Below are 288,358 nucleotides of genomic sequence, written 5' to 3' on the forward strand. Positions count from 1 at the left end.
ACATTGGTAGATGTGCAGGTGAACGAGCCCCTGATGGTGTGGCTGATGTGATTAGGTCTTATGATGGTGTCCCTTGAAAAGATATGTGGACAGAGTTTGCAATGGGCTTTGTTGCAAGGATAGGTTTCTGAGTTAGTGTTTTTGTTGTGTGGTGTGTGGTTGCAGGTGAATATTTGCTTCAGGTTGCAGGGCTGTATGTAAGCGAGGACTGGCCTGTCTCCCAAGATCTGTGAGAGTGATGGGTTGTCCTTCAGGCTAGGTTGTAGATCCCTGATGATGCACTGGAGAGGTTTTAGTTAGGGGCTGACGGTGACGGCTAGTGGTGTTCTGTTACTTTCTTCATTGGGCCTGTCCTGTAGTAGGTGACTTCTGGGTACTCTTCTGGCTCTGTCAATCTGTTTCTTCACTTCAGCAGCTGGGTACTGTAGTTTTAAGAACGCTTGATAGAGATCTTGTAGGTGTTTGTCTCTCTCAGAGGGATTGGAGCAAATGCGGTTGTGTCTTAGAGCTTGGCTGTAGACAATGGATCCTGTGATGTGATCTGGATGAAAGCTGGAGGCATGTAGGTAAGTATAGCGGTCAGTAGGTTTCAGGTATAGGGTGGTGTTTATGTGACCATCGCTTATTAGCACTGTAGTGTCTAGGAAGTGGATCTCTTGTGTGGTCTGGTCCAGGCTGAGGTTGATGGTGGGATGGAAATTGTTAAAATCATGGTGGAATTCCTCAAGGGCTTCTTTGCCATGGGTCCAGATGATGGAGATGTCATCAATGTAGCACAAGTAGAGTAGGGGCCTTAGGGGACGAGAGCTGAGGAAGCGTTGTTCTAAGTCAGCCATAAAAATGTTGGCATACTGTGGGGCCATGCGGGTACCCATAGCAGTGCCGCTGATTTGAAGGTATACATTGTCCCCAAATGCAAAATAGTTATGGGTGAGGACAAAGTCACAAAGTTCAGCCACCAGGTTTGCCGTGACATTATCGGGGATACTGTTCCTGACGGCTTGTAGTCCATCTTTGTGTGGAATGTTGGTGTAGAGGGCTTCTACATCCATAGTGGCCAGGATGGTGTTTTCAGGAAAATCACCGATGGATTGTAGTTTCCTCAGGAAGTCAGTGGTGTCTCAAAGATAGCTGGGAGTGCAGGGAGCCTAGGGCCTGAGGAGAGAGTCTACATAGCCAGACAATCCTCCTGTCAGGGTGCCAATGCCTGAGATGATGGGGCGTCCAGGATTTCCAGGTTTATGGATCATGGGTAGCAGATAGAATACCCCTGGTCAGGGTCCTAGGGGTGTGTTGTGCAGATTTGTTCCTGTGCTTTTTCAGGGAGTTTCTTGAGCAGATGGTGTAGTTTCTTTTGGTAGCCCTCAGTGGGATGAGAGGGTAATATAGAAAGTGGGTGTTGGAGAGCTGCCTAGCAGCCTCTCATTCATATTCCAACCTATTCGTGATGACAACAGCACCTCCTTTGTCAGCCTTTTTGATTATGATGTCAGAGTTGTTTCTGAGGCTGTGGATGGCACTGTGTTCTGCTCGGCTGAAGGAGTATTTCCAACACACCTCTGAACAGCATACTAACCCACAGAAACCTTGCTACCAACACTACAAAAAGAAGCATTCTGCATGGACTCCTCCTGAAGGTCGTAACAACAGACTGGACTCCTACATAGAGTGCTTCCGCCGACGGGCACGGGCTGAAATTGTGGAAAAGCAGCATCACTTGCCCCATAACCTCAGCCGTGCAGAACACAGTGCCATCCACGTGTGCAGCTTTCTTCCCCCCTTATGCTTCTCTCACACACACAGAATACATCCCATGCCCTCCAGTTTGAGAACCTCTGGTCTATGCTATGAGCTAGGGCTGTGATTTCCCTGTTCGTGTACACACACTTGCGCTAGCTCTGAGCGACCCAGTGGTCGTATAAATACCCGAGTATCTGCAGTAGCACAGGTAGCTGCAGCAGAGGCACTGCTGATCCAAGCCCTGTACAGACCCTGTTATACCAATAAAATAAAAACCAGCAGGATCTTATTAAAGGGGAAAAGGCAAAATACCACATTTATTGTGAATACAGAAGGAATCATAGTAAGCAGTTAGTTATAGCTATAACATTCCATTCAATCTCATATTTATTCACACATTCATTCATACACACACACGCACAGGTTCTGCAAGGTTGTTATCATAGTTACCAGCCTTACAGTTGCTCATGCCAAGCCACTGGCCAGGTGGCCTGGACATGAGGAGGGAGCAGGGCCTCATCAGATGCACATCTGGTGCTCCTGGAAGTTGGTTTGCAGAATCAGACCCCAAAGTTCTCACTTTTTAGAGTCTATTTTTATAGGAATTTCTTCCTATGCCAGTCTATGGGAATTGCTTCATCATGCTGTTGCTGAATCAATCAGCAGATGGCACATTCCTGACGGCTCCGTGCTCCAAGATGTTATCTTGTTCTTTGGTTCTCCCATTCTTGAGGCTGTTGGGTGGATTCCAGTCTGCCCTCCGGGGGTCCTCTGGTTATTTCCACTTGATGCCTTCTTCAGCCGATGGACACTGGATTCTTAGGCTGGCACTCCCTGATCATTCAGTTATTATCCACACCACGCATCCATCCACATACATCCTCTATCTCTATTTTAATCACAATTGTTAATACAACAAAAGGGCGGGGAGTCTCTGGGTGCTGTTTCTGTTGTTACAGAGTATTGCTTTGAGTCTCTCTCTCTTGTGAATTGCTTTGAGAACAGACTCTGTCTTAGAATGTACTAACACAATTAGCAGCTTGCAAGTTTCACACATAGAGGGAGAGAAACAGTACCAAAACCCAAGAGACCTCTTAATTAGTAATACCCCGGAATTTAAACTCTGGGGAATCAAACTCATTTGTGATTTTAATACAGAACTTCTTTAATATGATCCAACAACCCCCCTGAAATAAGTCACTGTGTACTCTGGCACAGCTCAGCTGTTGCTGCTACCTGGGCTATCACTGCTACGCTGCTAATTATGCACTCGCTATGCACTTTCCTGCCTTCCTAATTGCTGGTATCTGGAGCCACAAAGCCCTGCCTCCTGCTCCGCTTCTTCCCTTGAGGTCCCAACCCCTTCTCCATCTCTTTCCCTAGGCCCTGCCCCTGTCACTCGCTCCTCTCCCTTCCTTCTCCCTCTCACCCCCACCCCCCACCCCCATCGCTCACTGGATCGTCTCAAGGGGCCTGCCTGCAGGTAGGAGGAGACCCCAGCTGAATAGGGGCTGGCACAGGTTCATGATCCAGAGCCTCCCCCTGCACCATTGTATTTTATTTCAGGTGCCACTTAGGGTTGCCAGGTCCCCTTTTTGACCAGACTTTCCAGTTGCCCTAAATAGCACAGAAGCCAAAATCCAGACTGTCCGGGTAAAACTCGGATGGGTGGCAACCCTAGTGCTAGCTGTCAGTGAGCTAGTGAGAGTAATTATGTGTACAGGAGCAGGGGCATTACACCCCTAGCTTGTAGCATGGACATAGTCTAAGAAAACATCAATACATATGAACAGAAAAATATGAAGTTCCTGGCCTATTAGTGTTATTCATATCATAAATATAAAGAGTAACTATTACATGATCCTAGGCTGACCAGATTTTCAAGCTGCGAATCATTTACCTTCTTGTACTTTTCATTGACTGTTTCTTTAGGAAAATCAATACAAACTTAATCGCAAAGAAAGAAACTAGAAAATCTGTCACAAGAGGAGCATAGGAGATGGCATGGCAGTGATGGTTTTGTGTGCTGTGAGATTGCTGGAAGGGAATTTCCTATTTCCTTAACCACTCCCAACTGCTTTCTGGCCACCTTGTAAGAGTCCCTTTGTGTGTGTGTTGGGGGGAGAGGGGGAGAGCTGTGTTCAGACTTGTGCAAAACATGGGGTGGGGTGGTGCTCTCTTGAAGCTCGAGGGCATGGGCATGGTGTTGGCATGTGAGAGACTTAGTGACTTTAGGTCTCTGAGACACACACGCACTCAGCCAGCCTGTCATCAGTTTTACCAAATCAGCTGAAGGCTCTCTCAGGAGACTGCTCTGCAGAGACTTGCAGACACTGGGGAAAAGAAATGTTTGTAAAACCAACAGGAACTTATAAAATGTTGGTTCCAGAGTTCTTCCCATCCAGCTAGTGTGTCTTTTTTTAAAAGATGCTTCTTCATTCCTTAGGGATGAAAGGCATTGTATACAGATAAGATTTATTGTTGTTTTTATTCATTATTAAAGATTATTTAGGCTGCATGAGTTCCATAAGCCAAATAGCCTAGAAGATGTCTAGAGAGCATGATAGAGATGCATTGACTGACTCGTTGGATGGCCTCATTGAAAGAAGAAGAGTCCCATATAATATAATTATATATAAATAAAGCTTTATGGAGAAAGAATTGTCACTTACATTTGTTTGTAGAGCACCTGTTACCTTTAGGTGTTACCGCAATACAAATGTTAAATGATACCCACACAGTCTGTGGGTGTAATGAAAACGTGCAGATATCCAACCAACCACCAGGCCTAAAGTGTCCTATGTTCACCACTAGCTATCCAGAGAATGAGTAAGACTTAAGTGGGAGTAGCAAGATGCCCACAAATGGAAGATAGAAGGCCCCAAGAGTTTTTTGCTCTAATTTGTACCCAGGCTCTGTTACTCATTTCCCCAGAAAGCTCTGTTGTATTGGGCTGACCTTTCAGACTCTCACATACATGATATCAATCATTTTGATTTTGGAACACATGTTTTTCTCCACCCATCCATCCTCCATAGAGTTTTAGTAATGAACATTGTGGGAAGATTCACAAGCCAAACAGCTGTTAGAGAAAGATTCCCTCGTGCTCTACCCCACATGGCAAAAGTAAAGGAAGTTACAGTGAAATCAACTTTAAACTTGGGTTGTCTTCTGTCTGGAACTTACCATGTTGCTTCTCACAAATTATACTTTACCTATGTTGAGCCTAACTGTGAGCCTAATTAGACACTTTTGCATTTAGCTTGCACTGTATACAAAGAGATTCCACAAAGATTTTAATGTAGGGGGAGGGAAAAGCCAACAAATAGTCTCAGAGTGTGTCTGAAAGTAGGAGAAATCTGAAAATATGAGATATGGGGGCTTTAGACTACATTAAAGGTGCAACGTACTGCAATGGAAATGAATATGTGGCCGTAGAAAACGAAATTACGGTACGGTTGCTCCTCCCCTTGCAGGTGTTGAGATTTTTATTTACATATTTTATGTAGTCCCCATTACTGTGACATTTGGACTCTGTATCAGCAATTCAAACCAATATAAAATAATCTGTCAATAATAATCAGTCAGCCAGTGAGCTGTTGTTCTGCCATGATGGTTCACAGGAGGCCCATGTAAGCATATAGACCTTGCAGTGTACATCCAAAAGCTCACAGACCTGGGCTCTGCAACCAGGTCCCTCAACTTTGTATATCTTGCTGTTTTTCTAACAGCTTTTTTTAATGCATCTTCAATGACTTTTGTTTAATTTTCTTATAGAGTAAGAATCAGTTTGGACACTTCCTTTAGAACATTATGAAACTGTGGTTCTATTAAAATCAATGGGAAAACTCTCACTGACTTCAGTGGAAGCAGGATTTCACCCTATATCCAGAGGATCTTGCCCATAGATCTACATCTAACTTGCCATCTTCCACTTAATTAGAAAAACATCCACTTCTACTATTAGCAACACCATGAAAAGATATGGCACTAGGTAGTTGTGATGGATTTTTTTTTGTACTATCTAAATTGGATTTCAGTTATTTAAATGAGAGTTCTCTATCCGAAAGGTTTCAAGGAAGATGTGATCTAGTATTTATTATTCTGGATCTGGAATCTGTTTGCTTTTTCCCTAGCCAAACTGACTGTTGTATTTTGGTAGTGTTTTCCTTGCCTCACCTTTAATTTTAAGATTAAAAAGAAAAGACACATCTTAACTAACCATTAATTTATCACTCATCAAAGGTCTCAGTCCATTTTGAATTTTGGGAACATCGGTCTACGCCCACTTTGAATTAAAGGCCCACCCCTTCAATCCAGTGAAGCGTCATGTAGACCAGAAAACAACTGATTCTGTTGGACAACAAATGATAAAATGGGAACTGGAGTGGCAATCAAATATTTCAAATGAGGGAACCAGACAGGGGCACCCAGAAGAGAACCACATACAGTGTTTACTGCTCCTTGAGTCCAAGAAGTTAGTGGATGCTGCCCAAATGAACTCTGCCCAGATACATATAACCAGGAAATGGGTGTAGGCCCCATGCTTGCAGAGCCCCTCCCCATTCACCTTCCTCCTCCTGGATGGAGGTATGGCTGTCTTGACCAAATTCAGGAGGAAGCTCAGACCTCACAACAGGGAGGGGCCACAGACAAGGAGTGAATAAAGGAAAAGATGTGGGGGAAAGTGCAACCAGAACCTCAGCAAGTGCTTTGTCACTCATACCTAGACCAGGTTTAAAATGGTGACCTAGAAAGGAAAACCACAATATCCCCAAACCTATCCCCTAGTTTAAGATATTCAGAAAAAACTTTCTCTGCTACCAGCATCACTGAGTAATCACACTTACACAGGCTCACAGAATAAGCTGTGTTGTGAACAGGAAAGGCAATTTGCAGGTGAAATATTCATTTCCCAAATAAAGCTATTTTTGGTCCCAAAAATGGCACAATTGTTACCTGGGATGAACTGATGGCTTTGCCCAGGATGGAATTTCACTGCAAAAAGTGAGATTCATTTGAAGTAATGCACATTTTCATACACATTAAATAATTATCACCCACCTCTAATTTATTTTAAAATATAAGCAGCAATATGCACAGCAGGTCACTAACTGGCTACTTTGTTTTTGCAGACTGTACAAAATTACTCAAGATAGTTAAGACCAAAGCTGACTGTGTTGAGTTACAAAGGGATCTCACTAAACTGGGTGACTGGGCAACAAAATAGCAGATGAAATTCAATATTGATAAGTGCAAAGTAATACATATGGGGGGCAGGAAATAATCCCAACTATATATATAGAATTATGAGGTCTAAATTAGCTGTTACACTCAAGAAAAAGATCTTGAAGTCATTGTGGATAGTTCTCTGAAAACATCTGTTCAATGTGCAGCGACAGTCAAAAAAAGCTAACAATGTAGGAACCGTTAGGAAAGGGATAGATAAGACTGAAAATATCACAGTGCCACTATATAAATCCATGGTACTCCCACACCCTGAATACTTCCTACTGTTGGGGTTGCCCCATTTTAAAAAGGTATATATTAGGATTGGGAAAGGTGCAGAGAAGTGCAACAAAAATTATTAGGTGTATCAAACAGCCTCCATTCTGGGACTGTTCAGCTTAGAAAACAGGCTAGTAAGTTGGGATACGGTAGAGGTCTACAAAATCGTGAATGGTGTGAAGACAGTGAATAAGGAAGTGTTATTTACTCTTTCCCATAACACAAGAACCAGGATTCACCCAAAGAAATGAATAGGGAGCAGGTTTAGAACCAGCATAAGTACTACTTCATGCAATGCACAGTCAATCTGTGAAATTTGTTGCCAGTGGATGTTATGAATGCCAAAAGTATAACAACTGGGTTCAGAAAAGAATTAATAAATTCAGTGGTCTGACCCAGTATGGCCATTCATATTTTTGTTTCTTAACCAAACTTGGGCTCAACCTGCTAAATACATATCTAGATTTCAAACACTTCAAAGTATGGAGATGTTTGGAGCCAGGGATTGGGCCAATCTTTTAATTATTTATTTTAAATTTAAGCAGTATCCATTAGGTTTTTGTATGTGCCAAGTCTGACTCATATTGGTTGGAGTTATCCAAGCGCAAAAATGCATATGCAAAATTTGGAAGCTTTATAAACTATTTCTTCACTTGGGATGACTTTGAAACAGATGATCAGGTCTCTTCACACTTTCCCAAAAATGAATCTCTGGGCTGAAACCTAGCATGAGTAATTTCAGCACAAAACATAACTTGGTGGGAATTGTATAAACCACTCCAGCATTATCACTACCGGTACTTGACAATGACATATTTCACACACAAACAGCAATGTCTTAGAGTCTCCCCCCTCCAAAAAAAAGAGAATGAAGGATAAAATCCCATTTAAACCTCAATGGCCGGGTCCACAGTGGTGCTGAGTTTGCACAACTCCCATTAACTTCACTGAGAAAGTGACATCAATGGGAGCACTGCTCAAGGTCAGGCTCTTTATTAACTGATCATGTTGTCCACCAATGTTTTCCAGGAACTGCAAACAACAGGTGATTGAACATATCACATGCCAAATTTAGACTTCATGTAAGCATTGACTTCAGTGGAGTTGCACTTACTTATACCCATATGTACCACAATCCCAATATACAAAATGGATCCAGGAATACCTTTTGTTTCAGAATTTGCAGTGCTATCAACATTGATGCTGCTCAAAAGATAACCTGTCCCCGTAGCTAACTGGCATTTCCATTTTCAAATAATTTGTCACATGATTGTAAATTATTGTCATGTTGTTTATACCAGTGATGTGCTTGGTGCTATCTATCTCATAAATTTCAACAGCCCTTGCCTCAAGAAACTACAAGACAGACCCAGGTGAGACAAGATGCATTGAGAGAGCCAGAGGAATAAGTTAACTTAGACCCTAAAAGCTATTGAAATAATAACTCAAGTCCCTCTGAAAGACTCTCATTCCATGAGGCCCATAAAAAAACCCATGTCAGTGGGAAAATATATATTCTACATTAGTTCTGTGACCTACCAGAGAGATCTGCTGGCACCTCTTCCATGGAGCCATGAGCATGGGTGTGCTACTGGCACAGTTTACAGAGTCCTCCATTTTATGGCAGAAGAAAGATCCTGGTGAATTGCTTATCTGCAGGAGACCTGATTACAGCCCCTCTTCCAAAACACATTCCTGAAGTATTGGCTGCACTTTCTACTGGACTTTTTGGTTTCTGTTTTGTTTTTAGTTTGTGCACGTCCATCTATGCCCCCACAAAGTCCAGAGACCTTCTCATCATCCACCTCCTGGCACTGACCAAAACTGGCAGTCTAGGAAAAGTTGGTGGGGAAGGCTGGCAGTGACTGTGGGGCTTTTTTGGACTCAGTCAAGCATGCATCCAGGCAGGATTCCTTTGGGTGACCTCCACTGACTCCCTTAACATCTTGCGGGGCAGTGAGCGTTGTTCCTGGTTATTTGCTCCATGTCCCCTTTTGCATCCCTCATTTTAAATCTTTAATCTCACTCCCATTCCCATCTTGCATTTTTGTTCCCCAAATTTAGTTGACTTTTGTGTGGTTATTTTGTCGCACATCCCCTCTACTGATGGAGGGGCTGATGCTCTTTTTGTGGATGGAGCTTCTGAAGGCTCCAAGGATCAAGGATGCTGCTGCTTCTCCTTCTCCCCAAGCAGGATGTAGGAAGGGAGAGGAGGCATGTGGGCAAGCATTTGGTTCTGTTCCCTCCCTTGCCCCCGATTTTCTCCCACAATATCAGGTCATGCAATGGAGATGACATGGAGGGGGAATAATCTGCCCTTGGTAAGAGTCAGTAGCATACTACCACTCCCTGGGGCAATGGGAGAGCAGGGAAAGATGAATGGTTTCTATATACCACTCCTTACATAGGACATTATGCACTGTAACTGCAAAATCAGGCCCTAAGCATTAAAAGGAAAACAGGACTGTGAGCATAGCAGCATGGATTTATAAAGAATCAATCCTATGAGGAAAACTTGTTTGGTTTCTTTGATAGAATTACAAAATTAGTAGATGAAGAGAAAGTGATAGATTTAATTTTTAGCTCTTATGAAAGAATCTAAGGTCGTGTCCCATGAAATCTTACTCTCAGAATTAATTCAAATTGGCTTAGATAGGCACACAGTCACATGGGTCAAAAACTGGTTGAAGGATTGTAAATGAAAGACACTGATAAACAGGAATGTATTGTACTCAATATAGGGTGGAGGAAGTTTTGTTTTTTTAATGTGGTACTCCAGGATCAGTGCTAGATCAGTTCTTATTTAAAACCTAGAAAGCCACACGTTAATGAACTTCACAGACCATACTAAATTAAGGGTTGTGAACATCAACAAAGAGAGAGGAGTAATACATTGGGATCAAGGAACTGATCTGGGAAAGCATTCATCCTATTCAGGAAAGCACTTAAGCTCATGCCTAAATCCCATTAGTTCAACTTTAAGCACATGTGTAAATCCCACTGCCTAATAGGTAGTATGACCATACATCCCGTTTTGGCCAGGACAATCCCTTTTCTAAGCCCTGTCCCAGCCATCCCAACTGTTTGGGCAAAACTGGGCATTTGTCCCATTTGCAGTTGGAAAGAGCAAATGGAACAAATGCCTCAGTTTTGCCAAAAAAACTGGAGTACATTCCCTAGCAGGGGATGAAGGAATGTGCGGGTGGTATGGGGGATGCTGCCAGCCCTGAGTGGGGTGAAGGAAGGCTTGGGCGTGTGGCTCAAGCTGGCCCTGCGCAGGCCTGGGGGGTGAGCATCTCGGGCCAGTCCTGTGTGGGCTGGGCAGAGGAGGGGAGTCAGTGGCACAGGCCAAGGAATGTGAGTGGCACAGGTCGGCCCCAAGCAAGGCAGGGGAGCAGCTTGAGCCAGTCCCACATGGCAGGGCGGGGCTTGGGCCAATCCCACGTTGTGGGGAGAGGCCTCGGGCTAGCTCCAGATGATGTCCCATTTTCCCTTTTGGGAAATATTGTCACCCATCTCTCATTCCTGTGGATCTCCTGCTTCCTTCTGCTTTGTTTTTTTGGTGGGGAGCAAGCAGGTGCTAAAGCCATGTCGTTTTAAAACAAGAAAATGAGGTGTGATACTAAGAATGCTTTCCCTTCTTCCCTACAAAATCTGGATACAGCTGCATGACGTTACAGTATCATGGGACTAGAGAAGGACTGCCAGTTGGAGGGGTACAGAACTGGTGAGCAGCTCCTCTGTGTGACATGCTCCCCTGGCTAAATGGCATTTTTTCTCATGGAAAATGTATTGGAAGTTTAATGTTGCTTCTTGGAACAAGGAGAATGTAAAGCCAAAGGGAGTCAGCCAATGGGAGGATGGATAAAGAGCACTCAAAACTAAAGGAGGCTGATAGGGCACAGTTGTTCTTAGATGCCTTTTTTAATTATGAGCTCCCAGTGGTAGGAACAATCTCTTTATTCATGTCTTGCACAGGGCCTAACACAAAGCTAGTGCTTAAAAATAACAACTCTTGGGCACCAATGCTCCAGGGCCCTATAGAAAGGCCCTAGTGGAGAACATCTGACATTTTCAATAGCTTTGGATGACATGGGTTTATTTTGGGTTTGTTTTTCCCTGAGGCTGGTTTTGTGGGGGGATGGTGCCTGGGTTTCACTGATCCTACCGTTTGAACTTAATCCAAGTAACAAGGTGAGTTGGGTCAAGATGGAGAATAGCATGCTGGAACCCACAGATGTTGCTGGCTGAAGTGAAAGACAAGAGCAGTCACAGGTCACTTTATAGAGCTCTAGAGACAGCAGCTGGCCAGCTCTCCACTGGATAAACTTGATCTAGTAAACTGTGTTTATATGCAAATTTTGGGATAAAACCATAAGAAGTAAAGTAAAGTATTTGTCTTTTTTTTTTTAACATATACATGCCAGGTCTAATGGTCAGTAGAGGCCACTATTAAGAGTCAGAAATTTCATTAGCATTTTCCATGGCCTCATTTTCTACCATGGACCACATACAGCTGTGAGATTAACAGAGTAATTGGTTGGATGGTGTGACTGGGTTAACTCACCCTGCACTGGATGAGGAAGGGTTAACTCCTCACTGTGGGTGGAAGAAGCCACTCCCGCATGTCCCTACAGGGCATGCTCCAGTTGTAGCACCAGTATAAGAGGGAGCAGCCCAGCTCAGTCTGGGCTGACCATTGGAGAGGAAAGATGCTCCTTGCTGGCTCCCACCCGGGAGCTGTTGGAACCCTGGTCCGTGGAAGCCAGAGGTGCCGAGACCCAGGCAGATATCCACTACCTGTGGATGCCTGAGGGAGGTTTGAGCTACAGGGAGTTACACTGGCTAAGGAACCTGAAGATGCACAGACCACCACTGCAAGTATCATGGTAGGCAGTAGCCCGGGGAGGGAATAGCCATTGTCCCAATGCTAGTGAGCATGTTGCAGACAGATCCCCGCTGCCTCTATGGCAGACACCTTAGCCACTGACAGGGCCCTGGGCTGGGAACCGGTGGAATAGGGAGGGTCTGGATCCCCCTACTCTGGCCACCACCCACACCCCCAAACTGGCTGCTAAGCTATACAGCCTGGAGGGCAAGTCTATTGGTTCTGTCCAATAGTCCTCCCTATGAACCTAGGGTATCTCTAGTGAATCTGACTAATAGGTCACACTGCCCCATGAACCAGGGTAAGTCTATGAACTCTGGCTGATAGGCCTCATGGCCTGGCAAACCTGGAGCATCTTTAATGACTCTGGCCACTAGGCCTTGCTACCCTGCAAACTCAGGGTATCTCTATTGACTTTGGCATCCAGGCCTTCATGGCCCTCCAAACCCGGGGTATCTCTATTGAATCTGGCCGCTAGGCCCCACTGCTGTGTGGAGAAAAGCTACCCCATTGATGTGGGTAATGAGACTCCATCACCCTGTGGATCAGGGTGATTATATAGACTCCGACCATCGGGCTTTACAACCCTGCGGATCAGGGCAACTCTATAGACTTTAGCCCTTAGGTCTCACTGACTAGAGACAGAGGGCAGCTCAAAGGATTGAGTGAACTTGCCCTACACTGGATGGTATCTCCCCACCGCATCATAGATGGGTATATGGGGAGGGGAGGGATAGCTCAGTGGTTTGAGCATTGGCCTGCTAAACCCAGGGTTGTGAGTTCAATCCTTGAAGGGGCCATTTAGGGATCTGGGGCAAAAATTGGGGATTTGTCCTGACTAGATGACCTTCTGAGGTCCCTTCCAACCCTGATAGTCTATGATTCTATGATATGCACCTGGAACTCCAGATCAGATAATGGATGGTAGTTTGAACCATTAAGTACATCAGCTTCATCTTATCTCCCAGCCACTTAAGTAAGGGATATTAGTGTAATTAAATTTAACATTTCAACTTAATACTCAAGGTGGTGAGGGGTTTTGGTTGGTTGGTTTTGGTTGTATTGTTTTGTATTTTTCATCTTTCTGTGACATTCTGAATGCTTTGGGTTGCTGATAGTCTCCATACTTCTAAGGAATATTTTGGATTTTTTTATTCATTCCAAGAGTTCATTGATTAGAATCTGTTCATGGACTGAGGTATGGTTTCTCTGCAGAAAAAAGATACTATATGCACATACAATGATTGCCATTAAAATCCTTACAACTGGTGTTGCAATTAATTCTTTTCACTGCAGCATTCTTTGCTCTAGGTATGATATAGGTACCCTGCTAACATTCTGAACTGGATCTCACCACTAAAGCCTGAGTGGTTTAGAAGCTGTGGCCTCACCTATTCCTTCCTTTTGCCAGGGGGATGATGAGCAACCTTTCATATCTGGGGAGGGTAAGACTGTTTTGCCACCAGTCTATGGGCAGGTATCAACATGGAACTGTGTACTATCCTCCATTTGTGAATCTGGACCAAGCTAGCCATAATCTGTCCCTAAAGATTTTAAAGGCAGCCACTCATTAGCACTGGAGACTCATATGTCAGCTAATCTTGTAAATCAGTATTGATTATACAAAGTAGAAAACAGCCCAGAGCCAAATGTATTTACATTGGCTATCGGGGGGAGGGAGAATTAATTTCCATAAAAGCCTGAGAATCTAAAACACATCTCAGACTTCTCAGCTTCATGTCAACAACTTAGATGCTACAGATGTCTTAGAATATGCGCAACGTGCCTCAGAAGGCACATAACTAGGATTCATCACCGAATTTGGTCTGCTGGTTGGATCATTAGCTTTCCTGGCTCGGGCCAGTTACTGATCGGGAGTGCAACATGAATGCTGATCCATGCCCCCCGATACTACAATGATGGGCACTGTAGGAAACTCTGATTGACAAATTGTTCAGAGGCTCCACATAAAGGGTTTTTTTGTTCCATTTCCTATGTGTTTATCATATTTTGCTCATTACAATGCTCTTCATATTCCTGTAACAAAGCATCGGAAATATAAACACAAAGCTCATAATGAGTATGTCTACACTTGGGTTTTTCGTTGTTTTAAATGTTTTAGTTATCACATTAAAAATTGTAGAGGCTAGTGTGGACAGAACAATGACCCTTGCCACGCCATTCATCCCACTGCCAACTTTCTGATGCCCGCCCACCCGAATTTCCAATTCTGGAGTTCTGTACTTCTGGCAGTACTAGAAGCCTCTGCTCTTACACTTGGGGAGAGCTAACTAGCATTAGGGTTGCTTCCTGTGTGTTTTCTATACCTCCACAGCACCTCTTCCCCTAGTTCATCTGCACTTGGCAACCCTAATTTGACCCATGCACCTCATTCTGATCTCAGTCACATAGGTATATAGTAAATAAACTGAGTCCTCTGAAGTCAGTAGAGTTACACCAATTTTGCACTGTTGTGTGTAACTTAGATTGGATTCAGGCCCCATATTCCCAAATTAAATAATACAAATGCTGTGTTTGGAGTGCGGTAGCACTTGGAGGCCCCTATCAGGTTCAGAGTCTCTTTATGCAAGCACTATTCAAACTCAGAATAAAAGATGGTCCCTGTCATAAAGAGCTTACAAGCTAAATGCAAGTGGATGGATTAAATTGTATCTTTCTAATAACTAAAACAATGCATTTAGGGGAATAAACAAGAAATAATTTAAGGTAAGATTAATTCTGACCCAATAACATCCTCCCTATCTAGCAATTCTTAATATAATCTTACATTGTAAAGAAAGCATTCATATGCTGACACCAAGTTATATGAAGAAACATTGCTCTAATTATAAAATGCAAAAAGTTGGGCTCCCTGAAACACTTCTTTATAAAGGAGTAATAATGTGTAGTTTATGAGAAGTAATGTAAAATATACCTGCAGCCCATTAAGCTCCCTTGTGTTAAGAAGCTCTGAAGTGCTGATAGTCCTGGTATCAGCAGATCTGCCATTTTATTGCAGTTATTCATGGCCCAGAGCAATTCAACAGAAAATTAATTAGCCTCACTCCACCATAAATCTCAACAGTATTAGCTAAAATGCCAATTTTGTAATCACTTTTCATTAAAGCCAAAAATACTAATTAAAATTGATTTTTGCTTGTGCTTTGGTAAACTGCTGCCAGTTTAGGTTCCCAGCGGTAATACCGGATGAAGCAGACCTTTACTTAAGTGGATTTTATATATTGTCTCATCCCCTTTATAAAGCTAACAATGTGTGAAAGGATAAGGTCTTTGGGAAGCAGCAACTGACAGGTTCCATGCAAAAAAAAAAAAAAAAAAATCATGAGGGAATGTAACTTCATTAAAACCGTAATATCCTATGTTCCCAATCTGGCCTGTCTAGCAATGCCTTTCTCTCAGGCAGCTGGCTATTAATACACTTCAATAAGTTATGGAGGATTCTGTAAATGAATGGTTTTAGTCATTTAGTGATAACAAAGATATGCCACACCATGGCATATGTGGACACAGTTGGTAACTGGGTACTCTTCTGGCTCTGTCAATCTGTTTCTTCATTTCAGCAGGTGGGTATTTGTATGAACAAGAGGCTGCTAGGCAGCTCTCCAACACCATGCCGAACATGCCTAGTTCAGTGCAATCATCCCACAGTGCACTGGGCCAAATGCTTCTCTCTATTACACTTGTGCAGCCCGACTCAGTTCAGTGGGAGACCATTTGTCCCAGTAGGCTTTAGAAGGGATGTGGGAAAGTTAAACTTAATTTTGAACTGGTAATTGCTTCCTTATTGTTCTTCACTTGCAGCAACAGAATCACCACTCTAAGCAATATGAGTAAAATGACATAATGGCATCATAGAGTGATGCCTGATCTCCTTTGCATAAAGCCTTGTCTTTTGAAGCTGATGTTTCTGGGATTTGCTTCTAAACAAGTTGTTCAAGTAGAGCCGGGCATAACTATTAGGAGTATTGGTTTAGCAAGATCGCCTCAGGTAAATCTGGGTTTAACAAAATTTTAAAACAAAATCAGTTATGTTCTCCAGCCACCAAAATGTGGTGTTAGGTTTCAGATGAATGATTCTGGTTTTATCCTTACCCTTTTAACACATTTGTATGTATGCTGGGTATTTGAAACTATTCTGCCACACGTGGCCAGGTATTCCTGTCCAAGAACACTGATGTAGAATATAGTTCATTGCCCTGAACATTCCAATCCAAATTAAGCTGGTTTAAATAAAGGTGTGCTGGAACCAACCCCCCTTCCAGCAATTTGGGTTTTGGTGTTGAACAGCAACTACAAGGCTCTACTTTGGGGTTCCAGTTCACAATAGGCCCAATCTCACTGGCAGAGGGAAAGGAGCCACCTCATGGATCTTCTTAACATCTTTCAAACAGTCCAAAGGGAGGAAGGAAAAAAGGGTCTGGGTTCCTCACAGGCAACGAGCCCTCTTCCCCCACAGACCCACCACATAATTTCCTTATCTTAAATGTCTCCAGGAAGGGTGGTGCCTTGTGCCATCTTCACCTACCAGACTCTTTGCAGGCCAGCTGTGGTGGACTCTTTCCCTTACAGTGGGTTTTTCTGAGGGGATTCCTGCTTGTACAGGTTGTAGCTCCCCAATCAAGAATTGGTTTAGGGAGTTGGTAAGTGTCTGGAACTGCTCCTCTTTGATACTATGACAGGTTTCGGAGTAGCAGCCGTGTTAGTCTGTATTCGCAAAAAGAAAGGAGTACTTGTGGCACCTTAGCGACTAACCAGTTTATTTGAGCATAAGCTTTCGTGAGCTACAGCTCACTTCATCGGATGCATTCAGTGGAAAATACAGTGGGGAGATTTATATACACAGAGAACATGATACAATGGGTGTTACCATACACACTGTAAGGAGAGTGATCACTTAAGATGAGCTAATACCAACAGGAGAGCGGGGGCGGGGGGAGGAGAGAACCTTTTGTAGTGATAATCAAGGTGGGCCATTTCCAGCAGTTGACAAGAACATCTGAGGAACAGTGGGGGGTGGAGGGGGGGGGGAATAAACATGGGGAAATAGTTTTATTTTGTGTAATGACCCATCCACTCCCAGTCTCTATTCAAGCTTAAGTTAATTGTATCCAGTTTGCAAATTAATTCCATTTCCCCATGTTTATTCCCCCCCCTCCACCCCCCACTGTTCCTCAGATGTTCTTGTCAACTGCTGGAAATGGCCCACCTTGATTATCACTACAAAAGGTTTTCTCTCTTCTCCCCCCCCCCCCCCGCCCGCCCCGCTCTCCTGTTGGTATTAGCTCATCTTAAGTGATCACTCTCCTTACAGTGTATATGGTAACACCCATTGTTTCATGTTCTGTCTATATAAATCTCCCCACTGTATTTTCCACTGAATGCATCCGATGAAGTGAGCTGTAGCTCACAAGATTATGCTCAAATTCATTAGTCTCTAAGGTGCCACAAGTACTCCTTTCCTTTTTGATACTATGGGGGCAGGAATAGCACCAGAAATGTCATTCGGCAACAACCTAGAAACTCTTTGTTGGCTGCTAGGGAAATCCCAGGGTTTCCTGAGTTACTGCTCAGGACCCAGAACAGAAGCTGAAAGAATCCATAATTTCCCTAACAACCACCTATAATGTTTTGGGAAAAAGTCAATGCTTAAGAGCCCATTGAGACAATTCTGTAGCAGTCATAGACTGCTCTTTCAGATAGACTCTTTTCCTTCCAAAGCCTAATTGGATTGAGGGGCAGTGGCTCATACCAGGTTGCCCTACTGGCACTTCCAAGGATTATTGAGTCCCCACTAACATAATTGAATTGGGCTTAGTCTGAAAAAACATTTTCCAGGTGTCTCAAATTGGGCACCCGAAATAAGTGGATTCTTTTTACCTAATTTCTCTGTTCTTTGGCTCTTCGTCTGTAAAATGGGGATAATACCATTACCTCACCTGTTGTGAAAATAAATTTAATATTTGGAGTGCTGTGATTCTGTCTTCAGAGCAGGGTGTGAATAATGTGAAGTAAATAAGGCATGGGGCCACATATTCAGTGAGAACAAAACAATCTTGAACAGCTGCTCATTAACTGAGCACTGTCCATCCTATGCAGTGACTGAAGCAGAGGTTCAGTGGAAAAATATACGAGGATGTATTTTTAAAAACTCTCATGCATACACAATAGCAGACAAATTAAGGTTGCTCAGGTATCCATTGCAACCTTCAGGAAATAATTCCAATGGCTAATTGCACTCTATTAAGAAATTGCATCGTATTTTCAGTCTGAATCTGTCTAGCTTCAATTTCCAGCCATTAGATCATGTTATACATTTGTGTGCTAGAAAGAAAAGCCCTTTATTATCAAATTTCTGTTCCCCCTGAAGGTACTTGTAATATAAACTGTGATCAAGTCACTCCTTACCCCTCTCTTTGATTAAAATAAATATATTGAGCTCCTTGAGTCTGTCACTATAAGGTATGTTTTCCAAGCCTTTAATCATTCTTGTGACTTTTATCTAAACCCTCTCTAATTTTCAACATCCATGAAGTATGAACACCAAAAAGGGACACAGTATTCCAGTAGTGGTCACCTCACTGCCAACACAGAGGTAATATAATCTCCCTACTTCTACTTGATAGTCCTCCTTTTTATACATCCAAGGATCACATTTGTCCTCTTGGCCACAGCATCACATTGGGAGCTTATGTTCACCTGATTATCCACTGTGACCCCCAAATGTTTTTCAGAGTGACTGCTTCCCAGGATGGAATCCCCCCCGCCCCATCCTGTAAGTATGGTCTATCCTAAACACCTGGCCTTACATCTAGCCATATTGAAACATGTATTATTTGCTTGTACCCTGCTCACCAGGAGATCCTGATTGCTCTGTGCTTTTCAATATTTAGCACTTACCCAATCCTGATCATCTGCAAACTTTATCAATGATTTTGTTTTCTTCCATGTCATTAATTAAAAATAGTAAACAGCATAGTACCAAGAACTGAGCCCTGTGGGATCCCACTACAAACACATCCATTTGATTTTTCATTTACAATTACATTTTAAGACTTCTTAGTTTTAAATCCATTTAATGTGTTATGTTGATTTGTGTCATTCTAGTTTCTCAAATGCCTTACTGAAGTCTTAGCATATTACTATAGCATGCTTGTATATACCAACCAAACTTGTAATCTCACTCTAAAAAAATCAAGTTACTTTCACAAGATTATTTTCCATGAACCCATGTTTATAGACATTAATTTTATTACCCTCCTTTAATTCTTTATTGAGTTCAATATCAGTCATTTCATTATTCTGCCCAGGATCAACTTCAGGCTGACAAGCCTATAATTTACCTGAATCATCACATTTACACTTTTAAAATTTTAGCACAACATTAGCTTTCCTCTAGTCCTCTGGAACTTTTTCAGTTTTCCAAGACTTATTAGAAATCAGCATTAATGGTTCAGCAAGCTCCTCAACCAGCTCTTTTAAAACTTTTGGAGGAAAGTTAGCTGAACCTGCTGACTTTAAAATGTCTAAGTTTAGTAGTTGCTGTTTAACTTCTTCCTTCATTACTGTTTGAATGGACAGTACTTGATTGTTGTCATAAGATATGACTACATCAGTCTTTTTCCCAATTACAGAATAGAAATATTTAGTGAACACTTCTGCCTTCTCTTCATTATTGACAGTTCTACCATTTTCATCTAGCAATGGAACAATAACATTGTTGGGTTACCTTTTGTTCCTAATATATTTTGTTAAAAACTATTTATTCTACTTAACTTTGCTGGCCATAGACTTCCCCGTGCATCCTTTTACTTCCCTTATCAATTTTCTACAATTCCTAGCTTTCAATTGATATTCATTGTTATCAACGTCCCTTTTTTTAATATATACAAATTATTTATTGCTGTTCTAACTTTCCTTCTAAATCAGGCTGGTTTTTTGGTTGTGTTTTAACAATTGTAGCCTTCTTTCTCAATTATGGGTTGTAGCTTTTTGTGTATCTAGTAAAATATTCTTTAACAGTTCCCAACTATCATTCACATTTTTCTGGGATTTTTATTATTGCCAGCTGATTTGGTTAGCAATTATTTTCAACTTTGAGAAACTGGTCCATTTAAAACACCAGGTAGATATATTACTAGTTTGGACTTCATCCTGTTTGTACATAATGAATGTAATCAAATCATGACAACTTGCATCTAAGCCACCATTAATTTTTAGATCTGTGATCTGTTCTGCTTTATCTGTTAAGACAAGGTCTAATATGGAATTTCCCTGTGTTGGATGCAACACTTCTTGAGTTAGAAAATTGTCCTTTATAATATTTATAAATTCCAAGGACCATTTAGTACTAGCAGATGAGACATCCAGCATATGTCACTTAAAATGAAGTCCTCCATGATCAGGCTGATTTTTTTTTTTTACCCCTACACATTATACAGGGAGCTGGTCATCCTGTGCTCTAGTATGATTTGATGATCTGAAGCAGACAACAACTAGTACCATATCTTGTACTTTATCTATTAGGACACTGATCCATAAACATTCAAGATCACTTCTTTCCAAGCTGTCAGTAACTCAAACAGTTACTGTCATTTTTGATAGTGCCACTCCCCCTCCCCTTTTGCCTATTTGACCATTCCTAAATAGGTTATATCCATTGATTTTTTTAACATTCCAATCACCTGAAGTTTCCCAGCGTATTTCAGTAATGCTAACTAGGTCAAAGTTATTCTCTTAAATTAGCAATTCCAATTCCTCTTGCTCTGAGAATTGATGTGTAGACAATAAAAACATTTATTCTCCTTGCATCCATTGCTGACATCTTGATTTTGTGCTAACTGAATGCTCATTTGTTCTTTTCACCCTTCCCTTTTATTGTAAGCTTAATAACTGACTACTCTATCCAGCATAGCTGCAAGGAGATTGGCCCACTTTCTATGGGGTATAGGGGCTGTACAGTTTGGAAGGCCTCCTCCATATCAGTAGAAGGGGAACCAATGTTCCATAAACCCCAAAGCCTCTACCTTATACCACTTACATAGCCAGCAGTTCACTTCCAGAATCTTCTGCCTTCTGTCTGTCTTTGCTCACAGGACCAGAAGGATCTCTGAGAAAATCACATGGAGATTCCTCTCCTTCAGCATCTTTCTACATTCTCTGAAGTTGTCTATAATCTGTGAGGTATTATGTCATTAGTGCTGGTGATGATATACACCATCACCAGTGGAATTTTCCCCTCTACTTCAGAACTGTTTGCAAGTCCAGGCCCTACCTGTGTTGGGGTAGTCTGCCTTTAAGAACAGTAGTACCTAGTAAGCAGTCCACCCCACCACCTGGATTGACCCTTTTGAAAGATCCAATAAAGATGTACAAGGACCTAAGGAGAGATGGGGAAAGAGACAAAGTAGTGGTAGGGAAAGGAATAAGTAGTGGTAGAGAGAAAAACTGGCACTCAGGAATAGTTTTGTTTTTTTTTTAAAGGCCTGAAATCAGAAGCCCGGAAGAGTGGTAGGTCAAGGCTTCCCTCTTCCCAAATAAGAGGATGAACTGAGAGAGAGGGCACACATCAGCAGGAAAGGCTGCCTGCTAAACCCTTCAAACTAGGGATTAATTGGGAAAAGGTTCACAACTGAAGGCAAAAGCCTTGCAGCTGGCTTACAGTATGAGCCCAACTCCACAGAAGAGAGCTGGATGGGGGACTCCTGCCCTCAGAAGTGACTAGACTGTCTGAAATGCTTAGTCCAGAGAGAGGGCTGAGGGGGAACTCCTATTTGAAGAAAGGAAATATTGACTGCTCTGAGGCAGGGAGGCTGTCTGGAATAAAAACCTAGCCCCAAGATGGGGGTTGGGAGGGACACTCCTGTTAAAGGAGAGGATTGACGACTGTCCTATGGCAATGAACAGAGATTTCTTGAAATAAAACCCTAGCGCCAGGAAGAGGGCTGATGGGGAACTCCTGTCTGGAGGAGGGAAGTATTGCATGGAACTTAATTGCCAACCCCAGAAAGAGAGGGCTGAGAGGGGAATGCCTAGTTAAAGGAGGGGAAAAGAGGTCAGATGCCCCAGCTTCGCTTCAAGAAGAGGGCTAAGGAAGAAACTCCTGCATAGAGGAGGGAAAGACTGACTCTTAAGGTAAGAGAGAGCAGATTTATTCATCACAGCCCAGCAACTCCAGGAGAGGCTGGGAGCAGTTTTGAGGAGGCACCTCCATAGCTGGTGAAGAAGTGAGGAATCCCTGGCCCTAGGTGGGGATAGTGGAATCCAGGGACCTGGGGGAAAAACTTGGACAAGCTGGCCAAAGATAGGAGCAGCCCAGGGAAAATCGTGGAGGGATTAGCTGACTAAATGATCCCTGAGCTGGAACTCGGAGGAAAGCGTGGGTGGGTCTTGGTTCCCCTATCTCACTACCAGACCATGACAGGGAGCATGGATGTTAAGAGTAAAAGAGGCCAAGAATGAAAAGTTCCAGATATATGTTGGGAGACAGGCTTGAAGGCCATTAGATTTTGAATTTACTATTTTGAGACTTTTCTGATTATCCATAAAAATGGACTGAGTAATCTGGCAGCAGGGCTGGACCACAGAAAATATATACACAGCATTCTTATGTCATGGACTGGTATGTAGGTGGTCAGGTCTAGTGGTCGGAGCCAGAGTGGCTAAAGGAGCACTAAACTTTAAAAAAAGAACCTGCAACACCACACTTGAACACATGGAGGCTCTCTGGAGCTGAGAGGGTTGGCTACATGTTTCCAATGTCACCCTCTTCAAATATTGTGGTTAGAATTTTGTACAGTGGGCAAAGTACATTTGCTTCCATTCTTCCATATCTCAGAAACAGCTGAAGCAATGTTGCTTGAAAATAAATTGCCTCATGTAAAGACCAAACATGGAAAAACTCAACCTAAAATTTCAGTGTTTCAGAAAGCTATCTACCTGTGAAAGCCAAGATTGTAATGCAAACTGTTTTGTAGCATTAACAAGAGTGGACATGATCTTGTCTTTCTATGACTGAAGTCTTTTCCAACTCACTTTCTTATGTGTGAAATGTTCTGGATGAGATGTTATGTACATATTTTTACCAACTCAGATACACTAAATGTCTAATCACTTTTTTCAAAATTAAATATCTAAAATCAATGCCAAAAATGTTGTTAAAATCCATTTCTTAAATATAAAAACATATTAAACTTTTGCAAACTGGATGAATATAAATTAAATCTTTATAATCCTAGTAAGAAATATTTACTGTGCATTAGGCAAGCAGAAAAGACTTCTATTCTAATCCCATATATTTTCTGCATTTCCAATATTCATAATGGTGGGAAAAAAAGGCATATTTTGTATAACCCTGCCATAAAGCGTGGCTATAATCTCATCACCCATCTGTCGTTAATTAGTTTAATGAAAATAGGCTGAAGTTGTGCAATGATCAGCAGCAGAGATTAAATTCATTTTAATTACAAATCCTTGCCCTATTTGTTTGGCTTTAGAGTACCCCTACTTTTTTGAGTCTCTGACATAGATTCCTTGTTATGCTTATTTCAATTTTTTAATAATCCGCTACACTGCATTTTAAGCAGAGTGTTGTGGTTTTTTAATAAGTGAACAGGATTAATAAATATTGGGTCCAGTGCTGAAATCCCACTGTGTGAAGAATCCCATATAAAGGTTAGTATATAATTCTGAAATATGAATGAGATCTCCCAACTAGTTCTGGCTACATATCTTACCTTTAGCAAGAATGCATCATTAGTATGGGTACTAGTACTTGTAACATAACAGTTGATTATATTGTCAATAAAGTCACTACCTTGCACTAGCCATATTTTAGCTGTTTTTGTGCAATAATATAAAGTTATAGTCATGTGGAGCACTCAATTATTTCTCCTGAATGTTCTCAGAAACTGAAAATTCTAGTACATTCTAGTTTATTAAGGAATTAATATACAGGAAAAGTAACACATCTATAAATCATCTATCAACCTTTAATTATTGTAAAAAAATGACTGATTAAGGCTAGTCAGTTAAAATATGAAAAAATGTAAGACTATATCCTACTTTTCAGCATAATCATCATGCCAAATGCAAAGCTTTCCCTATTTGATATTCTTCTCAAGATCTCAAAACGTGTGAATGTGTTGCTTTATCTCCATACCATGAGCTCCGTTTTTCAACCTTTAGCCACACAAGGAAGCTCAGTGAAGTCAAAAGGACCGGTCATGTGAGTATAATGGTTGCAAGAGTAGATGTTCTATATCCAGTAAAGCTGAGCAAATTTTCAATACATAGAAAATTTGCTGAAAAATGAATTTTTCTAGGCATTGAAATTATTAGCAAATTTGGGTTGAATTTGGTAAATAGTGTCAGCTGAAAAACACTGCAAAGAAATTCAGAAATGTCAAACTAAATGTAGAGTCAAACTGACATTTGGAATATTCAGGTTTTTTCACTCCAGTGAGAAACCGGGGTGGGGGAAATCCGTTGTGGTTCAAAACTAAGTGATTTCCCTCCTCTTCCAATTCCTCAGTGCAGCTTCTGAACTGGAAAAAATCCGTTATTTGCTTAGCAACAGAGCAGAGCAAAATTCAGAATTCCTGCCCTGTGAGAAATTGACACTTCAATTTTTGTTTTGATTTCAAAATTTGTTCCTAGAATGGAAATTGTGCATTGACTTCAGAAAGGTTAATGCCAGGTCTAAGTTTGATACCTGTCCCATGTCCTGAGTGGACAACATATGGGTAAACTAAGGCCAAATAAAAAATACCTACCTTGGGGCCTCACCATAGGGTAAAGAGTCTAGGGGGGGAAATGGCATTTACTACTCAGTTTGGACTGTACCAATTTCAGATCCTTTTGTTTGGGCTACATGAGACCCTAGCCTTGTTTCAACAGTTAATTGTGTGTTATTACATCACCAATCATATGCCACGACCTAATTTGACAATGTGATGATCTACTTGACACCTGTTTGAAACACCTTGAGAGGGTTGTGGCAGTACTACACTCCCTGAGGGCAGCAGGACTATCAGTCAGTCGTCCTGGCCAAGTGTCCTGTTGGCAATGTGATGCTGGCAAATCAGTGTAGGTGTCAGCTGGGCCCTAACAAGTTCATAGCTAGAAACCAGACAATCTCACCTATGTGTTAGTATTGATCAAGATAGGCGATAGACTTGTAAGGGTGTGTTTAGTGTTTAGACTCTCTCAATGCTTGTAACTTGCTGCATTCATTAATCTTACTTGTAATGGCTGGATGCCAGGCAATATGATGATTTGCAAGTTTTGCTTGTAACAATTAAAATGCCTGTTCTGAACTCGTGGACTCGGAATAGAGGAGTGGTTCCCCTACCCATCAAGGAAGACTATGAAAACTAAGTGGGCCATTGTGAAGCATCATAATACAAAAAACTAGGCTAATGGCCCTCCTGCACCCATAAAGGTGCTACGTGCAAGGAAGTTTGTCCCATCAACTTGAATTCTGGAAGAAGGAAATAAAGATAGCTGACATGAAAGTTCTTTATCTCTTTAGTGTTCGAACTCTCACAGGGATGGAACTAGGAAACACAAGCAGAGATCCCCAGGGTCAACCTGAGTTTAGCCCTAAAAGACATGGAGTAATCTGTCCACTCAATCTCTCACCTTTTGGAACTATAGGCTGAACTCATTTGTGTATATATTTTGCCTGCTTTAACCTGTAAATAACTCTTTCTTTTCTTTCTCCTAGTTAATAAATCCTTAGTTAGTCTTTTATCAGATTGGCTACCAGTGATGACTTTGTGAGATCTGAAACAGAAGGTGACTTCCCTCCCCTACCCCCACTCAGGGGAAAGTGAGACAAGGGTGTATTCTGTCCCCAAATCTTTTCAGCATGTATGCAGAAATTATTGCGAGACAAGCCATAGCATTGATGGACACCTCTTAATTGACCTCAGATACACTGATGATATAACACCCTTTGCTACAACCCTCGATGCGATGCAATGCAACAAATGTTGGAGTCTGTCAAAACAGTTAGCAAGGAATATGGCTTATCCATGAATGGGGTGTGAAATGCATGCACACTGCATCCTATTTCTGTTGATGGTCAAGCAGAAACTACAATTAACTGTCAAGTTGCAGAGGCAGTAGATGAACTGATCTGATGTCATACATTTGCTAACCAGCTAAGAAGGCTGGTTGAAAGAAATCAGAAGAAGATAGGAATGGCTCGCTAAGCTATGTCCTCCCTTTCCAAAGTTAGGAAAAACTGCGGCATCTCAAAATGTACAAAGGTTCAACTAGTGAAAAGCTTAATTTTGTCCAGAGTGATTTATGGGTGTGATTCATGAGAAACTAATGCTGCTGACACAAAGAAAACTAAAGCCTTTGAGATGTGGTGATGGGAAAGATTATTGAAGGTGCTGTAGCAGTCTGTACTGTTTGGAATTTCCTAAGGGCTGGAGATTTCATGCCTCTATCTATCACACTGCTGTTGTCCAGCCAAGAGATGACAAAAATGAATAACTGAAGCCAGGCCCTTGTCTACCAGGGGCCTGCTGATACAGGGCGGTGGGGGAGGGGGGTCAAAGGGGGCAATTGCCCACAGGCCCAGGAGATTTAAAAGGGCCTAGGGCCCCTGGCCACCACTGCTGCCAGCAGCACAGACTGACTACAGCAGGCTTCCTGCCAGCCCTTGCTCCACACTGCTCCCGGAAACAGCTGGCATGTCCCTGCAGCCCCTGGGATGGGACAGGGGGTCTCCACATGCTGCCCCCACCCCTAGCACTGATTCTGGAGCTCCCATTGTCTGGGAACTGCAGCCCATGGAAGCTGTGAGGGGTGCCTGCAGGCAGCGGGTGCGTGGAGACCGCCTGGACCCCCCCCCCCCCCCCGCCTAGGAGCTGCTGCTATAGGGGTGTGCCAGTTGCTTTCGGGAGCTGCCCGAGGTTTGCACCAACCCCCTGACCTCCTCCTGCATCCCACTCCCCTGCCCCAACCCCCTGCCCCAGCTTGGTAAAAGTGAGTGAGGGTGGGGGAGAGCAAGTGACAGAGGGAGGGGGGATGGAGTGAGCAGGTGGTGGGGTCTCAGAGAAGGGGCAGGACAGGACATGGTCTCAGGGGTGGGGTGGGGTGGTGCGGGGTCTTTGGGTTTGAGCAATTAGACAGTGGGCAATTCTACCGGGCAGCCATGTAGAAGCCCAGCAGGGCTGGAAGAGCACACCTATCAGCGCAGCCGACAGCTTGCTGGGCACCAGCCAGTACAGCCGCAGCACTGTCCAAATGTCAGGCGGACCACGTCCGCATGCATGCAGCTTGTGCGTGCATGGGGGGTCCATTGATTGTTCTGCCCTGGGACCCGGAATTGCTGTCAGTGGGCCTGGTCCACCAGGATGGGATGGAGTCTCCTAGCCAACTGGTGATGACAAAGTGTTACTTGTGGATGCTGTGAAGTCAAAGCTTACCAGGAGAGACTCCACAAGGATTTGCTTATACTATTGCTAATCCCTTGTGTTCATAAATCGTGTCCCAAAGACATGAGCTTGGCTTTAAAATCATGAGATTTTAAAAAGAATACGTTTGAGGTTATTTTAATTTATCGTTTACGGGGGGCTCAAGTCATGTGTTTAACCTCGTCTCCTTAATCACAAAAGCTAGAAGTTTACCTTTGTTTAAAATAGAGAGAGAGAGAAAGGGAGTGAGCAAGCCAGCCAGCTAAGATTCTTACCTAATCTCTTGACTTCAGGAGCTGGGGCTTTAAGAAAAATACCCAATATAGTGAGACTCCTGATAAAATCATGATCTGGCAATACAGTAAATGTTTGTTTTTTTCACGTGCCTTTGCATTTCCTGATTCCAGCACACATTGTAAACAGAAGTGCCCAGATAATAGAATAAAGGTTGTTTTCGTAGTATTTCTAGTCCACCTGCAAGCAGGAAGTACCAAAAATTTGATGAGCCTATTGTCATCAGATTTCCAATTCCACTAAATTGGCAAAATATCCAAAATTGTGGTTCATCCATCACTAGCTTACATAGACACACCTTGGCATCCCTCCTACCTGTCTGTTCGTATACACTACACGTGTGACTGAAATAGTAAGAATAAAGTGGAAATAAAATATAAAAAATTTGCTTATGGCAGCAGTTAATGGCGAATGCTTATACAATCCTGAAAATAAGGCTCTCCAATGGGCTTAAATGTGTTTTTCTCTTGGTGTAGTGGCAATGACATTCAGTATATATTACGAAGTAAGTAGAGGACTTTTTTTTTAATTTGTCACAGTGGCGAGTAGTATAAGCGCCCTACCGTCAATCAAACCCTAACCCAGCCCCTTGACCCAGCCCCTTGACCCCTTAGCCCCGCCCCAGCTCAAGGGGCCCTACCATCAATCAAACCCTAACCCTACCCCTTGACCCCACCCCCTTGACCAGAAGTCCTGCCCCCATCTGGGGTATTACTTCCGGGGTCAAGGCTGCCATGTGACCGGAAGCAAGGTATGTCATGTGACCCCGCTAACAACTCCTCCCACTGCCCTCTACCAATCAGGAGAGGTTTTGCCCCTGTAGGACTTCCCCTCAAGAGGAGATTTGACCAATCAGGGTGAGTTCCGGAGCAGGGTGTCCTCTCCGGAAGTGGGTCTTGTGACCCCTCTAACAACTTCTCCCCCCATCCTCTACCAATCAGGATGGGTTTCGCCCTTGTAGGACTTCCCCCAAGAGAAGCCTTGACCAATCAGGATGAGTTCCAGGGTGGGGTGACCCGACCGGAAACGATTCGTGTGTAACCCCTCTAACGACTCCTCCCACCAACCTCTACCAATCAGGCCGCCCATAGACCAGATTTGACCAAAATAGGGAATGTTCTGGGACGGGGTGAACTGCCCAGAAGAGCGGCGTGTGACCCCTCTGCCAATCAGAGTGCAGCACCATCACCCCATAAGTCCCAGTGTCGGGCGGCAGAGGCTGTCTTTTACCAAGAGCACGTGTTTTACAAATCGTGGAAACATGGAGTCCTTCACCACCCCTGTGAGAACTTCGGACTTTGTTTTAGCCCCAAGGGCCTTCGACAAACCACGGAGAAAGCACTACATCAGTGACAGTTCTGAGGAGGAGGAGGGGGTGATTGACGGGAGCCCTTTGGCCCAGCCATTCATGGATACCCCGGACCATGAAACCCAGCCGCTTGTGGGGCCCCGCGATGAGCGTGATGGCCTCTTGTTGTCCACCCCCCTGGAGGAGGAAGGTGATCGCAGCTCGGGGAAGTCACTAGTGGACAAGATGAACGGAAGAGACAACGCTCAGGTAAATGAATGCTTAAAAGGTGACAGTCGAGGTTGGGGGTTGTAACGGGGCTAGGAACCAGGGATTGTGTAAATCAAAAACCAAGCAGTGGGGTGCTTACGCTGTTTCTTTTCTAAAAAAAAAAAAAAATATATATATCTCAACAGTTCGACGATGCCTTTCTAGAGGACCCGGAGACCCTGGACAGCGTTGCACCAAGCAGCGAAGATGAACCGGGCCCAGCTTGTTTTTGCTCAACGCCAATACAAAATGTTGAAGAGGACTCCGAGGATGACGGCTATGAGGAGTTTAGGAGGAGGATTGGCATGGAACTGACTGAGCCAGTGCCACGTCGTGAGCGTAAAAAAGTCATGCGGACTATTGTACGCGTTGCTGTTTATTCTGTTCTTAATCACTGTCTTAGGGAAAAGCTTTTTGAAGATTGTGAGGGCTGTGTTATAGATGTATCAGGCCAGCGGCACCATGACTGTGTGACTTGGACTTCAGTGGATATAAACTTCAAGCTCCGGGGCCTGTGTGCTGAGCTGTGCTTGGAAAGCTTATTAAACACTGTTATTGCCATAGGTTATGCTATGCAATGTCTGTGCCTAACCCAAGAACGTTTAGCACAAGGGGTGACCTTGATAAATGCTGTGCAATTCAGTGGAGACCCTGACCATGTTTTAAAGAAAATGACCAAACTGGAAGATGCCTGCTTAGAGCGTTATATTGACCGTCTGGTCCGCACAAAAAATTATAGAACCCTGCTTAAGAAAAAGGCTATTTGTAAGAAATCTAAAAGGATTAAGTTAGAAAATGGTGAGGGGCCAAACATGTGATATAAAACTTGGTAGCTGTAGATTTAAAAAAAAAATCTATTGAAAAGGGCTTTGTGACTATCTGTATTTTTGTTAAAAGGTCTCTGGCCCTTAAGGGAGCTTAAATTTTTTTTCTTTCTTTTTTTAATGGAGCATCTTGGTTTGTTTTCAAGGAGCTGTATGTCTTTTAAATAAAAAAAAATTGTTTGTGAGAACCTAGCTCTTGTGTCTTTTGTGTAAGAGAGACCCATTTACAGCAAAAAAAAAAAAAAAAGCTGAAATGTATGTTGTGGGAGGGGGGAAAATATCCTAAAAATGTGTTTACAATAAAACAAACAGGGATGGTTCAGACATGTGGTTGAGTACAATAGAGCTGACTTATTCTGTTGAACTGAAAGGTTTAACCATCCCCACCCCTCACTGACTAGCCAGGGTGACTGTGATTACTCACCCTTGTTGCCATAGGGTTAATTTTGATGGGGGTGCACCCATAGTAAGGGAGGTGGGTGGGTGAGGATGGTGAGTTCTGATTAATATGAAATGAAATAAAACCTCAGGAGTTCGCAGATGCTATTGGACAGTTTAAATATAACCCCTGGAGTTGGTGGAACGCTATAGGCCAGTTTAAATATGGCCCAGGAGTTGGTTGAAGGCCACGAGGCACTTTTTCTAGAAAGCACCCCTGCCCCACCAAACTTTAAGCATGAAAGAAACATGTTTCTAAAAACAAAAACAAGCCCCAAGACATTCATTGATATCTGCAAAGGGCCCCTCACTTGAAATGGTTACTGTAAGAAGGCCCTACAGGGGGGAAAAAAACAAAAAGTATTTGAACTTAAAAAAGAAAAAAAGAAAAGCAGCCCAATTGTGCAAAAAACTTATTCTCCACCCCCGATCACAAAAGGGAATGCTAAGGAGGGGTGATCCAATCAACCTGCTAACTATTTTGAAACAAAAGAGTTAGGATGGCGTAAAAAAAAAAAACCTCAGGTAGCTTGGAGACTGTCTCTTTCAACAGAAACTCTCTTGAATTGCTGCTGGACTGCAAGTGGAGGTATGTTCCCTGTTTTTTTTTAACTCTGAAAAAATATATATATATTATATATAATGCCATTCTTTGGCCATGCTGTCTTAGTAGATAATGGTGCACATCTTTATTGCAGTGTGATCTGTTTAGCACGGAGCCAGTAACTTTAAGTTGCAGTTCATCACCAGGCCAAGGTAAAAACCATTTTTAACTGTAGTTGTGCTTAATAACTTCAGGTATTACATAGGTTGAATAGGGATTTGGGAGCTAATACTAACTAACATTTTGGCTTGTTTTTTTACCCCAAAGACCCCAAGCACACATGGCTGGGGTGGGGCGGCGGCCAGAACAACCAGGGGTCTTTTTAAAAGCATGTGGGGTTATTGAAAAATATTTTGTTGCAAACAGTGTTTTAAACTCTGTGTGTGTGTGTGTGTGTGTGTGTGTGTGTGTGTGTGAAACATAGGTGGTTTTTAAAAAGTATATGTCTACAAACTGATGGTGATGGTGTGTTTCCAATTATCAGGGTTTTTACTTTGAAAAATGAGATGTATTTTTTAAAAAAAAATATTTGTGGGGGTTGTTTTCAAAGTGGTAGAAATAAACTCAAAACCTGTGTTTGTTGTACAGCCTGAAATAGATTATTTTGTTTTAAAGCTATGACTTTTTTAAATAGAAAAAACACCCTAATGGATATTTTTTATTTTATTTTAAAGTTTACTAGACAGTTTCATGTGTTTTATTAGAATGTTGTTTGCTTTACAGCATGGTCAAAACATAAGCGGGTAAAAATGCTCAAAAGAAAAAGGAAAGAGACAACTGAAAAGAAAAATTCACAAGTATCACTGACAGATGGATGGATGAAGCCGGGTAAATATATTTTGCTTATTAGTCTGGTTAATTTATGAGGTTTTGTATTTTAAGTATATACATAGGTGTGGGTGAGAAAGCTGGCAAAGTTACGTTTTTGTAAAATGCTTTCCCTCCCCCCCCGCTCCAATCAGGCATATGCAGCCCTTCTGACAAGGCTGTAGTGGGAGCTACAAGGACCCCTCCCCGAGAACCACCAAAGAACCAGGAATGTGCTTTGAGACCTTTAACAACGCAAAACAGCACAAGAGTGCAGATGAAGCATCAGCCCAGTCCAAATCTCATTTACGTCAAACCCAAGGACAAAACAAAACACTCTAGTAAAAAACATCCATGCAAACACAACTCCAGTTCCTCAGCGGCCACCGCCACGCCAAGCCCTGAGAAAACTGTGAGCGAAAACACCCATATTCACAAACCCGGAGCAGGCGCTCTAGGGGTTGTGAATAAAAAACCAAGGATTGAAAACACCTGCGATGCCAAGGTATTGCAACCATGCAAACACAACTCCAGTTCCTCAGTGGCCACCGCCGCACCAAGCCCTGAGAAAACTGTGAGCGAAAACGTCCACATTTACAAACCCGGAGTAGGCACTCTAGGGGCTCTGAATGTGTGCAGAAACACACACATTCACAAACCCAGAGCAGGCGCTCTAGGGGTTGTGAGTAAAAAATTAAGGACTGACAAAGATCCCCCATATTCTAGTATTTGGGAAGAGTTTGACGCTTCATTCAGAAACCTGATGGACGTTGTATCCTCGGGGGATCTAAAACTACGGTATTCAAAGGATTTGGAAAAAATACGAAGCTTTGTTCAGAAAACTGATGGACGCTGAATCCTCAGGGGGCCTAAAAGAAAGGGGGGCTGGAAAGGGTGGCTCTGATCAGGCATGACTAGGTGTGGAAAGGGGTACCCCCAAGGGTGCACATCAGCTCATGTGTAAACAAAAGGGCGGACGGCGCTTGGGGGATAAACAGATGGCTGCCAAAAAATTCCAGGCCAGAGTCGCTGTAAAAATTTTAAAAAGGGATAAAGAGGTAATGAGGGAAAAAAAACAAAAAGAGATGCCCCCTACCAGAGACTCTCAAACTGGCATGTCTGAAAATGGGGAGGTGAAATCAGACTCCGGTTTAGAAAATTCCCCAGAGGGCTCTCTAGACGGGGTCCCATCTACTCCCAATGACCCTCACGGGGGCGTCTCAGAGTCTGACTCTCAATTAGTATCTGATGTAGAAGATGCCATTGATGGTTCCGTAGAGGAACCCCCAAGTAACCCTGAAAATGCAGAGGTGTATATGGAGAGAGTGAGAAGTTGGCAACGTGAATTACCTAGATTTGGGGGGTCAGTGTATTGTGAGGAGTTTCGTTTTGTCCATCTTGAGCAAATAAATTCAGCTCAACAGGCTGTTGAAGCCATACACAGAGGGATACAGCTAATTCTTGATGATGTTAATGGTAGGGTAGGCCCTGATGATTACGTACAGTTACGTTTAGAGAGCCGTCGTTTAACGAACCCTTTGTTTTCGGTCAGAAGAACTAGGGATGAGCTATCCGCTGAGGATTTCTTAAATCAAACCTCCAAGCTGCTTCAGAGCAATAGAGAATTGCAACTTGATGGTACGTTGCGCCTCGTTGTGACAGTTGTAAAAAATAGGGGTGGGGGCACTCGAAGAGTTTTAAATTCTATCCTTAGTAGTCAGATTATTCATAAAAAGAGACAATGTTTAGTAGACCTGACTTACACCGGTACCAATCTATGTTTTGCGGGAGGGCTCTTGGCTGTCATGGCCGGACATAAACCTACGGATGCGGAATTGTTAGCAGAGGCGAGAAAGTTGCACGAGAAACTGGGGTGGTCAGATCAAAAAAAGTTTATGCTCAGTGATGTAGCAAAGTTTGAACAGCATTTAGGAGTTAACATACAGGTGGTGCTGTATGCGGTGAAAGGTGGCTGGGTTTTTTTTTAAAACGGGGGGCCCCGTGTACCCTAAGACTTATTTTATCCTGTTGCACGATGAACATTACTATGGGGTTCTGGATGTGAAAAAGTTGTTCACAGCAAAAAATTACTGTGAGTTTTGCCACACTGTGTACAGTCACGACCATTCTTTCAGGAATCGTTGCCGCCTCTGCTTGAGCACAACATGCTCTGACAACGTGGGTGTGCAGTGGAGGTGTCCTAGCTGTAAACTGTATTGTTGGTCCAAAGAGTGTTTAGACAGACTTGTCAACTGTGCGTCAAAAAACCAAGTTGAATGCCTGTCTAAAACTTTGTGCGATAAGTGTCAGGCATACATGGACAAGCGGCACAGGTGTAAAGGGAGGCGCTGTAAGCAGTGTCAGGGTTTGATCGTTGGAGATGTAGACGTTCACCTCTGTTTTATGGGCAGCCTTAGAAAGCCCGAATCATCAGAAAAGTATATTTTTTATTATTTTGAATGCATGCAGGAGACTGGGTTGCACACTCCCAACTACATTTTTGCGATGTCCCTAAAGCCGGAAAAATCCTGGGAATTTAAGGGTGAGGAATATCTTTCCATGTTTGTTAAGACCTTTATTGGCAAAGAGTTCTGGGACTACACGTTCCTAGCGCACAATTCCAAAGGTTATGATGCGTATTTCTACGTTAGACAGTTACTGAAGGAAAAGATGTGCATAGAATTGATCGCTCAGGGTAGTAAATTAATGTGCGTGGAAGTTAAGGCCCTTGGCATTCGTTATATAGACTTTTTAAACTTCTTGCCCATGAAGCTTAGCAAGCTCCCGCAGGCGATGGGGTTTGAAGGTTGCAAAGGGTATTTTCCACATTTTTTTAACACTTTAGAAAATCAAAATTATGTGGGGCCTATGCCCGGTGTGGAGCACTACGGTGTAGAAAGCATGATGCCCGGTGAAAAAGCAGAGTTTCTCGACTGGTATCAAGACCACAGCTCTGAGACTTTTGACCTGCAGAAAGAGCTTGCGTATTACTGCCAGCAGGATGTAAAAATTTTGAGACAGAAAAGAAATTATGAATATGACGGAGAAGGTCGATCTAGTAGAGAGAGAACCCGGTAAATTCACCGAGATAAAACTGTGTATAGATCCGTTCTGGTACATAACGCTGGCATCTGTCTGCATGGCTATGTACAGGTTTATGTTTTTGGAGCCTAACACGGTAGCTCTTCTCCCTCCAGACAACTATCACAGACAGAAAAAGAGATATTCGACACCATCTATCCAGTGGCTGTTGTATATCTCTCAAAAAGAAAATATACAAATACGGCACGCTTTACAGAGTGGGGAACTACTTTTTAGACGGTTATGCCAATATTGACGGGGTACACACAGCCTTTGAGTTTAATGGGTGTTTTTTTCACGGCTGTGTCGCCTGTCATTGTGAAAAAGCACAAAACCCTATCATGGGTACAACTTTTGGATTTCTTTATTACAAGACGCAGCTCAAGACCAACTATCTAAAACGGCTTGGTTTTGCAGTGAGGACACTTTGGGAGCACAAGTGGGTGGTGATGAAAGAAACAGACAGGGAGCTTGCGAGCTTTTTAAACCGAGCCCAGTTACACCCAGCCTCTCATGCCTAGGGATGCTCTTTTTGGGGGGAGGATGAACGCCATCCATCTATATTATAAACCTAAGCCCAGCGAAGAAATCCACTATTATGATTTTACCAGCTTGTACCCTTTTGTAAACAAAACCAAAGGCTACCCTATTGGGCACCCCGATATAGTTTATGACAAATTAGGACCCCTTGCAAATTATTTTGGAATTGCAAAAGTTAAAGTGTACCCCCCACGAGGCCTCTTTTTCCCATTGTTACCTGTCAGAGTGGGCGGCAAGCTTATGTTCCCACTATGCCGAACCTGCGCAGAAACCGAGCAGCAGGAGATGTGCACCCACACTGACGAGGAGAGGGCCATCCTGGGGACTTGGTGCACGGTGGAATTGAACGCAGCCATAGCGAAGGGGTACGTGGTAGCTAAAATCTATGAAATCTGGCATTTTAATGAAAAATCTGATGAACTCTTTTCGGAGTACATAAAATTACACCTCCGCCAGAAACAAGAGGCTTCAGGGTATCCCAGCTGGTGCACAGACAAAGACAAACAAAATAAGTATGTTAATGATTTCTACCAGAAAGAAGGCATGCTTTTACGCCGACACGAGATCAGGCTAAACCCCGCTAAACGCCAAATTGCTAAATTGTTTTTAAATTCTCTGTGGGGTAAATTCGGCCAAAGAACCAACCTACCCAATATCAGCATTGTGAGAGACCCCGACGAACTCTTTCAGTACCTATTTTCCCCCAACTATGAGGTTTCATCCTGTGAGTTTATCGACGATGAAACAGCGTGCGTATCTTGGAAGCACGCAAAAGACTGTTATTCTGTCTCTGGCAATACCAATGTTTTCATAGCCTGTTTCACCACCGCTTATGCCCACTTAGAACTATACAGCCTCCTAGACGGGTTGCAAGAGCGGTGCCTGTACCATGACACTGACTCGGTGATATTTGTGAAAAAGGAGGGGGCCTGGAATTCCTCTCTGGGGGATTATTTAGGGGACCTCACGAGCGAGATCCCACCAGATCAACACATCACCGAGTTTGTGTCAGCAGGCCCAGAAACATATGGGTATAAACTGTCGGGAGGAAAGGCCTGTATGAATGTCAAAGGTATTACCCTGAACGTAGCAAACTGTGAAAAGATCAACTTTGACAGTTTGAAAGATCTGGTCCTGGACTATTGCACGGGTCTGTGAGAAAACCCCTCAAAAAAGATAGAGGTGCAGCAACCCTCTATTGTAAGAAACAAAAATCAGTGGCAAATAGAGACAAAAACCCTTAAAAAGACACAGAAAGTCGTTTACAACAAGAGGGTCCTAGGAGAAGGATTTAAAACCCTGCCCTACGGCTTTTGAAAAATGGATACGAGGTGGAAACACCCCTTTTCTGCAATTCTCGTGGGGCCTAGCAACTGCGGGAAAAGTTACTTTATAAAAAATGTATTGGATAATGCCAAACAAACATTGTCTGTTACGCCTGAGAATATTGTGTGGTGTTACAGTTGTTGGCAACCTCTGTATAAAGAACTGCTCTGTAAATACCCCTTGATCAATATTGTGGAGGGTCTGCCTGATGCTTTTGACGATGACCGTTTGTTTCCTACCAATAAAGTGAACATGATTATTATAGACGATCTGATGAACTCCGCTTGTGAAAGCGATGAAATCGAGAAAGCCTTTACCTAGTATGTGCATCACAGGAATCTGAGCATTATGTATATAGTTCAGAACGTATTTTGCCAGGGAAAAAAGAGTCACACTATTAACCTAAACACAAAGTACATGGTTCTGTTCAAAAACCCCAGGGACAGATTACAAATTGCTACACTCGCTCGGCAAATGTACCCCGGCAAAGCTCAGTTCTTTCTAGAAGCTTTTGAGGATGCTACCAAAAGGCCTTATGGCTACCTGGTGGTGGATTTAAATGCTTCCACCCCAGAAGCTTATAGGCTAAGAACTGGTCTTTTCCCTCCAGACTGGCCGGCAGTTTATACTTTAAAAAGAACAACAGCCCGGTATAAAAAGAGATGAATTATTGGCAGGCCCCTTTTTAACAGCCGGGGTTGCTGACTGAAAACATGTCTAGCTGCGTGAAAAGAAACCTGGGCCTTTTAAAATTACTTAGCAAATCGTCCCCGCAGCAAAGGAGGGCTATAGTGTGCTCGGCCTCTGATGATCTAGTAGCAGCCATCTCAGAAATAGCGCTCAACACCTTAAAAGGAAACGTATCTTTAACACAGAAGCAAGTGTGTGTGCTGAAAAAGAAACACATGCTTATAAAAACTTTGTGTAATAAAAGGGTTTCACTTAAAAGAAGAAGCATCTGGTGAAGCAGTCTGGGGGGTTTATCGGACCCCTGTTAAGTTTTGCTATCCCTGTGATAACGGGGCTTTTAACTAATCGATAATGGAGTATGCAGAAAAAATGTACCTGGTGCCCAGCCGGCAGTTGGAGCAATTAAGCGCTCCCCCTCCGGCAGAGGAAAATATCAGAATGACCGCAACACGCTTAGTGGATGCTGAAATGAAATCTGTTCTTCAAAGAACTGACTTAGGTGAATATGAAAAGGCTAAACTTTACAGCACCATGCTTCAAAGGTACCTAACGTACGTGAAGCAGAGCGATGTGGACAAAGGAAAAATAAGTCTGTTTCTACCAGAACAGGAACAAAGTGTGACTGCCAAACCCTCCGAAACATCAAAGACCTCAGACTCTGTTGCTCAGGAGGTGTTGGATAATGTGAATAAGCGTTATAAGAAAAATGCATCAGTATTGCTAAGTAAGCTGGGCCAAGATAAAAACATTTCTTCATGGACCGATAAAGGGTCTTTTGTGAACAAAGGCTCTGTGGTTAATGGTTCTAACATGCTCGACTTAGTCAGGGCCATCACCCAGACGCGCACTGTTCCTAGCAGACATGTACCTAAAGGATGGGATGTGTTTATGAATGCCATAGCGGAACTGAACATACCATCTTCCGTCATGGGCAATGTGACCAACAGAGATCTTTTGGAACACCTCAAGGCCTCGATCGCTGACACCGGTGTGGACCAAGAAACAGTAACCCCTTTTTTGCCATCTAAAAAACGAAAATTGGCTAAAAGAGCCGAATGGCTCAGTTTGTGATCTTTTTCACGTTCTATTTTTTTTTTAAACTGGTAATGTTTTGCTTTAAATAAAACATTTCTGAATTGGGTCATTGTGTTTTGTTTTTTAAAAAAAACCACGCCAAACATCGATTGTCTTTAAACCCCTCACCAGGGGTGCTTTATTGGGTAACATGACTATGAAAAGCGTTCCGGTCACATGGCAGCCTTGACCCCGGGAGTAATACCCCAGATGGGGGCGGGACTTCCGGTCAAGGGGGCGGAGTCAAGGAGTCAAGGGGCGGGGTTAGAGTTTGATTGATGGTAGTGCCCCCTTGAGCTGGGGCGGGGCTAAGGGGTCAAGGGGCGGGGTCAAGGGGTCAAAGGGCGGGGTTAGGGTTTGATTGACTGTAGGGCCTTTATACTACTGTGGCGGTTTCTATTTAGCCGCTTTTCTTGACATTTCCCACTGATACTACCTCCAAGGAACTCAAGTAGTGACAAGGGTGAGTGCAATAGTGTAGATCAGCTGCCTATGTTTTAAGCACCATGTCTTACCTTCCTTAGTGCCGGATTATGCAACATGGTGGTTAAAATGCTATTGATTACAGTAGCCCTCATTTGCTATGGGGTTAGGGCGGAAGTTGCCCCAACCTCACGGTTTGCCACTCTTCCCCTCAACTTTTCATAGGTCTGCTTCCCCTGCTCCCAACTTTGCAGGATACAATATAATCACATAATCATATGCTGACACAACTTTGCCCCACCCCCATTTTTTTCTGCTGGCCATTGCTACAACTAATGAAGCTCTGCTGATAGCAATGGGGGAAATCTTAGGAAAAAAGCCTAGTGTAGACAAGGCTAAGCAGTGCAGCTGGAGCAGTATCTGAATTCCTGGCCAACTCCTTATGCACAAAGGGGGATGGAGGAGAAAACTGCAGACTGCAATGCTGCCAAAGCAGTTCTGTAAGAGAATTTTCTGCTGCCACCTACTGTCTATTTTTTCCCAGTATAAAGTTTAGTGTCTATACTGTAGAAAGTAGATTTGGTTTACTTATTCACACTGTCTCCTATGGGAGTCAGTCTGCCAGCTCACTGACCTTTTGCCCCAGATCTTTTCCTTTGAAGAAGGGGATGGGAAACCTTTCCAAGGGACCACCCCAACTCATAAAAACTGCCATTAAGAGGAGGCCTGCTGCAAATACCTGCAAAAGAAAATAGGCACTAGCGATGATAAATCTGTATAGAAAATGCAAGAATTTTGAACCTGTCATAAAGAAAATTTTTCCCAATGATCCAAAGTCTGAAGCGAATACACATAAGAGATAGGAATTTGTCATGGAAAGAGAATTTACGTGAAACCTTTTATACTTGGTCTGAGTTGGGATTCAGCTTGACTGTTACTTCTAGTAAGAATACAAGTCAATCTACAAATGCATTTGCTTGGGCTGTGCTTGCACCCCTTCTGTGCTGACTTTGCACAAACAGCTGAGTGATATGAATTTTACTCAAACTAATGCTCACTTTAGGGTACTTTAAGTGTACTTTAAGCTCCCATATGTGGATATTTGAGGTGTTGGTTATTTGTATGAAATAACTAGAGGTGCTTGGTTTATTTTGGAGGTTTATTTTTAGAACTGTACCATTTTAATTATTACCACGCAGAGTGATGGGTGTCCCAATCCCCCCAGCATCCTAACACAGAGGGAACTAGATCAGCTAGATACAATCAATCTCATCATTTTGCAGACAGGACCAAGCATGTATGTACATTACTTGGAGTGTGAAAAGAGAAAATTACATTTAAATTCTCTATGCTCAGTAAATTTTACATTAGCCTAACTTTTCCTAAGAATGATGCTTCAGGCAAGTTCTGTGTGACCCAGAAACAAAAAACAATTTTCCTAAGCCTTCCTCTTTGCTACTATTCCCTAAACTGCCACCTCTTTTTTTGAGGGCTGGTCTACACATAAATTTGCACTAAAATAAATATATTCACACCTTTTGTTGCTTCAGTGCAAGTCTATATGTGGTTACTGACTTAAAATCAAATAGGACTCTTATTCTAAAGTCAGAACCACTTGTTGGCATATGCCAAAGTAAGAGTATAAATTAAAAACAATGTACTTATTTCAGGGCAAGTTTGTGTGTCGACCAACCCAAAAAGATTCAAAGCCCAAGGGGTTATTCAAGGTCTGCTCCAATCTGTTGGTGAACAGCAGAAAGAACAGTCAGAGTTGCTTCATCTGCATAAACTAGTTACCCAGAACTGCAGACGGACAGAAGCTCCTCAAGCGAAGGAGCTCTCTGCCTCCATCTATTCTTGTGCAAGGGGAAGTATGCATTTATGCAATGGCTCATTTGCATAAATGTTCTAAATGGAATTCCTCCACTGACACTTTGGGAGCTACCAAAATTCTACACAAATTCTGAATTGGTTGGGTAGTGGCACTGAACTGAGAGAGGGGAAGGAGTGCATCCCTGGAGGTAAGGACTCTGCTCCAGAGTTCTGTTTGCTAGTGGTTCCCCTCTACTGAGGATCCTGTACTGTTGGGAGGCTTCTTTACAGAAGCCACAGAGGAAAGCAGCAGAGCTGAGTGAACTCTAACTAGGCCCCTTCTTACCCAGCAACTGAATAAAGCTGAAGTCACTCTAATTGGGTTAGGTGGTGGAGCCTCAAAACAGGAGTAGGCAGCACTTCCCAAGGGACTGGAGACAGGCCTGCCCAAATACACCTCAGGATTCTGGGACTACATTACACACTAATGCCAAACCATGACTGGGGTTTAGTGGAGGGGGAAGGAAGAAGTAACTTGGTAAAGATATTTGCCTACTGGAAGTTCACGCTGATAGGTGGGAGACAAAGTTAACAGATAACTACCAAAGTTACCATGGGGGAGTGTTTTATTAATCATTCATATAGATAGATTGTTGCTGTGTTTTCTTACATTGATGCTGTGTTCCCTGTTCTCCTAATGTTTCCCTTATTTTATAAAAAGACTCAGTGCTTGTAAGTGTGGAAGTATTGCCTCCTGAGGGTACCCAGGAAAAGTATTTAGTGACTCCAGAAATTCTAGGTGGGACTCAAGCTTGTGGTATTTGTTAGTTTTAAGATGGACCACAGTTATATGAACCCAAGTTGTTGCTGCCAACACCTGGTAGAAGGGTTGCATAGTTAATGAACACAACTCACATTTTAGATATTGAACACTTACCGTAAACGACTTGAGGTCAACACATACAATTTAAAATGTATTGTTTAATTTTGACTGAGTAAATTGGAGGAAAATTCATCTTCCTGATGCCATTGTGCAAGTAGGAAAAGATGCTAAATCCTCTGAGTACGTTATTTGCTCTCAATTATTTTCCCACCTCTAATTGTCATGTACAGGTAAGAAAAACAAGAATTGGAGAGATCTGAAAATTTCCAAATAAAGACAGTTTTAAAGAAAGGAGGAGGCATTAGGATGAGTAGGAAACAACTGGTACAGTTACATAAAAAGGAAGAATTTGAGGTAAAACTAGTCAGAGCAGTAATAAATCATTCTAAGAAATACTACTGCTGATCAATTGAAAGTAATCCAGGATAAACTAAAGAGGCCTGATGCCAGTCATTATTGATAAGAAGGAAGGATTGCATTGGTTAGTGGTAATCAGTCAAGAAGACAGATTTTCATGCATAAAATGCAAGGAGTCAATAAGAGAAGGAACACCGTTTCATTTTGAGGGTATGGGATTTTTTTAACCTCACTAAAAGTATAATTTTTACTGTCCAGTTCCCCTCTTACCAGTTATTCATCCTGCCTTACATTTTGTTGCTGTCATCTGAAATCATAGCATTCAAGGCTAGAAGTGACCTTTCGATCATCTTTTCTGAGCTGCTATATATCACAGGCCACCAGCACCACCCAGCACCTGCACGCTAAACCCAACAACCAAAATGAGACCAAAGTATTACAATGCACATGAGATTAGACAATTATATGCCTTAGGTAGAAAATAGGAGGGATTCAGGTGCATCAGTGAGTGAGGTCCCTTCGATGGCATGGAAATGATTAAATGAGATATACCCAGATAATCCTGGCATATGGATTCCATGCACTGCAGAGGAAGGGGAAAAAACAAACTACAAAAACAACCTAAAGTTACTGCCAACATGACCTGGGGAAAATTTCTTCCCAATCCAATATATGGCAATCAGGTCAGCATTCCCAGTTGGTGAGTTGTGACCCCCCACTAGAGTTGCAGCATCAGCAAATGGACTGCAGATCCAAGAGGCCTGATGCAGCCCTTGAGACAATGGTATCTGCCCCTGAATGTGTCTGGACCTGCACAACAAACATTGCACCAGGAGGCTGCCACTTTAATCTACAAAATGGCGGCCTCCACACACTGTATGACTTCTTACAGTGCATAAGAGGTCGTGCTGTGCAGAGGCCACCAGTTTTTAAAATTGCAGCCTGCTGGCACAGCATTTATGGAGCAGTTCCAGACATGTTGGCTGTGTAGAGGTGTCTGTGTGGACGTCATTTTACCATTTGCACCATCTGGCAATGCAAGCATCCAGCTGAGAGACTTAAATCCAGGAGATCCTTATCTGTGGGCATCAGCCTTATCAACAACAGCCTTAACTTTTATGCCAGCCTGAGTATCCTGTTGCTACTTGATAAAGAATCATTGTATCACCACACAGGGCCTTTCAAAGTCTTGGTCTTACTTGCTTAATAGTGAATTCCACTTTCTGATTTGTGATAAGAGGCACAATGCACTCATTTTTATGTAACCTTCATCGGTGACATTAGTGATGCAGTTATTAATGAAAAATGAGTGCAAGAAACATGTTCTCAAATATGATGAGGCTTTGAGTATGGCTTCACCAGTATTTTTGTCAATAACAAAGAGAGCCCAAAATGCCTGCTGTCTCACAGGGTGTTAGCTAGCAAAAGCATGAAGCCTAATAAACTTACATTACTCTTGAAAACCTTTCACAAGAAACACATAGAAAAACCAAGGTCATTTTTGTAGTGCCAGAAAGAAGAACTTTCAGGTCCACATGGTATCTCTGACCATACTCAAAAGGCATCATTTGAGGTAAGTTACCATATCACACTGGCCAAGAAGCCTCACACAATTGGAGAGAGACTCTTATTTTGCCAGCTGCAATCAATATGGTGAAGATAATGTGTGGGGAAACTGAGTCAAACTCAAAGCCATACCATTCTCCAGCAACACAGCTAACTGAAGGATTGAGGTGATAGCAGCAGATCAGGAAAACACACAGGTGAAGCATCTGAAAAACATGGATGCTTTTGCTCTTCAAGTTGATGGAAGCACTGAGGGTTGTGATGCACATTTCCTGGCTTTTTGAAATACACATGGGACAGTGCAATGCTCCAGGACATTTTGTTCTTTCTCTCTCTTCTCAGACACAAGACAGCACAAGGAATATTTGATGTGCTACGTGCAAAACAAAAATATTCTGTGTGATCACATGGAGGGCTTTTGCACAAATGGTGTTCTGTCCAGGGCACTCCACAAAGCAAGACCGCATACATTGGTAAGGGAAGTGCTCCGTCTGCTGTGTGGACTCTCTGCACGATTCACAGGGAACAACTGGCATCTAAAGCTCTGAATCCACAGCTAGGAGAAATTTTGCAGCAGGTCTCATCTATTGTGAACTACATCCAGACTCAGCCTCGTTGTGCAAGTTTGTTTTCAAAACTGTGTGAAAACATAGGAGCTTATAATGAAGTGGAGTTGTTGCTCACTGAAGAGCATTGGCTCTTGAGAGGAAAAGCAGTGGGATGATTTTTTGAACTGAGAGACAAGCTCTGTGCCTATGAAACGGACTGCAAAGAGTGAATTAATTGATTTTCTGTGTGACCAAAGGAAGATGTGCATTCTTGTCTATATCGCAGAAATATCTGGAAAACTGAATGAATTGAATACAGATCTGCAAGGAATGAGCACCCACATCTTTCATCTAATCACAGGATTCATGAAGAAAATTGTTTCTTGAAGACTAATCTATGTATCCTTCCCACAGCTTTGCAAGTTCCCAGCTGATAATGAAATTATTCAGCCTCCCACACAGGTGATGGCTGAGCATCTCAACCAGATGGAGAAACAGTGTGCATCCTTTTCCCCACAACTTGGACATGACAAAGTATGATTGGGTGCAAAACCCCTGTCAGTGCAAACTTGATACCATGGATTTGCCAACAGCTCAAAACAAACAGCTCATTGAAATTTCCTACTATCAATTCTTGCGAGGAACATATGCCCAACTTTCTCTCCCAGAGTTCTGGTTGACTGTCAAGAATGAATATCCTGCACTCTCAACATATGCCTTGAAATTGATGGTGCCATTCGTGAGCATTGAGTGAAGCCGGATTCAGTGCACTTGCATCATCAAATCTCAGTACTGATATACTGGAGATTAGACGTGTAATTTCTACCATGCTTCCAGTCTTTCACAAGCTGTGTAACAACACGCAAGCCCAAGTGTCACATTAGAGAGTATTAAATAATATAATTAATGGCAATTTCCTTGGATTCCTTGGTCGCTATGTTGCTTTGTTGTTGATCACGGAAAACAGGATCACAGAAAACAGTCTCAAAATGCGTCATGAAGGCAAAATTTGGGAACTCTTGAGTTAGACTTGAGCATGTGACCAAGAACCAGCCAGCCAAGCACCTCAAAGAGAAACTGCTCAGTGCCACCTCAGAGCCCTGTCCCATCCCACCCAATGTCCCATCTTCAGTTGTGGCCATCTCCGAATAGGGTGACCAGATGTCCCAATTTTATAGAGACTGTCCCAATATTCGGGGCTTTTTCTTATATAGGCGCCAATTACCCCCACCCTGTCTCCCTATTTTTCACACTTTCTATCTGGTCACCCTATCTCAGAAGCAACAGGGGAAGGACATAAAAAACCCTGACAGAATATATTTGGGGTGGGGTGAGGAATCCCTTCCTCACCCTTGCATGTGACTGACTGAAACCCTGAAGCATGAGCTTTAGGAACTTAAACCAGAAGTAAGTCCCAAGGCTATTTGAGCCCTGCCGCCTACCATCACAAGCAACCTGGTCATACAATTGTACTTATAAATTTGTCCAGCTCTCTTAAAACTAATTAAGTTTGTTTCCCCCCGATAACTCCTATTAGGAGGCTATTCCAGAACCTCACTCCTCTGATGGTTAGAAACCTTCTAATGTTCAGCCTGAATTTGGTCATGGACAGTTTATAATCACTTGTTCTTGTGCAATCATTGTCCTTGAGCTTACATAGCTCTTCACTCTTCCTGGTATTTACTGCCCTAATGTATTTATAGAGAGCAATCATATCCCCTCTCAGGTAAACAAGCTAAGCTTTTCCAGTCTCCTATCATAAGATAGGTCCTACATTCCCCTGATCATCCTAGTAGCTCTTCTCCACACGTCTTCCAGTTTGAATTCTTCTTTCTTGAACATGGGTGACCAAAATTGTACACAATATTCCAAATAAGGTCTTACCAGTGCCTTGTACAATATCGTTAATACTTCTCTATCTCTACTGGATAAGCCTTGCCTAATACATCCTAGGATTTAATTTGTCTCCTTCACAGCTGCATCACATTGGTGACACATTGTCATCCTGTAATTGACCTATACACCCAGGTCTCTCTCCTCCTCTGTTGCTTCCAACTACTGTATAAGCCCCCAGCTTCAAGCAGAAATTCTTATGATTTGACCTTAAATGCATGACATTGCACTGTGTACTATTGAATTTCATCCCATTTCTGTCACTCCGGTTCTCAAAGTCAGCCAGATCTTCCTGTGTAATATTCTGATCCTCTTCTGTATTTATGATGCTTCCTAACTTTGTATCATCAACAAACAGGTTTATTAAAAATCTTTGCTACTGGACTAGCCATCTCATGTGCCAGTTCTTTCAGTATTCTGGGATGGAAATTATCTGGTTACCCTGATTTGAGCATATTAAGTTCTAAATTTTTCTTTCACCTCAGTTGTGGTAATTTTCATTTCTAGACATTCATTTCTATCAGCATCCTGCCTTCACGTATATGTTCCATATTAGCATTGTTATTGAAAACTGAAGCATTTAGGTGTTTAGCCAGTCCAAGGTTATTTTTAATCTCCTTCCCAACACACTGCATGGCAGCCCAACCTCATTCTTCCTTATTCTATTTTTACTTATATAAAATAAAAATCCACTTATTAATTTTAATTTCCTTGGCAAGAGCTATTTCAGATTTTCTTTTAGCAATTTTCACTTTATTCCTACATTTTCTAACCTCCACGATCCAGCTTTGTTTGCTGATCATTCATGCTGATCATGCTTTTTCCATTCCCTATAGACTCTCTGCTTATTCCTAATAACCTTTTTGAGGTTAATCTATTTACTGTAATTAAATAATCATTTATCTAGAGAGACTCACTGACATAGCCAGTCTATTAAAAAATCTGCCTGGATGATTTTATATAATGACACAATATCATTCACGTCATATCATGACACACAATTGTGTTAAAAAATTCAAGGTCTCCATAATTAGATATATTTCACAAACATACACAGTAGGCCAGGATGATTCAGATGGGGGGGGTGGGGCTATCCAAGCGACGTCCCTTATCTATACTCGGCGTGGGACAAAAAAAAGTATTGCTCATAAGCACTGGTGATTCACTTGCTGTATTACTATTTATCATTTGTGTTACAATAGTGCCCAATGTCCTCCCTTACAATCAAGCCCCACCTCCCCTCCAACTGAAGCAGCAACTCATTCAGACTGGGTAAATCAGGGGTGAAAGTAGGGCGGTACGGCATACTGATAAAAGTTAGCTGCCAGTACTAGCCCATACTGCTGACTTTAACATCGCTGCCCCTTTTGTGCCCCCCCCCATTGGGGGCCCTGACAGGTCCCTACCAGCAAGGCCACCGATGGGGGGGGGCATAAAAGGGGCAGTGACGTTAAAGCGCTGCGGCTGAGCTTTAATGTCGCTGGTCGCGGGGGCAAAAGAAGTAGCTGCCCCGGGGCCGCGATTTAAAAGGGCCTGGGGCTCTGGAAGCGGCTTTGCCAGCCGCAACCCCAGGCCCTTTAAATCGCCCTGGGCGGCGTGGGCCAGGGAGCACAGATGGACTCGCTGGGGGAGGCTGACCCCAAGCCTTGCCCCTTCCGCCCGAGGTCCCACCCCTTCCGGAGAGGGGGTGGGGCAGAGCAGCCCCTTACCAGTAAGAGCTCCATTTTATTTTTACCCTTGGAGCAAATGAGCCAGGCCTTTATGTTTTTCTGTTCCTCTAGCACTCACTAAAGTGAAATGCTGTGTTAACACATGGATGCAAAACAGGACAGACCAAATCTCCCAACAAAGCTCAACATTTAGCAGCTCCCATTTAAGTATTTACATAAGTGGCAGGAGTTTCTTTCCCAATGGGATCTGTTGGAAGCTGAGCACTCTTGAAAATCTAGCCCTTGTTCAGGTGCCTAAATGGGAGCTAAGATCTTTTGAAAAATTTGTAATTGGGCCCACAGGTCCCATCTCAGGGCTAGATTGAGACCCTACATCTAGCCCTGCCTAAGGAGTAGCACGTAGCTATGCTGCCTCAGGAGCAGTCCTGAGAAGCATTTGTGATGCAGAGTTAGCTGCCCCAACTCTGTGAGTGAAATAAGTTTCTATAGCCCTTTCCTGGGTGCAGGTTACCTCACCCTTCATGGCAGCTCAGATCTACTGACTGGCACCTTAGAGCTGGGGGAGCAAGTTGCCGAGCACTCCATTGCACAGGGAGCAATGGCCTCAGAGCCTGCTCTCCTCTCCACATATGTATCCGGAGAAGTAATCCATGCATGTGGCATAGGTGAGTGGAGAAGGACTCAAGCCGTCTTACTCCCCAACATGAACCCCCAATGGTCAGTGACAATCTTACTGTCAACTAGGAAAAAAGAGACTGATTTCAATTCATCTGAGGGAGGACTTCAGGAGAACGCCGCATGTCTTTAACCTACCCCATTTTAGCTAAGTGTTGCACTGTACTGCATCTAAGAAAAATGGCAGGAAAAGACATTTAAGTTTCAATTTTAACTCTGAATTTCTTTGTATTTGTTATTTAAAATGGGATCTTTAATATTGTTTTTACATAACATTTGGTACTGATACAATCATGCGCACACTGCTGCTTTAGCAATCATAAGAGTCACATTTTTTTCCTCCTGAACTTCTTTGAATGCTATTGGACCAATTACTTAGCCAAAATCCCTAAGGGTCATACAGGATGAGTCAAATATGCCAATGAATATTGACAAGGATATTTGACCTCTATTAAAGAATAAAAATAAATTATTTCTTTTAAAAATTGATTTACATATTTCACTTAACTATTAGGTGGGGTAGGCTATGGATATAATTATAATAAAATAATGACTCTTAATGACTTTGATCCGGTTAGTAAGAACAGAACACAATTTTATATGGTTCTGATGTATCTCCGGTGATGTTATTTAAAGCAAGATAGATTTATGACTTTTGTTTGACCTCCTTTTAATGATTACAGAATTAAAATTAATTCAATTACCTTTTGGGGGAAATGGTCATTTTGAATTCAATTCTGATTTTGGGGGTGGGGGGGAGGAAAGTTCTCTCAGGCCTGAAGAAATATAATTGTTTTTCATGGTGTAACACCCAGTGAAATATAAGGAATTTCAAATATAAATTTGTGCTCTCTCATAAAATCCATATATGGTACCCATTATATTTGAGCTACTATAATTTTAGCTCTGTGACAAGTCAGCACCAGTGACCCCTGTTAGTCCCCACCCCACACACAAGATTTTGCACATGCTCAAAATTCCATAGGCCAGAACTCTGCTCCCTTGGCTTCAGCCCTCTCTAGCCCATGGCTCCAGATTTCCAGGTCACAGCCAGCAAAGAACTCCGTCTGCTGCTCCTCCTGCCTTCAGTCCTGGCTCTCTGAGTCTAGACTCTAGTTAGCAAACTTCTCTTGCTGCTGTTCTGCCTTCAGCCTTCTCCCAGGAACTACTTTCCGCTTCCTTCTGGCACTTGTCCAGTCTCTTTACCTGCCGTTCATGACTTAACCTGTCTGCTCTGACTCACGGGGTCTCACCCTATAACCAGGTTTCACCCTGATGCTTTGTAGCCCCTAGTGCTGTCTTCTCCCCTCCCGCCATTAACCTGCCAAATGGGAGCACCTGCTTTGGCAAAGGGGAGCTGGACTAACTTCATTTACTGAAGCCAGCTACCCTGTGAAGGCTATTATCAGGACCTCCCCTCAGTCATCTTTTCTGAAGACTAAACATGCCCGTTTTTTAACCTTTCCTCATAAGTCATGTTTTCTAAACCTTTCATCATTTTTGTTGCTCTTCTCTGGACTCTCTCTAGTTTGTCCACATCCTTCCTAAAGTGTGGTGCCTTGGACTGGATACAATACTCCAGCTCAGACCTCATCTGTGGGGAGTAAATCAGGATACTTACCTCCCATCTCTTACATACGACATACCTGTTAATACACCAAAAAAAATTAGCTTTTTTTTTCAGAACACATTATGTTGTTGGCTCATATTCAATTTGAGATCCATTATCATCCACAGATCCTTTACAGTAGTAGTACTGCTTAGCCAGTTATTCTCCATTTTGTGGTTGTGCATTTGATTATTTTCCTTCCTTAAGTGTATTACTTTGCACTTGTCTCTATTGAATTTCATCTTGTTGACTTCAGTACTATTCTCCAATTTGTCAAGGTCATTTTGAATTCTAATCCTGTCTTCCATAGTGTTTATAATCCCTCCCAGCTTGGTGTCTTCTGCAAATTTTATAAGCATACTCTCCAGTCCTTTATCCAAGTCATTAACAAAAACATTGAGAAGTACTGGACTGAGGACTGATTCCTGTGGGTCCCCACTAGATACATCCACCAGTTTGACAGCAAACCACTGATAGCAACTCTTTGAGTATAGTCTTTCAACCAGTTATGCACCCACTTTATCATAATTTCATCTAGGCCACATTTCCTTAGTTTAAGACTGTCAAAAGCCTTATTAAAATCAAGATATGTCACCTCTAAGCTTTCCCCCATCCACTAGGCCAGTAACGTTATTAAAGAAGGAAATTAAGTAGATTTGGCATGATTTCTTCTTGACAAATCCATATCAGCTATTGATTTATTATCCTATTATTCTATAGGTGCTTACAAGTTGCTTGTTCAGTAATTTGTTCCAGCATCTTTCCAGGTATAGAAGTTAGTCTCACTGGTCTAAAATACCTAGATTACCTTTCTTCCTCCTCTTAAGATAGGTACTATGTTTGTCCTTCTCCAGTCCTCTGCGACCTCACCCATCCTCCATGAGTTCTCAAAGATAATTGCTAACCGTTCTGAGATTGCTTCTGCTACTTCCTTAAGTACCATAGAGCAAATTTCATCAGGCCCTGCCAGCTTGAATACATCTAACGTATCTAAATATTATTTAACATGTTCTTTCCCTATTTTGGCTTGTGTTTCTTCCCCCTTGTTGTAAATACTAATTGTGTTGAGTATCTAGTCATCATTAACCTGTTTAATGTAGGCTGAAGCAAAATAGGCATTAAACACCTCAGACTTCTTGATGTTATCCATTTTGCACTTTCCTGCTCTGAAAAGTACTAGACCTACACTTTTATTCATCTTTCTCTAGTTCCTAATGTATTTATAGAACCTCTTTTTATCATTTTTTATGTCCCTTGCTATGTGTAACTCAATTTGTGTCTTAACCTTTCTGATTCTGTCCAAGCTTGAAAACTATAGACTGCATTTGGTATCCTAGCAGAGGAAGACAACTCACTTGTGAGGACTGGGGGTCTGAGGAGAAAATGCTATTGCAAAGAAAGAAGTTAGCTGCTAAGAAATACACCTTTCTAAATCAGAAACAGAACCAGTAACATTTGTAATGCAGTTGAAGGTGACTCAAGTTGTTGTTTTTTTTTAACAAATGTAAGTTTTGTGATGTGAGAGCTCAAAGGATCAATGAGCCCCTAATATCTTAAGGTAATGACATAGTGCAGCCCATAAGAACACACTGCCATGTAGTATCAAGTGTGTGTATTCTTCTGTGCTGGCCACCATCAGTGGAAGTTACCTGGCCTGCCTTTGGAAAGTGTAAGCTTCTACATGCACCAAAAAAAGGAATGAGAGCACATTGATAGATGTCACCAAGGATTATTATTGATCATTTTTAGGACTTGTCTAGTGCTTTACAACTTCAAAAAGCTAAATAAATGTTAATTAAACTGAACCCATGTGTTAAAAATGCTATCTACTGTGTAATGGCAGTACGTTATGGTAAATGAACTAAAAAACAGTCAGATGTTGCAGAGCAAGATGTAGTAGCACTGTCTGCTTAGAACAGCTTGGGGAATATGTTTTAACTGGAAATGAGCAGAGGTTGAGTTGTTTGCTTTTCTTGCTGTCTTTGTCCTTCATACAACCACAACAAAGGGCAGAACGGGTCAAGGAGTGTAAAAAAAAGTAAAAGATTGTAAATATTTTCTCTGCTAAAAGCACTGAGTTGAATTCACGATGACTCTTGGGGTAATATATAGGTGATGGTGTTTGTGAACAGCCACTGAGTATTAGTGAAAATGTTCCATGAATCCCAAAAGCTAGTACCAGTAGTAGCACCAACTGAGACCCCATTGTGCTGGGCACTGTTCAAACACACAGTGAGAAACAGTCCCTGCTGCAAAGAGCTTGGAAGTTAAGGGAGAGATCTTCAAAGACATGAATGGCAGTGAGGTTGTGCCTTTATCTATCTAAGATACTTATATACCCACCAGTACCATAGTGTAGTAGCACCTCACAATCTTTTTTAATATAGTCATCCTCACAACACTCCTCTGAGGTCAGGAGATGGAGAATTGAAGAACAGAAAGACTAAGTGATTTCCCAAGGAAGTTTGTGGCAGAATAAGAAGTTGAGCCTGCATCTCCAAGATCCCAGGTCATGGCCCTAACTACTGGGCCATTCTTCCTCTAAATGGTCTTTGAAATCTCCCCCTAACTAGGCAAGACAGGAAGCAAGGAAATATTATTATTCACATTTTATAATTGAGGAACTGAGTCAGTGAGAGATTAAGGGTCAGCTTCTGACTTTTACTTATCAAGGATAACACCTTCCTCCACAAGTAGTCCCATTAACTTCAGTGAAACTACTCCTGGAGTTAGGGACTATTCAGCATGAATAAGGGGCTTAGAAGCTCATACTGAGTGATTTTCCCAACGAAGTCTGTGGCAGAACTGTGACTTAATCCAGATAGCCTGAGGGCTTGTCTATACTCAGTGGGTTTTCCACTAGTTTAGTTAAGTTGGTGCAAAACTTACCATAAAGCACTCCTGAATCTCAGTCCAGTGTATTAACCTCCTTCCTCCCCTATTCTTATGGAAAAATGTAGTAAAAATGTTTGAAAATTCTTACCTGAAGGAAAATAGGAAGTAGGAATAATTTGAGTTGTGAAGAAGTAGATACAATACTGGTGATCATTCATACAACACACATCATAAATAGTAGATCCAAGGAGTTTATGAAAAATCTAAGGGCTGAAAATTATTTGTTGAAGCTTGTTTTTAGAATACTTAGAAATAACTGATATTTGCAGAATCAAGATTGGTTTGTGAAAAAAATAGGTCTAAATTTATATGGAATATTATTTAGAGTTGGTCAGAAAATGAAATTTCCACCCTGTGGGAATTTCTGACGCTTCAAAAATTTCCTGTCATCTGGAATCAGGACAAAAAGTAGAAATTACAGGTGGAACAGAAATTCCAAAATATTTATTTTCAGAATTATCAAAACAACTTTATCAAAATATATGAAAGATTAAATATATATGAATGTAATAAAATAATTATTTTTAAGTTTAAAAAGTCAAAATGAAATAAGAGTTGGAAAAAAAATACTCTGCTTTGGTTTGAGGATCATTTCAAAAATTTTCCATCAAAACTGACATGTTCCTTTGAAAGGTTTCAATTTTGATGAAATAACATTTTCCAACAGAAAACTCATCTGTTGAAATCCTTTGACCAGCTCTAATATTATTCAAAATGTATGCGCTCGCTCACTCTCTCTCTCACACACATGCAAAATCTTTAAACTAAACTTGAACCTGAATCTTAGCTGAACGTTTCTGAAGTTGAGAAAATATTTTATTCATTTTCATTTTTCTGCACCTCCCAGGCTTTCAGTGAGGATAGTCGTAACATCTAAGTAAGTATGATTTGTTCCTGGGCATTACTATTTATATATTTATATAGACCGGCTCTGTTGTTTGTAATCTAATGTTATTTCCAACAATTTGCTGCTTGTGTAAGCAACAACATGGTACAAGTTCAGCCATGGTGACCTCAGTGGACCTCCTTTTACCAGACATGAATTATCCCTGCTTGGTATGCTGCCAAATGCCTTCAAGGCCCCAGCTAGTGTGGGTACCAACTCTAACTGAGCTTCTTGAAATGTGTTAAAGCTTTTGGGTCACCAATTTTTTTTCTTAAACATATTTTAAAAAAAAAAAGATAGTACCCTGGCTATTTTTTCAAATGTTGGGATATTTGTTGGCAAATAGAGGCAAGTACTAACATAGGTATTTAGATACAAGTAGATGTGAAATGAAAATGAAAATTCACAAATACAAAGAAAATTATCTTTGATAACTATTCACTTGTGCAGAAAATCAGAAGTTATGACAATAACACTCCAAGTTGTTAAGAGGGATCTCTGTATCATGGATTTTCTGGTTATGAGGCATATATATCAGACTCAGTTAAAAAAACAAAGGATGCTCGGGTAGCAAGACTATATGTTTTTTTTTTAAAATTCTAGGTCAGTATGTTTCCTCCGTGTAAGGAGGTCCCATACTTAATTGAACCAGGTATACATGGAAAGTGAGATTCGGCCAGTGAAGAGGGTCAGCACAAGGCCAACGCACCACATAAATCCTATATGAGCCTTTAAAATGGAGTTTAGTAGGCTTAACATGTTTCACAGGCAAGATGGAGAAATGGGGATGGGAACAAAGAAAAGAGAAATGGGAATGGAAGGTATTTAAAAGTCTTGGCAACTCTTGTTAATAAAACTATTGAGTAATGAGTAAATGGGTTAATTATTTTGTGATAGATAAAGTTAGACCATGCCAGCAAAGGGATGTATTTAAGGATATCAGGCATTTATGACTGTTTCATAGAGATTAAAGTTACACTGGTTTAACAGGAGCTATTTGAAATCAATCTAGTTACACCATAGAATCATAGAATCATAGAATATCAGGGTTGGAAGGGACCTCAGGAGGTCATCTAGTTCAACCCCCTGCTCAAAGCAGGACTGATCCCCGACTAAATCATCCCAGCCAGGGCTTTGTCAAGCCTGACCTTAAAAACTTCTAGGGAAGGAGATTCCACCACCTCCTTAGGTAACGGATTCCAGTGTTTCACCACCCTCCTAGTGAAAAAGTTTTCCCTAATATCCAACCTAAACCTCCCCCACTGCAACTTGAGACCATTACTCCTTGTTCTGTCATCTGCTACCACTGAGAACAGTCTAGAGCCATCCTCTTTGGAACCCCCTTTCAGGTAGTTGAAAGCAGCTATCAAATCCCCCCTCATTCTTCTCTTCTGAAGACTAAACATCCCCAGTTCCCTCAGCCTCTCCTCATAACTCATGTGTTCCAGTCCCCTAATCATTTTTGTTGCCCTCCGCTGGATGCTTTCCAATTTTTCCACATCCTTCTTGTAGTGTGGGGCCCAAAACTGGACACAGTACTCCAGATGAGGCCTCACCAATGTCGAATAGAGGGGAACGATCACATCCCTCGATCTGCTGGCAATGCCCCTATTTATACATCACAAAATGCCATTGGCCTTCGTGGCAACAAGGGCACACTGTTGACTCATATCCAACTTCTCGTCCACTGTAACCCCTAGGTCCTTTTCTGCAGAACTGCTGCCGAGCCATTCGGTCCCTAGTCTGTAGCGGTGCATGGGGTTCTTCTGTCCTAAGTGCAGGACTCTGCACTTCTCCTTGTTGAACCTCATCAGATTTCTTTTGGCCCAATCCTCCAATTTGTCTAGGTCCCTCTGTATCCTATCCCTACCCTCCAGTGTATCTACCTCTCCTCCCAGTTTAGTGTCATCTGCAAACTTGCAGAGGGTGCAATCCACACCATCCTCCAGATCATTTATGAAGATATTGAAAAAAACCGGCCCCAGGACCGACCTCTGGGGCACTCCACTTGATACCGGCTGCCAACTAGACATGGAGCCATTGATCACTACCCGTTGAGCCCGACAATCTAGCCAGCTTTCTATCCACCTTATAGTCCATTCATCCAGTCCATACTTGCTGGCAAGAATACTGTGGGAGACCGTGTCAAAAGCTTTGCTAAAGTCAAGGAACAACACGTCCACTGCTTTCCCTTCATCCACAGAGCCAGTTATCTCGTCATAGAAGGTAATTAGATTAGTCAGGCATGACTTGCCCTTGGTGAATCCATGCTGACTGTTCCTGATCACTTTCCTCTCCTCTAAGTGCTTCAGAATTGATTCCTTGAGGACCTGCTCCATGATTTTTCCAGGGACTGAGGTGAGGCTGACTGGCCTGTAGTTCCCAGGATCCTCCTTCTTCCCTTTTTTAAAGATGGGCACTACATTAGCCTTTTTCCAGTCATCTGGGACCTCCCCCGATCGCCATGAGTTTTGAAAGGTAATGGCCAATGGCTCTGCAATCACATCCGCCAATTCCTTTAGCACTCTCAGATGCAACGCATCCGGCCCCATGGACTTGCGCTCGTCCAGCTTTTCTAAATAGTCCCGAACCACTTCTTTCTCCACAGAGGGCTGGTCACCACCTCCCTATGCTGTGCTGTCCAGTGCAGTAGTCTGGGAGCTGACCTTGTTTGTGAAGACAGAGGCAAAAAAAGCATTGAGTACATTAGCTTTTTCCATATCCTCTGTCACGAGGTTGCCTCCCTCATTCAGTAAGGGGCTCACACTTTCCTTGACTTTCTTCTTGATGTTAACATACCTGAAGAAACCCTTCTTGTTACTCTTAACATCTCTTGCTAGCTGCAACTCCAGGTGTGATTTGGCCTTCCTGATTTCACTCCTGCAAGCCCAAGCAATATTTTTATACTCATCCCTGGTCATTTGTCCAATCTTCCACTTCTTGTAAGCTTCTTTTTTGTATTTAAGAGCAGCAAGGATTTCACTGTTAAGCCAAGCTGGTTGCCTGCCATATTTACTATTCTTTCTACATATCAGGATGGTTTGTCCCTGTAACCTCAATAAGGATTCTTTAAAATACAGCCAGTTCTCCTGGACTCCTTTCCCCCTCATGTTATTCTCCCAGGGGATCTTGCCCATCAGTTCCCTGAGGGAGTCAAAGTCTGCTTTTCTGAAGTCCAGGGTCTATATTCTGCTGCTCTCCTTTCTTCCTTGTGTTAGGATCCTGAACTCGACCATTTCATGGTCACTGCCTCCCAGGTTCCCATCCACTTTTGCTTCCCCTACTAATTCTTCCCGGTTTGTGAGCAGCAGGTCAAGAAGAGCTCCTCCCCTAGTTGGTTCCTCTGGCACTTGCACCAGGAAATTGTCCCCTACACTTTCCAAAGACTTCCTGGATTGTCTGTGCACCGCTGTATGGCTCTCCCAGCAGATATCAGGGAGATTGAAGTCTCCCATGAGAACCAGGGCCTGCGATCTAGTAGCTTCTGCGAGTTGCCGGAAGAAAGCCTCGTCCACCTCATCCCCCTGGTCCGGTGGTCTATAGCAGACTCCCACCACGACATCAGCCTTGTTGCTCAGGCTTCTAAACTTAATCCAGAGACTCTCAGGTTTTTCTGCAGTTTCATACTTGAGCTCTGAGCAGTCATACTGCTCCCTTACATACAGTGCAACTCCCCCACCTTTTCTGCCCTTCCTGAACAGCTTATATCCATCCATGACAGTACTCCAGTCATGTGAGTTATCCCACCAAGTCTCTGTTATTCCAATCACATCATAATTCCTTGACTGTGCCAGGACTTCCAGTTCTCCCTGCTTGTTTCCCAGGCTTCGTGCATTTGTATATAGGCACTTGAGGTAACCTGCTGATCACCGCTCCTCGTCACCAGTGCAACCCTAATGCAGGTGCATTTAAACTGGTTTCAGTCCTTGCTTGATTGAGCTAGCATGTTAAAAATAGAATGTAGATACAGCAGTGCAAGCAATGGGAGGGGCTATCTGACCAGAATACAACCACATCTCAGACCACAGGTATGTACTTGGAGCCACTAGCCTCTCCTGGCACTCATGCTGCTGCATTATATTCTGTTTTTACTGTGCTAGCTTGATCAGAGCTACCATGTGTATGTCTCCTCGAGCTGAAAATCACACCCTCAGCATGAAGTGCAGACATACCCTAAAACTATGTCTATACCAGTGTGTATTTTTCCCCTAAAAAAAGTCCCTAACTTGCTTACACCAGAGTACCATATGATCAAACTTTACGGAGAACAAGTCTCTACCTGATGTTTCAGAGATGATAGGGAACCAGGACCCTTCCAGGCTCTCCCTCCACACTAGAAGTGATCTACTGAGATGCATTAGAAGGTACCTGTTGTGTAATTCAGAGAGAAGCTGCAGACCATCCTAGGGATGTCATCCTTCACTGGGCCAAATGCATTAGTATAATGACCTCAATGGCCCTGTTCAGCACATGCTTCAATTCAAGATCAGAGAATGCCTTACATCCCTTTCTCATCACATACAGCTGTCCTTGCACAGAACAGCTAATGGAAACATTGAAAAGCAATGAAGATATTTCTCACTTCATGCCATATTATACGGCAATAATACACTTTTAAAAGTTCATTGGTTTCTATACTTTATCTGGTATCTTAATTTCAAATGTGAGCATCAGTAAGCTATTACTTTAACTTCAAACCCAGGCTCTATAAAATATTGTATAATAATAGGAAGCATAGCCAATATGGAAGGAAGGAAGGAAAGAATAAAAGTAAAATTGGTAAGTTCCTTAAATTAAACCACATTCTAAGCTTTCCAGATGGAAATAGGAGAAGTAATTCCCACCTGGTCATTATTTTCACCCTTTCAGTACAATTGAAAAAAGCATGAAAAACAATTTTGTATTTCTACAGTCTCGTGGGCTGAAATGAAATAGGTACATAATTCTTACACATTGACAAGCAATCCTTTTCTTTTTCTAAATGTTCTGTCTGACTGAAACATCTTTAGGTTAAAGAACAGTGAACCATTGTCCATCAGGGAAATAGAGGAGTCTCACAAATTATCATTTATATTGTAATTGCAAATAGAAGCCTATCGTTCTTCATATAGATCCTCCAGAGCAATAGGACTATATTCACCATCTATAACTTTAAAACATCTGCCCCCACCCCTTCTTTTCCCACCCAGTCAGGTGAAAAGGCGATGGAAAATTACTGCAGTTGATTTTGCCCCTCTCTGACTGAAAATGAATAGTACAAAAGAAAACCAACAAATATTTCTCACAAGGTCAACAGACAACTCAGATTAATTATATTAGTTCAGAATTTTCCACTGTAATTTAAAAACAACAGCAACAAACAGACACCCTGAGAAGAGGTCACAACCTTATAACACCCAGCATGATGTATCCCAACATTCCTGTCCCTCCCTGAAGGACAGACTGAACTCCAAACAATGAAAAATGTAATGAAAGCATATGCCAAAAGAAGGGGAAATTGTAACAGTAATGCAAGAAATGAAATGATTTTATTACTCAGGACAATGGTAATTCTGTGTGTTAGGAGCTTGCAGGATGGGTTTCTTTATGGATATTCAGTGGTGATTATTTTGTAAATAGATGTAATGCACCGAATCCTGCCCCCTAGCAAGGACTCTCTGTGCTACTCTGATGATGCAAAGGGGCTTAAAGCTATGCTAAGTGAGCAACTGCAGATTTCCTCAGCATGGGTATCGCTAGCCTTATGCCACACTTGAACAGCCCCCAACCCTGGCCTCCGTGCGCATGCTGTGGAAACAAAGGGACATTACAAGTTGCAGCAACTGAAAGCAGCCTTAGGGTTGTAGGTTGCACTGGGAACCAAAACAGTTCCCAGCTGCCCTGATGAGCAGGGAAAGGGGGTAGGAAGGTGTTGAAAGACTGCTTTTGTTCCCTGTCGTGACCATGGAGCCTTGCACTGGCTCCCTGAGCATTCAGTCCTGGCTGCTTTGGACTGTTTGTGCACCAGACTGAAGAAAGCCTGTCCTCATTTGAACTAGGGTGAAGGAAGCCTCCTTTTGGGATGTGGCTGAAGAAAGCCTGGTCCTGAATTTATTCTGGGCCGCATAGAAAAACATCTCTGTTTAGAAGTGCATATGCCTTTTAAAGCAGTGAGCTGCAGTACCTTTTCTGTACATCTCAACTAAAGCTCTGGGCCATAGACAAGCTGTGGGTCAGAGAGGCTTCAGAATTCATTTCCCTCTCCCAACCCAGCACAGCCCCAAATTGTACACGATTTACAGCTGCACTAGCAGAGACTGCCAGACCTGCTTCTGGGACCCCAAGATACCTTTCAGTGAAGAGGAACAGCTAGGGTTAATTATCTGGACTTTTTCTGTTGGAATTTTGAGTAGCCAGGTCCTGATTTTTTCTTGCTTTGTCCATCCTTTACTAGCAAGTGCCCATTAAGGGCTTCCTTCTGTGCCCATTGAAGTCAATGTTAAAATTCCCATTGACTTGAATGGGGCAAGATCAGGTACTAACTTCTTATGTTTATAGCTACCATAGTTAAATTGATAATCTAATACTGTAACAAGGCAATGGAACACTGAGATGGTAGGTTTCAGAGTAATAGCCATGTTAGTCTGTATTTGCAAAAAGAGAAGGAGTACTTGTGGCACCTTAGAGACTAACCAATTTATTTGAGCATAAGCTTTCGTGAGCTACAGCTCACTTCATCGGATGCATACTGTGGAAAATACAGAAGATGTTCTTATACATACAAACCATGAAAAAATGTGTTTACCACTACAAAAGGTTTTCTCTCCCCCCACCCCACTCTCCTGCTGGTAATAGCTTATCTGAAGTGATCACTCTCCTTACAATGTGTATGATAATCAAGGTGGGCCATTTCCAGCAAAAATCCAGGTTTTCTTCCCCCCCCCCCCCTTTCCACACCCACACACCCACTCTCCTGTTGGTAATAGCTTATCTAAAGTGATCACTCTCCTTACAATGTGTATGATAATCAAGGTGGGCCATTTCCAGCACAAATCCAGGTTTTCACCCCCCACCCCCTTTCCACACACACAAACCCACTCTCCTGTTGGTAATAGCTTATCTAAAGTGATCACTCTCCTTACAATGTGTATGATAATCAAGGTGGGCCATTTCCAGCACAAATCCAAGGTTTAACAAGAACGTCTGAGGAATGGGGAGGGGGGTAGGAAAAAACAAGGGGAAATAGGTTTCAGAGTAACAGCCGTGTTAGTCTGTATTCGCAAAAAGAAAAGGAGTACTTGTGGCACCTTAGAGACTAACCAATTTATTTGAGCATGAGCTTTCGTGAGCTACAGCTCACTTCATCCGATGAAGTGAGCTGTAGCTCACAAAAGCTCATGCTCAAGTGAGCTGTAGCTCACAAAAGCTCATGCTCAAATAAATTGGTTAGTCTCTAAGGTGCCACAAGTACTCCCTTCCTTAAGGGGAAATAGGTTACCTTGCATAATGACTTAGCCACTCCCAGTCTCTATTCAAGCCTAAGTTAATTGTATCCAATTTGCAAATAAATTCCAATTCAACAGTCTCTCGCTGGAGTCTGGTTTTGAAGTTTTTCTGTTGTAATATCGCAACTTTCATGTCTGTAACTGCGTGACCAGAGATATTGAAGTGTTCTCCAACTGGTTTATGAATGTTATAATTCTTGACATCTGATTTGTGTCCATTTATTCTTTTATGTAGAGACTGTACAGTTTGACCAATGTACATGGCAGAGGGGCATTGCTGGCACATGATGGCATATATCACATTGATGGATGTGCAGGTGAACGAGCCTCTGATAGTGTGGCTGATGTTATCAGGCCCTGTGATGGTGTCACCTGAATAGATATGTGGGCACAGTTGGCAACGGGCTTTGTTGCAAGGATAGGTTCATGGGTTAGTGGTTCTGTTGTGTGGTATGTGGTTGCTGGTGAGTATTTGCTTGAGGTTGGGGGGCTGTCTGTAGGCAAGGACTGGCCTGTCTCCCAAGATTTGTGAGAGTGTTGGGTCATCCTTCAGGATAGGTTGTAGATCCTTGATAATGCGTTGGAGGGGTTTTAGTTGGGGGCTGAAGGTGACGGCTAGTGGCGTTCTGTTATTTTCTTTGTTAGGCCTGTCCTGTAGTAGGTGACTTCTGGGAACTCTTCTGGCTCTATCAATCTATTTCTTCACTTCTGCAGGTGGGTATTGTAGTTGTAAGAATGTTTGATAGAGATCTTGTAGGTTTTTGTCTCTGTCTGAAGGGTTGGAGCAAATGCAGTTGTATCGCAGAGCTTGGCTGTAGACAATGGATCATGCGGTGTGGTCAGGGTGAAAGCTGGAGGCATGTAGGTAGGAATAGCAGTCAGTAGGTTTCCGGTATAGGGTGGTGTTTATGTGACCATCGTTTATTAGCACTGTAGTGTCAGGAAGTGGATCTCTTGTGTGGCCTGGACCAGGCTGAGGTTGATGGTGGGATGGAAATTGTTGAAATCATGGTGGAATTCCTTAAGAGCTTCTTGAAATTTTACAAAACAATTGCTGAAATGTTTATCAAAGAAATGGACTCAAAGTAAGTAATGAATCAAATCACCATTGTATTTTTTCCCAGGAAAGCTCTCATTAAAATAAATGACTGGTAATGGTATTCAATCAGAAACATAATTATTATTAATCTTCATGTCCTGTCTGACAATTACAGCCTGCTGCCCTCTAACTGAAAAATGAAAGTAATGTAGGATAAAACAAATCTTCATTGGTCAGATTCTCACAGATGTAAATTGGGTAGCTTCACTGAAGTCAATGGACCTATGCCATTTTACACCAGCTAGGGGTCAGGCCCTATATTTCTAAACACTTTCTCAGTAACTGGAAGATCTTGCTACAAAACAATAGCCTTCCACTAGCCTTGTAAAAGCATAGCATTTTCAAATATTTGCACAAATAGAATTCTTGGTGAAAATGTGTTGACACATGTACATGCAAAGATCATGCACAAAACTATTACAAAACATGAATAGTAATGTTAAATATACTGCCACCATATAAATCTCTCTCATGTTTTATGATGTCACCATAAACCACTTGTCACAATTTACTAGACAAGATGCAATTTAGATCCCTTTCAGTCCCTCTCAAGTACACCCCTGAGGTGACAGACCTGTCTTCCTACATCTCACTCTGGGAAGAACCTCATGGTCCAACCACTCTCAGACTGGTTCTCTGGGCTGCGGCCCCCAGTTTACCAATAGTGTTTATTCAGCAGACCCAGCCATGTTTAGCATTGGTAAGCCCTTTTCCTCTGGGGGCGGGGCTGGGGCAGAATAAGGCGATGTCTACACTAGCACATATGTTGGCAAAACTTTTGTCATTCAAGGGTGTGAAAAATACCCCCTCTGAGCAAAATACGTTTTCCTGGCATAAGTGCTCATGTGCACAGCGCTATGTCAGGGGGAGACACTCTCCCACCAACGTAGCTACCGCCACTCGTTGAGCTGGTTTTGTCATGTCCATCGGCATAAGGCCACTACACAAGCACACTTACAGCACCACAGCTGTACCAGTACCGCTGTGCTGCTGTAAGTTTGTAAGTGAAGACATGACTTAAGTGGGCAAACAGCTTCTTCAGAACCAAGTATTGTTTATTTGCCAAAGCAAACACAGCATTTAGGAAAATGGGTTAAAATAACAGTCCTAGATGCATCTTGCCTTTCCTAAGCTTAACCTCCCTATCTATAGCTCAGGTAAGTCCAGTTTATTCCAGACATCCCTTCCCCTCCTCCCCCGATCCCTATCTGAGTGTGGGGGATACTTTGCATCTCTGCAGACCCTGTCTCTGTGTTTCATTCAGATTGTGTGTCAGGGTCAGTCTACTGATAACCCATCCTCCCCTTCCCTCTCTGCAGAGTGAATCCTGTAACTTTCCAGTATCTTTTGATCTCTCTCTTCTCAGCCCTGGGAAAAATGGCTGCATAACTTTGCTGGCACTGAGAAAACAGTTTCTTTACAGCTAATAATGTGGCTATTGTGTTGGACTGTTTGCTGGGATGTTTCTGATCTAGGTCATTGTTTTGCCTTTTCAACAATCCCTTTTTGATCTCACCTCATAGCAAGTCACCATAATGCCACATGTGTATGCACAATATTCATAAAAAATAATACAACTATTTTCCAGTTTGTCACCACACTCATTGCCATCTGCTGCAGTGGAGAAACAGTCATCTCCTGACTGAATTCCAGTGTGATCAGAGGAAGAGGAATAGAGAGGCAAACCCAGCACTGAGTTTCTGTTAAAAGAGCTAGAGGGGGGTGAGGTGAGTTTGCTCTCCTGTCTTAGGCCAAGATCCTCAAAGGTATTTAGGTACATAACTCCCTTTGAGGATCTGAGACTTAGTGTCCTTCCATAAGGAGAGTGAGAGCAAGGGAGATATAGGGTAGGATAGAGCCTGCCCCAACTGATTCATCTGATGCAAAACTTCCACAGTCTACACATGCCAGTTCTTGTCACCAACCCCTCCATAACTTGGCTGTGCCATAATGGGAATATTTTTCCTTTTTATTTAGATAGAGATGATTTAAATGAACAAGTAATGGGCTGAGATTAGAAATAACAGAATTTCAGAAATTCACTTGCCAGATCACTCATCCCATATGCCAACACCACTGTTTGTTAGATGTGACTTTTCCCTTTGTCCCAGGTGCACACACCTTTAATAGCCATTTGGATCAAGGATGCAGGTTGCCTGTGAAATATATCTTTTGCTCTGACCACATTTTCTACCTGTTTTCTGAGACATTATGGACTGTCGATCGCTGTGATATCATTCATTTGCCACAGATCTTGTCTGTATGCCCTTACTTTTTTTGTCTTCTATTAAATTTATTCAGAGAGATGCCTTCTGATTTTATTCCAAACTACAACTAAAGCAATATCTTTCCCTACTCAAGGGGGAAACATCTCAAATAGGTAAGCCACACTTCTTTTATTTTCTTAGAGAAAGTTTTCAGTGTTTCTATAGAAGGCTCAACCCATTTGACTTAGGAGGTACTCTAAGTCATCAAAAATGGAATGTTATTTATCATCACCTGAACCTGTCCAAAAAAAAACCTGTCAGAAGAGCAACACAGTATTTTCAACAGCATTGTTTTCATGGGAGTTGATGTAGGTGAGGTAACAGGACACACCTGAGTTATGTTCATGACATATTAACCAGCCGGTGTCACGAAACAAGTTTCCCATGCATTGCTAGAACCCAGGCTCTGCTTTAACTCAGCTAGAACCCACCTCACTTTTGCAGTGAGGATACAAGCAAAATCACTCAAGTGCTGATAGGCCTCCAGTCCTCTTCCCATGACTCCCGCCAAAGGACAGACAAGTTCTCCTGCACTTGACACAATTGACTGGGGGGAAATCGTCGAGCAGCTCAGTACAAAGAACCAGGGGATATGCCCCTGGATACACATGAGCAAGTGCAGAAACAGTAAGGACACAGTAATGTGAGCAGAGCTTTGCAGTGGGGACACTCATACCTGGGCTAGGCTAACCTAGGTGTGGATCACCTGGCTTAACTGTGCAGTAAAGAGATACCCTGACAATGGCCAGAGGTTTCAGAGGAAGGTGTTGGAATGGTGCAGGAGGCATATGTGGGGTAATCTGCTCCCTATCCAGGTCTCAGGCTGGTCTATGCTCGTTTGAGATTGACTGAAAATTTGAAGCATGAGATTTAATATCCCTTCCAAAATGTTTATCTTCATTGAGGGTTTCCCTTTGAAAGCATTCTTTTAAAAATAAGATAGCAATAACTTGACATTGTTCTTAATTACAAGCTTTGCAGATAGTTAGGGCCAGAATTTCAGTTAAGTGTGTGCAATGCCTAATTTACATATGCAAATACCCAAGGTGTGCATGCAGATTAACTGCACGTACACGTATGCGCGCGCACACACATACTGTCATTTAGGTGCCTAACTAACCTCTCTCTCTCAGTACTACATTGAGTTTCTGCATACATAAATTATACGTACACACCAAACTTTGAAAATGTACCTGCCCCATGAATTCAGAATATCAAAGGGCAAAATCTTCAGCTGGCATACATTGACATATTTCAGTGGAGTCAATGAAAGTTGATTCAGACCAGCTAAGGCTCTGGCCCTAGATCATTAAATGCACTTTTGATCCACTACAAATGACTGTGATTTTCAACAAGCTTTTATAGCTAACTATGCAATCTTGCTACCCTCTTGTGGACAAATATGCATTACTGCAGTACATCACTTATTTCAGCTCTGTGAATTAATGAGTGAGGTTGGTAATACTCCACACAGAAGAAACAGAGGGATCTGCTTTCTGTACTTAAGTATCTTTTTTTTTAAAATGTACTCTTACATGGGATGTCACTTTTAAAAACACACAGATTTTCATATGGAAATTTTAGCACAGATCAGCACAGAACAAACCTGCAGCTCCCTGTCTACGCTGTAATTTTTCCATGCTTAAAATTTTACGATGCTTAGTTTTTCTATGATAGTGCTTTAGCTTGGTCCATTACTTAAACTCAGCTGGAAGCCACATTTTAATAGTATTCCTAGATTGTGAGATAGCCTTGAACATTTGCAGGGCTAACACATGATTTGGGGACAAGATTAAAGCACATCTTAATGATATTAGTAACAAAACTAATGTTAAACATTCTCCTGTAACAGTTATTGTTATCCTAATGGTGTTCTTTTAAATGACATGGTATTTCCCAAACTTCAATAGGCATCTGGCCTGAATAGACTCCAGAGGCTGGCCTACAGGGTGGAAACCACATGCCCAGATATCTAATCCGATTACAGCTGTGAAGATCCATGCCTTTAGCACTAAAAGGGGGAGAACTAGTTCAGATAAAATAAGATTCAAACTTCAACATGGTTGGAGGCTCAGAAAAATTCCATTTTTCTTTTCTTTCAACGTTCATGTGTGTGATGGGCTGCACTTGCCCCTTACTGGACTGGGAAGGGTTAACCCTACATTGGGCTGAGGAAGCCATGCCCCTCAAATCTACTGAGCATGCTCCAAATGCATCAGTATAAAAGGGAGCAGCTTAACTCAGCTGGGGCTGACTGCTGGAGAGGAAGGATGCCTGCTGCTGGCTTCAGCCAAGGATCACCCGAAGCCAGAGGCTGTGGGAGCTGGAGATTCATAGATACTAAGGTCAGAAAGGGACCATTATGATCATCTAGTCTGACCTCCTGCACAATGCAGGCCACAGAATCTCACCCACCCACTCCTGCAAAAAACTTCTCACCTATGTCTGAGCTATTGAAGTCCTCAAATCGTGGTTTAAAGACTTCAAGGAGCAGAGAATCCTCCAGCAAGTGACCTGTGCCCCATACTACAGAGGAAGGCAAAAAACCTCCAGGGCCTCTTCCAATCTGCCCTGGAGGAAAATTCCTTCCTGACCCCAAATATGGTGATCAGCTAAATCCTGAGCATGTGGGCAAGATTCACCAGCCAGATACCCAGGAAAGAATTTTCTATAGTAACTCAGATCCCACCCCATCTAACATCCCATCACAGGCCATTGGGCCTATTTACCATGAATATTTAAAGATCAATTAATTACCAAAATCAAGTTATCCCATCATACCATCTCCTCCATAAACTTATCGAGTTTAATCTTAAAGCCAGATAGGTCTAAAGCTAGATAGATATCTAAAGCTTTTATCTTATAAAAGCTTATCTAAAAGATAAGCTATTACCAGCAGGAGAGTGGAGTGAGGGGAGAAAACCTTTTGAAGTGATAAACACCCATTTTTTTCATGGTCTGTGTGTATAAAAACATCCTCACTGCATTTTCCACTTTTATGCATCCGATGAAGTGAGCTGTAGCTCACAAAAGCTTATGCTCAAATAAATTGGTTAGTCTCTAAGGTGCCACAAGTACTCCTTTAAGTCTAAACTTCCCAATGACCAGTTTATATCCATTTGTTCTTGTGTCCACATTGGTACTGAGCTTAAATAATTCCTCTCCCTCTTCAGTATTTATCCGTCTGATGTATTTATAAAGAGCAATCATATCTCCCCTCAACCTTCTTTTAGTTAGGCTAAACAAGCCAAGCTCCTTGAGTCTCCTTTCATAAGACAGGTTTTCCATTCCTTGGATCATCGTAGTAGCCCTTCTCTGTACCTGTTAAATGCCACAACCCAGGCAGACTCCAGGCTACCCACAGAAGCCCCGCAGAGTCGCTGGGGACAGTGCAGCCCGGGGAAGCTAGAGACAGCCGAAACACCCAGACTGCAGCAGCAAGAAACAAGGTAGGAAGCAGCCCAGGGGAAACAAATAGTGGCCCAGTTCGTGAACTGGAATATTGAGTCAGTGTGTTTCGGTTGGACCCCCTCAACCCCTGCTGAGTCAGTGGCATGTGCTCCTGTCACTATCAGGGCCTTGGCTGGGCTGAGGCCCAGTGGAGAGGGATGGCCTGGATCCCCCTACCTGAGCTGCTGCTACTCCCTTTTCTTGGTTTGGCGGCCCCCTTCCCTGACTGACGTCACTTAGCCACAAGACCTATTGCTCTGTGAACAGGGGTGAATCCATTGACTGTGGCCATTGGGCCTTATTGCCCTATGGATGGGGACGAATCCATGGACTTTGATCACTCGCCCTTACTGCCCTGCAAACTGGGCAGTTCTAGTGGACTTCAGCCATGAAGCCCTACTGCCCTCTTAAGAGGGGTGAACTTATTCACTCTGGCCACTGTGCCGCACTGCTAACAGGGATGGATACAGGGACTTTAGTCCCCAGACCTTGTGGCCCAGTGAACTGGGGAAAATCCATAGATCCTGGCAACTAGGCCTTACTGCCCTGCCAAGAAGAGGAAACTACTGACTCTGGCCATTTTGTCCATACTGCCCTGCTAAGCGGGGCTAATACATTGACTTTGGCCATTAGACCTCATTGCCCCACTAACAGAGGCCAGTATATTGACTCTGGTTCTGGAGACATAGACGCAGGCGACATACACTTTTCCCCTATACCCTAAGGGAGCCAGGGCACACTTGCCCTGCACTGGATGAGGTCCCCCGCAAGCCTGTCACAATGTGCCTCTGCATTTCCTGGCTCCATGCGGGATCCAGACTGAAATACTGTGAGACACAGTTGTCTTGGTAATCTTGAGCTGGGCAATACCAAGCACCAGTGGAAACCTCACAAGATAACTTTGTTCTCATGAAACTTCCGGACCAGAGATGTCTGGATAAGCAATTAATCTGTTCCAAAATTATCTGAACATTGACTCTCATGGAGTTATACCACCATAACACTCATGAATCAGACTCAGAAGCTCTAAAACTTTTGTGTATTTGGCAGTGAATCGACATTAATTAGCTGGTTCCTGTTGTGATGCCTCTACGAAGTGTGCTAATTAACAATAGCTTGAGGGCCATATGGGGTTAGTTGGCACTCTCGCCATTATTTTTTTTTAATAAAAGTTACAGATCTGATTCCATCCCTCTGCCCCACATTTAGTACGCCACTTGATATCTAAGAGCCCAACTTGGCAAACACATGAGTAATTTTATGTATGTGAATTTATGGAAATAAGGCATCATTTTTTTAATGGTGAGAGTAATTAACCATTGCAGCAATTTACCAAGGGTTGTGGTGGATTCTCCATCACCAACAAGTTTTAAATCAAGATCAGATTTCTTTTTAAAAGATCTGCTCTAGGAATTTTTTTGGGGAAGTTCTATGGTGCATGTTATACAGGAGGTCAGACTAGATGATCACAATGGTCCCTTCTGGCTTTGGAATTGGTGAAGCTAAGGAAAGATGGTCCGCTAACCCTCACTCCGCCCCCACCTCTCCCCCCGCTCCACTGTCAGTCAGGCATGGGTCGCCTCTGGTCTGCTGATTAAGGGGATAACCTGGGACCTGAGTTCAGTTCTTTGCTCTGCCACAGAATTCCTGTGTGTACTTGGTCGAGTCACTTAGCCTCTCTGTTCCTCATTTCCCCATCTGTAAAAGGGAATAACAATAATTCCCCACCTCACAAGGGTATTATGAGGATAACTATATTGAAGATTGTGAGGCAGTCAAACCCAATGGTAATGGGGGCCATATACGTATCTTAGCGAGATAAACTCACCTATGTTTATTTGCAAGATTGGGCCCTTACACTTTAACAGCCAGGGACCTTGTGTTTGTATGTTGCCTAGCACAACAGGAACCCACTACTAAGTACTACTATAATAGAAATATTAAACACTAATATTCATCTGTCATTGACATTTAATGTCAAAAGGTTTCCTAAACTATTCTATTGCTTTAATCAAATGGAATACGCTTAGGTAAATTTACAGAAAGCAAATTGCTATAGTTATTTGGATTTTTTTTTTTTTTACTGTAACTGGAATGAAATAATTAACTGGACTTGTTAACCATGCAACCACCAGAGGGCATGGCACAACTTGCAGAGCTAACGGTAGGGCTATTAATGGCAATAACTGTGTGTGAGGACTGCATCATTTAATTGAAGTCATTGTTCATTACTGAGGGTTTAGGACCGTTTTTTCCTTATCTCGTTCAGAATTTTGTCCCTTTAATAACTACATGACATTCTTCTTCAGCCATTTACTGAGCTGCCAGATGTGTACTTAAAATGACCACAATGGACTGAAATAAAGGGTGGAAGCTATGTTATTTTAAATACCAGTAATTCGGTTGCAGAAATATTGACCAGATTAAATGGAGGATCAGAAAACAGTGAATGAATTTTAGTGCAAGGGGTTGTGTTAACTGCTCGGTTGATCTTATGTCTTTTTCTAATATTCTTTTCTGATCAGCTGCAGTTAATTTGTGGTCAAACAGAATTACAGCAACAACAATGTATTTTTAAGAAATCCTTAGGACCAAAAACTTGCTTCTGTTTGTTTTGTTTTGTTTTTGTATTTTTTTTAGGAGAAGCAACACAGACCAAATACTAAACAAAAAAGCCTCCCAGAAAACCCATCAAACTCTAATGAAACACCTGGCCTGAATTCTTTGGGACAGACGTGAAACAAAGTGCAGTTTTCTCTTATTTGCTGTAGTCTTCTATCTCAGCCTCCATGATCTCTTTGCGTGTGCATGGTAATCTGTCTAGATCCCAATCCAACTCTCACTAAAGTCAAAGGAAAAACTCCTGAAGTCAGGAACCTTGTTTTCTTATCTGTCTCTCGGGTCTTACCTACATAGTGCATTTGTCCATACCAGTGGGGTGTGAATTCTAGTCTGCACTAGCATGTTGCTCATTCACTAGCTCTTGTGGACTCTGCTGGAGCACACGACAAATTCCCTAATGCACGTTAACAGAGTACTGTTTGGGACTATGTCAATGTGCACTGCGAATTTTCAGTGCACATCTGCAGAAGCCACACGGCCCAGTTAGTGCACACCATGCAAGTGCAGACTAGAACTCTCACCTGTGCTCACTAAGGCACTGTGCAGACAAGTCTTAAAATGCCATTCTCAGCATTGGCACTGTAATTTAGTAGTAATTTAGAAAATGCATACTGACACTATAACACCTTTCATCAGAGGGCCTCTAAACTCTTTAGAAAGATGGGTGCACTAAGTATTGCAACTGGGAAAATAATACACAGCAATTAACTTGACAAATAGTCTATGAGCAGCATACTTTTTTCTCTAAAGGGTTCTTTATAGGATTGATCCTGTGAGGTAGTGAATGCTCTAGCCCTGATCCAGCAAAGCTCTTAAACATGAGCTTAACTTTAAGCACCTGAGTAGTCCCTTTGTCATTAGGTGGGTTTTCTGGGTGAAAGGCACTATATAAGATTATCATCACATTGTTTTAGGCATCCAAATTAGCCAGAGAATGCACTTTGCTGCAAATCAGTCTCTCTCAAGAAATCTCTTTCATCTTCTTTTCAAAATTCCATATGTTTATGGGATATGTGGGCTCCCAGTTAAATATCTGACAAATTCCTGTATGAATGGCATTTGATTTTAATACAGCATGAAAGTCTGAGATGATATTGACTAACCCATTTATGTCTCTGTTTTGCTCCACAGCATGTGAGTTCACTTATTTCTCACTTGAGTATATATTGTTGCGTGTGTAGGATTTGGAAGCCCACCATCAGAAAGAGAAGTGTCTTTATAAGCTAGAAATGAGCCCAAGCCACAAACTTCAGACCTGAGTTTCTCTGGAATTCGAGTGTTTGGATCTGGAACTTTGGATCAGCCCAATATCGTGCAAAGGGTAAGTCAGTTTGGCTCCAGTTTTTTTAAAGTTCAGATCAGGGGTGAAATCTTGGCCCCATGGAAGTCCATGATAAAATTCCCATGGACTTCAATGGGGCCCAAATTTCACCTCAGAACTGTGCAGACCCTGGGTTTAGGATCAGGCCCATCTCTGTTAAAACCAGATCATTAAACTTCTTGGGCCAGATTTTTAACTAATGTAAACTGATGTAGCTCCATGGTCTTCAGTGCAACTACATCAACTTCCACCGGCTGAGAATCTGTCCCCTTTGAAGGAGATGTTCAAAAGTGCCCGAGAGATTTAGAAGCACTAATCCCATTTATTTTTTAGTGGGGCTTGTGCTCCTAAACCCCTTAGGCAGTTTGAAACTATCCCTTATTATTCCGGGGATGGGAGGTATCACAATTTTGTGGAAAACTCTTAATTTCATAGGTGCTGCCTTGTGTAGCGATGTGAGACATTGCGACAGATCGTCCCACTTATGTGATACTCCTGTCTCGTCACATAACGCAGTACAGTGTGATTGATGCTGCCTGTCATGATGTATCACGCTGGAAGGGGAGAAATAAATGTAGGGTTGTGGTTTTAGGGGCTTCACTGTTTACATAAAAACAGTTAATGGATTATTCACAATAGGGATACGTTGTTTGTGGTAAACTTTTTAACTGGGTTTGATTTTGCTGAGGTTTTTTTATTAGTTTTGGCCCATAACGTTCAGCTTGCTTTCTTCTTTCATTCACTGGTGACAAGATGATATGACAGGTTTTCTGAGCGTCTTTCTGAGCTCCAGCGATCCCGTGTGTGGGTATTTTTATTCACTTATCCATCCTCTCTCATGAAGACACCAAAGAAAAGCTGAAAATAACTACTACAGCATCCATCTGTGCTGCCCCCAAATGTACCTTAAAGGCATTCCCTTCATCCCAGAGCTTCATCTGCTATCCCCTTCTAGCATAGGAGCTAAGGCCCACCTCTCATAGTGCAATGAGTTGCTACAAGACCAACAAATTGGCCCAACTTCCAGTTTTCACCATAGAAATGCTTTGCATTTCTATAGTGCTTTCCATCGGATGATCTCAAAGTACTTTATAAACATAACTTCACAGTCACCCCTCTGAGCTACTTAACTATAATCTACATTTTACAGATGAAGTAAATGAGAGAGATTAAAACGATATGCCCAAAGTTCAACTATTTTGCAGAACAAGATTAGAACCCAGGTTCCTGACTATCAGTCCTGTAACTTAAGTTCAAGACTTGCCTTTGGCCGGGACACTAATACATTTTCATTTTTCAAGTTTTCTTGGTTTTTTAAGTATTTATTAATTTTATTTCCCACCCCCACCCCCCACTCCCTCCTTCTGGGGCAGCGTGAAGCATAAAACTAGAGAGGGGGTAAGTATATTTAAAAATGCAGATTGAGCTGGTAGAAAAATCTAAATTTCCTTCCTGTGGGAAATTCCAAAGTTGTACAAATATTGACTTTTTTTGCAGAATGGAAACATCTGAAAAATTTGGTTTGGAAATGTTGCAATATTTCATTTTGGCTTGGTTCAACATTAATTTTTGTCCCTGTCACAGGGTCCTCTCACTGCTGGTGTGCCTCCTTCTGGCCATGTCTGGGGATTAGCTCTGCCAGCCTGATACCTTCTTCTTTCTCAGCTTGTTTTCTCGCTCTGTAGCCCCTCTCTTGTTCCTCAACAGCTGCTGCACCTCGTCTTTGTGGATTAGCCCACCAGCTAACAGCTAACCCCTTCTGCAGTACTATCAAAGTCTTCTGTGTTGTCCCAGGCAGTCCTTGAGTCCACTGCCCTGACTGAGCCACTCAGTCGGTGACTAGAATGAATGGTCCCAGATTGTCTCCAAGTTCACTGCCCAGATCATGCCACTCATTCAGTGGCTGGGAGGAGAACCCAGGAGCACCCCTACGCTGAGTTCCACTCCAGGGACCCTCAGTCTAGCAGCTAAGGTCTGTACTACCATATACTACCATGAACTGCTACTCCCTGCACTACTTGCCTATCCCATGCTCTCATTCTCCACCCTTCTGGCTAAACCCTTATTTCCTGGGTCTGCTAGACAAACCCATCCCCTTGATTCCAAACTCTTTCTCTTCCTTGTCCCAGGGGGAGTGACTGCAGCCCACTTTCTTCTACCCACTGCCTGATTTTAGAGAAGCCCTGCCTGTTCCTGCACAGTCCAGCTTCCCTTAATTAGAGCTTTCCTCTCAGCTTAAATACCCCCAGTTTGGATCCTAATAGGTTAATTGGCCTATCTGACCTACTTTAACCCTTTCCAGGTGAGTGTGGGGAGCACACCCCATCCCAGTCCCCCTCAGCAGCCATCAGGACATAGGAATTGTAGTTCAGATGTCTCAGGCCCTCATTCTCTTCTATGGGCTGGGCATCTCAGCTACTTCTCCCATGATGCATCATCACAGGAGAGACTATGGTACATCATAGGAAATGTAGTGTAGCTAGGGAGCTTGGCAGAGGATAATTGGGGCACAAGGCGCCCAAACTATAACTTCCATGAGGCATTTCAGCAGCTCAAGCAAATGCAGCTTAATATAAAATCAACCTCAATTAAATGTTTCGAATTAGGTGCAACAAATCAGAAGTTCGCTCCCAAAAAACTAGTTTGATATAAATAGACCTTCTGTATACAGGAAATATACTAGATTTTATTCTTCATGTCAGGTTTTTCTATCCTTTCCATCTTTTTCTTTCTTTCTTTCTTTCTTTCTTTCTTTCTTTCTTTCTTTCTTTCTTTCTTTCTTTCTTTCAGTGTCTCCTAAGCAGAATGAGAACCTACTGACCTTCAGATATGAGTAAAATGTTTAAACCCATAGAGCTTGATTCACTCCATGCTATAGGGGCTGCTGTGCCAGCAGGGGCATTCACACTGGTGAGAGCAGGCTACAGACAATAGTGTGGAGATTTTCCAGAGCATGAAAGGGATTTAAAAGCACAATTCCTATTAAAAATCAATGGGAACTGGGTGTCTAACCCCCTTGAGTTCAGTTGAAAATCCCAGCATAAATTCTGAGCTGTTAGCATTTGCCTTGCAACTCACTCGTTATTTGTTAACACAGCTGAGAGTCACAAAGGTTTCGTCTCTCCAGGACGATAGAATCTTCTACTCAAAATCCATATACTTAATCCCATGCCTGTCTAATATTTCTTATTTGTATGTGTTCAGTTCAAATTCCTAGTCAATGCCAACTATACATCATTTTTTTTATGCAGTATCATTTAATGGAAAAGTAATTATAACACCATGTGGTAACTGGGTTATGATGTGGTAGGCTGTTCCTTAATATGGCAAGGTCAGCTTTCAAGCATTATTCTCTCTCATCCATATCAATGTATAAAGGAAATGCACACTGTTATGTGCTTGTATGAACCCCAAAGTCTTTAAAGTACTGAAATCCTCATGAAGAGACTGATACCGCAACATTTCAGCTCATTTGTCAGGAAGTGTACAGTAAAACAAGGGCTAAAGTGAAGCATTGTTCTGTATCAACAATATACTTCTAGAGTGTGGACTGGACTGGCATAGACATAGGAGCTGCAAACAAGGAGGAGCTGTGAGCTTTCAGATGCCCATAGTTGTAATCCAGGACTCTGTTAGATTGCAGTGTTTCACTACAGTCCTGGGCAGAATTTCTTCCTCTTTATAGCAAAGAGGGAAAGTCCCCAAGGTTTTTATGTCTGTTGCAGGTCCCTTTTTTTATATTATTTACCATTCCTAAAGCCTACTCCGGCCCAGCAATGAAGTGTGGCCTGCACCGTACAGGCCTTAAAGTCACTTTCAAAGTGTCATGTCCAAAAGAGTCATAAATTCTGCAGAATTCCAGCACTTTGATAATTCAGCTAGACCTTGAATAAAATCATCATTACTTTCAATCTGGAATATGGCGAACTCATCCATTTGTTGACAAGCTTCTTTATTCACAAATAGAAAGACAGATTGGCTATAGCTTTGGCTGACAGTTCAAGTGTGGTAAAATGGTTCAGAAGCAACCTATTCGTGATAAACTTTTAATAATTTTGCTTAGAACAATCAAGGCAAGGATTATGTGCATTGTTTCAGTTAAAGTGCCAATTATGCCTAGTTATATTTCATGAAGCAGTCTTCCACTCAGATCTAACACACATCTTATTTTGACAGTGAAAATCATTCTTGGCCCTCTAACATCAAAGTTAATTTTTCTAACTTCAGCATTTTTCGGAGGCTTCAGCCACATGCAAGAAAAAAGCCGAACCCTCTTTCACAATTCAGTATGCAGAGTCATCATCTAAGTTTCCCTTGCCTATCTGTTTATATTATACTAACAATGAGGCCCCAGTGCATACCTCAGGAGTATGAACACTGCTCAGGATTCATTTTGTAGCTGCTGATGCAGAAGTTCCCCTTTGCCAGTCAAAGATCATTGTTGGTGTGTGAGGTGTCCTGCAATTTGCTTTATTACCCTGCAGATTTGGTCCCATTGTAGGAATAGAAAACTGGCAGAATTAATTTCTGATGTATACTAACTGGTAGTGGGACACCCTTAATACCAAACTTGCTGCAGGTATCTGCCAGATGATAGAGGGAGCACATATTTCTTAGTTTGGACAACAGCATTTGAAGGTACATTGACAGTGGAAAATGCAACAAGCTTAGCTTGAGGAGCACAGAGCCTTTTTAATTAGCCCATAAAGAAGCCAAAGATTGTTTGTCCAGTACTCAGTGTGCACTCTGGCATATCCGAAAGCTGGTGCTTTCATCAAAAGAGCCAACCAAAATCCCCCTGGGCTTTATGTCATAATGTCAATGCATAGCTGCAAGTATATAGGAACCGCCATCCTAGATCAGATTAGTGTCCGTCTAGTATGATGACCTCTCTCTGACAGTGCTTGGTACCAGAGGCTTCAGAGGAATCCGTGTAACGGACAGTTATGGATAACTTCTCCATAGGGGAGGTTTCTAACTCCAGGCAGTTAGTGGTTGTTTATGCAGTGAAGCATGAGCTTTTATATCCCATATAGAGAGGGGTTTTTTTCATCCTATCCAATGTAACTGTACATCTCCTAATTATTCATACAAATGTCTGTTCCTTTGTTGAATCCTCGTAAACTCTTGGACACAATTGTCTTATGGCAATGAGTTTCACAAGTTAGTTATTCACTGTGTGAGAGACCTATTGCCCTCTATCAGTTTTAAATTTCTTGCCTTTGCATATAATTGACTGTACCCTCTTTCTTGAATTCTGAGAGGGGGAGATCCCTGTGCCTGATTTACTTTCTCTGTACCCTGCATTATTATTTCATATATCTCTTTTCTGACCTCTCATATTCATTTCCTCTGCAAAGTAAACCATCTTGTTAGTGTCCCTTCATGCAGAGGTCATCATTCCTTTGATCATTTCTTTTGCCTTTCAAAACCTGTCTATCTCTGGAGCAGTGTTGAGGTTTTTTGTTTTTTTGATGAGGTGACTCGCATTGAACACAGTATTCTGGGTGACATATGAAAATAGGACAAAAATGACACACCAAGATGCACTCAGAGCCAATGTACAGCAGTGGATACGTTTCCAAATGCATCTGAGTCCGTGCAAGCAACGGCCTAAGCAGACTGCATTGGTGTAATTACACTTGCTCCTGAACTGATGGTCACTTTTCTTCAACATTCCTCTGTCTCTCTGTTTCTGAGGTGCTACTGACATCATTGAAGTCAATGGGAGTTTTGCCATTCAATAGGCCCAGGATTTCACCTCCAGTGTGCAGATGCTGCTGATCTCCATGGTATCAAAAAAAAAAAAAAAAAGCTGTATCCTTTTTCACTATCCTATGTCTGTCTTGCATATCTAGGTTGTAAACTCTTTGGGGAGGGATAATCTCCTAGGTGCTGTAGAAACATATCACAACAGGACCTTAACCTTACTAGGGGTTTGTAGGCACAAGCATAATAATACAAAGAAGTTCATTTTCAAATTAAATATCCAAGAACACAATTAGATGTAAATATAGCATAATTTTAACTGTTTCCTCCTGCCCATTTCTATCAGTAGTGCCACAAATTAATAATTATGTAGGTACAGAAAATACTAGTCATGACCAATGCAAATTGGGACCCTATGAGTTGTTTCACATCCCCTAGTTAGCAGTAACAAAGCCATTTGTTTTTAACAAGTGCATAGTCCGTAATGTCTTTTAGAGAGAGTGCACATTAATCCCCAGATTGTAGATCTTTTAATTATTATTAGCTCCTATATATTGCTGGATGACAGACCACAGTGGAGAAATAAGGAACCTGAGTAGTTGATATATAATTTAGTCCTATCAGCAGCAAATGAGCAACATTCCACCCTACAGAGCAGTAATACTATAAATACACTGCTTCATGTCAAAGAACTCCATAGATGGGAGAATCAGGTCCAATCTCTCATTTTCAGCAGTTTTGAAATGCTGAAATTTCTGATTTATACCGATACAGGTGAGAGTAGAATCAGACCTCTTATTATTAAAAAACAGATGGATGAAGTTTGTGTATATATCATTAACCTTTCCCACACTAAAATATCCTGGATAAATATTTATATTCATACAAAAACCTTTCTTGAATGAAAGATTATCCCTGTTGGAAACTAATGAGGCTGTGTGGCGGAGATAACTATAGAAATATCTATTTCTGCAGAGGGCCTATGAGCCTAGCCCTGCTGCTATTGAAATCAGGCCCATTCCCCTGCCCTTGCAGGAGGTTATAGATTCAGGTCCTGATCCTGCAACTGACTTCTGATAGATACCAATGCCTAAGATTTCTATTAGGTGTCTTCCATTTCCATCTACTGTAGCATAAAGCTATACATGTTTCCAAAGTCATTTCTAGTTTTGGAGCAAAATTCTCCCCTCAGATCCAAACTGTGTCTATGGGGTTATGCTGCAGATGTAAGGAGAGAGTTTTATCCTTGCTCTAGGTTTTTCTCTTCCTGTTCCCACTTCAGTTTCAAAAGGGAAACAAATATTACAAAAATTATAGTAATTTGAGTACACACCAGCACTTCAGAAGAAAAGTCTTTTCTTCAACATCCTTGCTGCAATGTCTCATTCGTTGCCACTTGTCATAAATATAAAGGAAAGGGTAAACACCTTTAAAATCCCTCCTGGCCAGAGGGAAAAACCCTTTCACCTGTAAAGGGTTAAGAAGCTAGGATAACCTCGCTGGCACCTGACCAAAATGACCAATGAGGAGACAAGATACTTTCAAAGCTGGAGGGGGGAAGAAACAAAAGTTTGCTCTGTCTGTGTGATGCTTTTGCCGGGAACAGAAAGGAATGGAGTCTTAGAACTTAGTAAGTAATCTAGCTAGATATGCTTTAGATTCTGTTTTGTTTAAATGGCTGATAAAATAAGCTGTGCTGAACGGAATGCATATTCCTGGTTTTGTGTCTTTTTGTAACTTAAGGTTTTGCCTAGAGGGATTCTCTGTGTTTTGAATCTGATTACCCTGTAAGGTATTTACCATCCTGATTTTACAGAGGTAATTCTTTTACTTTTTCTTCTATTAAAATTCTTTCAAGAACCTGATTGCTTTTTTCGTTGTTCTTAAGATCGAAGGGTTTGGGTCTGTGTTCACCTATGCAAATTGGTGAGGATTTTTATCAAGCCTTCACCAGAAAAGGGGGTGTAGGGTTTGGGGAGGATTTTGGGGGGAAGGATGTTTCCAAGCGGGCTCTTTCCCTGTTATATATCTGTTAGACACTTGGTGGTGGCAGCAATAAAGTCCAAGGACAAAAGGTAAAATTGTTTGTACCTTGGAAGTTTTAACCTAAGCTGGTAAAAATAAGCTTAGGGGGTTTTCATGCAGGTCTCCACATCTGTACCCTAGAGTTCAGAGTGGGGACGGAACCTTGACACCACTACATTATATTTAAGAATCACAGAACTATTTCCATATTTCAAAAGAAAAAGACCAATGTCATACAAACAATTAGGGCCTGATCCAGAGTCCACTGAAGTTATTGGAAAAGCTACCATTGATTTCAATGGACTTTTGTCCTTAATGAAAATAGAGATGAATTTTCTATACAAAATTTGATCCATGCAGTCTGTATTGTAAACAAAAAGGCTATCTTGTGATGATGAACTTTGAGCTTCTGCCTACATAGAACCTTATTCAAAGCCCACTACAGTCAATGGAAAAACTCCCTTAACTTAAATGGGTTTTGGATCAGGCTCATAGACTGCATACAGGATGTAACCCCTGTAGGTTCCTATGAAAATAAAAATTAAAGGGAGGCAGAATTAAACATACTTTGTGTGAATCACACTTTCTCTAACCACAGGTCTATGACGCTGCATTTTAAAATAAGAGAAATGAGTTAACACTAGTGTGGGTGGAAGGTTAGCTTGCACCTTAAAAAAGGAGTGTGTTCTATAGTAAAAGAGAGCTAAGAGCTAGGGTGATAAAACTTTGTGGCAAAGCATGAAGGATCACTGCAACCTACCTCATCACTTATTTTTATTGGGCTAACAGGCCCCAGTCAGGATCACCTCCGCTGTACTGTCCACTCCTGCCTGCTTGTGGATCCCCAGGCCCTTGGAGAGACTTCTGAACCGGCAACACAGCTGTAAGCCACTGATTTCTTACCCACCCTATTTCCACAAGTGGAGGGGAGAACAGTTACAGTCCTTAATAAAGATGCCATCCTAATGTTTTACAGAGTTTGACTGTTGTACAAACTCTTTATGTGGCTGGAGTCTGGGGGATTGACTTAGTGGAGCTCTCTGGGGGCAGGGAAGGGGGAGAATAAAGAATATTTTTAGGTGTTTTATTTCATGCTCTAACAGGAGTGTATTTACGAGCTGAGAATTGGGAAATAAATGTAGCTGTTAGAATTTTTAAAAATGACCATGCAACCATTTTAATTTGCTAGATATCCCAGACTGTGCTTTTCAGGGGCTTTTGTGAAATGTGAATAACCTTTTCTGATACTATGTTACATTCAAAACAGGAGCTAGCTTCCCATGGACCATGACAATTTGGATTTTGGAAACTAATAAATGGTCAGTTAAAAGCAGCAGTAATGATATTGCCAGTCAAGAAGATATGACAGGTGTGTCTAGTAATAAGCTCTTTCCTGTTTGAAAAAGAAAATGAAAAGTGCCTTTGCTTTCAAGAAAGGGTTATCTGCATAAGACACACAGAATAGCTTAGCCAAGCTCCATGTTGAGCAGATGGAAGGAATAATAACACTAAAGCTATGAGAAGGAGTCCCTACGGGGTGTGTCAGCTGGAAGGTCCAGTTCATTATCTGTTGAAATGTAAATTTTATGTTGCCATGGGAGGGGAGGGGAAAATGGATTACGCCTTTGTTTAAAAAGACAGGACCCCATGTTTCCAATACTTCAGCAGCAATGAAGTTTGCTGAAGCCTTTGCTCCCTACTACAGAATCAGGAATCCGCATCTAAGCTTTCATCTAAGAGAAATTAAATTACTAGCCCTTCTGGCTGTGAAGAAAGATACCAAAATGTGAATCAAATATTAACTGATTAAGTCTTGATTCTCCCTACTCTGAAAACAGGCAGCTTGAAACAGTAGGCTTGATTTTCAATTACGTTAAAGCCTCTTTATGATGCTGTGGAAATGTAAAGGGGCCCCAAAGGGGGAGGAAATGGCCCCCATGCAAACCTCCCCTGTTTGCTGTTTTGAACTGGCATAAAGGTTCTACAATGCCCTAGTCTCAGCCCTCTGTGCAGGGAGCAGATTGGCTATACCTCCAACATACCCCCAGAGTCCACTCCTTCGTACTTTGGCTATTCTCTGCTTCCAGGGCTCCAAAAATCCCTGTTTTACAGGTGGGTGAGGTGAGGTTGAGAGTGATTTGATATCTTGCCCACGGTCATACAATGAGTCAGAATAGGACTTTGGGCCTTTTCTCTCAATCCCAGTCCCTGTCCACTAGCCTACACTCCCCCATTTAGAAGGAAAAATGTGGTGGGGATTGTTCCAGCTCCTATTGTAACTTACCGTATGATGTCTGATGGATGCTGATGAACCATAAATTAATGACGGATCCCGAATTGATCTGGGCAGTAAAACTGTTTTACTGAATCTATTTGCCTTTTTACTCATGCTGTTTAGTATGAATTTATCCCTCGTGGCAAAAGTAAGATTAATAAATAAATTGTGTTGATAGGATTAAACGTCAGCTCTGAATTTCCTTGAATTCTGAGGGTTTAAATCAAAGGTTATTTTAACAGAAGGTTTTTGGTCTAATCACTTGTGGCATTTCTGAGTCAATTAACTTTTTATTCTTCCAAGAAGGCCATGTCCAAAAAGAACATTCATTATGTCCCTGTGTCCTGCAGTATTTGGTGGAAGACGTAGACTATGCCTACGCTAGAAATACTACAGCAGTACAGTTGTAACATTGCAACTGCACCATTGTAGCACTCTATTGTAGACACTACAGCAGTGGAAGGGGTTCTTCTGTCACAGTTGTAAATCCACTTCTCCAAGAAGTGGAAGCTAAGTTGATGGACGAATTCTTCCATTGATCTAGCATTGTGTACATTGGGGCTTAGATTGATTTAATCACATTGCATAGACCAGGGATCTGCAACCTTTGGCATGTGGCCCACCACATCCCTCAGCCTGCGCTGCTTCCCGCAGCCCCCATTGTCCTGGAGTGGTGAACCGCGGCCAGTGGGAGCTGCAATCGGCCAAACTTGTGGACGCGGCAGGTAAACAAACCAGCTTGGCCCATCAGGGGGCTTACCAGGGGGCTTACCCTGGCGGGCCACGTGCCAAAGGTTGCCAATCCCTGGCATAGACCATGAAAAATTTTACAGCCCTGAGCAATACAGTTAAGATGACCTAACTTTGTAGTAAAAACAACGAGGGGTACTTGTGGCACCTTAAAGACTAACAAATTTATTTGGGCATACACTTTCATGGGCTAAAACCCACTTCATCAGATGCATGCAGTGGAAAATACAGTGGGCAGGTATATATACATGGTACATGAAAAGACGGGAGTTGCCTTACCAAGTGGGGAGTCAGTGCTAACGAGACAATTCAATTAAAGTGGAAGTGGGCTATTCTCAACGGTGGAATACCAAGGGAGGAAAAATCATTTTTGTAGTAGTAATGAGGCCAATGAATCAGGGTGGCCCATTTCAAACAATTGATAAGAAGGTGTGAGTAACACTACGGGGAAATTAGTAGGGGGAAATTAGTTTTGGTAGTGACCCATCCACTCCCAGTCTTTATTCAGGCCTAATTTGATGGTGTCCAGTTTGCAAATTAATTCCAATTCTGCAGTTTCTTCTTGGAGTCTGTTTTTGAAGTTTTTTTTTGTTGAAGAATTTCCACTTTTAAGTCTGTTATTAAGTGTTTAGGGTGATTGGAGTGTTTTCCGACTGGTTTTTGAATGTTATAATTCTTGACGTCTGATTTGTGTCCGTTTGTTCTTTTGCGTACAGACTGTCTGGTTTGGCCAATGCATATGGCAGAGGGGCATTGCTGGCACATGATGGCATATATCACATTGGTAGATGTACAGGTGAACGAGCCTCTGATGGTGTGGCTGATGTGGTTAGGTCCTATGATGGTGTCCCTTGAATAGATATGCGGACACAGTTGGCAACAGGATGTGTTGCAGGGATAGGTTCCTGGGTTAGTGTTTTTGTTGTGTGGTGTGTAGTTACTGGTGAGTATTTGCTTTAGGTTGATTGTCTGTAAATGAGGACTGCCCTGACTCCCAACTTTGTAGTGTAGACCAGCCTTATGTGTGAATGAGAGTAGAGTTGCAGGAAAATAAGATGAGGACAGTTAGCTGCATTCACAGAGACAATTGTATCTTAACTTATTTGGGGTACATAAGGCCAGGTGTGGGGGAAAAGAAGCCTTTCCTTCTCCCCAGCCTTTGTGCAGGGTTTGTGCACCATCCTGATTGTTGTGCTTCCAAGACTTGACCTTACAAGGCGTTGAGTGTTCAAATCACATTGAAGTGAGAATGGAGGTTGAGCAGCACCTGAAAGAATGCTGAGTTCATTGCAGGAGCGATCCCTCGTGCCATTGCCAGTGCAGAGCTCCCAAAAAAGAGAGGGGCCATATCTTGGGGAGGGCAGAGGGAGCACACATTCTACCCGATAGCAGTGCCTCTGTTTTGCAGGCTCCTCCACTGTAAATTCAGCCCTGTGCACAAGGCCAGAACAACATCTATGAACCATTCTAAAGGTTTAGATAGGATATAAGTGGTGCATAGGCCTTGTACTGACCCTGCATGGGTATAAATTTCACCTACAATGCTGCCAAAGGCATTGTGTCTTCCTAAGGCTCAGTGCCTCTTTGAGCTGCCACTGTGGTACCCTCCCCCACAGCCAAACCTCAGAGCTGTTGTTTAGAGACGCTTCTCCAGAACTTAATTTTTTAAAACAAACCAACAAAACAAAACAAAAAAATAGTGTTTACTCCCCCAAGAGTTCAAAAATCTGGAGTCAGGCCTGGCAAAAAACTGAGATTGAGTTGAAAATTGAAGGCGGGGAGGGGGTTAAAGTAGTACATGGCTCTTTTCCTTTGCCTTTTGTTTTTGGGTGCACTCAGGTCATATTTTCAAGTCTTTTGAGGCAACCAAGAAACTGACTTTTTGTTTAAAGGGAAGCTGAGAGTCTCGCCCAGTGGCATGCCTCCAGGAACTGGGGATTTCAAACACCACGATGTGTCGCAAAAGCTGACAACTATTAGTGGTGAAGTAATATGGGTTAAAGGGAATCTGCCAACTTTTGTAAACCCCAAAAGGGATATCAAGGATTAGATAAATACACTCTGTGTGTACTATAGCTACGGGTTTCTCTTTTGCGCATAATCTTTTTTAATGTGTTGCATCACATGCATGTTTACAATGATGTCAAACTACAAAAGAGCCATATGACAATCCTAGTTCATTCACCCACCCTCTGTGTTAAGGGTGGACATAGAAGAAAAGTAAATATGTATTATACTGGTTAAATAAAGGTAGAAATGTTAAGGGTTGGGGAAGACTATCACAGGGGCATATAGCCATGAAGGGGAAAAATTGCCTTCTTTTTTCTCTCTCTCCTTGTTTTCCTCCAATACCAGGGCAGGGACCTGTCTTACTCTAAGCTCTATAACGCACATAGCACACACAAAGCTACTGTGTAAATAATACATTCAAAATAATAATGAATACTACACGAGTGATCTCTCAGTTATTAGATGTCTACCACAAGCTATAAAAGACAGAATGATTTCCAGAAGGTGCAATCTTCAAATGGAAAGTCGCTTTGAATAAAGTAATCAACATTGTTTATTTTTACTATACAGTAATTGTTTCTTTTCATTTTTGGTCGCCTGAACAGTTTATAAATGAGCATGGATGTTTATTAAGGCTCTTTTTAAAAGAGAAGATCACAAAAGGGCATATGCTATAGATCAAGATTTACAATATGCACTAGTGGAGTTAGGTGTCAAATGATTTTGCATTAGAAACAACCATGTAACTAAAATATTTTAAAATAAGAGGGAAATTTACAAATTATCAAGAAAAAAGTGGGGATATTTTAAGTTTATGTAACTCTGAGCACCACACTTTGAGCTACCAATTTTTTAAGGAATACCCCTTATAATTAATGGAAAGCTGTAAATATAGGGTGAAATCCCGCCATCATTGGAATCAAGAGCAAGACATTCATTGACTTCAATGGGGCCAGGATTCCACTCATGGTCTACTGATATGGTCAGGCAAGTAATCCACCAGTGCCCTCAAAGAGTTAAATAGCCAAAAAAGAGAGAGAGCCCTGATAATGCACAGTAAGGTCATGTGTACTAATTTCTAGGGATGTGGAAGGGAAAGTGTAACGTGCTCTAAAACCCAGAAGAAAGGATCCAGAACTCCTGTGCTGAGTCTAAAGCTTGAACCTGAACAAGTCACATCATCTGACAGTCACAAGTGCTCCTTGTTAGCATTTTCATCAGGATATAAGAAGGTCTGGAGACTTTCTTTCTCAGAGGGAGCTAAGGGGTGGGGACAGATGCCAACTTTCATGGTTACCCTAGAACAGCGGTTCCCAAACTTGTTCCGCTGCTTGTGCAGGGAAAGCCCCTACCGGGCCAGGCCGGTTTGTTTACCTGTCACGTCCGCAGGTTCGGACGATCGCGGCTCCCAGTGGCGGCGGTTCGCTGCTCCAGGCCAATGCAGGAAGCGGTGCGGGCCGAGGGATGTACTGGCCTCCACTTCCCTCAGCCCCCATTGGCCTGGAGCAGTGAACCGCAGCCAGTGGGAACTGCGATCGGCTGAACCTGCGGACGCGGCAGGTAAACAAACCGGCCCGGCCCGCCAGGGGCTTTCCCCGCACAAGCGGCGGAACAAGTTTGGGAACCACTGTCCTAGAAACATCCGAACTTGCATGGGGCAGAGTTTAGATTTAGGATTATCTTCTGTTATTGTTATGAATCATCACTAAAACCCCATCCTATGACATTTGAGCTATATACAGTATGTTTGTTTGTATTCTGTTCAGAGCAGTGGGGGAACTTCAGCTGCTTGTAGGATGGTTAAAGGGATGACACAAAAACCTCTCACAATAACCTCTGAAAACCTAAATAATTGTGATTTGAAAAAAGAATATCATGATCATTGATATGACACCTTCTACAGAAGAGGGTCCTAAACTCAAAGCAAAGACCAGAGTCACAAAGGATGAGAAATTATGTATTAAAGGAAAATCACAAATGATGGCAGCTGTCAAGACAATTGTTCAGTACCTCATATTTACTTTGGCACTTATTGTGGTAATGGAGAACTTCACTATGAACAACTCACTGTAAAATCATCCAGGAACTAGACAGGTTTTGTGAAATGCACTTGCACTACTGGAACAATGCTTTGTGTGGAGGTCTCAAATATATCAAACCCAGTAGCTAATATGCCTTGTACAAAGTTGATGGAGCTCTTGTTTCACAGGAGATGGAGAAATTGCACTTAGGATAAACCCACAAGCCTGTTTGTAGGGACTTCTAAACCTGAAGAAATAACAAAGGCCAGGCAGGAAAGAAATAAGTCAAAAAATGGTGGAAATAAATAAAAGGCTGCCTGCTGAGCAGGTTACAATAGTGCTGCTTTGTCAGTCTCCTGTGAAGGAATGGATTTTCATGTCAGGTCAGGGGTGAAGGAGGAGAAGGAGGCTTAGTGTTGATCTGACTTTCTTCCCAGGAGGATCAATGTGTCACCTTGATTTAAAATTAACATCATTTGGGGAGCTTAACTTCTAAGCTACACAGTACTTTATACTAATCAAAATATGTGAAGAAAATGAACACAAAGGCTTTAGTTCTCCTCAAGGGAGACAGTTTTTGGAGTTCTTTCCACTTGATTTAGTTTTTAAACGAGTAAGGTTATAATTGGTAATTAAGCTGGCTGTATTTTGGATATACAAATGAAGATGAAATGTGGAGTTCTGCTTCTGAGGGGGAAAGGAGAGTAAATATATGGGAAGCAAATGAGGGTAATATGACACAACTCAGTTTCATTAACATTCAGTATTCAAGTCACGCAGCCTCTACTTTATGTTAACACTACATTTGCTGAACTTTGTGTTTAAATTACATCAAATTCAGTAACAAGGCTGTAGAAAATGCAGAGTTTTCATACATATCTGCAATTAGACCCTAAAAATGAGATGGACTCAAGCCTCAATTATAACCTAAAGTTTAGAGGTGAGCCAAAGTCATGAAGCTCAGATCTAGATGAAGATCCAAATTTCTGCAAAGTCTGGAGGACATCTGAAAAGTACAGAATAATCTCAGATATCACTGTTCCTTTGCCTTATACCAGGCAGAAATTTGCATTGTAGAGAAACATGTCTGAAAACGATAAATAGTTTATATGCATGCCCCGCTTACGAAGATGGTCATGCATCTTTCACGTGAAGACCCTGGCAGGTCTAAAATATTTCAAGTCCTTCCACAGGGCCTGTTTCTGTTGGTCATTGTTTAATGCCTATACACTCTCAGATGGTGTCTCTCCCAGATCCAGGCTGTCGTTTTATGCAGCTTTGAGTTCTTTGTTTTCTTAGTTCTTTGAACCACCAGACCAAAGCATTCTCTGTGCTTGGTTGCGGGAGAGGGGGTGAGGAGTTTAAAAAGACATGTTACTTGCATTGTTTCAGTATTGAGGATTTGCATTAATTACCCCCTAATGTTTTTAGTTCCTGCAGGAAGCATTGTTTATCTTACCCATTTAGCCAGGAGTATAATCACTAACAAGCCCTTACAGATACATATATCATTTATAAAGTTAATATAATAGTCTTTGAATATTCCATGATTACATAGCTTTTGTCACAGCATCGTTCTGTGGTTTGTAAAAGGTGGCCTCACGGGATGGAGTTAAATCTAATGGTATGTAATAACTGAATTGCAAAAACGTGTATATGGTCAGGTTTACGTTTCAGATTACAAATTGATTAGGGGAGAATGTCACATTTTAACTCAAAAGGAATGTAGTTGCAACAAGTTCATGTTTTTGTTTTTGTTTCCTGAAAGATAACATAAAAATTACATGGTTGCAATCTGTTACTGGGGAAGTAATCTACTAGAGTTCTGGCTTTCTTTCCTGTGTGCCCAGTTTATACCTGAGAAAATAGTTTTGATAACTGTGACATGACAGTATTTACAGGCTTTGGATTTTTTTCTGAATGCTGTATGTGTGAAGGTTTTGGTTTGACCATCAGAAATTGGATGACAATTATTTGCTGTTTAAACTTTCAGTTATTATTTATGAATACAGATATGAAGTAAGTAATAGTGTGATGTTGTTATGTGTAAAGTAAGAACCACCTTCTTTTCTTCTTAGTTGATATAATTTTTGCAGAATTTACACTGCCAAATGGCATATTGCTCTGTATACAATGGGGATGTAGGACTATTGTCAGTGAATGGGAGATAATTGTGGTTACTGACAGTGTCTTTATGCCTTGACCTGTGTAACATATAGGAATAGCAGTTGTTGGGATTATGGTGCATAACTGTCTTGAACTGATAACATGGATAATTTGCCATGGACATCATAGGAAGTATAAAATGTATGAAAAAATAAAAGTCATGAAAAGTTAATTTTACACATTTGTTACTAATTGTTTTATTCTCACAATTATAGGGGAAAGTGATTTTGTGCACTGCCCTTATAGTATTGTGCTGTGATTGCGAAGCACCTCATTTGAGTAAGGGACTCAAATTTTCCACTCATGTCAACATGGAGCGTAACTCTGACATCAGATAGCTGCAATTCTGTTGCTACAACAAGCTAAGGCTGTAGTCAGCACGGCACCGGAAAAGGTATTTTGGCTCTGTGGATGTGAAGAGTCTGACCAATATTGGAGGTCTCGAAAAATGTAGCAACGGAGGAGGAGGACATTGAACCAGCCATTGCTGAGGACATCCTTATTCCCCTAGACAGAGATAGGTACATAGAGGTCTTGCTAAAGATGAAGATATATTTTATGAAAACTTAGTCTTTGCCCATTTTTAACACACTTATAATGCAGTATATGGACCTTTAAGGCCAAAGGGAGAAGTCTCAGGAGCCAGGCTGCTCGTTCCAGGAGTTCTGCAGCAGACAGAAATCTAGGAAATGACTGACAAATGTTATGAGAAGATAAGTGGTACCAGGGTAACAGCTGGGGTCTAGAAAAACCCAAGGCAATTGCTCTCTTTAGGGCCTGGAACCAGGAAGGTGCCTTGTCATGTAGAGTGGGGCATAGCTCCCCCTCAGCTAATCAGGACAAGTTCTGGAAAGAAGAACAGCAAAGGTTCCATCTCTTCCCTACTAGGAGGGAGACACATGTAGGAAGAGGGCTGCCTGCCAACCTCTTCCAGGCCAGAGAGAATAACATGGAGCTGTTTGACTCTGCCTCCAAACTGTGTAGTGTTGGAGAAACAGCAGAGATGCATGGGGAGAAAGGAATATTTGGTTGTGGAGATTTTGTTTCAGCTAGGAGAAGCTGGCTCAGTGTCATAGCCTGTTCATTTTAAAAATGGGCCTTCGGGTCAAAGATTTCTTCAGCATGAACCATAGATGCTGGAACTAGGGGAACTGGGGGTGCTACTGCACCCCCTGGCTTGAAGTGGTTTCCATCATATTTAGGGTTTACGGTTTGGTTCAATGGTTCTCAGCACCCGTACTAAGCAAATTATTCCAGCATCCTGGCATGAACATGTCAATTTCATTTATGAATAGTATGTGCTATGTATATGGCGTTATCTTCATTCTCTGTGATGTACCCTTTCCAAATGGTGATTCTAGGTAGCAGAACTTTGACCATTGTCAGGATAGCTATATATATTTTTCCTTGGGAACAGAATGGGGACTGAGTCTTCATTGCCCTGCACTGTGTGTAGTCATCAGCACCAGTGCAAAACGGATGTGAAACACTGCCCGAGTAGAATAGTAGTATTTTGCACCCACTTTTCACTGCTAGAAATGATTACATCTGGTACAGGGCCGCGTAGGATGGTGATTTTAGCACTCACTCTGTTGAGCTATCCTCCGCTTATTAATTTTCACAATGATAAATATCAAAGTATGCCATGATAATTTATGAAGCAATTTGCAAACACCGTTAAAGTTAATAACAGGAACTTGGTGCATTAATAACCAGGGGAGGTCCCCTCTATGTGACTCTCTGTAGATGTGATGGAAATGAGAACTGCCTTTGATAGACTGACCACCATACAAAAAGTGTGTGCACGTATTTCACTGTCTAAATTACCCAGTGTGCTTCAATTTTTTCTGTTGTCTGAGTTGCAATTCACTGGACAATACCTGTTTGAGCACTTGGTCACTGTGCCTATGGCTCTTGCTCCAAAAAGGGGGAGGGATTTGAAGGTATATTTAATTGCATACACCTTGAGAAGTGTTGCTTAATTTGAAGCATCATTAAAATGGTGCATTAAGAAAGATGGAGAATTGTAGGCAGCTACTTCTAAAGAAACACACTGTACATTAAGTTCCTACAGGGGAATCAAATGGCTCCCACAAGATGCACTCTACACCAGGCTCCAGAATCACCCTGCAGCTTTGTGTAAAGAACTTTGTGTAGTTTACATGGTTTAACAGTGTTGTGGTAGTTCTTGAATAGCTGTATTTCATTCACTGCATGAGGTCTCTGCAGTTGCTTAGCTGTCTAGGTGATGGTCAGCTGAAAGTATTTGGATAAGGAAACTTTACAGTAAGCAAGTTCGTGATGGGCTTCCACTTGCCCAATGGTAAGTAGTTCAACAGACACCTGGCTCAGAACACTGTTAATTGGGTCTGTCCAGGATGAATGTCAGGGCTTATGAATGACATCCTGCTTACTCCACAAGCAGTGAGCTGAGCTACCCAAAACTAAAGTAGATAGTAGGGATGTGGCTGAGAGCAATGGGTGGTTAGGACATCCCTCCCCAGAGTGACCATCTGGGATCTATGCGGGTCGCATTGTAGCCTCAGCTGAATGGGGAAGATCAGGGCAGCACACTTTAGAGTTGCAAGCATGGTTTGTAATCATAACTATCACACTATAAGATCTAGGCCCCGGTGTTTAAAGAACAGTTTTCACCCTTTTAACACCTTTTTTTGTCTTAGGTGATCCTAGAGGGAGATTGTTAAAATGGAGACATAATTTCCATAGCACTATGATGTCACACACTAGACTGTGATATCACTGTTGGCTACAGTAGAACAAAAGTCTGGAATATGCTTGAGGGAGACCTTAATGGAGCACAAATAGTTTTGATACTATCAAAGGTAACAGAAAAATACTGACTAAACTACTACATTGTCTATGAATGTTGTTTTTCCCAAGTTTTCTCCTGTGTGATATTATCTCTTTATGACCTTCCCACCCTTCAACTAAAGATTGAGTTCACTATGGTATCTACTGTGATTTCCTCAGTCCTTATCAACTGGGAGATACAGTGTATCCTAAGAGCTCTATCACCTTCAAACTGTGAAAGTTAGCACAGTGAAACTAGTGGGGTTCCGTTCAGATTGCTCTGTCATAGGGGTCTGGGGTTTGGTCCACTAAAACTGGCAGGCATGTGACCCACCTATTCCACATATGTTTGAGAACCAGAAGGAAATTTCACAGATCTCACAATATTTGGGGGAGACAAGAGTATTTGTACGGAGGTGCACTACCTTGGGATTAATCTCTGGGCCCCTCTCCCACCATGACAGTGTGGCTCCCTCAGGAGATGGGCTGCACACCAACTGCTGGAGCCTCCTCTCCCCATCCGTGCACATTCCAATGTAAGCAGCATGAGAGTCAGCATTATCTCACCCGGCAAATTCTTCTCTGCTATGAAGTGAGGTGATGATGAGAAGAGCAGTCCTCTCTCTCTACACCTCACCCACTCACAGCCCCCACTCCTGTATCTGGACTCCTAGTCCACAATGTATCTGCAGCAGAGCTTCCACAGGATCTGGAGAAGAGGAGACCATTTGCTTCTCCCCTCCTACTACACATCCCATTTGTACTTTCTTTGGGAGCCCTCCACTAATCCAAATGGAGGTGATATTCAGGCCCTAAGTATCTCAATGCCAGACTTTCACTTTCCAAAAAGGTGACTCAAAATATTTTTAAAGTCTTATTTTGGATTAAAGAAGAACCAGACATGATCCTCATTAAATGGACCCAGCAGGCATTTGAAATGAAATAAGATTAGTTCCCTATCCTGCTGAGTTGTTTTCAAGTACCCGGAATGGATTAACAAAACAGGGTGGCTCTTTCTGAATTTAATTTAGGGCTGCCAGTCAGTACTTTTTCCTGATTTTGCTGGCCAAAACTTTTAATGAACCCATCAATGGAAACTAGGCCATTGTCAACAATAAGCCTAATACTTTCTGACAGTCTTTAAAGATTAAGGCTCAGCTTGCACATACATTGATGTGTCATTTTAGCTTTAACTAAGTAAGAAGCAGAGCTAAACACAGTCTTTACTTTTCATTTAGTTCAACATAGAAAACACATGCATTTTAGCAGTCAAACATGGCACTGTCTGTGGCTTTTACAGAATGAAAAAGTGGTATTATATGAAGATGGCTAGAAATCTAGCATGGTTTCGTTTAGAAATGTTGGAGTATGTATTTATTCAGATCATCTCTGTGCCCCTTAGGGTTCCCAAGGTCAACAAGCTAACATATTTTATAGGAACTGTCCATCTTCATGAGGCATCTCTCTCTCAATCTCCATTGGGAAAGGAGGACTAGTGGCACCTTAGAGACTAACCAATTTATTTGAGCATAAGCTTTCATGAGCTACAGCTCACTTCATCGGATGCATCGAAAGCTCATGCTCAAATAAATTGGTTAGTCTCTAAGGTGCCACTAGTACTCCTTTTCTTTTTGCGAATACAGACTAACACGGCTCCTACTCTGAAACCTGTCAATCTCCATTGCCTACTGCAGCTCAGCATTGAAACTGTGCTTCCTCACAGTGGTATCTGGTAATACTGTACTGTTCAGGGCAACTGCCTCTGTATTTCTCCTCAGTGGTCCAGCAAAGGCACCCACTCTCAGGCTTCCGACTCCACAGCTGGTGCCTTTCTTGGGTGCAGACCCTCATCCCTCTCCCTTCTGAGCAGGATATTTCCAGGCTACACAGTTCCCTGGCTTCACTGTGATATTCCCAGGAGAGACAGGCTGCTTAAGCACACCTTCTTGCTTTTCTTCAGAGACTGATAACAGAGTGATTGTCAACAGTTATAAGCTACCACACAGCTCTTTCCATGCAAGCCTATTTTATTCTTAAGGTAAAAGCACTACAAAGAAAGCATATTAAAAACAATCAAAGAACCTAGATGCATGCTAATAAGCTTACCAGACACCATTCCAACTCGAACATGGACTCTGGAAGGAGAAGTCCTTCAATACCCCACCTACAGGGTTTCCTTTGTGCTCACAAGTCCATCACAGCTCCAGCCCAGAACAAGCACACCGTCTTATGGGGTCTCAGTAGGCCAAAATGTTCCAACCCTTCCCTAAGGATTGGGGCCCTCCGGTGATCAGAAGTCCTGTCAATTTGCTGGATCAGGAAGAAGGCCCTGAGCCAGTTTAAAACCCAGCTGTTTATTCAGAAGTCCATTCTTTGTCTGTTGGTCTCTGGAGAATCCAATTTCAATCAATTAATGCGCACCTCTTCATGGGGATGGCTTCTAAGGGCTAGTAAAGGAGGAAGTACATTAGCATCACTCTCCTCCTAGAGAAGGTACATATAATTCCACAATAACACACACAATGACATTTTTAATACAATGGACTGCCAAAGGTATTAACTCTAATTCAATCAGGTTTAATTTAATAGAATAAAGTTTATCTTAATTTCAGGAGGTTTGTCTAGGATATTGTCAGTCTGTCACACTGTGATATGGCACAAGCGCTGACTCCTGGTGCTACAGGAGGACTGCATATATAAACCATCAGCCATGATGCTAGCAATCAGAACTAGCGTCCCAGTGCTCTGTGAGTGCACTTTGACTCATGCACATGTACCGTGATGCCAGTACTAGCCCCACAATGACCTCCTGCCCTTCAATACTAGACACAGTGGAGGATCAGAATAACTGAACTGTTGGTGTGATATCAAGGATCTAGAGTAGTACAAGTTTAAATAAGGACATGTGAAGGATGTGGTTCTCTTTCTACAGGGTAAACAAATTAAAGCATGTTTAGTAAGTGTTAAGATTTTGTGGGTTGTTTATGTCTCTGTTGTTTTTTCTTTAGGAAAAGATGAAATAATTACAATGGAACAGATGAGCCCCTGCTGATACCATGTCAATGTGCACAAGAGCATATAAGGAGCCAGGAGCACACTAATATCAGAACTACATTAAAGCTTTGAAGCCTGTCACATGAAGCAGTTTTATAAAAACAGACACAGACTACTTTATATTCTGTTGGTGCAGCTTGTGTTATCAGTTGTCTAGGTAAGTGCAGAGCATTTGCTAAGAGCCTAGACATCCACATACTTCAGCAGTGGCACATCTGTCTGAATGCTCTTTCAGACTTGTATGTGGTTTTCAGGGGAATTCTGCACATAAAAGAAAAAAAATCTTTCAGATGTTTATCATGGAAAGACACTGGTATGTCATTAAACCTTCCTTGCTCGTTAAAATGGACATCTGTCTAGTTTTCCATTTTCAGGCTGAAGGGAGAGGATTTGCCTTTGGTTCACATAGCTCTTTCGGATCTCTGAAAGGGCACTCCAGTTTCATAATGCTATAAATGAAAGGTTGTGTGTCTTTTAATTTAGCTCTACCATGTTGTTGTTACTGTTATAATTTATTTGTATTACAATAGCACTTAGGGGCTCCCAATCACAGATCAGGGCTCCATTGTGTTAAGTACTGTATACACAAGTGATAAAAAAACTAGAGTTTACGATGCAGGTTTACAATAAGACACAACAGGTAGATGAAATGGACAAATGGGAATGTTGGGAGGTCAAAGTATGAGTAAAATTAGCATGCTATACTAAGCAGTAGTCTCAGGTCACTATTGCCCAGTCATCATCTGACAGTGTTCTGTAGGCAGCATGGCAGAAATAAGACTATGGGAGGAATTTAAAGAGGACAAAAAACGGCTTTACAGTTTTTCCCATATGGAAGGAGCAGACTGGTAGAAAGCCACAAAGATGATTGTGGGAGAAGTAGTGTAAAGGAGTAAAGACCAACATTATTGGCAAAGAGAAAGTGGGAGTTGATGGCTTGCTAAGACAATAAAACTGATAGGGTACAGCCAAATAATGAAGGGCCTTACAGAAGAAGACAACAAGCTTGTGCACTGGAGAAGAAGTCGTCACTAAGGATAAGCCACAAAGATGAAGGGGGATGACATGGTCAGAATGACAATCTAGGAAGATGATCCTATCAGCAGCATTTTGAATGATCTTTAGGAGAATTTGTTATACCAATAAAATAAAAACCAGCAGGATCTTATTAAAGGGGAAAAGGCAAAATACCACATTTATTGTGAATACAGAAAGAATCCTAGTAAGCAGTTAGTTATAGCTATAACATTCCATTCAATTTCATATTTATTCACACATTCATTCATTCATACACACACACACAGGTTCTGAAAGGTTATTATCATAGTTACCAGCCTTAGAGTTGCTCATGCCAAGCCACTGGCCAGGTGGCCTGGACATGAGGAGGGAGCAGGGCCTTGTCAGATGCTCATCTGATGCTCCTGGAAGTTGGTTTGCAGAATCAGACCCCAAAGTTCTCACTTTCTAGAGCCAATTTTTATAGGAATTTCTTCCTATGCCAGTCTGTGGGAATTGCTTCATCATGCTGTTGCTGAATCAATCAGCAGATGGCACATTCCTGACAGCTCTGTGCTGCCAGATGTTATCCTGTTCTTTGGTTCTCCCGTCCTTGAGGCTGTTTGGTGGATTCCAGTCTGCCCTCCAGGGGTCCTCTGGTTATTTCCACTTGACGCCTTCTTCAACTGATGAACACTGGATTCTTAGGCTGGCACCTCCCTGATCATTCAGTTATTATCCACACCAAGCATCCATCCACATACATCCTTTATCTCTATTTTAATCACAATTGTTAACAAAGCGAGATGAATACAACAAAAGGGCGGGGAGTCTCTGGGTGCTGTTCCTGTTGTTACAGAGTATTGCTTTGAGTCTCTTTCTGCGTGAGTAGTTGTTGTTACAAAGAATTGTTTTGAGAACAGACTCTGTCTTAGAATGTACTAACACAATTAGCAGCTTGCAAGTTTCACACGGAGAGGGAGAGAAACAGTACTAAAAATCGAGAGACCTCTTAATTAGTAATACCCTGGAATTTAAACTATGGGGAATCAAACTCATTTGTGATTTTAATACAGAACTTCTTTAATATGATCCAACAAATTGCAGTATCATGGTTAAAGGGAAGAACTTACATTAATTGAGGCATGAGATAAGGGCCCAGACAAAAGCTTTGGCAGTCAGAAAAGGCTGGATCTTTGAAATGTTATGTACAAAGAAGCAACAGCATCTAGATACTGCCTGAATGTGATCTAGAGGGAGAACCAAGGTGAAGATGATACCCAGATCACAGGCCTGAGTGACTGGGAGGATGATGTGGTATCCATAGTGATAGTGAAAATGGGGTGAGGGAAGGCTACTGGGGGCAAGATCAGCTCAATTCTGGCCATACTAAATTTAAGTGGGCGACTAGGAGATGTCAGAAAAACAGGCTGAAGTGCTGGACTGGATGCAGAGAGATAGATCAGCAGTAGGGAGGTAGATTTGTGAGTCACTGGCATGCATCCGATGAAGTGAGCTGTAGCTCGCGAAAGCTCATGCTCAGATAAATTGGTTAGTCTCTAAGGTGCCACAAGTACTCCTTTTCTTTTTGCGAATACAGACTAACACGGCTGTTACTCTGAAACCTGGCATAAAGATAATAGTCAATGACAAGTTTGTGGATAAGAGTATCTAGAAATAGGACACAGAGTGAGGTGAAGGGCTTTGGAGAGAGTTTTGAGGGGGTGCACAATGAAAAAGGGAGTGAGGAGGGAGAGGACCCACTAAACCAGATACTGAAGCAGACGTAGGTGAGAGGTCAGAGGTAAATCAGGAAAACACAGTCACAAAAACGAATATGAGGACATGGTTTTAAGAAATAGAGAGTGGCTTATTGTGTCAAAAGCTACTGAAAGATCAATGAGGAAAAGGATAGAATAGAAGCTCTGGAATTTGGCCAGGAGAAGGTTATTAGACTTTAGTGAGAGCAGTTTCTTTAGTTTGGACAGAGTGGAAAATAGATTGTTGGGAGTCAAGGATGGAGCTGGAAGTGAGAAACTCAAGGCAGCAGTTTTAGACAGCAAGTCCAATTCATTTGAAGAGGCAGTGGCTTTGTAAAGAGTGTTAAGATCTATGGATGAAAAATGTACTGCTTAAGAGCTAAGACTCTTTTTATCATTATTATTAAAAACTGGGACCTTATTCATAGAAATCAGGAATTTTCAAAGTGTATCCTGGAAAACAGAGAATGGGGTAAACTAGTAAATACTGAGACTGCTCAGGTAATTTTCTTAATTAGGTTATTGGAACAATGTTTTACGAGAACTTGGAAGGAAGTAGAATCATTCCACTCCTCTGCCTCACATCCGCAGCTGCTGGAGTAGCCATAACTCCACTTTGTTTCATCATGTCTCTAATCCACTGTAATACCTGGTGCTTGTTGGTTGCCACCCCCTCCCTACTGTGACACAATGGAGTAGCTGCTGCTCCACCCAGATCCTATATGACTCAGAGGAGTAATTGCAAGTTGGCTTAGCTACCTCACTTCTGTGACCCACTGGATGGATGTACAAGCTTATGGATTCACTTTTTACTTCAGGAGAATATCTGTTTTCAGGCTACCACACACATTATTTTTTAAAAAATCTGCTGGATGTTGAAATTCAGATTTAATCCTAAAGTAAAAAACAAACAAACAAAAAACCACTTTCTCTGCTCCTAAAATTTTGTATTTAATAGCAAGATGATAACACTGTCAATAAGGACAATGGCATTGAAGTTAACCGCTAATTTCTTCCCTTTAATGTTGCTCCAGTTCATTACAGAACTTAGCGGTCTATGTCTAACCTATCAGTCCTCATTCTCAAAGGAAACCTGTACAACACTTTCAAAAGATGAACCTTGGAGCTTAAATTCATAACTCTGCTCGACTCTAAAAATCATGAACTGAATAGAGACACTGGATTTATGGTGACAGGTTTCAGAGTGGTAGTGGTGTTATTCAGTATCAGCAAAAAGAACGAGGAGTACTTGTGGCACCTTAGAGACTAACAAATTTATTTGAGCATAAGCTTTCGTGAACTAAAGCCCACTTCATCAGATGCATGCAGTGGAAAATACAGTAGGAAGATATATAGATAGATAGATATAGATATATACACACACATACAGAGAACATGACCCACTCACCCCCTTTTTTTGTCCTATAACTGCAGGGGGGGTGTTAATGGGCCATTCTACCTGGAATGGTCCCTTAGAATATGTGCTAACTACTTATGCTAAACAATCTGCTCCCCCTTGCATTTAGCTGTGACTCCCTGAGAACCTTTCCCAGACCCAAAGAAGAGCTCTGTCTGACTTGAAAGCTTGTCTTTCTCACCAACAGAAGTTGGCTCAATAAAAGATATTATCTCAGCCCCCTTGCCTTTCTAATACATTTTTATGTAATTTCCTTCTTTTTTTATAAAGCAAACTGGAAAAAAAAATCCATCATGCACAACCATATTGACCCCCGCATGGCTCATCACCACGGTTTGGATCTTTAGAGCCACAGCAGAGACACACCTACTGCTTGAGCTAACTGAGCAGCTGGTTGCACTAATAGACTGTTGTCTTCTATGGGGACAAGCCACTAGCAGTGGAAGAGAAACATATTTTGCCAATAGGTTTCACAGTTGTTGAAATACTATGCCCATGCAATGCTGAGACTCTGGAATCCTAGGTCCTGTTTCAGGCTCCGAGGGCTACTACTCATAGACCCTTCTGCCCCTTTCTCCCTAGGCTAGTCCCTCATCCTCAGCTCCCCTACACACCACCCCAGACTTATGTCTCCTTCTGCTCCTATCCCCTTTCCATTCAAGTCAGACAATTCCTCGTCCACCACCATGCTACATGGGTGTCAGCAAGAGGAGCACTGAAAGCGTCGGAGAGACAGTCTCCCTCCTCTGTTCCAGTACCTGCCACCACACTAGCCCCTACCAGGTAGGCAGAGCAATTCTAGGGAAAGTCCTGCTTTTACTCCAGCCCTAGGCTGGAGTATGTATAACAACCACAGGTCCCGCTTGTCAGCAGGCAGGGTTACACCTGGGACCTCTGAGCCTCTACCACATGAGCTCAAAGCCAACTGGCTGTTAGCTAAGGCTGTAGAGCAGACTCATTTTTTCTCTCTCTAAGTGGTCTCGGTGCTCCTAGAGGGGACAGAACGCCACACCCAGGAGGTGTGTGGATTACACAGGCTCTGTAGGGTTAGTGCATGTGAAGTCTAACCCGAGCATAGGGATGGTGGTGCATGCTCAATACATAGTGAATCTTTGAAGAATAATACTGCAATCCTTTAACAAACCTCTACTGAGCAGCTATGAACCAATTTTTCGGAGTTCATAACGTGGCCAAATTTGAGTGGATGTTCACAGGAACAGCAAAAAGCACATCACCGACACCAGTGTTAACACTCTACCAAATTTCAAGTGTCTTCTCCAAAACATGGAGTTGCTGCAGCATCTCACTATAAGAATATAACAGAGGCAATTGTTCCTTAATCTTATTCTTGCAAACAGCTAAGATGTTTTTACTGAAACTTTAAAAAAAAAAAAAAAATCAGCAGGTGGCAGGCAACTTGCCAGGAAAATTTTATCTCAAAACATGTTAAATTTAGCAAAGTTAGGAGAAACTGAGTACAGGGCTTTATAGCGGAAAGTGTTAGGCAACTATCAGTGACACTATCAATTATACAGATAATAAAGTAAATGACATTTCAAAAAAATCTTTCACTATTATAATCTAATGTGGTAATATGGGTTTAAGTTCCTTGTAATTTTTATTCGTGACAGCATGGAATCAGATTCCCCACAAAAAATGCAATGAAAAAATATAATAAACATAATATTAAGTACTGTAGAAACAAGCGTTTCTAAGGAGGAAGTACGATGCAGCACATATCTTCCTATAATATTAAGCCTCTTTCTTGGTAATGAGTGTGGGTAGACAAAATCCCCCTCTGACATACACGCACTGTGACGTACATAGCTTTTCTTAATTGCAGAAACTTCTGGAAGATATAATCTACTACTAACAGTTTAACTCACTCAGGTTAAGTACAAACACAGAGCAGACCTGATTTTCCTTTCAGTTTGAATCACACAACCCATATTTGGCATTTTCCACCCTGTCACCCTCCTCCCCCCACCCCACCTTATCTAACCCTCCTACTCCCTCTCAACCCTACTGTCCTCTCTCACTGTTTTACCTCACTTCTTCACGTTCCACATAAACATAATTTTTTACCCCTCTTTAGTTGAAACTCCCCTCCTTCCTTTCTTCCTTAACTTCATGAGATGCTGTTGTGAAAATAACAACCCTGTAAAGGACCAACTTTTGCTTCCAGAAAGCTTCATTCTGCAAGTGGCAGGGCACACTGGCCCTGATCCACCAAAGCACTTAAACACATGCCTAACTAATGACAGGTTTCAGAGTAACAGCCGTGTTAGTCTGTATTCGCAAAAAGAAAAGGAGTACTTGTGGCACCTTAGAGACTATAAATTGGTTAGTCTCTAAGGTGCCACAAGTACTCCTTTTCTTTATGCCTAACTAAGTGAGTAGTACTTTTGACTTCAGTGGAGTCAATAGGACAACTCGTGCATAAAGTACAGAGGTACCAATTTCACAAATGGTTAAGGCAGCTGAGCTATCTTTGTTTTTCTTCTCACTGTTCAACAAGTTGATCCTTGCCTCATTCCCTATATACAACTGCTGTATTTACTACACATCCTACTCCAGTGGCTCTCAACCAGGGGTACACAGAATTCTTCCAGGGGGTACATTAACTCATCTAGATAGTTGCCTAGTTTTACAACAGGCTACATAAAAAGCACTAACGAAGTCAGTACAAACTAAAATTTCATACGACTTGTTTATGCTGCTCTATATACTGTATACTATAATGTAAGTACAACATTTATATTCTGATTATTTTATAATTATATTGTAAAAATGAGAAAGTAGGCAATTTTTCAGTAATAGTGTGCTGTGACACTTTGGTATTTTTATGTCTTGTTTTTGTAAGCAAGTAGATTTTAAGTGAGGTGAAACTTGCGGGTACGCAAGTCAAATCAGACTCCTGAAAGGGGCACAGTAGTCTGGAAAGGTTGAGAGCCACTGGCCTAACCAATGTGAGATCCAAATGCGTTCTCAGTTACACTGGCGTATCATTGGTGTAAGAGCAGTGATTTCCATAAGCCAAATGCAAATTTAGACTGCAGTAATTACATATGGCAGGGATGGGCAACCTTTGGCACGTGAGCCATCAGGGAAATCCGCTGGTGGGCTGGGACAGTTTGTTTACCTGCAGCGTCCGCAGGTTCGGCCAATCACAGCTCCCACTGGCCGTGGTTCGCAGTTTCAGGCCAATGGGGGCTGCGGGAAGTGGCGTGCGCTGAGGGATGTGGGGACGAGGGATATTAGGGCCACTTGAGACATGAATTATATGGATTCTGTCCCCATTTGAATCACCATCCAACCTGTTCACTGAACACACTGTGTCCCCTGGAAATAAGGTGTAACCATATAATTCCAGACTGTAGAGGAATGACCCCAATGTATGGATGCTTGCAGTAAAGTTGTAACCATGTTGTCTCTTTCACTCATAGAAGTTGGCCCGATAAAATATAACACCTCACCTACTTTGTCTTGCCAGTGCTCAACCTACCCGGGCCCAGGTATGTTTCAACACAATATGTGACAAAACTCCCAAACCAGGGACATAGAAACATCATATAGGAAACTGACAAGGCTGTGGAAGTCATCCTTTCATAGACAATGCATGACTTTTCCTGCAACTTCAACAAGGGCTAGTTCGCTAAAGTGAAGGGAGATGTGATGTGCGTAAGACACAGGCAACTCTGGGAACAAAAGGCTGCCAGCTCTACAAACGGGAGCCATGTTACCAGCGTGCATGGGGGGGGGGGGGCAGAGTTAAGGTTACCCTGGGCCAGTCATAGCACCCACACCGACTGTGCTACAGTCGAGAGTCAGACAGTTTGCGCTCGTCCTCCTTTCTCCGGTGTGTGGGAACCAGCGTCACAAAGCGCTGGGCGAGTCCAACTGCTGCACATGCGGAGGGTGGTTCACCATTCCACCTGACCGGCGTGCGCGGGGAGGGGAAGGGCTGGAGGCGCTCTCCGTCCCCTCACTTACCCCGAACCTCCGCGGGCCCCGGGGCGGGCGTGACGGGAGGCGGCTAGAGGGCCGGGACCACGGTCATCGAACCTTCCCCCTCCCCCTTTCCCTGTAGCGCGATGGTCTCTTCCGGAAGCGCGCGGGCGAGGGCCTCGAGGAGCCCGCCCGGCCGCCGCTAGCCACAGGGAAGCGGGGCTGGGGAGCCGGCGGCCCGGGAGACGCGGGCAGCGACGCAGCGGTGAGGGGCTCTGCCTGCCGCGGGGGTCGGGGTCTGTGGTGAGGGGCCGGCGCGGGGGGGGCGCTGCTGCCGCTGCCGCCGCCGCCGGGCTCCGCCTGTGTCCGTCCCGGCCGCGCTGGGCGGGCGGAGGGTTCGGCCCCGTTGCTCGGCCGCGCCCGCGAGTCCAGCCCGGGCCCCAGTGGCTCTGCTCTGGGAGCCGGCCGCGCCCCGTGCCGCTCGCTTGGCGGCGGTGCGGGGTCGCGTCATCCCCGCCTCGCCCGCCGGTGCTGCCCCCAGCGCCCCGGCCCACGTGTCCGCCACGGGGCTCGGGATAGTCTCCGTCCCGGCAGCGCTGCCGTAACTCGCTGCGCCGTCAGACGCCGCTAATTGTCCGCGGGCGGGGGCCGGGGAAAGACCGTCGAGCGTGTCGTAGGACAAGCTTTGTTGTTGTCTAATGTCTGACTGGAGAATTACCAAGGAGGACGTGGTTTAGGCAAACGTCTCTCGTTGCATTAAAATATTTATGCAGTGGAGTTAACAGAGCGCATATAGAAGCCTCTTTAGTCCTTCCCCGTGTTTTCTTGTTCGTAAGATGATGTGATCACGTCAGATATGAAAAGGGAGAGGCATCTGATTGCTTGTATTGCTTTCAGAAATTATGCGCTGATGAATAAAATAATAATACTGCATAAATGAGTTTGTAGCCTTTATTTTCTTTTGTGCATCTGTGTCCAGAACTCAAAGCGCTTTCAGGAACCACCGGTTTCTGTAGTAAATGTGGATGCATATTGACTGAATATTGGGTTTTGTTATCAAGAAATGCAGAATATATATCTTGCTTCCTCGTTTTGACCAAAGGACAGTATAATGTTATAAAATAACATTATCACCTTTGCCTTTCTCCTAGGGGCACTATGAATGAAGAGCAGTTTGTTAACATTGACTTGAATGATGATAATGTTTGCAGCGTGTGTAAACTGGGAACAGAAAAAGAAACACTCTCATTTTGCCACGTCTGTTTTGAACTAAACATTGAAGGTAAGAAATCAGTACAACTTAGCTTAATAGTGTACTTCATTCTAAATGTCCCAGAATACCTTGCATTGAGTTAAAGAGAAAAAGAAGGTTCTAACACAAAATTTAAAAAAGGGAAGTGATTTGGTGGCTTGAAGCCAATGAGAGACAAACTCTTGTCTGTAGCTGTTGGTGTATAAATAGTTAAAAACAAATTTGTAGTAATGCGTAATTTTAACACTATTTCTGAGTAACAGTGTGATAATTTTATGGATATTCTTCCTCAAGTCTTGAAAATCCTGAATATTTAACGTAGTTTTGCTATTCTAAATAACTTCTTCCTGAGTAGATGACTTTCATTATTACCTTTTCTTTCATGTTTCAGTTAATTTCTTTATGTACTATAAAAATCAGCTTGGCTGGGCTTTTGGATAAGCAAAAATTTACAAAAAAGTAGACAATCACCTTTTCCATATAATGTTGTATACTTGTAGTGATAAATAGTATCTAATTACAGGAAATGCTTTTCAAAATACCAAGAGAAATTGTGTAATGGATGTTTTTCTATTTATTTTGGAAAAGTATATTTGTACTGTGGTAGCGCCTGAAGTTCCCAGTCAGAGATAGGTGGCTGCCTATGCTAAGCCCGGTCTTTTGTTCTTTTGATTTTCTTTGATTCCTGTCCATCAGCTCAGCAGCAGTGATTGGGCTGCATTAAGTCTTTCCACCAATACCTGTTTTGTTGTGGCTTTGTTCATCTTTAAATCTCTTTGTTCTATGTCATTCACTATGTCTGTCCAACACACCTTTGGTCTTCATCTGTTTCTAGTTCTGGTCCTCTGGTATGTATCACCATGTATGCTATCCTTTCCAAATTCATTGCTGACAGGTGTCCAAACCATTGCAGTAGTATTTCTTCCATCTTATGTGTTTGGCACTGTACAGAAACTTACTTCAGAAGGCACTCTATGCCCCCAAGAGTTTACAAATAAACTAATGTAATTATATAATTATCAGATTGTAAAGTGTAAGCACAACACATTTCCTGATAGGTTAAAACATCAGTTTTTATAGGAATAATCTAAACAACCATATTGAGGGCAGGGACAGTGCCTGCAGCTTCAAGGGTCCACATATGTGGATGTTTTTGTGGCCTGAACAGCCTTGTTTTAAAGTGTCAAGTTTTACTTTATTGTATTCATCTGTGTGTGAATTAAATTGCACCACAAAAGAGTGCTGCAAATTAGAACTTTTCCATTTTGATACACCATAAATGCTTTGTAGTATCACATGTCTGAGTCTGGCAGCAAACAAAAGTAATCCAGTCTGATTATATAATGGATAGATCTACCCATCCCAGAAGTATTTTAGCAGGGGTGATCCCAGGCCATGCCTACATTAGGAGTGCTTTACTAGTATAAGAATACCAATATACGATGCTGGTGAAGTGCTCCTCGTCTGGATGCAGCTGTACTGGCAAAAGTGTGCTTAGTACCGGTATAATAAAACAACCCCCAAAGAGTGAAACACGCTATGCCTCTAAAAGTGCAGATTTTCCAGTAAAGCTGCTTCTACAGTGTGGGGTTTTGCTGGCACAGCAATGTTGGTCAGGGATCACAGCAGTCCACGCTGCTGACCAATATAGCTATGCCAGCAGAAGCCTAGTGTAGATCTGGCCTGCATTGATTATGGGCGACTGAAAGGGAACAAGTTAATTGGTATGGAATGTATGAAGTTAGTGTGTCCTTTGTGCTGTTCTAAGTAGTAGCATCTCGTCCTATATCTTTCTTTCTGATATAGGAAAGAACTAATTGATTGCATTTAACATGAAGGAGGGGTGGAGGGTCACAAACTTCATAGCTTGTGTAGGCCAAAAATCCCAGTGTGCCATACTCCTGGTCTTTCTTTCAGGGACTCCCTGCATCTCTCCAGTCTCTTCTCCCTCCCCCCCCCCCCCCAGAGATTCTTTGTGTTCCCCATTCTCCCCACAATGGGAGGTGTCTTGCTTCCCATTTCCTCCTACCTAGGTAGCAAGAGCTTTATGTAATAAATGCTCATTTTCCCACTTTCCCCATGCGAGGGGCACTTTCTGCTGCCCCATACCTGGGTCCCTGTTCTCCACTCCTGAAGGACTGTGTGCACACGCCTCCATATGCACCCATTCCCCTCCTTCCTACCCTTCTTATTTCTTTCTGGGTGATAAGTCCCTCAGCCTGCGCCGCTTCCAGCAGCTCCCATTGGTCTGGAGCAGCAAACCGCGGCAACTGGGAGCCGCGATCGGCCGAACCTGCGGACGCAGCAGGTAAACAAACCAGCCCGGCCCGCCAGGAGCTTTCCCTGCCCAAGCGGTGGAACAAGTTTGGGAACCGCTGTGTTAAACTATTGGGATGCTGAGCAGAGATGAGATAGGGTATTGTTATGTTGGAAGACATTGATGGATGCTATCAACCAGGTTTTTTTAAAATCTATAGACAGTTGCAGAGGTGATTGGAGATTTGCTTAAGAGCTGGCAGCAGCTTCATGTGTTCCCCATTGGTCTTGCAGTTTATCCCAAATCAGTCTCGTTCCAGTCTGCATAGAACATTCCCTTAAATATTGGAATTGGTCAGATGCTGCATTCAAAAGTTACCACATTACAAAGAAATGCCATTGAGTTTTTGACCAAGCTTGCAAAGGCCTTAGAGGGTTTTTTGGGAGGGTCAGGGAGCACTGTTGAAGTTGAGGTCAAGGTCTCCAATGCCTTTGCTGTTCCTCAAGCTTTATTAAATGCCTGAAGAGTGAAACTGATGTGAATGCTTGCTGTCTATAATTATAAAAATATGCTCTGTTTCAGTTCTAACTGAAGTTTTAATGACAGGTTTCAGAATAGCAGCTGTGTTAGTCTGTATCCGCAAAAAGAAAAGGAGGACTTGTGGCATCTTAGACTAACAAATTTATTTGAGCATAAGCTTTCGTGAGCTACAGCTCACTTAATGCATACATAATACTAAAGAATGGTAGTTGTACTCGTGTCTCACAGAAGCCAGAAAATATATTGGTCAGTCTGTGTCACTTTCATGTGCTCTCAACTCATTTTGGTAAAAATTAAAATAAAACAGCCTTAAACTTTGTCACTCATTCAATTAAAAAGGTAGTACACATCTTAATCTAGCAAGCACTTGTGTTTAATACTTCAGTAGTACTGCACCATCTGCCTTCCCTTTTTATGTAGAAAGGGCTTCCTACTATAGCTTCATCTTTTGATAGTGAAACTGGACAGTTGCTTTGAATTAAGGGATATTGTCAGTGTACTTTAAAACTTGGATTTTTTTTTCATAGTTTTTAAAATAACTGATAGACTTACAGATTTCTCTTTCTGGTTATATTTTAATGCCACCACCTACACTTTAGGATTAAAGAAAACCTGGTGCCATAATCCACCAAATACTATACTTTTATTTGCAGTTAAATGCTCTTGTTGCAGTGTAACGGCTGTGCATGACTTGTGAACATAAATGACTTTCACATTCAGACACTTGCTTCTTGCTGATAGGAGCCTTGATATAAAAATATTTCTGCTTTTATTGTGAGATTACTGTATGTATTTGTCTCTCTGTGCTTTGTTTTGAGCAGGTGAGCTTGAATCTGAGACAGTAGTGGATAAATATAGCTTTATAAAAATCTCAGATTTAATATGATTGCAAAATAAATGCATTTATTTCTGGTTATTTTGAATAGTATTAGAGGTACTAATATTACTGCACAAAAGTCTTTGTTATATAGGCTTTATTTTTAAGATTTGTTTTACAAAAAGCATAAAGAAATAGTTACTTAAAACTATTTTTTGTTTAAGGTAAATGTGATGTGTTTAGGTTCATATACTTATCAATCTAGAAACATTTAAGCATTGATGCCCTTATCGCCATAGAATCTGAGGACTTCATAAATACTGCCTTTTGCCCTCAGTATGCCCCAATGAATTTGGGAAGTACTGTACACGTTTACAGAGGGGAAACTGAACCAAGGCACAAAGTAAAATAAGTGATTTTTCTGAAGTCTCACTGAAAATCTGTGGCTGAGCCAGAAAATGAATCCTGGTATCCTGAGTCCCGGCGCAGAGCCCTGATGACTAGATCTTTTCTACCTTGAAGTGATATTAAGTTACTTTCACTAACACTTCACTTTGACTTGCCAGAACAGTTTACTATTTGGCATGTAGACAAGTAGTAATGGTCTTCAGTTATTCAAGACTTGGGAGGGTACCACATTGGGTAATCCACACACTTTTATAAAGGAAAATGCATCAGGAATTTTCTTACTAGCTTTACATTTCTATCATTCTGTCATCAGTCACTTCTTGCACAAGAAATCAGCAATCATTTGTAATTGCTAATTTTCTTGCACTGAATAGTTATAAATTATGAGATGCAGTATGTCAGAAATGTCATGGCTATTTAAAATTTATAGTTGCTGCTTTTTATTTGAACTGTATGGCGTCAGGCACTCAGACTGTTAAACTTGCAAACACTTAGTTTATTGGGTGTCTTTTCTATTGGTGAGTGCTAGCTGTTCCGATGGGAAGTACGCAAGCACTTTTGCAGTTCTTCAGAAATGAAACTGGTAGCTAGGAAAGAGATATTCGTTCTAACTATTGTATATGATGTTTGGTTTAACTTAATATCTGAATTTATATTTAGATAAGAGGTTTGCCTATAAACAAACTGTTCCCTCTCAGTAAAATAAAGAAGCCATTTGTATTTTAAAACAAACTTTCAATACATGTAACTGTGCTTAGTATCTTTCCAAGGTAATAAGCATTTCCAGTGCCCCCAGTAGCCTGTGTCAGCTTCCCTTCAACATTTTCTGGAAATGAGTTTTCATTTCCCTCATATTTCACAAAGGACCCAAGCTTTCTCTCTTGACTTGGTCTCCTTTAAGGTCAGAGTTCTGTTTTCTTCCCTGGGGAGTATTTGTCAGCATTTTTTCCTAAAACTGCCTGTACCAATTTCACACATCTTAAGCAAAACTAAACTTATTTGGCCTGAGATTTAAAACAATAAGAAAACCAGAAAGGTTGTAGAACTTCAAATGTATGTAGATTAAATATTGTAGAAAGTACAGATAGTTAGGCTGACTTCTTAATTAACCATAAACCATGATCTTTCAGTTGGTTAGTATGGACTCTAACTTCAGTGAGATTCCAAACAACTGTAGAAGTTCATTTGTATGGATAATGACTACATCCTTTGGGCCTTACTTAAGTAGAATTAAAAATGTAGTTTTTCATCTAGCTCTTAGGTTGGGAATGTTCCAGTCTGTCATTAGGTTGTTTCCTGGATTGGTGTTAGGGTTTCAGTATGTTTCAACTTCTGCTTTTCTGAGGCTGTTTTTAGGAGTTAAATGTTTATTAGCATGTTTGGACATTAGCTCAGATGGCAGTACGTAATCACAAGGATATCTATACTCAAAATTCAAATGTCTCGTTCAGAGCCTTTTGTGAGTGAGCAGACAGGTTACCCTCTACACCCCTCCCCAATCATATTAAATAGCATTTTTGCTCATTTAAAAGAATTCCTTTGAACCAGTAGGGATTTTAGCCTTTGAGTGAAATATAAATGCATGCTGTGTCTATACTGTTGGTCAATATTTGTATTGAGTTAATACCATAAGGACCAAATCAGGCTCATATCATTGACTAGGTGCTGTATAAATGCATATGAAGGCAAGGGGAGTTTTGCCATTGACTTCAGTGGAACCAGGATTTCATCCATGGTCACTCTCCTGAAAAGCTTGCAGTCTAAATCAGTAGGGATCCACCTAAGTTCTGAAGTCCACCTGATCTGAGCTCTTGGCAGGGTTGAGCCAAAAGACAGAAGACACAGGAATAGACACATAACATATGCAAAATATTACAGTTGCAGCTTTGATTCTCCCTGTTTCCTGATACCTACCTATATAATTTCTTTGGAGGAAGGAGGGTTATAAACTATCATTATTTAAAGAAAAACTTGGATTAAATCACATCTTAAAATTTTTCTATACTTGTGCTAAAGTATTAGTAAACTTCAAACATTATTTCCATTTTAATATAAACTTACATCATTTGTTCACCTGCCTTACACTTTGCTCAGTTTGTGTAGTCAGATTCACATTTTAGTTATTATGTGTTAATCTGCACTGTAAGGGAATCTTTGTATCCAAATCTCTTCTTTGGGGGAAAGAAGGTGTATTTACCTAAATATAAATCATTTTTAATTTAAAAAATGTTTTTTTGCCAATTCTGAATTGTGCCTAAAGTAACTGATTGTGTCCCTTAACACTTAGTTCAGAATAGACATCTGATAACTCTTTAAACCATGTAACATGTTAGTTATGCTGAACAAAGTCTACAAAAACTTAAAAGGTCAGTTTTGTTCGTGTATATCCTTGCATGTCAACTCTTCTACGGCTTTAAAAAGAAGAAAAAACCAACAGCTCAACCACACACACATAATTTAGTTGCTTTTTCACAACTACAGGAAACATGAAAAGATTTGTTGCTTAAAATGCATTTCCTGTTTCTAATTTATAAGGCTTAGATTGCTTAAGTAAGCCAGGAAATCTCATGATGTATCTCGGTTCTACAGACTCTTTCTTCCCTCCCCTCCCCCCTTGTAATTTCGTGTTGGTTGTGGCGTAGGAAGGGAGACTAACTGAACCGTTTTCAGTATTACCCATTAGCTAGCCTGGATCTTTAATTTTAGCAGAAACCTTGCATGATCTGAGTTGCTTCTCATCCAGACGGACACATCCTCTGTAAACTAGTTTGGAGACTCTGCTTTACTACTGAGCTCTGCTTTGCCTCTCTGACGGATGCTCTAATATCGGAAGCTTAAGACATCTGCATGCGCTTATTAAGAGCTCAGACTTGGCAGTAAAGGTCTCTTCCAGCATTTTTCCTCCAAAAGTTGGATGTCTCTCTTTTTTTAAGATATGCAATACAAAAATAGATCAAGGTGCGTTGGTTCTGGTGTAATTCAAAAAAACTTTTACTTCTTACACTGGACTACCTTGCTTGCATGCTCCTATCACTTAATGTGTTTTGGCAGAAGGGAAAATAACTGTTCCAAGACATACTAACTTAAAACCTTGTTAATGCAGAATTATTGAAAACATTTGACAAGTCTATTATTAAACATCTAAAATGTCTTAAATAAAAGCTATACTATATTACATGATAAAATCTAAAATCTGATGTGTCAGACTGAAATTTGTTACTTAACGGCAGAACATGTGCAGTGAAAGTTTCCGTCATCCACTCTCGCCAGTTTTTTCTCCTCCTACGGAAGACTCCAAGTAGGGGTTAAAGTAGTTCAGTTGCTATTCATTTTTTTTTTTGTGTGTGTGTCCTGTCTGCAAAGACTAATTATGATGGTAGTCTTCAATGTGGACTCTATTCCACTGGAACTAAACCAGAGGTCTCAAACACACAGCCCGCAGGGTTATTTTCTGCGGCCCCGCCAGCTCCCCGCAGCCCCCCCAGCATTTACCTAAAGCAGCTCCGGCCCGGCATGCACCACTCCGGGAAGCAGCCGGGACCAGGGTTGGAGGCCCGGGGGTATGTGTGTTGCCCTGGCTGCTCCTCCAGGTACCTCCGCCAAAGCTCCCATTGGCTGCGGGGAGGTACCTGCAGGAGCGGCCAGGGCAACACACAGACCCCTGGGGCCCCGCCCCAGGTCCTGGCCGCTTCCCGGAACGGCGTGGGGGGCAGGCAGGCAGGGAGAGAGCCTGCCCTGCCCCTGGTTAGTGCCGGGCCGGAGCCACCCCCCGAACCCCTCCTTCAGCCGAACCCCCCTGCCCTGTGCTCCCTGCTGCATCCCGCACCCTTCCTGCACCCCGACCACCTGCCCTGAGCCCCCTGCCGCACCCTTCCTGCACTCCGACCACCTGCCCTGAGCCCCCTGCCGCACCCTGACCCCCTGCACCCCGACACCCTGCCCTGAGCCCCCGATGCACCATGCACCCCAACCCCCTGCCCTGAGCCACCTGCCTCACCCTGCACCCCGACCCCCTGTCCTGAGCCCCGATGCACCGTGCACCCCCTGGGAGCAGGAGGGGGTGGAGTTGGGGTAGGGATTTCAGGGAAGGGGTTGGAATGGGGGCAGGGAAGGGGTGGGAAGAGGCAGGGCCTCATGGAAAGGTGGACTGGGGGCGCGGCAGAGGCAGCAGGGCGGGGGTGGTGAGTGGTGTGGCCCTTGGGCCAATATACTAGTCCTCATGTGGCCCTCGTGGTCATTAGTTCAGGGGGTCTCAAACTCAAGACAGACCAGATCACTACAGGCCACTGTTGGATAACAACTGCTTTCGGTCACTATTGACCTGAACCGCTATCCAAGGCTATGCAGTCTCTCACATTTTTAGGAAGCTGTAGTCATTGTCTTTCTTTTATGTTTAAAAGAATTTTATGCACTTTACTTACAACTTCACCACCAGCCCAGGAAAACTAGAGATTGAGTAATGGCTAGCTTTTGGCCTCAACACATTAGTTGTTGTTTAAGCTACATGGGGATAGTTACATTAATGTAGTTAAACCAGTTTAACATGACATAACATTTCAAGTGTTATGTTCACACCGCGCAATGCTACATTGATTTAAGTTCAGTATAAGTTGGTATTCCATAGATGTCATAACTAGGGCTGGATCTCCCAGGGAAGGCAGAATCAGACCAACTGTTAAGTGACTGAAGCATCTCAACAGCTATGGACAGAAAGGAAAAGCACCAAGAGTGCCTAAAGCCACCTAATAGGCCAGGTAGGAAGGATTTGGTGCTCCAAAGTACTGGATTAATAGGATGGTAACACAGGTTTCCCATCACTGGCCCAGCGGATCCAGAAGACCATGGAACGCAGTTTCCCTCCTTCCTACACTTTTGTGGATGAGTAACCCCACCCCAAAATCCTGAATTAATAGAAGTTGGGGATAGGACAGGCACCAGCACTATACCCAGATAGCAGAGTCTTATACTCCCTTCCGCTGCTCTTTAGATCTTAGGCCTGGTCTACACACTAAACTGCATCAGTTTAATATTCCTGAGGGCATTCTGCACCAAAAAATAAAAATATCTGTGGCACAATATTTTAAAATTCTGCAAGTTTTATTTGTCAATAAATAAATGCAGAGGCTCCAGCATGGCAGTGTGGAGCATAGGCCACTGGCTGCACGATCATGTGAGATCACCCTGCAGCCTCCCCACCACCCATCCCTGGGACAGACTCAGCGGTGAGGCTGCATCCAACCCCGACATAGCACAAGGCCTGGACCTGCCCCAAAAACACCCTGGGGGCCTTCCCCTGTGTGCAAGGCGCACCATGTGTGGGGCAGGCAGGATCCAAGTATGAAGGGACTCAGTGTGGGGTGAGAAGGTTCTATGTGGGACAGTCTGGGTGCAGGCAGCTCAGCGGGGGGTCTGAGTAGCAGGGAATCTGGATGCACCGAGGCTTGCTGGGGGGGTTCCAGGTGCAGGGGCAGTGGGACTCTGCAGGGGGTTCCAGGTGAAGGTGTTTAGGGCTCAGCAGAGGGGTCTGGGTGTAGGGGGCTCAGTGGGAGAGTCTGGGTGCTGGGGGAATGGTGTGTGTTGGGGTGGAGGTCTGGGTGCAACTAGTTGGGGGTCTGGATGTGGGGGCTGAGGCTGGTGCATGTGCAGTGGGGATTATCAGTGTGGAGGGGGGTTGAGTGCAGGGAGCTCAGTGGGGGGTGGTCTGGGTGCAGGGGTGTGGGGTCCGGAGGCAGGGGGTCTAGATGCAGGGGGGCTCCAGATGCAGGGATTGAGTTCAGTGGAGTGGGGTTCAGGTATGGAGGGCTAGGGTGGGTTCTGGGTATACGGGGTAAGGCTTGGTGCGGGTGTCTGGGTATGAGAAGCCCAGATGCATGGGAGTTGGGCAGATGAGGGAGCAGCTCCCCCAATAGTGATCCCCCTCTTCCCCCCCCCCCCCCCAGCTGAAGAGTGATGGGGGCAGGAAGCAGGGGAGGAACCCGAAACAATGTACCTGCACTTCTAGGGAGTGGTGCGTGACTGCTCTTGCAGCTTCCCTGTCAGAAAGTCATTTTTCTGCAGGGAATCAAAGAAATCTGCAGGGAACACTAATTCTGCAAACACACAGTGGTGCAGAATTCCCCCAGGAGTATTAAATTTTAACTAACAAGGTGCTTTCATACAGACTCCATTAAAGTAATGCACTTTAACTGGATTATCATTTTTAATTTACACCTGTACATTTAATTTTTCAGTAGAGGAGAGTGCCAAACTTAGTAGCCTTATAGTGAACATTTTAATTAAGTAATATTGCAATACAAACCTTCATTAACCGGTTTAGTAAGCTTTATAGCATTCATGTATCTGAAAAGTGCATTTTATGACTAAAAAGTTCCTTCCTTTCCAGCTACTGATAAAATTAATTGATGTTCACAGTTGTAAAAGCAATTAGAACTGAGAAGTCCCATTAGACGCTTGCTGGGATCTGAAGGTAATGGCAGTAGCTTATTCTGTTACATTTAATTTAAATTGATAGGGTGGAAAGACCAAAGTGTCTTAACAGCTACCTAACAAAGTAAAATGCAACAGAAGTTAAGCAAAACAGGCTGCTGATCACTGCAAGTTGGTCATGTAGGCATGTGAAATAGTCTTGGTGTTCAAGAGCATCCTGTGGTGTGTTCAGCATTTGCACCTGTTGAGTGGATTTAATCTTATGTACTTTGAATTTTGAATGACTATTCCCCACCCCCCAGGTGAAGTGATCAAAATACCTGCAAACATGGCTGAGAGCTCTTTTTTATTTAGAATATCACCAAATGTAATCATCACAGGGGCTTGTGATCTGTTATTGCCTTGGTTTTAAGTTCTCATCCATTTTTGGCTGTTTTTAAATGTACAATGTAATGAATTATACTTGTGTAATAGCATGGTGTTTGGCTACTAGTATTCTTTGTGTTAATTGCTGCAGCATTGCTTCCTTCCCAGAAAACTGGGGAAAGGGCGAATGGGCAAGTGTATACATATACCCGTAAAAGCAACTATTGATGCATACCTGGCTACTAAAGACTAGACTATCCAAATTAGTCAAGTCATGCTGGGAGCACAGGTGCAGCAGGCTACCATGTGGGAATTTTGAGGCACAAGGATCAATATTTTAAACAGTGTAATAAAGAAACCCTGGGACAAGGTTAGCCAGGGAAGCTCTGGTTCAAAGTTGGCTAGTGAATATTGTATCATTGTAAGATAAACTTATGCTGTAATTTACCATAACCTTGATGAGCTTTGCTTTGTTTGCTTATTTGCCCCTTTCCATAGGGTGGAGGAAGAACTAATTTAATTGCTACCAGGACTGAATACCTGTTTTCTTGATAAAACTGACTAAGCTGCTTGGTCCATGGCATTCTTCAGTTTGCAAAAAGTTTTTGATGAAATACCAATAAAAGGAAAAAATAAATCTTAAGACTCTGTGTGGTGTGTGTGTTTCCAAGAGTGGCATTCCAGTTACCATATAAAGCAGATGGGCAATGTTTTGGACTACAATATCTATTGCATGGAGAGTACTTTTTTCTGTAGGTCTGATTCTGGATGAGTGTCTGTTAGCCTGTGGTGGGCTGGCAATTGTAAGTTCTGAGTTTTCAGTCCAAAATGTTAAAGAACATCAGTTCTAGACCTTAGACAGAGCTGCTGTGGAGGAAAGCACTACTTATCACTTAACTCATTAAAAAGGTAGTTAGAAACTATTGCATCAAAATCATGTAGTAAGATTGGTAGTGTGGATGTGTGAAATCTTGGAATGCAAAGCTTTCATGATAGCTTAAAGGTGACCTACAAATGATTTGTGCACCCTTATTTTGCTGTTTTGTTGTATAAAGACTACTTCAAATTCCAAATTTAAAAAAAAAAATTAACTGACATAAGAAATTTAAATTTTGGCCCTCTTTGGCTTTTTCATAGACAACATTGTGCTTGCAAAAAACAAACAGTTCTGTAATTTAGTACAGAAATGATCATATGGTTTAAAATTATGTGGCTGCACAACTGACATAGTGCAGAACATGGCCTTGAGTTCTTCTCTTCTGTTTAATTCTGCTTATATAACAATTATGTCTGAAGCTCACAACTTCTAATATCATACTCTGACACAGAATAGATACATTTGGTCAGTGTGATAGTTATTTGAAGTCCAGAGCAAGAAAATAAATAATGCATAAAATTGTATTTGTTGGAATAGTAAAGTTATTGGCCTGGAAGGTTGTTGCAGTAGCCTGACTCAATTGACTGCATAAAATGATGGGACTAGGGTCGTTCTCATGCTTATGTGCACTCTCTGGCCCAATATTGAGCTATTCCAGAGGGTAAATACTTTTGGCTGGGGGGGGAGGGGGATCACGGTGGGGGAGCAAGCATGGGAGACTCTGTACCCTAGTGGCTTGAGCACTCACTTGGAAAGAGCGAGACCCAGGAACCAGTTCCCCTGCTCCAGTGATTTTTTTTTTTTTAATTGTATATCTACAGTGGAACAGCTTCAGCAGGGGAGATTGAAGGAGCCCCACTTCAGATTATTCCGTAGACCAGTAACAAGGGCACTGACCTGAGAGGTGGCAGAGCCCTGTTCAAATCCCTTCTCTCCCTCAGGCAGAGGAGGGTTTTGAACAAGGGGTCTCTCACGTTCCAGGCAAATAAGTCTTACCACAGTGGTTAGGTTAGGGTATGAGGGAAGTCATCCTCCTTTTTCCCAGCTTCTTACAAAAACAACTTAATGCTAAAGCAGTGTTTGCAGCTGAGAGTTTGAAGCAGATAGAGACACCTCCCTGCAGCTTGGACATAGGCACTGATCTCTGAGACAGGCCAAGGACGTAGTGCACACACTTAGCTTGGGATTTCCCATTGGGTAATTTAAGTGGGGAACCACCTAGTGTGCTGACTTTTATTAATCCCATTCTAAGACACCTGTCTATCCCCCTTCATTGTATATGTAGCATAGTTGCCAAAATCAGGCTTTGTGAATCCCAGACCCCTGAAAATTAGGTATAGTGACTATGCCTAAACTACTTTATGAATAGGGCCCTACCAAATTCACAGTCCATTTTGGTCAATTTCACGGTCATAGGATTTTAAAAATTGTAAATTTCATTATTTCAGCTACTTAAATCTGAAATTTCATGGTGTTGTAATTATGGGGGTCGTCCTGACAGAAAAAGGAGTTGTTGGAGGGTTGCAAGATTATTGTAGCGGGGTTGCGGTACTGCTACCCTTCTGCACTGCTGCTGCCTTCAGAGGTGGTGCTGCCTTCAGAGCCGGGTGGCCACAGGGCTGCGGCTGCTGGCCGGGAGCCCAACTATGAAGGCAGAGCCGCTGCCAGCAGCAGCGCAGAAGTAAGTATGGCATGGTATGGTATTGCCACCGTTACTTCTGCACTGCTGCTAGCAAGGTGCTTCCTTCAGAGCTGGGTGCCCAGCCAACAGCTGCCGCTTTTCAGCCGCCCAGCTCTGAAGGCAGCACAGAAGTAAGGGAGGCAATACTGCAACCCTCCTAAAATAACCTTGCAGTCTGCCAGCAACCTCTGTTTGGGTCAGGACACTCAGTTTGAGAAATGGTGGCCTCCCCCATGAAATCTGTATAGTATGTGGCAGGGATCGGCAACCTTTTGTCACACGGCCCATCAGGGAAATCCACTGGCGGGCCAAGACAGTTTGTTTACCTGCAGTGTCCGCAGGTTCAGCTAATCGCAGCTCCCACTGGCCACAGTTTGCCGTGCCAGGCCAATGGGGGCTGTGGGAAGTGGTGACCAGCACATCCCTCAGCCCGCGCCACTTCCCGCAGTCCCCATTGGCCTGGCAAGGCAAACCGCAGCTATTAGGAGCTGAGATTGGCCGAGCCTGCGGACGCTGCAGGTAAACAAACCATCCCGGCCCTCCATCGGATTTCCCTTACGGGCCGGATGCCAAAGGTAGCCAATCGGTGGTATATGGGAAAAGCCCACAAAAGAACAGATTTCATGGCCTTGAATTTGGTAGGGTCCTATTTATGAATGTATCCCCATATATGATTTAGTAGTTAGGCTGATCCCAACTCCCACAATAGACACAGATATGTCAAGGGAAGAATTCTTCCAAGCAAGGGGGTGGATTTACTACAGTGATGGAAAAGAACCCTTCCATTGCTGTAGTGCTTGTAGTGTAGACATACCCTCAGAAACTTCATGACCTTTTTCACAACTGAATTTGACACTATTGGGCTCTCAAGTCTATAGATGAGTTACTGATTAGGATTTTAAAACGTCACCTCAGAACATGTATAAAAATAAATACTTTGCCCAGGGTTGTGTTTAAGTAAGATGCAGCTCTTGTATTATTACATTTTTTTTAATATACATTTTTGGTTGGAAACTTAAGATAAGAAGTGGGGCAGTGAATATCCATTGTACTAAATCACATCTTCGAAGTGCTTGTTGCAAGTTGTAATTAACTCTCCAACATTGAAAAAATGTTATAGCATCTTAGTAAAATTCAAACTTTGCTCAGTGCGTATTGTCTGTCACTGTTTTGCAGACGTTCCATTCCTTACAAAAAAGAGAAAATGCCAGTTAAAATATTGACAGACGTATTTTAAAAATCCTTCCTTGTATCAGTTGAATCAAAAAATAAACTGAGCATCCCCTTGTCTCTCTGTTTTGTGTTTTTACAGTGTTCCAGGCGTTCACTGAGTCAGATCCATAATTCTCAACCTCAGTTTTACAAGTAGAAAGTTATGCACCTTTTGACCCTCTGACACATTCTGCCAGTAATTACATGCATGGAACTCCCACTGAAGTTGGTGGGGATAATGGCCATATATTCAAGGGCAGAATGTGGCTTTATTTAACACTCTAGAGTTCTTAGTGGATCTGTCAACATTTTAATATACTTCCTTTATAAACTCTGAGTGCTGCTTCTAATTGCAACATGTCATGTCTCCTTTAGTTGAGGCATCAGCATTTCTTCATGAAGTCGCACTCATTCATTTTTTGAAACTTAGCTGTTTAATAGTTACATTATGCAGAAACGTGACCAGCAGTTGCCTGCTTTCTGGGTTTGAAAAACCCAGTCATTGGTGGGTATAGTTCTTTCCCTTGTGAATGGAGGAAACCATGTATCATAACTTCTGACTAAGGACCAGGACATTCTGCACAATTGAAAAGTTGATTAAAAAAACCCAACACTTCTAGCCCTTATAACTGTCTGAATGTAAACCCATCATAAATCAATGCAACTGCCTTCCTAAGTCTTCAGACAACTCTTAAGTCTCTTCTGCTGGTCACACTTTTCCCAAAGTGCAGCAAAGTGAAATCAAGACAGAAGGCTGAGGAAAACACTGTAGTAGAGGACATCCTCCCCATTGCACCTTCTTTTGGTAGCCAGAGGAGATTGAGGATCTCAATCTCATTAGGAGCCTCCTAGTGAGAAACTGATATGAAAGATGTGGCCCCTGCGAAGGATTTTTGGGCAACATCCCGGTGTATTCCAAGTAACCTTCCACTTTCCAGTAGCTTAAGGGTGTTGCCCCTGAAGAGCTGGGGACCTCACATTTAGCATGTGCTTCTGGATTGCAGACTTGTTGCTTCAGCTTCAGTGTAGCAATCTGGACCAATAATTTTAAAAAATTAATCTATTTATTTTATTTATTTACTTTGGTTTAAAAAACAAACAAACATTAGAGCAGAGAATAACCTGAAAGGTAGGGAAATCTTTGGAGGTGTACCAGAAAGAAAGGAAACTGCAGTGCACAGATCAGATTGGAATATGAAAATATTTCCTTTTTTAATGTATGGTGGAGATGGCTTCCAGAGCCCGTGGAGATGGCAGCTGCCAACCTAGATTTTTAAGGCCTCTGTCTTGAATTTTGTATTCTGTATTAATTTGATCAGGTACAGCATGGTCTCTTCTCCACCCCCATCCTCCCTCCCCACCCCACCCCCACCACCACCACACACGCACACTCTCCATGTCTTTTGGGAGAGAAAATAGCATATTCCCTGGCTTTTTCTGAGTGAAGGACTCTGTCCCTATTTGCAGTAGATGTTTGACTGTTCTCATGGTAGCCCTCTTGTGAGGATTTCTGGATGTCATGGACATAAGTCTGTCACTTAGATATTTGAGCAGTTTTAAGGAATAGCTTTTTCTGGACAGTGTCCAAATCCATTTATGCAACCTAGTCTGTGGCCATCTGTGAGCAAATTGATGGAGTCTGCTGCCTAATATGGAATCTCTTGTGTGAGATGGAGTCACACTAACTACTTTGCAGGATTGATGTCCTTGGTCAAAAATCTTCTGGTTCGTGTCTGGTAGACTTTTCAAGCCTTGTGTAGACCACATGACGTTGTTTTGTTTTTAAAGTATTATCTAAATAGAATTGGGACAACAGTTTGGAGGTGTGGGTTTAAAATTCCTTTCATCCATCCTCCGCACTCCCCGAACAACCATAGTTAAGAAACTAACTTTGTGGGGATGGGGGCGAGAAATTCATCCTCTATCGACTAATGACTTCCTTGTTTTTCATGGGAGGAAACAAAGAAGTATATTGTAAGTATTGGCGTAACTCTTTAAACTGAACATTCCATATAACCGTTACAGTGTATGGGTACTAGGCAAAAACGTAGAGACATTGTGTACTGAAACTTACATTCTGAACTTAATGATAAAATATTTTCTCTGTCTTCCCTCCCCATTTTCTTGCACAAGACCTTCAGGGGATCCTTAGTTACTGCTGCATGGACTGTTTTTTTTTTTTTCAAGCCAACAAAAGGAACAGACTTCATTGTGCATTCTGCTCCCTATCCAAATCATTAGTAGCTTCTTTTCTGTGTAGCACTGTTGGACAAAGAGAGAGACTTAAAATACAGTAACTTGTATAATATTTCACTTAAAGATATGAGAGACTTGAAGTTTTCATAAGCATAAAATAACATCAGCAGCATTTCATGCTGAAAAGAAAGGCGAGGGAGGGGAATGGTATTGAAAAAATCAATCTCAAAAGTCTGAAGGCTTTTAAGCAATGTATTCACTGTAACTTTGACTTACAGACCTTTCTATTCTCTGATGGCTTAAAGATCTGATGGCTTGCAACAAAGGCTTGTTGCCTCTTGAGTTAAGCAGATTTGCTATATTTAAGTTATATTAGGAAGCTATGAAAAGAAAAATGATTTGCCTTTCCCTGGTTTACACTAGAAATGTGTATGTATTTATCACTGGAGTTTGCTTTGAAAGTCTTTTGCAGGTTATCTTTGAAAACTATAGAGTTGATAACCAGAGCTTGAGGAAAAAAAACCTGTCTCCCACATACTAGCCAATGGTAGATATGAAACATGGAGGGTGGAAAGATGTCAGTGAAGAGTTGAGGCAGTATGTTGGTGAGAAGTCCAACCTGTAGCTGCTGGGTAGGAATATGTCCTTGGACCTTATTTGGAAGGTCAGTCTTTCCTGTATCTGGCTAGTAGGGTCTCCTTACCTATGTAGCTCCCAGAAGGTGAGAAATTTTGTTTCTCCTCCACCAGACCCTTCTGGCTGCTGAAAAGAGAAAAGGAGGAGAAGGATCTCCATTGTTCTTCTTTCTCCCTCGCTTTCTGGTTTTTTTTGGTTCCTCTCTCCCCATAAACTGTTTCAGCACTACATGCTTTCCTAAGCAACAGTATGAAACTAACTCTTAAGTTTCACTGCTGTGCACAGAATTCAAAATTAGAAATAAAACTAACCTGAGTCTTGTTAATTTAATTCTGCTGCAGCTTGGGAATGTCTAACTGGCAATAGAGGGACTCAGGGTGAAGCCAATACATTGTTGTGCACAAGCTTCATCTTTGGAACGTTATCTTTGCAACTGTAAGGGCTAGAAACTTAGTTTTGAGTAAAAACTTGGATTCTGCAGAAGTTGATGTACAGCACTCTGCCTTTCCACTCATTAGAGATGAACAGGTAATAAGATTTCTCAAGCCTTAGGGTAAAAACTATTTAAAGAAGAGTTTTGTGTAGCTCAAAAGCTTGTCTCTTTCACCAACAGAAGTTCGTCCAATAACAGATATTACGTCACCCACCTTATCTTTCCAAAACAAAAACAGTAAGTCTAATACTCTGATACTTAAGTGTTGATGCAGCATATGCTTGTGGCCTTTTTGTGCTCATTGAAGCCTTAGTTGTCTTCAGATCCACTTAAATGGAAAACTGCCAACACATTTTGTATGAGAGTCCCGGAAACAATATATAGAACCACAAATTCAACTTGAAAACATAAGCATTTGCTTTCTAAGTATTAAAGGTATTACGGAATAACACACATTTTACATAATCAATGTCATTTCTATCTTTACAGGGGTACCAAAATCCAATCTTCTACACACAAGATCATTAAGGGGGCACAGAGACTGCTTTGAAAAATTCCATTTAATAGCAAATCAGGACTGCCCACGATCAAAACTCTCCAAAAGTACCTATGCAGAAGTAAAAAGTATCTTGAGCAAAAAAATTAACAGGATTATACAGTATGCACAAAACAAAGATTTGGATTCTGATTCTGAGAGCACAAAAACTTCTCAACACCAGCTTTTTAACTTCAGACATCAGACAGACAGAAAACTGATTCCACAATTTGACTCCCAAGTACCCAGGTACTCTGCAAAATGGATAGATGGAAGTTCTGGGGGTATCTCAAACTGTTCTCAAAGTATTTTGGAACAAAAAGAATCTACTGATTTCAGACTTGATATGTTGCAAGAAACAGGAGCTACATTCTGTTGCAAGAGTGTTTTGTGGCCTAGTTGCAGTCAAGCACCGAAGACAGAAAAAGCTAAAAGTGATTCAGATGCCAATGCCCAAAGACAACATCCCTGTTACAGCAGGGACGAATGTAAGTAGAGGGGGAATTAGGTGGGTACACTTCTACTTCTCACTATGGTCTATATTCTGTAAAACGATCTGTAGTCTCTAACAGTTAAGTTCACCCACATACTAGCTATAAGTGTCTAACGTGCTGAAACAGTTTATTTTACATCTATAAAAACTAGCTTTCAGGCGTCTACACAACCAAGCGAATCAGTGTGAGGTGTTCACTTTATATCCCTGCTAGTCTTAACCCAACCATCACATAGCATGTGTCTCCTAAGCTCTTGTGAGGAGAGTTCTTTGCTTATCCTTCATAATTCAGACATGGCAATGACGCACAGTCGTGTCAGTGGAGGTTATTAGCAGTTTACTGACTGACTTTTTCTCATTATTGTTCCTGAGATATGTAATTCAGAGACCAAATTGCCCTGAATAGTAGAATGAATTCGAGGAAACTAGAGAAAACTTTGCATAGAACCAAAATAATGTGCAAAGTAAAATAGTTGAGATTAGTCACACTCTCAAAGTATCCTAAAGTACTTAATTATATACTGGTAACGATTATAGGTATATACAGTAGCCCTTATGCACTAAAGCTTTCAAACACCCTTGGACTTTGGAACCTGTCTTATTGAAAGGCATATTGACTAGGACAGTGAAGTTAACTCCCAGCATATTACTCAAAGTTGTTAATTCATTTAAACTACAATACAAAAACATATTTCTTGCAGTGCAAAGACTTAGGGGAGTCAGGGATAACAGAGGAGCTGAAAGAGAGGGAAGTAATTGCTATGAAGGAGCCAGAGTGTGAACCTGAAGAAGGGGAGTGGGGGGGTTGGGTATGGATGGAAGAAGTATGGAACAGGTTCGTTTTTTGGTGGGGTGGGGCTGGGGAAGCAGGGATTTAGGGAGCCTCCGCCATGCCATGCGGACCTATTTGACCCCCTAGCCTCTTCCATTCAGTCAGGCACCTCTGACCCTGGCCCCATTTGTTCCTGCCCACCCCCATTCAGCTTCTGGCTCAATGTCACCCCACTACCTCTGTGCCCCCCCCTTCCCCCACTAGCCCTTCTAAATTCCAGTCTGAGTGCCCCACACACGCCCCAGCAACCCCATGTGCCCTGCTCTTTGTCCCCTCTATATTGATGCTTCCTCACTTGGCCCCGTGGGCAGGGCGCTGTGCAGAAGATAGCAACTAAAATGGGGCAAGAAAAAATCCCAGGTTGATTTTAACTTTGACTTTACTTCAAACAAGTGCTAGAAATGTTTTTAATCTTCTGAACAAGAACTTAGGTGTAAATGGGTGCAGTGTGGTGGTAAGTCTGCAGTAAGCGACTCTGGTGCACCTGCTCATGGCTCTGCTAAGCTGCAGCACAGTAAAAACTTACTAAGATCTTCAAGTTTCTGCTGCCTCTATGCAGCATCCTGTGGGCATCTGTGCTAATGACAAGGTTTGTCACTTTCACTCTGCTGCCTGGGAAATCTGAGCAGCAGCAGACCATACCCAGCCTGCCCTGCACTTGTGACAGCATAAGAGGCTTTCTCATGAGATTTTTTTTTTTCCAGACACATACTAGGCTTTGGCCTCACTCTCCTTCCATTGACTTCAGTTGAAGCAGAGTTTGGCACCCCTGAGAACTTTTCAAAACCCTTCTGAGGGCAGTCAAGCTGCATAGGGAAGAAAGACATGGAAAAAACGATCATGGAATGGACAGTTGAAAAGCAAGCTGAGTAGAAAATAGGAAACTGACAGTTTTCTGGCACTTCAAAGGGCTCTAAGGTGGTACAGGGTTTGTCTTTGGTGCTTGTGGGATTTGGGCAAGAGAAAGAAATACTTGACTTTGTTCTGAGTTCCCGAAGGTTTGAAAAATGTTGCCATCGGGCTATTTGTGTACATCATAGTCCAGCATGGCTCTTGACAGATGCTTTCTACCTTGAAGGAGTCATGGCCAGAGGCAGTTTTTGCAGGATCACAAACTTCATAGCACTTCCTATTCGTGCTCACCATCTAATTGTGGAGGTGCCTAAAAGTATGAAAATTAACCCTCCCCACACTTAGAAAAACATAATGTGATCATGTAGTTAAAGACTGCATATCTATTCTTACAGCTTTAATTCTGGCACTTCATAACATTGAATGTTTGACTTTTAACATTGAACTAAGTGTTTTTCTATGAAATACACATTTGTCTTATAGCACAATTATCATACTAGAAAAATCTCAAACACTGACAAATCCACATTAATACAGCTATTAACATTCAAGGGTAGAAATAAAAAATCTTAGGTGCTTTTTTGTTATCCCCTGTTTTGGTGGGGGTGGTGATGGGTTTTGTTCATGTTGCAGTGAATATGATGACTCCTGAAGAGGTAGAGCAACTGAATGAAAAACTCCTCAAGCAAATCCAGGGTGAGAAATAATTTTTAAATACTTATTGATTTTTTTTTTATAATGCAGAAAATGTCATTTGAAATGAAACTCTAGGTTTGCTTAAATGATCATTTTGAAATCTACACAAGCTTGAATTCCAGAGCAGAGACAGGAAAAACACTTCTACATTTTCTAATGCACTTACCTCTTGATAAACAGTTACAACTCCTCAAAGATGTGCTTCTTCATTTGCTGGTAAGGTATTTGTGCAAGAGTTTAAACTGTATTTTAAAGTAAGCTCATTGAGCTTAACTTTAAATAAAATTACAAATAAATTAAATGGGATTATTTAACAAATGCAAGTGTTTAGATGTTAAAACATACTGGGGCGTTGTATACCAAGGAGTATTGCAACTAAAAATGTTTGAATGTTCTCCCAGTACTCATGCTCTCTATTGTGCACCTGTATATATCACACTGCATATTCCAAAACCAATTTTAACACATCTTCAGGCAATGGCTTTTAAACCTGACTGTCCACCTTCTTACAGATGTTTTTGAGGAGCTGACTCGGCAAGTGCAAGAAAAGGATTCTTTGGCCTCAGAACTCAATGTCCGCCACATTGCTATTGAGCAACTGCTTAAGAACTGTTCCAAATTGCCATGTCTACAGGTGGGAAGAGCAGGAATGAAATCAAATGTCCCCATATAAATGGCATGAGGTCCTTACTAGTATTAACTTTCCATAACAGTTCCATTAAATAAAGCTGCACCGACTTCTAGGAGCTTTTGGGGAAATGATGGGGGGGAAAAATTTCTTCAAACTTAAATAAAACAAGTTGTATGCAACAGCTTTTGGATTCTAACAAATGCAAGTGTTTAGATGTTAAAATCTACTGGGGGGTTGTTTTCGTTCACTCTGGAAGTAGTTTTTTCCATGCACAATTGGCAGTGTCCCCTGAAGCAGGTGTCATGTCTTAGTGATACAGAAATATTTGTTCAACAACAACGAACGACCTGATGCCTGATCAAACAGCATCCAACCAAGAGAGCTTTACAAGGAGAGCAGTATTCATGAAATTCCTTATTTATTATGAGCAATATTTTATTATTGAAATTTTATACTGAACAAAAGTTACTATTTTAGGTACTTTTTCAAATCTCTTTATAAAATGTTTGAATGATTCTGTGTAACATTTATGCCTTGTGTATGGTTATATTTCATGATTCAGATGTTTTAAAAAAAAGTTTTCTAAAGACAAATTTATTTCCCATTAAATAAATTGTGATGGTGCATCTCTTTTTAGCAACTTTATAATTCAAGAAGGTGATTTCATCAGGCATGGATTGTATCTTCTGGTAGAATAAACTTAAGCACAGCACCTCTTTTTTTTTGAAATTCCATATTTTGGTTTTAGTGTATGGAGTTGGTTTTGTATGTGTGAAATATTTTTCAATGCTTAATAAAGGTATATGGCTTCAAAGAAACTAAATAAACCTGTAATACCTCATTAACTGTCTCAATACTAGTGTTTTAAATAGAATATGAATTGAAGAGACTTGGTCGTAGTACAATTCTGTATCTTGAGAGGAACTAGTGCTGGGAGCACGAATAATACTGTGCTTACCAATATTAAAAAGGCACAGTCTCTGCTCTTTACATTTCTCAGAAGAAGGGATCTAATATGTAAAATTTAGGTAAACAGTTAGTGTTTTGTTTTGCTCATTCTGTTGCTACTGCAAAAAACAAGTTACTAGTAAAGGCTTTTCCCAGAGCTGAAATAAATTAAACTGATGTGTGCACACAATTAAGATGGCATGGTGCTGGGGTTTTCATATTCAGAAGTAATCTAGTGGCAGGTAGGAAAGAGGTGGGAGAAAATATGTCAGAACAAACACCAAGGCAATATTGTTTTCTAGGGTTTGAATACTAATGTGACTGTCACATGTAGTTCAGAGGCCTTCACCTGTTAGAAAGGAACAACTGCAAAATCTGAGCACCAACATTAGGAACTTATGAATTGTTTGTCACTGCGGTATTTTGTGATTGAAGGGAGAAAGAGCTGTAATATCAAATGGCTTGCATGCAAAATGAGCCCTAGAAGTACAGTGGTGCATTAGCTAATCCCTGAGTATCTAAAACTACCAGAGAATATGGATTCTCTATAGGCAAGACCACCTTTAAACCTTCTTAATGTAATATCAAGATAACTATAAACATGAATAAGATGTTCAGCAAGGGGATTTTTTGGTAGTGTATTGATAAAGGTCTCTGGTTACTTAACTGGATTACATTTTGAAATATTTACCCTTTTAGAGCAGAGTAAATTCAACAGTTTATCCTAGGCTTTCATCAAAATCAAAGCAGTAGCTTTGCTGTTAGCATTTTTATGAAGCCTAACCAGTCTGAAATATTTCACCAGCCAGATGGAGAAGATTTGAGAGCAGTTAATAGCCACTATGAAAGTAGGCTATTGCTCCTTCTGAGATGTGCTACTTGTGTACTTGAGAGAGAGAAAAATTGTCTGCTTGAGAAGCCAAGCAGCTTTATAATCTAATATATAGTTTAATATATAGCCCAGTTTGTGGGTTGCTAATACCCACACCTACCCAAAATTCAACTCCAGCGGCACTCTTCATTCCTCTCTCATACTTAGTACCCTTGCTGATGCTGTAAGTGGTTAGTCTTATGCTGCTAACCAGTTGCAGCCTGCCTCATCCTACTCACAGTAGATGGGGGAGAGCTCTAGCCTATATTTAAAATGTCCATACAGGTTGAGTTGACATAGCTGAGGGCAAGCTTTTCGTCTAGCTATCTTGGATCCCAGTTCAGTGAAGCTGTGGCTGTGTGAGCTGAACAAGCCAACCTGGAACCCTGTGTAAGGGATGAAAGGGCAAGCCTGCACTAAAGCAACTTCACTGCTGGGACCCAAGCTAGCTCAGCAATGTAAGTTCAAGCTGCAATCACACCTTGCCCTTGCATACCCGTATTCCTAAAGAGCAAAGTGTTGCAACACCTAATTTGTATTCACAAACTCAAATGCGTGCACAGGTTCCCTATACAACACATGGGGAGACAGAGGTGCCTGAGAATGCGATCTACAATAGCCAATAGCAGGCAGTGTTAAGAGGGGTATGTCCTAAGACTTAAGTGCCTTGCTCTGCTTGGGTTTCACAGCCCTGAACCCTTTCCTGCAAGAAGAGTGGCAAAACAACTTTAATTCTATCCAAAATGCCTGGGAGTGGGAAGAAAGAGGCCTCCCCCCTAACCTTTAGCCTAAGAGTTAGTGTCCAGAAATGTGGGAGACCCAGTTCTCCCATCTGTCTCCCACTTCTCAGATGAGTGGTGTTAAGCTACAGAAATATTTTCACTCTAAATATGCAGAGCTTCAGAGCATGAAAGAAAACTACTCTATAGTCTGGTGGCCTGGGGCAGTCATCTGAAAAAACAGATGAATGTACAAGCTGAACCTCTCCCTGCTGGGGTCCTACGGAGGCATGGAAACTTAACATCTCACTCCTGACCAATACCATCTTTGTGGATTTCACCAGTGAACTGGAGACCTTTCACAAAACTAAGGGTCCTGCAGCCTCATCAACCACAGTACTATAGAAAATATCTACCAAACTCTCCCTAAAAAACAAATTTAGACTAAGGCTATGCTAAAGAATCCACTCTTGACAAAATCCTGGTAGAAAGGAGATCTCAATCTGTATTTTACCTTAAACAAGATGATTGGAGTCCAGGGGTAAGGGTAGGCAACTTCCTCCTATAGAAGCTGAAAGTAAAAATCCCCAGGTGAAACACACTTACTATGTAATAATGCTTAAAAATACATACAACAGAGGAGGACATTAATAATTCCATATTTCTTATTCCGAATTATACAAAACAGATCCCCCCTCACGCACAAAACACACAGCCCACCTGACAGCCTTTAATGAATTCCTTGATGAGGCTGTTTGGCCATGAATCTTGGCAACCCATCATTAGTATAAGTTAAAGGCTCATATCACTGATAAATGGCGATGCAAAGATTCTTGCTGCAGGTGGTTATATGCTCGGGATCAGCAACATTTGGCACGCAGCCCACCAGCATAAGCCCCCTGGGGGGGGGGGGCTCCTGCTGGCTACGATTTGCTGCTGCAGGCCAATGGGGGCTGTGGGAAGAGGTGGCCAGCACATCCCTTGGCCCACGCCGCTTCCTGCAGCCCCCCATTGACCCAGAACGGCCAAACCTGCAGATGCAGCAGGTAAACAAACTGGCCTGGGCCATCAGGGGGCTTACCCTGGTGGGATGCGTGCCAAACATTGCCAATCCCTGTTATATACCTAAATCAGGACAGCTTTATTAAATCAATCCAACTGCAGTATCATACCACTCAGAGGAACTTCTGGTAGCGTAATTGCTAGGTCCTAGAGCCTCAAAGGTATTTAGGCACTGAACACCCATTGATTTCAATGGGAGTTAGGTGCCTTAATATACTTTGATCATTTGGGCCTAGCTGCTGAAATAGTCTTCAGTAGAGTTGCTTTAGATGAGCTTGTTAATGTAGTAAAACTAAATGGAATGCAGTATACTATATAGCTAATTAACAACTGAGGACAAAAAACCCACACCCTTTACTGCTATCCAACTACACTGCAAATATTCAAATCCATCACCTGCTCAGAATTCAGCCTGGAAGTACTTGCACTTTCTGAAGTACCAGGACTTCTCAAACTTTATAGTAGAGTGTTTCAGAGTAGCAGCCGTGTTAGAGTGTATTAGCAAAAAGAAAAGGAGTACTTTTCTTCCGATGAAGTGAGCTGTAGCTCACGAAAGCTTCTGCTCAAATAAATTGGTTAGTCTCTAAGGTGCCACAAGTCCTCCTTTCCTTTTATAGTAGAGTGTGATACTGTTTATTTCCTCTAGGTGGGCAGCTATGCTGTATGAGTTTCTAATGAACCCACCCAGAGATAATACTGATGTCATGAGCCAAACAAAGAATGGCAATAGGTTTCACACAAACACACCCTATAGTGGAATAGAGTAATATGAGAGGTTAAAGAAGTGAACTTCAACCGACAATTATGTCTCACTCTCTAAAAAAAATTATCTTTAGACTCTACTGGTCATCCCCAAAGACTTTACAAAAATCAAAGCTGCCCCCACTGATCCATGTTGGCTGTTGGGAGGTGGGGTAGAAGCACAAAGGACACACACTCATATTTTGGTCAGGTATGTGATGCTTCTGGACTGGTACTTGTCATAGTTCAATGCAACTGCACCTGTAGTTGCCTGCAAGGCTCCCACCGCATAAAATTGAGATGAGATCATATTGTTTCTCCCCAAAGGGAAATTCTTAAACATATAAAAATTGTGCTTGTAAAGTGTCTCAGAAGGTCATCAAAATTAGATCACTGTAAGAACCAAACAGCAGTTTCATGAAGACTAGAAGTAATTTTTATTTAATTATATTTTTAAAAACTCGGGTTTCTGTTCATTGCTTGAGGGCTGTATACGTATATGTGTCTATTCACTCCATGGTGCACCAATAAAGCATTTGTCTTAGTAAAGTCTTACAAACTCAACATTTAAAAAGCTGAGACTATCATTATTCAAACGTACACATACTTAACGTTTAAAAATCAAAGGGAGAGCTGAAAGAGGGACTAAGTGTGTGGCCAGAAGATACCAGGTCTTCCAGGCTGATTAAACTCATTGCTTTGTTTAGTACTGCAGCAACCCAGAGATGTCAGTCATGGAGCCCAGTGTGGTAGGTGCTCCACACACAGTAAGCAGATGACAGTTTCATTGATTTTACCTTCTCGTAATTCATCACCACACTGCTGAATCCAGCAAGGACCAGAAAGAAGCTATGAGCCTTTTGCAGGGATGGGCAAACTTTTTGGCCCGAGGGCCACATCAGGGTTATGAAACTGTATGGAGGGCTGGGTAGGGAAGGCTGTGCCTCCCCAAACAGTCTGGCCCCTGCCCCCCCCCACTTCCTGCCCCCTGACTGCCCCCCTCAGAACTCCCCAACCCATCCAACCCCCCCCCCCCCTGCTCCTTGTCCCCTGACCACCCCCTGCTGGGACCCCCGCCCCTAACCGCCCCACATCCAACCTCCCCAACTAGCTGTCCCCTTGCTCCCCTGACCCCTATCCACACCCCCGACAGGCCCCCCCCGGGACTCCCATGCCTATCCAACTCCCTGTCCCCTGACTGCCCCCTGGGATCCCCTGCCCCTTATCCAATCTCCCTCCCCCCCAACTTACCATGCTGCTCAGAGCAGCAGGAGTTCACAGCCCCGCCACCCGACCAGAGCCAGCCACATCGCCATGCTGCCCGGCAGGAGCGGAGGGCTAGCGTGCTGGCAGCCCAGCGAGCTGAGGCTGTGAGGGATGGGGGGCAGCAGGGGAGGGGCCGGGGGCTAGCCTCCACGGCCAGGAGCTCAAGGGCCAGGCAGGATGGTCCCGCGGGCCAGATGTGGCCCACGGGCCGTAGTTTACCCACCTCTGGCCTATCTAGTGGGTCGTATAGCTTGGATGCTTATATCCAGGTCTGGTCTGTCTTAATCTCATGTTTTGTAATCCTGTTTTCCCCATTACCAAAAACAATTAGATTCATATGAAAGCACTGCTGTATTCATACTCTACACATTATTGTAATAATGCTTGTGCAATGTATGCCTTGTGAGGTATCCTTCAAAAACTACCACCACACTGATCATTAATATTCTTGTGTAATGTATCTATGTATGAAATGCATATTAAGAGTTCTGAACATAATTTCCATTTATAACTACAATGTGTTTCTCAAAGACAGAGCACAAGCTGACAGCTCGAGCCAGCTGTCATCAAAACTGACTGGCACTAACCTTCAAGTGGCCATTCGTTGGCAACAAAGTGGGACAGGAACACATCAATGGGCATTTTCTTCTTTGGGCATGTCCACGCTGTACTGTGATGCTTTAATGATGGGCTGGGGAGAAAGACCAAGGTCTGTGGCTGGAGCAGGAGTCCTCCCTGCGTATCAGCGTGCAGGTGCTTGGAGCCATTCAGGTCTAGATCAGGGGTTTAGGTGTTCACATATTTACTGACAATACCACGACAACGTATCGTGAACAAGCAAGGAAGAGCACAGTCCAGGATGCTCTGCCAGGAGGCGCTCAGGTTGTGACAGATTAGCATGGGGGAGAGTTTCATTCTTATAGCCCATTGTTGTGTATTTGGTTGTCGTGGTAATAGAATCTTGTGTTGCTATGGCAACTGAGTTAGATTATATGGGGATAGCCCAGGCAGTTTTGGCTGTTTTTTGGTTAGTTCAGTGTGGGGCAATAAATGGCTGCTTTAAAGGTTTACAGCGCTCTGTCTCTCCAGTGATTTCTTCCTCAAACTGTTGCTCCCAAGGATATAACACTGACCACTTGCTCAGGGTTCAGAATCTATGTTTCCTCTAAGTTGCGCGGCTGCCTATTAAGCCCTGCACAGGGGCTCAGGGCTGCAGCAGGGAGAGACGCCCCACCCCGCTGGCCCCAGCGTGGACCTGCCATGGCCGCGGGAGAGGCAACATGGCCCTGATTTGCTGCGGCGAGAGAGGGCTGTGGAGAGTTCTCTCTCCCCCTCGCAGCCCCAGGGCAGCCAGCACCTCAAATCCCCAGCCCCACCCCAAAGCCCATGCCCCCTGCACCCCAACCCTCTACCCCAACTCTGAGCTCCCTACCGCACCCCAAACTCCTCATCCCCCGCCCCTAGAGCCTGCACCCCCAGCCCAGAGCCCTCATCCCCCCCCACCACAACCCTCTGCCCTGCCGTTGTGCCCCCTCCTACACTCCGAACCCCTCGGCCCCACTCCCGCCACATGAATTTTGTTATGTGCACCAATATGAAGGTGATGTATCACACGTCACCTCCATATTGGTGCACATAACAAAATTCATTCCACACTTGGTAAAAAATTAGAGTGAACACTGTTCAGAATCACCTTGCCAACCATCTCAGCAGGAATTTTTCACTGAGTCACAAATGGTCTCTAAAGACAAGCATGTTCTGGACTATCTCCACAACTTGGGGGAATTCCAAAGATAGACCTCTTTGCTACAAGGAACAACAGGAAATGTCTCCTGTTCTGCTCTTCCCGGGCCTCGGTCCAAGTTCCCTGTCTGACGCTTTCCATCTCAGCTGGCAAGCGGCTCTCTTCTACACCTTTCCCCCCATCTCAATCATCCCACAGGTCATTCTCAAGCTGAAGGCAGATTGGGCCAAGCTCATCCTCATTGCCCAAGCGCAGCCAAGAGAGTGCTGGTTCTTCGACGTTTGCACTGTCAGTTCAGCCTCCCATACCACTTCCTCTCCATCCCAACCTACTCACTCAGAATCATGGCCACACCTTGCACCCTGAGCTCAGTTCCCTGCATCTCGTGGCATGGCTGCTGCATGGCTGAATGAGGAGGAAGAGCAGTATTCGGCAGCTGTTCAGCAGGTTCTACTTAACAGCAGAAAGCCCCCTACCAGGCTGGCCTATTCAGCAAAATGGAAATGGTTTTCCATGCAGTCACTTCTCCTGCGGAATTCAACTGATGCTGGTTTCCATCCAGGACATTATGGAGTACCTTCTGCACCTTCAATTGCTGGTACTTAGTTCATTGAAAGTGCATCTGGCAGCGATACTAGCATTTCATCCTCCTCAGGGAAGATCAGTCTTCTCCAATCCATAGTGGTAAGATTCTTAAAAAGGCTTCTTCATTTACAGCCTCCTGTCCAAGAGTAGGTTCCTCTGTGGGACCTTAACATGGTCCTAGCAGCACTGATCGGATGCCCCCAGCATCTTGTCCCTTTTTGCTCGGGTCAGAAAACTGCTTTCCTGGCGATAACGTCCACAAGGAGAGTGTGCGTGTTGCATGGTCTAATCGCAGGGCTTCCTTATACACAATACTCCAAAGACAAGGTGACTTTACAACCATATCCAAAATTTTTGTCTAAAGTGGTTTCTCCATTTTATCTGAAATCGGTGATATACTTACTTGTATTCTTTTCTGGGCCACATTCATCTCCAGAGAAGCAGCGTCTCCATACATTAGACATCAGGTGATGTCTAGCCTTCTATCTGGACAGGACTAAACAATTTAGTGCTTCGCCCCGCCCGTGTGTGTCATATTCAGATTGTACGAAGGGCCAAGTGGTCTCTTCGCAGACACTCCCATGGTGGGTAACATCCTGTATCAAGATTGCATATGAAATAGCCTCCACTACACCCCCTCAGAGGGAGTGAGCTCACTTAACGAGAGCACAAGCAACATCAATAGCATTCAGCGATGTTTTCATATTGGACATTTGCAGGCTGCTACGTGATCTTCCATACATACATTTTTGACCCATTATGCCATTACCACATCTTCCAGGGTGGATGCAGCCTTCAGAAGGGCAGTCCTCCAATTCTTGCTTAGGTAGACTCTGAGCCCCAGCTTTTGGGGGTGGGTACTGCTTGTGAGTTACCTAAGTGGAATACATGGCTGCATCTGCTTGAAGAAGAAGAAACTGTTATTTACTGGGATCCAGACGTGTATTCCACAATTCACCCTCCATCCCTCTGAATCGGAGTCTCATCTTTGGACATTTGGTGTGAAAGAACAGAGTGGTTGGAGCAGAAGTGCCACCTCCTCATATAGCCAGGTGAGGGGCTATGACCATGAGACATGAGTGCTGCCCCTCTATGGTTCCTGCAAGGCAAAATTCTCTGGCTCCAGTGCACTGGGCACACACATGCCTAAATGTAATACACAGCTGCATCTACTCGTGTGTGAAAAATCCACAACCCTGAGCAACGTAGTTATGCCGACCTAATGCCCTGTGTAGACAGTGCTATGTCAGCAGGAGAGCTGCTCCCACCGACATAGCTACTGCCTCTCCTGGAGGTGGTTCAACTATGCCAACGGATCCGGTGCACACAGGCCTAAGAGGAATACACGTCTGGATCACATCTCAAAGAACCACAGTTGCGCTAAGTAATGATTTCTTAGCAAACAACAACATGGAACCTCTTTCACCACCAGACTCCAGGTCTCTGTCCTCACTGCTGGGATGAACTTTATCTGGGGTAACCCTCAAGAAAATGCATTTCAAAGGGTGACTGGACTATAAAAATGAGGAGCAAAAATACCCCCAACCTCTCTTTTTCGGCTAAAAAAAACAATTATTTCCCCTTGCTCACCAACAGATGTCAGCAGAGAGCCCCTTCACCTATGTAGTCTGTCCATCTGGAGCTCTCAAGCATATGTGGGCCAGCCCTTTGATTTTGGTGAGGGGAGAGCCTGACCCGAGAATTTGGCTGGCCATGTTGCTGGAAATATGTGGTAAGAATGTTACCTTGAACCAAGTCTAACATGTTAAATTTTAGCTACTAGGAAGTGTTGTATCTTTATTTTTCTTGTGGATATTTCTGACTTGAATACCTTATATACTTATACTCATTTAGAATCTCTCTTTGTAGTTCAATAAACTTGTTTTATTTTTAATCTAAACTAACCCAGTGTTGGATTTAAACTAAGCTGTTTGGTTACTCTAGTTGAAGTAGAAAACTGTTGAATATTGACCCTTCACAGGAGCCAATGGACCTTTAATATCTGAACTACCCAGGAGGGGGATGAACAGCGCAGAACACATGTTTTGGGGAATGTTTGGGCCTGGGAGTGTGCTTGGGTCACCGTGCAAGTAATAACCAAGGCTGCAGAAAGCCAGAGAGTGGCTGGTGTTTGCTGACAGGCTGCTGTGTCAGAACTATTGGATCAGGGCTGCAGCTATACCCAGACACTCAGGGTGGGACCTGCGTGCTGTTAGGCTGTTTACGAACAGCCCAGGGCTTGGGAGCTACAACAGCAAAGCATTGTGAGGCACCCAAAGGTGCAGGGCAGCAGTGGCACAGCCCCTCACTGATCTGGATTGCACCCTGAAATGTGACAAACATTTCCAAATGAGATGTTTAATTTTCCAGGTGTAGAACTTTTTTAAAAAAAAATGTTTATTCCTAAACATACTAAGGGTTTGATAAATCTGGTACTCGCTGTTTACTTGCACCCTTAGCTGGAGGGGGAAAAATGTAGGAAATTCCATATTTAAAAGACCTGATAATATTTGCATAGTTAGTTACTCAGAAGTTAGTAAATGCTGCCATTGGGGTTCCACGTGCAACATTTAACCCTGTTCCCTTGTGCATCTGTGTGATCTGTAATGTCACTGACTCAAGGCCTCTGTCCATAAGCCTGGGAAACTATATATCACCCAGATGCCCTTGAAAGGAACACTTCCCCATACAAGCACTGAGGCCATTGTATGAACAAAAGGGCACAGAATAAGCTTGGGGGAACCAATGAGACCTTTCAGTCTCCCATGGTGTCTAGACAACAGTTTTAAACGTAGTCCTCCTCTCACACTGTACGTGTCCAATAAGGCAATATGTTTCTGAAATAGCCACTTTCCTCCCCTGCTGCAATGCCACTCACTGTTTTCCAGTGTTAGGAGACTCCAGACTTCAGGCAGACCCCCAAACAGAAGTGCTGCCTGGTCCTAGCCCAGCTGAAGTGATTACAGCTTTGATTGCTGGGTATGAGACCCACACCAGAGCTCAGCTACTACCCTCTGCAGATTCAGCAAAAGCTACCTCTTCACCATTACCCACCTCATGTTCATGAAAACACCTCTGTGCACTACTCAGGCAGAGAGCAGTAGCATATAGGATCAAATCTTTACCACTAGGAATACACTCCTATCACAAGGCAGGAACAAACTCACTACTACCCAACCATACCAGATTGTAGTTTTGGTCAAGGTGACCCCTCTCCCCCTGCACAGTTGATGCAGGTCTCATGCCCTTTCATTACACAATAGGGATAATAATGTTCTATTCCCCCAAACTTAAAAAGTTAACAGAATTTTGACCAAAATGCCCCAAATTGTCACATAACAGAAATGCAAATGAAGCCTCGCCCATTCAATTATTTCCCCTTGCTCACCAACAGATGTCAGCAGAGAGCCCCTTCACCTATGTAGTCTGTCCATCTGGAGCTCTCAAGCATATGTGGGCCACGCTTCTCCCTGTTCACCACCAGTGGTCAATAGTAAGCTCCCTGCTGTCTAAGGGGCTTCAGCCCACAGAATTTGCAGTGAGACTGTTAACTAAAAAGGGAAGGCAGTGCTGCTGATTGGTGAGAGAAGGTATATTAGTTCATAGTTGAAAGTACTATGTATCCTAATGTGAAATTACTTTAAAAATCTATCAGCAGGGATAGACTGGACTATTATAATGAAAACTGTGTAAATATACAAGAATAAAAATTACAAGATGTTACTCATGCATCTCGGGTTGTAGAAAAACGACGACACTTCACCTGCAGTAGCATGTAATCATATAATTAAAGGCAATGTCCTCAGTTCATTGACACAAGAGGGAAGAGTGAGTGTAGTGTATGATCATAACTTTTACATTTGCTAACTTTTGAGTGTTTAACTGTGCAGCCTTAAAGCTCTTGTACCATTTTTGGAATAAAAGAAGGTTTAAAAGGAATAATAGTTCATGGTTCCCCCATCCAGGCTCTTAGGTTTATAGTTGTTTTATTCAAGGCCCTGATTCTTCTGGGGAACTTTAATCAGAGCAGGATTTCAAGGGCACATCCAAGCTCACTACTTACTGCCTTTCAGTTAAGTGCAACAGGTCACGAGGCTAATTTGAAAAAAAAAAAAAAAAAAGACTATATAAACTACTAGGCCTGTTCAACTCCAGGACAATATATCTAAAGAGGAAAATTAACATTAACATTAACACTGAACAAAATGTGGTTGTCTCCTAAAAACATGTTTTTCTTTTTCTCCCGACTCTACTTTCTGGTCTCACACTTGACAGAACACCCTGTAGGACTGAGGAATGCTAGAACTCCATTTATCCTCCCAAGAGGCTCCAAGTTTTATATCCGCAAACACAATCCCACCACATCCCTGGTTTCCAACTGATTTCTGCCTATCAGCTGAAACCCTAACACAACTGCACCCTACTGGGTTACCTTGACAACCACATGATGACATCCGCTAGAATGCAACGGCCTACAGATCTTCAGTCCATCACAGATATACTTTACATGCACTAGTGCTTGTTTCAATTCAGGCTGACTTTAAAGTTTGAAATCTTACTACAGTAGCAGCATCACTGCTATACGAGGTTGCTCGTAGCTGAGCTAATATAAGTAAGGCTAGAGAACTTCAAACATATTCCTGGTAAGTATTGCTGAAAACTTCTCTTTTTCTTAAAATTGTCATTATAACACACAGGAAAAGACAGTGATCCCAGACATGGGCTACACACTGGGCACCACTAATACGAACCACTTTGAGTCCTTAGATCTGACCCTTCCCACATGATCATTGTTTCTGGTCAAGTCCAAAACCTGAAGGAGGCCTTGTCAGGGTTAGAGTCTCCTTTAAAACACATTCCATGCACTGCGGCAGAGTAAAAACTTCTCCCTAGGCTTGACTACTCATAGGTGTGACCTTTAGACTGTTCATCTTAGTTCTCCCTACCCCTGATCAAGGTGGCTCTGAGCAGAGAGCTTCTCCCATGTCTCTACATCCTTAGTGGAGTGTAGCAAGCCAGATCTGCAATGGAGAGCCCACAAGACCCTGCATCAGTTATGACAGCTTTTGTTCAAAGCCCTGCATAGTCACAAGGACACACTGCTGTAAGAATTGATGTTACCCATCCTTGGCCTCAGGTCTGCGTATTTAGGAGGTGGAATGGGGAGAGGAGAGGAATCATTCCTTTGCCATGTTTTGTTGTTGCTGTTATTTTTAAAAGGTGGGGTGGAATGCAGGAAGAAGGCCCCATGGACACAGATTAGTGAGCAGAGACAGGTGGTGCTATAAAGGTACATGATAAGTTTTGGAGCCATCTGCTAAATTTGCATTGGTTACAGGTTCTGTAATTTAACACATGGCTCTTACCAGCACATTTGTGTGAGTGGAGATGTGTGCGCCTATATATTAACAGTGTGAGATATATGTGCAGGCATGCTTGAAAATATAGCAATTTGGGGAAGATCTCTTTCTAATCCCTCTTTATTAAATGAAGTACTCTACTGGAAAATATTTAAATAGTTGCCACTCCCCTCCCTCCCTTTTTTGGCCAAATGTTTGAAGAAGGGAGGGGGAGACCTTAGACACAAGACTAACACACAGTTTAATGTTTTTGATGCCTTAAAGGGCCTGGGGGTGGGGGGGTTGTCCCAATAAGAACATATGCAAGCCGGTATTTCTAATGATTCTTGGTATTGCTGTCTTTCCTGGAGCTAATATGTGATTGTCACCTAAAAGGATATGTAGTCAAAGCAAATTCATGTTACAAAGCATTAAATATTGTATTATATTGGCAATAAAGGTGACTAAACTGGAATTTCAACAGACCAGGAGTTAAGAACATAAGAATGGCCATACTGGGTCAGACCAAAGGTCCATCCAGCTCAGTATACTATCTACCAACAGTGGCCAATGTCAGGTGCCCCAGAGGAAGTGAACCTAACAGGTAATGATCAAGTGACCTCTCTCCTAGCATCCATCTCCACCCTCTGACAAACAGAGGCTGGGGACACCATTCCTTACCCATCCTGGCTAATAGCTATTAATGGACTTAACCTCCATGAATTTACCAAGTTCTCTTTTAAACCCTGTTCTAGTCCTAGCCTTCACAACCTCCTCAGGCAAGGAGTTCCACAGGCTGACTGTGCGCTGTGTAAAGAAGAACTTCCTTTTATTTGTTTTAAACCTGCTGCCCATTAATTTCATTTGGTGGCCCCTAGTTCTTATATTGTGGGAACAAGTAAATCACTTTTCCTTATTCACTTTCTCCACACCACTCATGATTTTCTATACCTCTATCATATCCCCCCTTAGTCTCCTCTTTTCCAAGCTGAAAAGTCCTAGCCTCTTTAATCTCTCCTCATATGGGACCTGTTCCAAACCCCTAATCATTTTAGTTGCCCTTCTCTGAACCTTTTCCAATGCCAGTCTATCTTTTTTGAGATGAGGAGACCACAACTGAGTTGATGCAATTTGCCAAACTTCTACTTTTAGTAACTCTTGCTTGGTACAAATTCCTGTGCAGAATAGCACTCCCTATAATGATTTCACTTTAAAACGTTTCCCCAGCTTTCTGATGCAGCACAAAAATGAGTACACTGAAAGGCAAATACCAGCTTATAAAATAAGACTATTTCTTAATCCTCCTTCTAAGGAAAGAAGAAATGTTTGGGAAATAGAGTCAATTTTTCCACCTTTTATGCTAACCTGTTCAAGCTAAAAAAAGAAGTCTAGCACAGACCATCAGATTTTCACTAAAAGTCAGTGTTAGCATTTCTTTCCTAGCAGTTTACAGGACTCCAGTAGCTATTTTAATTAGAATTCAAATTCCAAAGTGCTCACACTTTGAAATGAAAATAGCATGGAGTGCAATTTACTGTGTTTATAGCTGTGCAGTGACTCTGCAATAAAAAACACAAAGCTTCCTAGCCAGGATGGTTTCAGAGACTAATACTGAACACATCTTTCCTTAGGCTTCAATCTGGCAAAACAGTCAAGCCTGTGTGTAACTTTAAGCACATGAGCAGTCCCATTGCGTAAAGTTCTGCATGTGGTTAAGTGCTTTACTGCTGGGCCTTACGAATGATGGTGGTAATTTCCAAGTCTTTTTCAATGGGGGAAAGCAGTGTAATTGTTTGAATTAGTACTTAATCTTGGAACATGCAAAATCCCCAGGGTTAGAGGACTTTGGTAAAGAACAATAGCCTTACCAATGTTGTTGGATCTGCAGGTCAGAATCCACACAATGGCATCTGGGAAATTCCCTAATATAAGCAGTGACTGAACATTTAATCTGTTTAATGATAACCACATCATCTAACAAGAGATGGATGTCGCTGAGCCTTCTCAGTAGCTGCTGCAGCCATCAACAACATTCCCTATAGTTTGGCCTGCTGGAGCAGAGATTCTATCCTGATTCCCAACAGCCAAGAATATTCCTGGCTTGTCAGTTTCCACTGTTCTAGGCTGCTGACAATGTCAGCCCTAAGAGTAATGGACAAGCTCTTTGAAAGTCACATGCCCGTAGCTATTTGAAAAGCAAAGGCTTTAAAATAGCTGAGCAGTCATACTATAGAATCAAAGCTGCATAAGAGCATGTGACAACAACATGTGATCAACCAGCACTTCAAGCTCAGCCCAAATGATACGGGGGCCACTTATTTTTATAAACGACACCAAAAGATGCTTTTACATTTCTATTGCGCCTGTATTACTGGGGAGTCAGAGTGGAGCTGATCAAGAAATTAAAAAAATTTAAAAAGGTGTGTGTGAATTTTTTTGTGTAAAATGTTCCTGTTTTTTTGACCACCAGTGCAGGATCATGAGAAATCCTGTCTCCCAGTGCATAATCCTGATTCCCATTGCGTAACCAAAACCAGAGAGAAAGGGCAACTACAATTCTGCAGGCACTGAGCTGCCACATGCCGTAGTAACAGCTGGAAGGAAAGAAAAGAAAGAAAAGCTTTAGCTACAGTCCAGTAGAGCTCTCTCTGCTTTTAACCGTTAGGCTTTGTCTTCAATGAAAAAGCAGTGTGTTTTTACCCCAAGATAGCTATTTTGATGTGAAATGATAATGGAGACAAGGCACTTTAGAGGTTTTAACTTGAGGTAGCTTGTCACAGTCAACCTAAAGTGAGGAGATTAGGGCTGACCTCTCCTAGCTACACATCGAGGAAAGAATTACTGTCCCTTGTCTCCACTAGGATTTTAAATAGAGATAACAAGTTGTGTTTTTACATTGATTCAGCTGTGCAGTGAAGACATAGCCTTAAGTTGAAATAACTCGGCACAAAAAGAGAACTTGCTCAATACCAGACAACAACTGTTTCAAAATTAAACACAAAGACATACATTTCCTTCCAGGTGACAGCCATGTACACAGAGAATTTCATCACCTTTAAGTATCGTCTCTAATAACATTAGCTGTATTTTGAAGGATTTACTCATGGGGAAGGCTGGAGACATGGATCACAATGTACAAGGATGTGTTTTTCTGTGAAATGAGAGTCACACAATAACTCTCAGAATTTGAGCTCTCAAATATGCAACAATTGAGCAGTTCAAAAGAAACAGCTGAATCGCTTCAGATTTTCCATGGAGACTCTGCACAAATCTGTACTATTGTCCCTGTTGTTCATGGCCAATTCTCTTTTTGCCTTCATTATGACAAATACTCAAAGCAATTTGGCTTTTGTGTGAGATCCGGGAATATATTTTTGCACTTTTAAAAATAATGAACAAATCAAAGTTAAAAAGATGTTGAGTTTTGGACTACGGTTTAAGCAAAGGAACTCACTCAAAAGGAAAAGAATATCAAATTCAGATCACTGGTAAATTGCCATCAAGAAAAGAATCTTGTAGCAGAATTTCTACTTTCTTGTTGAATAGAAGGACATTCAGCTACATCAATGTAGGTAACTGGAATTGTGTTAGATCAAAACAGTGGGTGGGATTTTCAAAAATGCCAAAGTAACTTAGGCTCACAGCTCCCACTGAAAGGGTAGTGATCAATGGCTCCATGTCTAGTTGGCAGCCAGTATCAAGCAGAGTGCCCCAAGGGTCTGTCCTGGGGCCGGTTTTGTTCAATATCTTCATTAGTGATCTGGAGGATGGCATGGATTGCACCCTCAGCAAGTTTGCAGGTGACAGTAAACTGGGAGGAGTGGTAGATATGCTGGAAGGTAGGGATAGGATATAGAGGGACCTAGACAAATTAGAGGATTGGGCCAAAAGAAATCTGATGAGGTTCAACAAGGACAAGTGCAGAGTCCCATGCATTGCTACAGACTAAGGACCGAATGGCTAGGCAGCAGTTCTGCAGAAAAGGACCTGGGGGTTACAGTGGACGAGAAGCTGGATATGAGTCAACAGTGTGCCCTTGCTGCCAAGAAGGCTAATGGCATTTTGGGCTGGGCATATCAGCAGATCGAGGGACATGATCGTTCCCCTCTATTCGATATTGGTGCGGCCTCATCTGGAGTACTGTGTCCAGTTTTGGGCCCCACACTACAAGAAGGATGTGGATGTGTCCAGCGGAGGGCAACAAAAATTATTAGGGGACTGGAACACATGACTTATGAGGAGAGGCTGAGGGAACTGGGATTGTTTAGTCTGCAGACAAGAAGAATGAGGGGGGATTTGATAGCTGCTTTCAACTACCTGAAAGGGGGTTCCAAAGAGGATGGATTTAGACTGTTCTCAGTGGTAGCAGATGACAGAACAAGGAGTAATGGTCTCAAGTTGCAGTGGGGGAGGTTTAGGTTGGATATTAGGAAAAACTTTTTCACTAGGAGGGTGCTGAAGCACAGGGATGGGTTACCTAGGAAGGTGATGGAATCTCCTTCCTTTGAGGTTTTTAAAGTCAGGCTTGACAAAGCCCTGGCTGGGATGATTTAGTTGGGGATTGGTCCTGCTTTGAGCAGGGGTTGGACTAGATGACCTCCTGAGGTCCCTTCCAAACCTGATATTCTATGAAAGTCACATGCATGTTAGTTACTTAGATGCTTGTGAAAATACCATCCATCATCAGTACCAGTACTGTGATAGTATGTGTTTTAACAGCTGCACCATAAGAGTGGTAACCAGAAATCTTGGATTCTGGTTCTACCCTAAAATCGGTTGTGCCTTTGTAAAATACATATATAATATTTAGCTGCCTAACTTTAGTTACTCAGGTTTCAAAATTTTACCTACAATTTGTGCTTCTTGGTATAAAACAATGCATGCCTACTGGTACATCATATTCTAACCTAATTCCTGTTTCCTTTGTTCTTATCTATACAATAATTCTCTCCAAAACAGAACTCACAACTCTTCATGCTTTATATTATATCATTTTTCTCTTGCTGCCATAACATACGTAAGACACAGGAGATATAAAACTTCTGCTTATCTCATTAAGGAAAAAATATTTTAAACTCACTAATAGTTAATATTTGGATGCAAATAGAATAAAGTTTTCTGTGTATGGACATCAACCATACATTAATTGTATTCACTAGACAAAGTTACTTTTCAAAAATGTTTCAGTCATGGCATGGGCTGGTAACAACGAGGAATTCACAGTACATGCTCATCTTTAACAAGACATTATCAGGCCCTGTTAAGGAATGTGGGAGTGTTTCATTGTGCCTTCATACTGAAGGTCAGTTCTTGTTTTTATCTGCTCAAATTTAATATTCTTTTAATTGTTATTATGGAGGCAAATCCTATTGACTCCACAGTTAAATTGTAAAACAGAGATGGTAGTCCTGTTTTATGTGAAAGTCCAGCCCTTGTCTGATTTGAAAACAGAGGGGACAGTTTCCTCCTCCATGCTACCTGGGCCCAGCAAGGGGGTCACTGAGAGCACAAGTGAGACAGCCTGCAGCAGCCCAGAGCTGGAATTATAGGTAAAGTCCTGGTCAGTCCTGGGCTGGAATATGCTCAGTGCAGGCCAGATCTTCAGCTAGATTTCTTCACTTGAATTTTTTAACATGGGCAAAACAATGAATTTTGTTCTTGGAAACAGCTGAACTGCTTTGGCTGAAATTTTCCAATAATAAATAAATGATCAGCCTAAAGCAGACACTCGACATTTTCAGCCCAAATGGTTAAAGATGGCAAAATTACAAGCAACTGAAAACAGGGTATTATAATAGAGCAGTGGTTCTCAGTCATGGCCCAATCAGCACACAGCTGTGGCCCATGTGACATCCTCAGGGCCATACAAATAGTATATACATTAAGAGCTGCATATGTGGCCAACAACACTAAATAGGTTGAGAACGCACTAGGCTAGATCCACAAGGGGGCTTAAGCACATTGCGACTTTATGGAATGCTGAGTTAGGTGCCCAGGCCCCCTGTACAATGCATGGGGAGAGCTAGGTACCAAAGAATGGAGAAATACCTAGTTTGAACATTTTGCCAGTACTTAGGCCTGAACTAGGTACCAAGCAGTGGCAGCATCAGGACTGCAGTCACTGTGTGCGTGCCCACCAAGAGAAATTTAGGTACCTTTGGCAGCACTTAATTTGTGCCAGGGCTGAGCCCCAGCACTTCTAGGCTTGGTAGTTCATAGCCCCAGCACCTCTGGTTTTGCTGCATCAGTTATCAATGTAAAGAAGATTGCTTGAGCCTCAGCACCTCTTTCATTACAAGATAAGCACTGACCTTTGGGACTTTACCATTGGAATCTGAGGCACCTCCAGGGTTAGGTGGGAGATGAGCAGGGGCTTTGAGGTATTCAAAACACCTTCATCTTGGACATAGGCACCTAAATCCATTTGTGGATCTAGCCCAAAGAAGCCAAATGGGGAGAAAATTGGGACTGGATCCTGAGGGTCGGGGGGATGGGGAAGGAAAACTGGGACTGGCTGGGCAAAGTGACTGGGAGCTGGGAAGGGAAACAGTAGAGACTGAGACTGGATAAGGAACTAGAGATAGAGATTGGGACTGACTGGGTAAGGAGACTGGGACTAAGAACCAACAGGGTGGGAGAAAGAGGTGAGGGGTGACTGATATAATGTGGAGCAGGTGTGCAAGTGGGAGAACTAGGAATGGCTGGGCAAAGAGACTGAAACAAGAGGCCATGAGGGTTGGGGACACAGATTGGATGAGAAGTTCAGGGAGGGATATGGAGGCTAGGAAGTAATGTGTATAAAAATGGGAGTGAACAGGTGGGAACTGGAGGCCTGGATGGGGTAGAAAGAGACAAATCAGAAGAGAAGCCAGAAGGGGAAACTGAGACTGGCTAGGCAAGGAGACTGGAACTGGAATGAGAAGCCTGAGGAGTGCAGACTAGGACTGGCTAGGTGAGGAGAATGGGACTGGGATGAGGAAGTGGAGTGGAGAAGACACACAACTGGGACAAAGACAGGTTTGAGGGGATGGGAATAAAGGCATCAAGCTTGAGGTGAATAAAGAAAATTCTGTGCCAACTAGAGCATACACCCCTACAGAATGGAACCAGAGTCTCACCATTCCTCCGCTGTCAGCATATATCTGTGAAACCCTCTGGCCAGTGTCCAATCCCCTTTGAGTGTTGGTCCACATAGAGAATGACAATCTACTACTGCTATCAGTTACTCTGTTAGCTCAAGTGGAAGAAGTCTGTGGGCTTATGGTTCAAGCCCTGCTGATGACCCACGTGGGTATCAGTATTTTGGTGTACTGAGGACTGTGTTGGAATTGCAAGCTATCACTTTAAGGGAGAGGGGGGATCAGTGTTGTTCCTAGTCCTGCTTGCAAGGTAGGTGGCTCTGTAGTGAAGCACCTGGGATTAACAATCAGGTGGGATGAGTTGTGCTGCTGTTTTAGGGAGCAACCTGCTTTGTCTCTTTTTGTTTTGGAGTCCTTGGGTATTATTGATCTGAATTCCAAGAAATAAAGTAGAGTATGCTGCGACCTTCCAGCAAGAATACTCATGTTTTTAATCTAACTTCTTTTTATGTATGTCATGAACATAACAAATATGATGCCACATGATGGAATTCCTAGGCTTTTTTTTAAAACCAACTAAATTACACACACACACACACATGGCAGAGGGGCATTGCTGGCATATATTACATTGGTAATGCCACTCTGCCATGTACATTGGCCAAACCAGACATTCTCTATGCAAAAGAATAAATGGACACAAATCTGACATCAGGAATCACAACATTCAAAAACCAGTAGGAGAACACTTCCATCTCTCTGGTCACTCAATAACAGACCTAAAAGTGGCAATTCTTCAACCAAAAAACTTCAAAAACAGACTCCAACGTGAAACTGCATAACTGGAATTTTCAAACTGGACACCATAAGATTAGGCCTGAATAGAGACTGGGAGTGGTTGGGTCATTACAAAACCTAAACCTAATTTCCCCAATATTAATTTCTCCCTACTGTTACTCACACCTTCTTGTCAACTGTCTGAAATGGGCCACTCTCATTACCATTTCAAAAGTGATTTTTCCTCCCTTGGTATCCTGCTGTTAATTGATTTGTCTCGTTAGACTGACCTCCCACTTCCATCCTTTCATGTATTTATACCTGCTCCTGTATTTTCACTCCATGCATCTGATAAAGTGGGGTGTGGCCACAAAAGCTTAGGCCCAAATAAATTTGTTAGACTCTAAGGTGCCACAAGGAATCCTGGTTGTTTTTGCTGATACAGACTAACACCGCTACCCCCTCTGAAACCTATGAATATTTGTGCAACACTCAGCTACTAAAGTGGAGGAGCCCATGAAGAAATTAATAATTCTGTCTTCAGAGAAGGGTTTGAATAAAGTGCAGTAAATAAGTTCTAGGGGTGCACATTGAACAATGAAGAGAGAAATACTGAATAGCTACTCATTATGCAAGCCCCCTTTATTCCTGTGCTCTTCATGAAGCAGGGATCCTATGGAAAAAACAGGTGATCATGTTATTACAGACTGTGTCTTAAAGCATACGCACAAGGGAGCTGAATTTTGGTGAAGGCAACCTTAATTCAGGCATTTCCTAACTTTTAAGGACTTGACTTTACAACCTTAATATAGCTTTTTTGTGTGCAGTACATTATTATGTCTCATAGACAGGGCATCTTTAACATTTTGCACTTAAACAGAAAAAAAGAACATATTTCTCCTAATTCATCCTACTCTTATCTCTGCTAAGGGAATGCTGATAGAACTGGCCAGATTCATCATCTGCCTCCATTACCTGATGCTCCCACTCTGGCATCTCTGCCTAAGCTGTGGGTACAATGGTGGGGGGCATCGTGGAGTTGTCATGGCTCCCTGATTCTCTGGGCCAACCTGCAACAGCCTAGGGGCCGCTCTTACCTAGACCATGGGACCACACAACAACCTGGTCATTTCTGTAATGCACTGAGCTCAGGCTATGACCCCAATGCACCTCTCCCTACCCAACAATACCTCTAAGCAGAAGGCAGCAGGGGCAGAGATGGCAGTGACTATACACTCCCTGGGACACCCTCCCACTATGGGAAGCCCCAGATGGGATCATGTGGGAGATTCCTGCTCCTTTTGTACCATATCCACAGCTGATTGGTTTCACTGGCTTTAGCAATAAAGTGGTCAGAATAGGGCTGAGAACCTGACCTGATGTTTGGGTTCTGTTCCCAGATCTGTTACTGATTTCCAGCATGACCTCGTGCAAGTCACTTCCCAGTGCCCTCTCTGTGCTTGTTTCCTCATCTGAAAATTAGAAATAATGAGTTTTATTGTCACGCTTAATCCATTAACGTTTTTGAAGTGCTTTGAGATCCTCCAAGGGTGGGTGCTATGGAAGTATAAAATAGTATCATCATCTTTTATTCCTAAAGAGGATTAACCCAAAAATGTGGTCACTGCAAAGGCCTTCAGCATGAATTTTCTCGTTTCCTGATTATGAAATGAGAAACATTGGAGTATAGGGATAGGTACTTGAACATAAGCAGCTCCCTGCAGTTTACCCCCCTACATTCTGAAATAGCTGGAATCCAATGGCAATCTTGTCCAGCGTCCACAGTTCAAAATCTCTTTAGTCTACAATGGAGAGCAAGTTCTGTGCCAGGTCACACATAACAGGATGAATGTTCACAGCTTTAAGAAAAGACACGTCCACTTCTGCTGATCTGTGGTTTGAAGTCCCTTTCCCCTTTTCTCAAGCTCCAGACGCTGTAAAGACTTAACTCAGACACATCTTTCCCCCAGAATTAGACTCCAACTAAACATTTTGCAAACAACAAACTTCATATCACTCCTATCCTGAGCTGCCTTTCTTTGAATCCAAACTCCCTTTTTATCCTATGGGAGACTGGGGACTAACAACACTGTCTTAAAATGTTAGTAAAAGACAAATAAAACCAACATTTTCAAGGCAATTACTGTAAACCTTCAATTTCCAGTTTAATCCCCCAAAGCTGTCATTGGGGTGTGCAGGAGGAGGGCCGCATAGCTGCTTTATTGCATCATTTTATTCCCTGTCCCTTGCTGACATCATAGTGAAACAATGGCTTAGTGCTGTGCCAGGGAGAGACATGAAGGCAGATCTCAAGTGTCAGGAAATGAAAGTGTAATTGAAAAGACATCCTTAGATTTGGAGTCTTCATGTGCATTTGGGACCTGATTCTCCTCTGGTTTACCTGAGTTTTACAAAAGTGAAGAAACTCCTGATATTCACAGTATAAGCAGGTGGATAACTATGCTTCTGAACCTTTTAAATGTGTTACTTTATTCATTTAGGCTTCAGGAAAGCCTGCCTACTGTGAGCAAACCAGCAGCCAGACCAGGGCTGCTCACAACTGCACTGACTCATCCTGTAAACCAGTGGTTCCCAAACTTGTTCTGCCGAAAGCCCCTGTCGGGCCGGGCCAGTTTGTTTACCTGCCGTGCCCGCAGGTTTGGCCGATCACAGCTCCCAGTGGCCATGGTTCGCTGCTCCAGCCCAATGGGAGTTGCTGGAAGCGGCGCGGGCCGAGGGACATACCGGCCACAACTTCCCTCAGCCCCCATTGGCCTGGAGCAGCGAACTGCAGCCACTGGAAGCCACGATCAGCCCAACCTGTGGATGCGGCAGGTAAACAAACCGGCCCAGCCCGCCAGGGGCTTTCCCTGCACAAGCGGCAGAACAAGTCTGGGAACCGCTGCTCTAAACAGAACCTGCAGTAACTCAGCCCTCAGGCACGTAAGCACGTGTAATTTTAAGTGTGTGCTCAAGTCCCATTGAAGTCAGTAGAGCTTAAGCGTATGCTTAAAATTATAAGTACATCCTGATGTGCTTTCCTGCTTAAGGATGAACTGATGCACATGTTTATGTGCTTTCTTGACCTGGAGCCTTAATGACTCCGGAGCTGTGCATGACAGAAGCAAAGAACGCCTTCTGCACCATCCATCTGACACATTCCTGCAATTATCAGAATGGTGAGGAAAGACCATGGAAAGTATAAAGCGCTGGCTGTGAATATCGTAGAGAGGGGGAAGACTTATTTAATGTTCTTTAAGAATAAAGCACTTGATCCTGTGTGAAGTGAATGAGAGACAGGAACCCTCAGCCCCTTGCCAGAGGTGTTTAGCTTCTCACAGAGTTGGGCCTAGTTTTATTTCACACAGCACTTTTACTCCTCTCTGGGACCTCTCTAGAGGCACAATCTTGAGATACACAAAGCATCTACAACCTCCAGTGAAGTCAATGGGAGTTGTGGGTGCTCAGCACCAAATATATATCTGATCACACACAATTGTGAATAAGTCGGTCCCTACTTTCTGTCATAACAGGACCTGATAATCCCTCTCCCAACAACTAATTTAATGCTCCTGAATGCCAACAGAGGAAGGGATCACACTCAAGTCAACTTAGGTCCCAAATTTAGGTTTTGTTAAAACACATTTGAAGGGATATGTTTCCAAGATTGCAGTTTTCAGTAACAAACATTTATGGCCTGATCATGCACTGGGAGCCTCTTGCATAGTTACCTGCACTCATGCAAAATTCTGCTGAAGGCACAAGTCTGATGTGTGTGGCTCCCAAGACAAGATCAAAGCCTTAATTTTCAAGAATAAACATTACCCTCTGGGTGGTTATTCTGTTAATGATTTGTTTAGTGCCATCGATGTGCTGTGGAGTGTGCAATACACAATATTAAAGACAGTCTGTGCCCTGGGAACAATCTAAAGGACAGACAAACAGGACAGGACACACTGGGAAATCTAGACGAGAGGACAGATGATTTAGAGAGTGGGTTTAACTAGTGCACCTCCACATTTAGAGCAGGATTTCATTACGGATCTGAATCTATATTTCTTGTGTGTTCAAAACTCTGCTGAAGTCACAGAAGTTTTGACTGTGCAAGGAATGCAGGATGAGGACCAATGGTTCTAGAGGACTGGAAAGCTTGCAGTTTGTACAACATTATGTATTTATGCCATAGTAAATAGGTTAAAATAATAACTGCCCAGACTCGCTTCTTCTACTCATCCCTATATTTTTATTAGAAGAGATCTAGCATACAATTTGATTTCACATTTCCAAACATTCCTCTGAGAAGAAAGAGTGGGGGTAGGGCGAGGGCCTGCACTGAGAATTCTTCGCTGAAGTCAAAGGGACTGCAGAAATGAATAAAGTTACACTCCTGTGCATTTGCTGTACCAGGCCTCCCCATCTACTGGAAACCTGCAGAGCCAATACATGGCTTAAAGGACATAAGCCATCAAATATAAAAATATCACATTCACAGACTCTCCCCAAGCTCTTTTTAGGCAAAGAAAAACAAAACAAGAAGTCTGCATACTTCCATGTTCAGCAAATATAAATATTATGTCAATTTAAAACTAAGCCTTGAGGTATGGACATGAATTCTTCTAGTTTAAGCAACCCTTCAGTGACCTGGATGTTTAAATGGAGCATCTGAAGTCTAAAAAGGATGGCTACTTCTGTGCATTTAAGCAACATTTGGTTAGTGCGCCACATGCCATTTGGTGGAGAGTAGAAGAAATATCAGTTGGACTTAGCAATCCCCATAGAACTCCTGATCTTTATACACCCTCAAAATCAGTGAGAAGTGCACTGGTCCACAGCACCACATTCTGACCGCCCAGCCAATGCTGGGTAGCATCTCACACCAAGGGTACAGCTATTGACTCCTGTGGAACCAACCACCTGTGAAGTCAGGTGCTATTCAATGAAAAGGTATCAGAATATGGCCCTTATTAGCTTCCTTATTCTTTATCCAGTAAAATAGTTTATCCCCAATTTATCTCCATTGTACCCATTTTCAAAACTATCTTGACAATTATCCTTGAAGCAACACTATGTACAATTAAAAGGATTTGATTAAATCTTATATTTTTTCCACTGTTATGAACGGTTGACGTTTCAATACATTATTTTCCTCTTGGTATCTGAAGGAGGACAATTCAATACTCACAATTAGAATAAATATAATAAAGACCAAATCCAATTATAACTACTGCACAAACTGCCAATTTGACATTTACACGAGAAGAAGGTAAGCACTGCTCTTTGTATGTTTCCCTTTGATATATTTGCCATTTAGCCATTAATATTTAATAGAGCAAAAGCCCTCTCTGGTGGTAGACTTCAGTAACTACAATTTTATTTTATTTTAGTTTACTTTATGGGATTTTTGATTTTAAGCAGTAGAGTTGTAAATTCATGCTGTAACCAACTAAAAATATTTTATAAAAGATCACCATAAGTTATTATTGACTGGTTCATAACAGATATTAAGCACTAAAATATGTTGGAGCATGGCTTTCAGAAACTCTCTCACACCTTTAAAGAAATAGGATTTCCACAGTAATGCCACATGCATTGTTCCTTAATACAATAATATATCATTCTTCCCTATTTTCTTCTATGGGATGATGCTTGGAGCAAAAAAGTGCTAAAGACCAAAGAGTACTTGGATTTTCTTCACAAAATATAGAGTTCAGAGAGCTACCAAATTAGGCCCTTCCAACTGAGTTTGCTAATTCATCCATAGACCTGGTTGCCATAGCCACATAGCTAGCTAATACAGGTAAAGATCTAGAGGCTGAGCCTCAGCTGGAGTAAATTGTCATCATTCCATTGATTTCAATGGATCCATGGCAGTTTACCCTGGTAGTGTATAATAGTAACATGAAAGTTAGTAATCATGTGCAAGAAAATATATCTTCCCTTCCTTCCATGTATTATAAATATTTACTTTCTTACCATCTGCTTTACCTACCTGAAAAGGTTTGGGAAGGTCACAAATGCATGATGCTAAAAAAAAACCCCTTGGGCTAGATTCACAAAGGGGTTTAGGTGCCTACTTACCACTTTAGGCACTTAAATCCAAAATTTAGACCCTCAAAGCTCCTACTCAGCTGCTGTCTAACCCCGAAAGCAGCTAAGTTTCTGCCAGTGGCCATGTGCAAAGAGACTTAAGTCTTGGTGCCACAGAGCAGCCTGGTACCTACCTCATGCCTAAGCCTCAGTGGAATCTTCAGACTAGGTGTTCCCAAGCCTAGCTTGCAGGTGGCAGTTCCCTTATCCCCAATAATCCAGTGTTAGAGTACTCACCCAGGATACGGGGGACCCAGGCTCAAACCCCCATTCTGCCCAAGAGGAACAAGGATTTGAACCCAGGGCTCCCATCTCCTAGGTGAGCATCCTAGGCTATGGGGTATTCTGGGGTGGGTCTCTCCTGTTGAATATGTTCCACTGTATATAAAATACTCATTGGTCCAAAGAGAAAATGACAATAGCCGAGTGGTTAGCACACTCTCTGGGAGACCCAGGTTCCAGTCCCTGCTCCAAATCAGGCAGAGTGGGGATCTGAACCTTACTTGGTCTCCCACACTCCAGGTTAGCAGTCTAACCACTTGGGGATTGTGAGGGGGCACATCATCATCACCACTTCTGCCTCAATTTTTCCACGAGAAAGGGCTGACCTGGTTTAGACACCTAACTCCAGGAGAGGGTTCATGGCTGTGAATCCTAAGTAAAGATAGGCACCTAACTCTCTGAGATGGGCAAGGCCCAAGCCACACTTCTCTCCTCAGCATTTCCTGTTGGCTAGCTTAGGCAGCTCCCTGCCCAGCATGCAGGCTTCTATGATCCTTTTCTTAGGCACTTATCTTTCCCCATATATCGTATAGGGAACCTGGACACTTATCTCATGGCTGTGAATTCCACTAAGCAGCATGGTGCCTAAACTTTAGGCATTGCAACACTCAGCCCAAGTCCTTTTGTGGATCAGCCCCTTTTCCCTAACCCACAACCCAAGCCATGGAACATCAATATTGTCCCCTCACGTGTATATAAATGCATTTTTGTTGACTACTATACTATTACATCTGACCCCTCTCAGGAGACATGCTATGTATACTGTGACCATTTCAAGAAAAGAACATTTGTTTTATGAAAGTTCAGGTGTGAGTATGTATATCTTCCCACCTGTCATGTACACACAAAGCGCATGGCTGGCTGGCTCATTTGGAAACCAAATCTGTGAATAACACAATTTTTATTCTAGCTCTGGAATTCACCTTTAATATGTAGTAATGGTGTCCTGGGACTTCAGGGCTCCCTAAATATCTGTGGCCTTGAGGTCCCATAGTCCTTTTATCAGGACCTGCCAACACATTTTCTGGTGTCTGTGTCTTTTAGACACAGCTCCTTCTGTGTCCAAAAGAGATAAAATCTGGTGTTCATATTATGGTTCTGTTTTACATTCTTGACAAATATATTACCGATTCCCCCAACCCTCCCCGCAGAAGCAAACTGGCGGACATCAACACCACACAGCATTTATGTTATAGAGAGAGAATGAAAATAGATATTTATATCGTGTACCGTGAAAACACATCTCAACATTGCATCAGAGACACAAATTAGTGTTAGGGCACTGGTAAAGGTTGCAAAAAAGGAGTGATGTAATACCTACCATGTGGCACGTTATAATCAATTATTTTTTAAATGACCTCTCTAGCTGATTTTAATGCATTTTGCTAAACTTGACCTCATTCCATCTAAGCAATTTGGAGGTCTAAATCTCCCTGTCACTTTTCATATTACCGTATTCATTGCTGGAAAGAGTGTCTCACCTAGGACAGCACACATAGAGAAACATTTTTTTGCCTATTTCAATAATAGCCTTAAACTTGACTATGTACTTTTCTTCCTCTTATATAATATTAACCTCCTGCAGAGCCCAAATAATAGGTCCTAGCTGGGGATATCAGAAAGAGAGATTTGGATGGAACATAGAATCTTTGGATGGGACTGAATCAAAGGATAATTATTTTCATCTACAATCAACTGCATTTTAACTGAACTTGGGACTAAGCTTCAAACAAGTTCATTCATGTTCCAGTTGAACTCAGTGGCAAGTATCATTAATTTTAAAAGGAACAGGTCTGTATTCAAGCTTGCCAACAATGTGGGGATGCCTGTACCCAACATTTTGAGTCAACCCATTTTAGAGGGAGGCCAGCAGAGAAGTTTAGATCTGGACTTCACTACGTTTAAGGATGTTTGGTTCCAGGGGTTTAATTCTTGCCCATCTCCAAGTTTCATCATTGCTGCCCAAATTCAGCTTCCAGCCCACTGGCTGCAAAAGTTAAAACTTCCACTGGAGCCTGCCTTCCTTCCACCCCAAAGCTTTAATTGATTCCAGTACCAACAATGACCACAAATTGCCACACTTTCAAAGTAGAGTATGAAAGCGAGATCTTTAATTCCTTGTTACACAAGCCACCTGGACCTTAGCTCTGGGTGCTTAGCACTAAGTGGCACCAGCACTCACCTGTACACTCCCTAAAGAGGTGGAAAATGTGTGGAGTTTTGGCTTCATCTGGTCACCTGCCATATTTACTATTCTTTCCATCAGACCCACCTCCGAGTGCCTATCTCTGCTGCAGGAAGCTACAGTGCTGACAGCAACCTTGGAGATTCCTGCAGTCCGAGGAGGTTTGTGGAGGTGTGTCCAATCTCCCTCTGCTGCTGGGAGAGCCCCAACCAGGGGCTTCTAGCTGTGAGTCCCCACCAGGTTGGGGAGGGACAGGACTGGTCCTTCCCATGCATGGCTGCTCCGGGGGTGGGGAATCAGACTCACCTCCAGGTATCTTTTGGGTTGGGACCCCACAGTTACAACACTATGAAATTTCAGATGTAAACATCTGAAAATGTGCAACTGACCAATTTAAAAACCCTCTGGCTGTGAAATTGATCAAAATGGACCCTGAATTTGGTAAGGCCCTAGGCATGATATGAAAGGTGTTAGACAGGTAAAACTAACATACCTTTCATATATGGATATATAGTGTTTCTAACCCCCAGCCACACTAACACTGCCATATGCTTTCCAAAAGAAAAAGATTTATTTAGCAATCTGCACTGCCAGTATTACGGTAACAAAACTCCTCTTCAAATACAGATAAAACATAAATAACTCACAGCGAGAGCTCCAATGTAACTGTATACTGGCCAGAGACATATGAGTGACTCTGATTTTCTTTACACCATCTGATACAAGACAATGTAAACTGTAATGGCCGTTCAATGCAGTAACTTCCAAACCTCAGATGTGTTTAAAAAAGCATACAAAACTAATATAAAACCAAATCACAAATACCACTTACATTTAAAGAAATGATACGAGTCAGAATTACAAATTGAGGACAAGATGGTGAGGGAAGAAATATTTTCAGGTTTCAGAGGAAGTTTTAAGTCATGGATAGGTAAATATGAATGGGTGGGTGTACAGCACTTTTGCACAACGGGAAGATGATCCATGACAGGGATGCCTAGGTGGTGCCATAATAAATAACAATAATAGGCATTTTTAAGAAGTCCATTAACATTTTCTTTCCCACCGTCTATAAATCCTTGACTTTCATAAACAGCCTCCTAGAGACCCTCCAGGAGCATGATGAATTTCCCAGTCTACAGAAGTGGACATTTTTCACATTGCTCCTGAGGACAGCTTCAGAATCTGAAAAACATTGATCCCCCTAGGGGGCCCCAGCACTCATCACTCACAGCGTTCATAATGAAGCAACAGTTTTCATTCTCAACTACATCCTGATATCGGAGATGAATTCTTTAGATTTGGATTGCTTTGTTGTTCAGTTCTACTTGATTAAATGAGACCCCTCCACAAAACCAATACTGTGTTGAGTTCATGTCTTTGCTTCCTTTAATTCAGAATCTATTTTTACCTAAGAACTGTATCTGTGCAGACATTAAAAACAAATTAACTGTGATTCTAAATGAGATTTCCTATTGCAGTAAGTATTTGTCCTAATTTAAGAAGGGTTTCTGTTTCCAATACTTATTATGATAGCGAGGAAATAAATGAGGAAAATAACAAATTGGCATGAGCCAATTCTCCTTTTTGACTGGCTTCTGGATATTCTTAGTCGTAGCATTATTCCATCATGTAATTGGCTAAGGAGCACTCCTAACCAGGCAATCATCAGGTATCCCTGCACAAGTCCTGAGTCATTAGCCATATGACCCTCCTTTCACAGAAACAACAACATTTCAAAAGTGAAACTATACAAGAGCAGAGCCACATTCCTTGGTCGGCATCTCAGACCTTTGAGATGGGCAGGTATCCTAGCTACTACATGCTTATTGACCACCACATTACTGTTCCTCTCTTCAGCTGGAAAACTCCTTTTGTTTTGGCAAGGTTAATTACACAAGAATGTAAGGCATTCCACTACCACATTTTCACAACTTGAAGCGTTGTGAAAATCCCAGCAAGCACATAGGCCTATCCGGCACCTAAAATGACCTGCTCTAGAAGCCTTCCCCTTCCCCACTTCCATCAGTCCCTGACTCTTGATGTTCCATGACCAAAAGTTGTACAGCCTCCCACTCTGCAGCACTCTCCATGCTTGGGACTCTCAGGGAGACATAATTACAAAGGGAGGACAAAATTGAAAGATCTGCTGTGCTAGGAGACTGTGGTATCCTTGTGACAAAGATACTTGGCCACTAGGAAATGAAACGAGAACACTCAACTCATTTCACATAGGCCCCAAAGCAGCCATCTGTCAGTAATAACATATGGTCGTCATTAATTTGGGCGGAATTCAAACTGACAACTGATGGACTAAAGACTAGTAAATTACCAATCCTCTGAGCTGTCTGGTCCCCCAGTTCTTACTTGCTTACAGACATTTTTGTAAATTTTATTTTCAGGGAGTCATGCACTAGAACATTGCGAATGTGTAGCTTGCAAACAATTCAGGTGAAAGCTGAAATCCCAGCGGAATAACTGTTTCCATTGAATAAAGATTCCCAGGAATATATTTATGCGGATAAGTAGTTCTGGGGAAAAATTAAACTTATATGATGGAGCTAAACTCGCGGAACATTTCCATTTATTATTTACATACAGGGCATCCTGTTTGCAAAATTAGTAATGTTCAACCGTTGAATAATCTTTCAGATTAGTCCCAAGTACTTTGTGAGGAGTTCTGTACTGAGTGTCTCATACCCTAGAAGAGTTTGTTAAAATATGGAATATATTACTTCTGATTCATAAAAGAGAAATATTTTAAACCATATTTATCATGATTTCCTCTCTTCCCTTCACAGTAAATAGATATATTAGAAAAATCATATGTACACAAATGCAAATCTTGTTCCATACTATAAATTTTCACTGGACCCAAATAAGATACAACAGTCTCAAATGCCATTGTTTGACTGAATTTGTACTAATTATCAAGTTACATCAGCATCCTTGGAAAAATATTAAAATGATCAAAATGGGAAAAGACTTCAATTTTGTCCAGCATTAGACATTCCATTAGATACTTCCAGTTTAACAAGTAATGGTTTGACACCAATATAGTCAGGACTCTCCAATCTGTCACTACTAATATACAATCATTACAGGCTTTTACATTGTACAATGCTTCAGGGAGTAGATATTTGAATATTATACATAAAGAAATCAAATATAAAATGTGTCAGCATTTTAATACTTTCTGTACGCTATATGCCTTTATAAGAGTTTTATTTTTATATTTAAGGATATTATGAGGAGTAATTTTAACACAAATAGTCAGATGGTCCATCACAATTGCTGCAATATTCAGCCCAGTGAGTGGGACCTATCTTAATTGGCTTTAATTAATCACATTTCTTTGGTGCTTCAGATTTCTGAGCATTACAGCATTTTTCCTGCAGGCCTTTCTTCAGTGATTTATTCTTGAAACATAAACCTTCCTGAAAATGCACATGAATCATCTCACACAGGGAAAAGCCTAACTCTTATTCATAAATGATCCTCTTCTACATGAAAGAGCAATGCAAAACAAATACATCTGGAACACGCAAAGGATGAGCGTCAATCTGCACAATCTTGCTGCAAAATATTGTATTACTGTGCCTACATTTCCCAGTGTACTTGTGGGGTGTGGAAATCTGGAAAGATCTGCTGACACCCCAAAAGGCTGTCTAGCCCAGACATTTTATCACAATATGATAGTACAAGTATTAGCTCTATATAGTGCTTTTCATCCATAGATTTCAAAGCACTTTACAAAGGATAGTCAATATAATCTTGGGTCAAATCCCACTGGTCTTACTCTCCCAAGGAAATTAATTGAAATTAATGAGACTACTTGTGTGAGTAAAGTGAGTAGAAATCAGTCCCTCACAGTGTGTACTTTCAGGTTAAATCTGCTAATATAGCCTATTGGTAGTAGCTTTTCTACTAGCAAAACTAATGCCCATGAGATTAGCTACTTGCAATTTCTCTCTTTCTCCAGCTGCCAGACAAGAAGTCTGGTTAGTGTAGTCAAACAGGCATTTCTTACACTAAACTTACCACGAGAATGCATTCAAATCACTACGGTCCTAGTCTGTTTCCTCCCCACCCAATGCATACACAGAGATCTGCATCCAGAGGGAACCGTCTGCACACATCTGCCAGTGCTACACAATTTCTGCAGGGTTCAGGGTCACCAAAGTGGGAGGCAGGGAAGACTGGCCAGGCTAAAAGAAGAGCCAGGGATTGTACATCGTCTCCCTCTTCACGCCACAGAGATGTCCCGAAGAAGACAATTGAGCCCCAAGATGTATCTTTTCCACAAAGCCTTGCCACAGGAAAACAAAGGGCAGTTGTCATCTGGGAGAGTCCTTAGCAGCACAGCTCTGATGGAAGTGTACTGCCAGGGAGCCAGGTAATCTGCTAGGGGCCAGAACCCCTACAGAGACAGTGTCTCCACACAGATGGCCCTGCATCCTTCAGATTTACCAGAGTTTAGAATAGCTCCACCAGAGGCCTTTTCTGCAGTGGGGAGAGCATCCCTGGATGGGATGATAGGGACCCATGAGGGACTCATCACAGATTTCCTTCCACTGAATCTTCTCCTGTGGCAAGGGATATATGTACATATATTTCCATAGTACTCCCCCAAAAGCATACATGTTTTAGTGGTGTTCTGTATTGCATTAATAACCAGTGGAGGGAGTGTGGTTAATATGAGTGTTGTTTTGTGGGAGGAAATAACCCAGGTCAAATTTCTGGAAACCAGTGTCTCTTCTGCTTCCTTGACTTTTAATATGGGTTTCATGCAATTACGCTTTTATAGGCAGCAACTGCAGATGAACTTAACAGAGGAATTTATCCATATGGCAGAAAAAAATTCAAAATTAGAAATAAGGCATAATATTTTAACAGTGAGGGTGATTAACTGGTGGCACAAACTGCCAAGAGAAGTGATGGATTGTCCATCTCTTGATATCTTCAAATGAAGAGTGGATGTCTTTCCGGAAGGTATGCTGTAGTCAAACGTAAGTTCTTAGGCTCAATACAAAAGTAACTACTGGATGAAATTTTATGATCTGTGTTCTAAGGAGATCAGACTATATAACCTAACAATATCTTCTAGCTTAAAAAAAACAAACAAAAAAAAAAAATCTATGGATCCATGAATACAGCTTGTTACAACCTGGCCCAGTGTCCCTCTGGACGGTCACCAGTCTGTTGGAAGACAACCCAAACACATGCTTCTAAGCCACCTGGGTCTGGTCAGCGTCTAGTCACTCTTCTACCTCTGGATTTCTAGCGTGCACTTCCAGGCTCAGCCCTCTTGTCTGAGCCATTCATGGGGCATAGGGTTCTGCAGTCCAGCCACCCCAGAGCTCCCGAGCCCCTCAGTGGCTCTTGCTCTTCCACAAATCCACTTAGGCTCTGGCCATCCTGGGATTCTAGTTTAAACCCTGCAGGGATAATGTGGCAGGATGGCATTGGCAAGGGATACAGGCTTAGTAAAGGAATTTCTTAACCACAGAAATTTTACTCTTAAAAAAACATGAGAGTTACAGACCTTTGCAAAGTAACAAAAGCCCTGTGATGCTCCCTGCCTCTAGTCTGATCTCACCCCTTCTGTGAGTCCTGCCTGGATAAGTCGGTCAGTGCTTCAAGCTACACAGGGTCCCTCCTGCCTCCTCATTTTCTCCTGGCCAGTGATCACGCCTGCGGCAATGGACAGAAGCCTTTTTCTTAAAAGCAGTCTGTGTTGCCTCTTTTTGCCATGTGCTTTACTGACATGCTTGTCCCTTTCCCCCTTGGGATTCCTGTGTAGAGTCCATTGGGATGGGCCAGTAGTTAAGAGATAATGAGAGTCAATGGCCCTAAGTTGTTGTCTTGATGGCTTCTCAGAGATCACCCTTCAAAAAGGGATCAAGCACATTTCTTGTGAAAGGTAGCTGATGGGAGTACAACATTAACTTGCCATGGGCAACTTTAGATATGAGTTCAGCACATAATACAAAAAGGACACCTAATCCAAAATGGAGGTTGCAATACAAAATGGAGGTCACAATTTGACACAGACATAGCCCATTCTGTCACAGAGCTTTATTTGGACAGGTTAGCTTACCCTTCCACTACCTCCTTTGGCATAGTTGTTTAGCCTAAGCTTCCTGAACTCTGTGTATCTTTTGGTTTATTGGTAAATGGTTGGGTTTAATACTGATTTAAGTGTACATTTATTGTCTCGTAAGACGAGTCACAAAACTGGTGCATGCATCATAGCATCTTTTACTAAAACAGATTACACACAACTTCCAACTAATTTTCCCAGTCTAATAGAGTTCATCACAGTAATAAAGTGCAACTCTATACTGACCAATATAAAGTATTATATTTTGGTACTGTTTGCAAGACTGAGTAAATAACAGGGTTAAAGGAAAAAAATGGAAGTTTGTGTGAACTGAAACAAAAGGTCATTCTTATTATTTGGTGTGGCTTTCATTCTGTGACATAGAAACAATATAAAAATATTCAAACATATAAAACATGCTGCAAACCACAATTCCAACAATAAATATCAGACACCAGATACAATTTTCAGAAGTGCCTATGACTCAAAGCCTCAAAAGTATTTGAGTGCCCAACTCCCAGATACCCGAATACCTTTCAGGATCTGAGCCTAGTGAGTGTATAGTTCCCCCAAACTGATAAAAATCCTTTCTTCAATAATTGAGGAGTCTCTCTTTTTACACATCCTAAGAACTCTAAAATGTAAGAGTGAATAATTATCATTTACTGATTTATATTGTGCCAATTCCATGCTATGTGTTGCATTGCTCTTCACACAAATGCAAGGAGAGCTTGTGTTCAGCAAATATGTTGTTTTATTTTAACATTTCATCCCTATACCAATGCAGAACTAGCCTGAAGCTCTCCATTTTGCTCAGCAGTCACTGAGCCCTGCAACTATGGGAAGGGTGTCCATTTGAATTCTCCAGCCACCTGCCACATCCTTACTTAACAATAGCAAATCTTCCGCAGAAGTGTTGTTTTTTTGTTTTGTTTTGTTTTGTTTTTAACAAAAAGGGTCCTTGCACGAGAAAGTTTACATTGTAAGGCCCTGGTCCTGCAAGTACTTTAGAAGAAGCAGATGCCTGCACCACCATGGAGTCAGTCTCATTTAAGTCAAAGGAGCTACATATAGGCACAAGAGTCCACCTGCAGAGAGCAACTTGAAACACAAGAAGTCGTCAAGCAATGAGGTCAGGGGTGGGCAAACTATGGCCTGCAGGCCAGATCCAGCCCCTCAGGGCTTTGGATCCGGCCCGCGGATTTGCCACCCTGTGGCACCGTGGGCCCCGCGCTGCTCCAGAAAGCGGCCAGCACCATGTCCCTGCGGCCCCAGGCGGAAGGGGTGGCAGAGGGCTCCGCGGGCTGCTCTGTGGGTACCTCAGGGTACCTCCCCCAAAACTCCCATTGGCCGAGAACGGGGAACCATGGCCAATGGGACCTTTGGGGGAGGTACCGACAGGTGTGCTGAGCCCTCTGTCCCTGTCCCCAAGGGGCCGCAGGAACATGGTGCTGGCAGCTTCCCGGAGAGGTGCGGGGCAGGGGCCAGGGCAGGCAGGGAGCCTGCCCTGGCCACGCTGCACGCCGCTGCCACTCCGAAGCCACTCCAGGTAAGTGGTGCTGGGTCGGAGCCTGCACCCCACACCTTTCTTGCACCCCAACTCCCTGCCTTGAGCCCCCTGCTGCACCCTGCACCCCTGCTGCACTCTAACTCCCTGCCCTCAGCCCCTCCCTCACTCCCTGCACCACTTCCCTGAGCCCCCTCCTGCACCACAACCCCCTTCCCTGAGCCCCCTCGCACACCCTGCACCCCTCCTGTGCCCAAACCCCTTGCCCTGAGCCCCTTCCTGCACACTGCACCCCCTGCCCCAGCCCTATATTCATGGCCCTGCATGCAATTTCCCCACCCCGATGTGGCCCTCAGGCCACAAAGTTTTCTCACCCCTGAATTAGGTGGTGCAGTGTATCCACTACTTGTAACACCATGCCCCTGGTGGGTCATCAGCATTGGGAACAAAAGTGTGGATCTGAAAACCTAAGCCTCTACTACCTGAGCAGAAAGCTCCACATCTGTTAGCCAAGGCTGTAGTAAGCTCATAACCTTTATATGTGGCCAAGCGGTCGGTCACCAGAGGGGGACAGAGTACCACACTGAAGAAGGTTATGGGAAGAGGGTGGAGCATACCTTAACTCAGTAGTTCCTGGTTTTCAGAGGTTTACACAGAGGTGCATTTGCCATTATGGAAGAATACAAGGCACTACCAGTCACCCTTAACTTCGTGTTGACCAAGTTTTGGGGGGAGTGAATTGCTAGTTTCATGGTTTTGGTTTGAGGTTTTATCAGATTTACTACTGCTTTGTTACCCCTAAGCGGTGCAGTAATATGGCTTTTGGAGAGCTGTGTTTTAAATATCAGGGAGGGGGTTCCAAGTGTAGAGGGCTGCACAGAAAGGAGAGTGTAAGAAGGATGTGAAGGAAATGGTGAGAATACAGTGATATTTCTGCATGGAGATCAAGTGCCTTTATGGTTGGCAAATAGTTGAAACAGGGACAAGGGGAAATAACATTGGCAAGCAGCACTCTCAAAAGAGGTGACAGTAGAATATCACGTTGCTGCAGGAAGCAGAACTATTCCCTTCCCTTCCTTTGCCTAGAAATGCTTTCAGTGTTTACCACTGAAATTATTTTAACACATGCAGCATACTTTGAGTACCTGTAGAGTGATTTATAACATCAGCACATTGGCATTATACAATATAAGCACCAATCCTGACCAAATGACAAGGTTTTAACACATTCTATTTCTCTACTTAACAGCTGTTGTTAATTTCAGTTTAAATCTTGTTTAATTCTGCCAAATTATTAAAGTATATACATGTATAAAGTTAAGATAAAGTTCTGTAAATCAAAAGGCATTCCAAATCTCCAAATTGTTAATCCATTCCCTTCTCCTCCCTTCCTCTTCCTTTAGTAAATAAAGTGGTGTTGTTTATTTTTACATTTGTATGTGTGTGTTGTTATATCCAGCTCTGATAGATGGGCTTAACAGGGGGACTCAGTGGGAGGTAAACTGTAAGGATCCTCGAGATCTTCTGATCAGATTGGCCTGAGAGAGATCAAATCCTTACATTGTCACATGGAGCAGTGCAGACCACGTGGGTGAAGCACACATCAAAATCTCAGGTATTTATGTTAAAAGTCAGGCGAGTTAAATTCCCGCTGCCAGTGCAGTTTGGCTTCTTTTGAATCACATTAATCTGGCACTTGTGCCCCTGTGTATTGAAAAAAGAAAAGGAGTACTTGTGGCTACACTGAATGCATCCGATGAAGTGAGCTGTAGCTCACGAAAGCTTATGCTCAAATAAATTGGTTAGTCTCTAAGGTGCCACAAGTCCTCCTATTCTTTTTACGAATACAGACTAACCCGGCTGCTACTCTGAAACCTGTGTATTGAAAGACTCTGATTTCACTTTTTCCCTTTCAGGTATCCAATTTCAAATTAATTCTTCAGTGCTCCCTTGCTTTCCTTTTTAGTGAATCGTTTTTATTTGATTCATGCACATATTGTAACTATTAATAATTTAGGCCCTGTTCCTGCGTAGAGAACTGCAAAGTCAGGGTCCCACATGGAGCTTCACTGCAGTCATTAGGGATCTGCCAACCCAGTTCTTTTTCCATGATCAGAGCCCTAGGGAAGAGGGGAAAAACAGATGGATATGCAAAAACATTTTCAGGTTCTTGTGCCTCCTCCTGAATACCTCTACACAGCAATCAGAGGTGTGACTGCAGCATGTGTAGACAGACCCGAACTAGCTTTGATCTAGCTAGCTCCAAAACAATAGCAGGGACGCTACAGCAAGACTCTGGGTACCTATTGGAGCAGCTAGCCCGTACTGCTGCCAGTTTCATTGCTATTGTTATCCGAGCTAGCTAGATCACAGCTAGCTTGGGTGTGCTGCAGTCGCACTTCTGACTGAAGTGTAGACACCCCCTCAGACACCATGACAGACTACTTATGGATCCCTCCACAGTATTGTTGGCCCCGATCCTGCACTTGATCTACACAGCAGGCCAACCCTTAACTCCACACTGAGTCCCAGAGTGAGGTCAATCATGCTCTGTGCAAAAGAGATGGGCAGGACCAGAGTTTTAGGCTGGCAGATGATAGCGCCTTTGCTATGATGGGACCTACAGTGAGAAAATGTAAAGCAAGTAAAGAAAAACAAGGTCCCTTGATGCCTATCTCAGTTCATCTCTCAAGAAAAACCTACAGATCCCAATCATGTCCTGCTGAAGTCACAGGACAAATATCCTATAACTTTAACGGGAATCGGCGCAGGCACAAAGGCACCAAACCTGCAAAGAATTACACATGGGCTTAACTTTAAGCCAATAAGACCATGCCTGGAGCAGTCAGACAAGTGCATAAGTCTTTGCAGGATCGAGGCCTAAATAGTCTCCCTCTCTCTCTTCCAAAGATTTTATAGCCTGATAATTGTTGTCCCAATAGTCATTTCCTCTCTATATTTCTTCCCCCCCAGCCCCCGCCCCTTTTACCTCTTTTTTAAAATATGGGAACTTAAGAGGATGGATTTTATTAAAATGTTTACTGTGAGTTATATTGTTTTTATTTTGTACAGTGTCCCACTTGCCTCAGTAGGGAGCAGAATGCTTTAAAAATAACCGGTGATATTCTGACCCTATTTAAGTCAATGGCAAAAATCCCATTGATTTCAGCAGGGTCAGGATTTCACCCAAAATACACATTATAAAAATATTTTAATCTTTAAAATGTTAAAAAATGTGTGTAACTGACGTGCAGCTCAGCCCTATGGAAATGGAAATGAGATTGGGGGATTTGATATGGTTTTTAAAAAATAAAGTAACTGATCTGATTCTGCATTTCATTTAGTTCTTTAGATTTATAAATGTCCTTGTCAAATTTCTGAGGCCACGAATAAAGTTAAATCTCTTGATTAAATGACAAAACACCACATGAATTGTCACAATTTGAATGGCACCCCAGGTTATCAGGAAGATCTCTTTAAAATCAAAATACTAAGATTTGATAGAAATACACATAGTTGGATGCGATCAGTAAAGCTCGTACTGAGTCACATAATATTCACTAATCTTACAAAATCCTTTCCCAGCATGCACTTGGCTGAGGGTAAAACCTGGGCAGGATTCCTTGAGTCAGTCTGTTCGCTGGTTGTTCCCAAGTCCTGGTTAGGAGTATGCAATGGGATGTCCCCAAGACAGCACAGGTAAAGGCCAAAGCCCAATTTAAACACCACAACACAATCCTCAATCTTCTCTTACTTAATGAAAAGCCTGAGAAAGTAGATAGGCCTTCTTTCAGCAAACTTGGGTTCTATCAGAACAGTGGGATGAGTAAGTTCCAAAGTCAAGGTCCATTCATCAAGACAACCTGCTTCCAGTCCCCAAGCATATAAATCTAGGAATTCTTAATCCCCCAAGGCTGTAGGTACTAAACCTCCAAAACAGGCACAACTGGTATCTAAACAGGCACCCAAACTCAGACCCTGAGCACACAGTGTGCATGCACTTCAGTGGTGCCTAGGGGTGTGCGAGGAATGCAAGATGTGACCCACTGTCTAGGCTGAAGGCAGCTGGAGGGGTGGCTGCGAACAGGACTGGTTTTCCACTTTGCTTATTGAAAGTCATCTCCACTCTACCATTACATGATGGCTGGGATGAAAGTTTGCCCACTTATTGGAGGCAGAGGATTCTGGACTCATGTAACTTCTTTGAACAAACAAACAAACAGGCCTCTGAAACCTTTTGCTAACAAGATCACTGCACTACACCATAGAATAGCTCCTTCTGAAAAAAAGTCTCTTCAGAGCACAATTAAAATCATTTTACTTTTTTTTTTTATAGTTATTTAACATGTGTTAACTGTTTTAAAATACCAAATTCAGTTCTTCTTATTCCCGTCCTTAGGTCCCTAAGTTGCAGCTCCTGTCTCACCAGAAACATTGATGGGGAGATCCTTGCCTGTTAGCAAACGGCCCATTCCAACAGTGTTTTTCATAAAAAGCTCTCATTGAAACTATGGCCCTGATTATGCACAAACTTATACTGATGCTTGACTTAATGCAGAAGAGTCTCCTCACTGAGTTCAATGGGCTACTCACATGCATAAAGCTAGACATACACGTCTGCAGGTTTGGGGCCTATGTGAGGGCCAACACTGGAGACTTGTAGCAAGCAGCCCCAATTCAGCTGTGCAGAACCATGATAATATAACATCAGAGGGCCAAGAAGGGGCCAACAGAAGTTATTCTACAATGCAAGGGATGGAAAGATCATGCAGGGCAGGAGATGTGCAGGTGATCAATAGATATAAAGAGTATGCAGGGGAAAACCAAGGTCAAGGGGGAGGGGCAACTGCCTCCCAGTTCCATAGCAAAGGTTGCCTCTGCCCAGCACCTCCCAAATCCAGGACAGTGTGAGTATGACCCACCTCCTCTGTTTGAGGACACTAAAACGCACAGACCTCCTCGCCCCTTCATGTGGGCTTGGGGAAGAAAGAAATTTCAGGGAAGAGCCAGTCCTAAGGGATACAGAAATTCAAACCAACAGAAGCACCTCAGCAGGCAGACACTGTTGGCACACTGATAATGTCATCAAACTGCTTTCTACAGTTTTCACTCTACTGATTGGCCTTTTGCTCAAAGATCTTCTCAACCCCTTCTTCCTCACAGTCTCTTCACCTCAGCCTCACTCCACCTGCCTTCTATGCTCCCCCTGCCTGCCCTCTCCCTTCCTTTGTTTTTCTCTTTAACTGAGCCCCTGCTAAGAAAACCCCACCCAAAGAATTAAAAGAACAAACATCACCCACTCTCTCTTCCAAAAATCATGGCACTAACATGAGGATTACTACAAACTGTCATACTGTTCGCTCTGCTGGAGTGTTGAATCTCTTTCCCGCACCCTGCATCTGTCTTGCTTACTTAGGTCAGGTTTACATGAAAAGGTCAGGTTGACCCAGGTACATCCTTCGTAGGTGCGAAAAATCTACACCCCGGAACAACATAGTTAAGCCAACCTAACCACTGGCGTAGACAGTGCTGGGTTGAGGGAAGAATTCTTCTGTTGACCTAACTAGCACCTCTAGGTGGATTAACTACAGTGACAGAACTCTTCTTCCAGTCCCTGTAGTGAGTATCTATAATGAAACACTCCAGTAGTGCAGCTGCAAGCGTTTCTAGTGAAGATATTGCCTTATGTCTCTTATTCTAAATATGCACAATGCTAGTTCAGTGGGGCCCCATTCTTGTTTGGCCCCAAGGTGGTACTATAAATAGTAATTATGTTTAATTTCTAGTTACTCCAGCAGGTGGCTCCAGTGGGAGAATCAGAAAGGAAAACAAACGTGCCCTTGTGATGATGTGGTTATTTAGATGAAATGGCACAGTGCCACATTGTTAGAACTAGATCATGAAAATAAGCTCAAGAACTAGGGGTAGCCTGTATCTATTTCTTTTGTTTTGTGTTTATACAGAGCCCAGCACAATGGTGTCTTGATCCATGACTAGGGCACCTGGATGCTAAGGTAATACAAATAAATAATCAACAATAAAAGATGTTGCTGGCCCCTACGTTCTTAAAAAAAATAAATTCAGTGCTCTTTCACTGCTATGAGAAGCAACTTGGAGGTTTAGAAATGGACATTACAGACCAAAGCTGATACTTTAGCCCAGTTCCCCTTAGGAGATTATAGGCTACTTTAGCATCCAATACCAAACAATCATCTGTACCAATTGACTGCTTAGGTAGTGTTAAAATTAGTGTCACAAAGGAATCTCTTGTCTGAATTACTAGACAGACTGGAGTCACATTACAGAGACACTTAACAGCAGGAGGGGGTGGTGCTGACAAGGAAAGAAACACAATGGCTCAATCTCAGACTGATCGATTTCTTTGTATTAGCATAACAGAATCTTTGTCTTAAATGGGCTTTCAGACAGGTAAAGCTGCATAGCAATTGAAGCATCAAAGTTTTACTGTGAGCCACTCATTACTCTGCACAGCACTAAATGAGCACCATCTTGTAAAAACAAGAATATGATGGAAGCTAAGCCCAAGCCTATTGATATTTGTGGGATAATAGCCTTGATATCTAGTATTTTATAATGTCTTTTCTTCTTAAAACCAGCTACATTTGACTTCTGCTTGGAGCTCACAGTGCTGTTTTTACAGTGAATGTCATGGTTGGGACATAAAGTGGGTGAGGTAGTATCTTTCATTGGAACGACTTCTGTTGGTGGAAGAGACAAGCTTTTGAACCACTCAGAGCTCTTCTTCAGTAGGTACGAGGTGACTGGCGGATAGCTAAGGTAAAGCTGATCAGAAGCAGGAAGCCTGCCAAAGAATCAGTGGGGCCACTGGACTGAAGGAAAACAAGGCCATTGCAAAGAAGCTAAATGAATTCTTTGTATCAGTCTTCACTACAGAGGATGTGAAGAAGATTCCTGCCTGAGCCATTCTTTTTCAATGACAAATTATCAGTTGATGAGGTTTTGTAATAAATTGATTAATTAAACAGTAATAAGTCACCAGAACCAGATGGTATTCACCCAACAGTTCTGAAGGAACTCAAATATGAAATTGCAGAACTACTAACTGAGGTATGTAACCTGTCACTTACATCAGCCTCTGTACCAGATGACTGGAAGATAGCTAATGTAATGCCGATTTTTAAAAAAGGCTCCAGAGGCAATCCTAGCAATTACAGGCCAGTAAACCTAACTTCAGTACTAGGCAGACTGTTTGAAACTATAATAAAGAACAGAATTATCAGACTCAGATGAACACAATATGTTGGGGAAGAGTTTACACAGCTTTTGTAAAGGAAAATCATTCCTCATCCATCTATTAGAATTATCTGAGGAAGTCGACAAGCATGCAGATAAGGATGATCCGGTGGATATAGTGTACTTGGACTTTCAGAAAGCTGTTGACAAGGTCCCAAACCAAAGGCTCTTAAGCAAAGTAGGCTGTCATGGGATAAGAGGAAAGGTACTCTCATGGATCAGTAACTGGTTAAAAGGCAGGAAATAAAAGGTAGGAAGAAATGGTCAGTTTTCACAGTGAAGAGAGATAAATAGCGGGGAACCCAAGGAACTGTATTGGGACCAGTGCTGTACAACATATTCATAACTTATTTGGAAAAAGGGGAAACAGTGAGCTGTAAAGTTTGCAGACGATATAAAGTTACTCGAGATAGTTAAGTCAAAAGCTGACTGTGAGGTGTTACAAAGGGATGTCACAGTGACTGGGCAACAAATCGGAAATGAAATTCAATGTTGCAAAGTAATGCACATGGGAAAATATAATCCCAAATATACATATAAAATGATGGATTCTAAATTAGCCACTACCACTTAAGAAAGAGACCTTGGCATCATTGCGGATAGTTCTCTGAAAACATCTGCTCAATGTGCAGTGGCAGTCAAAAAAGCTAACAGAACATTAGGAACCATTAAGAAAGGGATAGATAAAAAGACATAAAATGTCATAATGCCACTATATATATATCTATATCTCTGGCATGCCTACACTTGAATACTGCATTCAGTTCTGGCCAGCCCATCTCAAAAAAAGATATATTAGCATTGGAGAAAGTATAGAGAAAGGATAGAGAAATGATATGGGGAATGGAACAGCTTCCATATGAGGAGAGATTAAAATCACTAGAACTGTTCATCTTCGAAAAGAGATGACTAAGTGGAGATATGATAGAGGTCTATAAAATCATGAATTGTGTGGAGAACGCAAAGAATGACATTTTATTTACCCCTTCACATAACACAAGAACCAAAGGTCACCCACAAAATTAATAGGCAGCAGGTTTAAAACAAAGATAAGCAAGTACTTCTTCACACAACATATAGTCAATCTGTGGAACCTGTTGCCAGGGGATGTTGTGAAGGCTAAAAGCATAACTGGGTCAAAAAAAGAATTAGATAAGTTAATTGATGTTAGCCAAGATGGTCAGGGCTACAATCCCATGTTCTGGGGATCCCTAACCCTCTGACTACCAGAAGCCGGGACCAGACAAGGGATGGATCACTACATGAATTTTCCCTGTTCTGTTCATTCCCTCTAAAGCACTAGCCCGTCAGAAGACATGATACTGGGCTAGATGGACCATTGGTCTGATCCAGCATGGTATGTGATACAGCATGGTCAGAGGGCAGCAGGAGAGTGTTAGAAGGGAGCCTTATTTCCTGTAGAGGGAAGAAAGTTTGCTATAGATTAATTAAAGTGCCTGAAGCCAATTAAAGCACCTGAAGCCAATCACCTGATAAAATGCCCCCTGCTTCAATCAGACAAGGGAAGGAGTTGAAGCAGAGTGGATTGGTGTTGGAGCAGAGAGCAGTTTGGAGGGAAGCAGAGGAGAGTTTAGAGAAGTGCTGGAGTGGGCTAAGAAGAACAAGACCCTAGGTAAAGGGACACCTGGTTTGTGCAGAGGAAGGGCAGGAAGCCCCACAAGCTGAAGAGCAGGAGAGGGAAGTAGTCCAGGGGAAAGAACCACTAGTTCAAGCGGTTTACCGCTATCCCTGGGCCCCTGGGCTGGGACCCGGAGTAGAGGGCGGGCCTGGGTCCCTCCCTCTCCACTCCCCTCCTCTAGGACATGAGTGGGACAGTTAATACCCCAGTTCAGGGGCGAGAAACGGTGCCCTGAACCCTCCCCAAGAAGAGAAAGCATGAGACCCATCAAAGTAGTGCTGGCAATTTGCCACAGGTAGTTCTTATGTAAAAATATTACCTCACCTACCTTTTCTCTCTCATATCCTGGGACTAACACGGCTACAATAACATGGCAAACAACAATGGAAGATATGTTGTGGTTTAGGAATTTCAAATTATTTAATGGATGAAACCCAGAGGCTATACTGAACTATGGCGGCAAGATGCTAACTTGATTCTTGATTTTCACCAGCTCCAGTGACTTCAGTGGAATGAGCAAATAGGTCCAGTTCACATAGTCTTTTTACCAGTATAACTGTGGAGATTAGGGGTGTGATTTTTTTATCCATTTAGTTACACCTGTTCAATGCCTAGTGTGGATGCTGTTATATCAGTATAAAGACATCTTAAAGCAGGATAGCTTATTTCCCTTCCTGTATGGGAATAAGCTATCCTGGTATAAGTATCTTTATTTTGGTAGAATTGCGTCCACATGAGGGAAGTTGTGCCACATATACTGGTATAGCGATATGACTTTTGTGTGCAGACACAGACCTTAAAAAAGATGGTTCAGTGTTTAGGATGAGAGTCTAGGACATAGGAGGCCCACATTCAATTCCCTTCATTTCAATGACCAGTGCCCTAGGGTGGGATCCTCAAGAGAGACTTAGGAGATGTGATACTTAGCATCATGGCAGCTAGAAAAATTACAGGTACAACACTGCAACACACACGTTTGAGTTAGGAGCCTAGGCTCCTAGACCACAACTGGGGAGAGATAGGCACCTTACAATACATCAAGTTTACACACTAAGGAGGGAGCAGCCTAAGATGGCCAATGGAGATGCTGACCGGAACGGTATATCCTAAGCCCTGTGCCGCGCTCTGCATATGGTGCCTAAGCCCAGGCTGCAGAGAGGTGCTTATCTGTTTGTGATTTACAAAGTGGTGGGAAGATAGGAGTTTGGCTGCCTAAGTTGTGTGTAGGGCCCAATCCAGTAAGCATACTCAGAGGTCTGCCTAACTCCACAAAACACTGGGGGTCGGGTGTGGGGGGGTTGAGAGTGGAGGCTATCCCTTTAGCTTACTGGTTAGGGTACTCACCTAGCATGGGGGAGACTTCTGGCTCAAATCTCCCATCTGCCTGACAAGAAGGGATTTGAACAGGGATCTGCCCCTCTCAGGTCAGTGCCCTAACCCCTTGGCTAGAGAGTAATTCTAACACTTTATGGCCCAATTAATATTTAATTAAAATGGAACAACCTCAGTAAGAGAGATTGAGGGAGACTGACACTGAAATATCCCAAGGCCTACTGGTTAGGGCACTCACCCAAGTGGTGGCACATCCCTGATCAAATCCCCTCCACCCCCGCCTGATGAGAAGGGATTTGAACAAGGGGTTTCCCACAGCCTGGGTGAGTACCCTAACCACTAGGCTAAAGGGGGTAAGGGAGGTCCTCCTCCTTTCCACCCATTCCCCACCCCTCTGTTTTGTGGTTAGGTGGCTTCTGAGCATGCCAGTCAGATCAGACCCCGCATGCAACTTAGGCAGCCGAACACCTGTATTTCCCTGGTTCATGAATAGGACTAGGGCTTAGGCAGGAGATGGGCACCCGGGTGCCTAGAGTGAGGCAGCAGTGCACATGCGCAGTGGCAGAAATATAGGCACCTAAGAAAATATATAGGAAAACTTAGGAGCAGAGTGACTTTAGGTGCCCACAGGGTTAGGCGGCAGCCAAGCAGGTTTTAGTGGATCACAATGATGCTGAAAAACAGGACCGCAAATTACTTGGTCTGTGTCTCAGCTGTACAATGGAATAATGACAACTTCTGTACCACATAAGGGTGTTAGGAGGTTAAAAATGTAAAGGATTGTGAGGTGCTCAGATATTATAGTAATAGGAGCCATATAAATACCTTACATAGAATTATGCCTGATTTACACTGGTGTAAAAGCAGTCAGGCCACACATGATTTGAGTGTCTTTATTTAGCACTGAGCTCCTGGTGTAACTCATCAGTACATTTTTCCTGGGCATTTTGCTAATCTATAAAAGTTTCTGCTCAACAAAGCCTTCTTACATTTGCAAACCTCATCTTGGGAGACTTCAACATCTACACAGATGGTGCTTCTGACATGGTACCCCTGAACTTTCTTCTCATACTCTCTGGATCAACACACACAGCTGCCTAGATCCTCAGGCAGGATATCAATATAACCAACACCTAAATCATCTGTTCTGGTCAGACCATTTCCTCCTCCAACTAGAAATAAGAACTCTTTCCATTGTAAACATTATCACATTCCCATCTCAAAAACTCTTAGGACTAAAGAGTTTCCTAAACTTACTTTAGTTACGTCTTCCCTAGAGAGTTAATTGTCAAGTTCAGCACCCAGGTCTGAGCACCCAGTTTAGCCTAGTCCAGGTGAGAACAGCCACACTCAAGTTACTGGGTCCCCACTGGTGCTGTACTCAGTGAGAAGCTAGGACTTTTGGGGGCCATATCCCATGGTTCTTAATGCTCAGTGACTGAGCTGCTTTAGGATTCTATCCCAGTGAATTGTCAGAGACCACATCGGTCCTTGTGAGCAAATGGGGAGAATTGTGGGAAGGCACTGGAAAACTATCTGATGTTCACCCTGCATCCTCACTGAAAAGTATAAAAGTTACTAGCCTGAGTGTAAGCAGCACTGAGGTTTGAGTCTATACCCAGGATGGGCCAGCTAGCTTGGGTCTGAAGCACCACTACATTTGGGTATGAGGTTTGTGTGTATGGTCAAGTGCTGTGTTGGGGCAACACCCGAGTAAGAGCCTGAGAACTTTGCAATCAAGACAAGCCCTTATGGGTATGTCTTCACTACCAAAATAAAGAAAAAAATGGTTCTTAACTTGGTTTAGCTAATGCAAGGTAGCTACTCAGGTTAAAAAAGCAGTGAAGACACAGCAACTCTGCTTTTAACTCGGGTTAACAGCTTGAATCCAACCCCACTCTTCCCTATAGATTTTAACTATAGGAAAGGGAAAGAATGCAGAATCTGAACATTTTGGTATAAAATATGGTGTTGTTTCTCAAAGGCTTTGATGAGGCAAATAAATGATTTTCCTGTGATAGAAATATTGCAAATGAATGAGATTTGAGTGCTTAATTATCTTAGGCTCATTTGAATATCCAAACTTTCACTTGCTCTCTCTTACACTTACACACACACACACACACACACTGCAGATCAGTGTTCAGCTGGTGTTAACTGGAGTTCTCGGTGTATTTGTTTTTATGGCTTCTCACATGGGAAGAAAGAAAAGGAGTACTTGTGGCACCTTAGAGACTAACCAATTTATTTGAGCATGAGCTTTCGTGAGCTACAGCTCACTTCATCGGATGCATGCCGTGGAAACTGCAGTAGACTTTATATACACAGAGAATATGAAAAAATACCTCCTCCCACCCCACTGTCCTGCTGGTAATAGCTCATCTAAAGTGATTATCAGGTGGGCCATTTCCAGCACAAATCCAGGTTTTCTCACCCTCCACCCCCCCCCCCACAAATTCACTCTCCTGCTGGTGATAGCCCATCCAAAGTGACAACTCTTTACACAATGTGCATGATAATAAAGTTGGGCCATTTCCTGCACAAATCCAGGTTCTCTCACCCCCTCACCCCCCTCCCAAAAACCACACACACAAACTCACTCTCCTGCTGGTAATAGCTCATCCAAAGTGACCATTCTCCCTACAATGTGCATAATTAAGGTGGGCCATTTCCAGCACAAATCCAGGTTTTCCCACATCCCCCCCACCCCCATACACACACAAACTCACTCTCCTGCTGGTAATAGCTCATCCAAACTGACCACTCTCCAAGTTTAAATCCAAATTAAACCAGAACATCGGGGGGGGGGGGGAGGAAAAAACAAGAGGACACAGGCTACCTTGCATAATGACTTAGCCACTCCCAGTCTCTATTTAAGCCTAAATTAATAGTATCCAATTTGCAAATGAATTCCAATTCAGCAGTTTCTCGCTGGAGTCTGGATTTGAAGTTTTTTTGTTTTAAGATAGCGACCTTCATGTCTGTGATTGCGTGACCAGAGAGATTGAAGTGTTCTCCGACTGGTTTATGAATGTTATAATGCTTGACATCTGATTTGTGTCCATTTATTCTTTTACGTAGAGACTGTCCAGTTTGCCCAATGTACATGTCTCAGGCATTGGCACCCTGACAGCAGGATTGTCTGGCTATGTAGACTCCCTCCTCAGGCCCTACGCTACCAGCACTCCCAGCTACCTTCGAGACACCACTGACTTCCTAAGGAAACTTCAATCCATCGGTGATCTTCCTGATAACACCATCCTGGCCACTATGGATGTAGAAGCCCTCTACACCAACATTCCACACAAAGATGGACTACAAGCCGTCAGGAACACTATCCTCGATAATGTCACAGCTAACCTGGTGGTTGAACTTAGTGACTTTGTCCTTACCCATAACTATTTCACATTTGGGGACAATGTATACCTTCAGATCAGCGGCACTGCTATGGGTACCCGCATGGCCCCACAGTATGCCAACATTTTTATGGCTGATTTAGAACAACGCTTCCTCAGCTCTCGTCCCCTAATGCCCCTACTCTACTTGCGCTATATTGATGACATCTTCATCATCTGGACCCATGGAAAAGAAGCCCTTGAGGAATTCCACCATGATTTCAACAATTTCCATCCCACCACCAACCTCAGCCTGGTCCAGTCCACACAAGAGATCCACTTCCTGGACACTACAGTGCTAATAAACAATGGTCACATAAACACCACCCTATACCGGAAACCTACTGACCGCTATTCCTACCTGCATGCCTCCAGCTTTCACCCTGACCACACCACACGATCCATCGTCTACAGCCAAGCTCTGCGATACAACCGCATTTGCTCCAACCCCTCAGACAGAGACAAACACCTACAAGATCTCTGTCAAGCTTTCTTACAACTACAATACCCACCTGCAAAAGTAAAGAAACAGATTGATAGAGCCAGAAGAGTTCCCAGAAGTTACCTACTACAGGACAGGCCTAACAAAGAAAATAACAGAACGCCACTAGCCGTCACCTTCAGCCCCCAACTAAAACCCCTCCAACGCATTATTAAGGATCTACAACCTATCCTAAAGGATGACCCAACACTCTCACAAATCTTGGGAGACAGGCCAGTCCTTGCCTACAGACAGCCCCGCAACCTGAAGCAAATACTCACCAACAACCACATACCACACAACAGAACCACTAACCCAGGAACTTATCCTTGCAACAAAGCCCGTTGCCAATTGTGCCCACATATCTATTCAGGTGACACCATCACAGGGCCTAATAACATCAGCCACACTATCAGAGGCTCGTATACCTGCACATCCACCAATGTGATATATGCCATCATGTGCCAGCAATGCCCCTCTGCCATGTACATTGGTGAAACTGGACAGTCTCAACGTAAAAGAATAAATGGACACAAATCAGATGTCAAGAATTATAACATTCATAAACCAGTCAGAGAACACTTCAATCTCTCTGGTCACGCAATCACAGACATGAAGGTCGCTATCTTAAAACAAAAAAACTTCAAATCCATACTCCAGCGAGAAACTGCTGAATTGGAATTCATTTGCAAATTGGATACTATTAATTTAGGCTTAAATAGAGACTGGGAGTGGCTAAGTCATTATGCAAGGTAGCCTATTTCCTCTTGTTTTTTCCTACCCCCCCCCCCGATGTTCTGGTTTAACTTGCATTTAAACTTGGAGAGTGGTCAGTTTGGATGAGCTATTACCAGCAGGAGAGTGAGTTTGTGTGTGTATGGGGGTGGGGGGGATGTGAGAAAACCTGGATTTGTGCTGGAAATGGCCCACCTTAATTATGCACATTGTAGGGAGAATGGTCACTTTGGATGAGCTATTACCAGCAGGAGAGTGAGTTTGTGTGTGTGGTTTTTGGGAGGGGGGTGAGGGGGTGAGAGAACCTGGATTTGTGCAGGAAATGGCCCAACTTTATTATCATGCACATTGTGTAAAGAGTTGTCACTTTGGATGGGCTATCACCAGCAGGAGAGTGAATTTGTGTGGGGGGGGTGGAGGGTGAGAAAACCTGGATTTGTGCTGGAAATGGCCCACCTGATAATCACTTTAGATGAGCTATTACCAGCAGGACAGTGGGGTGGGAGGAGGTATTTTTTCATATTCTCTGTGTATATAAAGTCTGCTGCAGTTTCCACGGCATGCATCCGATGAAGTGAGCTGTAGCTCACGAAAGCTCATGCTCAAATAAATTGGTTAGTCTCTAAGGTGCCACAAGTACTCCTTTTCTTTTTGCGAATACAGACTAACACGGCTGTTACTCTGAAACCTCACATGGGAAGCAAATCCAATTGTGGATTTGCAAATGCGATTGCATGTCTAGCAAGAATAGTCATTGTTGGGGGGAGGGTTTGAGGCCTTGGCCTTCTGACATGATCTCTTGACCTGCTGCGACCTGACACACCACACCTCAGAAGTAGACACCGCCTCATAGTACAGGCCTCTCTATCTAAATCTGTCCAGAGCAATAAGTTCCCAGGTTTTAATGCCTATCTTGAATGATTTGATGTTGGCCTTCAAAATGTCTTTATATCTGAGGATGGGTTGACACTTACAGTGGATTCCTGTGCACAGTTGGCTTTAGAGCACCACTTTCAGTATACAGAAAACCTCAGTAGGGACCATGCGTCTGACCCAGCAAAGTTGAGACCTGAGCATGCTCTCGATTCCAAGGATTTGGCACCTCTCAAGGACTTCAGTGTTGGGGATCCTGTTCTACTACTTGATGTTGCAGATGGATCTTAGGCAGTGAAAGTGGAAGCTCTCCAAGTGTTTGAAGTGCTGTCAGTATAGCATCCATGTCTCACAGCCATAGAGGAGTGAGGTGAGAAAAACAGGATGGTAGATTTTTATCTTGGTTCTGAGGCAAACTCCACGCTCCCGCCAGAGCCTGAAGATGAGCCTGCCAAACGCCATACCGGCCTTTGCCAGATGCTGAATAATCTCATCTTCCAACATGGCGTTACCGGAAAGTTTGTTACTCGGCATAGCAGAATTTTTGATAGAGTTGAGGGGTGAGTTGTCAGTTTGGATAATGGACTCATGGTACTTGTGATGCTCATGATGTGGTGCTGTCTGGTACATGACCTCTGTCTTGTTCAGGCTAACTGTGAAACCAAAGCATTTTAAGGCCTAGGCAGAGCAATACAAGACAACTGAATGTCGTCAGGTATGTGTGCAATGATGGCACAGTCACCAACAGGAGCTCTCTTAAAAGCTATTTGATTACCTTGGTGCAGGCCCTGAGATGCTGTCGACAATGGACCACCATCCAATCTAAACCAGATGTGTACCTTTATGCCAAAGTCCTGGAATGTGAACAAGAGCATGGCTGAAAAAGAGACAGTGGCAAAGAGGGCTGGAGCCATTACACATGCTTGTTTGGTGCTGCTGGTGATAGGGAAGGCTTCTGATGAGTCACCACACTCCATCACCCTGGCCATCATGAAATGAGTGGATGACAACAATCCTCTTCTCTGGGAACACAAATTTATGAAAGAGTTTCCACAGGCGCTCGCAATTCACAGTGTCAAAAGCCTTGGTCAGGGTAACAAACACCGCATACAGGTCCTTATTGTGGAGTCATCTCTTGTATTTGTCAGGCTGCAAAAATCATGTCCATGGTGCCGCAACCAGCATGAAAGCCACTCAATGACTCTGGATACACCAGGTCCACTAAGAGAGATGAGCCTGTTGAGGACAACCCAGGCAAGGATTTTCCCAGTTATGGACAGCAGTGAGATTCTGTGATGGTTGTCACAGCTCAGTATGCTTCTCTTCCTTTTGTACAGATGGACTATGAAAGCAGCCTTATACTCCTGGGGCATGGTACCCTGTTCCCATATAGTCTTGAAAAGGCTGGTGAGTTTCCTGACCAGGTGGGCACTCCACAGTTGTATACTTCAGATGGCATGCTCTGGGCGTCCGGAGGCTTGCTCCGGGACAGCTGTTTGTTGGTCTTAGTAATCTCGCCTAAAGAAGGGTACAACGACAGCTCCTCCAGGACAGAACACAGTGGGAGTGAGTCAATGGCTTCATCGGACGTAGTGGATTGACAGTTCAGGACGCTATCAGTGCTCTGCCCAGCGAGAGAGAATCTTGCCTTTCTCTGTGAGCAGCCAGTTACCATTTGCTGTGAGTACAGGGGCCATACCACTGGATTGTGTGTGTGTGTATGTTTACTTTAAAAAGCTGATTATGGAATATTGGTTAGTTTTTCATGCTCATTAATTAAAGCACATATATACATCTCTCTCTCAAGTGTCAGATTTTATATTTTGGTCTACTTTGGCGTGTAATCCTAGCACAAACAAAATCAGAATAGCACAAATCTAACAACTAGCACTCTTGACTTTCAGTGGTTACCATCATCAGGGAAGGAATAACAGCCTGTATCATCAAATTACATGGGTACCTTCAGAGAGAGAGAGCATGGTAGAAATCACTGCATTAAGCCTTAAATAATACAAACACATTACCTCACACTGATTCACTAACCCAACAATCAAATGAGATCTTCAACAGTCACTGATGAGCACACAGCATACCTCAGGAGTCTCTCTGTGTGTGCACAAAACGGCTTTAAGACAATTGTGCTCCCTTAACAGTAGCCCACTGCATGTCAGTCTAGTCCAGGGATCAGCAACATTTGGCACACAGCACACCAGGGTAAGCCCCCTGGTGGGGCGGGCCGGTTTGTTTACCTGCTGCATCCGCAGGTTTCGCCGATTGTGGCTCCCACTGGCATATCCCACTGGCCATATCCCAGCATATCCCTCGGCCCACGCCGCTTCCCGCAGCCCCCATTGGCCTGGAGTGACGAACCACGGCCACTGAGAGCCGCGATTGGCCTAACCTGCGGAAGCGGCAGGTAAACAAACCAGCCCGGCCCTCCAGGGGGCTTACCCTGGCGGGCTGCATGACAAATGTTGTCGATGCCTGATCTCGTCCTTCAGGCTGCTTTAATTTATGCAGATTATGTATGTAACAAGGAGCCACTCCAATGTTTGGGGATTACTGGGGCACTAAAACCCTCCATCCCACCATGCCTTCTTTCTCCAGGCCACAGTCTTGATGCCAGCTACATAGTGGGTAGATTTGCTATCTGACACCAAAAGATCTGCCTGTGCTGGGGTGATTGTCCCATAGCCATCTGCACCAGATTTATGGCCACTTTGCACTGTCAGAACTGTACAAAGCCATCTTAACACACAGAAGAATCTAAGATAATGTATGTACATTTCTTTGTTTAAACAATTCCATTACTATTTACATACTCTTTGCCCCTCTTTTCTATGTTAAAATGATGAAAAGCAAAGATAGGGTCATAAACTGACATCACTTATTGCAACATATATTTTACCAGATTTTGATATATGCACTATACACATTATAATGTAATGTTTTATTAAATATATGTTACAAGATTTACAGTCTAGGAATACAATATAGCAAAGTTTTTTTAAAGAAATGTTTATAGAAATCATTTTTATAACAGTATTAAAAGACAATATTATCACAACATTTAAATATACAGTATGCAAGGCACCTTCCTATCAAAGAAATAAGGCAATTAACTAGTTATAAACAAAATTCACTAACTCAAAACTTAAAATCACATTAATTTCTTTGTGATTGGACTGAAATAATTTCAACACCAAATTGCATAACATGCTATATTTTTTTTGTCACCTGAGCTGATTTCTGTCAACTTCATCATGAGGTTTTACATGTACCCAGAGGCATGGCTATCTTCATATTATCAAAGGGTTTTTTTATTTTTTAATTCTTTAAAACCTAGAACTAGTGGAGAAAAATCCTTTAACAGTCACATTGTAAACTTTGCAACAGATAGGTAGGTGAGATTAAAAGAAAATGCTACCCGTAAAACTGAACAGAGTCTAGTTTGTAATCTTGACTCCAAAGTGAAAATAGGTAAAGATGAAACAAACAGTACTTCATTTCATAATATACTTCAGTTTCTCCATAGTTGAAATTCATGGGGAAATACAGCCTGTTTCTTCATGTTTATACCACTGTTATATCATGAATCTTGTATGCGAGGTCATACTATAAAAAAGAGAATACCATTAATCTATATGAGGTGCTGATATTTGATCATCACTTAAGTAAATAAGATAAACACCATTAGGTTCATGCAGATTATTAGGACTGAAATCAATGGAGTTACTCCTACATTAAAATAGGGTAATGAAGTGGCGAGTAAGTCCCAATATTAATATGTTAGAACAGAAATGAGCTGTCGCAGGCACTGCCCCTGCAGCTCCCAGCCAATGGGAGCTGCAGGGGCAGTGCTTGGGTTGGGGGCAGTTTGCAGAGCAGAGGCCCCTGGCTGCCCCTACACATAGGACACGGAGAGGGGCCATGCTCCCCAGCTGGAGGGCCGGAGCGGAGCAAGCCCCAGACCTCACTCCCCAGCGAGAGTTTGAGGGCTGGATTAAAACAGCTGGCCGGCTGGATCCGGCCCGCAGGCCGTAGTTTGTGCACCCCTGATCTAGAACCTGCTCCCACTGAAGTCAACAGAATTTTGCCAGTGCTTCCTATGCCTATAAGACCAGACTCCTTAGTTCATCCATCAGCTAGTGTAAAGTTATCTACAGCATATTTTCAAGTATTTATCTGGTCTAGTTTAAAATCGCAAGCAAGGCGTCTCCCACCATCACTATTATGAAGATATTTTTTGTGAAATTCAACTTGACATGTGCTTTCCTTAATTTCATCCCATCACACCTAGTTACCAGTTGTTTCACCCTACAATTATTTTTCCTCTTTTGTGTTTACAACTTTTAAGTACTTAGTTATCATATCCCTTCCCAATGCAACTGGCTATTTAGTCATATTTATTTTGCATTCTTAATGTTTCTTTGTAAATCAGCCCTTCCAGTTGATTGATCCTTCCATCACCCCACCACCCCCACCTTCTGAGTACCTTATCTTCCTGGTACTGAGGTACTCAAAACTAAATAGAATATTCCAGTACTCATCTCCCTAACGATGTATAAAGAGGAACTATAACCTCCCTTCTTTATGACATGATACACAAATTGCTGTTCAAGGACACAACTCAAAACTAGATTTCCTTTTTTTGGCCACCACATTGAGCTGAAAGTTCATATACATTTTACATACTGACTGCTATCACCCCTTGCTGTATTTCAGCACAACTCATTTCTAATAATATACAGAAAATCTCTTTTCCTAATTAGTATATCATGGAAGCTTGCAACTGTCCAGGAAGCATTTCATTTTGTTATTGTCTAACCCTATTTCCAAACTTATTATGTGCCTTTGTATTATTTCTCATTCTTCACTACTGTTCATACCATGCCTCAATTAGACAGTATTTATGAATGTAATTAGCACACTATTTATTTTCTCTTCCAGATCATTAATTAAGATGTTGACTCAGACTGGAACTCTTGTAACACTGGACGCTGTCACTTCCTATAGACACTTCCTTATAACTTGACACAGTGCTGATTAGCATTAGCCTTTGTGTAAAATACTCCAGCTACTCAATCCCTGTAAAAGTGATTATTGATAACCGCATTTACTTTAGACCATCTGCCTACTAGTTTTGTAAATCTAGCTGCAAAAAATCTAGCTTGATCTGTCATTCTTCATAAAGCCTTTCGGGTAAAGGCTTGTCCATCTAGATTTTTGTCTTTATTATTTATCCCTTTAATTTAGTACGGGTTAAAGTTAGCGGCACCATAAAGCAGTAATAGTCAGGATCATTTGTTTCATCCCTTTCCCCTCCCCCCATCATTTTGGAAGATTAGCATCATATGTGCTTCTTTTATTGTAGTAGTAGTATTTATTTGAATCCCCACTGTACTTGCCACTGTACAGAGAACAAAAAGACGGTCCCTGCTCAAACATATTGATCTATGTATTACTCCATGTAGCATGTGCATCCCCATACCTGTGACCACAGGAACAAAAACAATACAAAAATAAATGCAAAAACATGATTGTTACACCCATTTTTTTCATTTTCTTTTAAATAGATTGTAAACTTTTTGGGGCAGGGACCGTCTTTTTACACAACAGCTAGCACAATGAGACTCTGCTCCTACTTGAGGCCTCTAGGTGTTACCATAGTTCAAATAAGTAATAAAATAATAAGATAATGAAAGAACACTTCCCAACAAAAAATAATCTTCCTTCTCCTGTGCCACAAAGACAACGACTGCCACAAGGTCAAACTTTGCTTCTGTCAAACAACAGGGTAGGGACGTAGATTCCAGAGTTGAGGGCCTCTGTCAGGAATGCTCTGTCCCCACTCCTTATATGAGCAAATCTAGGGCAAGTTAACAAGATATTCCCCCAATTTTGGAAAACCTCTGTTATGTAGCGCACTGTAATTGTCAGAATATTCATGATGAAAAGGCTGGGCTGGAAAAAGTATTGAGCTAAATTCAGCTCTAATGTCAACAAGTGCAAACTCCATTGACTGAAGAATGATACCTATTTTTCCAGTCTAAATTAGGCCCTTTGTTCCCACACATGCTTCCCATGCAGATGATACTTGCCCCAAAAGGCAGCTTTCACCAGAAGATGTATTTATCTGACATCCAAAAAATAAAATAAAACAATCACATATCTTCTCAGACATTTGGAGGAGCAATGATCTGTTATTCAAATCTGGGTTTTCACTGGGTACACTCCAATTTTTCCAGTTCATATTAATCTGTCCAAAGTACTGTCAATCCTGAACTCAGGTTTTATTTTCCTCAGTTTATCTTTCCTCTGCTGGTAAATCTCTTTAGCAAACAAAGGATAATAAAAGAAATGTCTCTTCATCCCAAGGCAACAAAATCAACAACTAACATGGGACTTCAATTCAGGAAAAACAGGAGGTCTCATGCAGCCAGTAGTAAATCAGAGTTTCTAAAAATTATAAATAATTTTCTAACACAAAAACAGTTCTGCAACCAACAGAAGGTAATGCTATTCTGGACCTCATAATGATAGATAAAGATGAATTAATCACTGACCTCTAAGTTATTGGTTGCCCAGTGACAAGCAATAATGACCCGATTACATTCAATATGGACAAACTTGGCACTTCAGAAAGGCTAATTTCCTGAAGATGAGAAAAATTATGAATGAAATTTATTCGGGAAAAAAACCCAGAAAAGTGTAAAGCTGTGTTTGGCCAGATGAATGTCCTAGCCTACAAGGGAGACATCTGTAATTAACATCTTCTAAGGAGGTGCAGCAAATGGGGACTTTACACACACGTTCCCTGTCCTGTCCCCTAAGCTAGAGAGTCTCACACTGTAGGAGCGAACAGAACTATTTTTTCTATATTGTGCCTGATACATATACTGATCAAAGCCAAGCTTGTAGAGAGTACAGCTGGAATCATCCTTCAGGTCAAGATCCATTTACCATTTTTGTCTGTTTAGGAATGGGATTATCAATACCAGGGTGACCATCCTGAATCGTAATTTTAGGATACAGACATTGAAGTGTTATCTCCATCCTCCTTTCTTCTTAGGGAATCGAAAAATATTTGGAATAAAATCCTTTTCCACCTCAGCATTAGGGTACAGGTTCTTTGGGTCCCTGTAGAAGTAGGGAGCCTATCTCCTGTAAGAGTATCCTTTCATGAGAGCAATCCTTGGAAAGGAATGAGAAAGGGGGTTTTGGAAGGGAAGAGGGGAACTCTACGGTACAACCAAAGTGAATAGTATCAGGAATCTATTTGTCCGTAATCATCCATCATATATGAGAAAACTGGGCTAGGCAGCCACCAAATCAGATCTTGGGAGGACCTGGCACCTGGGTAGGTTAGTGATTCTCACAGATCCTATCAAAGACTTCTTGGCAGGTGTTGCCCCTGAAAAGAAGAGGTAAAAGGAGCATTATGTTTATTTTGTTGCATCCTCTGACACTTTTGCAGCAGTTCAATAAGCTCTCTGGTGAAAGAAAGTACCTCATGTACTTCCTCTTGGCAGCTGAGGTGTATATCCCCAAGGAACCAAGGGTTGCCCTTTAGTATTTTAATGAGTGCAATGCCTTGTTCAGTCAAAAGATTGATAAGTTGTTTCCCTCGAAGGGCAAATCTTCCACAGGGAACTTTATTTCCTTGGGGAAACAGTGCTGGCCAGCGTGCTCCTTGACTCCTCAGACCCTTGCACAAGCGTCTGCCTAGCCTGGATCTAACTGGGGACTCATAGCCTCCTCCATGTAGTGTTTCCAAAGCCTGAACTCCCCGGCTTAACAGGTTTGAGACAAAAAGGAGTGATACTGCACTGAGTGGAGATATGAGCTTCTCCAAGACAGTACAGGCACCTCTGGTGCTCATCTCTGACTGGGAAAGCAGGGAAGGAGCAGAAGTGGGGCGAGGGGCATTAATTTACTAAGAAAGTTTTATCAGCTTTTGTAGACAGTTCTCCAATATTTATAGATTTTTATATAATTATTATATAATACTTACAAAAACAGAGTCAAGGATCAGTTGTGAACACTGGAGGGCTCCATCCCAGACCATGTGGCAGTAAGAAGGGACTGGGGAGACGGTCAGTCAGAAATAGTGCAGGTATGGACCAATAGACTCCAGTAGCAAGAATCTTCTGGTCTCAGGCACATTCGTATCCTCAGTGGAATACACATAGGGAATAGCACTCAAAGAAGGAGTTTATTTGTACAGTATATTAGGAACAAAAGAAATCACAGTAACGGGGTAGGACCATTACTAAATGGAATGGCAAAACTGTTAAATAGTGATGCAGAAAAGGCAGAAGTGGTTCAATTAATATTTCACTTTTGTATTTGGAAAGAAGGACGATGTACTGGTATTGCATATGATAAAGAAATACTTTCCAGTCCATTAGTAACTAAGGACGATGTTATGCAATGTGTAGTGGGGATAAACATTTTTGAATAAACAGACCTGGATAACTTGCACAAAGAATCCTAAATGAGTTAGCTGAGGAGATCTCTGGTCCACTGGTATTAATTTTTAATAAATCTTGGAATATCAGGGAAATTCCAGAAGACTAGAAGTGTGCTAATATTGTACTGATATATAGGCCAGTTAGCCTGACGTCAGTCCTGGGCAAAACGATGGAAAAGCTGATACACGATTCAATTGATAAAGAAGTAAAGAACAGGAGTATAATTAATGCTGATCAACATGGTTTTGTGAAAAAAGTTAGTCAAACAATCATTATTTCACCTTCTTTGGTGAGATTATCCATTTGGTTGACAAAAATAACTGTGTAGGCTATAATACTTTGACTTAGTATACTGCATGACATTGATTTAAAAATTGGCACTATACAATATCAATAAAGTACATGTTAAATGGACTAAGAAATGACAGATCTCAAAATGTAGTAATCAATGGGGAATCATCATCAAGTGGGGATGTTTCTAATGGGGTTTTTGCAGGACTTGGCACTGAGCCTGATACTATTCAACATTTTCATCAGTGTTCTGGAATATATCTGCAAGATATGTTCAGCCAAACACAATTTATGCTTTTGTCAAACGCGAGTTATTGAGCTCAATACGGAGGTAACTCTGTAAAAAGTAATGCCCTGTGACATACAGGTCAGACTAAACAGTCCCTTCTAACCTTAATAACTCTACAGATCTGAACCAGCATTCATACTGATGAATATTTATATAACAAATTTACAGCTGGCTTAAATCAAAGCATTTTGGAAGCTTTGTGGGACTAAAAACAATTGAAAAAACCCAGACCTTATGTGGTATCGTTATGTCTCTCAAGAGCATATTGATCAGATATTGAGTATGAGGTGGGATTTCGAAATATGGAATCCATTGCGCACAAGCACTCTGCTGTCCCTACGCAGAGCTTCATTGATTTCAGTGGGGCTCCATGCAGTTACAACAGTCTCCCATTTGCCTACTGAATTGCAGGACTGAAACGCAAGGTAGTTATTAAAGTCGCTTAATAAAGATATAGGATGCTGTCTGACCAAAATTCATGTGCACGCTGAAAGGACCCCATTTTCATTGTCAGTAAGTTACCCCTTATGCCTGTTCCGAGTGCTGACTAAACTCCTACACTAACCAGATATAACCAAACACAGGGGAATAATGGAAATTCAGACAGCCAGTAAGTGGGGGAAAGGCATGAGTTTTTTTTCCAATTCTTGACCTTAGCAGCAAAAAATTCTACTGGATTTTATGACAAATACCAGTTTAAAAAAAAAGCATTTCTATGCCTTTTACAGATACATATATTTCATAAGACACACAGCTTAAATGTGCTAAAAAATCCTTTGATGTATGATATTACATACCTATTCAGTCCTGATCAACACAAGGGATGAGCATACAAGAAATACAAGGAAATGAATTTACTCCAAGTGATACCTATCTTTAAGATTTACAAATTAACTAATTGGAATCTATGGTCAGTTTCTCAGCTAACTGGACAGCTTCACCCTCTCATCTTTAAAAAAAAATTATTGTTGAAAATGTGCAGCCTTGATGTCTCTGTAAACGGAGAGAGAGATCTGGCATGATCAGACTCTACTGTCGCAATACAAGAAAAATGTACTTTCATTTTCCTAACTACAGCCATTTCATCGGATACATTAAAACCTGTCTTAGGAATTTACATCTCACCTGGAAGAGCAGTGACCCAGGAAACATTTCCAGGGACCTTAGATGGCTTCAGCTACATTGAGGACAGCTGATATTTCAATGTCTTAGTGTAGTACATTTCTTCAATATAAAAACATAGAGCCGCTCTCTTGGAGTTAATCAGTTTTCAGTTAAATTCAGGTTTAACTTTAATAAGATCCTTATTATATTTACACCCACACAGTCAACTTATGTGCTTTTCAGAACTATTTTTTCATTGTAACTCCTTAATTTATACTTCCAAATATTTTATGTAATGGTATGGGGCACACCTGCCTAAAGGCTTCCTAAGTTTAAAAAGTCTGTAAATAGTTCTTAAAACAGTTAAACCTGACCAAAAGAGAAAGTTTATACACCAAGCTGTACATTTTCTTTACATTACCTTCATATAATTCAGCTTTCCTTCCAGAGTTTATGCAGAAGGGTCAACTTATTGCTCTTGCAATTGACATGAATTACAATAGAATTTTTACTTTATTTTTTCATTTTTGTTTTTCAGGATTGTAATTTTCAGTAGGATATCTAATTTTCTGGAATCCAAGAAGTTAAGCTAAATTCTTTTTTGCTTTACTATAGAGCACATAACAATATTTAAAATGATTTACTATGAATTAACAAATCACAGCAAGTCACAAGCAAATGTGTGGTATGTTTCAGTCACTGGGGTATGGGTGAAGCACTGCTAAAAAAAAATTAAGACAATCAGAAATCATTGGCCACAAGAGGGCATCCAATATTTTCTAACCAAACCATATTTCATATTAGCATGTTTCAATTTCAAGCACTGTGATGTTTTAACATATTGGGAGGGGGATTGGAGGGCAGGAGGAGGAGGGATTATTTCGGATTGTAGCATTTTTCAGGATGTCTTCTTTTTACCTGGTTTTGACTAATGTTCTCATGTTTTTATTTTACTTTTTTTTTAAACTGTACATAGGGAATTGTGAATTATAAAAGTTATTAAGGTACCAAGTAAAGGGCCTGATCCAAAGCCCACTGAAGGCAAAAGGGACTCTTTCCATAGACTTCAGATCAGGTCCTGAAAGTTCTGCTTAATCAATCATTTTTGTCTTATTGTTTATAGGCACACACACTAATGTTTTGGTGAATGTGCAGAAATAATGAATAATTTAGACATTCACATGATAACCATTCATTTTTAAAATAATCAGTATAATCATTTTAAGAGGGTTTTTTTTATGTCATACTATACTATGAATGACTACACAGAAATAAATTGTTTTTTTGTCAAACACTGTCCAGCTTAATACAATTATTTAAAAAATCAAGAAAATTGTTATATTGTGCTAAATCAGTCTAGTCAACAGACAGAGCATTGTGATCCAATGCCAGTAGAATAAAGAAGGCTAGTTTATAATCTCCAGAACACTTCCTCTACCTGCCTGTGAATACATCTGTAGGTAACTCAGTTGGAAACAAAAATGTTGCAACCTATTTACGAACTATTTAAAATGTTTCGATACTATAAAAATACTCATTTCACATGGTATTTAATGACCATTCTAATTTATATTACTTATACTTTATTTAAAGGGACACTGGGCTTGAAAAAACATGGGTCTGGCTGAAAATGTCATACATACTATAGATACAAGGTAGGTGAGGGAAGATATTTTATTGGACCAACTTCCGTTAGTGAGAGACAAGCTTTCGAGCCACACACACAGCTCTTCTTCACATCTGGGCAGAGTTGTCTCCCCCCCGTTCTATAGGGGTCAGGCTGTGATACAGAGACCCCCTTGACAAAGGGTTACAACTCTCACCTTTGGCCCGACAAACACATTACACCAGACCTGAAGAGCAGCTGTGTGTGGCTGGAAAGCATGTCTCTCTCACCAACAGAAGTTGGTCCAATAAAAGATACTACCAAACCCAACTGGTCTCTCTAATCTCCGGGGACCGACACAGCTGCAACTACACTGCATACATACTATAGTTAAGGTAACACAACTGGCATAACTGAAATAAGTCCGTGGAGGGAAAAATCTATTTATTCAATTTGCTAAAGGGATCTCAGAGCACTCCATGTATAGGTAGGCTCCAATCCCATAACTTGTTTTGCAGGCAGGCAGACACACACTAGTGCCTGAGTGGAGTCCCAGTGGAGTCAGTGGGACTCTGGATAGGTGCAGGAGGCCACCAGCATGAAGTTCAGCACTAGTTAATTTTTTCTCTGAAAAGAGCTTTTTAAAATATCAGAGGAACAAAATACAAACAAAAATAAAAACAACCCACATTATAAAAAAAATGGTCATACTTTATATTAAGGTTCTGTTTGTAAATGATTAATAGAAGTTATAGAGTGTTAGAGACATGAGCCGTATTTATTACAGATTATAGGTACATCTGCAGAGGATGTTATGAATGGTTGGGAATGCTTGTCTGGAGGATACCTGTTCAATATCTTTCCTCTGTTGCCTGAGCATCCAATAGCCTTCTATATTACCCATCTTCTCAAACAAGTCCAATTTCCATGACCCTCCCTCTTTGCAGGTTACCGTTAAACATTACTAACATACATTCAGATCAGTTTCCTAGCTTTGAGACATCCTGGTGTATTAATACATACTGTTGCCACCCTCCCAATCTTTAACTGAGGATGGGCAAAGCAACACTTTGCGATAGTCAGTAGATCAACAGGGGTACCAGTTCAGAAGTGGCCATTAGTACCCCCTTTGGCTTTGGCTCATTAGTACCCCCCCCCTTTTTTTTTTAAATTTAAAATGGGTGATTTCATCCTTGCTGTTTTACATTCACAGTGGTTCATCTCAGACTGCCGCCTTTCTATTTTTATTGAAGGAAAACTATAGTGCATCGATAAAGGGCATACACATCAATATATTTTAAAACCAAGCTTTTGCATCATATTACTAGGTTATTTTATATTCTGGAAGAAATATTTCTGCTTTCAGCAGTTATGGGATTACAAGTGATGGGAAAGGGCATCCTATTTACTCACATAAAATGTATAGTGCTGGCAGCCACAACATAAGCTCTTGACAGCGCTCCGCAAACCACCAGCTGTGTCCCAAAGATGTCATCTTGCTTAAGTCAAAATTCAGTTTAGTTATTAGCTGCATCTCGCACAATTTCTGCATTAAGTTGCTCAATTCCCACCTGAGCTAGACTGGTGGTAAATTGAAACCATAGTAATTAGAGAGCAGATAAATAAAATTATATCTTGACAAGTGCACACTTTGGAATGGGTCCTGGTATTTATCTACCATCAGGTTTGACTATGAAACTAGTGACACTGGCCCAGTTCCGTTTTCTCAGGCACTAGCAGTTTGTATAGTGGAGATGAAGATGTGGGATAAGTGTCAGGCCAGTTCTACTCTACAATGTTTTGTCAGCATAGCGATATTGGTCCTGGGTGTGAAAAACCAAACCACACTTCTGGCTGACAAACCTATCCCAGCAAAATCCCCACTGTAGACATAGCTATGCTCAAAGAACAGTGCATCCGTTGCCATAGACAATGTCATTTGGGAAGGTGATGTTGCTATGCTGATAGAAACATCATCTTAGGCCTGGTCTACACTAGGGGGGGATCGATGTAAGATACGCAACTTCAGCTACGAGAATAGCGTAGCTGAAGTCGACATATCTTAGATCGACTTAGAATCACTTACTTTGCGTCCTCGTGGCGCAGGATCAACAGCTGCCGCTCCCCTGTCGACTCTGCTTCCGACTCTCGCCCTGGTGGAGTTCCGGAGTCGACAGCAGAGCAAGCGGGGATCGATTTATCGCGTCTACAGTAGACACGATAAATCGATCCCTGATACATTGATCACTACCTGCCGATCCGGCGGGTAGTGTAGACGTGGCCTTAGTGGTCTTGACATCATTCAAATTTAGTAGATACACTAATGTTCTGAAACTTCTACCAATTTCTTAAGACAATTTGCATAAAAGGTTCTTACTTTGTTCGAATGTATCCAACCTTGAGATTTAGTTTATTAATCTGTTCCACAGAACACTCAGGTCCAGCTAGTGGTTGCTGTCACTGAACTCCAGTAATGTTGTGCTTTAATATTGTTGGCTGGAGATTCATAAAATATTATACATTTTAGCCCTGAATATATTTCTCCTAGTCTTCCATCCCAACATAACTGATATAAGTAGAGGTGGCACTCACTAGATTTGTGCATACAAGGCTGGAAGCAGGGATTTTGTCACGGAATTTATTTCACTCACTGGTTGATGGATCCTAATTGAGGTGTCCAGAAAACCATGTCTATTTAGACAGGCTTTTGCACAAAGAATTAGTTTATGAGAATGGGAGTGTGGTGGTGGTATTCTTTGCTAGGGAGTTTGCAGCTTGTTTTAGCAGAGCCTGTGCCAATTTTGATTTAACTTAGAGTTCTAAGTATGTTATATAAATTAAAAATAAATAAAATTTTGGAAAAATCAGAGCTTCTGGCATGTATAAATTTCTATTTTTTCCTTTATTGAACTCCTGCTTTTCCTAGAAAGTGAGGATTTTCCCTTCCTGTAATTCAAGTTTCTGCCACAAGGTAGCTGGCAGTCTCTAGACCATTGGGCTTTCCTCTTTGAACTTGCTAGTGATCAATCAACTTCCAACAGCTTATCCTCCTTACTCAGCGACACTATCTACAGGCTGCTTTTGTACACTTTCTTTAGGTGGATTATTCCTTAGCCTTTAAAGATGCTTATGGAAACAATTAGATACGGGCAAACATAAAGTGACTAAAATGTTTTCTAAAATAGCAAGTCTAACAACTAATTAATTATCAGCACTAATGTAATAAAGGTCTGGAAGAATCCCAAACAGTTAAATGCTTCTTCACAAAAACCCAATTTACCAGTACAGAATTTCTTTCTGTTCCTACTTATTTGACAATCTGGATCAATCAGATATAAAGAGTGCACACTGACTCCCTAGTTCTGGTGGAAAAATAGCTGGTCAAGATGCTCCTTCTAAGGACAGTATCTGCCAAAGCTGACACAACAAATCTACAGTGGCATATAGGTACCTAAGGATCATCATTTGGCAGCTTTAGACAAGTCCCTTGCTGAAGCCCTTTTCCTTTCAGCTCATGGGATAGGTCATAGTTCTAGTACAGTGGGCTATAAATGGCTCAGGGGAAGAAGACTACGCAGTTTACATGGAAACACAGGACTTTTAGCCATCTAGCTGTAGTGGGTCTGGACTCCACCCCCTCCCCTTGAAGTCCTGAAGTGGGGAAGGGCAGTAGCGTAGCTAAGGGGGAGCGGGGCAGCAGGCAGTGTGACTGAAGGACCCGACGCCGAAGTGCTGCTGAAGACCTGGAGCGCCGCTGGGTGAGTACTAGTGTGTGGCACTTTTTTTTTTTTTTTTTTTTTTTTTTTTTAAATCTCCGCTCCCCCTGGTTTCTCCACCTATGTCACTGGGAATGGAGTGATGAAAACTGGACCAGGAGGAGGGTGAGGTGGGACGCCGCCCAGGGGGAAAGTAAAACATAGCGTAGCTCAGGTGATCTTATAAAAGACGGTCTGTCCTGAAAAGGGAAGAGGAATGCAAGTTTCAGCTTTTAACATTGGCTCTCCAGTAAGGACTCAGGCGGAGGGGGATGCATTAGTCACCAAAACAGAGAAGCAAGGATACTCTGACAGGGGTACCCAGAAATTTCAAGGCTGCTTCCACTGACACGGAAAAGGTCTTTATGTTCAGAGGGGAAGCAGACTAAGTTTGGGCCTGCTGTACTCTGTCTCAAGGAAGAGCAAAAATGGACATCACAATTGCCACTGAAGAAATTTGGGCACTGCTGTACCTGTGCATCTTCTGCCTGTCCATGTCACTGCTTGCTTTATAAAGAACTAGAAGGTGTTTGCCCGGAGCTTAGGCAGAAGATTAACTGACAATAACACAGCATCCAGAGTGAAGGAAATAAAAATCTAGGAAGTGGTGATTGCTCCCTCTTCCTTCTAGGTTCAGCCATTGAGGGAAATCATTTGATCCAGATTGTTAAATGAGTGTCAGCAGTCTTTCATTTCTATTGCAGGATATGTATTCTATAATTGTTAATCTCACTTGACCTTTTTTCTGATTGGTCCTCCTTTCAGGCATTACTTTTTCCAGAGGTATTCCTCATCCCCAACTGAAGAAACTGGGTCGCTTTGGAGATGGCTCATGACACTTGTTAAGAGACATACTGTGTAGCCTGTAGTTTATGAACATTTTAAAATCAGATCAGTTTTTCCTCAATTGAAACTTGTTAGATTTAGAACATTTATCTCTTAGTTTCCTTGCATTCTGCCTTAAGTTTTCTGCTTATTTTAATTTCTGGGCTATATTAAAACAAAACTCCTCTGTACTCGAAGGACAGAAAAGGACAGCTATATATGGGGAAAACAGTCATTGTCATTACAGGTTTTTCATTAGTGTGCTCACTTCTTAAGCTCCATTGATCAACTATTAATTATATATATTGAAGCAAAGTTCAAAATGTGCTTGGCACTGTACAGATTTAATTAAGCATGCATTAACATATGTAGACATGTATCTTTTTCAGGGTATTTTCAGATTGTAAAAAAGTCATGTACGTTACTTCCTTAAGCCCTTAGTGGTATTCACGCCTATTATAAATACAGATCCAGTGCTCATATGCATAGAATAATTTTTAATTACACAAATTTAACTTAAATATAAATGTATATAAATCAATGAAATTTTAAATTCAAAATTTGAGGAACTGAACACCACTAGAAATCTATACACATACACTAAGAATCTGCCACATTTACAGGCTTCAGACCAAATTTAACATATTAGTAAAATACTTTAAACAACACTTAAAATGAGCAACTTGAGGGGGTTACTTCGACCCATAAGATATCTTATTGTAACAGAATATGTTTGACTGGTTAACAAAGGGAAAATGTTAGGAATAGCATTCACTTGGACATCTACAATAATAATGGTTAAGTTCCTGGGGGAACAACTTTATATTCAAATATTTTATTCCTGCAATGGAAAATGGATAATCAACCCAATTTAAAAATCAATCTAAGCTATAATCTATATTGTAATGAGTAATCAAGTTACAGAATCTGAAGGTGCATGCCAATATCCACAGAAAAGTTTAAAATATCCAGTCAGTTTTAACTGCTATTTTTCATTCAATTTGAAAGCGGTAACAAAAGGAGGAATAAGAAAGAACAAGATGAGCACAAGTGTGGTAGGGAAAGTCACGTTTATTAGTATGCTTAAAAGAGTACAAGAGGAAGAGAAAACTAAAGACACAAACAAGCTCTGCTTTAGAATAAAGACAGACTGTTTTCTCTAACAGATTTATTTCAAAAAGTACACGTCTGTCATGAAACTACAGCATTCTTGTATTTTTTTTTAACAAATGGACTTCCTACAAATTTCAATGCTTCTACTTTAAATTCATAAAAATTAAATATAGAACCTCATGCCGAAATTCATACCAATACCAAATACTATGCTTTGTGCACGTGAAGTACCGAATACCTTTTTCCAGTTGCAGACATTTACTCCATTAGGCAGTATTGCTTTAGTATATGGGCTGAATGAATGGACTATAAGGTGGATAGAAAGTTGGCTAGATTATCGGGTTCAACAGGTAGTGATCAATGGCTCCATGTCTAGTTGACAGCCAGTATCAAGTGGAGTGCCCCAAAGGTCTGTCCTCGGGCCGGTTTTGTTCAATATCTTCATAAATGATCTGGAGGATGGTGTGGATTGCACCCTCAGCAAGTTTGCAGATGACACTAAACTGGGAGGAGAGGTAGATACGCTGGAGGGTAGGGATAGGATACAGAGGGACCTAGACAAATTAGAGGATTGGGCCAAAAGAAATCTGATGAGGTTCAACAAGGACAAGTGCAGAGTCCGGTACTTAGGACGGAAGAATCCCATGCACCCCTACAGACTAGGGACCGAATGGCTAGGCAGCAGTTCTGCAGAAAAGGACCTAGGGGTTACAGTGGACGAGAAGCTGGATATGAGTCAAGAGTGTGCCCTTGTTGCCAAGAAAGCCAATGGCATTTTGGGATGTATAAGTAGGGGCACTGCCAGCAGATCAAGGGACATGATCATTCCCCTCTATTCGACATTGGTGAGGCCTCATCTGGAGTACTGTGTCCAGTTTCGGGCCCCACACTACAAGAAGGCTGTGGATGTGTCCAGTGGAGGGCAATAAAAATGATTAGGGGACTGGAACACATGACCTATGAGGAGAGGCTGAGGGAACTGGGATTGTTTAGTCTGCAGACAAGAAGAATGAGGGGGGATTTGATAGCTGCTTTTAACTACCTGAAAGGGGGTTCCAAAGAGGATGGATCTAGACTGTTCTCAGTGGTAGCAGATGACAGAACAAGGAGTAGTGGTCTCAAGTTGCAGTGGGGGAGGTTTAGGTTGGATATTAGGAAACACTTTCACTAGGAGGGTGGTGAAACACTGGACTGTGTTACCTAGGGAGGTGGTGGAATCCCCTTCCTTAGGGGTTTTTAAGGTCAGGCTTGACAAATCCCTGGCTGGGATGATTTATTTGGGGATTGGTCCTGCTTTGAGCAGGGGTTGGACTAGATGACCTCCTGAGGTCCCTTCCAACCCTGATATTCTATGATTCTATAATTAAGTTGAAATGTACTCATCATTGAAAAGCCCAAAGGCCCTATAAAACACTTAATGCAGTGTTTCAGTAGGGTTTAAGTGATACAATGAACCTAATGTGGTCTTTCCTCCTATATGGCATGAGTACAAAGAACAAAAGTCTGCCATGAAAACTATTTTCTATACTGTTGGCTTCCTTTATTGCAGAAAAGCCCTGATTTAAAGACAGATATTTGAAACACATCTTTAACACTTAGTATATTGTTACATGTCAGATTAAATGTCCTCATACCTCTTGTTTAGTAACAATACAACTACACAACATTAGATTAAATGTGTACTTTTGTACATTTCTGAATAGGCAAAATACCACAATTAATGGTGTTTACAAAAATATGATGGGTATTTATTTTGCTCAACTGGAACAAGGCATTTTTAACGCACTAAACTCTAAAAAATTTACTGATGAAATATCAGTGTAAAATAATGCCTCACAAAAATACCTTTAAATATCTGTTTCAGAAAGTATATTAAAAGGAAGTTTATGATATCTGGTCTAATGTAGTGTTTTTTCAAATTACATAAGGCTGTCACACTTTATTCATCCCAAACTAAAATCAGAGTATGCCCCACTGACAATGGAAAAGTAAATTTTCAGTCATCCAATTAATTAGTTATTACCTCTTCAGTTCATTTAGATTTAATATTTACAAAAGAAAGTTTATCTTCAACTATAAAACTGCATCAATGAGGTATTGAGGATGGTGTGTTCTAATCAATGAACTAGCTGTCCTTGCTACCTGTAAGAGTTTTCCTTAGAAGTCTTATTTGTAACAACATTCTAATTGGGATGTGGGGGGAGTACTGGGACAAGCTATTTGGTCCCATCCATTCCCCTTCTAAATAGACAATACATTGTTAATCTGGTATCTGCTTTAAATAAATTAGATGTGTGAATTTAAAGAAAAAAACAATTTACTAAAATATTTATTTTGTGATATTAATCAAATTTATAGTAGTAATAATGTAGCCTTCATGATAATTATTTGTCCATTCAATAGGCCTGGATGTTAGGTACTTGAGGCAAAGTCTATCCCAAGTAGGTAGTCCTATGTATTTCAGAGGACAGTGTCAGTTTCTGTTACTTTATCTTCCATGCAATTTCATAAACAGACATTGTCAAGGCTGCAAGGCCTAAAAGCTATATTCTGAGGGCATATCATGCTGTCCTTCCACTTTATCACTTATTCCTTTCTTGTGAGCTGACAGGGAATTAAATACGCACAAATGCAGCTACACCTGCTTTAGTGTAATACATTTATGTTCTTCAGTATCTTGCCTGTTTACCTGACAGGAATATGGAGTATTGGACAATGCAATGAGAGCTCATCTCACAAACATGTCCACAGATGGATTAATCAAGCACTTTAGACGGTTAGCTAGTTGCCCAGCCCTACTGCTGGCTTTTAATCTCTGCTTTACCTCCTGTTTTGCATAGCAGATCAGTTTTCAAGATTGACATAACAGCATTTTAAAAATAATAAACACCTTACTTTCAGGGTAGGTAAAATATTTGGTGTATCAATATATCAGTCAACTGTGACAATCTCTCTTCAGTGTTTATAACTGGATACGGGAAGAGACTGTCTTCATTCCCCACACCAGGGGTTCTCAAACTTCATTCCACTGCAACACCCTTCTGACCACAAAAGTTACACCACCACCCCAGGAGTGGTGGACTGAAGCCTGAGTCTGCCCAAGCCCCGCTGGCGGGGGGAAGGTGGGGACGGAAGCAAGCCAAAGCCCAAAAGCTGCAGCCCCAGGCAGGGTGCCTGTAACCTGAGCTCCGCCGCCCAGGGTTGAAGCCCTCTGGCTTCGGATTTGGCCTGGGTGGCGAGGCTCGGGCGGCGAGGCTTGGGCTTAGACTTTGGCCCGGGTGGTGGGACTCAGGCTTCGGCCAGGGCCCCCAGCAAGTCTAAGACAGCCCTGGGAACCCCACTGGGGTCACGACCCACTTTGGGTCCCCACCCACAGTTTAAGAACTGCTGTCCTATACTTTCAAACATTCCTTAAAATTAAGCTTTTTTTTATTATTAAACTTTTGTATTCATGTGTCTGGAAAATAACTACAAAGTAGCACGTATCACATGTGAAAGTTCTAATCATCCAATCTGGTACTACAGTGAAAGTGAACAATTTTCAGGAACATAACATTTACTAGCTTGTAAAGAGAAGTTCAAGCAAAACTGAAGCGCTTTGAAATACAGAACATTATGCAGAGTTACTTAAGCCACATCCAAAATATTGGCAGAAAGAGGTACAAATATAAAAAGTATGTAAGAAGAAATCAGGTCACAGTGTTGTGAAGTCTGTACCTTCATGTTAAGAAGCACCTTTCAAGAAAAAGCAATTTAGGCACCAGAAACTTCTTTAAAAAACATAAGTTACGATCAGGCATAAAAGTTTATTGGAAAGGCACATATGAAAGATAAAAGTATCTTAGTTCTAACAGTATCTGATTACAATCTAAAAAAAGATGTCCCAAAATGTGGAAAGTTTTATACATATCTAAAATACTTAATATCTACTTCATTCTCTAAATTCAGAATGAAAAGGGTTTATGTACTCTACATAATAATCCAGATAAAAAATTATGTATCTACCTATAACTAGGACAAACATCTAAGAGCAAGCTGAATAATTTCACAGACCTAGTCAGCTATAGAAAAAACAGACACTGTAACCTAAAGCTTCCCTAAACTCTTGAGAAAACCTTGTGTCTCACATCATTGTAATACAGATATATCTAGTATCTTTCACACAGGCAGTTTGGACATTTACCTTAAATAAGATCAGTGTTGCACTCTATCTTCCTTTTCAGTTTGAAAAATATTTGGCAGTTTAGTATCCACTATTGACATTTTAAATTTACAAAATTCTTTGTTCTGAAAAACATTACTTTCAAAGACTCAAAAGGATGCAAAATTCAAATACACTATCCACAACAACCCAATAGCTATCACAAGATATCAACAGTACTTTAATAAGTCTGAAACTAGTACAGAAACCACACTCTAAACCTTTTTTTTAAAGTTTGTAAATTGTGAAAGGTTTTTTTAAAAAAAAAAAACGAAAAACAAAACAAAACAATGAATTTTAGTTCTATATCTACAATTTTGGATAACCACAGTGCATGAAGAGGAGAAATTATTTGAAATTCTATTTTTGTTATGAGAAAGTAAATGTAATTAAAGTGTCTGGTACCAACATTTAGAGGTTGGTTTGTTTTTAATGGGGACACCGAGGACCAAGCTCTTTTACCCCTTTTACAAATTCTTTGTACAAAAACTGTTTACACAATGTCCTAAAATAGCAGACTAATGTTGTACTGTGTATATACACTAGGGTCAAAAATAAGTTTCCAAAATAAGTGGGCAGATTTTACAAACTGATGAGCACTCATCTTTTCCCATTAAATCCAGATGGACAAAATATGGATTTAAAAACCTAAAGTGAGATTTAGAAAACTAAAGCAAGGTTCTGAAAATCTTAAGACAGATAAATATCTGTCCTGCATAATTTAACTATTTGTCCACAAACACATACCCATTTTTCATGGGAAAACAACAACAGTTGTAGTTTTGGAAGACTAGGTTCCATGAGTAACAAGTTGGTATAAACTTGATCATGCCCCTTTAATGTCAGTGAACAGTTTTGGGTTGCTTGGCATGACTATAATAAAATGCGCTTCTCTTAAAATTGGGGTTTCATAAAGCTTGAAAGGTCTCCTGTAGCATTTCCACTTGTTGCATTTAATCCCCAAATCAAGTTTATTAGTTGATCGGGTTCAAGTAACTGCAACTGGTAGCCCATGATATACGAGTTCTCAGCAATTCAGAAGATGCCCCAAAAAGCACATTACGAAAGGTAAAGATTTCCACAGACTTTCAGTAAAATATTTAGATCATTCAAGTACTTCAGCCACTGTGGCCATTATCACAGAATGGCCAAGGAGTCAAAGTATTTAAGTCATTCCAAATTTTGAGGGTGAAGTCTCTGGAAATCTAATTTCATGGAGTACAGTTGCAATGTCTTTTCACTGTCAAAAATACACAATGTTGTGTTTCATATTCAGAATTCCACATCTAGCTGATATGGTGTTTCTTCATCTAAAATTCAAATACCTCCATTGTTTCACATCTCATTAGGAACTTAAATGCTTTTGCTGAAGCTTTTAATTAATATATTTTAATAACAGTTCAAAATTAATAAGCAAAAGTGATGGCTGTTCAAACTAACTGTTCATTTACTTCAAGGACAATTTTGTGCACTTTTTAAATGTAGGCTGGAACAAGGTTTTTTTGTTTTGTTTTTAATATTTGTAAAGAATAATTTAAAAAAAAGCATAAATTAGCACCATTCTATACTATGGACCCATCCTTGCTTTGTGCTGGAATCATCACAGGGACAGCTCCCATTCTACTTAGATTAGGTGCAGCTACCTTTGATGGTGGAAAGTTTGGGTTTTGACCAGAACGACGTTCAAAGTCTTCACTTGGTACTTGATTATATGGAGTCTTGGCATAGCCTTCCATATTGGAGGGAGACATTGAACCCAGGGAAGAACGATTGCTGCCTATATAGCTGTGTGCTGTTGAACTACGACTCTTTGGAGGAGGAACATCCTCTCTGAAAATAGTTAAAAATAAAAGTGGTTTAAACCAAGAATGTACTGCTGTTTTAAGGGATTTGTAAAATGTCTACTTTTTTCCTATTCCAAAAATAAAAGTAGCAAAAACATTAATACTGTTCATTACTTTAAACAAAATGTGTTTCAAATATTTACCACTTTCAGAATCCTTTTTAACTGAACAAAACATTGAAACATATCAGAAAATAGTATACAGGCATATTAATGTATACTACATTAAAAGTATAAGGTTATATAGGCTTAGCTGTCACACTGGCTTAATGTACTGGCTTAGGTCAATGCAGAATTCTAATCAGCCATAATGAATATATTACCCACGAAAAAAACTTTAAGAGGAAGTTATGTTCTAGTTTCAGATATTACTGTTCAAAGGGTAAAGACAAAAGGTCATTACCTAATATCATGATGCACTTCTTTTTCATATTTTTTCTCTTTACGTTTCTTACAGCAACAGAAGACGAGAAAGGCCAATAAAAAGAGACCCAGAAGAGTTCCAATAACTGCTCCAGCAATTGTGCCAGCTGTATTTATAGCTAAAATAGATTAACACAAATTACTACAATGCTGGCCTTTAACTTAATTTGCATAACTAGAGAATTCCCCTTACACCTTAAAATAAAAACAAATGTTCCCTACACTGAGAAATATTACTGAATTGATACATCACTACTTATACACATGTTTAAATAAACAAAAGAAAATCTTAATTCACATGGAAAGACAAGTCAAAAGGCTGACATTTATAGGAGCTGAAAGAATGCTCAATACTCAAAAATATGACAAAATTAAAAATGCTGTCAGCTACCTGTTCTACAGTATATTTCTTTTATAGATTACAAAAGGATCAAACGACTATTTCTTTAACTCATTCATCAACATTTCTGATTCTGCGGCAACTACTATACAGCAAGTACTTACGAGGAGTGACATTTAGCACAACGAAACAGTCATCAGTGCCAACTCTGTTTGCAGCCACACAACTGTATGTACCAGAGTACTCCTCAGAGGCATTTTTCAGAGACAATTCACCTGTATCTTTATCTACAAATATTGAAGAAACTTTGGTTAAAATTTTCCATTAATGGTTATTATTCAATATTTCCAAAGGTGTTAATCCATTACAACAAATTTATTTAAAAAGTCAGTTTCTTAGTTATGTTGACATTAGTTTGAAAAAAAATGAGACATCTGTCAAACTGCAAAGAGCTGTCATATATAATACTATCATTCTTTTATGAATAACTGGAAGTTGATTCCATAGTATTTAATTTCAGTATTAAGTCTTGGTACTCATACCACTCATCTGCTGAGAATATTTCCTTGCCAAGAGTTTAAGGGATGTGTTTAACACAGGTAATCTGCGAGGTACCAGGTCTTAAGACATTAAGCCTAGGCATAAAAAAGGTTTAGCATTTCAAGGTGAAATAAAAACATGAAGACAAGGCCTATTATCCATCTTAAATATATTAAAATAATAAAGGATAAACATTACTCAATAATGATGTTGCCGGAAGTTCCTCTGTGCCAGTTAATTTTCTCCAGTTGTAGGACAAGAGTGGGGAGCCTTCTTCCGATACACATTTCAGGGTAACGTCTCTTCCAGTTTCTTGTGATCCTTCAATGTAGCATTTAGTCCTTGCTGGCTTTACTAATAAATCAAGTATTATTTAAATTAAAAGTCACTTATGGTGTCCATTAATTAAGCCTTAGCAAGTAAATCATTTTTCACTGCACAAAACTTGAAATCAGCCTAAGTTTTTTAACGCTTATGTTTCCTACAAGGGCAAACCAATTTTAGAGCCATTTTCAAGAAATGTTCATTATTTCTACATTTTTGTCCTCCTTCTCCCTATTCCACTGGGGGAAGTGGGGTATCAATCCTCTAATTTTTGAACACTAAATAATAGGGCTATCAATTAATCTCAGTTAACACCGGCTATTCACTGAAAGCAAACTCAACGTGTTAATTTTTTTAACACATTAATCACATACGTGTGTGAGGGTGGAAGGCATCAGCGGCAGGTAGGGGCTGGAACCCCATGCACCAAGAGGGGCTGGAGCCCAGAGCAAGGCTGAAGCCCGGAGCCCCCACCCGACCCTCTATTTGAAAATATAGAAAACCCACAAAAATTTAAATAAATGATATTCTATTATTAACCGTGCGATTACAACTGTGATTAATGTTTTTAATCTCGCAATTAATGTTTTTTAATCGCTTGACAGCCCTACTAAATAACAATTTATCCACTTACAATTCAGTATTAGATTATGAATTTATTTTACACAAGCACCTCTCTCATTTTAAGTGTCAAATGTAATATGGCATGTAACAATTTGCCTTCAAAAACATATACAGCATATAGCATCTGTACTAGTTATCTTACCAAGCACAGTCAACTGTATTTTTTGGCTTTCAACTCCAGGAGCCTTCTTCACTCTGCACTGGTATGTGCCCGTGTCTGTTGACTTTAGATTCAGGATATCTATGGAGCCGTCACCAGATTTGGGATCAGGATTAGTGAACTGTACCCGTCCATTCATAGCTTCATAGTAATTATTATAAATCCTGTCTACAGAGTACATAATGATCTAAAGGAAAGGAAAAAAAAACGGGTATTTTCTTGAAAACAAAATCTGCATAACAATTTGAATATTTCAAATGAACCACAGTTCTATTTCTTTTAAAGTCATCTTTTCATGTGTAAAAATAATTCTAACTAGAATAATAAAAAACCCACACAATGCAATTTATCTGATGGGAAATGAATAAACTATTAATAGCTGTTTAAAATTGCTACATGCTAATACTGTAAACCTCTGCACGAAGGGGCTCATCTAAATTTACTAATATTGCTTCTAAAGAATGGAATGGGACTAATATATTTTAAGATCTAAGAATTTCTTTTAAGTATTTTCTTCGTAAAAGATGACTTGTTTGGTTCAACACAGCATTGTCTTTATCAGTAACTGAAAAAAACGAAAAATAACATTATCCTGGAGTTATTTTCTCTTTACAGTTCACTAACTTATAAGGAGCAATCACTTGTCCTTCTAGATCTTAATTATGTTTATATAACTGGAATTCATTGTTTACTATTCCTGTGCATGGTGCTTCACAGACATGCAAGATCACAAGTGCCCTGACCTGAAAGAGGCAAAATTCAGAGAACAAGAGGTGTTTATGGGCAGAAAGCTTTAACCTTCAGAGCTCTTACAACAGCTAGGAATTAAATGATCTCTAAAAAGCTGTCTCTACTCACTGTTTGTTCCTTCTTTTGATTATCTATTGGTATTAAGACCCATTCAACATCTAGTGGGCCTTGATCTTCTGGTGAGACAGTGAATGTACATGGCAATGTAACTTTCTCCCCTTGAGCTTTTTCAACCATAGGCTGCTCAGTTGAAGTTATCTTTAGGCCTTTTGTTAGACCTAGGGGGGGAAAAAAAAGTGATGGTATAAACAAGTGTTAAACCTCTACTAATTCAGCAAACAATAACTCAAATCTATGGATAAACATTCAGCTTTTATGATAAACTTTCCATTAGGCACAGGCCAAGATTTTCAAAAGTGGATACCAAGGAAGTTGCCCAATTATCCAAAGTTCTGAGCATCCAACAACTCCCTTCACTGTAATAGAAACTGCTTGGAGCTCAGCATCTTTGAAAGTCAGCCTGCTTATACAGATGCCTAACTTCAGGCACTCACGTTTGAAAATCTTAGCCATAATACATGGTTCAGTGTACAGAACTAGAATGGTCCAGTCAGACATATTTTTAGCAGAGCTTACCCAACAAACCCTGTGCCATACTGTGTTACTGAACAATGAAGCAAACTGGATATAATGTTAATCAGTCAACCTGGGAGTCCTATAAATAGTCACTTGAATCAGGAAAAGCTACACCCTTCCTCATTTTCTATCTCCTACACAAACACACCCTCGTTTTATGCAACAGAAGTCCTATAGAAAGCATACATGATCATAACTAAAACCCTTTGACAGTGACCTTTTCATGTCAACAGTAAAAACATACCACAATCCTAACGCTACCTCTCTGGCAAGATGAGGACATATAGCATACTGCTAAGGTCAGTTAAGTTTGACAGGACAGTTGTGAAATCTTGAACTTAAATTACTTGTTCTTGAAACATAAGGATCATTTTGCTTTAAAGGAATGGGTGGATTAATCTTTTCAAAAAATCCTACTGAGTTTTTTAGATTTAATTTTTGCCTTAGCCTTTTCTGCCTGATCCCCTGGAAAACTCAGCATAATCCTCATTTGCATGGTATGCTCAAAGAACAATATGTTTCCAAGCGACAGATTCCGCTCAGTCCAATGTTTCAAAAGAAGAAAGATAAACTATACAATGATGAAACAGGATTTACATAAAAAAAGACTTAAGTAAGCGGCCAGAAGCTATCTTAAATCTACATGTGTTCATCTGTCATGTGTTTTATAGCAGAATCACGAAGTATTTGTTTAGCAATCAGGAAATGTTCCAAGAGGAATATTTCACTATGTAAATTATGAGATGAACCAGAAAAGTACTTGATGTTTTGAATCTATTGTTGGGTGCAAACATCTTGCTGAAAGTTAACATTTGTGATAGACTAGAAGGTTAAGTGGTTTAAAATGGTAATTTCTTATCTGAAGTAGTAAAACTAAAATTCTGTGCAGTAACTTCTCACTTAACATTGTCCCGGTTAATATTGTTTTGTTGCTGATCTATTAGAGAACATGCTCATTTAAAGTTGTTCAATGCTCCAATATAAAGCATCTCCACAGAGCAGGAGCAGAGGGACGACAGGGCTCAGAACGGAGGGAGCTTGCTGGCAGCAGCTGATGTCTCAACTTGCTGATCTACTTAAAAAGGCAGTTTACTTAGATTGGGGTCAGTGTACTTAAAAGGGCAATGTGTGTCTCTGGGCTAGTCTACACTGGCAACGTTAAAGTGCTGCCATGACAGCACTTTAATGTGGCTTGTGTGTTGTGGCAAGCGCGGGGAGAGAGCTCTCCCAGCGCTCTAAAAAAACCCACCTCTATGAGGGACGTAGCTCCCAGTGCTGGTACACTGTCTATACTGGCACGTTACAGCACTCAGGGGTGTGTTTTTTCATACTCCTGAGCAAGAAAACTGTAAAGTGCCAGTGTAGACAAGCGCACTCTCTCACATGGTCTCAGTCTCTCTCTCTCTCACACACACCCACACCTACCTGTTTCTGCCATGCTGTGTCTTCTCCCTCCATTTGTGCTGCCTTGTAGAGTGTGAGGCTATATTAACAACAATATGTTAACCCTTGAGGGCTCAGCCAAGGGCTAGTTCATCATTTAGCAGTAAGGCACTCCCTGGGAAATATCGCACCCTCTGACTCCACCACCTCAACCAAGCTTCACAATCATCATTGCTGTATACAGTATTAAATTGTTTCTTTACAACTTATAATAAGTGTGTGTGTGTGTGTGTATTATATATATATAAAAATAGTCTTTTGTCTGGCGAAAAACATTTCCCTGGAACCTAACCCCCCCATTTACATTAATTCTTAAGAGGAAATTGGATTTGCTTAACATTGTTTCGCTTAAAGTAGCATTTTTCAGGAACATAACTACAAATGTCAAGCGAGGAGTTACTATACTAAAACTTAACAGGGACAACTCTGAGACTCACCATTCTGTCTTAGGTAAAATTTGTTTCAAGATGAGTTGTCAGCCTTGCTGCAAAACTGAAGTCAAAGCTACCTTCAAATGACAGCCAGAGGAACGTCTTCTCAGATGAGGAGTTCTCATAATCAGATTCTACCAAGTCCCAGGTTGCTGAGGAGAATCTGACTGTTAGAAATTCCTCAGCACTGTTTTGATTACATAGATGCAGAACTACAAGAAGCATCTGGTCCTTCTTCCCACTTCTATTTATAATGCTACTTTGCTTAAACATCTACATTCAATTATTAGGTGATACATTCGGGGGGGGGGGACATTTCAATTTCATAGACTCATAAGACTGCAAGGGGCCTTGAGAGGTCATCTAGTCCAGTCCCCTACACTCATGGCAGAACTAAGTATTATCTAGACCTTTCCTGACAAGTGTTTGTCTAACTTGCTCCTAAAAATCTCCAATGATGGCGATTCCACAACCTCTCTAGGCAATTTATTCCAGAGCTTAACCACCCTGAGAGTTAGAAAGTTTTTCCCTAATGTCCAACCTAAACCTCCCTTGCTGCAATTTAACCCAATTGCTTCTTGTCCCATCCACAGAGGTTAAGAAAAACAATTTTTCTCCCTCCTCCTTGTAACCACCTTTTACGTACTTGAAAACTGTTACATCCCCCCTCAGTCTTCTCTTTTCCAGACTAAACAAACCCAGTTTTTTCAGTCTTCCCTCATAGGTCATGTTTTCTAGACTTTTAATAATTTTTGTTGCTCTTCTCTGGATTCTCTCCAATTTGTCCATATCCTTCCTGAAATGTGGTGCCCAGAACGGGACACAATACTCCAGTTGAGGCCTAATCAGCGTGGAATAGAGCAGAAGAATTACTTCTCATGTCTTGCTTAGAATACTCCTGCTAATACATCCCAGAATGATGTTTGGTTTTTTTGCAATAGCTTTGCACAGTTGACTCATATTTAGCCTGTGGTCCACTGTTACCCCCAGACCACTTTCCGCAGTATTCCTTCCTAGGAAGTCATTTCCAATTTTGTATGTGTGCAACTGATTGTTCCTTCCTAAGTGGAGTACTTTCCATTTGTCCTTACTGAATTTCATCCTATTTATTGAAGTAGCAGAGAAGAGATGTGGGAACTTGGTCAAAGTGTCATATGGTCAGAGGGTAACCAGATTTTTAAATCACTCTTGGTCTGTCTGCCTTCCTATGTGACAAGTGAGACAACCCCCCAAACAGTTCAGTATGAGGTTACAGAATACACAGAATCAGCTGAAATAAGTTTCTAGAAAAATATTACCAACACATTATTACCAGCCAGTGTGTGTGTATATATATATATATCATTACCGAGTTTAGAGCATCTCTGTAAAAATACAGGTTTAACACAGTTTGGATCTATCTATACTAGCAGAATGTATTAGAAAAACTGGTTTTCTGGAATCATGTTTAAGCAAATATAAACATTATTTCCAAACTACGATAGCTTCCCACTGTGGATTGAGCCAAAACTCTCAATTCAATCAAGAGTGGAATACTACCTGTCACAAAAGATCCCTACAGACCCAAAGCCACTGTAACAAGCACATTTGGCGTTAAGAGGCTTTTAGAGGGAATTTTATTGCTACCAAATAAACCTTACATTTGTTTAAAAATACAAAGGAAAGAAACAGTCTATGCAGAGACAACACTTTAAAAATGAATTTAGCAGAGTCACTAGCTGTTATAGATTACTGTTGCTATGTGAATTCGTATTAAGGGCATCACAGTGAGGCAGATTAACAAAGACCTTCAACTCAGTATCAGTCTAGTAAAACTGTCCCCGTTCTCCCTTCACCCGTCCCCCTTTCTCCTACCATCACCTCAGTGAGAGAGGGTAATGAGACATCTTCAAGTCTGCCTTCCAGCTAAATCCAACTCCAACTAACACAGCCTAGAATGACCATCCATGGGAAGCATGAAGAAGAGGCATATAGGAATCAGAGTTCCCATACTGTTTTTTTAAGTGCATTTTAAAACTACTCGCAGCTGATAGTATAACATATGCAGACTGAATTTCTATAGCCCCATACAGTTTCCGGTTGCTTGTTACCACGTTTTCTCCAGTCTCAGCCAATAAATACAGCCAAGAGAAAATAAGCACAAACCCATCCATCAGAGATCACATAGCAGTAAAGGACTTATTACAAATACAATTATTTTACGTAGCAATACAAGATTCAAAAGATCGGATTATTTCAATTGCAGCTTGAATAGCACTTAAAAAAGCCATTGTGCACTTTGTTGAACATACAACAATCCTTCCACAATGACTAATTTTTTAGATAGGACTCCTAGGGGGTCTGTGACCCTAGAGTCCCTCAATGCCAGCTGACAGAGGGCCCCCATACTGTAACTCACAGCAGGCCTGTCACACACAGTGCCCCAACATACATTATAAAGGTGTCATGTAAGGTATCATATGTAAACTGGGGATATGCTGGTCCTGAAAAATCAGTTATGTATGTACAGACTGTACATAAAAAGTTATAGATGTGTGCTCATATACATTCTTAAAATGTGTTTGGGAGGCAGAGCAAGAACCCAGCCTGCCCTAGGCAAAGGAATGTGTATTTACCTTCTGACCTGATTACAGGCAGAGGACAACAGAAATACATTTGCATATACAGTAAATAAAGCCATTAAATTAGACAAGCAGGGGAGAAGACCGTTAAACAATCATGCCAGGGGAGAGAGTCTGCACCCCAGGAAGGTTCCTGGCTCTTGAAACAGAGACAATAAACTTTGGGTAATATAAGAGGGGCAAAGAGACAGTCTAGAGATCAGTAACGTAGGGGACACAAGAGCACAGCACCTTACTGAACCCCACACTCCTATGAGGCAATCCAAGTAACCAGTATAGATTTTAGAGCACTTAGAGGACTTGGGTTTTAAACAGAAAGATGTTCTTAACCTTAACTACAGCAGAGTTATTGCTCTAATACAGACTTCATGCTAAAGTGAATTCAACTGATACAGCGAGTTAATGGCCCACTTCCTAGTAACTGAATGTGAAGGATGTTCTCCTGATGCAATATGCCTAGCCTCTCCATATGAACAGTAAAACAACACAGGTAAAGGGAGAAAGCAGAAAATTAATTGAAAATGTCTTACTCAAGAAGATTTTCCTTTTACAAACCAAAAAGCTTTTAACCACCAAGACTAGAATTAAGTGTTCAGCACTTTAACATAATTACCCTTGTATACACAAGACCTAATTTTAAGGAATCTCCCACTGGTGCTACCACGGATTCAGTTGCATCAGTGAAAGCCTGAGTAGGAAGTTGATAGTGGTAAAAATGTTAGAAGCTGCTACACTCTTCCCTACGCTTGCCCCACCCAAGCTACCACCAGTGCAGCTGAAGTAATCATAGCACTGGTGGGATTTCCATGCAGTCATGTTCTCAGCAAGTGTACCAGACCTAACATGTACCAGACTTACATTTCTTGCACTGCCTAAGCTGTTGACATCAACTGTAACAGAAAAACAGAACTTTGTGCTGACAGGTAAATAAAGCAAAAATAGTTTTCAGGGGTTTGATTTTAAAAATGTGTTTTTAAGTTAGTGCATACAGACTCTTTGGTTTTCATTTTAAAGTAAAAATAACCAGTAATATAACACCAAACATAATTTTTCAAGAAACACTACAGGCTGATGATGGGGAAGGAAGGGCAGGAAGAGGCAAGGATACTTCAAAGGGACTGTCGTTAAAATTCATGTCCTGTTCACATTATTAATATAAATTACTCATTTCCTGGTCATCCTTTCAGAGTTTCATTTCTTAGGGTATGTCTACACTACCGCAGTAAGTCGACCTATGTTACGTAGCTGGAGTCAAAGTAACTTAGGTCGAGTTACCACAGAGTCTACACTGCGGGGGGTCGATGTGACTTACCTTACTCTTCTTATCGGGGGTAGAGTATAAGGGTCAACTGGAGAGCAATCTGCAGTCAATTAGGCGGGTCTTTACTAGACCCGCTAAATCGACCACTGGTGGATCAATCTCAGAGCATCAATCCCTGCCGTAGTGTAGACCAGCCCTTAGTCCATGGCTACAAGACAGCTTATGTTGACATAAGTTATGTCGCTCAGGAGTAATTAAGCTGACAGGAGAGTTCTCTGCCCATCGGCTTAAAGGGCAACACTAGAGAGCTTACTGTGGCGCAGTGCCACTGTAAACTCTCTAGTAGAGGGGACAGTTTAGAACTTAGGATGCAAACAATAAGACTTTTACAAAAATTTTAACGCAGTAATTTCTGCTCAAATTTATGTAATCAGTTCAAATATATCCATAAAAATATTTTTTCTGGAAAAATCACAATGCCTTAAACTGGCTATTTTTTTTTTAAAGTGAGTAAAACAGATACTTACATATAGTTATGATTTAAATCTTGATGGGAGAGGGAAGGGAGAAGCCATAAAATTCCCATTTAAGTAGTCATAGCACTAATACCAACTTAGAGGTCTAAGCAAAAGGATTCTCTCTTAGACCTAAGCTACGCAAGAAAAGGCTTGATGGCATAGCTATAGTAGCAAACCCTCCTAGTATAACGCAGCTTATCCTGGCACGAGTGCTTTTAATGGTATTGTTTATACCAGTTCACTGAACAAAATAACCTATAACGTACCATTTTGCTGGAGCAACTGCATCTGCGCTAGGGCTCCCCCACATCCAGCCCCCATATAGAAGCGTTGTTCCAATCATAAATAATACTAATAATTCACACCCCTAACATTACTATACTGGCAAAAGTTTTTACTGCAAATCTAGCCTTTGTCATCAGAGGGTAGCCACTGAGTATGTTGAGGAGTATCTCACTTAGAAAATTCCCTAATACCTAGAGTATTTGATCATGGGTAGGATGTATGAAGAGTTCTTTTCCAAGCAGAGCAGGATGGTGCATTATTAGATACTCTAAATGTCAATGATCTGTAAAAGACAATATGCTTAAAAGTGACCTTCAAAAGGGAAAAAATGATTTTTTCATTTCTTTATGGAAGACTAAAATTTTATTTCCTGTTTTTTGTTTGTTTCTTTTAGATCTTCAATCAATTAGGATTACCAAACCTTCCCTCCTTCTCCCGCCCGACCTTCCTATTGTTGCTGGAGGACTCCTTAAAGTACTAAAGCCTTGTCTAAGCACAAACTTGTACCAATTTAGTTAAACTGATCTTATTTCTGTTTAGTTTAAACCTGTTCCCAATCCATTTAAACTCCACAGAAATAAATGCAGTTTAAACCTAAATAAGTATCCACACAGCTTTTTAAACCAAGTGCTTAACAAAATTATTTAAATTCACAGCTAAAAATAAACTGGTGCAACTCTGCAAGCAAATACATCATATATAGCTGATTGGATGTTGAATCTTTTCTCCTCCCAAGAGTTTGACAGGACTTTGCATTAATTAATTAAAATAATAAATTTAAGCAGAACAATTACAAAAGTTCCTTCTCTCACCTACACTGGTAATCAGCTACTCTTGTAACATTGTAATCCCACTATTTGCGTAGTCTTCCTCCAAAACCAGGGAAATTAGGACCTGATATTCTGAATAAAAAAATTCAAATAAATCCGTTCCAGCTTTCTTTATGCATTTTAAAGAAACAGGATAAAGAACACAAGCTATTTTTCTTCTTCTGTAGGTAACCTTTAATTCAAATTATTTGTTTTGTTTTTTAAAAGAGAAACTCAGTTCCAATGGACCAATTCATCATCATCTCTGTTTTACTTTAGATACTCTAAATATCAAGTGCTGAAGGACAAGGTTTGAAATTTATGTTAGGTGCATAAAGCCTAGTAAATTTTTAGGACATCTATTATTGAAAAGTACCTTACCAGCGAGACAACCTAATTTATTCTAGAAGGGTCAGAGAAAGCAAAAAGAATATACACCAAGGAGAAAGAAGCAGTAGTAACAAATAAGCAGCAACTAGGGAATTAGTGAAAACAGTTGGCAAAGATGCAGTAGGGAAGAAACAAATAGGAAAAGGCTGCTTTGGCTAGTACTAAAGAAACCCAAACTTAATAATAGTGAGAATTTGAGGGCAAGGAAGATGAATCCACAAAAAGAAAAAGAGAAAAGTAAACTGAGGGAAAGAATGTGAAAATAAAATAAGTGGAAAAGAAACACAGCTATGGCTGCATTTAAGCATTTTATTTATATAGCTATATTTAATTTCATTTCCCTGGAAAATGTTCAAGAAGTCTTAAATATGGTAAGTTTGGAGTGCTTGGGCAAAAAAGGAAGAGATGGGATAATATTGCTGCTTGCTTCGGGTATGCAGCTACTGTGGGTAATAAGGCAGATATTTTTGAACACTGAATACCACGGTAGCAGAAAATATATACATTTTTTAAGAACTATGTAAGATATAAACCAATCCCTTAATTTAGATCTTATATTGAAAAACCCTTTTTGCCTACTATGTTTTACCGAGTTGTGCAAAGAAGATTATCTATATCTATTTGAAAGTCTTAAAGGTCAGCGTGAATGCTAAAAACTGAGCTTTACAAGTTAACAACTTCCACAAACTTTCTTTTTGCTGATTGCGAGGGATTACAATGCAGTCAGTATCACACTATAAAACCTCTCCCAGTCAGTGGCACTCCTGAATTCCTGCTCAGCATGAAACAAAACAGAACCACAAGGAGCCTAGTACACATTAGATATGGCTTATGGCAACTTCTAAAAAGCACTATGCACAGGAGTTGTATGTTGTTTGTGAGAGAGTATTTTGAGGCTGCGCAGTAATCCAATAATTGAGTATTCTGGTAAGTGTAAACAGCACTCTGTGTAAGATCACTCTGTCTCTCTTTCATGAACAGAGGTTGGCCCAATAAAAAAATATTACTTCACCCACCTTCCTGTCTCTCTAATATCCAACACTGCTACAACAACCCTGCAAACTAAAGAATAGTAGCAGCTCTAAATGGCAAAGTATCACTGCACAGAGATCATCATAATAAAATTACGAGCACAAATTATTTCTAAAGAACATCTAACGCTGTATAAACTCAGCTATGAGCAAGGCTTTCCAATACACATAAAAGGAGGCACCATCAATTTGCAATCTCATTATTTTGCAAAAAGTTGAGGTAAAAAGTTTTTTACTTCATTTGTCACCAGGTCCCTCTATCAATTTTTGTGGGTTTTGTTACATATTGGATTACTGCAATATCCTCAACCTGGAATTTTAAATCGGTGCAGAATACAATGGCCTGTTTATAAGTAGTGGTGATTCTCAATGGCTGCACATAACACTTTTCTTCTGTGATCTACGTTGGCTGCCTATTGGTTTTCTGGACTGAACTGAAGTGGTTTTGACCTATAAAGCTCTATAGAGTTTGTGGCCTTACTTAGGCCATGTCTATACTTACATTTAGATCAGCACTGCTGCGATCGATGCTGCAGTATTAATTTCGCGGGTCTGGTGAAGACCAGCTAGATCAATGGCAGAGTGCTCTCCTGTTGACTTTGGTACTCCAGTTCCCTAAGAAGAGTAAGGTAAGCCAGCGGTACAGCATCTCCCATTAACACAGCGCAGGACCAAAATTATGTCAACTTACAGCTGTAGTGTAGACCAGCCCTTAGAGACTACCTCTCTCCTTGTACTCTAGGGTCACACTTGTGAACAGTGGAGATGCTGAATCTGAATCCCTTTTAATTTAACAGAGGGAGCTAGAGTGTTCTATGTGAGAGTGGACTCGGTTCTAGAACAAGCTTCCCCTCTCCCCAGTATAGGCCAGGTCCATTGACTTTGAGGACACACTGGAAGGTAAATCTATTTGTAAGGGCTGCCACAGAGCATGAAGTTCAGTCTGTATGGATGGAGAGTTCTGCTGGCTGTTAGTTTTACTTGTCTTTTTGCAATTTATGACAGTGGTGCCTAGGGCCCTTTTTATTTTTGTATACAAATCCAAAGTAAATGTAATCATGTTTTCCTATTTTAAAGAAATATTTTCCCTTGTTGCTGTATTAAAGGATCAAACAAACAGGACAAATGGATGCATACAGGATAAACAGTGAAAGGGGCAAAGTGTGTCTATGCACAAACTAAAGAAACTGGAAAAAAAAAAAATCTATGTTCTCCTCTAACGTTATATCTTGAATGCTACCTATAATAAATAGAAGATGTGATAGTTTCAGTCAATAGCGTGATTACTGACAGGAATCTATTTAAAAAGTTGCACACTCCAATGGCAAAGACTTGCTAAGCAAGTACAATTTGTGTGTCTGCATTTAGCAATTGTCAGAAAAGTTATTTCTTCTCAGAGTGAAGCAAAGATTAATAACTATTAAAACAGATTTATAGATAACTTAGGCTCAAACCCTGCAAACAGCTAACATGTGCTTAGCTTTACTCATGTTAGTAGTCTCCACTGCTCAGGTGAGTAAAGTTAACATGGGCATTTGCAGAATCTGGGCCTTAGGAAGTAACTCCAAAGTGAAAAAGGGACTTTTCTAAATACTTTGCTTGACTATCATTAAAATAAATTTGAAAGCGAAAGGACAATAAATGAGTTTAATCTTTACCCACTAGTCCATTCTTTTTGTATCTGTCCCTGTATTCACAAACTGTTCTGAACATTTTTGAAGCTCTTGTTCCTGAGCTGGTTTCCAAGCAACATCAGTAGGTGATGACCTTGCTCCACAGGGACATAGTTATCAAGTTCAGAAGCACAGAACACTTGTATTCTTTTCATTACTGTAGGAAAGCAAAGATTACAATTCCTTTTGTACAACCACTATCCAACAGTTATAAAAAGCTTTATCAACAAAACAAGTTTAAGCACAGAGCTTTATCTATTCCAATATCCAGAATCTTCAGATCCTAGAGAACTACTCAAGATGCACATTTGATAAGTTTAGTTTGGTTTGATTTGGACACATTTAAATGATCCAACGCCGTGTGGGTCAGTCTGCAAATAAGTAAACGCCTCCTGGAATTCCAGTAGAGCAATCAACACAAAATTTAATGGAGGCAGACAGTGTGAAGAAGAGTAACAAAACCAGGATCTGATCAACAGAAGAACACCAACTCCCTTTCCCCTAGCAGGAAAGTCAGTGTCAACAAAAAGTACTGAATAGTGGCACCAGTTATACACTATATCAAAATAATGCCCATCACCCCCCATATGTCTTTACCTCTAGTTCATTCTAGGGGCTTTTCTTTTTGCTCTCATTCAACCAGATGCATCCTCCTCTCATCTCCATGTTTCTAGTGCCACTAAGATTGAGTCACATTAAAAAAAAAATGTATATATATAGAGAGAGAGAATTTTGCAAGTCATTGCTGACATTTACAAGGAAAGTGAGCAAGCTGGTTTTCATTTTGGGCATGTCAGACACATCTGTCAATCAAAGCATCTAGGATTTTGAATGTAAGGTAGCAGTTTATCAAGAGGACAGTAGGTTTTTGGCAGTCCAGAGCTACTGGACAATAGAATTTTTCTTAGCATGTGGTGAGCTATATGTCAATACTGTAAGCAAACTTATTCAGTAATACAACCTATTTTTAGAGGCGACATGCAAAGGGAAAAGTGATTCTTTATGATTCATCAAGGTGAACAGAAAGAATGGAGGATTAAGCTGCATAAACAGCCATAAAGGGAAATGCCTGTATTTTTAAAGGGTCTTGTCAAGGTTCCTTCCCCACTCTGAACTCTAGGGAACAGATGCGGGGACCTGCATTGTTTCTCCCCCTCTCCCATCTTTGAAAGTATCTTGTCTCCTCATTGGTCATTTTGGTCAGGTGCCAGCGAGGTTATCCTAGCTTCTTAACCCTTTACAGGTGAAATGGTTGTTCCTCTGGCCAGGAGGGATTTTAAAGGTTTTTACCCTTCCCTTTATATTTATGACAGGTCTTTTTCCCCACTTATTTCATTAAATTCTAGAGTAACAGTTTGACTGGTGATCACACCCACCTTTTAATTAAAAGAACAAAATATAAGAGGAAGTGATAAAATTTCCTCAGTAGCCTGTCAGAGAATGTTAAGTTATCTACATAGGTTCACTCTGCAGAAATCATACATTTTAGAGTTTTGAAGAAAGAATATCCTCTAAATTCTCCTAACAGAGGACTGACTCTTTAGATGAGAAGAGGTCCTCTTGCAACAGGTTTTACAGTAGGGCTGACAAACTAGCAGCCCTCAGGATCCTTCCCTCTAGCTCAGAAGCTCATCCCACCGCACCCTACACAGTTCAATTGAGTAGGAGCAGGAGGAGCTGAAGAGGGAGCTCATGCACCTGACTGGGCACAGGCACCCAAGCCCCTCCCCATCCCACGCAGAAGCTCTTTCAGGAGTCACTATGCTGGTGGCAGCAGCACTGGTAGCAAGGGCTGAGCTGTGGTTACACCCAGGAAAGCCTGCAACCCCCTGCTCTCACTCTGCCATTGAGCTCCACTGCACCAGAAAGAGAATGGCTCCTGTACCTCACCCATTAAAAATGCTCAAGCAAGTGGAAAGGAGAAGGGATAGTCCCTGAGAGAGAGAGAATGGGAAAATTTCCAAAAGCAGTGTAAAGTTACCATCACTGTTTAGCTGAGATAAAAATCAAAACCTGTCCTAATCCATACCAGTATTTCCACTAGTGTTACCATCCATGGGGCTGCACTGATGATAGCTAATGGTAGGATAAGTACTGGAATTTCAGTATAAATATAGTTCTGATGTCACAATTATGAGTTTTGAGAGCAATTATATTAGGCTTCTTCCCTCCCTGATTAATTATTATTTCTATTACCATAACACTTAGTAGCCCTGGTCTTGGACCCCACTGTGCTAGGAGCTGAACACACAGAACAAAAACATGCACCACATGCGCAAACATGCACCCCCCCCAAGCCCCCAAGAACGTACAATCTACATACAAGAAAAGAGACAACAGATGAATACAGACAGTTTGGGGAGTAAAGGGAAACAATGAGACTATACTGGTCAGCATGAGAGACAGCGTATCAGCACACAAGCAGCCTAACAATTGTCAATTTTTGTAAGCATCTCAGGGAGAGACTGTAAAAAGGATAATGAGGCAGTTTTTCAGATGTTTGTAGGGAACTCCTCCCAAGCATGAGGGGAAGGCCTGGGAGAAAACATAAAGGTGCTCATTTGAAAATTTAACAAGTGGGCAATGAAGTCTGGCAGACAGAAAATCTGCATCTCAAGAGTGTGCCTGGAAACAGCAGTGCCTCGACTATTCACATTCTGGGGGCTTCAAACACCTTGGGATTCAGCAGCAGGATTCCCTCACAGCAGTCCAGTGAGTGGCAAAGAGCAAGCACATGACTTGATCTGTGACAAGGGATCAAAATCAACAGGCTGAGAGAATGATCTTTGCAGCAGCATTTACAACTGATAATTATTGTTTCTCAGATACATAAATGAGAGATTAGCAAGAGGGTCAAATGACTGACCTTCAGTCTTAGGTGTAACATTACATTATAAAGGATGTCTGTTAGAGCCTGCCTCATAGTTAAGTAACAAAATGGTTTACATACTAAACTTCTTTAGCCCTGCTCTACACTACGAGTTTAGGTTGAATTAAGCAATGTTAGATCGATTTAACCCTGCACCCATCCAGATAACGAAGCCATTTTTGTCGACTTAATGGGCTCTTAAAATCGATTTCTGTTCTCTTCCCAGACAGGGGGATTAGCGCTGAAATTAACATTGCCGGGTCGAATTTGGGTTAGTGTGGACGCAATTCGATGGTATTGGCCTCCGGGAGCTATCCCACAGTGCTCCATTGTGAACGCTCTGGACAGCACTCTGAACTCGGATGCACTGGCCAGGTAGACAGGAAAAGCCTCGCGAACTTTTGAATTTCATTTCTTGTTTGGCCAGTGTGGCAAGGTGACCGTGCAGATCTCATCAGCAGAGGATACCATGGAGTCCCAGAATCGCAAAAGAGCTCTAGAATGGACTGAACAGGAGGTACTGGATCTGATCGCTGTATGGGGAGACGAATCCATACTATCAGAGCTCCGTTTCAAAAGACTAAATGCCAAAATATTTGAAAAAATCTCCAGAGGCATGAAGGACAGAGGCTATCACAGGGAACTGCAGCAGTGCCACATGAAACTTAAGGAGCTTAGGCAAGCCTACCAAAGAACCAGAGAGGCAAACGGACGCTCGGGGTCAGAGCTCCAGACATGTTGCTTCCATGATAAGCTGCATACAATCCTAGGGGGTGCCCCTACCAGTGCCCCACATCTGTATGTGGACTCCTGCAAGGGGGGAAGTCTCACACAACAGGGATGAGGATTTGGGGATGAGGAAGATGAGAAGGGGGAGGTTGAAGATAGCGCACACCAGGCAAGCGGAGAAACCGTTCTCCCTGACGGCCAGGAACTGTTTATCACCCTGGATCCAATACCCTCCCAAACCGGGCTCCCAGACCTTGAAGGCAGAGAAGGTACCTCTGGTGAGTGTACCTTTGTAAATACAATACACGGTTTAAAAGCAAGCGTGTTTAATGATTACTTTGCCCTGAAGACTTGGGATGCATTCACGGACAGAACAGCTACTGGAAAAGCCTGTTAAAGTATCTGGGGATGGGACGGAAATCCTCCAGGGACATCTCAATGAAGCTGTCCTGGAGGTACCCCCAATGCCTTTGCAAAAGGTTTCTGGGGAGGGTAGCCTTATTGCGTCCTCCACGGTAGGACACTTTACCACGGCAGGCAAGTAGCACGTAGTCTGGAATCATTGCATAACAAAGCATGGCAACGTGTGGTCCCGGTGTTTGCTGGCATTCAAGCAACATCCGTCCTCTCTCTCTCTCTCTCTGTTATCCTCAGGAGAGTGATATCATTCATGGTCACCTGGTTGAAAAAGGGGAATTGTATTCAGGGGACTTTCCTACTGGGCTGTTTGCCTGTGGCTGAAAAGAAATCATCCCCGCTGTTAGCCATGTGGTGGGGGGAGGGTTAGTTGGGTTTGTGCTGTACGTTAACCCGAAAACATCAGCCCCTCCTTTTAAATGGCCAATTTGTCTTTTTCAATTTTAATCTCCCTTTTTTTTTCCTCCCACAGCTGCAAATGTTTCAACCCTGCGACTAGCATCTCCGTTCCAGAGGCTAGCACAGATAAGAAGGTAGAAAAAAATGCACTCACAATGAAAATGTTCTCTGAGCTCATGCAGTCCACCCAAACTGAAAAAGCCCAGCAGAATGCGTGGAGGCAGACAATGGCAGAGTCCACGAAAGCACAAAATGAACACGAGGACAGGAGGGACACGCAAGAGGACAGGTGGCGGGAGCAACAAGAGAGGTGGCAGGATCAAGAGGAAAAGTGGCAGCACCATGATGAGAGGAGGCAGGATACAATTACGAGACTACTGGAGGATCAAACTGATATGCTCCGGCCTATGGCTGAGGTGCAGGAAAGGCACAGACCACCACTGCAGCCCCTGTGTAATCAACCGCCCTCCTCCCCAAGTTCCAGAGGACTGCCCAAGCAACAGAAGGCTGGCATTCAGTAAGTTTTGAATTGCTGTGTGGCCTTGTCCTTTCCTCCTCTCCCACCCCACCCGGTGCTTCCCTCCTTCCCCACCCCTCCCGGGCGACCTTGGCAATTTATCCCCCCATTTGTGTGACGAATTAATAAAGAATGCATGAATTTCAAACAATGAACTTTATTGCCTCTGCAAGCGGTGATCGAAGGGAGAGGGAACGGCGGTTGGCTTACAGGGAAGTACAGTGAACCAAGGGGGTGGGTTTTCATCAAGGAGAAACAAACAGAACAGTCACACCATAGCCTGGTCAGCCATGAAACTGGTTTTCAAAGCTTCTCTGATGCGCAGCGCGCCCTGCTGTGCTGTTCTAACCGCCCTGGTGTCTGGCTGTGCATAATCAGCAGCCAGACGATTTGCCTCAACTTCCCACCCTGCCATAAACGTCTCCCCCTTACTCTCACAGATATTGTGGAGCACACAGCAAGCTGTAATAACAATGGGAATATTGGTTTTGTCGAGGTCTAACAGAGTCAGTAAACTGCGCTAGCGCGCTTTTAAACGTCCAAATGCACATTCTACCACCATTCTGCACTTGCTCATCCTATAGTTGAACAGCTCCTGACTACTGTCCAGGCTGCCTGTGTACGGCTTCATGAGCCCTGGCATTAAAGGGTAGGCTGGGTCCCCAAGGATAACTATCGGCATTTCAACATCCCCAACAGTTATTTTCTGGTATGGGAAGTAAGTCTCTTGCTGCAGCTGTTCATACAGACCAGAGTTCCTGAAGATGCGAGCGTCATGTACCTTTCCCGGCCATGTTGATATCGGAGAAACCTCCCTTGTCATCCACCATGCTTACAGTACCATTGAAAAGCACCCCTTTCGGTTTATGTACTGGCTGCCTTGGTGGTCCCAAGATAGGGATCTGCGTTCCATCTATTTCCCCACCACAGTTAGGGAATCCCATTGCAGCAAAGCCATCCACTATAACCTGCACATTTCCCAGAGTCACTACCCTTGATAGCAGCAGCTCAGTGACAGCATTGGCTACTTGGATCACAGCAGCCCCCACAGTAGATTTACCCACTCCAAATTGATTCCTGACTGACCGGTAGCCATCTGGCGTTGCAAGCTTCCACAGGGCTATCGCCACTCGCTTGTGAACTGTGAGGGCTGCTCTCATCTTGGTTTTCCCTGCCCGGAAGCTCAAGAATACCAAGTCACAAAGTTCCATGAAAGTGCCCTTACGCATGCAAAAGTTTCGCAGCCACTGAGAATCATCCCAGACATACAACACTATGCGGTCCCACCAGTCTGTGCTTGTTTCACGGGCCCAGAATCTGCGTTCCATGGCATGAGCCTGCCCCATTGCCACCAGGATGGCCAAACTGCCGGGGCCCTTGCTTTGAGAGAAGTCTGTGTCCATGTCCTCATCACTCTTGTCACCGCGCTGCCATCGCCTCCTCGCCTGCTTTTGCAGGTACTGGTTCTGCATGATGATGCGCAAGGTGTTTACAATGCTCATAACTGCCACGGTGATCTGAGCAGGCTCCATGCTTGCCGTGGTCACCCAATGTACACATCCATGAACCTGCCATGGTGAGCCACTAAGGCTTGCATCACCACTGAATAGTTTGAACCTCTTTCCATTATTATGCATTTAGATTTGTTTGAGGCTGCCATAAAATGTGTACATAAATTAAATGGCTCATACGGTTTGGGAGTCCCAGCTATTTAAATCCTTAACCGTGCACCTCTTCAACACATTATATGCCCTACAAATGTCTAAACTTCACTCATCATAGGCTTCCCACTGCCAAAATGGTGTCATATAAGTAGCAACCGTCCACGGTAGCCAGCTTCCACAGGGCAACTGCCCCTCTTTTCCACACAAAGAGGAGCTCTTATCCATAAGGTATGGAATTCCCCAAAGAGATACTGTAAAATCCATTACATCCTGAAGTTATGCAGACACTGCTGCTCATCATAGGCTTCAAGAACTTCGTCTGTAGTTATGACCAAACACAGAAGTGATGCTCTACCGACTGACACCACTGTCTGCAAGTTCAGTGCAATGTTGTCTACTCCAAGCATGATGAATGCATGACTGGTGAATTACAAATTCCAAGAACTAATCTTCCTTCTCAAGCTGTCTACGGGAAGTGTTAAAACATCCTCCCTCCACCACCTCATAGAAGCCTCAATAGTTTCACAGAAGTTCCAGCAGAAACCTCTTCTTGTTAAACAAGGAGAACCAAGTCTTCACCTGTGGCTCCATTTTATAGAAAGGACTAGGAAATGGTACCAGAAGTAGGGAACCTATGGGATTTTCCCCAGTAAATTGGGGAGAGAGGGAGAAGAGGTCAGACTTCAACATTCCCCTTGGCTCCAAGATGGCCTTTTGGAAACTCTCAGAAACCCACAGCCTCAGACAGCTGTGCCAGGATCTGTGGGATAGGTATTCCAAGGGCAGATAAATTGTCATCAGATGGTACAGCGCTAATGAGAGTTTAGGGCAGAACTGCAGCTGACCTGCACCTGAAAAACCATAGCTAGGGTAGACATTGGACTGCTAATATTTACACTGGTGCTATCCCACCAGTTCAATTACAAAGGGTTACATTGTCTATTGTAGGCAAGGGCATTTAATTTAATTTAACCACACATACGACGAGTGTAGCTTCAAACTGCATAGTCAAGAGATACTGGAAACATATTTCTGGGTTGATTTGTATGTCACATAGACATATCTAAATTCTATTATACCTGGCATAACATGTTGCATTTGTCATGGATTATCCCACACTATTCCCTCTCAAAAAATCAGAACAAAATTCTCCCCAATAACCCAATAATTCAGGTGTACAAGACAGTTAACTCTGCCTGCCCAAAATCCATTCCCCCACCTTTACCTTGTTGAATATACAAAATACTTATATTACCAGTGCCACTCAAGTGGGATTTTACAAGACTGCAATAATGGTAACAGCATCAAGAGGATCACCACACAGAATCCTCAAAACCACTGTTCTTTATCTAGAAATGTTTCTCATCTTAGTGATATGGCAGCACTTCTGATTTACACCCACGTACCCCAGTCACCTGGAAATCTGCAAACCAACCCAATTTTCAACTCATTTACACTGAGTCTTAAACTTAGTCTTCAAGAGCAAGGAACAAAGACACTTTAGTCTCCTTTTTACAGTGTAAATGTTGCTAGTTTTTCTACTTATTCATATTACAGAATGTCTAACTAACGAATACAGTGAATTCTTTTTAGAATTAATAGCATTTCAAATGGGTGTTAATGGACAATAGATTCTATGGGTCAGCCATTAGCTAGTAGTACATATGGCTTATCATCACACTTTACCATCTTATGCCTGTATCTTCTTCTCAAAATAGGTTTTAGGTCAGGTCTATACTAGGAACATGTTGCCACTATAGCTATACCAGTATACTATACCAACATCACACTCCTAGCACGGACACGGTTTATACTGTCAAAAGCATGCTTTTGCCACTATAGCTTATTCCAACTGCACACTCTCGGCCCTCAACTCCAAGCAAAATAAAACTATACCAGCAAAGTGCAGTTTTGCCAGTATAACTGCATCTACACTAAGGGTTTTGACATGGGTGCCTACTGCCCTAGAGAATAGAGGAAGAAAAAGCAATAGGCAAACAAACAAAAGCAAATCAGACTAAACTGCCTTTAAGATTCACAATTTCAGAAGCAACTACCCTCTCTACTTTACAAACTGATTTTATTTAGCAAAAGTGAATTGACTGAACTGTTTTAAGAAACCTACTTTTGATCGTTTTAACCTTAGAATGTGCTAGTGTACAAAAATAACCAAGTACAGACTGTAAAATGTGGTATTCTGACCTCAAGCAGACCTGGTTAGAAAGGAATGACAACACAGAGGTGTTAAAAGGTTTGGTTATTCTAGAACTGCTGAGAGATAAAGTGAGTCAAAGGCTACTGCCTGTAGTGATGGTAGATGGGGGAGGGAATGAGAAAAAGCAGAAAAGTAGTCAGAGAAAGGTCAGTATAGATACAAACTAAACAGTTTTAACCTTACCATCTGAAGCTAAAATTCTCTATATTTCCCCCAAGTCAAGGGAAGATTTATCTGTAAATACTAAGCCAAGATATTACTGTATGTATTATAACTGAAGATTTGAAGCAGGAACTCCAAATTTTTGCTGAAGTGGGATATATTTTTCCTTCATAAACAAGAAAAGTGAATCTGATGGATTTGTTCCAAATAGCTATTCATAAAATTATTTCTTATCTCTCTCAAAAACAATAATTCAACCTGTTAAGTTACTTAAGATGATTATACGCATGCCAGCGAAGTTTGTTTTTAAGGGGGGAAAAATCACCCAATTGACAGAAAAGCCAACTCTCAGCAAACAATCCTGAAAAATCAGCTAAAAGCAAGGGTCGGAAAAGACAAAATCCTCTACCAGAGAATAAACCAGAGATAATGCAGTGACTGAAAAAAAGTATTCACCGGTTCACCAGTAGCAGGTAGGAAGCTTTCCCAGGTAGGTTGCATGGAGAAGGAGCTAAGCCACCAATTTCTGCAGAATGTAGACTTTCATTTTAACATATCTAGCTTTTATGACTGCAAATATATCCTTCCATATGTGAACAAATGCACTACCTGTCTTTGAATCCAGAAAGCAGCAGCAAGTGAAATTTACTAGCTTAGTCAGTTTCACAGCTGCTTTACAGAAAGCTGAAGGTAACCCAAATCCCATATGAACCACTTAGCAGCTGCTTGGGAAAGTGAAGCAACAAAAGCAGTCACTAAGGCCTTGTCTACACTGGCAAGTTGATGTGCAGTAACGCAGCTTTCTGCGGTATAACTCCTGAGGTGTACACACTGCCAAACAGTTGCAGCGCTATAAAAAAAACAACAACACCCCGATGAGAGGTATACAGCTTTCTGCAACGGGATACAGCACCTTGGTATCAGTGTAGACACCCTGGTTGACTACAGCACTGCGATTGGCCTCCAGGAGGTGTCCCACAATGCCTGTTCTCACCTCTCTGGTCATCAGTTTGACCTTTACTGCCCTGCTCTCAGGTGACCAACCGTGAGCCCCACTCCTTAAATTCCTTGGGAATTTTAAAAGTCCCCTTCCTGTTTGCTCAGTGACACACGTAACGGTCTCAGTGCATCTTTCCAGGTGGCCATGCCTGCTCCATGCACCAGGCGATCCCCGCTTTGGAGCAATGCCAAGCTGTTGGACCTCATCAGTATTTGGGGAGAGGAGGCTGTCCAGTCCCAGCTGCACTCCAGCCATAGGAATTATGATACCTACGGAAGATGTCATGATGCATGACAGAAAGGGGCCATGACCGGGACACTGCAGCGCACGGTCAAAAGTGAAGGAGTTGCGGAACGCCTACCACAAGTCACAGGAGGCAAACTGCTGCTCCAGTACTGCGCCCACTAGCTGCCGATTCTACAAGCAGCTGGACGCAATACTCGGTGGCGACCCAACCTCCACTGAGAAGGCCACTGTAGATACTTCGTTGGCTCACGTGCCAGTCGAGAGTGGACCGAGCCAGGAGGAGGAAATCTTGGACAAGGATGTGGAGAGGAATGGGGACCCAAAGGCAGAGGATGACTTGGAGGTCAGAGATGCATGTAGCCAGGAGCTCTTCTCTACCTCAGAGGAGGATAGCCAGTCACACCTGTCGGAGCTTGGCAAAGTGCAAACAGGAGAGGAGGCCCCTGGTAAGTGGTTTTGATTTTGGGAATCGCTGAAGCAAGTTGTTGGGGGCAAGAGGCTTGCAGAAAGCAGACTTGTGTCTGTATGATACACCTACCACCACATGCCTAGTCTGAGTGGCAGAACAGGGTGTTGACTGACTCCCTCACTTCACGGGAATCTGCCTCAGAGATCTCTACGAAACTCTCATGGAGACACTGGGCAAACCGCTGCCACAGGTTCTTTGGCAGAGCTGCTTTGTTTCTTGCCCCATTAAGGGTAATTTTCCCGCAGCACTCTGTCAATCACGGGGGGGAGGGGAGAGGGAGATGGGGAACAGACACCATTGCTGCACACAGTGGAGAGGCATAAGGGCCAAGGCAGAAGTCGCAGTCTTGGAAAAGATCCTTCCTTGATTCCCTGCTCACCCTCAGCAACGAAATATCTTCCATAATCAACACAGCCTGTGGAAAATGTGGGGACAGTAATGATTACAAGGCCCCCGCTACAGTGCTGGCTCTCCCCAAAAGCCACGTGCCCAGTGTACAGTATGGACCTGGAACACTGATTTCCCCTGCCCCAGCAGTTACTCACCATTTTGTGGGTCTTGTGGCTCATGTGTGCATGCCTGGGGCCAGCCAGTTAGTGACAGGTATGTGAATAGTGGTTGTTTTAAATCACTGAATCAGTGGTCTGTTTGTTGCAAACAATACTGTTTCTGTAAAATGTTGCATTTTGGCTTCACATATATGACCTTGGGAGCCCAGCCTCCCTCTTTGTTACTGCCAGCTGAACAGCTGTGCAGAATTAGAAAGCGGCTACAAAGAACTGAAGAGGACTTCCTGCGTGATGTCATGATGCACTCTGCAGCTGAAAAACAAGAACTGAAGGAGTGGCGGGACAGCAAGAAGAGGGACCGAAAGGAGAATGTGGCACGCCAGAACGAAGCCACGGAGCAGCTCTTAAATGTTATGGACACGCTCCAGGTGCTACTACCACTGCAAACTGAGCAGCTCCACGCCCACCCTCCCCTACAGCAGCTGTCGCAAAACTCTTTCCCATGAGCCTCCCAGACACTGCCAACACACTCCTATCAACTTCCTGGCTCCAGTCTGCACCCGCTGCATTCCACTTTTCCCTCATCACAGTCTAGCACTGAACACTCCCAGTACCCACTGCACTCAACATCTATCCCTCTGCAGTTTAGCCCCGCAGAAGACCAGTACCTGCTACACTGTACTCCCAGGGAGAAGGTTGGATGATACCTGGACATACACAAATCTTTAACCATCCCGGGACCCCACGTCCTCCTGAAACTCTTCCTTCTCCCATCCCCCTCAGTGCTGATGTGTTTTTTTTGTTTTTGTTTGTCTCTCTCCTCCAGTTGTTGTTTTTTAATAAAAGAATTGTTTTGGTTGAAAGCAATCTTTATTCCATGAATTGAAAACAAACAGAGCCCTGCAAAGCAACAGGCAATTTTCTTAAACCTTCACAGTGAATCGTCTGCACCAATCACAATCATCTCCTAGCATTACATGCACTACACTCCTGAGCATAGCCACAAATATTAGTGGCTTTCAGCTTCAAATTACTGTCTCAAGGCATCCCTGATCCTTATGGCCTTGTGCTGAGCCCCTTTAATAGCCCTGGTCTCTGGCTGTTCAAATTCAGCCTCCAGGCGCTTGGCCTCAGCGGCCCAGCCCTGAATGAAGCTTTCACCCTTCCCTTCACAAATATTATGTAGTGTACAGCATGCGGCTATAAACATAGGATTATTGTCATTGGCCGGGTCCAGCCTCCTATATCAGCAATGCCAGCGGGCCTTTAAATGGCCAAAACCACACTCAGCAGTCATTCTGCACTTGCGCAGCCTGTTGGTTGAACCGCTCCTTGCTGCTGTCAAGGTGCCCAGTGTATGGCTTTGTAAGCCACGGCATTAAGGGGTAGGCAGGGTCTCCCAGGATCACAATGGGCATTTCGACTTCCCCAATGGTGATCTTCTGGTCCGGGAAGAAAGTCCCTGCTTGAAGCTTCCTAAACAGGCCAATGTTCCGAAAGATACGTGCATCACGCACTTTTCCGGACCAGCTTGTGTTAATGTCCGTGAGACACCCATGGTGATCCACAAGCGCCTGGAGAACTATTGAGAAACACACCTTCCGATTAATGTATTTGGTGGCTAGGTTTCTGGTGCCAGAATTGGAATATGCATGCCATCTATCGCACCTCCGCAGTTAGGGAAGCCCATTTGTGCAAAGCCATCCACAATGTCATGCATGTTGCCCAGAGTCATAGTCTTTCAGAGCAGGATGAGATTAATGGCCCTGCACACTTCCGTCAACATGAGTCTAATATCACCTTTCCCACTCCGAACTGGCCAGTCTGGGGTAGCCAGCTTCCACAGTGCAATCGCCACACACTTCTCCAACAGCAAGGCAGCTCTCATTCTTGTGTCCTTACGCTGCAAGGCTGGGACAAGCTCATCACACAGCTCCTACACATCAACCAGACTGCACATGTGCTATCCCCACAGAATAAATAAGCATGATCTATTCCAAGGCTGCAAGAGTAAGCAGAACTCTCCCTGAAATTGTTCCTCTTGGTGGCTGGGAGTCTGTGGTGCCAGGCACCAGAACTATGAACAGGGAGCTCTGAATCCTCCACTGCTGGTGCTCAGGCTGCATGGAGAAGGAGCTAGCCTGATTGAATGCAAAAGGATGATGAGCTAGAGGGAAGGTGAAGAGAGATTGAGATAGGATCTGTGAAAGAAGAAAATGATAAAGGGGTAAGGATGTAAGGGTCTGTGACTATTAAAGCACAATCCAGAATTGAACCCAGGATTGGACTGTCTCAACAATCTTCTGCCAATCAGCAAATACATGTGAAACTCATTGGCAAAGTTTGTGGGTCACCTCCTTCCAGTCTGGTCCATAGAGAATTACAACCGACTATTGCTATCAACTAGTCCCTTAGCTCAAGTGGCAGAAGTCTGTGCTTTAGAGCCAAACTCCAAAGATTCCAACCCTAATAGTGATCAGTTTGGGTGTCATCACCCAATCCCTGCAGGCAAAATGTGTGCGGGGGGGTGGGAAGGACATGGAGCTACATTTGTGCTGACAGTTACAGATGGATTTTTCTCTTTTATTTCAATACATCAGCTAAAATCAACGTTTGCCAACATTTCTTCATTTAAACCAAATCCAGCTATGCCTAAATACAGGAAAGATGTGGACAAACTGGAGAGAGTCCAGAGGATAGCAACAAAAACGATAAAAGGTTTAGAAAACCTGACCTATGAGGAAAGGTTAAAAACCGAGTATGTTTAGTCTTGAGAAAAGACGAAAGGGAACCTGATAAGATATTAAGGACTGTTATTAAGGGAACTGCAATCAATTGTTCTCCATGTCCACTGAAGGTATGACAAGTAGTAATGGGCTTAATCTGCAACAAGGGAGATTCAGGTCAGATATTAGGGAAAACTTTAACTCTAAAAGGTAGTCAAGCTCTGGAATATGATTCTACGAGAGGTTGTGGAATCTCTATCATTGTAGGTTGATTTGGTCCTGCCTCAGCCCAGGTGTCTACAGGCAGTGCTAAAACATCCTCCTTCCACCACCTCACAGAAGCCTCAATAGTTTCACAGAAGTTCCAGCAAAAACCTCTTCTTGTTAAACAAGGAGAACAAACTCTTCAACTTTGGCTCCATTTTATGGAAAGAACTAGGAAATGGTACCACCAGCATGAAACCTATGGGATTTTCCCTAGTGAATTGGGAGAACGGGGAGAAAAGGTTAGACTTCTCAAGATCCCTTCCAGCCCTACATTTCTGTGATATTTGGGGTTTTTTTCCCCCAGTTTGCTTTAAAAAAAATTAGGAAATTACTTCCAAAAAAGCTACTTTACGAGAATGTAAGGTTCGAAAGTCAAGTACTCAAAAGCTGGGCAATGCCAGAATTAAAGTTGCCCATACAGCCTTAATTCAGACCCCTGGTGAGTATGCCTTATGATATAGTCTTTAATTACATGATCACACACTTTTTTCTCCACATGATCTCTGCTTAATTCAGTGCACAGGATAGGCAGTGTCCTAGAAACAAACCACAGTTGCATAGAAAACAAGGCTATTGTCTGTAGTACTTCTGCATCATTTGTTTCAGAGAAGTTGGAATGACTGAATAAAGCAGGGGACTACAGAAAGAAAGGATAGTCTCATGGAAAAAGCAGTTGAATGCCACCCTGGAGAACTGACTTCTATCCCCCCATCTCCCACAGGGTTTCTAGATGATGCTGGACAAATCACTTAAACCACGGGTAGTCAATATGCAGACTGAGGGCCAAATCCAGACTGCCAGACACTTTTGAATGGACCATGAAATCTTTTTACCTACTTACTTATCATTATCGTTATTGCAGTGCAAAAAATGTTTCTCTGAAGTCTGGACCTTGACAAAAAATAATTGACTACCCTGACTTAAATCAATTTATTCACAGGCAGCCACTAATCATTTGTTTCGAATCCTAATTTTTCAAGTGCCCAATCTGACATATTCGGGGCCTGATTTGCAGAAGAGCTGACCATTCACAACTACAGTGGAAGTCATTACAGTCTGGACATATAACGTGTTAAATACCCTGAAAAAAATCAGTCCCCTGGGTGCTTCAAACTGGGATCCCAAAATTAGCAGGCTCTCTCTACCTTAATCTCTTTGTGCATCAGTTCCTCATCTGTAAAGTGACCACAGAATACCACATTACCTCACTGAAGTGTTATGAAAAATTAATTAATTAAAGTTTATGAAGCAGATTAATATGACAATGATGAGCTCTGTAAGAAAAGCCCATGAGGAAATTAATTCTGTATTCAAATCAGAGTGAGAAGGGTGTACAATAAGCTAGACATGGGAAGACAAATCAAAACGTTGAATAGCTGCTACTCATGGAGTTAACAGAACCCATTATGTGCACAGGATGAGGCAGGGGACCTTTGAAAAGATAGTCTTTAATTACATGACCACATGCAACACATACAACAAATGGGCTGAATTAAAGTTGGACTATGTAGCATTAATTCTGTCATCTCCTAACTTTTTGAGTGGTTGACTTTGCAACCTTAACATTCTTTAATATTTTTAACGTAATACTTATATTTTAGTTCAAGGTTGAAGTAACAGACACATTTGCAAGTCACACTAAAAGATGATCAGAATCTGAAAACTATTTTGCAATACTGTATCCATAACCACAGCATCTCCTCAACTTGATACCTGAATACTTGAAGACTAAATCATTGTCACAACTGGGAAAAGATTATCTGAGAAAACCTGTAGGTCAAAATACTGAAAATAATCATTTAAATATACTGTTCATTCAAAGGAACATAATTTCATAAAGAGGGTAAATTTTAGCTTTCTGTTTTGTATTTGCCTTCTTCCAATTAAGAATATTGTTTTAATCCAAATAATTTATCTAAATAGAGACTGCGTACTGAACATTGATTACTGCTCTTTCCAAATTCAATTTGAAAGCAACTGTTCAAATCGCCTTTAAATAAAAAGACAGATCGGAACTATAAATTGTATTTTCTGCTACTCGGTTTCAAATTAAACAACAACACTTTGTGTCATTTACTTCCATTTTATGATAAGGAATCAACGTAATGTGCTAACAGTTTTCAAATGATAGTAATTATATACACTGGTACAGTTTAATGATTTACAAAGAGAAAGTAATGTAAGTATTTTTTCCTATGAACAGTTTTCACTTGAATCAAGTGTTTTGTGCTCAAACTTCACTCTGGGCAGAACTGTCCAAGAGTCTCAAAGAAAGCAAAGAAGTTTCTAAATGCACAAATTAACACCAGTCAGTCAATCCAGATTATACACAGTGCCTATTTGAAGTACATGGAAAATATTTTTAAATGAATCTTAATTAATCCCTGAACAAATGTAATATATTCAGTAAAGCAGATAGCAAAAAGCAAACCAGCCATATATTTTTACTTGAAGTTGACAAAAAAGTTTCCAACTCATGCATTGTCACACAAGAGATTAGATTTGGAGATTCTACTATAACAAATGTTGGTCCCATGAGTAATTCCCCAACACAGCTGTGACATCAACAATGGCATTAACATTTCAACAGGAAACAGACAGAGTCATCCTAACACTTCTGAAAAGCATTTTTTCTAACTTTTAACCTCCCCAGGTGTTTCACAGGTCTTTTGTATTACATCAAAATTGATGCAAAATTGTAAGAAATATCTGAAAGTTTTGAAAACAGAAAGTGTTTCAACAGATAACTGTAGCAGTTTCCTAAAATTAGGTGGAATTAACCAATAAGTGTTTGAGGCAAACTATAGGGAACACATTTTTCTGAGGAAACAATGAACCAGTTGTTTAAATAGTGCCATTCCCTAACATTTCTATAATTTGTAAAATAACTGCAAATAAATTGAAAGAATTAAACTATGCTTATCCACCTTTTATCAGCCAAAAGGGTGTCAAAACAAGGAGCTGTTTTAGGAACACTTAGTGCAACATGCCTCCTCCTTTTGCTTACTTAACTCTTGCTTTTGCTCCAGACGCTGCGAATAAACCAAAGTATTCCCAACTACAGTAATTTATAGTCTTTGCTTGGACTTCTACCCCAGGAATGTAGTCATAACGTGTACTACTCGTTGTGAAAGTTAGCTCTGCCCTGAGCTTTTCATTTAATCCACGTTTCCTACATTGCAGGTTACGGAGCCACATGTTTACACGGATCACGCCGAAAGCCACAGAAAGACCAAAGCCCCGAAACGCGCGGCAAGGCGCCACGCGATCTCTTTTTCAGGCGGGTCAGGGCTGGGAGAGCGCCGGGGTGGGTCTGGGCTCCCGCACGGGGCGCCCACCGCTCGCACCCTGCCCCGCCGGCAAAGCCACTTCCCGGCTGCGGGATCGCGGCGCACGGAGCGGACAGCACCCCGGGCAGGGGCACCGAGAATCCAGCATCCGCAGCAGCCCCCCGCCCCGCCCGCACCACCCGGCGAGCCCGCCGCTGGCGGGGGACGGGGGCAGCACCGTGCTACACACCACACCCCGTCGGGGATTGGGGGGGGGGGGAGACACCGACAGCGGGGAGGTGCCGGGGACAGCGCCGCGCAGGCAGCCCCGACCGGCGGGGCACACGGGGGGCGGGGGGACACCCCGGCACCAGCCCGGGCCGGGCTCTCACCTGCGCAGCACAGCAGGAGGCTCCCGAGCAGCGCGGCCCGCAGCGGCAGCTCCATGGCGGGGCAGCAACGGTCGCGCCTCGGCGTCCTCCTCACAACACGGCGGCTCCCAACGGACACTCCCAGCAGGTGAACGACGGCCCGTCACTTCCGGCCAGCCACAGAACCAACCCCCCCGCCCCTCCACCCCCAGGCGCCCCCCGCCGCGCGCGCACACACCGCCCAGGCGCTGCCCGCTCCGCCCCGGGCGCCTCTTCCCTCCCCCTCCCGGGACACACACACACACACACACACACACCCCCCCAGAGGCGGCGGCTGCTGCCCCCGGGCAGTCCCCACCGCCTGAGCAGAGACGAGCGACAAAGACAAGGAGGAGTCCTGGTGGCACCTTAGAGACTAAGCGATTTATTTGGGCATGAGCTTTCCTGGGCTAGATCCCACTTCATCAGATGCCCCACGAAAGCGGATGCCTAATTTAAACGGGTTAGTCTCGAAGGTGCCCCAAACACTCCTCACTTGTTTTTGCTGATACAGGCTAATACCGCTACCCCTCTGAAACTAGAGACAAAGAGTCGCTGACCCGGACACACCCATTACCCGTAGCTACAGGACAGCCCCAGGCCAAGCGACACACCCATCCCGCCCCCTGCACGCAGCTGCTGGCTTCGCAGAGACACCCAGCAACAGCCCCGGCAGCTACACCCTCTACTGTCCCCCTCCCCGACAGGGGCACCCGCCTCCTCCCAGCACAGCTACAGCTGCGCACAGAGGCTTCCCCTCCCGTGCAGCCTGGCACCTACAGCTAATTCCCGCAGCTCCTGCTCTAGTTTACGCCCTACGACTGGGTCAAGCTAACTTCCTCACCTCGCCCCTGCACAGTCACCTACCCACTCATCCCTCTGGCCCTGGCTGCAGCACAAGGGTGACTCCAACTGAAATTACTCTCGAGCTGTGTCAACACCAGCGTTTCTCCTCCCTCCCTGTTAAATGTTTCCACCATTATTTTGCAGCATCCGTTCAGCTCCACGATGGGAGCACTAGTGCAGTGCTGTGGTCACCCGGTGACATCTAAAAATGTCCTTTGAGTTTGAGCAGGGTTAGGTGACAGGGTCAGTGCTTAAAACACGGAGCCTTATATACAGTATTTAGAGTAGCAGCCGTGTTAGTCGTATTCACAAAAAGAAAAGGAGTACTTATGACACCTTGGAGACTAACAAATTTATTTGAGCATAAGCTTTCGTGAGCTACAGCTCACTTCATCGGGTGCATTCAGTGGAAAATACAGTGGGGAGATTTGTATACACAGAGAACATGAAACAATAGGTGTTACCATGCACACTGTAACAAGTGAGAGATCACTTAAGGTGAGCTATTACCAGTTTGCAAATTAATTCCAATTCAGCAGTCTCTCCTTGGAGTTTGTTTTTGAAATTTTTTTGTTGAAGAATTGTTACTTTTAGGTCTCTAATCGAGTGACCAGAGAGATTGAGGTGTTCTCCGACTGGTTTTTGAATGTTATAATTCTTGACATCTGATTTGTGTCCATTTATTCTTTTACGTAGAGACTGTCCAGTTTGACCATGTACATGGCAGAGGGGCATTGCTGGCACATGATGGCATATATCACATTGGTGGATGTGCAGGTGAACGAGCCTCTGATAGTGTGGCTGATGTGATTAGGCCCTATGATGGTGTCCCCTGAATAGGTATGTGAACACAGTTGGCAATGGGCTTTGTTGCAAGGATAGGTTCCTGGGTTAGTGGTTCTGTTGTGTGGTGTGTGGTTGCTGGTGAGTATTTGTTTCAGGTTGGGGGTCTGTTTGGAAGCAAGGACTGGCCTGTCTCCCAAGAAATGTGAGAGTGGTGGGTTGTCCTTCAGGATAGGTTGTAGATCCTTGATGATGCATTGGAGAGGTTTTAGTTGGGGGCTGAAGGTGATGGCTAGTGGCGTTCTGTTATTTTCTTTGTTGGACCTGTCCTGGAGTAGGTGACTTCTGGGTACTCTTCTGGCTCTATCAATCTGTTTCTTCACTTCAGCAGGTGGGTACTGTAGTTGTAAGAATGCTTGATAGAGATCTTGTAGGTGTTTGTCTCTGTCTGAGGGGTTGGAGCAAATGCGGATGTATCGTAGAGCTTAGCTGTAGACAATGGATCATGTGGTCTGGATGAAAGCTGGAGGCATGTAGGTAGGAATAGCGGTCAGTAGGTTTCCAGTATAGGGTGGTGTTTATGTGACCATCGCTTATTAGCACCGTAGTGTCCAGGAAGTGGATCTCTTGTGTGGACTGGACGAGGCTGAGGTTGATGGTGGGATGGAAATTGTTGAAATCATGGTGGAATTCCTCAAGGGCTTCTTTGCCATGGGTCCAGATGATGAAGATGTCATCAATATAGCACAAGTAGAGTAGAGGCATTAGGGGACGAGAGCTGAGGAAGCGTTGTTCTAAGTCAGCCATAAAAATGTTGGCATACTGTGGGGCCATGCGGGTACCCATAGCAGTGCCGCTGATTTGAAGGTATACATTGTCCTCAAATGTGAAATAGTTATGGGTGAGGACAAAGTCAAAGTTCAGCCACCAGGTTTGCCGTGACATTATCGGGGATACTGTTCCTGACGGCTTGTAGTCCATCTTTGTGTGAAATGTTGGTGTAGAGGGCTTCTACATCCATAGTGGCCAGGATGGTGTTTTCAGGAAGATCACCGATGGATTGTAGTTTCCTCAGGAAGTCAGTGGTGTCTTAAAGATAGCTGGGAGTGCTGGTAGCGTAGGGCCTGAGGAGGGAGTCTACATAGCCAGACAATCCTGCTGTCAGGGTGCCAATACCTGAGATGATGAGGCGTCCAGGATTTCCAGGCTTATGGATCTTGGATAGCAGATAGAATACCCCAGGTCGGGATTCCAGGGGTGTATCTGTGCGGATTTGTTCTTGTGCTTTTTTCAGGGAGTTTGAGCAAATGGTGTAGGTTTTTTTGGTAACCCTCAGTGGGATCAGAGGGTAATGGCTTGTAGAAAGTGGTGTTGGAGAGCTGCCAAGCAGCCTCTTGTTCATATTCCGACCTATTCATGATGACGACAGCACCTCCTTTGTCAGCCTTTTTGATTATGATGTCAGAGTTGTTTCTTAGGCTGTGAATGGCATTGTGTTCTACATTGCTGAGGTTATGGGGCAAGTGATGCTGCTTTTCCACAATTCAGCCCATGCCCATCGGTGGAAGCACTCTATGTAGGAGTCCAGTCTGTTGTTTTGTTGTACCAATAAAATAAAAACCAGCAGGATCTTATTAAAGGGAAAAAGGCAAAATACCACATTTATTGTGAATACAGAAAGAATCCTAGTAAGCAGTTAGTTATAGCTATAACATGCCATTCAATCTCATATTTAGTCACACATTCATTCATACAAACACACACACACAGGTTCTGCAAGGTTGTTATCATAGTTACCAGCCTTAGAGTTGCTCATGCCAAGCCACTGGCCAGGTGGCCTGGACATGAGGAGGGAGCAGGGCCTTGTCAGATGCTCATCTGATGCTCCTGGAAGTTGGTTTGCAGAATCAGACCCCAAAATTCTCACTTTTTAGAGTCTATTTTTATAGGAATTTCTTCCTATGCCAGTCTATGGGAATTGCTTCATCATGCTGTTGCTGAATCAATCAGCAGATAGCACATTCCTGACGGCTCCAAGATGTTATCTTGTTCTTTGGTTCTCCCATTCTTGAGGCTGTTGGGTGGATTCCAGTCTGCCCTCCGGGTGGGGTCCTCTGGTTATTTCCACTTGACACCTTCTTCAGCCGATGGACACTGGATTCTTAGGCTGGCACCTCCCTGATCATTCAGTTATTATCCACACCAAGCATCCATCCACATACATCCTCTATCTCTATTTTAATCACAATGGTTAATACAACAAAAGGGCGGGGAGTCTCTGGGTGCTGTTTCTGTTGTTAGAGTATTGCTTTGAGTCTCTCTCTCTTGTGAATTGCTTTGAGAACAGACTCTGTCTTAGAATGTACTAACACAATTAGCAGCTTGCAAGTTTCACACGGAGAGGGAGAGAAACAGTACTAAAAATCGAGAGACCTCTTAATTAGTAATACCCTGGAATTTAAACTCTGGGGAATCAAACTCATTTGTGATTTTAATACAGAACTTCTTTAATATGATCCAACATAATCGCCCTTTTGACACTAAGATTTATAATCATCAGTGTCACTTTCTATGTAGCCTATTCAAGAGAAAGTACTGTGAGGCAATTTGAGTTTGTGATTCCAATTCATGCCACATACATGATCCTAGTGATGTATCTTTACTACAAGGTTCTGGGGAAACAGGCAAGGTGAGGCACACCCACTTTTGAGGAGTCCATTCGGTACAACCTCTAGTGTCCAATAGCTTCCCTCCCTCCCCAGCCCACTGGCTCAAGGTCCAGGGTAGCCAAAAGGATCCCATGTGTAATATGGGGAGTGGGTTAACCTTCAATACCTTTGCCTCCAGGGACTGTTGGTGTGCAATTTTGACAACAATTTCTCCCATTAACAAGTCTGGTTTACAATAGTGGAAACATATTGCATCCATTCATATTGATAGGTGTCAAACAATGATCTCTTTCTTTTTTAACAAATGCATCAAACCCTTAATATTTCCCAATATGACCCAGAACATTTTGTGTTCCAAAGTAGCTAGTGCAAGTATCTGCATTTCAGTGCATCCCATAGCTATGGTTGTGTAGTTTCCTATTTCTAATATATATATTTTTTTCTTATGGATAAGCCATGTGGTAGTATTAAGCCATTACTAAAGATTCCATTGGCCTTTTAGGTTACCCAGACCAATTTGGACCAAGTCTACATTGGCATGTACTTGTTTTTGTATCAGGCTGTCCTGTAGCTGGGACAGAAAGCTTAATTTATTTTTAAGTTCCTGCAGGTCTTCAGTATTTTTTTTTTAAACACACAACAGTGCTAGCAACAACACAAAACACAAGACAAAACATAGAACACAGAACACAATTTCTATTGTGACAGTAGATTCATGGTATTGGGTTGCTTTTCAGCTGGCAGCTTTTCCTGATTTTCTGAAAGACAAAAAACATGTTTCTACCCCTTTTGGGATGGCAGATTATTGCTTAAAATATTTCTTTTACAAATACCCTTGCTGATTGCAGGCAAAACAGAGAAATTGCCCCCATATTTTCCTGTTTTTGTTTTATAGGCAGGCCAGGTTTCAAAGGCTTTTATCTTTTAAGGGTTATGGGGAAATTATCTCACTGTTTAGTCATTAAATCCCTGAGTTTTCCTTCTTATACAGCAGACCAAGTTTATAATGTTTTTCCTGCTGTGTTAAGCTTTAAGTTTTATTTACAGGTAATAACTGAGAAGCATCATTACCATACGACCTTAAAGGATTTTTCCAAAAATCATACACACTATACGTTGTTACAGGGATACTTATTATCATTAAATTTATTAAAATTATCTTGTTATCCCATGCCTTTTATTTAGACAATTTGTTTGCTGACCAGGTATGTCCTTTATCTGCAGCTCCTTTGTGCTGCTAGTTCTTTCCTTCCTTTATCATTTAGGTAATTTGCATTTTCACAGAAACTTCCTGCTTTTGGATTTAAAGCCATCAGCAGCTCAGAGACTCTATCTTAAAAGGGACACAATCAACTTTCACCAGAGTTTTGATTACTTTTAACTTCTGCTTCCAAAACACACAGCAATCTGAAAAAGAAAACCCAACCTATTGTGGCTCCCTTTGGAGCCCTAATAGCATTTTAATTAAGTAGCATGGTATGTTTGCATTTCTTTTGCCCCTTCTACAATATACCCTGCACATGTTCTGGGGCAAATGCACATTTCTTCCATAGTTTAACTTCTATAACATTATCCAGATCCATTTTTACATAAGGTGTCACTATTTCTTTTTTTGCTTACAGAGTTTTCATGTACCTTTATCAAAGTGACAGTCTGATTACTCAGAGCCATTTTAAGACTCAGTGTTTCTAACATTGCTTCTTTTTGTTTTGTGCACCTCACCCCTGCTGTTGCTTCAGAGAGGCACTGTCTTTTTTTAATTTTTTTTTTACTACAACTCTCATCTGCTATTTTGTTACAAAAACAAACAAACAACAAACAAACAAAAAGAATCCAAATTTTTTTTTTTTATATTCTCCTGATTTTGACTGCCCTGCTGCAGCCACAACTTAAAAACATTTTAAATTTTGTAAAGCATTGAGTTACCTTTTAAGGGTTAAATGCCAAATCCCAAAGCCAAACAACACTAATTACCTGTGTCTAGCAAAAAGGTCTGTCAGTTTTGCAACTTTGAATTAAAGAGTCAAATGGATTTTGAGTGGCATTATTTAAAACAAAAACAAAACTAACTGGTCCTTAGAACTTTACATACTTACACACACACAGACAGATACATACACGTTTTCTTTTTCTTAACATCCCTTCCACACTGCTCTGTTTTTTACATCTTACATTCCCTTTATACATTTGAGGCAGTTAAGTTCCAATAGAACCCTCTTATGTTCTTTTAGCAAATTTGACTAAATTGTCCAGTCAAATGATTTTAATCAGATAGTTTATTTTTGCCTGGCTAATTTACAGACATTCCTTTGGAAAAGGGCCCATTTTTCTTTCAGAATGGCTGCAAAGAAACCAAGAATGCTCTAACACTTTTCCTTTTTAACATTTTCGGTTAAAAGTTGTTTGGGTGAAATACAAAGTTTAACTGCTTAATTCCCTCCAGCCTCTGCAGAGTTAACTTTTTTTTTTTTTTACTCTCTTTTCTCTTTGTAATTATGCCTGGGGGTGCCGTACATAGGACCTTCTCCCCCTTTACCTGCCTCCCTCCAGCCTCTGCAGAGTTAACTTTTTCACTCTTTTTGTATTCCTGGAGTGCCTCTTTCACTATTTTCAGCTGGCTTTGGATATTTGTAGCCAGCACCTTCCAATTGTCTGCTCCCTTTTCCATTTGTGCCTTTTCCTCTTTACATGAAGACAAGCGGAGGGAAGAATCCTTACATGCCTCCCACAACAACCAAATTGCTGCTGCATCTCTTTTGGCAGCACTAGAAGGTTTGTATATGAGGATATACTGATCCAATCTATCCTCTAGGTCCGAAATAGTGCAGACATCAGCTAGGGCTTGTTTAGTCCAAGGACTGTGCCCAAATTTTTGAAGGATTTGTTTAAAAGGTGTAATTTCTTTAACAAAAGGTGAGGTTGGAGTTCCTTCTGACGCCATTCCTCCCTCTAGTACTGGCTTACCCTGTTTTCTTTTAAACATCTTAACATGGATATTTCAATCTCTTTGTCACTGCTGGTATTACTTAGCAAGTGACACAGCCTAGATTCTGAAATCATAGCTTAATCTATGCGTTTTTCCCCTGCTACCTTCCCGGAGGCCAGCAGGTCCCCTGCTACCTTCCCAGAGGCCAGCAGGTCCAGTTAACCTATTTCTCCCTGCTACCTTCTCAGAGGCCAGCAGGTCTGGTTAACCTGTTTCTCCCTGCTACCTTCTCGGAGGCCAGCAGGTCCGGTTAACCTGTTCTTCCCTGCTACCTTCTCGGAGGCCAGCAGGTCCCCTGCTACCTTCCCGGAGGCCAGCAGGTCTAGTTTAATCTGTTTTCCCTGCTACCTTCTCGGAGGCCAGCAGGTCCCCTGCTACCTTCTCAGAGGCCAGCAGGTCTGGTTTAATCTGTTTTTCCTGCTACCTTCTCGGAGGCCAGCAGGTCTGGTTTAATCTGTTTTTCCTGCTACCTTCTCGGAGGCCAGCAGGTCCCCTGCTACCTTCTCGGAGGCCAGCAGGTCTGGTTAACCTAATAGAAATGCCTAGCTCACTAGAGCTGGCGGTGTGCACACCAATATTTACAATAACTGAGGTTTTTTACCAATATTCCCCCTTTCGCAATTCTCCACCAAAATGTTGTACCAATAAAATAAAAACCAGCAGGATCTTATTAAAGGGAAAAAGGCAAAATACCACATTTATTGTGAATACAGAAAGAATCCTAGTAAGCAGTTAGTTATAGCTATAACATGCCATTCAATCTCATATTTAGTCACACATTCATTCATACAAACACACACACACAGGTTCTGCAAGGTTGTTATCATAGTTACCAGCCTTAGAGTTGCTCATGCCAAGCCACTGGCCAGGTGGCCTGGACATGAGGAGGGAGCAGGGCCTTGTCAGATGCTCATCTGATGCTCCTGGAAGTTGGTTTGCAGAATCAGACCCCAAAATTCTCACTTTTTAGAGTCTATTTTTATAGGAATTTCTTCCTATGCCAGTCTATGGGAATTGCTTCATCATGCTGTTGCTGAATCAATCAGCAGATAGCACATTCCTGACGGCTCCAAGATGTTATCTTGTTCTTTGGTTCTCCCATTCTTGAGGCTGTTGGGTGGATTCCAGTCTGCCCTCCGGGTGGGGTCCTCTGGTTATTTCCACTTGACACCTTCTTCAGCCGATGGACACTGGATTCTTAGGCTGGCACCTCCCTGATCATTCAGTTATTATCCACACCAAGCATCCATCCACATACATCCTCTATCTCTATTTTAATCACAATGGTTAATACAACAAAAGGGCGGGGAGTCTCTGGGTGCTGTTTCTGTTGTTAGAGTATTGCTTTGAGTCTCTCTCTCTGTGAATTGCTTTGAGAACAGACTCTGTCTTCGAATGTACTAACACAATTAGCAGCTTGAAAGTTTCACACATAGAGGGAGAGAAACAGTACCAAAAACCAAGAGACCTCTTAATTAGTAATACCCTGGAATTTAAACTCTGGGGAATCAAACTCATTTGTGATTTTAATACAGAACTTCTTTAATATGATCCAACAGTTTCAACCTTCAGGAGGAGTCCACCCAGAATCCTTCTTTTTGCAGTCTTGGTAGGAAGGTCTCTGTGGGCTAGTATGTTGTTCAGAGGTGTGTTGGAAATATTCCTTGAGTCGGAGACGTAGAAAATAGGATTCTATATACAGTAGTTACCATTGTTACCATCATGGTAAGACTAAGAGGTTTTTGCCTAAATGCCTTGGCTGAGGGGAGATCTGATAAACTGTGTCTACATCCATAAAAACAGAAGCCGTAATCAACACCTCTGGTAGCAACTGGGGAAGCTGTCATGCAGACCACTCACAGGTAAACTTATCCATGTCATATAACTCTTTTTACCGCTGGTAATGAATTGCGGGTCCCATTTTTGCCAGTATAGATGATGTCATGTAGGACAATCGTTATACAGTACTGTAAAGTTACCCATTAATAACCAATAAATATACCTTTACAGTCAGCATTTCCCCATTAAGTTTCAGACGTCACCAGTCCCATAAAGATATCTTGTATGTATTTTCCATATATAGGACAACCTTATATTTTCACTCTGAACGATTTACTTTTTATTAAAGGAAACTAGAAAATAGGAACAAACAAAAGTAAAGTTTCTGTGAAAGAGTACAATGCGTGTTTCCTCTGTAATACACTTAATCTGTGCGGAATACAAAATGGCAGCTGCAATCAGTGGACAGTGACTCCTAGAAAATAAGATTTGTATTCCACAGGCAACAAGACCATAGCCGTTACATAGTTATATATAGTACAAGACGGAGTGGGGTGCAGTGTATGGCCCACCCATAGTCCAGTGGTCTAAGCATCTAATATATAACTGTGCTTTAATACATATCAGTATTTATTGTTGATTTAACTATATCAGTTTAGTTAAAGCAACATAAATACCTAGTTTGGCACAGTTATTCTGGTATAAAGGTGCTTCTACTGGTGTACTTTATTCACATACAGCCAACAGGAAGGAAAATAAACTATACCAGTAGAAGCACCTTTATACTAGTATAACTTCATCCACACTCGAGGCTGTAGCAGTATAACTATTTCTGAGAGAAAAAAGCCCACTTACCTCAATGAAATAGTTATGCTAGCATAAAATCTGTGTGTGTAGACTAGGCCTTAGACATCCAGGAACCACACGTTTGAATTTTGGCAGGAGTTCAGCTAAAGATATTTATTCACCTTCATAAAATACTTCAACATATTATTATACAATTTGTTGCGTGGGAATCTTTCAGATAAGACCTTAAAAACCAAGGTCACTTCTGCCCTGGGTATATATTAATAGATCTTAGGGGCCACTATTCAAAAGGGTCCTCTCTTACCTGTTATCTAACAGGGCATGTTATTCAGTCACCAGTGCAGTTGTGCCACTGTAGTTCTTAGTGAAGACAGGCATGGTAATATCTTTTATTGGACCCATTGGCATAGGTACTCCACCTCCGCGAGAAGCAGTCACACTCCCATCGACACAGTGCTGTCTATACCAATGGCTAGGTTGGTGTATAACTATGTTCTTCAGGGGTGTGGAAAATCCTGAGTGGTGTAGTTATGCCATCATAAATTTGTAGTGTAGACCGCAGCTTTGATCACTGATGTGATCCATGAAGTCTCCATTTCTGCTGGGATAATTATTGTATAAATGTGCACTGACATATTTTGAAATGGTTGGTTACTGTAAATAAAACTACAGCTTCTACCTGCCAATGGTGAGCCTCTGTGTTCTTTATAAGGTTAGAGAGGGTTAAGTGGATGCAAGTCATTTTCTCTAAGAGTACAACAGAGTACGGTTAACATTTACACTATAAATACATGACAATTCACATGGTCTAATGTTTGTTTACATTCCCCTTCAAGATGATCTTGCATAATTAGCATTGCCTTTTAAATCAGGATTTTTTTCTGCAATTTAATTATACAGATCAAAACTATTATCTATTCCACGAAGAAAAATATCTAGCATTAATGCAATATTAAAGCAGAGAAATCAAGAAATTAAGAGCTTAAAAGCGAGAAAATTCAGAGTTAAAGTTGAAAGCTCAACCCTCAATTTTGTTCCTTTTGTTTATACCTTAAAATAATGGTTTCTCTTTGTAACATACTAAATTATCTGTCAATAAAATAGATCATACAATAGAAATCAGAATTTCTAATATCATTTTTCAGAAATTAACAGTTTTCAAACTTGATCTAATTTTTCAGTCTCAGGTATTGTCTATACAAAAAAGTTGTACCTGTTGAATTCAAGATTATTTAAAATATGTCGAGGTAAATCAGTGTAAACATGTAATGTCGATATATTTAGCCAATTTAACCCTTGCTTAAATTGCTTTATTTTGCATCTGTAACTTTAGCAATGGTTAAAGTAGTTTAAGTGTGGGTACAGTAGGGGTTAAATTGATTTTTATATCTATTTACTTAAACTGATGTAACTGTTAGGTATAGATAAAACCTTCAGTGAGATCTCCAAGGCAAAGCAAACTGGAAAAGAATATGTTAAGTAGTTTCTCAGGGAGTGGCAATGAAATATTTACTAATCTAAAACACTAGAGACAAACTGAAAAACTTTGCATACAGTGGATTTCATATAAAGCGTGTTTACAGTGCCTTGAAATATATTTGTTTCGTTTCCCTCAGATTTGTTGTTTGGTTTTGTATGCACTGCAGGTTAATACTTTAAAGGTTAACTGGACTTTAGTATCATAGGCTGGGTGAGTGAAGTCTTTGTTGAAACACCTCTTGTTTCAACACAGACATTATATACCATGGAAAGTATGATGAAGTATTACAGAAAGAGAAAATGATTGTTAGATTGGAGAGCCTCACCCTTATGTGGAATAAACACTAGCTAGTAATTAAGTTAAATGCTGTATAGCATTTAAGAAACCTGAAGTCCACACTTTGTCTAGTCTCCATAGGGCCAATCCTACTCCCATTTAAATTAATATCAACAATCCTAAAAATTAGGTCTTAAACCAGAAAGTTTTTAAGTATAAGAGATGATGTGTCAGAAATCTACATTTTTCAAGAAATATTCTTGATTGAATAGATCTCAATAAATCACTAAAATCCATGTAGAAAAGTCACAGCTCATAACTGTGATTACTTACAAAAATCTACCAGATGTATTCCCAGGTGTGACACCTTGTAAATTCTGAGATTCACCAAACTGGGGAAGCAGAAGGTGTAGGTGGCTATACTGCTGAAAGTGAGATAAGATCTGCTGAAACAGGAGGCCAAAAGCACTTTACTGACAAAGAAGGAACAAAGGGTCTTATTCAAAACCCTCTGAAGTGAACAGAAACACTCCTTCTGAAGTCAATGCTTTGATCTTTGAATCAAAGGAGAGCATCCAGGATGGGAAGAAAAGTCACTAGCGGGGAAGAGGCAGACATTGGAGCAAGGAACTGTAATCTAGGAGTTGCATTTCACCAGCTCACAATAGTTTAGCAAGATGAGGTTTTTGTTTGTTTGTTTTTTGTTGTGGCTGCCAGCTTGTGCTCTAGTACCTAAACTTCTATTAAAAAATAATTAAGTATCGAGCCCACAGGATTACAAAGATAATCTTTAAAATTTGAACCAGTGCAGTGCTGTCTCCCTGAGTTTACAAACAGCTTGAAACAAAACACTGTAAAGTATGAAAGGGAAGTTACCCTTCATAACCGGAGTTCAAGAACTGTGGTCCCTACCTGTATTCAACTGCGGGTACATATGTGCTCCATGCGCCTGAGACCAGAGAATTCTAGCAAGTAGAGTCAGTTGGTCCATGCCTGTACAATTGCTCTCCTCATACTCTGTGCAGAAGGTTTAAGGGGCGGTGCAGGCTGATGTCTCTCCAGTTTTCCCTCCTACCAGAAATCAGAGAGGATCTGAAGCAGATGGGGAAAGAGGGTGGGTAGTGGAATACAGAGAGAGAGCACACATCTCGAAGAACTCCAGTTACAAAAGGTAAGTAACTTCCTCTTTTACTTCGAGTGCTGATCACTGTGGATATTCCACCGTGAGTGACTGACAACTTGACAAGCAAGTACTCAGAGAGGAGGAAGGTGAAAGGATGTAAGTGTACTGCTGCTCACAGAAGCACTTTTCCAAAGGATGCATCAGTAGAGGCTTGGACCGAGGCATAATGTCTTATGAATGTGTGAATGGAACTCCACGTTGCTGCCTTAAAAATATCAAGATACTTCTTGAAGTGATGCTACTGAGGCAGCCTGGCTCTCATAGAATGAGCCCATATCCCATGTGGGAGAGGAAGGTGTGCCAGCTGATAACAAAGTAGGATACAGACAGAGATAAACTTGGAGGTCCTTTGGGAGGAAACAGCTTGACCTAGAGCTTGTTCTGCTGTGGCATCAACCAGCGCATCGGTAACTTTCTGATCTGTTTGGTTCTCTGTAGGTAAAATGGCAAAGTTCATCTCATGTCAAGGGAATTAAGTTTCTTTTCTATGCTGGAGGATTGGTGCTTCAGGAAGAACACAGGAAAGTGAATAATCTTGTTTATATGGAATTCTGAAACTAGTGGTTAATTAGTGAGACCTTATCTTTATGAAATATTGTGTAATCGGTGTCTGCCATTGGGGCTCCCACTTCACCTACGTGTCTGGCCAAGGTATGACGGCAAGAAGGAAGACAGCCTTCATAGAAATGTAAGACATCGAACAAATGGCCAGGTGTTAAAAAGTAGGCTTGGTAAGTGTTGAAAGTACAAACTTAAGGTCCATTGAGAGGTTGGTTTTCTAACTGGTGGAAATGTTCTAATTAAGACTTTTAAGAATTCTGGAGGTGATTGGGTGAGTAAAGACTGTCCGCTGAAAAGCTGATTGCCTCCAGGTGAACCCGTGTCAAGCTAAGGGAAAGATCCATCACTCTGAGGAGGAGGTGGTAATCCAAATTATCGGGAATATCTATTGTCTCAGGAGACATATGGTGCTGCTGGGCCCAGGTAGAGAAATGCTTCCACATAGTACTGTTGGAGTCCTTCCTGCTGTTAGTAAGAACGGCTTGTACAGTTTTGGAACAGGAGTGTTCTAGGTTCAACACCTATCCAAATACCCAGCTGTAAGGTGAAGAACTTTGGGGCTGGGATGTCAGACTGTGACGGCATCCCCCTGGGGTGCCACTTGGAACTGGAGTACCACTGAGCACCCATCATCACGGGCTCCCTATACACTATACTGCTGTGACCAATGTGCCAACCCCTCTTCCAGGCTCCAGCCTGCACTTTTACCAGCACATATACAGGTAGGGACACACCCAGCTGCAGTTACGTACACATGCTGTGATCAGCTCTGAATGGGGGTGCTTCAGCTAAGGAATGTCCCAGCTACTCAGGTACCACACCCGCCCCTGGGGTTTAAAACCAAAATTATACCATCCTGTGCTGCACAGAGAACTGTGCAGTGTAGCTCATGAAATTCACCCCCTCCCTTAATCTGGAGAGGAAATATACAATAGCTTTTTGCCCCGCGTTATCACTCCCCCACACACTGGTTTTAGACAAAGCAAAAATAAATTTATTAACTACAGCAGATAGACTTTAAATGATTATAAGGGATAGCAAACAGATCAGAACAGATTACCTAGCAAATAAACAAAACACGCAAACTAAGCTTAATATACGAAAGAGATTGGATATGAAAAGCAGATCCTCACCTTAAGTGATGATCCATGCAGGCTGCAGATTCTTAAGGGGCAAGATGCACAAACTTCCAGCTTTGAATCCCCAGGTGTTTCATTCACAGGCTAAAAATCCCTTTAGCCTGGGTCCAGGACTTCCCTCCAGTTCAGTCTTTGTTCTTCAGGTGTTTCCAGGAGTCTTCTTGGGTGGGGAGTCAGTGAAGAACCACGATTATGTCACTCCCCTGCTTTATATAGCTTTTGCATATGGCGGGAACCCTTTCTTTCAAAGTTTGGTTCCCACACCAGTCAGTGGAAAAACACTAGTATCCCAAAATGGAGTCCAACACCAGGTGACCAGGTCACATGTCCCTGTAGTGTCACAGCAGTCATAACTCGGAGGCTGTCTGTAGCATTCTCAGAACATTATCTCTTGGTGGGAGATAAGCGCCTTCTGAGGCCTATTGTTTTCTCCTAATGGTTCATTAACTTGAATGGCCCTTCCCAGCCAGACATCTAGACTGAGAGTCTTTTGTCTAGTGGGCATTCTCTATGTGTAATCACATTTGTAACACAGATACATAGTCATATTCCTAACTTCAGATAAAAAAAAAATGATAAATGCATACAAATAGGATAATCATATTCAGTAAATCATAACCTTTTCAATGATATCTCACATGACCTACCTTGCATAAAATACATCAGAATTATGCCATAATCATATCAATAATATCTCTATGAGGAGTATGTGGGGGCAGTGTCCCACAGAACTTGTGATTCTCTTGAGTCAATAAGCTGGGACGGAATGAGTGCTAATGAGAGACCAAAAAGAAAAGGAGTACTTGTGGCACCTTAGAGACTAACCAATTTATTTGAGCATAAGCTTTCGTGAGCTACAGCTCACTTCATTGGATACATACTGTGGAAAGTACAGAAGATCTTTTTATACACACAAACCATGAAAAAATGGGTGTTTACCACTACAAAAGGTTTTCTCTCCCCCCACCCCACTCTCCTGTTGGTAACACCTTATCTAAAGTGATCACTCTCCTTACAATGTGTATGATAATCAAGTTGGGCCATTTCCAGCACAAATCCAGGGTTTAACAAGAACGTCTGGGGGGGGAGGGGAGAAGGAAAAAACAAGGGGAAATAGGCTTGAATAGAGACTGGGAGTGGCTAAGTCATTATGCAAGGTAACCTAAGTTAATAGTATCCAATTTGCAAATGAATTTCAATTCAACAGTCTCTCGCTGGAGTCTGGTTTTGAAGTTTTTCTGTTGTAATATCGCAACTTTCATGTCTGTAACTGTGTGACCAGAGAGATTGAAGTGTTCTCCAACTGGTTTATGAATGTTATAATTTTTGACATCTGATTTGTGTCCATTTATTCTTTTACGTAGAGACTGTCCAGTTTGACCATGTACATGGCAGAGGGGCATTGCTGGCACATGATGGCATATATCACATTGGTGGATCTGCAGGTAAACGAACCTCCGATAATGTGGCTGATGTTATTAGGCCCTGTGATGGTGTCCCCTGAATAGATATGTGAACACAGTTGGCAACGGTCTTTGTTGCAAGGATAGGTTCCTGGGTTAGTGGTTCTGTTGTGTGGTATGTGGTTCCTGGTGAGTATTTCCTTCAGGTTGGGGGGCTGTCTGTAGGCAAGGACTGGCCTGTCTCCCAAGATTTGTGAGAGTGTTGGGTCATCCTTCAGGATAGGTTGTAGATCCTTAATAATGCATTGGAGGGGTTTTAGTTGGGGGCTGAAAATGACGGCTGGTGACGGCTATTGGTGTTCTGTTATTTTCTTTGTTAGGCCTGTCCTGTAGTAGGTGACTTCTGGGAACTCTTCTGGCTCTATCAATCTGTTTCTTCACTTCCGCAGGTGGGTATTGTAGTTGTAAGAATGCTTGATAGAGATCTTGTAGGTGTTTGTCTCTGTCTGAGGGGTTGGAGCAAATGCGGTTGTATTGCAGATCTTGGCTGTAGACAATGGATCGTGTGGTGTGGTCAAGATGAAAGCTGGAGGCATTTAGGTAGGAATAGCGGTCAGTAGGTTTCCGGTATAGGGTGGTGTTTATGTGACCATCATTTATTAGCACTGTAGTGTCCAGGAAGTGGATCTCTTGTGTGGACTGGACGAGGCTGAGGTTGATGGTGGGATGGAAATTGTTGAAATCATGGTGGAATTCCTCAAGGGCTTCTTTGCCATGGGTCCAGATGATGAAGATGTCATCAATATAGCACAAGTAGAGTAGAGGCATTAGGGGACGAGAGCTGAGGAAGCGTTGTTCTAAGTCAGCCATAAAAATGTTGGCATACTGTGGGGCCATGCGGGTACCCATAGCAGTGCCGCTGATTTGAAGGTATACATTGTTCTCAAATGTGAAATAGTTATGGGTGAGGACAAAGTCAAAGTTCAGCCACCAGGTTTGCCGTGACATTATCGGGGATAGTGTTCTTGACGGCTTGTAGTCCATCTTTGTGTGGAATGTTGGTGTAGAGGGCTTCTACATCCATAGTGGCCAGGATGGTGTTGTGAGAAAGATCACCGATGGATTGTAGTTTCCCCAGGAAGTCAGTGGTGTCTCAAAGGTAGCTGGGAGTGCTGGTAGTGTAGGGTATGAGGAGGGAGTCTACATAGCCAGACAATCCTGCTGTCAGGGTGCCAATGCCTGAGATGATGGGGCGCCCAGGATTTCCAGGTTTATGGATCTTGGGTAGGAGATAGATTATCCCAGGTTGGAGTTCCAGGAGTGTGTCTATGCGGATTTGATCTTGTGCTTTTTCAGGAGTTTCTTGAGCAAATGCTGTAGTTTCTTTTGGTAACTCTCAGTGGGATCAGAGGGTAATGGCTTGTAGAAAGTGGTGTTGGAGAGCTGCCAAGCAGCCTCTTGTTCATATTCCGACCTATTCATGATGACGACAGCACCTCCTTTGTCAGCCTTTTTGATTATGATGTCAGAGTTGTTTCTTAGGCTGTGGATGGCATTGTGTTCTGCACAGCTGAGGTTGTGGGGCAAGTGATGCTGGTTTTCCACAATTTCAGCCTGTGCCCGTCGGCGGAAGCACTATGTAGAAGTCCAATCTGCTGTCTCGACCTTCAGGAGGAGTCCACCTAGAATCCTTCTTTTTGTAGTGTTGGTAGGGAGGTCTCTGTGGATTAGTATGTTGTTCAGAGGTGTGTTGGAAATATTCCTTGAGTCAGAGACGTCGAAAATAAGATTCTAGGTCACCACAGAACTGTATCATGTTCGTGGGGGTGGAGGGGCAGAAGGAGAGGCCCCAAGATAGGACAGCTGCTTCTGCTGGGCTAAGAGTATAGCTGGATAGGTTAACAATATTGCTAGGTGGGTTGAGGGAACCATTGCTGTGGCCCCTTGTGGCATGTAGTAGTTTAGAAAGTTTAGTGTCCTTTTTCTTTTGTAGAGAAGCAAAGTGTGTGTTGTAAATGGCTTGTCTAGTTTTAGTAAAGTCCAACCACGAGGAAGTTTGTGTGGAAGGTTGTTTTTTTATGAGAGTATCCATTTTTGAGAGCTCATTCTTAATCTTTCCCTGTTTGCTGTAGAGGATGTTGATCAGGTGGTTCCTCAGTTTCTTTGAAAGCGTGTGGCACAAGCTGTCAGCATAGTCTGTGTGGTATGTAGATTGTAATGGATTTTTTACCTTCAGTCCTTTTGGTACGATGTCCATCTGTTTGCATTTGGAGAGGAAGATGATGTCTGTCTGTATCTGTACAAGTTTTTTCATGCAGTTGATAGATTTCCACTCCATACGGCTAAATGCAGTGCCTTGCATAATGACAGGTTTCAGAGTAACAGCCATATTAGTCTGTATTCGCAAAAAGAAAAGGAGTGCTTGTGGGACCTTAGAGACTAACCAATTTCTTTGAGCATAAGCTTTCGTGAGCTACAGATCACTTCATCGGATGCATACTGTGGAAAGTACAGAAGATCTTTTTATACATACAAACCATGAAAAGATGGGTGTTTACCACTACAAAAGGTTTTCTCTCCCCCCACTCCACTCTCCTGCTGGTAATAGCTTATCTAAAGTGATCACTCTCCTTACAATGTGTATGATAATCAAGTTGGGCCATTTCCAGCACAAATCCAGGGTTTCTCCCCCCACCTCCACCTTTTTTTTTTTTTTGAAGTGAGCTGTAGCTCACGAAAGCTTATGCTCAAATAAATTGGCTAGTCTCTAAGGTGCCACAAGTACTCCTTTTCTTTTTGCGAATACAGACTAACACAGCTGTTACTCTGAAATGAGAGACCAGGCTGATATATGCAGGAGACCTGGCAACCAGAACTGGGCCATTTGCACCCTTTGAGATTGATTTGTGCTCTGTCCTATCAAATCATCTGCAGTACCTGAAGAAGTGGGATAGGAAGAAAGCATAGTTCAAATGGTTTGTGCAAAGGAATAGGAAAGCATCACCTTTGCGGATTTGTGTAGTTCTAAACTGTAGCACCTCCCCACCAGCTTCTAACCCAACCCCCAAGCTGTTCTCACCCTGCCCCCACACCACACAGGGAGAGGCACAATAGTGTGATGGAGCTCGAATGGGACCTGATCTGATAGGTGTGCTCAAAGGCATTGCAATGTCGAAGTCCTTTTGTGAGTTCGGACCAAAGCGACTTTCCCTAGATCACACAGGAAAGGCTGCGTCAGAGCCTGGAATAGAATGCAGCTCTGACTCCTTTGGCCCCTGGCCCTCCAGGGTAAGCCCCCTGGCGGGCCGGGCCGGTTTGTTTACCTGCCGCATCCACAGGTTCGGCAAATCGCAGCTCCCACGGGCCGTGGTTCGCCGCTACGGAAAGCCGTGGCCAGCACATCCCTCAGCCCGCGCCTCTTCCCGCAGCCCCCATTGGCCTGGAGCGGTGAATCGCGGCCAGTGGGAGCTGCAATCGGCCAAACCCGTGGACGCGGCAGGTAAACAAACCGGCCCGGCCTGCCAAGGGGCTTACCCTGGTGGGCTGGGGCCAAAGGTTGCCGATCCCTGTTTTATAATATGGAATTTTACTTTATTTATTAAACACCTTGTCTGTATTTAATAGATTAGTGATACAAATAATGATAGGATAAAGAAAACTCCAGTCTCATTCTATAGTAGTAGCATGATAGGAAAGCTCTTCTCAGAGGAGCAACTGGAAAAAACCTTGTCTACACCAGTGACTCTCAACCAGTGGTACACATACCCCAGGGGGTATGCAGATTTCTTCCATAGGGTACATCAATTCATTTAGATATTTGTCTAGTTCTACAATAGGCTACATAAAAAGCACTAGTGAAGTCACTACAAACTAAAATGTTATGCAATGACTTGTTTATACTCCTCTATATACTATACACTGAAATGTAAGTAGAATATTTATATTCCAGTTCATTTATTTTATAATTATATGGTATACATGAGAAAGTAAGCAATTTTTCAGTAATAGTGTGCTGTGACAGTTTTGTATTTTTATGTCTGATTTTATAAGCAAGTCGTTTTTAAGTGAGGTGAAACTTGGGAGTACGCAAGACAAGTCAGACTCCTGAAAGGGAAAGGGGTTTAGTATTCTGGAAAGGTTGGGAGCCATTGTTCTACATGACAGAATTCTTGCAAAATATTCTCACCGTTACTAATTGTGGTTCAACTGTACTAGTGTTAGTAACACTGGGAGCTCTAGTGTAAATGGCTCTCTGGCTCTGGCAGCCATTTCTAGCATTATGTCAATTAAACCTACTCAGAGCAAATCTAGCTGGCACATTGTTGAAAATGGCTGCTGGAACCAGAGGACTGTCTCCACCAAGAGCCTGTCTACCCATGAAACACTGCAGTAGCACCAATGTAGCACATCAGCATAAACATTATCTATGCTGATGGGAGGGATTCTCCTGAGGTAATCCAACTTCCCGAAAGGCGGTAGTCATATCAACAGATGAATTCTTCCATTGACTTAGCACAGCGGGCTAGGTCACTTAACTACATTGCTCAGGAATTGGATTTTTCACACCCCGAACAATGTAGCCGAGTTGTCCTAACTTTTTAGTATAGACTGGGCCTGAGCTTCCCAACTTTTCTACCACTGATTTGTTTGAATGAGTGTTAGCAACAGTGGGATTCTTTGGTAAATATTTACTAGTAAAAAAAGGAAAAGAAAAGAAAAGAAAAAATACCAAAAGCAAAAGTCTACATTGCATACACAATTCTTCCCCTAGGGAGAGAATGAGAGAAAAAACTTAACTATATATGACAGATGTTAGACAAGTAGTTTTATGCACTGAGGGTAGTACAAGAACATGCGTAGAACAGAACAGATTAGACAAGGCTAAAGGGTCTGTTCTCTCCCAATCCTTTTACCCTCCCCACCCCCACCCAAAAAATGCATAGGTCCGAACTTCTTTTTTTAAACAGTGTTTTGTTGGCTATTCTTCTATAATGGCATCTGTCAAATATAAAGGGAAGGGTAAACCCCTTTGAAATCCCTCCTGGCCAGGGGAAAGCTCCTCTCACCTGTAAAGGGTTAAGAAGCTAAAGGTAACCTCGCTGGCACCTGACCAAAATGACCAATGAGGAGACAAGATACTTTCAAAAGCTGGGAGGAGGGAGAGAAACAAAGGGTCTGTGTCTGTCTGTATGCTGCGCTTGCCAGGGACAGAACAGGAATGGAGTCTTAGAACTTTTAGTAAGTAATCTAGCTAGGTATGTGTTAGATTATGATTTCTTTAAATGGCTGAGAAAAGAATTGTGCTGAATAGAATAACTATTTCTGTCTGTGTATCTTTTTTGTAACTTAAGGTTTTGCCTAGAGGGGTTCTCTATGTTTTTGAATCTAATTACCCTGTAAGATATATACCATCCTGATTTTACAGGGGGAATTTCTTTATTTCTATTTACTTCTATTTTTTATTAAAAGTCTTCTTGTAAAACACTGAATGCTTTTTCATTGTTCTCAGATCCAAGGGTTTGGGTCTGTGGTCACCTATGCAAATTGGTGAGGCTTTTTATCCAACATTTCCCAGGAAAGGGGAGGTGCAAGTGTTGGGAGGATTGTTCATTGTTCTTAAGATCCAAGGGTCTGGATCTGTAGTCACCTAAGCAAATTGGTGAGGCTTTTTACCAAACCTTGTCCAGGAAGTGGGGTGCAAGGTTTTGGGAAGTATTTTGGGGGGAAGGACGCGTCCAAACAGCTCTTCCCCAGTAACCAGTATTAGTTTGGTGGTGGTAGCGGCCAGTCCAAGGATAACGGGTGTAATATTTTGTACCTTGGGGAAGTTTTGACCTAAGCTGGTAAAGATAAGCTTAGGAGGTTTTTCATGCAGGTCCCCACATCTGTACCCTAGAGTTCAGAGTGGGGGAGGAACCTTGACAGCATCATTTACATTGTTCTATTTAAATCAATGCCTTCTTGAGGGGAATGGAAGTTAAAAAGGAATAATTTAAAGGATAAATTGGCCAAAATCAACTGTTTTTTTAAAAGTGTAGTAATTCCAGCTGAGTGTTTTTCTTATATTGCCATTGATTGAAGTTAGTATATAAATAGTATGAATAGCTTTCAAAATTAACAGCTCACTCTGGTGATAATTGTTAGGGAGTCATAGTTCATACTTTGCTACCACTGTTCTTTGTCTGGAGACAGTTTTCAGCAAAATGCTTTAACAGGATAACATTTTACACTCTGATGCCTTTGCAATAGTAAAATATGGAAACAATTTGTTTAAAATAATAATTTTGTATGTAATGTTTATTTAAAATCAGTGGCTCAGAAAAACAGAACATTAAAACCACTGAAACTGGTAAAAGCAAGTAACATCAAGGCCTATACACTCTGCTGGTGTTTATTAAAATGTGACCCAAAATTAAGAAAATTCCCTAAAGAGGAAAAGAAAAGGTTTTATAAAAAATACGTGAAAGCTTATCTAGAAAAGGGGGAAAAAATGTAGTTCTTCCTTATAAAAATATTAGCACTATATATTTTTTCACTTTGTTTATTGGTTTGTATTTTTCAAATGTAATTCATGTTAGACATTTCTCTGTATATTTGCAGGGTAAACAATGACAGGGTACATTAACCTGCAATATGCATGAATAACATTTATAAAATTAATAATAGTATTGTATTTTAACAAACTCCAAGAATTTTCATCTCATTAAGACCCTGATGTGGGAAAGATCTGTCAAGGTTCCTTCCCCACTCTGAACTCTAGGGTACAGATGTGGGGACCTGTATGAAAACCCCCTAAGCTTATTTTTACCAGCTTAGGTTAAAACTTCCCCAAGGTACAAACTATTCTACCTTTTGCCCTTGGACTTCATTGCTGCCACCACCAAGCATCTAACAAATATATAACAGGGAAAGAGCCCGCTTGGAAACGTCTTTCCCCACAAAATCCTCCCCAAACGCTACACCCCTTTTCCTGGGGAAGGCTTGATAAAAGTCCTCACCAATTTGCGTATGTGAACACAGACCCAAACCCTTGGATCTTAAGAAGAATGAAAAGCCAATCAGGTTCTTAAAAGAAGAATTTTAACTGAAGAAAAAGTAAAAGAATCAACTCGGTAAAATCAGGATGGTAAATACCTTACAGGGTAATCAGATTCAAAACATAGAGAATCCCTCTTGGCAAAACCTTAAGTTACAAAAAGACACAAAAACAGGAATATACATTCCATTCAGCACAGCTTATTTTATCAGCCATTTAAACAAAACAGAATCTAACACATATCTAGCTAGATTACTTACTAAGTTCTAAGACTCCATTCCTTTTCTGTTCCTGGCAAAAACCTCACAAAGACAGAAAGAACCTTTGCCCCCCCCCCCCATCTTTGAAAGTATCTTGTCTCCTCATTGGTCATTTTGGTCAGGTGCCAGCGAGTTTATCCTAGCTTCTTAACCCTTTATAGGTGAAAGGGTTTTTCCTCTGGCCAGGAGGGATTTTAAAGGTGTTTACCCTTCCCTTTATATTTATGACAGCATCCTTATTCATGGTAAGTATTTTTATGTATCTTCACTAATCGCCAGTGTAGGTGAAATCACCAGTGGTAGCAACAGTGGCTGTTGTACTGCAGCCAACAATTAGGCATTTTTATCACCAATATACTTCTACCAGTGACAATTTACTGGTGGTGGTAATGTAGGTTAGTTCAAAGAATCTGATCCAGCAAACATTTACCATTGAATGAAGTCCCACTGAAGCAAATATGTCAATGCCCAATAATAAGAAATTGCACATGAATGAATTCAGTTACACTCTTGGGTTCTATATCTGGCAATAAGTCTTTCCAGGATCAAACTCTAAAATACTAAAAAAATCCATATATTCAGTATAATCATAGATTGCCAACTCTTGCAATGTTATCTTAAGTCATGTGATATTTGGCATTAAACATCTAGCTCCTGAAGTCACGCAAAATCTCAGCTTTCATTTAAAAAAAATTCTAGTCCCCATGGTTGGGGAAAAAACCTGGAAAAGTCTCAAAAAGTAGAAAGCAAACAATAAACCTAGGGTTCTTTTTATTTTAAAAAAAATTAAGCTAATCTCATGATTTATGGGGGCCTGACATGTTTTTATAACCCTTTGGGTTGGCAATACTATATGGTGATTTCTCTACTTGAGTAACATCATGCTGATCTTTTCACATTAATATTATCCTCCATGGTCCTGCAAGATGTTAGGTGCACAGAAAATGAATTGGTGCAGCATTAATATATTAGCCTTTAAAAAAACCAAACAAATCTAACCACAACTGGCTTGCACTGATGGGCTTGCTAATGTTGAATCATAGCATCATAGAAATGTAGGACTGGAAGGGACCTTGATAGGCCATCTTGTCCAGTTCCCTGCACTGAGGCAGGACTAACTATTATGTAGAGACCATTCCTGACAGATGTTCACCTTACTTAATCTTAAAAACCTCTAATGAGGGAGATTCCACAACCTCCCTAGGTAATTTGTTCCAGTGCTTAACTACCCTTACAGTTAGGGAGTTTTTCTTAATGTCTAACCTAAATCTTCCTTGCTCCAATTTAAGCCCATTGCTTCTTGTCCTGTCCTCCATGCATAAGGAAAACAATTCATCTATCACCCTCCTCTTTATAACAAACATTCATATACTTGAAGACTGTTATGTCACCGCTCAGGCTTCTCTTCTCCAGATTAAACAAACCCAATTTTTTCAATCTTTTAAGTCATGTTTTCTATACCTTAAAACATTTTTTGTTAGTCTCCTCTGGACTTTCTCCAATTTGTCCACATCTTTCCCAAAGTGTGGTGCCTAGAATTGGACCCAGTACTCCAGTTGAATTTCATCCTATTTGTTTCATACCATTTCTCCAGTTTGTCAAGATCATTTTGAATTCTAATCACATCCTCCAGAGCACTTGCAACCCCTCCCAGCTTGGTATTGGCCACAGATTTTATAAGTGTACTGCCTATTCCAGGGATTAGCAACCTTTGGCATGTGGCCCGCCAGGGTAAGCCCCCTGGCGGGCCAGGCTGGTTTGTTTACCTGCCATGTCTGCAGGTTCGGCTGATCGCAGCTCCCACTGTCTGCAGTTCGCCATTCCAGGCCAATGGAGGCTGCAGTAAGTGGTGGCCAGCACATCCCTCAGCCCGCACCGCTTTCTGCAGCCCCCATTGGCCTGGAGTGGCAAACCATAGCCAGTGGGAGCCGCAATCGGCCAAACCTGCAGACACGGCAGGTAAACAAACTGTCCCGGCTCACCAGGGGGCTTACCCTGGTGGGCCACGTGCCAAAGGTTGCCGTTCCCTGGTCTATGCCATTATCCAAATTATTTATGAAGGTATTGAATGGAACTGGACCTAGGACAAATCCCTGTGGGAACCCACTCAATATACCCTTGCAGCTTAACTGTGAACCACTGAAAACTAGTCTCTGAGTATGGTTTTCCAACCAGTTGTGCACCCACCTTATAGTAGATTTGTCTAGACTATATTTCCCAAGTTTGTTTATGAGAAGGTCATGTGACATAGTATAAGAAGCCTTGCAAAGTTGAGATATATCACATTACCCTGCCAAAGAAACAGGTAGATAAGGTTTTGTGGCTTCCTGCATTTTTATCACCTTGTTAATTGTTAAGACACCTTTTCGAGTTGTCTCTAAACTACTGGACACTGGGTAGAGGAGATGTTCTGAAAGAAAAGACTACATGGCCAGACCATTTGTGTGCTACTGCAATTCCCTATGGCAAAAACGGCCCTGAAAGTGGTAATTGTCAGGTAACGTTGTTTATATAAGAGGCAAAGAGACCCGTGGCACCTTATAGACTAACAGACGTTTTGGAGCATAAGCTTTCATGGGTGAATACCCACTTCCTCAGATGCATGTAGTGGAAATTTCCAGAGGCAGGTATAAATATGCAAGCAAGAATCAGGCTAGGGATAACGAGGTTAGGTCAGTCAGGGAGGATGAGACCCTTTTCTAGCAGTTCTCTACTCTAAACTGTGCTGGAGATCAGGTAGGGATCTGATCCAATTCCCATTCAAATCAGTGGAAGATTTTAATGAGAGTTGTGTCAGGCTTTAAGTACAGAAGCAGCCCAAGGATCAGGGGGATGGGAAACAAACAGTTCCTTTGCCCTTCCCCTGTCATTTTCATTCAGCTGCATAAAAGAGGTTCTGGTCTTTATTCCAAGTCAGTTTCAGATGCAGTTTCCCCACCCTCAGGAGCCACTGCCAGACATGCTGCATGCCGCTGCCAGCCTGGAGTTGCTTGAGGTAAGCGGCACCAGGCTGGATCCCATACCCTGAACCCCTCCTTCATCCCGCACCCCAAACCCATGCCCTGAGCCCTCTAACCCCCTGCCTTGAGCCCCCTGCCACATTCTGCATCCCCTCCTCCATCCCAACCCCCAGCCCTGAGCCCCCTGCTGCACCCCAACCTCCTGCCTGTAGCCCCCTCCTACACCCCAACCCCCTGCCTTGAGCCCCCTGCCACACTCCGCACCCCCTCCTATACCCCAACCCCCTGCCCTGAGCCCCCTGCTGCACCCCAACCTCCTTCCTGTAGCCCCCTCTTGCACCCCAACCCCCTGCCCTGAGTCCCTTCCTGCACTCCCTCCCACACCCCAACCCCCTGCCCCAGCCCTACATTCATGGCCCTGCATACAATTTCCCCACTCAGATGTGGCCTTCAGGCCATAAAGTTTGCCCACCCCTGGCCTAACAAGTAAGGAGGTCTGCACTGGCAAGACAATACATGTACCATGACATAACATGCTGTCCCCAAACAGGGAATTAGTATAGTCAGGTCCTCTGGTATCAACCAGTTCTAAACACAGGTGCTTGCTACTTCCAGCTCAAAACCTGGTCTACCTCATGATTTCACCTTCAGCTTTTTATAACACTTTCATTGCTGTAACAGCTGAGCACTGTGAGATAGCTGTCCAAACTATGCATTGTAACATTACATTGTATTGTATTCATAATAGCCCGTCTCCAGTTCATACCTGAGCTTCTTTTGGCAAATACAGGTGTGGTGAAAAAGGAAATACAGTACTTGAAAATTGCAAAGGCTACCTTATCATAAGTATGTGACAGGCAGATTGAATTGCTTGAGCTTGATTTTAGGTACATTGTTTGCACTTTACACTGGCATAAAGGGACAGCAAAACCATCAGAACCCCAAAGCTGCTGTAATTCATGCTACTGATCAGATAGATCATTGGCCACCTCCAAAATACAGAAGAACACAAGATTTCTACTGCCACCTTTCTCCTCCATCTTCCTGAGTTCTGCCAAGCTGAAATCAGTGTCAGCTTAGAATTAGTAGCAAAATGTAGCTGGTTAATAAGTTAATATTAGGGAAATTTCACAAAAAGATGTTCTCAGTTGGAGAGTTTTTTCTTTCTTGTATTATCCAGGATTAATCTAGCTAAGCAACTGCAGTGACCTCCTTTATGGCCTTGACAAATGCAGTCGTGCCCCCTAAAATCCGTTATAAGTACTGCTGCAAAGGTCATCTTCCTAACTTGTTGGTTTGACCATCTTATCTCCATTAGCTCCTCTTTTCCACTACATGAAACAGAAAATACTTATCTTCACTTCTAAGACCCTTCATGATCTAGCCCCACCCTAGATATCATCTCTTGTCCTGCTGTCCATGCATTATTCCCAGTAGCATCTCTGTGCTTTCTCCTTTGCCACACCTTATGCATGAGAGGAGCTCCCCATACAAATCTGCAATGTCACTACATTATCGTCCTTCGGATCTACCCTTAAAACTCATCTCTGCTATGATGCCTACAAAAAACTCAACAATGGCAAGGCATCGTGTGCTGTTACTACAGCTTATTACACTTACTATAATAATCTCACTGTTACCTTGTATGCTCCCCCATCTGTTTGTTGTATCCACTTGTTATCCATTTTATACTGAGCCTTTAAGCTGTTTGGGCTTTTCTTCACTAGACTTTTTATTAGACTATAGATCAACACTATATTTTGTTCTCTCTCTATTGGCAATTAACTCCTACTTAAAACATCCATGAAGGCTGGTGTGGTCACTCTCCATATGCTTGATCAGTGTTGACAGTGCTTGATCAGGGCTACAGGGTATGTGTAGACTGCACAGTTAACCCCAGCTCTGACCCAGGTTTTAGTCTTAACCCTTCCCCCCCGTCATCCACACAGGAAAACCTCTGACCTAGGTTTAGAGTGGTGTCAAACTCAGGCTAGCTTATCTGGCTGAAGTGGTGGGTTAGTACCTAGGTTCCACTTTCACTTGGGCTGGAACCCACCCACTGTGCAGTGAGGACACAGACTAAGGCCTGATCTACATTAAGATTTTACATTGGTATAGCCGTGTCTCTCCGGGGTGTGAAAAATCCCCACCCCGCAAGACACATAGCTATACCCAAGTAACCCCTGGCGTAGACAGCGTTAGGCTGACAGAATTCTTCTGTTGACCTAGCTACGGTCTCTCAGGGACATGGATTATAGAGGTACAGCTGAAGTGGTCCGGCGGTGCCACGGGAGCAGTGCAACTGCAATGCTGTAGCATTTTAAGTGTAGACATACCCTCAATCACTTGAATGCTGATAGTCCTACAGTGTTGTTTCCCCCAGTTCCTTCCACAGGACAGACACGTTCTCCTCCTATTGACACAGTTGACTGGGAAACAATGCTAAAGCACCTCAGCATAAAGAACCCTGGGACATGCTCCCAGACACATATAGCAGGTGCAAAACCAGTAAGGGATGCAGTAATGTGGTTAGGCTTTGCAGTTGGGGTGCTCAGACCCAGGGTAGGCTAATCCTGGTGCTCAGACAGGGTGCCAATCTCCCAAGTTAACTGTGCATTGTAGGAACGGACAGTTGTTCTTAAAATACTGTAGGAATCATTCTAGTTGAGAGAACAAACATTTACAAACCTGGTACAAATGTGTGGAGAGTGTCCACACAAGCCTTTAAAACGTGGTAAGTACCTCAAGGTAATGGCATTCTAACTCTGAGTCTAAGCAATACAGTATGGAAACCTTTGGGGAAGAGGCAGTTTTTCATTATGCATATGTACAGTGCTTAGCATAATAGTGCCCTGATCCCTGACTGGGGCCTTTAAACACTACTGTAGTACAAATAATGAATAATATTGTGCGGTGTTGTTGCCCTGTCAGTCCCAGGACAGGAGAGAGAGACAAGGTAGGTGAGGTTAAATCTTTTACTGGACCAATTTCTGTTGGTGGAAGGCACAAGCTTTTGAGCTATACAGAGCTTTTCTTCAGATCTGGGGAAGGACCTCAAAGAAGAGCTCTGTGTAGCTTGAAAGCTTGTGCCTTCCACCAACAGAAGTTGGTCCAGTAAAAGATATTTCCTCACCCACTTTGTCTCTCTTATAATATGCATTACTTTTATTGAGCTAACACCTGCAGTGTGAAATATTGACCCCAGTGAATTCAGTGGGAGCTTGGCCATTAACTTCAGTGGGGCCAGGCTTTTACCTGCAGTCTTTATTCAGGCCCAACATTCAACTCATTGGTCTATAACATTTAAGAGTTCCATAAATTTTGACCCAGCATACTACTTTCTCTTTATTGTAGACCTAATCTTTCCTTTTCCTGCTAATGATAAAACATGAGCCTTGCCTTGTTCTATCTTAGGCAATTAGGAAACTATTTCACTCAGTTATTCATTAAGCATTCTTGATTGATCAATCACTAACCTGGATATTGCCTTTAAAAGCAAAGTTTCCTTTGATTTATTTTGTGTATGCCTCTGGAAAGCTACATAGAGTCAGAGTCCAAGACCTTGTGCACACTAGAAATTTACCTCCATATCGCTATGTCCATCAGGAATGTGAAAAATACCCACTCCTGAGTGACATAGGTATGCCCAACTTCGGGTGTGTCAACACTTAAAATGCTACAGCTACACCAGAGTAGCACATCAGTGCAGACTCTACCTACGCTGATGGAAGGGATTCTCACATTGGTGTAGTTAATTCACCTCTCCAAAAGAGGGTAGCTAAGTCAATGGAAGTCTAAGTCTTCTGTTAACTTGGCACTATCTACACAGGGGGTTAGGTTGGCTTAACTACTCCGCTCAGGAGTGTGGAATTTCCATACCCAAGAGCAATGTAGCTAAACTGGCTTAATTTTCTATTGTAGATCAGGCACTAACCCTCAGTGTTGACAGTGCCAAGTTGACCTAGCTACCACCTCTCGAGGAGCCAATGGGAGAAGCCTTCCCATCTGTGTAGGTAGTGTCTACACTGAAGCCCTAGCAGTGCAGCTGCACCATTGTAGCCACAAGCGCTGACTTTTCAATGTGCCGGGCGGTGCCTGACCCCAGCTCCTGCCCCCACTCCACACCTACCCCCAAGTCCCCACCCCCACCCTGCCTCTTCCCGCCCCACCCCTGCCCCAGCCTCCTGTATGCCATGAAAAGGCTGATTGCGGCAGGCAGGAGGCATGGGGGAGGGAGCGGGAGGTGCTGATTGGTGTGGCCCGCCGGGAGGTGCTGGGGAAGGGAGGGGGGCTGGTTGGGGGGCTGCTGGTGGGTGCTCAGCACTCACCATTTTTTCCCTTTGGGTGCTCCAGAGCCAGAGCACCCACAGAGTCAGTGCCTAGAACTGAAGCATTTTAAGTTTAGATGTACCCCAAGTCTAATAGCTCTTTAAATGATTTCAATGCAAAATCTCCTTTACCTTCTCCTTCACCACCTTCAGGAAGGTGTACGGGTGTGAACACTGTGAACTTTAGCCCTGTCAAGATTTCTCATTTTTCTCTTCTTCCTTGTCCCAGTTGAATTCAGTGGAGTTTTGTCACCGATATCAATATGACCTGGATTTGTCCCTAAAAGAATAACTGAATTTTTTGTCTTATTGACAGTCCAGCTTTCTTTCTGTTTTAACCTACTTGCAGCAACTGGGACTCTGGGTTCTATTTCCACCTCTACCACTGGCCTGTTGAGTGACTTTAGGCAAATTATCGACCTCTCTGTGCCTCCATTTCCTGATCTGTAAAATGCGGATAAATGATACTGACCTCCTTAGTAAAGCACTTTCTCATCTACTAATGAAAAGCGCTATATAAGAGCTAGGTGGGATTATTATTCAGACTCTGCTATTCTGTAATACAGCTAGATTTCTGAACTTTCAGTTTGTTGCAATGCAAAGCAAGGTTGGTTGGGGGGATCCAATATAGTACTTATAACAATGCCTTGCATTTATTTAGCATTTTTATATGAGGATATTAAAGCATTTTACCAAATATTACTTGGTTTTTCAAGGTAAGTAAATATTATTACACACAGTATTAAGATGGGAAAACTGAGGACTAGATAGATGAAATGATTTACCCAGTGAAGCTCAATGAGTAAATGGCAAACCCAAGAATAGAATCCAGTTGTCCTAATTTCTGGCCTCCTGTTATAACCACTACACATCACTCCATACAGTTTTGAACTCTTGAATGTGTTTTGGTCGTCATCCTGCAGCATTTCAGTCATTGATGAAAGATTAAAAGATAACTCAAGATGACACTCACCACTTATTAAACCTGCCTAACAGGAATTCAGTGAATTCAGGCCATGCAGAAAAATGAAGAAACGCTTTTCATAGTTTCATAGAGTATAAGGTCAGAAGGGACCATTAGATCATCTCTGACCTCCTATATATCTCAAGCCATTAATTTTCACCTGGATAGCCCTATATTAAACACAATAGCTTTACACAAAAGCATTTCAGTCCCCAGGAGACTAAACTATGTACCACAGGAAGAGAACAGGAGAGACTTAGGTCAGGTCTACACTAGAAACTTGCATCAGCACAGCTGCACCACTGTACCACTTCTGGTGAAGATGTTCTAAGCTGATGAGAGAGAGAGCTCTCCCATCATCTTAAAAGCCTCCAACTTCACAAGAGGTGGTAGCTATGTCAGCAGAAGAAGCACAGGGGGAGGGATAGCTCAGTGGTTTGAGCATTGGCCTGCTAAACCCAGGGTTGTGAGTTCAATCCTTGAGGGGGCCATTTAGGATTCTGGGGCAAAAATTGGGGATTGGTCCTGCATTGTGCAGGGGGTTGGACTAGATGACCTCCTGATGTCCCTTCCAACCCTGATATTCAATGATTCACTGCCTACCCAGAGGGTTATGGTCCACAACCCTGAGCGATGTAGTTATGCTGAAGTAAGTGTGTAGTGTACCCCTGGCCCAAGATATCACCAATGCCTGAGGCACCTGTAATGGCAGGGTATTGGTTAGGTGAGATATGACTAGATGATCCCAGCAGGTGAACCATTTCCAATGCTGCAGAGGAAGGTGGAAAAAACCCCAAGTCCTTGCCAATCTGGCCTGGGGGAGAATTCTTTCCAGGGTTCCATAAAGGGATTCTCAATGTGCAAAATTTGGCTTTCAAAAGTAGTTTCCTTATTAATGACTGCTTGCAAAAGTAGCCCGATACATAACACCAAAATATCCCTAAATACAGTGAAATCTGAAATAATAGCAACCTCCAATAAATACCCCCATTAAAGTATTGTTATATTTTTAGTTAATTAAAGGCTCATTCTTTAGGTGACCATTTAAAACAGGTTTCACTGTAAATGATTACACAAGTCTTTTTTTTCAAAAAGTTCTTATCTGTGAGAATAAGGTATTGTTTACACTTCAGCCCATTTGCCAGAGTTAGCATAGTGTCAAGAATATATTGAAACTTGTCCAACCTGTTCATTGTTTTGCAAACAGATTACACAATCCTAACTACCTTTCATAAACATCTTATTGAATCAGGCTTTTAAAGGTTTTTACTATTCTGTGATGTTGTCCAGTTTCATCCAGCAGGAGTAGCAGTTTTAAAAATGCATCTGAAACTGACTTGGAATAAAGACCAGAACCTCTTTTATGCAGCTGAATGAAAGTGATAGGGGAAGGGCAAAGGAACTGTTTGTTTCCCATCCCCCTGATCCTTGGGCTGCTTCTGTACTTAAGGCCTGACCCAACTCTGAAACTGAAACTGCATCTGAAAGTGGAAAGTGGCTACCCTCGCCTGTAGGCATCAGCCCCGAAGCTCCCATTGGCCACGGTTCCCCAGTCCCTGCCATTTGGAACTGTGGGGGGTAGGGGGGTTCCGGGAGTGGCGCGGGGCCAGGGCAGGCAGGGAGCCTGCCTTAGCCTCGCTGTGCCACGGGGCTGGCAATCCCACGGGCCGGATTGAAAGCCCTGATGGGCCGGATCCAGCCCGTGGGCCGTAGTTTGCCCTCCCCTGTGTTTGGCCCTCCACTGGCCTTGACAGCGCCTCCTCTCTGGCACAGTTGGAATTGCTGATTGTCAGGGTGGAACTAATTTGTGCAGAAGAGAGCTTTCCCAGGAGCTAATCCAAGACTGTGGAACTCATTCTCTCAAGAACTCCTTCAAACTTCACCTCCTTATGATCCAAATGCAAAGCAAATTTCTTCAACCCTGCCTTCCCAAACATCAACGTATAGAACACAACTTAGATACACATTTAACTAAAAAGAAACAAAATTTTTAAAAAGTTCAAATCCCATATACAATTTCTCCTACTTCATTGTCCACCTTCAAATCCCTCCTCAAAATTCTCCTTTGCCATGATGCCTACAAAAAACTTGACAACAGTTAGGCTCCTGCTGTGCTGAGCCCACTGTCTATCATGCTGGCAAAATGTTGTCTCACTATTTCCTTATACTACCCCATCTATCTCTGTTCATTTGTTGTCTTATACCTAGACTGTAAGCTCCTTGGGAGATTTTTCGTTTTGTGTTTGTACAGTGCCTAGCACAATGGGGTCCTGGGTACTGGAACTCCTAGGTACTATGATAATATGTATAATGAACAAGAATAACAACAGAGAGGAAAATACATGCAACAGATGCTTGTCACTAAGTTCACTCTGTTTATTCACTATGTTTTTATCTTTGGAAAGTACTGAGATTCCATAGTGAGGATATGGTACAAGAATCCAATTTTAGATTAAAATAAAACCATATTATAGACATAATAAGGAACTTTGGGTGGGAGCAAGTGGTTATAACATAATTTGGTCATGTTCACATAAGACAGACACAATCATGGAAACACAAATTGCCCCAAATCACCACAATTTGTGCTACTGTTCATGACCAACATTTTCAAATCTGAGTGTGTAGAGTTAGCCACCTGCAACCATATTTAGGCACCAGTGAAGTAAACTGTAAAATCCTTCCCTGGGGACTGCATCTTTATGTGATGGGAAAGCCTGCTTGCGCTCCTATGACCCTGAGAGCTATGCTGGAGCTACTCCTGGTAGGGTCATGCCAGACAGGCTGAAGGATAGAAGCCAGCCTAAAGGCAGCCAACTGGCCCTCCTGGTATGGGGCTGGGTGTGGGCTAATGACCTGGTCCTGTGGGAAAAAAATGCGCTTACGGAAACCTACTCTACTGCTCTCTCAGCAGACAGTGGTGAAGGCCCTACATTCCTAATGGAATAGAGAGGCATAAGAGAGAGAAGTAAATTGCAGATGCTCAGCCTTTCTAAAAAGCAGGTCACCTTTTTTTAAGGGGCCTAACTGTGGAATTTCATGCCTGCTTTTAGTCCCTCAAGTTTGTAAATGTTTATTGGAGACAATAAGTCTGGATGGTATATTAATAGTACTGCCAACCCCAAATATTCAAAAACTCATGAGTCAGGCTTACCAAAAATCATGAGATTGGCTTTAAAATGAGAAGATTAAGTAACAGATTGAGATTCTTTTTATTTGCCTTCTGCTTGTTGAGCCTTTACGGTGCACTGGGGTCACATTTTGAAGCTTCTTCTACAGCCCCAATGGCTAGAAACTTATTTTTTCTTTAAGAATGAAGGCTGAAATCATCACATATCCACTTGACTACAGGAGCTGGGGCTTTAAGGAAAACAATCATGAAACTCATGACAAAATCATGATAGTTGGCAACACTGTAACAGTATTGAATAAAACAAGATCATGTTTGACTCTGAACCTTATGCTATTCTGAGCTAATGGGGAACATTTTTATGTTCAGATAGTTTGTTAATAATATGTAAAGAGACCATGGCAGGAAAAAACTCCAGGTAAAATACTGCAATAAAAGCAAAATGGATGGAGTTCAACATTTTCACTAACTAATGCACAAGCACTGAGGAAGACATAATAGTTTATGAGGCAAGTAAACAAACATAAGAGCTCAGTTTGGAGTTACCCCTACGGAAATAACTAGGAAGCAACCAAATGAATAAAATAAACAACTCTTTAACTCAAAGAGCCTGCAGGGACTATTTAAATTCAAGCCAGCGCAGATGCCAGCTCCAGTCTTTAATGACCAGGAGGGATACTGAGAAACCAAAAATCTCTTTTTAAAGATAGCAGATTAGTTCATTTAAGGAATCCCTTTCCCAGAACACCTGCAACTTCCTCACTGTAATGTAAGTGCAGCTATTTAAGAAGTAGGTAAGACACAGGAGAAAAAAAATGTAGGAGACGCCAGCCTTTGAAAGCTGGGGAAGAAAAAAAAAACTGCCAAGAAGCAGGACAGCTCACACAAATTATCCCTCCTGCCCATCTTCTTCCTGCAAACCACAACACCACAATTCTTTGAAATGTTAGGCCCCAAGTTTGACTATATTCAGGTTTTATAAGTGACTTGCAAAGCAAAGACAATGTTCTTGTGTTATCTTTGCTTCTTTTATGATTACAGTGGCCTGGGACTATTTTTTAAAATCTGATTGTCAATATTTCACTGGTTCTCCAATCTTCAGAGAGTCTTCTGACCTAGACAGAACCTGAATTTCTAATGTAACAAACAGTCTATGAGCCAGGGGAGTGAAAGATAAATTATTAGTAGAGAAAGGGATTTTTAGTCAGACGTATTGGGTTTGACCCTTAGCTGGCTTAAGTTAGCACAGTCCTTATGATTTAAATGGACCCATGATGATTTACACTACCTAAAGATCGGGCCCCAGGTAGCCTTAATAGCTATGTAACTTCAATGACAGATGAATATTTTGAATAAATGAAGCTCCTTTGTTAAAGATACAGCATCCTCAATGCTTCATTTAAGGTGGTGTAAGTTTACTAGGGGTAAAAGGGATGTTTACTGTGGTCTTCCAAAAAGGACTAAGGAATACCAATTTTGACATTCCTGATATTGCTAAGGCCTTATCTACCCTAGAAAGTTATATTGCTTTAACCATGCTGCTTCATACTGTTATAACTGCATCCACACCATGACTTCTACTGGCATAACTACCATGGTAAAAAAAAACCCAAAACAAAAAACAAACAAACAAACATATACCCTCATACCCCAAATGAACATCGTTTATTGGTACAACTTCCCAGAAGCAGGTCAGGTTTAAGGTAGAAAATAAGCCAAACAATAAATATATTCAGACTTTATTTATACACCACAAAGGAGCAAAAATACAAAACAAAACAAAAGCACACCCCCCCCTTAAAAAAAACCTCACAGACACCTTTGCAGTTTGCTCTTAAGACTCTGAAGTTACCGTACTCAAAGCTATAAGTATATGCTAGCATTTGCTGATATGAATAGGGGAAAGGAGAAGGCTAAAGGATGTCTTTTGGACTAACTTTTGTGTTTAATTAAAAACTCTGGGAATTGGTGCAGAGGGTTTCCCAGCTGTCAAAGACAGAAGAGAAAAAGTAGAATCAACTTTTAATTTATTAAAGTTAAGTGAAAAGAAGAGATCAACAAAGAATGAAAATGAAAGTAAACAGAAAAAAACAACAACAATTGAGTAGAGAAAAAACAGCTGAACTATATTTTTTTCCTTTGTTTTTCTCTAAATCAGGTCAGCCTTTCTAAACAACCCATTTATTTCACCTGGCAAAATCAAACACAAGGAAAAATACAATCCAGTCAGGAATGTAGCAATCCGGTAGTGAAAACAGACACTGCCAAGCTATTTGCAGCTCCCTGGAGTGTATGTTGGTCAAATGTTGAATGCTTATGAAAATTAACTTTGAGACACGTCTCATTACAAACTACTCAGATGACAGATCACAGGGACTGAGAAGGGGAAAACACAAAAACAACAACAACAAAAACTAGGGACCAGTGCAGAACATGGGGGAAAGAGTTAAAGGGGAAAAAATATTCAAGAGATCTCTCTTGAACAGAGCATCATGTGTTATTCTTCAATAATTGCTCAGGCTGTTCGCAGTCTTTATGTCCCAGTATCAGAAGGATTCCCCCAGAGGCAAGCAGAGGTTGCTCCATATATGGTAAAGTGAGATAAAACTGACCGGACAAAACCCAGAACAGCCTGCGGAAGGACTATCATCTAGTAAAACAACTGACACCATGAAACTGGAGAAAGGTTGTCTGACATCCCCTCCACCCTGTTGCCACACCCAGAAACAGCCTCAGGCTTGCAATACAGGCATTGAAAAGGTGCAGCTCATGTAATAACAATGCTGCTTTCTTTGTAGCAGGATAAAATGCCCTACTTTTTAGGACCAGCTTTATGGGGATTCCGCCCCTCCCCCCTTTGGATGAAGCAATGGTGCATGCATGCACACACACCCCATATCAAAATTATGCATTTACCTGTGTATTTTCATTGAGGTTCAGATGCTTATCCTTGGCTGTAAGTGCTTTCAGAGCAATTAAAAAGGTACAATTGCTAAAATGAAGAGCACACACATCACAAAGGCATACAGAACTGCCCATACAAAGCCACAATAGCACTGACCCACAATAACCTCAGCATCTGATTACTCTGTGCCCTTGTCTGTCCCTGCCTCAGATGTCCAAGCTTTTCAGCCTGACCTTGACGTTTAACAAACACAGCCTCCGTCTGCGGTCAAGGGCAGCACACGGGTAGCTGCTATGCATTACTAAATGTGCATTAACCATGCTAGCCATATTTAGTGCCAATCACTAAAGGTATGTCTATCTAGCAATTTTTCAACCTGTTATTAACAACACCTATACTGATGTTAGCACTGAGATAACCCCCTTTTTCAGTGCTTCATTTGTGCCAGGGCTGAGCCCGGGTACCTCTTGGCTTGGTAGTTCATAGCCCTGGCACCTCTGGGCTTACTGCATCAGTTATGAATGTAAAAAAATTGCTTGAGCCCTGGCACCTCTTTCATTACAAATTAAGCACAGGCATTGCCCTTTTTCTTAGCTAATCAGCAGTAGTGGCGCATCAGAAGAGAAGCTACTACATCAGCTTATTCCACTCAGCTATTTAACAATAACACAGCTGTTTGCCATAGCTGGAGCCAGAGGCTCTCCCATTTTATAGCTCCACCAGCACCAGCCAGTAGGAGCAAGGTTGGGGCCAAGAGTTTCTCTTTTAAATCCCTACTGCTGTTAAAACCAGGAGAAGAAAAGAGGGTAATGGTAGGGAAGATGCAAAGAGGGGCATGGAAGGAGGGGAGGGAAATAGAGAGAGAGGAGGTATTCTAGGGAATTAAAGGTTTCAGAGTAGCAGCTGTGTTAGTCTGTCTTTGCAAAAAGAAAAGGAGTACTTGTGGCACCTTAGAGACTAACCAATTTATTTGAGCATGAGCTTTCGTGAGTTACCGATGAAGTGAGCTGTACCTCACGAAAGCTCATGCTCAAATAAATTGGTTAGTCTCTAAGGTGCTACTAGTACTCCTTTTCTTTTTAGGGAATTAAAAAGTCACATCTCATACATGTTGTTGTAGTGTTATCTGATACAACTACAGACTCTATAGCTTTAACATACAGGATGCTACAGACACCTTTGTCCCCCACTGTTTTGTCATCTGTTGCATTAGGAGATCTGAAGCTAGAACAAGTCTGTAGTTGTATCAGATACAAGCACTGGAGTACCTCTGTTTTGTTTGGTGGATTTGTACTTCATAGAAATGTAACTACATTTACCGATATTTGTTTTTGTTAAGATACCATCTTACAAGTGCAGTAATAAATTCAAGCTTGGGTGTGCATAAGTTAATGATACACATCTTGGGTATGTTAAGTCACACCCAAGACATGCATATTGACTGATGATGACATATTATATTGTATACTCTGCTGAGGGTTGTAGGGGTGGAGTTTTCTGAGAACTGGTTATTCCGCTTAATAAAGTTTCCTACCGTGTTGCTTGTGCAATTTGAATTAATCTCTTTTACTCACTAATTTTCTTCCTAACTATACCTCTGGACTCTGTAGTATTATTCTTAACACAACAGGAACTTTGTTTGTTTGTAAAAAGAAAAGGAGTACTTGTGGCACCTTAGAGACTAACCAATTTATTTGAGCATGAGCTTTCGTGAGCTACAGCTCACTTCATCAGACTCCTTTTCTTTTTGCGAATACAGACTAACACGGCTGTTCCTCTGAAACTTGTTTGTTTGTGAAATTCATAACTTATATTTGCTGGTGATTTCTAACGTTTACAAACTCTCTGATAGAATCACTCTGATGTTATGAACCGGGGATAAGAAAACCAGGTAGAATGCTACCAAATCATTCATGCAAGGACTAACATTCCAAAATAATAATCACAACACAAAACAAAAATGAGAAAAATAGCAGATCAAGAAGAAGCTAGGAGATTTTGGGGATAATCTTGTACATCCGCTGTCAACATCAGGTTTCACCATTTAAAGAGAAGGCATAACAAACAAACATGGTTGAGCTTATTCTATTAATCAAGGAATATATAACCCCTTTGTAAGGTATTATTTATAACAACTGGGAGCACAGGTCTTTCGGTGAGGAAAGATTTTATGATTTCTGTTGTCTAGACATTAAGGGCTAAATTATGGCTTACGGGAGAAAACAAATAGCTGTTCTCAAGCACTGGTGGGAGGCAAATGTAATGTCTGTTTCAGACATAACATCTCAAGGACCCCTAAGGAGAGCATGCTCAGCAGGGACATTGTCAAGAGATGCAAAAAAGGTGCAGCGGGTGCTCACCCACCATGCTGCCTTCCTGGTGCTAGTTGCTGCACGTGGGGATAAGGCACTGATCAGATCCATAGGCCTCCCAGACACATCCCCTTTGGGCTAGGCAGTATTACTGCTTATCTACTCTCACCCCACTCCCAGCATTCAGGGAGTACAAGGAGTTACATTATAGTTAATTATACTGTAGTGCTCTCTGAACCCTCCCTCCACAGCACATCTGTGCATGCACAGCACTGATTTTCCATGAAATGTTTAGCATAAAGGTATAGTAGTTATACCTGGGTTAGAAATTCCTTTAGTCTCAAATTTCCTTAATTTAGAAACCCAGCACATGATGATTCTGCATTCTCTCTCTCCCTATAACTTAACCCAGAAAGATGCTTCCCTGAAGGGCTTATGGTCTAAAGAGATGCATGGGTGCAATACACTGAAAAAAAGTGAAATGCCCATATTAAGGTAGAAGTCACAAGGTGGCTGAGGGCTTGTCTACACTTAAAATGCTGCAGCAGCACAGCTGCACCGTTCCACCAGGGCTGCTGTAGCACATCAATGAGGACATTGCCTATGTCTCCCATCTGCAGAGGTACTCCACCTCCCCAAGATGCAGTAGCTCGGTCAATGGGAGAATTGTCCTACGGACCTAGTGCTGTCTACACTGGGGATTAGCTCAGTTTAGCTGTGTCCCCTGAGTGACAGAGTTATAATGACAACCCTAGTGTAGACCAGGCCATAGTCTTCTTATTACCACAATCTGTCCTATGCATGCAGAGGCGTTAATGGGCCACGTTACCTTGAATAGGCCCTTAGAATATGTGCTAACTACCTCTGCTAAAGTATCTGTTCAATCTTCTATTTAGCTGTTTCAGAGTAGCAGCTGTGTTAGTCTGTATTCGCAAAAAGAAAAGGAGGACTTGTGGCACCTTAGAGACTAACCAATTTAGCGGTGACACTCTGAGTACCTTTCCCAGATCTGAAGAGCTCTGTGTAGCTCAAAAGTGTGTCTCTTTCACCCCAATAAAATACGAGGGCTGTCAATTAATTGCAGTTAACTCGAGCGATTAACTCAAAACAAATTAACATAATTAAAAAAATTAATGCAGTTTTAATTGTACAGTTAAACAATAATAGAACACCAATTTACAATATATTACTGTAACGGGTTCTCTCCAGGCAGGGGTGAAAGTAACGTAAAGGATTTACCAGTACTCCGGAGTCCTGAGCAGGGGGTGTGGCCTCAACTGGAAGAGGCAGGGCCTCAACTGGAAGAGGTGGGGCCTTTAAATACCCGAGCCCTTTAAATCAAGATTTAAAGGCCCCAGGGCTGTGGCTGCGGCTGGGAGCTCCGGGACCTTTAAATCACTGCTGGAGATACCAGCTGCAGAAGGGGCTGGGAGCCCCGGGGCTCAGGGGTGATTTAAAGGGCCCTGGGCTGTGGCCACCACCACTACAGCAGCAGAGCTCTCTGCCCTCTGGAGCCCTGTCGCCGCTACCCCAGGGGCTCTGGCAGCAGAGCTCGGGCGGTGCTTTAAAGGGACCAGGGCTCCGGCCGCTGCAGGGAGCCCCAGGCCCTTTAAAGCTCCGCCCGAGCCCCGCTGCTGGAGCCCCTGGGGTAGCGGTAGCAGGGCGCCAATGGTGATTTAAAGGGCCAGGGGCTCCGGCCACTGCGGGGAGCCCTGGGCCCTTTAAATGGCCAGCTTTGGGAAGCCGGTCCAGTCCAGCACGGCATACTGTCTCTTGCTGGTATGCAGTACCGTACCGCCTACTTTCACCTTTGCCTCCAGGGTGGAACCTGGAACTGGGGTACCACTGAGCCCACCTGACCCACCAGCCTGGGCTCCCTTTACATGGTATTCCTGTGACAAGCTGTCAAGCCCTCTCCAGCACACATACAGGTAGGGACACACCCCACTGCAGGTACATGCAGACATTGTGATCAGCTTTGGATGGAAAGGCTCCAGCAAAGGAACTTCCCACCTACTCAGGCACACCCCCCACCCCCGTGCCTGGAGTGTAAATCCAAAATTATACCATCTTGCGCTGCACAGAAAACTGTACAGCCTAAGATCATGAAATTTGCCCCCTCCCTCAATGTGGAGAAGAATATATGACAGCTTTCTGCCCAAATTACAACTCCCACACACATTGGTTTTAGATAAAGCAAAACCAAATTTATTAACTACAACAGATAGACTTTAAATGATTATAAGGGATAGCAAACAGATCAGAGCAGATTACCTAGCAAATAAACAAAACACGCAAACTAAGCTTAATATACTAAAGAGATAGAATATGAATAGCAGATCCTCACCTTAAGTGATGATCCAAGCAGGCTGCAGATTCTTAAGGGGCAAGCTGCACTAACTTCCAGCTTGGAATCCCCAGGTGTTTCATTCATAAAAATCCCTTTAGCCTGGGTCCAGGACTTCCCTCCAGTTCAGTCTTTGTTCTTCAGGTGTTTCCAGGAGTCTTCTTGGGTGGGGAGTCAGTGAAGAACCACGATTATGTCACTCCCCTGCTTTATATAGCTTTTGCATATGGCGGGAACCCTTTCTTTCAAAGTTTGGTTCCCACACCAGTCAGTGGAAAAACACTGGTATCCCAAAATGGAGTCCAACACCAGGTGACCAGGTCACATGTCCCTGTAGTGTCACAGCAGCCATAACTCGGAGGCTGTCTGTAGCATTCTCAGAACATTATCTCTTGGTGGGAGATAAGCACCTTCTGAGGCCTATTGTTTTCTCCTAATGGTTCATTAACCTGAATGGGCCCTTCCCAGCCATCCATCTAGACTGAGAGCCTTTTGCTTAGTGGGCATTCCCCAGGTGTACACACATTTGTAGTACAGATACATAATCAATATTCCTAACTTCAGATACAAAAATGATACATGCACACAAGTAGGATTGTAATATTCAGTAAATCATAACCTTTCAAATGATCTCACGTGACCCTATCTTGCATAAAATACATTAGAATTATGCCATAATCATATCATAATATCTCTGTGAAGAATATGGGATGCAGTGTCACAATTACGTCACCCATTTTGTCTCTCTAATAGTCTTATAAATTGTTTTTCTTAGCATGGGATTTGTCTTGCAAGCAAATTCTGTGTATTTGTTTTCTAACACCATTTATTTGGGGGAGCTGTGGTGAATAGCAAGGGAGGTAGCTCTGTCCCTTAATCTCTTTTATTAGTATCAGTGTTTAAAGCAATTACTCCAGAGGAACTGGGTAGTGGTTTGTGGTTTGGAGATTTCTAAAAGAGTGAGTTGCCTGCATGTTGTTAACGACCACTTCTGTTCCAGGATTGGCATGTGTGTGTAAATAAAAAGTTGTACAATATACAATCACATTCTGTGACACTGATTTCTCCTCTGAAGCAAAGCTCATACACAAGATTTTGGACATCTGCTACCACACGACAGAGGGATGAAAATGTGATATCAGTTCCTGTGGCAAGAATATCTGAACTTCCTATATGACCTTAAGAAGTGTCCAGTGTCTTCTACACCGTGTCATTTAATATTTGCAACATTTGTCATTCAAGAGTAATGTGTCATTGAAGTTCCCATGGGTGAAGGGGATTTTATGGTGTAGAATTTTAAGCTGTTATAAGTAGAGCCTTTTGTATCTGCATCTGATCCGCAAATGTGGTCCATGGATATAAAGTGGATATCCTCAGATTTGCAGGGCTCTAATTATAAATTTTGATTTAGCTTCTTTGCCATATTAATGGGTAAAGCAGGAGTGTTGAAAATAATTTTCCTAATGAGTTTAAGGTTTATGATGTCTCAATTTCCACAAAAGCATGTATTTATTAGTCCAAAGACCACTTGCTGTTGGTTACATCCAAAATATCAATATAAGCATATGCACCCTTATATTCTATACCCAAGCAACAATGCTGTTTTAAACATTGGCCAAAATAGTCACAACTGGATCAGACCCGGGACATACTTTCCTATCATGGTGTGACTCCAGAAGGGTAAGGGAAAGCTCTGATGAAGAATCCCTACTCTATAACAAACAAATGATGTCACTGCTGATTATCGGACCTTAGCTGATGCAGCTGAGGGCTGCACACTACTCTTTTCAAAGTTATTCCCCTTCTGACTTTGTCATATTACCTCCCCCACACCCCCAATTCCGGGTCTAAGTATTTTTAAGCAATTAGTTACTGACCAGATGCCCAATTAACCATGTTTTCTTTATTTCTATTGCTTTGTGGACCCTTAAATAACACTAGTATTTCCAGGTCACTGGAAATTTAACACAAACAAACTTTTCTTTCTCATGAGTTCATTCTTTTTGTCACATGTTTTGAGCCTATCACTTGTGCTAAAAGCCAAACTCAGTTTAAAACCACAGGTCACATGTGAGCCCTGTATTCCTACAAGAAGGATCTAATCTCTCTCTTCATTGATTAACCTCAATAGTTTCCTGTGATAATTAATTTAAATGTGATTGGGCAAAATAAGAATTATTAGACAAAAGTGATTTAGTGGTTCAGGAAATGAAGAATTCGGTGAGTTCTTTCAGGGACAGGAAGTTAAACTTGTGTGAAGTCCAGAACTTGGCATTTTTTGTATTGAACTTAAGGGGGGGGCGGAAAAAGTATTGCTCGACAGAGGGACCAGTGACAGATTTAAATTCTGATGTGCTGTGAAACACCCAGCATTCCTTAGTTACATAGGCACCAACTCCATGAGCACTAAAAAAATTAGCGGGTGCTTAGTACCCACTGCCAGCCAGCTCCCTTCCTCCCCACAGCACTTCCCCACCTGCTGGCAGTCCCATTGATCAACTTCTCCCCCTCCCTCCCAGAGCCTCCTGCCCATGGTAGATCAGCTGTTTTGCGCCATGCAGGAGGTGCTGGGTGGGAGCGGGAGGAGAGGGGATGGGGCAAGCTTGGGGTGTGGGAAAGAGGCAGGGAAGAGGTGGGGTGGAGGTGTGGCCTTCGGGGAAGGGGTGGAGTGGGGGCAGGGCCTGAGGCATAGGGAGGGGGGTCAAGCACTCCCCCAGGTAGAGAGGAAGTTGGTGCCTATGCTTAGGTAGTCCAAAATGATGTCCTCCATGCATCATGACCTTGCACATACAGCACATGGGAGGTCACGGTGTACAGAAGACTCCATGTTCTTCTACAAAATAGCATCCTCCTAGGAGGCCAGAGGGAATTGTCCTGTGGGCCACATCTAGCCCACAAGCTGCCAGTTGGACAACATACAGCTGGTTGGGCATGTAATGAGTGTCTTGCATACATTGATTGCACACCACTGATTTCTAGGAAGTGTGTCTTCCTAGCCATTTCTTTTTGGCCCACGGATCAGTAGAGAGCTGATGTCAACATCACCCTCTTTGCTTTTGTTTTCCCTCTTGTAGTCAGATATATTTTAGTGGCAAAGAAGTAAAGAACTGCTGATGCTAGTAAGAAAATACTTTGCAACATCTGAAAGAATAGGATCTCAGCTATTCAATGGTATTAAACATTAATCTCCAACACAATCAGTTCATGAGAGAGGGTTAAATTAATTGTATAGTGAAATGTGTTAATCTGGAATTTATTCCAATTAATCTGGAATTTACTCCAGTGTTGCTAAGAGCAGAATTTGGCCCACAATTTGTCCAGCAGCATACTGATTTAACAGCCTTTTGTTATTCTGTGTAAAGCCAGAACAAGATCAGGGACTAATTCTCAGGTTTAGATCTTGATAAATATTACTTAAGTAAACTTCACAACGGTACAGTGCAGTACAGTGTGCTTGGGAAGGAGATTAAAGATCACCTAGGTATAGCTCCCAAAACTAAAAGAATTCTTTGCCTCTGTTTTCAGTAACAGTGTTAATATGGATCATGTGCATGAAGGCAGTATGGCTGATCTCAAATCAAGGGGACTGGATAATTTCCATCCCAGAATACTGAGAGAACTGGCACATGAGATTGCTAGTCCAGTAGCAAGGTTTTTTAATACATCTAACTACTTGGGGGTAGTACTATATGATTCGCCCAAAGTTAACGTTGTGCCTATGTGACGTTATTGACATGAACTGGGACCATATAGATCATTGTCGCAACCAAAGTCCTGTAGTGGCACCAAATCTTGCATAAAGGGGGTCAAATGAGGTGTCTAAGACAAGGTTATGGTTTGCTGGTTATCATTCTGCTGTCTATATGTGTGTATCATTTTTGTAGTTAAAGTTATGAATATTGGCTCTATACTGTCTCTATTTCAAACTTATGCTGGTGACACGCCAGACAAGTTGGTGTCAGCTCTACCTAGCCTGCTGGATGTCCCATTAAGGACCATCAGCTACACAACTGACCCACTGAGAGAAGGCAGACATGCCTTGTGACTCAGCAAGGTGTGCAGGGACATGCCTATAGACAGAATTCTGAGGTTTTTCCAGGCCATGTGATGAACAGCTTGTCTTTGGAAGAAAGAAAGAAAGAAAGAAAGAAAGAAAGAAAGAAAGAAAGAAAGACTACATGGCATGAGAGTATAAAAAGCTGCTGCAACTCCTCCTTCTGGTCTTCAGTCCTGCTTCTTACCTCTGGAGGAACTTTGCTACACTGAAGCTTTGAACCAAGGACTGAAAGACCCATCCCAGCTGTGGATATATGCCAGAGACTTGATTTGAACCTGCAGTTTATTCTATCACTGCTACAAGCCTGAACCAGGAACTTTGCCATTACTGTATGTAATTGATTCCATTTAACCAATTCTAGCTCTCATCTATATCTTTTTCCTTTTGTGAATAAACCTTTAGATTTTGGATTCTAAAGGACTGGCAACAGCGTGATTTCTGGGTAAGATCTGATTTGTATGGTGGCCTGGGTCAGGGGCTTGGTCCTTTGGGATTGGGAGAACTTGTTTCTTTTGCTGGGGTATTGGTTTTCATAACCATTTGTCCCCATAACGAGTGGCATTGGTGGTGATACTGGGAAACTGGAGTGTCTAAGGGAATTGCTTGTTTGACTTGTGGTTAGCCAGTGGGGTAATCTCTCCTCTCTGTCTGGCTGGTTTGGTTTGCCTTGGTGTGCAAAGAAACCCCAGCCTTGGGCTGTAACTGCCCTGCTTTAAGCAATTTGTCCTGAATTGGCACTCTCAGTTGGGTCCCACCAGAACCAGCATCGTTACAGCCTATAGTTAAGTAAGGGGAAAAAAGTGATCCAGACAATTAAAGACCTGTTTGTCTGACCTCAGTCATATGCAAGGCTTTAGTACAAATTGTGAAGGAAGGAATAACTAATGGTGGTAAATGGTAAAGGAGGTGTAATGCAACATGGGTTTACCAAAGGTAGATCATGCCAGGTTCACCTGATTTCCTTCTTATTTAAAAACCCAACCAAAAAAATAAAAATAAAAAACCCCCAAAAGTTATTTTCTCAAAGGGAAGTGCAGTAAATCTAATGTACTTGGACTTCAGCAAAAAGCATTTGACATGTTACCACATGAAAAATTATTAGTTAAATTAGGGAAGATGGGGGATTAGTACAAGAACTGTCAGGTAGATAAGGAATTGGCTAAAGAGGAGAAGGTAATGGGTTGTGCTGAAAGGTGAATTATTGGACTGGAGAGAGGTTACTAGCAAAGTTTCTCAAGGATCAATCTTGGGGCCAGTCTTATTCCATGTTTTTAGTAGTGACTTTGTTACAAAAAGTAGATGTGTGCTAGTGAAATGTGCTGATGATACAAAGTTGGGAGGGATTGTCAATCCAGAGGAGGATCGGAATATTATACAAGGAGATCTGGATGCCCTTGAAGACTCGAGTGACAAAAATGGGATGAAATTCAATAGTTCAAAGTCATGCACTTAGGATCTAATCATAAGAATTTCTGCTACAAGTTGGGGGCTCATCAGCTAGAAGCAACAGAGGAGGAGAGAGACCTGGGTGAGGGAGTTGATCACAGGATGACTATGAGCCACCAATGTGGTGCGGCTGTGAAAAAGGCAAATGCAAGTGTAGGCTATGTCAGGCAAGGCATATTAGCAGAGATAGAGAAGTATTAATGCCATTGTACAAGTCATTGGTAAGACCTCAGCTGGAATACTGTGTACAATTCTGGTCTCCCACATTCAAGAAAGATTAATTTAAACTGGAACATGTGCAGAGATGACCTATTAGGCTGATCAGCGGAATGGAGGACCTATCTTATGAGAGGAGACTGGAAGATGTTGGATTGTTTAGATTACCAAAAAGAAGGCTGAGAGGGCATATAATTGTTCTCCATAAATACATGGTGTGTGTGTGTGTGTGTGGTATAAATACCAAGGAGGGTGAAGAGCTATTTAAGCTAAAGGATAATGCTAGCACAAGAACGAAACTGGTCATGAACAAATTCAGGTTGGAAATTAGAAGGTTTCTAACCATCACAGAGGTGAGGTTCTGGAACAGCCTCCCACTAGGAGCTATGGGGGAAAGCAACTTAATTAGTTTTAAGAGCTGGACAAATTTATAGGTACAACTGTATGATGGGATTGCTTGTGATGCTAGGGGGCAGGGCTCAGCAGCCCTGGGACTCACTTTTGGTTTATGTCTTAGGTTCGTAAACCACTCATGCTTCAACATTTCAGCTAGTCACCTACAGGAATCAGGAAGGGATCTACCCCTCCCACCCAGCATCAAGAATGGCTATAGCTGGAGATGGGACTTGGACTGGAATAGCTAGTGCTCTGAGTTGGCACCTGGCATTCTCTCTCGAAGAGGTTTAGCTAGCTGGTTCTTGCTCAGATGCTCAGGGTCCAGCTGATCGCCATACATGGGATTAGGAAGGAATTTTCCCGCAGGTCAGATTGGCAGTGACCATGGGTTTTTGTTTTGCCTTCCTCTGTAGTATGTGGTTGCAGGTCACATGCAAGGATTATCTGGGTCCATCTCTCAAAGACCTGGCAGAGAATAGGAAGGTCCAAGATGCACCAATGCCCAAGGCCCCTGCAATGGCAGGTGCATCTTGGACCTTCCTATTCTCTGCCAGTGGCACATAATAGTCTAGTCTCCTGTGGCTTGTAGTACTTTGGTGTAGTGTGTGGGTGTTGGATCATATTAAAGAAGTTCTGTATTAAAATCACAAATGAGTTTGATTCCCCATAGTTGAAATTCCAGGGTATTACTAATTAAGTGGTCTCTTGGTTTTTGGTACTGTTTCTCTCCCTCTATGTGTGAAACTCGCAAAGCAATTCACACAGAGAGGGACTCAAAGACATTCTAAGACAGAGTCTGTTCTCAATACTCTGTAACAACAGAAACAGCACCCAGAGACTCCCCGCCCTTTTGTTGTATTAACAATTGTGATTAAAATAGAGATAGAGGATGTATGTGGATGGATGCTTGGTGTGGATAATAACTGAATGATCAGGGAGGTGCCAGCCTAAGAACCCAGTGTCCATCGGCTGAAGAAGGCGTCAAGTGGAAATAACCAGAGGACCCCCGGAGGGCAGACTGGAATCCACCCAACAGCCTCAAGGATGGGAGAACCAAGGAACAAGATAACATCTAGCAGCATGGAGCCGTCAGGAATGTGCTATCTGCTGATTGATTCAACAGCATGATGAAGCAATTCCCATAGACTGGCATAGGAAGAAATTCCTATAAAAATGGACTCTAGAAAGTGAGAACTTTGGGGTCTGATTCTGCGAACCAACTTCCAGGAGCATCAGATGAGCATCTTACAAGGCCCTGTTCCCTCCTCATGTGCAGGCCACCCGGCCAGTGGCTTGGCATGAGCAACCCTAAGGCTGGTAACTATGATAACAACCTTGCAGAATCTGTGTGTGTGTGTATGAATGAATGTGTGAATAAATATGAGATTGAATGGAATGTTATAGCTATAACTAACTGCTTACTATGATTCTTTCTGTATTCACAATAAATGTGGTATTTTGTCTTTTTCCCTTTAATAAGATCCTGCTGGTTTTTATTTTATTGGTATAACATGGGTGCTGGGTGGTGCTGGCTATAAAGGAGGTCAGATTAGATGACCTGTTGGTCCCTTCTGGCTTTAAACTTTATGACAACACACTATGGGTAATACTCATTTTATATGTGTGTGAAGCAAAGCTGAAAGAAGTTAAGGCCCAGTTCACACAGCAACTAGATGGCAGAGGTGGAAACATAAACCAAGAGTTCTGGCTCTAACCACGAAACACAAAGGCAGGCAGGGAAATACATTGTTTAATATTGTTTGCTAGTCATCAGACCTCCTTACTGAGGGCATGTCTTTGGGAAATGGGTATGTCTTAGGACTGGTCTACATGGTGTGGCAAGGCACACTACAGGGGTGTGAATTCTAAAGAGCACTGACTGGCCTGTGTAGACCTCACAGGTGCACACTAACAGTTCCCTAGCATGCTGTAATGTAGTACTGTTTCAAACTTCAGATTTATGTCTACACAGCAAAAGCTACGCACAGGCTAGCTTATCAAAGCTGGCTTGAGTCCAGCTAGCTCAGGTAACAGTAGCAATGAAGACAGCACAGTGTGGGTTTCAGCAATGGATAGTACAAGTCTGACACTGATCCTGGGTACTTACCTGGCTCACTAGTCTTCTCCAAAGCCCACCCTGTAGGGACTTCACTTCTATTGTTCCCTATACTACCTGGATTCAAAGGAGCTCAGGCAGGCTAGTCACTGTACAACTTTTGCTGTGTAGACATACCCTTATTGTGTGGCATCTACACCTGAAATGGGGAATTGGATTAATCAAGACATTCTAGTTGGGACACATGTTTTTCATGGTAAGAAGGAACAAAACCCACAGAACTGTCACAGCACACAGAAATAATGACACTGAAGTCTGGCTCAGGAATGAAAAGTTCAAAATAGCTATGCCGATGGTAGGACAGCAAAGTCTTCCTCCTCACTCTGGAATTATGCTGAGAAGCAAGACAGAACTGACCAAAACCAACAAAGAAGAAAAATAAACTCTTGAGTAAGTCAGTGTGAGATAATATTTCCAAGCCCTTGAGACAGTTTAAAAAAGTTATGTCCATCAACTTTGAAGAGTTAACTGATGCATGTTTGTAAAGTGCTTTGAGATCATCAGCTGAAAGGCACAAGACATACAAAGAGATAAAACAAAATATAGTTTCTATTAGAATTGAATGTATCTAATGCTTTTATAAAGAGCTTAAGTCTAACGCCTAATTTTTTAATGTTTAATCAAAGAAAATCATGTTTCTATGTGGGATTTTTTAAAAAAATGCATTTTTGAACTATAAACTTGGTGTTACCATAATCATTCGTGGTTATGCCTTTCTGACTGAAGCTATAGTTAAAGCTGCACATAGTCTCTAAGGTGCCACAAGTACTCCTTTTCATTTATTTTTAAGTAAGTCCAAAATGGGGACAGCTGAAATGGATCTATTAGTAGTAAGTAGATCAGTTTCAGAATTATTTTAGAAATCTTGAAACTCTGGGAATAGTGTCAGTAGAGATAGAGAATGAAAAGTTAAATATGGGCCTGATCCAAAACTCCTTGAAGTCAGTAGAAAGTCTCCCAGCAATTTTTAAGGACAACTCAATTAACTTCTTGAGATCAAGATCTGGGATTTGTGAATCCATCTCATGCTGCTGGCAAGGATATGCACTCTGACTGCTTGTAGCAAAGCATTCACTTAGCATCTTATTGTCAAAATCATAACCAACAGTTTATCTGATTTAAAAAACAGAACATCCTAGCAAGTCTCAAGTCTTGGCTGTTTAACCAACATTTCTTAACACTGTCATAAAGGAGATCAATCATTCTACACTGTAATCACAAGTGACTCACCAAAAATATATTTCTTATTCAAGAAAACTTCAGCTCCACTGAAATATGACCAGAAAGGATTCACTCAATGGGCCAGATCCTCAGATGGTATAAATGATTTACAAGCATTTGGAGCTATATACTAATTATTCTGAGCCAATGATCTGGCCCATTGCACTTGCAATTATTCTGAATCCCCTTCATTCACTCTAACCAGTAAGAGCTCTTCAGTGGATCAAATTCCAAATAGAAGCACTGCATGGGTGATGTTACTAGGTAATGAAAAAGACTTCAACAGAACATTTGGTAAGGGTACATTTCATATGATCTTCTCTTCTCACCTCTTTGCTTGGTTCCAAGAGAAAGGAAGAACTCACCTTCCCTGAAAAGCACAAAGTATTTTACTTAAGCTATCCTAATTTCAGATATAATTGTAATACAATAGAATACAATGCAATGCCATGGCAAACACCTACTATGAGATACATTCCTCACTACAGTGAGTAGGCCCAGTACCAAGCACTGTGCCTCATAGCAAGTGTTTGCAGGATCTGGCCGTTATTATTTCTGTGACAGCATCATTCACAAAAAGCCCCATATAACTCTTCACAAATGGCTGGAGTCGGCAAGTAAAACTAAATTCTGCAGACTGCAATACAGATATCTTCAGGTAACTTTTGGAGGGCAGAGATGAAAGCTTGGGAGATTTCAGAAGCCAAAGACACTAAAGGATCAAATTTCACTAACAGATTAAAGAAGTCATAAAAGACTGTTAAAAAAAATCACAAAAAAGTGAAATATGCCACCCCCACCCTCCACTGCCCATTTTATAAAAATGAGAAACAATTTTCCCAGGCATGAGCGTGCGTTTTGCCCTGAAAAGCTGTAATCAGTAGTGGAAGAGGCTAACATTTGAGCCCGGATCAAATTTTTCACTATAAAAATCTCAGTGAATACTTGAAAAGTGAAAAATTAGCTCTTTCCCACAGCTCTACTTCCTGACACATGGCACTGTCTGCTACCTATAGCCCTGATAGCCTGTGCCAAACAGCTTTTGGTGCATTCTGGACAGATTTCTTACAGAAGATAGTTAAATATAATTAGTAGGATCCTTAACAATGCAACTGCTTTCAGCTGCAATAGGTTAGAAGGGCATTCTGTTTATCTAGTAAATGATGCAATTGTAATTTGAATGGTCATGAACGAGCTTTATTTCTCAGCCCTGAGCCAAAGGGCATGTGCTCTGAGCATCCTTTTCGTTGTCCATACTGAGAATTATTGGGTCCCATTGTTAAAAACAAATGACAGGTGGTAAACCGTCCAGGCCATCTGACAGTGCAATTATCCCACTCTTTTGCATCCATAATCTTCTAAATTCAATGTAATTGATTATAGTTTTAATTTGTTTTTCAACCTGTAGTTGAACACATACTGGTATCTGAATCTTTAATAAAGAGACAAAGTAATCTCCTGTAGCTGATGATGCATTTCCCATGTTAGTCACCTACACAATCCAAAGTTGTCAGGATAGTTTACATATTAGGATCAATAAGAAAAGTAAGCTTCTTAAAGCACTGGCAGAGTGCCACTTCCTCCAGCCTCCCCAATCCAAATTTAACCAATTTATCACTACATTTATTCTGAGAGGAAAAGCCATGGCTCACAGCCTTATTTACAACACAGTTAACCACCTTTACAATTAACCAAGTTGGAGCACCCCCCTCACAGCTAATCAACTACCTTATATT

General features: G+C 42.1%; 2 protein-coding genes across 5 annotated transcripts; one reads left to right on the forward strand and one right to left on the reverse strand.

Moving 5' to 3' along the window:
- The first annotated feature begins 103,263 nt into the window (after positions 1-103,263).
- On the forward strand, positions 103,264-126,729 carry C1H21orf91 (chromosome 1 C21orf91 homolog). Of its 3 annotated transcripts, XM_073303511.1 has the most exons (5): positions 103,266-103,488; positions 104,375-104,505; positions 122,814-123,347; positions 125,670-125,732; positions 126,245-126,729. In XM_073303511.1, the coding sequence occupies exons 2-5, from the start codon at positions 104,382-104,384 to the stop codon at positions 126,403-126,405; spliced, it is 882 nt and encodes a 293-aa protein (XP_073159612.1). In that variant the 5' UTR covers positions 103,266-103,488; positions 104,375-104,381; the 3' UTR covers positions 126,406-126,729. The 3 variants fall into 3 exon arrangements, with proteins under 3 accessions (XP_073159620.1, XP_073159630.1, XP_073159612.1); XM_073303519.1 differs by lacking the exon at positions 125,670-125,732 and having other exon boundaries at positions 103,264-103,488; XM_073303529.1 differs by lacking the exons at positions 125,670-125,732; positions 126,245-126,729 and adding an exon at positions 124,889-125,641 and having other exon boundaries at positions 103,264-103,488.
- Positions 126,730-129,448: 2,719 nt separating this feature from the next.
- On the reverse strand, positions 129,449-235,138 carry CXADR (CXADR Ig-like cell adhesion molecule). Of its 2 annotated transcripts, XM_073303486.1 has the most exons (9): positions 234,999-235,138; positions 206,159-206,328; positions 205,283-205,487; positions 204,391-204,546; positions 203,817-203,939; positions 203,293-203,431; positions 202,690-202,876; positions 148,871-148,966; positions 129,449-129,472 (listed from the first exon to the last, which is right to left on the reverse strand). In XM_073303486.1, the coding sequence occupies exons 1-9, from the start codon at positions 235,051-235,053 to the stop codon at positions 129,464-129,466; spliced, it is 1,140 nt and encodes a 379-aa protein (XP_073159587.1). In that variant the 5' UTR covers positions 235,054-235,138; the 3' UTR covers positions 129,449-129,463. The 2 variants fall into 2 exon arrangements, with proteins under 2 accessions (XP_073159587.1, XP_073159598.1); XM_073303497.1 differs by lacking the exons at positions 129,449-129,472; positions 148,871-148,966 and adding an exon at positions 182,447-183,003 and having other exon boundaries at positions 234,999-235,137.
- Positions 235,139-288,358: the final 53,220 nt, after the last annotated feature.

Source organism: Lepidochelys kempii, chromosome 1 (assembly GCF_965140265.1).
Source record: "Lepidochelys kempii isolate rLepKem1 chromosome 1, rLepKem1.hap2, whole genome shotgun sequence".
NCBI classification, from domain to species: Eukaryota; Metazoa; Chordata; order Testudines; family Cheloniidae; genus Lepidochelys; species Lepidochelys kempii.

Bases quoted from the DNA above. Each gene is read 5' to 3' on its own strand.
- C1H21orf91 (XM_073303511.1), top strand. From the start codon at position 104,382: ATGAATGAAGAGCAGTTTGTTAACATTGACTTGAATGATGATAATGTT. The intron at 104,506-122,813 runs GTAAGAAATCAG...CTATCTTTACAG, and splicing joins TTTTGAACTAAACATTGAAG to GGGTACCAAAATCCAATCTT. The intron at 123,348-125,669 runs GTAAGTAGAGGG...TTCATGTTGCAG, and splicing joins CTGTTACAGCAGGGACGAAT to TGAATATGATGACTCCTGAA.
- CXADR (XM_073303486.1), bottom strand. From the start codon at position 235,053: ATGGAGCTGCCGCTGCGGGCCGCGCTGCTCGGGAGCCTCCTGCTGTGC. The intron at 204,547-205,282 runs GTAAGATAACTA...TTGATTTATTAG, and splicing joins AATACAGTTGACTGTGCTTG to TAAAGCCAGCAAGGACTAAA. The intron at 202,877-203,292 runs GTAATGACCTTT...AACTATTTTCAG, and splicing joins GAAGTGCATCATGATATTAG to AGAGGATGTTCCTCCTCCAA.